This window comes from Microcebus murinus, chromosome 1 (genome assembly GCF_040939455.1).
Source record: "Microcebus murinus isolate Inina chromosome 1, M.murinus_Inina_mat1.0, whole genome shotgun sequence".
Lineage (NCBI taxonomy): Eukaryota > Metazoa > Chordata > Mammalia > Primates > Cheirogaleidae > Microcebus > Microcebus murinus.
Window position 1 is genome coordinate 138503451 of NC_134104.1, and position 288358 is coordinate 138791808.

General features: G+C 38.7%; 1 protein-coding gene, 1 long non-coding RNA gene and 1 other non-coding gene across 3 annotated transcripts; 1 reads left to right on the top strand and 2 right to left on the bottom strand.

Annotated features, from left to right (window-relative positions):
* Positions 1-29883: 29883 nt before the first annotated feature.
* On the bottom strand, positions 29884-195205 carry GADL1 (glutamate decarboxylase like 1). The gene is made up of 15 exons (XM_076005950.1): positions 195004-195205; positions 163209-163381; positions 158271-158397; positions 155560-155650; positions 151621-151727; positions 150755-150870; positions 144792-144871; positions 144618-144672; positions 139654-139770; positions 133924-133988; positions 133530-133611; positions 101425-101624; positions 88803-88854; positions 79756-79845; positions 29884-30362 (listed from the first exon to the last, which is right to left on the bottom strand). Exons 1-15 carry the CDS (start codon positions 195038-195040, stop codon positions 30189-30191), a joined length of 1566 nt encoding a protein of 521 aa, XP_075862065.1. The 5' UTR covers positions 195041-195205; the 3' UTR covers positions 29884-30188.
* Positions 44860-54819, top strand: LOC142861564 (uncharacterized). Its single transcript, XR_012912793.1, has 3 exons — positions 44860-45037; positions 54210-54337; positions 54478-54819. It is a non-coding gene; the product is annotated as an uncharacterized LOC142861564 (long non-coding RNA).
* LOC142875494 (small nucleolar RNA U13) lies at positions 95265-95367 on the bottom strand. Its single transcript, XR_012922854.1, has one exon. It is a non-coding gene; the product is annotated as a small nucleolar RNA U13 (small nucleolar RNA).
* Positions 195206-288358: the final 93153 nt, after the last annotated feature.

Sequence of the window (288358 nt, forward strand, 5' to 3'; positions counted from 1 at the left end):
AACGACAAAGTTTCCTGTCCTGTGTGAGTACCAATAATCTGAGAAAACCTTTCATTCACTGAGTACCCACCGTGTCATCGGATTTAATCTTCCACTAGCTGAGGAATCAGATGGTCAGAGAGCTCAATAAGAAACTCCCACAAGGTAGAGTCTGGATGCAAAGCCAACTTGTCCTGAAACTGGAGTTCAGAATGCCTAATATGCTTGGCTCTTTTTTCTACTCTATGCTGTCTCCTGAAGGAACTGACCTGCCTAGCAGGACAAAAAGGCCACCGTATGAGGAAACATCCCATTACTTCATCATTGTCCTCATCTCTCTATGGGTCTCTTTGCTCAACGGGTGGCAGGGAAGATGCTTTTTTGTTTCTATTGGCCAACTTGCTCTCCACTCAAGTGGTAAGTGTTGTCTAAATACTTGATGAGAGAATGATTGGAAGATGAGTGAACGTGTGTAGATCATGAAATGGGTACCAGTATCTAAGATAATTTCAAGTTGTGACAACCTTTAAAAGCATTTTTAGTAGACCTGTTTTCATTTTAACTTTTGTTAAAAAAAAAAAAGTCACTAACACAGTAAGCCTGGGCTTTCACAAATACTGCTTGAAATATGGTTGATTTTTTAAAAAAATGTAATTGATTTATAAAATACATTCAGTACATAATACTACTTATTTATGACAATTCCAAGAGATGTGAAAAGGAATGATTGAAGTTAGGGAGCTCCATAGGCAAATTCCTATTAATTGCTAACATTTAATGAGCATTTATTGAAAGCACTCAGTAAGCACCAAGCACAGTGCCCTGTGTTTTGCCTTTTTTATCTGCTTTAATCCTCACAACAGTCTTAATTCCATATTATAGAAGAGGAAACTGAGGCGGAGAGTGAGGTCTTGCTAAGGGACTCACAGTTAGCAATCGTTAGCAGGATTTGGACGGAAGCAGCTGGACTCCGGAGTTCAGACTCCCACCTTGACCACGAGATGAAGCTGGAGTCAGGAAGCTGGATGACATGGAGCCTGTGGGAGGTTCTAGGGGCAGATTTCCTAGTCCAAAATATGGAGGAGGTAGACACAGCTAGCACTGGAGGGGAAGCGGTCAGCCATGAGGGAGCCCAGGGAAGGAAAGTCATCCCTCCGGGTTCCCTGCACATGAGCTCTGGGCTCCAGCCCAAGAGCTTCAGCCAAAACGGGAGCCAAGGTCTTCTAACCCCCCTCCTGCAGCCAGGCTGTTTTGTTGGGGTTATTTCAGTTCCTGCTACTGCAAGGTCAGGAACATTCCCAGTTGACAATTAATCCCCAAGTGCCCTCAGCAGGGACTCAGTCCATTGCACCAGTAAGCATCCTTTGAATGCAGGTTTTCTTTGTGCCCAAGAGTTTCTATTTTGTGGTGTCTATTTTTGTTTTAAGCTCTCTATGCAAATGACATGCTAATAGTCCAGTCCTGAGGGAAATTCCTTCTTTAGGTGACAGACAGGGAACTTTTCATTTAAACAAGTGTGTCTGTCCTTTTTTCACTAAAGCCATCACAGTTGGCATCTGCTCATTTTGTGCATTTTCCTCCTGAAATAGGCTGCCTAATCATTGCTTATCACATTCCCAATTAGTTTCTTTTTTTTTTACTTGAATTAATTATAGCTCCATACTCTATGGATTTGGGGTCATGCATTTCAGGCCTACTTTACAAACCGTGCTGATAAAGACAAGACTGTGAACTTGCCCACATTACATGGCATGCCAATCAGCCCCACACAGTGTAATTTAGTTCTAATATACCTCCTGATCTTCAGTGCATTTAAAAATAACTTGTTAATAGTCTTCCTATTCTAATTAAGCTAAAATTGCACCCACTGTGAAGTGCTTGCTCTCTTGCTCTCTTTTTATACACACACACACATATACACACACACACTTGATCCTTAAAAACCATTTCTGTATACAGCCCATGTAGCACAGTGCTGCTGAAATTCTCCTCAAAGTATTTCCATGTCCACAATCACAGACAATATAATAAAATAACTGTAGCCCTGGTACCCTAGGGTCATCAAACTATTCTTAATGAATTATCTAAATATTCATCTAGCTCACTTACACATGGGAACCTGTTTAACTGCTTTCATTTCTTGGTTCCTTAACGTGTAGAATGGGACCAATGATAGGACCTATCTGGGGACATTGTAAGAATTAAATGAGATACTATTTTTAAAAGTGCTTAGAACAGAAACTAGTGCATATGAACATTAGTTACTATTGTTGATAAGTTTTTGCATTCTTTAAAATGAAGCTGTTGTTACAATGTTTTAAAAACACGTTGTTCTCCCCAAAATCTTTGGGTAAAATTGACTCTTGAGGAAGATGAGTTATGTTTATCCTATAAGTGCGAGCAGACCACCCCTTTTCCTTGAGAGGCTGTCTCACCCAAGTGAAGGGCATGACTGTGGTGGGAAATACAGGGCCCCGTGAGACAGGAAGTCTCCGGTTTTTGTCTAGCTCCACCACCACCTTCTACTTGTATGAATCCGGTCTCTTGCACTTCTGCTCCATCTGAGACTCATCCCTGCCCTGCCTTGATTAGAGAGCTGGGGGAAAATAAAATAGGATAATAAGTAAAAAAAAAAAAAAGTACATAGAAAAAGTACTAAAATATCATTAATGCAAGCTATACACTTTGCTAGAACATACCCTTATTCATTAGGAATATTATAGGCATTTTGAAATATATTAAATATATTTTATGTGTGACATACATTGATATATATGTTAATCATCTTAACAGCCCTATAAAGTAGATATTATTTTCTCCATTTTACAGTTAAGGAAATTATCTTATCCAAGTTTATACAACTTGAACTCAGGTCTCTGTCAATACAAAACTGTCCACTCCTTCAAATTGTTTTATCCGTATTTATTTCCTCCATCCAACATTAGTTGAACGCAAAGTGGTGTGCCACCTGAGGTCTGCTGGCATCTTGAATGGGTTACTCTGCATCTTATCCCAGTGTCTAACAGAGAATGGAACATACAATTGTCTCTCAACAAAGTTTCATAGAAGAAAGAAATGAAGGCTCTCAGCCTTTAGAAGTTCATGACCCAGCTAAGGAGACAGGCACATACAAACAAATGGCATGGGATCAGGATGTCCTAATCACCAATGAAGCTTGGAGTAACATAAGCTACAGCTAAAAATGCCTGGCTTTTGTGGAGAAACTCCAAGTGTGAGCCTGGCTGCTGTCCCACATCTACCTGTGTGGCCACAGTGCTGTAGCCACCATTGCTACCCCTGAAAGCGTGGCCTTGCTCCCCCAGGTCTCTACAACTCTTATCAGGGAGCATGCATTAGTTTCCTAGGGCTGCTGTAACAGACTGCCACAATTTTGGTGGCTTAAACCAACAGAGATTTATATATTCTCCTAGTTCTGGAGGCTAAACGCCTGAATTCAAGGTTTCTGCAGGGCCTGGCTCCCTCAGCAGGGCCTTGCTCTCTCAGAAATTTCTTATGAGGACATTTGTCATTTGATTTAGGGCCCACTGGATAATCCAGGATGATCTCATCTCAGTTTCCCTAACTTAACTACATCTATAAAATCCCTTCTTCCAAATAAGGTCACATTCACAGGTTCTAGGGATTAAGATATGGACAAATCTCATTGAAGGCCATGGATCAATCCATACAGGGCTTTGGTCAGTATCCTTGGTACAAATTCTTCCAAGGAGAAAGATACTAAGCTCATGACTCTCTTCCTTGCGCATTTGAGGCCTTCCCAAAGATGACTCTGACAGCTTGATAAAATTTTATTTGGTTTCATTTTCTATCTTAATGAAAAATAATGGTAATGTTGACACTGTATAATAATTAAAATATCACATAAGGATTACTCTTTATTTCAATGACTTCACACACTTTTTGAACATCCATTATTTTTCTAGCAGTTATGATTACAGAATACGGAATGAGGTGAAGTTGGGAACTTTTTCTTCACCCTTCGTATGCTCTTTTGATGCCAGCCTGTGCTTTACAGCCCCTGACATAGTACAGGGAGCAATGCATGGTACCCAAACAATATTATGGAATTTAACAATAGTGCCAAAGTTAGAAAATAAACTATTACTATGGAACCACATATATGTGTCTTATCTCAATGTCCCATCTGATTATTTTGGGCCACGGGAATACCCTGGCTGAGAAAGGGAAGTTGGGTTCTAGTGTACCATACCAGTAGAACCAGTTGAACCTGCATGGCTATTTATAACACAACCTTGGAAATCGTATGATATCTCTTCTACCATACTCTGTTGAACCAAGTCACCCAAATTCAAGGCAAGGGGACATAATCCCCTACCTCTCAATAGGAGACATTATGTGAGTCTCCCTTTCATCTGTAAAATGGGACTACATTTCTAAGTCTCTTCTAGTGCTTACAGTCTATGGAGTACTTTCCTTTTATTATCTTAATTTGTAGGTACTCACATTAACATGCATATGCCATTTCTTTTCTATTAAAAATAACTATATTATATAAAATTAGAAGAAGAAACTCAGTTTCAATAGCCTTCCAATTCTTCATATATTTATGTTTTTAGAGTTGTTTTCTGTATGTTTGTGTGTCTGTGTGTAGTGAACCCATCTTGGAATATTTTTTCTTACAATTAAACAAACCAGAAAGACCTTATGGAATCTTGTTTTTAGGAGCCATCAGTTGCTATTATAATTAAACCTATTGCAAAGCAGTAAAATTTAATATTCTAATTAAATTATAGTTTTTGTTGACCTCAGATTACAAACTCAGGTTCACAAAAAAATGTCTTATTTCTCTATAAATCCATTTAATTTTGATTCTCATCCCCTGTCCGGTTGAGTTGGTAGGTAATATAGCCCTTTATTGGTGGGACAACCTTCCCCACTAACTCCTGAGGGTTCACCATTCTTCCAGGTCTCATACAGTCAGAACAGGAACAAGGGGTTGAGGAGTTCAGGTTCCCAGTTATCCTGAAACCTGGCCACCCTCAGATGCCCATTACCCCCATTTGCTCAGTTTATGCAGGTCTGTCTCTCCTCTGGTTCCTTGTCTTGGAGCAGGTAGGGGACTTGATATTTTTCTTGGAAGAGCCCGGAGTGCCAGTGATCTAGACATGCTTCCGAGTGCCCCACAAGCCACTCCCTTACATCTCCCATGTCCTCAGGACCCCACCTGGGAGCAGGTGCCCTCTGCCCCAGAGACCACCACAACTATTGCTCCTTCAAGTCCTAAAGATTCTATATTCTCTGCTTTTGGATTTGCCTTGGTCTTTTCTATACCCTTGGTCTTTTCTCAGTAGATCTTGATAGCTTATCAACTCAGCTTGAGTCATGACCAACCAAATAACTATTTCAATTAATCTTCAAACCTTCTCTGGAGAAGGAAATATTTGCATTCCATCTTTCTAGTGCTTCAAAGAAAGGGAAGAAGAACCAAATAATTATTTTTCCAGAATAAGAGTGAATGTTCACATCCTACTACAAAAGGATACATCAACCTTATTTATATGCATTGCATATCCCCCAATTTAATAAAGTAAATCACACTTCCATCAGATAGTTTTCTTGAATCTGTGTTCAGCTACTTCCTAAATCTCCAGAGTATGATGGGAGAACAGCCTCTTTCATGGCTGATGACACTGAAGAAATGCCAAAGAGAAAACAAGCCGCAGACTTAGTAGTTATTGCTGGGATGATGTAATACAGGTCCCTAACTTTTACGTGCTGTTTCATGTTCAAAATCTCTGAACATCTAAATAAATTTCCTAGTTCATTTGGCTTCTAAACCTGACCTGGGTGATGTGATGCTACTTAACAGTCTTTACACCATTTAGAGTGAATACTTACATGTTATATAAAAGAAATGCTAATGTGTTTGATTATGGGAGTGTCACTTACTTCCTGCTATAGGGTGTCACATGTTGAAAATGATGCCCCAAATATGTCACTTTGGACTTCCACCTGGGGATCAGGAAATGTAGAGAGTTCCATTATTTGACTAAAGGAAGTTCCTTCAGGAGGAATGTGATTTTCTTGAGTCTCCTCCATATAATCTTATCAAACAGAGAAGACTGACTCTTAGGAAAGAACAGTAGAGTTGACGCCATACTCAGAGCCCAGATGAACTTTGTCTCAGGCTATTTTCTGTTCTTCAAGCCCATTTAGTTCCCCTAAAAATCATCTACACGTCCTCTAAAATTGTCTATACCCCCCACTTCCCTTTGTACTATGAAGAGGGGATTTAAACTCAACCATCTGGCTCTTATTTGAGTTTCATACTTTTTATGCACTTTCATGTTAACAAAATTGTATGTCTTTTCTCCTGTTAATCTGTCTATTGTCAGTTTATTTCAGCAGATTCAATTATCACATCTTAAGAGGGAAAGTTTAGGCTACCTTACACACAAAATATCAATCATATTATTTTTCTAAAAGTCCTCCACAATTCTAGATTTCCAAACCTATCTGGCTCTCAGGGTTTTGGGTAGGGTTTAGGATACAGAGAGAGAGAGATAGACAGATATACATATACACATATTGATATATAGTTTCATATATATGTTTCTTATTCATGATATTTTTCATATGCCCATTACAAAGACAGAAAAAAAATTTCCCTCTACCCTTCTAAATTCTCAGCTGGGGCCTTAATAAGAAAGATTAAAAAGAGAAAAATAAACAGAAGTTTATTAACATGTATACTTCATGTATACATGGGGGACACCCATGGAAAAATTAGTAATTCTCAAAAAGGTGGCTGTTATTCAGGCTGTGGGGGAGATAGGTTCTGGGGAGGTGACCAGGAAAAGTACAGCAAACAAGAATAAGTTTTGTTGGGTAGATGTAAGTCAGTGCCTTCTCCATTGATAAGAGTCTGTCTGATTTTCCATCCTTCTCTTTCTGATACAGAGAGGGAGATACCCTTATAGATGGAGATTTTCTTTATAAATTTCCCTTAGAAAAGGATTATTTCTACTGTGTTTCCAGAACATCTCCTTTATCTCCTATTTCTCAAAATAATCACCTCAAAATCATCCTTATGCTAAGGAGACACATTTTGGAATGGTATATTCTTGTCTCCTACAGTCCGTATTTTGGAGTGGCATATTGTGGTCTCCTGCACTATTTCAGCTAAATCGTGGGGCATAATGATTTTAGAGTAGGATTGTTAAAGCTGAAAACTAGGAAAGGCCTTTTTAAATTTCAAAAATTTGTGCTTCTGAATATCAAGAGGCAGTCTGGCAGGAGACTAGAAACAAGGAGGAAGACAGGAAGCATCAGAACAAGTCTTCTTTTTCCCCACACTGCCAAGTCTAGGTAAAATGCTCCAGTCAAAGGGAGACAGAGGAACTATGATGAGATAAGATGTTCCTGGGGCTGAGGACCATTGTGCTGCAGTCCTGGAGGAACCATGTAGACTGAAGTTAAGTCATAATTCAGGGAACACTCAACTCCCATTAGAGTGCCACTTTATATTGTCAGCTCATGGGAACAGCATGGATATCAAGTCAGAAACTCTAGAACTTCTTGGATCCATTCACGTGAGAATCATATGTCTCTTGTGCCATGGAATGACAGCAATAGTCTCTTACACTAGCATTTGGCAAGAAGCTTCCATCCATAGCAGCTTATTGACAAGTTAATGTTTATGAGTAGTGGCTCTGGTGGCCCCAGAGACTTCTCAGGCCTCACATGTTATTAATCTCACCTAGTTTTGCCAGTCATAATTACTAGATTCTTTTGTGTATCAGTAGTTTCTAATGCTTAGAAGCAGATTAAGGCTACAGTTGTCCTCCCCAAGAATCTCACCAGCAGGCTTCAATGAAAACAATCTCGGATTGCAAAAAAGAGGTCATACAACCTATTCCGTAACCTCAAGGAAGTCTCAATTCTCTCTCGTTATGAAATATCACCAGAACTCACAGTTGAGACAAAAGCAACAATATTTTAGAGATGGGGGTGCAGCAACTTTACAGTTGGTATCTGATGACTGAAATTTAGTAAATCTGTCCCTGGGTACTATTTCAGAACATAGGGGCCAAGGGAAATCAACAAAAAGAATGTCCCGAAAAAGGGTAAAACTGGTTTCTGTCTCTTCATAACCCCCTCACCCTCTTTGAGAACTAAAACCTACATCCCTGCCTCAGGCAGTGATTAGGAGGGGCAGGATAGTGTCTTTTGTTTTTTGTGCCACAGGAGATGGCTGGGGGGAATTGCCCAGTGGAGCTCATGAAATTATCTTAGCTGAAGATGGGATGGGCCTGGGTGGAGGCCACACAATTGTCTTAGCCAAAGATGGGATTATGGAATTAATCAGAACCTTTAAAAGCCCTGTTCAGGGCTCAGAGGTAGGATACTGGTACTTTAAGATGGGAGTCTGCCAACCTCCTCATTTGCCAGTAAATTAATAAGCTTCTCTTTCTTTCTCCTCAAACTACTTGTCCTCATTCTTCTGACACAGCCTTGGGGACAAGTGCTGAACTTTTGCCCTCTGAAGATCCACTGAAAAATCAACTCACAAAAGGCAGATTAATTGGAGAAAAAGCATACAAAATTATTTAAGGTGTATACATGGGAGCCTTCAGAATAAAGGCCCAATACTCCAATGGGATGTAGAAGCTTACAGTCTATCTTGAAATAATTAAAGAAATAATGTGGGCTTAGGGTATGGCCTAAAACAGGTTATGCGAAGGGAGAGAAGAGGAATTGTGCTGAGGGGCAATAAATGACTACTAGGGAGAATGAATGAAGGGGGAACAGAGAATAACTAGTAAATAGTTCTCTTTGGAATGTTAATAAATCTGAGAGATAGGCATTTTCTTGCATAATGTGGTTACATTCTTGGTCTTCTCTTCTGCAATAGATAATATGATAACAGAAAGGAGAAAGAAAACAATTATTCTCCTTAGTGGACCCAGACTTTAGGCAAATAGAGGAACTTCAGAGAGAAACTTTATCTTATGCTTTGGGAGAGACTGCAAGGGTTGGAGGAAGTTCAGAGTGACCTTGAGGCTTCTTCATTTCAGCATGTCAAAAAATACCATATTTTGGGGTTCAGTTTCTGAGCCCCAAACAACTGAGTCTATAGAGACCCCAACTACCATTATAAAAGATGAAGACTTCTGGGATAGCTGGATTCTGTTCATGTAAAAATGGAGAGAATCTTCACACTACTTCTAACCCACTCACATATTGCTATAGTTTGGATGTTTGTCCTCCAAATTTCATGTTGAAATTCACTCCCTGTTGTTGGAGGTCAGACCTAATAGAAGGTGTTTGGATCATGGGCCAAAACTTTCATGAATGGCTTGGTGCCACCTACTTTCTCTCTCTTGCTTTCTCTAACACCATGTGATCTCTGTGCACACCAGCTCCCCTTTGCCTTTAGCCATAATTGAACGCAGCCTGATACCCTCACCAAAAGCAGATGCTGACACCATGCTTCTTGTACAGCTTTCAGAACTGTATAAGAGCTGTACAGAACTGTACAGCCAAATAAACCTCTTTTCTTTATAAGTTACCCAGCCTCAACTATTCCTTTATAGCAACAAAAATGGACTAAGACACATCTCAAACACTAGTAATGTCACCAATGAGCACCCATTTGTAAATAGTTATGATAATTAACAAAACCTCTGTTATTGATAAATAAAAGTAGGTGAAATTCTTGTAGTAACAATATCTGAAGTATGACTTTTTTTTTTTTTTTTTGAGACAGCCTCACTTTATTGTCCAGGCTAAAGTGAGTGCTGTGATATCAGCCTAACTCACAGCAACTTCAAACTCCTGGGCTCAAGCAATCCTCCTGCCTCAGCCTCCCAAGTGGCTGGGACTACAGGCATGCACCACCATGCCTGGATAATTTTTTCTGTATATATTACTTGGCCAATTAATTTCTTTTTATTTATAGTAGAGACGAGGTCTCGCTCTTGCTCAGGCTGGTCTTGAACTTCTGAGCTCAAATGATCCACCTGCCTCGGCCTCCCAGAGTGCTAGGATTATAGGCATGAGCCACTGCGCCCAGCCTGAAGTATGACTTTTGATAATATATTAATGAACCAATCCTGGAGTATTTTTAAGATTGAAGAAGCCATACATTAAAGCTACCATATACACACATATATATATAAAATGTATATGCTAAGTTATTTGAAAGTAAATTACAGACTATAATTCACTGTCTGAGGTCTTGTGTGGTAACTCCCTTTTCAATTCCCCAGAGCACTCAAGAGGCATTCAAGTTGGAGGGTGTAGCACTGGGTACCTAGAAGAATAATGGTGGCAGAATTTAGATGAAATCCTCCCAGCTTTTCAACCTTCACACTTGAACTTGTTCAGGATTGAATGGAATCAGATGAAAATCTCTTTCAAAACCAGGAAAGCAGTATATTTTCTTCAGCTCTTCCTGATCAGTGAATACACCTTACTTTTGGAACAGAACTAAATTTGTTGAAATGCCTTTCCATTATAGCTCCCCCATGGACTATGATGAGTCATCATTTCTGCAAGGAATGACTCTGCTGTTGGTAGAATGCTATATGAAAAAGCTGTTAATATATGCCACACCTTATGGTTTTTGTTTTATGAGACAGGTATTGTGTTAATATAATGGATATTGTATTAGGAAATTAAATCATTCACATACCAGTATTGTGGTGAGAAATTAAATCATTTGCATGTTATAAATCTTCACTAATAGATATTAAAAGTGGTTTCTTAAAATACTAGTAATGAGTTAAAATTAGATGTTAAACACTCAAAATTTTAATGGGCAATAATATAGAAATGATTAAGTAAATTACAGTCAGGTGTTAATCATGTAGGAAATTTATAGAGACTTCCCTGATGATATAATGTTAAGTTGAAAAGAATCATTTTAAACATACAATTTTTATCCTGTTTTTTTTAAATTATGTCTAACACATGTATATGGGGCTCTTAAAATGATACTCAAAAGTGAAGGCATCAGAAACAGCCTCAGAAACCAAGATTTTCTCTGACCCTTTCCTGCCCTTCTGTCTCTCAGCCTCATTCTCCTCTCAGGTAAGCCATAGAAACTAGAATCCCTCTTCCCCAAGGCAGGTCATAGAAACCAGAACCCCTTTTTCCCAAAGCCAGCCTTAAAGCTTAAAATTATTACTCCAACTTTCCTTTACCTTTCTGTGTAAGAAACAGCCATAAAGAAATTCTCTTACCCACCTTGTTTGATTATAGGATGTAAGACCTCCGTTCCAGAGAGGGTTCCACCTAATACCTGGGAGGAAAGCATGCTACACAGAGAAGCCACAAAAAATCTGAGTTTTCCCCATCCCCATCAGTCTCTGCTTCATCAAACCTAAGCATAAAATAAGATGACTTCTCTTGTGCCTTTGGGTCTTCAGTCTGAAGGCTCTTGTGTCATGTAAAACTTTGATCAAATAAATCTGTTATGTTTTTCCCTAGCTAACCTGTCTTTTGTTATAGGGTTATCATGAGTAAAGATATAACATCTTTATATATAACAACCTTATGATGGATGAGTAAAGATATAACATCTTTCTCCTCACTTATGTATACTCATTAATCTACCATTTTTGCATTGCTATTTGTTAGATTGCTTTCCATTTCCAGCACTATGAACATTTCTGCAAAGAATATCTTCATACAAGTTTGTATTTGTTTTGTGGGGTTTTTTTGTTTCCTTAAGAAAGACAGACTACAAGAAGTTATGAGAATTTTTATGGCTCTTATAGTCTCTGGCCAAATCATTTCTCAAAAGTGCTGTGTTCATTTTTATTCCCACCCATAGTACATGAGAACATGTATTTCACAGAACATTCACCAGCTTTACATATTATCATTGTTTTGTTACTTGGATATTTCACAATTATACATCATTATTGTTATTCCTCACATCCATTTTACTCATAAAAAGTTGAATATTTTCTCATAAATTTGTTTAGAAATTATAGTTTTACTGCTTAGAATTATCTGTCATGTCATGTAAGGGGGGAAAAGTAATATCTTTCCCTCATCCATTGCAAGGTTCATGGTCGAGATCCCTATAACAAAAATAAATTAACAAGGGAAAGGCATAACAAGTTTGTTTAATATAAGTTTTAAATGGCATGAGAGCCTTCAGAAATGAAGACTGAAAGACAGAGGGAAAACTGTGTATTTTCATGGACAGTTATGCAGAAGTGTGATTGGAGGACAGAAGGGTATAATCCAATGTAATAAACTGGTGGGAGGGGGCTTAGCAAAACCTGTTCATTCAGAGTCTTCTTGGTTTTCAGGTAGAGGTCAGGACCCCTCAAAAATGGAGGTCTTATGGTCTACTTCAGGGGAGGTAGGTCAGGGAATTCTTTTATGGCCTCCTTCAAGTAGGAAAGGTGGGAGAAGTCAGGGAGAGACCTTCTTGCTTTTGTAGTTTTGTCAATTTCCTTCAGCTTAAAGTACTGTGTGTCAAGGTGCCATATTTTGTGGTATCATTTCTTAGTCCTGACAATCCTTTACATATTTGATTATAATGTCTAAATGATTTTATGAGTTATAATATTTTCCACAAACACTTTGCCAATGTATTGGGGGCAAAATTTTTTTTCTCACCCATCACTAGGTTTACAACTGAGGCCGCTATAACAAAAGATAGATTAACAAGAAAAAAGCATGCAAATTTATTTACTTATAAATAGTAAGCTTTGTATGGCACAAGAGCCTTCAGAAATGAAGACCCAAAGGAACAGGGAAACTTTTGCATTTTTATGTTTAGGTTTGATGAAGAATGGACAGTTGTGCAAAGTATGACTGATCAAAGGGTGTATGAACTAATGTTAATAAACTGGGGAGAGCTTAGCAAGGCCTGTTTGTTCAGATTCTTCTGTGTCCCTGAGTCTTCAGAGTTAAGGATGTTCCTTTTCTCTGGTTATAGTAAGGGGACATCTCTGCAGGTCTTATGACTTGCTAGAGGGGAGAAGGGCAAGCAATAGGTGAGAGTAGCTTCCTGCTTCTGCTTTTTTCTCAGATGTCAAAGTGATATACTGGTGGGTTGCACATTCTGAACCCCATCACCTGACTTTTATTTGCCTTTTCATTTTCTTAGTGTGTACTTAAAACATCTGACTTTTAAAACATGTATGGAGTAAAATCACTCATTCTATTTCCTTATGAATTCCTCCTGTTGCATTCATATTTAAAAGAGAATTATCTGTTGAAAGATCCAATAAATATCCAATTCTAATTTCTTAAAGATTTTTTATAACATTGTCTACAATAGCTAATTATTTACTGTCTCCAGAATTTATTCAAGTATATAGTATGGCTTTGATGGAAGATTATTTACATGTTTCTAATGGCTGAACAGATTGCCTCATATCACTTAATGTAGAGATGAGGATAAGAAATTTGCATTTATTATTGATTTCTGTTATTTCTTAAGGAGGCAATATATTTGTCCTTACAATAGAACTTTGTTTTGGAATATTTTGCTCCATTATTCAGATTTTAGTACAGGTCTGCTGTAGATAATGTTATTTCTAATTAATGTTTGTTTTTTATTTCCAAATTTTTTTTTAATATTACGACTGTTAATATTTTTGTTTTTGTTTTCTCATGCTGTTTTTGTTTCATCCTAAATTACTTCATTAAGAAAAAGAATTTTAAAGTCAGTATATACTCAGGTCTATAGCACATATCCAGAGTTAGTAAATATGTTTTGTCATATTTGATTCAGAACTTGGCCTTTCATTTAAAAAGAAACAAAATAGTACAAACACATCACCAACACCTAAGTAACTGTCCTTGCTTTCTAGTCCTGTTTCTACTGACCCTCCCAAAGCCCAGCCCTTTTATTACTAAGTGTGGATCCTTCCTATCCATGCATGTATCTACAATCTAGAGGATTGCTTTTTGTATATGTTATTTTAAATTTATGTAAATGGAATTTGGTATATATTGCTCTACCATTTTTTTAAACATTTAAAATTATGTTTTTGAAATCCATACATGTTGATGCATTTCAGTATAATTTATTCATTGTAATTGCTATGCAATGTTTATCACGTAACTATAACAAAATGTCTTAATCTGCTTTACTCAAAAATATTGAGTTTTTTATAATGTTTTTTAAAATTACAAAGTGCCAAGTAGACAGAATTGATCTAATTTATTAGACTATAACATATCAAGGTTAATTAAAGCAATTTAGATTATAAAATTCATAGAAAAGTAAAGATGAATATACTTTGTGAAGAAACAGTATAAGGAATAGAAAATAGCATAACTGTAAGCTTAAAATTGAGAAGAGGTCTACCAGTTTAAGCTCTAACAAAATAGGTGCAGGGTCTGTATGCTGAAAGATACAATAAACTGAAGAAAGAAATATGAAAGATAAAAATATAGAGTGTTAAACTCTGATTATGAATTAGAACACTCAATATTAAGACATCAGTTTTCCCCAATTTGATCTATAGATTCATGTAATCCAATCAAAATTCTAGCAGGGATTTTCTAAAATTTATGTAGAAATACAAAAGAACTAGAATAGCTCAAATAATTCTTAAAAAGAATTAAGTCGGAGGGCTCACATTATCTGATTTTATAGTACTTTATATTACAAAGGCATGCCATAAAGCTACAGTCATCAGAATACAAAGCCCAGAAATAGACTATACAAATATAAGCAACTGAGTTTGGATAATTGTTGGAGAAATTTCAATATAAGAAATAAGATAAAATATCTTGTTAATTCACAAGACTTCTCCCTCCACAAAGTTAGAAGAGAAAGAAAACAGTTTTGTTAATCAATAAACATTTGGGCTGGGCACAGTGGCTCACACCTGTAATCCTAGCACTTTGGAGGGCTGAGGAAGGAGGATTGCGTGAGGCCAGGAGTTTGAGACCAGCTTGAGTAAGAGTGAAACCTCATCTCTACAAAAAATGGAAAAATTAACTGGGTGTGGTGTCGTGCACCGTCCCAGCTACTTGGAAGGCTGAAGCAGGAGGATTATTTGAGCTCAGGTGTTTGCAGTTGCAGTGAACTGTGATGACACCACAGCACTCTAGCCTGGGTGACAGAGGGAGACCCTGTCTTGAAAGAAAAAAAAAAAAAATAGGCGTTACACCAGAATGTGAGGTGTGTCATAGGCAATCAACTAGGGGAATTGTAAATATAGAAAGAAGCCACATCATCTTGTATAGCAAAGGAGATACAATCTGTTACATATATGTTAATTATCTTTATTAAAAGGAGAAATAAAACTTCTCGTGTCTTTGTGACAAGTAGGAAATTACTAATACAACTTAGAGCCAAGCATGTAGGCTAAAATTTCCACAGAGACAAGCAAACAGAGATCATTCTCCTTGATGCTTGTGAAACAGAAGGCTAACCTGATTAGGCCTGCCAAAATTAACCTGCCTCTTTGCTTTTAGTTGATTTTAAAAGCCATATAGCTAAATGTCATGTAGATAAGCAATATATCACTAAACTCCCACTAGCTTTCTTATAAACAACATCTCTGATGTTACTGCAGTAATGGTTGCCTAAGTTGTTTTTCAGGAACCTGGAGTTAGCTCATGTCCAATTCGAGCTAGACGAGATCACCAGCCCTTAAACTGGGCCTGTGTGAGTATCTGTTGGGTGATCTTTCGATGTCAGAGGGCCAAAAACTCCATCCTCAGATCATACTAATGCTGTCATTTTCTGAACATGCATCCTATGAAGAGCCATAAAGCTCGACTATGCCTGCACAGACCACCACCTCACCTTTCTTACCTCCAATCACCTTTCCCATGCTGCAGACCACTCTGGTCCTTTATCCCATAAATAACCCCAAATCCTGTCTTCAAGGAGACAGATTTGAAATTCGTTCTCTCATTTCCTCAATTGTGTGCTTTGTGAATAAACCCTTTCTCTGCTGCAAAACTTGTCATTTCAGAGATTGACACACTATGGAAACCGGCAAAAGAAGCCTAGTTTGGTATCAATTTCATTTTGAAAAGGTGGCCCAAACATCCCCAAGAGAAAAATCTCTAAAATGAAAAATGGATGAGAGAATTATTTAGCCTTTAAAGAAAGTTAAATACACTTCAAAAAGACAGAGACATTATTTAGAATGTCATATTTCTAAAGGAAGTTCTAAAGAGAAAGGTTGGGGGTAGAAGTTCTCTTTCCCTTTTGGCATGAGGGGATTTTTGTTTTTTAATATGTGTGCTTACCCTTACATGATGTACAAAGACAATTCAATGAATAAAGAATAATCCTTTCAACAATGGGTGTTAGAAAAATTGGATGTCAATATGCAAAATAAATGAACCTCAACACATACCACACATCTTTTACCAAAATTCGCTCAGATGGGTTATAAACATACATTAGGAAGTATAAAATTATAAAACTTATAGAAGAAAACATAGAAGAAAATCTGTGTGAACTTGAGTTTGGCAATTTTTTTTTTTTAAGATATGATGCCAAATAAGAAAAGTTTGATAAATTGCAGTTGATTGAAATTAATTTTTTATTTTGTGAAAGACACTGATAAGAGAATAAAAAAGATAAAACCAGAGATTAGGAGAAAATATTTGTAAATCATATACCTAAAAATGACTTGTATTCAGAATATATTATATAAAAACATTTACAGCTCAATAATAAGAAAATAAAAACCCCATTTTAAAAATGGGTAAAAAGCTGAATGGGAACTTTACCATATATAATATACATATACAAAAAGAATACCAACATTGTCAGTCATTAAGGAAATGCAAATTGAAACCATAAGGAAGGAGAGGATTCTGGGAAGATGGTGGAGTATGAAGCATGAGAAATATGTCTCCTTAACAGACAACAATTACAATGACAGAATCTCTCTGATGTAACTACTTTGGAACCCTGGAGCCTATAGAAGGCTTGCAACTTCCAGAGGGAGGCTTAGATAATAAATTACAGTTATGTCAGTCAATTTCAGCTCTTACAATGGTAGTAGCTTCTCATCCTCTACCCTTCAGTCCCATGGCAAGCTACTGTGTACATGTTCCTAAAGAACTTGCTCATGGCTTGTGGGAGCCAGGGTGGGAAAAATGAACTCTACCCTCCAAATATTGTGTATCTGTGCTCTTATCGCTGATTGCTGCTTCTGATCACAGAGGTTAAAAAGAGGTGGTCACATTGTTGTTGCACCTTCCCCCATTGTTGCAAATACCTTTCCCTCCAGATGAAGTGATTTCCAGGGGAACAAGCTGGTGCCTCTTCATTTTTCTTTCTTTCCTTTTTTGAGAGCCACAAATTAAATATTAGGACATTCAAAAGTAACAGCATATATGAGAGTCGCCGTGCATACCCAAGGAATGGCACATGCTGAGAAAAGATCTGAGAAGACCTTAAGGTCACACCTGAGGCTGATTCTTGGCACAGAGATAGCCTACAACAAAAACAATAAAATAACAATAACAAAAAACTGTAAGTTCCCAGGGAAGGGAGAAAATCTAATTTCCAGGCTTACCACATTATTATATATAACTATCCAGTTTTCAACAATAACAACAAAAACAAAAAAATCACAAGGCATATAAAGGAACAGGAAAGAATGGCTCATTCAACAGAAAAAAAAATAAACCAACAGAAATTGTCCCTAAAGAAGACCTGATGGAATATACAAGACAACAGTTTTATTTATTTTTTTCCATGATTTCCATGGTAAGGACAACAGTTTTAAAACAACCATCTTAACAATATTTAAAAAAACTAAAAGAAGATGTGAAGAAATCCAGAGAAATGATGTATGAGAAAATGGAAATATCAGTAAAGAGATTTGAAACTAAAAGCAAACAAACAAACAAAAAAACCAAAAAGAAAACTCTGGAGACAAAAGTTACAATAACTAAAGTGAGAAATTCACTTTAGAGATTCAAAGGCATATTTGAGCAGGCAAAAGAAAGAATCAGAAAACTTGAAAATAGGACAATGAAAATTATTGTGAATGAAGAACAGAAAAAAAAAAAAGATTTAAGGGTAATGAACAGAGCCTAAGTGACCTATGGTACATCATTAAGTGGATCAACATATATATTGTGGAGTATGTGGAGAGGGAGAAGAGAGAGAAATAGGCAGAGAAAATATTTGAAGAAATAATGGCCCAAAACTTCCTAAATTAGATAAAAGACAATATAAACATCCAAGAAACTCAATGAACTCCAAGCAGGATGGACTCAATGAGATTTAAATCAAGATACATTGTAATCTAATAGTCAAAAGTCAAAGACAGAAAGAATTTTGAAAGCAGAAATGAAGAAGTGACTTATCACATACAAGAGATCCTAAGTAAGATTATCAGGAGATTTTTCATCAGAAATTTTGGAGGCCAGAAGAGAGTGGAATGATATATTAAAAGTACTAAAAGAAAAAACAAACAAAAAACCCTGTCAACCAAGACTTCTATATTCAGCAAAACTGTCCTTCAAAAGTGAGTGAGGAATGAAGATATTCACAGATAAACAAAAGTTGAGGTCGTAACTGGTAGACATGCCCTGCAAGAAATGCTAATGGGAGTCCTGTAGGTTGAAATGAAAGGACAATGCACAGTAACTTGAACCTGTAAAAGGAATTAAAGATCTCAGTAAACTCATGGGAAATTATAAAAGTTAGTATTATTATAACTTCAGTTTGTTACTCCACTTTTTGTTTTCTACATAATTTAGAAAACTAATACATTTTAAAAAACAATTATTAGTTTAAAAGTTAATATTATAATTTTATTTATAATTTTATATAATTTAAGAGACTAACATATTTTAAAGAATTATTAGTTTATGCTTTTGGACATACAATATACAAAGATACAATTTTTTTATTTAGCAACTGGATGGGTTGGTGATTCTGTAAGGTCAAATATTCATTTTCTTTTGGTATGGTGTGGATGTTTTCCATTTCTTTTCCAGTCATTCAGGTCTGGCCTTGAAGTTCTTGAGGAGCCCATAGTAGCTTAAACCAGTTGAGTCTGATGCCCCACTTCACCACTGCTGCTCATTCAGATCAACTCTCTACCAGGAAGGAAACTGATACACAATCTTGGCAGAACCTAAAATGTGTTTGACCTCTCTGTGACCCAGAGTAACTGCTGCTGAGTACTTTTCCCCTAATTTTTAGGACTTATTGGCTATTTGGATGGAAAATAGGGAGAAAGGATTTCAGGGACAATTACTCTTCAAATTAAGAAAACCATCAGTAAGCAATCAAGCTCATGATGGGGTCCAAAGTCATCCAAACATCCAGTTAATACTTTTAATTCAGCAAACCCTTTGATGAATAGTTATTGGGACTTTTTTATTCTGAAAATAAGAACCAAAGGCAATCCATTTAAATAGGATCAGACCTAAGATTTTAAGACATTCAGTTATTACAGAAGGCAGCATCACAAAACACTAAGTTAGCATGGAATTTGAGATCAGCAGCAGGAGCACAAATGCCGACCATTGATTTCTAATTATCAAGCACTTTTTATAAGATAGCAGTTGGCACAGTGGCTAGTGACCCAGTTTTTCTTCAGTTTTCATATACAATGGCAATACATGATTGTTAGCATGTTTCAGTTCTCTGAATTGCATTGCATTCCTTAGAGGCCAGACCTGAACTGTCTCCCTTCCAAATTTCCCTGGTAATGACAACAACTTTTTCCATTTACCATAACTAAAGACTTGTCTCAGTCTTCCATAAATGCCTATACGCATAACAGTGCACAATGACCTTGGCCCCTTAGAATAGTAGAAGTCACATATATCGCATATATTTAACTGCTGACTTGTAAAGGTGGAACACAAACGTTTATCAACTAGTGATCAGTCAGTGACCTTGGTACCAATTTGATCTCAATTAGAAGTCCAGTGTTCACAGCTCTAACTATCAAACTCCTTAACTCTGTCTTACTCCTCATCTTTGTTAATTGGATGTTATTGTTTTGGCTTGGCCCTTACAGCATTCAATCTCAAGGTATAAAGCATAGTGGGGCTACAGAATCACTGCACTCCAGTTAAAACTCTTCTACTCTCTTTCTGGCTTCTCTGAACACTGGTCAACATCCTCATCAAGTCAGTGCCAGCCCTATCACCACCACATATTCAACCTGTAATCCAGTCCCCAACCTATGCACCTATATCATATACTATAAGTAGGGCCGATGTCTTAAATCTACATTCATTAAGTTCGCATTTTTGTTATCTTAGAACATAGACCAATACAGCTGGGGTACATTATACATTATACTCCAGCATGAATATGCAGGATTTCAGTGGTTTAGCTAGCCAGGGCAGAGGTGGAGCCGGCCTGGGTACCACATACAAAGCTTGTGGATAATCGCCAAGGTCTGTTCTCATTAGGAGAAGTGATGCAGAAATTATTACTTAGACTTTATTAGGCAGCCACAACTACACATGGACACCCCAAGCTTGCAGAGAGTGAAAAATTCCCCCAAAATGTGTGTACTTGCCTGACAAACCAGCAAGTCTCTATAACAAGAATGTGAAATCTCCCTAGAAGCCATGCAGGTTGGGTTATATAGCTCTGCCCTCAAAGATGCAAAAAATATCAAAATTTACTCACAGGCTCCTGATAGTAGCCAGTAAAACACTGAGTTGGAGATGGTTATCCGAAAATAAAAAAATTCTCTCCTATACACCCAAATGAGAGGCTTTAGAAAAACTTGGTATTTGGGTTCTTAAGCACTTGACCTAATCATTCAACTAAAAGTTCAACTTACACATTCACTAGTGTATGAGATGAAACACATATTTCTAGATTTATTTATTTATTTATTTTTGAGACAGAGTCTCACTGTGTTGCCCGGGCTAGAGTGCCGTGGCGTCAGCGTAGCTCATAGCAACCTCAAACTCCTGGGCTCAAGCAATCCTTCTGCCTCAGCCTCCTGGGTAGCTGGGACTACAGGCATGCACCACCATGCTTGCCTAATTTTTTTTTTATATATTTTTTAGTTTTCCAATTAATTTCTTTCTATCTTTAGTAGAGATGGGGGTCTCGCTCTTGCTCAGGCTGGTTTTGAACTTCTGACCTTGAGCAATCCGCCCGCCTCGGCTTCCCAGAGTGCTAGGATTACAGACGTGAGCCACTATGCCTGGCCATCTTTTTAGATTTAGTATGAGTTCTTAAGTGTATCTCAAGAGCAGGGAGTTGAGGAGGAAATAAAATTTATTCAAACTTTCATTTCTCATCCACTTCCCTACCCAGCCCACCAGCAGAAGGATTACACCTGCAGAGAAATTAGATGTGTTTCCATTATCTTCTCATCTCTTGATCTCTGGCAGAGCATGACCTACCCAAAGAAACCTCAAAGCCTTCAAACAACAGAATAAAAATTGTTTAGGACTCACCATTCACATGAACCACAGTTTGAACTATTTGCGTACTACATTGTCATCAGCAATCAGTTGAAATTACAAACTCCAGAATATTTCAAAAGTGAGTCTGTACTGTGCAGTGTTAGTGAAATGTTAACCAATCCAATCATGACCTGTGATGTCTTAAAGTAAATGCATTATAGTCTTACACTGTCTTCGAGAAAATATTTAGAAATCACAATCATGCTTATCCTAAGAAGAAAAAAATTTTGAGCTATGTCCATACTGAATTCATTTTTTAAGGAGAAACTTTTCTCTTTTTCTGTATAGGCACATTTACCAGCCAGAACACCAATCAGAAACTGTCTCAGTTTGTAACATGTGTTTTAAAATTAAAGGTGACTTCAGAGTTTTCTCTAAGACAATGGATTCGTTGTTTTACATTTTTATGTGCCTAAATGCCTCCCCTAATAAAAAACGTCATTTCCAAGTGCAAATTAATGTACCCATCTGCCAATCCTCCTTACTTCCACAATTATTTATTGAGCAATTAATTATTATGTGTCAAGCCCCCTACGAATGTTATAGTCTAATTTTTTAAAAAATTACAAATAGTAATACATATATTTTAGGAAAAGTATAGAGAGCTTATATTGGTGGAGATACCCATTGGGTAGGTGGAGGACAGACAGTGAAGCCATCCCTAAGGCATGGGATCAAGCTGAAATCTGAACTGTAAGCATAAATTTAGTTAGGTTGAAGGAGAGGGGAGGGGAAATAGCATTTGAAGAAAAGGGTGCATGTACTACATCCAATGGTTTTGACATGCAGGGGAAAGAAGAGGGGTGGGATCTGAAAGAAGATTGAATTTTCTGGACCTCAGCATGAGGAAGGCAGCAAAACATAAAGCTGAAACTTCATGGGAGTTGGAAGGATGCAGAGCCTTGGTAGCCACTTACAGAATTTGATCTTTATCCTGATAATTGGAATCACTTACCTCCAGATAGCTTAACTATCAGGACTGAGAACAGAGATCACTCACACCAACATGATTTAACTGTTTATTTCAGGAGATTCTTGCTAAGAAAGTTAAGGTTATAAATCAATGAATTACTGCTTGCTTTAGGAAATTCCTGCAAACCAGTTTATCCAAACAAACACTTGACTCATGTCTCCCATCAGGAGAAAAGACCACTCACCTGCAGAAACAGCTTGCTTATCAAATAGTAGTTTATTTATCAAGACTCACATCAAGGCTCTCACCTTGTTGTGGTCACCAGTCCTAAACTATTACATGATGAGCTGTATTCTAACCAGTTTGCCTTGAAAGACCCACTATAAGCCACTTGTGCCCAGACACAAAGCCCATATATTCTCCTCTTTTCGCTTTCTGAGAAACTACTAAGACTCATTCAAGGCAGTCTTTTCTCTTACTGTACTAGGATTAATAGACTTAACTTTGCTTGACCAACAGGTTTTCTGTTGGTCTTTGGCAGAGTTGGCCGATGCCAATCCTAAGACCAAACAAAAAGCCATTGAAGATTTTTAAGAGCATAAAAGATGGGATCAGCTTTGTATTTTAACCTGGTTGCATTTTGGTGAGTAGATTGGACAAGGCACAGAATCAGTGTATGGACGTGGTAAGGAGGCTATTGCTGCAGTCCAGGGAAAGGTGACAGAAGCTTAGAACTAGAACATGACAATGGAGGTGGAGGTAAATGGATGGATTAGATATGTATTTTGGAGGAAAATCCAGCAAGGCCTGCCAACAGTGGGGAAGAGGAAGATAGAGGTGTTAAGGATAAATTTACGGATTTTTGGTTTGCCAAACCAGATAGAAATGGTACCATTCACTGAGATGGAAAGCATGGACAAAGGACTATTTGGGGAGGAATGTGAGGTTGGGACTAGGAATTCATGAGCCAGTCTTGGACATGATGAGTTTGAGGTGTCTTTGAGACACTCAGGTAGCATTGTCAAGTAAGCATTTAGACACGTGGTCACAGAGCTCAGGAAAGGTATTGTAAGGTAAAAATTCTATACTCCTCTCCTAATAATAATATGATTGAGCAACTATAAAAAAAGCACTTGACTAAAGCTTGGCCTTATGCAAACTTTGTAACTTCTATCTTATAATAGCAGAACTGCAAAACAGCATGGATAAGCAACTTTTGTAACCCTTACCTCATATAAGCCTTATGACCATTTTTCTTATGTAACTACCAACTTCCCAGTAACAAAGCATATAAAACCCAGCATTTTTAAACCCCATTTACTCAGAATTTGGAGGTGAGACCCCTCTGAGCTCGTGGGTAATAAAAACCCTGTTTTGCAGCACTCTGACTCTCGGTTTGTTTCCCGGTCCTGTTTGCTGTAACAGTATGAGAAACAAAGGAATGGCTGAATGCTCAGAAAATATTTATTCTCACCCCCACTGTGGTTCCTGTTTAAATTTCTTAATATTTCAATTCACCCTTTATACTTCTGCCCTCCAACTTTAGTGGCAAAAAGCAGAGAGGAAAATTCCTGTATTCTGGTTTGAGAAAGTTGTCATGGCAGTGTGATGTAATTACTGCCATCTGAGGCTACCTTGGCTCCCAATGCTTTTGTTTGCTACGTAGCTGTGAAAGCAAGACACAGTAAGATTGCTAGAATTGCTCTTTTCCCCTCCATAGCTACAATAAAGTGAAGAAGTTAGAAACCTGGGATCTGGGGTGGGGTAGACTTAGATTTGACTCTTGAATTCACCACTCACTAGCTTGATAATCTTGCAAAGTTTTCTTAAACTGAATCCCAGGTTCCTCAACTGTAAATTGAAGAGAACAATAATTACCACCTAATAGTGTTTTATGAGAAGTAAATAGGTCCATGTAAAGTCCCTGGCATTTTACTTGGTGTGTAGTATGGACTCAATAATCATCTTTGGCTATTGTTGTAATCATCTTTGGATTCCTGTGTTAAATAATTTGTACAAGTTTGTACAAGTTTGTACAATTTTGGCCATGAGAAATGCCATACCTGCAGAATGAAAGAGTTAAGGAAACAGAAAACATATACTATTTTTCTACTTTTGGCTACTGTACTTCATACCCCCACCTGAACTCACCCCCAACCCCATGGGTCTAATCTTTAAGCGTTTGGGTATCCAGTGCTTTGAATGATCAATCTCATGCCAGTAGAGAGGAAGTGGAAGAAAGAACGAAGACTTAGACTTCTCATTTTTCTTCACTTGTGACTCCAATTCAACCTGGGGTTGCCTTTCTACCATTAGATGAGATTTTTCTGAAGAACTGGTCAAGAGTCCCCTTACTGCACTGCTGCTGCTAAAGCTAAGAGCTTCATGAAAAGGAAACTTCTTTTGAAATCCAGTTGGAGTACGCAATTTAATCTAATTTTTCTTTGGTTAAACTATATAAAACCCATTCTATACAAATTAGCACAAATCAGACCAGTTATACTTGAAATGAATTTCCACAAGATCAAGCTAGCTCAAGGGGCATGTGACTGAAGCAGAGAGACACAGAATTACTTCAACCTGGAATCAGGCCAGTTCAAATCATACTGGGCTAGTTCAGACCAGTTTAAATTAAGAGGAACCAAACTGGTCAGGAAGAGCTTGAATGGAATCAAATTTTTTTCCAGTTCAAAATTGGCTCTAATAGAGTCAAGGGGATTAAGATATTTCAAGCTGTACCAATCCATTTCCAGGTGGAATAGATAACCATGAACCAGGCAAGCTGGCTCTGATCAGCTTGAACAAGACAGGCTAAATTCTGTACAGTTGAATTGGAATCAAACTTTACCAATCTAGGTTAATTTTTGAGCTGTCTGAAAATACAAAATATTGCTTTAAAAACTATTGTCACTCCATGCTTGTGTCAGGGTGGTAGAAGACTCTGAGTTGACTGCTAGTGTTTCATTTTCATATTTTTCTTTATTGCTAACAGAACTGCTGATATGGCTGTGGGCATCAGTGTATCCAGCTAACACAAGACAACAAACAGACAAAAAACCCACATTTTCTAGTTTTTTTCTGAAAAGAAATTTGGCAAATGGGGTGAGTGTGTGTGTGAGGGGGGGAGTTGGGATATGAGAAATTCCTTTCTATTTCTTCCTGCCTGGAACGTGGTAGAGATGACTGGGACCACAGGGTTACAACCATGAGTTAAACTTGATGATTTTCATTAATCTCTAAGGATGGCAGAGCAACAATACAGGAGGACGCCCCGGGTCCCTGATTACGTGGTGGAGGTACCATCCATTGCTTTAAAAGTTGTCAATGCCCCTCCCAAGTCTCAGCACTCACCAGTCCTGCTGCAGGCTTTAGTTGCAAGCATCTGCACTCCCTGGGCAAAGGTTTCCTAGGGCCATGAAAGTATGGTCGGGATTGCCAGGGAGCTAATGTCCTTGGGATCAGTCATCAATCAACTTATCCACCAATGGGTTAATACCCCATCTTCCTCAGCCCTCTTAGATAGGACATCTATAAAGTATGTTATATGTTGTATATAGGTACATATGCCTTATAGATGAGACATATATAATAAGGTATGTTTTACACCCTTTCCCAGATTTCATGAACAGGATTGAGCCTCAGCTGTTCCCAACACTAATTTGCTCACTAATAATCTGCTGGTTTTCTTTCTTTCCCTCACTTCACCACTCTAAATAAGTTTCCCAGTATCACCAAACAAATAGGCTACTTCTCTCAAATCCTTCTCTCATATCTGCCTGTGGGGTAACCAAATGTAAGATACCATCTCTGGATTGTTTATCTTGGGACTTCTTTTGAAAAAAGAAAAGTAAACTCCTTTATTTATTTTTTTTATTTATTTAGAGGCAGAGTCTCACTCTGTTGCCTGGGCTAGAGTGCCGTGGCATCAGCCTAGCTCACAGCAACCTCAAACTCCTGGGCTCAAGCAACAATGCCTCAGCCTCCCAAGTAGCTGGGATGATAGGCATGCACCACCATGCCCGGCTAGTTTTTTCTATATATTTTTGGTTTGCAAATTAATTTCTTTCTATTTTTAGTACAGATGGGGTCTCACTCTTGCTCAGGCTGGTTTTAAACTCCTGACCTTGAGCAATCCTTCTGCCTTGGCCTCCCAGAGTGCTAGGATTACAGGCGTGAGCCACCACTCCCGGCCGTAAACTCCTTTATTAAACCACAGTAATTTGAGTATTCTGTTACATGCTGTTAGACCTCATCCTATTTAACCTGATCCAATTAATAATACAATAATTTCTTAAACTTAAATCTCTTTATTGTTACTAGACCTTTTCCACTGAAGAAGCATTATTAAAAATCAAAAAGTCAGAAGAGGAATTTAACGGTTTTTTGATTGAATAAAGTCTGATGACTACTAGAAGAATTATTAAAAACTATCTTCTAAATGCTTACTTTTAGCAAATAAAATTTCAACAAATAAATGGCCTGTACATTCCCAACTGTAGTAAATTTTAGTTCTTACTTGACCCATCCACAGCATTTGATAGAGTTGATCTCTTCTTCCTTTCTGAAACATGTTTATTTAATTGGCCTTTGGGCAAACACTCTCTCTCTTGGTTTTTCCTTTGTCTCATTGGCTGCTGTTTTTCAGGTTCCTTTGCTGGTCTCTCATCCTGAGCTGGTATCCCAAGGCTCAGTTCTTGGCCTGCTTCTCTTTTCTATCTAAAAGCACTCTCTACATGTCATCCAATCCCATAATTTGAAATAACATCCCTACACTGATGGATCGTAAATTTATATCTTTAGCTTCGATTTCCCCCCCTGAAGTTGAAATTCATAATTGACTTCTTATATATCATCTGTGGTTGGCTGACTTATAGATGGCTCAAATTTTACATGACTCAAACTAGGTAAAAACCACTCTTCTTGCAGTCCTCAATTCAGTAAATGACAACTCCTTTCTAATAATTGCCCATGCCCAAAATATATGGAACTAGCTTTAATTCCTCATTTCTCTTTCAGTGCTCCACTCCATCAGCCAACTCTATCAAATCTAACTCTAAATACCTCCAGAATCAGACTCCTTTTCACTACTTCCTCTATTACAACCCTAGTAACAACTGCCATAACTTCTTGCTTGAACTGTTTCAGTTGCCTCCTATTTGGTATCTCTGATCCACTCTTATCTCATGTACAACCAGTTCTCTAAACAGAAATCAGCATGATCCTGATTCAAACAAAAGTTGAATTATTGTCAATATCCTGTTCAAATTTTCTAATGTGTTCTCATCTAAGTCCCCATGTACAGAACCCTGTGTAACTGACTCCCAGGTACTATTTTCACTTCATCCTTTACAACTCACTCCATCATTTACTCTGTCCAGCCATACTTACCTCCATGTTGGTCCTTGGACCTACCACGAATGCAACTACTGAGGCCTCTGACTTACCCTACCTTCTAGATGTTCCCTAGCTACCCACATGCCTCTCTCTCTCACTTCCTGAAAGTCTCCACTCAAATGTCACCTAATAGAGGCCTTTCTTAACCAACTTTTCCACAGTAGCAAAGCTCAGCATACTGTCCCTTCCACACTCTATCCCTTTACTCTCATTAATTTTTCTTCAAAATACTTATCACCACCTGACTTGTTATATATTTATGTGCTAATTATCTATCTCTACTAGAATAAAAGCTTTCGAATAGTAAAGACTTTATCTATTTCATTCACTGCATATCACTAGCACCTAGATAATTGCCTTGAACATAGTAGAACAATATAAATATTTTAATATATGAATGCATTGTAAGCATCCTGTTATCAAAAAAAAAATTTTAACCATGCAGTGAAATACCCAATTGAGTATATACTGAACATTTCCAGAAAAAAACATTAGAATTTCAAAATGTCTGGTTTTCTTTTTTCATCAATCAAGGAGCTGCCATCTTTCATAAAAATGTACATCAGGAGCTGAGCTGTGGCTATTGAGTTTCTCATGGTTTGCCTAGTAAATGAAGAAAGACTAAACAAGAAACAAGTAGTTTAGACTTTACTATAACTGCTTTTTCCATTTTATTCAAGGTGTTTATTAAAAAACAGACAGCTTTCAACCTGCTTCCTCAACCATTGAGCTAAAATGACAACCGAGTCAGGTTCACTTCTACAATGTATTAGTGCAATCCAGTAAAGAGGGATGACAGAAAAAGAAAAGTCAATAATGCTAAGTATATTAATGTTACTTTTTATTTCACAAACTCAGATTATTGAAAACATCAATTTTAGTAACATTTTATGTAGACATTAAAACAAAAAGGCAACAAGAAATGCCAATCACACAATATAAATAGTTATTACCAGAAAATCATAAGTAATTCAGAGAAAGATTTAAATATTATTTGACTAATGAATATATTGAGAAACCAAGCACACTAAAATGAAAATATGCAATCAAAGCAAATAGCATACATCTACTTTTTGCTCTTCAAAATTTAAATAACATGAGTTAACAATGGAGTACAAAAAGGCTATTGAACATGCTAAGTCAAATACTTGAACACTCTTCAATCATTAACCTTTCAATGCAGAACTTTAATTATATTCCTAATCTTGTTGAACTCTGCACCCATACCTCTGAATTCTGTCGATTTCTTAGTCAAATAAAACTCTCCTAGAAATCTAGGACCAGAATCAGAGACAGAATTATAGTCATCCACTCCCTGGATAAATGGAGGAAACGTTTCCACTGAAAGGGCTCTGATTTCCAGATTCTTTGCCTTATATAAACCACTTAATGATCTACACTGACATTTTGAACTTGGGAAAGGGAATGTTGTACAACCCTGAACTTCATTCTAGGTATTCTCTACCAGGCAGAGAACAAAATAAGAAATGGGCCCTCAAGCTAAAAGAGGAACACAGAAACATACAAGCATATATGTTTGTGTATGTAGATAAATACACACACATACATACACATATATATATAAAACGTCCACTCCTAGCTAATAACACAAATGATTTTGGGAAGTGAATTAGGACTATTACTAATAGATTGAATGGGCCACACTACAAAGTGTTTGCCTTTTATCTCAATCTCTAATGTAGATACATTTGAATAGATAACTGTTAATTTTAACTTTTGAGATAAATATTCAGCCTGCATAAAATATACATCTTTATAAAATAAACATCTTATATAGTTTATTTTTTAAAAAGTAGCTTTGACCTCTTTCTGATGCCCTTAAATATTTGTGCAACAGATGCCATAATTATATTTTCCAAAGACTGGTTCAGGGGCTACTGAAATATTAGACATTCCTTTGCTGGCAAAACTTCAAAATGAGTACTCAGTTATTATAAAGTATTTCTTAAACTAGTGTTTCTCAGTTTTTACCCTGCATCAGAATCCCTGGGTGGGGGCGGGGGGCTGTTGCTAAAACACAGAATACTGCCCCCTTCCCAGAGGTTCTGATTCAGTTGGTCTGGGGTGGGGCCTGAGAATCTGCATGTTCAATAAGTACTCAGGTGATGTTGCTGCTGCTAATCCAGGGACCACACTTTGAGGACTACTGCTTTAATCTGGTAGTTTATATGGTCTTTAAAGAGCAAGGTAAGCTTAGAATCCAGGACCCATGAGGTACTGACTAAAACTGTCTTCAAGGCTGTGTCCTAGTGACAAACCTTGAGAAAACCAATTATTTTTACATCCTCCTTTATAACAATAACAGTGCCCAGGCAACTAAAGAGTAATACTTAACACTACTGTTTAGCATTAATACTACTTGCTTGGCCTGGACTGGGAGTATTTCCTATTTCTCACCCGAAAGCCTGCAATCTACTACAGATTTCCTGGATTTGTAACTTTCCCCAGGACAGGATCTGTGCTTCTGGGGAACCAAAAGCCACAGCTACATGTCTCTGCCCAGTAAGTCTATCTCGTCCAGGAGGAAGTCCATGTCCTCCCGGCTCACTTGGGGGCTGATCACCACCTGGCGGAAGAAGTTGACCTTCCCCCGATGAGGCTGGTAGCCCAGCATCAGGCTTCCTTTCTTCATCATCCTTTCCTTAATGGCTGGGGCCACCTGTATGGGGAGAGAAGGGGAGCGGGTGAAAGGCCAGACACCAAAGCATTCCGACCTCATTTCAACCAGCCACTTGGATGTTTCCTGGGCATCCACAGGTATAGATCCGTTTCTCACGTACACAAGGTTGACATTAATAATAATAATTTATTGAGAGTTTGTGGCATGTGAGTACTGATTCAAGTGCTAAAGACGTATTAATTCATTTAATCTTCATAACACCATGAAGGAGATACTACTATAATGCCCATTTATCAATGAACAGATTGAGGCACATGGAGATTAAATAAACATGTCAAGGTCCCATGCAGTCTCATCCCAAGCCCATACTCTGAAGTCTAAATCATCATGCAATGCTGCCTCATTAAAAACAAATCAAGGGTGCATAGAAGTCACAGTCGCAAAAGTTCAAATGTTACATTCCCAACTTTATCTTAACTGAAAAGCACTCCAATTCAGGTATCTTGAATTAAAAAAAAAAAAAAATCAGTCAAAGATGGAAAAAAGAAAACCTTGCAGTGTGTCTACCAAGAAAAAACTAATATGGATAATGCATATAGTTCTAGTTTGAAGACTAACATATTATTGGTTTCTTAATAGAAACCTATATTTTTCTGTCAATTACTGGGCTTTGAAAATATATGGCTAAAGTAAAGGCCCTAGAAAAAAGAGAAAGTTTGATATTATCCTCATATATGAAATATAAACACTGTCTTTTATTAAGATGTATAAATGTGCTAACAAAATTAGGGAGCCCATATTTTAAGGATTTATAGCTGACATAAGAAGTACAGGCCCTGATAATCCAAATGCACAAATTTCTCTAAGAGTTTAATGCTTGAAGAAACTAGTCCAATTTAAGAAGCACATGGAAAATTGGTCCATTTTCAAATCAGTAGTGTGACCAAGAGTTAGGCTGTAACCTTTCTAAACAGTGAAGTTAATTTTTGAAACACCAAGTTAAAAAGTTAAGAATGCATTTTTACTAGCTTGGAAATACAAGCAAAGCTTTTCCCATTTGAATTTTATTTTAACTCCAAATTTTTTTTGAGTACATCCTGTGTGGATATGTGGAAAGGGAATATAATCCTTGTCTTCTCAGAAGGAGGAGACTTAGCTCATCTAGAAGGGAGTAATTTGTATATAAATAACCCCAGGCAGAATGTGCTTTGAAAGCCCTTAGATGAGGGGCATTCATCTCAGTTCCCACAAGCCCCTCTCATAGTGTGACCATCCCACACCACTCTAGTTTTTGTACACGACTATGTTTTGTCAGATAGCCCCAGGAAGGCAAGCCAAACTACTTCATCTGACACTCAACACAATCTTGATCTGTCCCAAAGCTGATGGAAAAATTGGGTGTTTTAGATTTCTGGAGATATAATGTGTTGAACTTAACCTTCACTTAACCACAGTGCCTTCTCAAGGTATGTTCAAGGGTGATTTTAACTCAACACTTTTTTTCCACATGTGCTAATTTTAGAAGCCAAGTCTTGCAAAACCTGGACTACACCATGCCTACAAACAACAAAAACAGACAGCTATTCAGCTACATTACATCGCAGGCCTAGCAAAAGATTGGAGGTTTCTTTCTATATAACAAGAAGTGAAGAGAAAAATACATGAATGTAAAACGACATAGAAAAGGAAGATGAAATCAGAAGTCAAGTTAGTTTAAAAATGTGGGCCATCGGGTTCTATAAATTTATAGAAATGTGTCATATTTTATTCTGAGCTTTCCAGAGATTAGAAAAATAGGGTTAAGCAACACCCTCCATTGCTTTTGCAGAACTTATTGACAATGTCCAGTGGATGTTGAAAGCTGAAAGGTAGTAACACTCTTTGCTGTGCTTATACATATCTGCTTGAAACCCCTTCAATTCATATGGATCAGTTGACTTTTCCTCTAAAGCTGTCTATGCAAGTAGTATTTGTTATTAGAATAATAAAATGTAATAAAATAATATGTAAGCTAATGAAGTGTGAATGCCAAAAGAGAGTGTTTTTCATAAAAACTAAGTTGAATCCTTTGGAAAGACTAAATGAAGAGGGAGGGCTAACCACCATCACTATCAGATTAGGTGTTGTAAGAGAACTGTAAATGCTTTTAAAGCAAAATCTTCGGAGTCCAGACTGATTCTTCCCTCAGACTGCTACGCAGGTGTCTGAGAACTCACTCACTTGAAGAAATCCAAGCTGGATATGACAGATAATTCTTGAACAGTGTAGTTTATGCAAGAAAGTGGAGAGCAGTCTAATCATTATACCTCTACTCAAGAAAAGCCTTATTTTCAAAAAACATTTGGAAATCCTCACTTGATGAAAAAAAAAACAAAACCTTTTCCATCAAAAGATGGGGAAATAAATGTACGTAGATGTACAAATGTGATGTGAAAATATTTAAGTGTAAAAATACATATGTTAAATGTAAAAATATTTGGGTTATGAAGGCATTGTGATTTTTCTAGGACTACTTGCTTTAACTGGCCAACCCTTATCACATTAGGTAGAAAGGATTTTGTGTCATATGTGGATATAAATGGGTCTATGTGGATGTGCGTATGTGTGCCTGTGTGTATGCACATGTGTGTATGTGCACGTGTGTATGTGCACATGTGTGTATGTGCACATGGGAATGTGCACACACAGACAGTTTAAACTTCTAACCCATCATATGCCATTTTCTGCTCTTAAAATCTCCCTATTTGGTCACAGGGCAGTGCAGAACCAGAGTCTGACCTAGGCTCATGACAAATGCACATTTTTAATTCAATGTAACCCGAAGCCATGAGAAACAAACCACAATAGAGTCAGTGGTAATCAATATTAGGAAGATCTAGTTCACATGAGCCAAATATCTGGCCAGAAGAGCCACAGACTATCAGTTTTAGAGTTTACTGCTTGTGGGTCTGGTGATACTATTTTTGAAATGAAAATCATTTCCTTCCTACTCATCTCCATTGTCCTCCAGGTACCAGGGTATAACTGGCTCTGGCTTATAGCCAATTTTACATTTAAAAGAGGCATGTTCTTGGCTCAAGTCTAATTTGCATAGTCTCTTCCTGTTTACTTTTCAATACCTCTATTTTTCACCCCAAAATTGAATTTTCTGCCTTACTTTTGGAGAGCATTAGAATTTTGATTCCAGCTTATAACGTGTCTGGGGTTCAAATGAGGCAATCATCATAAATGAATCTGTCAGGTTTGTATTGCTTGTGAGAAAATGAGAAATATTTTCTAATGTGAACAAGAAAGATAAAAGTAAGAGGGCACCTCGGATGTTTTAATAACGATTCTCTGGATGTTTAAATTCTTGCTCTTGTGTAAGGCACAAGAATGTGTTTCCATTGGGCAAAACACAGGGCATAGGAACCAAACTGCTAAGCCAAATTTTGTCCTTGACTTTCTGAGATTATAAAGAAATGACTGAATGTCTATGTGACTCAAGGAACTAGCTAACAGGGTTTGACAGTACAACAAACATTTGAGTTACGTATCCATGAACTATAAGATTAATTCCAGAGCCAGTTACTACTTGGCAAAACGGGAATATCTCCTTTGTCTATGGATATTTCACGGGAAAGAAAGCCATCAGCAACACCAAAGCTGATACTCATCAAATCTCTATCACAAATTATTATTGTAGTAGTAGCAATAGCTGCTGTTGTTATTGTTGACAAATATTTTGCCAATTCTTTACAATTTTCAATGTTTTTTCACATGTCTGATTCCCATAAACTCAAATTAAAGCTTATTTGGAAAAAACACATGTTTTGGCAATTTAGGGACCAAAAATGTTCTAATTAACAGTCAGCTTGCCACCTTTGCACTTAAAATATCAACTATTTTCTATTTATAAAGCTCCAGGCATAATCCAATGCTGGGTAATTTGTATTTCCTTTTTTTTTTTTTTTTTTTTTTTTTTTGCTGATCACAGCAGACAAACAGTCCTAATCTGACAGGATGGAATAGTCACAGGGGAAAGAAAATATGCATGAACTAAATGCAAGTATCTGAATATTGCCCTTAAATGGAGCATGCATGGAGGAAAGCAATTTGGCAGGAGTGAGATTGCTTTCCAGCTCTCAATTATTTTACTGTTGGTTTTCCTTCAAATTGTAAATCAAATTCTTTTCTTGTGGCTCAGTGCACTGGGCCCTGCATCTTAAGTGGAGGAAGATCCTGACATTTCTATTTGGTTGCACAAAGACTTAATCTACACATTTCTGTAGGATTTCTGTCTCTCACCCTTAAATTACTTTCCAGCAATGATTTAGTCATTTAAACAGAATTTTGTTGTCACACCATTGCAACACAAAATAGTATTTGATATTTAAAAGTTGCTTAAGCCCAAGGAAAAAAAATTAAAATGACTTTCTCTGGCCAAGTACAGCAATTTTATAAAAAGCAACTGACCAATCACTATCATAGCCTTTGATTAAAACAAAATGGGAATGTCCACAAAATGACATTTCTTTTTAAGAATGTATTACATACATAATGTTAACAAGAACACAGTTTTTTTTAAACATACAAAGTGTTTTTCAAACTAATTGTGAGTAAGAACCAGTTTTATGTTTTTCAATGCATTACAGACTAATACTTTTGTAAAATACAATACAAATTAATTAATAGAAAAATGAAATAAACCACAAAAATACGAACCTAATTTTGTTTTTCATTTTTAAATTCAAGAATAAAGTTAGTAATTTAAGCTGCTACAAAAGTTTCTAAACAGTAATTCTGGATTTCCATAGTTTTCTTATCATAGACTGCTAACACAGATGGGTAGGCATTGTCACTGTGGCTTGCTTCCAGTACAGTTTTTTCTGGAACAATCACAAAAGGCAACTTGCTTTATACTTTCTTCCCAAATAATCTGGGCTCCAAATATCCCTCCCCCTTCATGTTAACTTGAGGAGGGTTCTCCTGAGTAGGATATTAAAATCTAGTTTATGGAAAAAGTTAGCGGGAAATGTTCACACTTTGTACCTGGCACCCAACCCAAAACTGTTTCTGGGATTTACCTAATTTCTTCCCCCATTAAGTCACTTTTTTCTTTTTCTTTTTTTCTATGGTTTAAAGTCATCTCAGATTTTCTGAGGCCAGGTAGAAGTGCGGTGTGGATGTGGTAGGGGGCAGAATGCAGGGCATGAACTGCAGTCCAGCCTCAAGGGGCAGAACTTAAGGGGAAGAATTCCAGTCCAAGGGAAGTATTAGTATGCCAAAACAAGCAGGAGACTTCAACTGGCCTGCAAATTCCTTTCTCCTTCGGGAAGCGTGCAGGCCAATGCAGTAGCAGTCTAGGAAGCAGAGCGTCCCCTGCCTCTTTGTGCTCAGAAGAGAGTAGCCACAGTCCTTAAAAACTGCAGGCTAACTAACCATCTGAGAAAAACCAACCTCATTTTAGTTGGTTTAGATTACATTTAGATTACTCATTTTAGTCTTGCATGCCCAGTCCTGCAGACATGGAAAATTAGACATGTGCGAAAGCATGAAATTCCTTTGTTTATTCATTTCTCCAGTATTTATCTCCATAACTGAAGCATCAAGGTTGTCCTTTCATGAACTAGTGAATTAAAGGTCAGAAGAACCATATTGGATCACAAAGTCTCAACTACAGATTTACGTCTCTGTTTTTCTTTTAGCTTCATTTTTTAAAAAAAACGTATACTCTTCAGTGGAAAGTGGATTCTATCTGTTTCTGGTGGTGAAAGAGCTCAACAGTATGTCTCATACAAGAACTTCCTAAAACATAAATGAACAATCTTATTTTTGAACTACATTATCTGGATGTCTTCTGACCATAAATATGAACTAAATTTTCCTTTACACATACGACTCACAACATACAGAGCTGGAAAGGGGTTTGAATTCAGATAAGTATATGTCCTCTAGTTTGTAACCTCCATGTTACCTAGGGGGTTGTTGTTAAATGAGCAGCTATCGAAAGAAAGTATTTCCTTATGATCTAAACACACTACAGTGCAAAGGAGAAAGTGATTTTTTCAAGTCTTATATAAAAAGTACTTTGTGGTAATGATTAGCTTTACATCTTTAAAATGTAGGTAAATTGAATGTCTTACCTGATGCAAAAGAAAACATTTCTAACTCACCATGTGGAAGTCTTTCTGTTGTATTTCCAAATATGTCTGAGTAGTTTGTCTCTTGCCCCAAATTAACCATCCTGTGTACAAGACATTTGCCTTCCCAATACAGCTTGCTTTTGTCCAAAGCCGTAACAGTAGAAATTTTGGTTATGCTTCCTTATATAGGTAGTTTCCACCTCCATCAAGGAAGCAACCAGTACTTGCCAGAACAAGTATAAGTTTCTTAGAGCATTTGACAATTCAAAGCAGGAAAAAGTATATCCTTCTTAGTTTGTTGTCCAGGTACCATCAAAATTTCTCTGCTATGTATTTTTTTTTTTTCTTTCTGATTTACTCTTAGGTAAAATGATCCTGTTTCTCTGTCATTTTATCAAGTTACACTTTTTCCTTTTGGCATAGAAAATAGCAAAAGAATGCCATCTTTTGTTGATAACTACTTGATCAATGCAATAGAGAAAGTTGATTCTCTCATTGCATTATGTAGAAGGGATCACACTATACAATTTAACCTTCTAGGAAAATTGTTTGTCCATGAAGAATTTAGAACATTTTTCTTAAAAGTCCCAAATCAAATGAAATTATTGAATAGGTTGGTTCCCTTCTTTAAATAGGCATTTTGGATATAGCCTTCGTAATGAAAGAAATGTGAATGTTTACAACAACTTTATTCAAAACTATACAAATATACTTTGACTGCAGAATGGTTAAACAAACTGTGGTATGCCTATTCCATGAAATACTACTCAGCAATAAAAGGTAATAAACTACTGTCACAACATGGATGAATCTCCAATAGTTAACGCTAAGTGAAAGATGCCAGACTCAAAAGGCTACTTACTAGACTATTCCATTTATGTGGCATCTTGGAAAAGACACCATCATATTTATGGAGAACAGATGAGTAGTTGCCAGGGACTTGGGCTGAGAGTAGGGTCTGACTACCAATAGGAAGTCCTAGGCAATTTGAGGGACATACAGAATTGCTCTGTATGGTGCTATAGTAGTGGGTACATATACACCATGGGACTACAAATTCTGTTCAAAGCTAGGCCTTTGCCTTATTTTTCCTTATGTCCCTCAGAGCCTATTATAATACCTTACCAGTGGCTAACACTATGCACATTGCAAAACTCACAGAGCTGCACACATTTAAAAGTAACTTTTACCTGTAAGCAAATTAAAAGTTATTAAATGAATTAATTTAGAAAACAAAAGAGGTTCTGAGAGGACATGTAGCTACATGAGATCAGGCAATAACTTAAGCTCTCAGTGCCTCAGTTTCCTTATCTCTGGGCAAAAAATTATAATAATAGTGCACTACCTCTTTGCAGGATTGATTAAAGATTGGATATGATATTATGGGAGAAGCATGTGATGCTGTGAACAAACAGGCAGCACATGATGGAGATAAATATTCTTATTCAAGAAGAATCTAGAGCACAAACTGCAGGAAGGAAATGGAGCTGAATTGGGATGTTTCGTTCTATTTCTACCACTAATTGCACATCCTTAAGCAAAGACACTTAATTTCTCTGTAGATCTAAAAATGAGAAGGGGCGTCTCGACCACTCTTCAGTGCAAAGAATAAAGGTATTTTGCACACAGTGGAGATTGAAGATTTCCTTAACAATGGGCAGAGTAAAATAATGGAAACTGTATGGCTCAAGGCTTGTGGGGGATTCTACTACACATCAGATCAAGCATATTTAAATATACCCACCATACTTATAAAATATAATGCACATTTAATTATAGAAGATTTCAGTTGAGTCGTGGTTGAGTAAGTTAACAGAATCTTTTGTTATGTTTGATTTTTTAGTTTTCCTTTTGTATTTTGGAGCCATTTTTCCAAACTAGCAAAAATTTGTATATGCCCCTATTGAATTCCTATGCCTCCCATGCTTATTTTGCTTGATAGTTAAATAAAGTAAATAGCTCTGTTCACACTAGTGTGACCAAATGTCCAGTTTCCTCAGGACAGACCCAGTTTATACTTATTTGCCTGTAATTATAAGTAATACCCTTTCACTTTCATAAGTGTCCCAGTTCAGGTGACAAGTTATAGGGATTAGACAGACCTTACATCGACTAACAGACTAGTTTAGACTGACTTGGGACCATCCTGAAATTCTATGTGACTTTGGGCAAATATTTGACCCCTCTGGGAACCTCTTCCTCTTCTTTCAAGAACTGGTGACCTCTTGCAGGATTGTTACGTGAACTAAATAAAATAATGTACGAAAACACTGAGCACAGTGCTTGCTCTCTGTTAGGCACTCAGTAAGAGGAACTAGTATTTATTTCTTAAAATGAATTTGTTTTTAATCAACTTACACTCACACCTGGTCTTTTATTACACTTTTTCATTATTTTCTCTTGAGACATGAGCATTTGCAAGTACTGTGAAAAGAATGACTTGTAATTTATTTGTTCTCCCCAAAACATCCAAACTGTAAATATTTGCTAAGAGAGGTTGTGAGTTAGCAGTTTTAGAAATTAAATCTTGCACCTCATGTTAATCTTTTAACTTCTAGGGGTTTTTTACCCAACATTGATAAAGTTAACTTTTTTCCTTTAAAAAGTAAGATAGTCATTGATTATCTTGGCTGATCTTTTGGGGAGAAGCTTTCTGTAAAAATTTGTTGTGGGCAGGGATGAGTTTCTATTATATTCTAGAAATTTCCGTTGCATAAGTTGTCAGAATACAGAAATATTTTCTAAGTGAAAAAATTACTTTTTCTTTGGACATGTGAAAAGTCAATATTCTTAAAATTCATGAGCTTGTTTCCAGACTTGTACAGTCTCCCTGTGCTGCCCTGCCATTTATATTTTTGTCAAACAAAGGTTGAAGAGCAGTATTTGGTGTTTCCCAAATGTACCTGAAGGCACAAGTCACCTGGATTCAGGCCCCAGAGGAGCTGAATTTGAATTTCAACAGGATAGGCCTGGTAGTGCGTATATTCACCAGGCAACTGTAAGGCCTCTTACCACAATGTAAGTTTGGGAAACAATGGAGAATGACAGTCCTTTAACTAGGACGTTGGGGAGAGCAATGTCTAGGTGGGAAATAAGAGGAGTCTTGGACAGGAAAAGTAATTTTGACAGAGACAAAGGGAGGAAATTGAGAATCTTCTCTTTTTGCATTGCTTATGTCAATTTAGCAACAAAATAAATCAGTGACCTTCAAAGAAATTGTTAGTCAACTTTTTTGTTAATTGCAAAACCCAATACAGTGTTCAAAACAGTAAATCATGAAAACAATGAGGCCAGGAAACAATTAGACTTTTAGTTTTGATTGCTGAAAGAATCCATTTCCCTCTTTCAATATATTTTCTCCCATTCCTTATCTTCTAACTCTTCTCTCACTCCTTGACATGACACTTACTCATTTTCCCTGATATCTCTTCCCTATAATTTAGAGGTAAGATGCATTAGTATAAGTCTCTCAAGCTTAAATTATGTAAAATTCGTGGTCTATAGCCCATGAAATCATATGCATCTAAGAGATCATTTCAGCTTGGCAGAACTTGGAGCAATAAGCCACACTTTAACTGGACATACCTTTTTCAAATATGGATTTTCACCCTTATTTTCCTACAGAGTATATATGAAAATCAGACATGCACAAAATAAAATAACTGCCCCACTCATGCTCTTTCCAATACAGATGAGCAAAGCCACAGAAACAAAGAGTTTAGAATCCCAGAAAGCCTGAGAAACACAGCGAGCTTCACATTTGGTGTTTACAATGTAGAAATGACGATGACAGCAATTCCAATAAACCTAATGTCAGTCATATATTCGAGGCAGCTGAAATGAACAGTCATAAAAACAAACCAAACTGAACTGAAAGCTTTAGCTGAAGAATGGACACAATAAACATTTTACACACTCTATAAAGCAAAAGCTTAATACCTAATTGTGTCGCAGCAGCCATCTGAGCTAATAGCTCCTGAGCAACTGTTGTGGGCCAACTCCCAAATTTTAGCCTATGTTGGGAGATCCCTATATTGCTCCCTAAATGGAGTAATTCAGGAGCTCCCAGCCAGAGGTGAAACCAACTCCACAGGGGCATTTGGAAATATGTCAAAGCATTCTGGATTGTTGCAATGACTGTGGGGTGTTATTTGCACTTAGTAGCCCAAGATTCTGGGTGCTAAATACCTCACAAGGCTTTAAATAAACCTGCACAAGAAAGAATTGTGCTGCCCCAAATGCCAATAGTCTCTCTGATGAGAAACAATTTTCAGGAGCTGCACAATCTCCATCGAAACCTGCACATTTTGCCTTGACACCTCTGGGTCCTTTCAGTTTCTCTCAGGAGGCAGTAACCTTGCTTTGGCCCAGAGCAAAGAAAATGGGATCCTAAGAGCTTAAAAGGATTTTCAGTTTGTTTCCCAAAGATTCTCAACCTATTCAAAGAGCATCACTCCATCTGAGAGGAGAAGGTGAATACAGTGCCAAGTTTCTCTCTAGGTCCTATGGGCAGTGGTCCAGTATTTCTGAATACTGTGTCTGGTCATTTTAGCAAGGACACAGTGCTTTATTCCCAGCACTACCACCTACTACAATGAGCAGGTCAGATTCAAGAGTTTTTAGCCACAGGGATGCTGTGTTCACACCTCACCCACACACTCAGTGAGATGAGGAGCCTCTGAAATGAACTCTATTGCAGGTGAAAATTCCGGTTCATTTTCCCACAGGTTTTCTCGGTGTCCCTGAGAATCCTATCCCCTTTCAGTATTTGGCTTTGGGAAATTAACAGCTGAAATTTTGTCTTTTGATTTATTCCACATTAACAAGATTCTGACAGCCAGTGAGGCTCTTCGGAGTATAAATGCAAAACCCCTACCTAGCGGCGTAGGCACAGATGTGGGGGGCGGTCCCAGTGCTGGCACAGCAATAATTTTAAGATATAGAACCAGCATGTTAGGCTTGGGAGGCTTAGTTTACTGAGTTGAAGAATTATTGGGTTTTATAGTAGATTCTGGGGCCTGACCAGGCAGGGGGTGAAAAAGGAAATGACCCCATCCTGTTATGCTGCTCTGACCAGAGAGATATCTTGCTCTGCACAGGCTGCCGAGGCATTCCAATTATGTCTCAGTGAGATTCCTCTATCTACCAGCCTGCACCCCCCTTCCTGTGCAACTATCTACCTGCACTTACCTGCTGGCCCCTGCCTGCCTGTGCCCACCTGCCTACACCCATACACCTGCATTCTTATCTTGTTTATAGTTTTTCCCCCCAGTGATTATTTGCTTCAGGAACAAACTGAAGTCTAAATTATCTTTTTGACCATTTTTTTGTCTGGTTGAATACAGGTGTTCATCATCCACCCCAGGTTAGTTGCACACATAGAATGTGCTCCTAGCTCTCCTTATACCTTCTTTTTGCATCTCTATAATTCTTTTTCGTATGTTTCACTGCACTTCTTTATTCAGCTCCAGTACATCCCAAAATACAAAAAGGGGCAAGAAGGAAGGGAAGCAGGCAGGGCCTTTCTCTGCCTGACCGAGATCTGCTTTACCTGTTTTACATATTGGAGTTCTAGGTGAGACTTTGACAAAAAGGGCTCTGGTGTTTAAAAAGGCAAAGTTTGAATTAGATTGGTAATGTATTTATTGTTGTTATTATTCAAGGTCTTTATTTTGGAATATCTGGAAAATAGCCCTCAAGATGATGGCTAAGGGAATCCTTCCTCCATGTTAAGTCTAAAGGGAGAAAGTAGCTGGTTGTGTTCAAGTAGAATAATGATAAATGGTGATTTCACATAATTGATCCTTTATGTATACCCCGAACGTGGCTACATAACAAAGCACTATCACCTTCCAATCAAGGGACTCTTTTGCTTCTCATAGATAATGACTACTTAATTCTTGTGCTCGGGCTCTCCCATATGTATCCCTGGGGTTTCAAGTTATCCACTAGCCATTTGAATGCCTTTTTGTGAAATAGTTCTTCATGTTCTTTGCCCATTTTTATTTTGATTGATTATCTTTTTCTTACTGATTTAGAAGAACCCTTTATTATTAACAATATTAACTCTCTGACTGCTTCACATGTTATAAGTATTCTGCTTTTAACTTTGTTTTTAGTTATATCCTAAATAATTTTTATATTTATATAACTAAACCTATCATATATATGTGTATGTGTGTATATATATATATACACATACATGTACACAGACACATATACATGCATATATATATATATATATATATATATATATATATATATTCCAACACTGGTGTTATACTTAAAAAGTCCCATCCATAGTAAGATTAAATAAATATTTGTTCTTTTATGATTTGATTTTGAAACTTAAACTTTTAACCTATTTGAACATTTTATTTGTGCCTTGCATAAATTAGAGATAAACTCCCTTTACCCCAACATTTAACCAGGAGTCTCAATCTCAACACCACTGATGGAATAAGCTTGCCTTTCCTCAATATGTATTGGGAACATGTATGATTCCTATAAATGTTTGGGCCAGACTTTTCTATTCTGTAAGATTGACCTGCCTATTCTTAGAATAATCCAAGCAATTTTATTTCTTATAGTTCTATAATAGGTAAATTGCTTGAGAAGAGAACTGCCCTTTTAGTATTAATCCCTCCCAAAATGTTCTTGCCTATTATTATGAACCTAGTCTCCTAGGTGATATCTAGAAACACTTTGATGAGTTAAAAAAAAAAACAACCCCCAAATCCTTTAATTAATATGATTAGAATGATATTAAGCCCATACATTAATTAGGAAAAAATTAATCATCTCACCTAGAATTATGGTGTTTTTCCAGTTTTAAAATGAGTAGATTTTGGAAATATGACTGCAAACTCTTTGGTACTCCTCTTAATGAGATTTCTTGACCAGGAGAGGGCTCATGGCATGCTAATTCCTAGTAGGATGCAGTGACAGCCATGCTGTGTGGCCTCCACGGCACAATCAGGAGAGGTGGATCAGTGTCCATCTTGCTTTCAGGTACACAGACATTTCTCCAAGTTCAACTCTCCTGAGCCCACTGCTACGAGGAGTCACAGGCCACATGGAGAGGCCCATAGGTGCTCTGGTTGACAGCCCTGAGTGAAGTCTAAGCTACGGGCCAGCATCAACCACCAAACCTGTGAGTAAAGATGCTTCCAGAATATTTCAGCCTGGATAGCAAATTAGCCTCAGCTATTTCAGTCTTCCCAGATGAAGTTCCAGACCTGGCCCACAAAATCTGTGAGCATAACAAAATGGCTGCTTAAAGCTGCCACATTGGGAGTAATCTGTAAAACAGAAATTGCTACTAGAACTTTTTTTTTTGTCCTTAAAGTTTTTATTCAACTTCACTCTTAGTTATTTAATATATTTTTTGTGATTATGGTGACAAAATTATTCTGACTATAAAGCCACTGTCTAAAGTAAATTTCAATTTTCTAGCTCCTAGTTGCTTACTCTTTGTGTAAGAAAAAAACCTTTTATAAAGATATTCAACTGCATATGTCTACTATATTCAATTTCTAAAAATATTTTATTTGATGCCTTTAGGTTTTATAGAAACACAATCATACAATCTAAAAAGGACACATTTGGATCTTCTTCTTTTAAATATTTTAAAATACATGTCTTTTCTGGTCATCATATTGCCTAGCACTCCTAGAACAATATTAACTCCCAGCAGTGAAGGTGGACGTTCCTAATCTGTTACCGACTTTAATGATTAGGCTTTTCATGCTTAATACACATGAATCTAATACATCCTATAAGAAAACAAAATAATATAACCATGAGATAACCTCCAAGCCTTGATATTAATTTTGAAGGTTATTAAATGTGTGCATTTTAGTAAATTTCTAAGTAATTGTGGGGTTTTTTCTTTTCCCCTTTTTTGCTCCATTTAAGTGGGAGAAGTAATTTTGGATTACTTTTGATTTACTCGTTGAGAGATAGGGAGAAAATGATGAAATTGCTTTTTAAAGCCTGCTTTTGCTTAGCTTTTGAAATAATGGTGTTCTGCTGAATGAAGCAATAAAAACGGAACCTGTGCATGATATTGTGTGCCACACTGGCTGACTAATCCATCTCCTCAGACAGTTTTTCAGAGTCCAAAAATGCTACAGACATTTTTTTTTCAACCTGTGTGAGTGGATTATTGTGTGGCTTCCTGAAATAATCCTCTCATCTTTTAACACAGTTCTGACCCAGTTTGGGAGAGTATCCTTAATATCTTGTTCTACTTCACTGACCTCCAGGCGGAATAGCCAGAAATATCTGCATTTAACAGGCAACTTTTATCTTTGGGCTCACAAAGGGGTTGGCTTTCTTTAAAAAGGAAATTGAAACTTATATCACAAAGCAGTATTTTAGATGATTTTACTTTCTATTTTATAACCTCAGCAAATAGAAAGCAGAGATCTGGAATAACTGAAGTGCCTCAGAAGAAGTGAGAACCTATTGATGGAAGCAAATCAAAAGCTGTTAGCTAGACCTGCTTTTACCTCAGCATTGATTATTTGTCAAGTCATAGGCACTTGTCCCAGAAAGAAAAACAGAAACACATGTGTGGGAGATGAGGTAAGTCTGGGGGGCTGGAACAAAACACAGAAAAATAACCCACCCAGAAGAGGAGTGGGATCATGAGGCACTTACAGAAAGCTGTCACTCTGAGATTTTACAACACACTCTGATCCCCTCAGTGGATGGTTAGGAGGATGGACGCCTTCTGTTTGGCAAATGGGGGACTGATTGTTATGGCTCATAGGAGATTTTATCATATTGTCCTTCATTATTCACATGTCCTCTTTGCCTTTGCCTTGTAACCTGCAGTGTCTCCTGTAGGTGGAGTATGTATCACCATGCCATTGTCATGTGACCAATTCTGAGCTAAAACTCTCTCTTTTTTTTTTAAGACAGAGTCTCACTCTGTTGTCCGGGCTAGAGTGCCATGGCGTCAGCCTAGCTCACAGCAACCTCAAACTCCTGGGCTCAGGTAATCCTCCTGCCTCAGCCTCCCAAGTAGCTGGGACTACAGGCATGTGCCACCATGCCTGTCTAATTTTTTTTCTACATATTTTTAGTTGGCCAATTAATTTCTTTCTATTTTTAGTAGAGACAGGGTCTCCCTCTTGCTCAGACTGGTCTCGAACACCTAACCTTGAGTGATCCTCCCGACTCAGCCTCCCAGAGTGCTAGGATTACAGGCGTGAGCCACCACACCCTGCTCTGAGCTGAAACTCTTAATAGTCATTGTGTGTTTCTGACAGCCTACTTTCTCCTTTTCCTTTGCCATAAGAATGGCATGTCCCAGGCAGGGGCTGCCCCTTCAGCCCACATATTGGCATGAGGACAGTGGAGCACAGCAGAGTTGCCACTGACCCTCAGGACATGAAACGTGATCAAGAAATAAACCTTCGTATTATGAACCATTGAGATTTGGCTGGGAGGTGGGGCTCACTTGTTGCCGCAGCATAACTGAGTGAAACTTAATTCGTGTGACTCAAACTAAAGGTGTGGAACCAAGTCAGTTCCACTTTAGAGGAAATCTAGATAACTCCTGTTTGTTTGAAAGTTTGGCTCTAGTTAATTTTCTCTGGATTAGACACAGGAGACTAAAGCCCTTCAAACCCTGGGAATACCATGCACTTAGATTTCCACAGGCAAAGTCAAGGCAACAATTAGATAAGTATTTGCCATCATAAAAGTGGTTTAGAAATAGAGCAAGATAGGATCAACCAGGGGCTGGCAGAATTTTTCTTTAAAGAGCCAGATAGTAAATATTTTAGACTTCGTAGCCATACAGTCTCTGTTGCAACTACTCAGGTTGTAAGTGGAAGCAGCCATAAGTGATAGAAAACACACGATAGTGGCTGATAAAAATAGGCAATGGAATGGATGTGGCTGCAGACTGACCCCTACTGTAGCATGAGAAACACCAACAGCAGCCCAAAACAAACAAACAAACAAAACTCACAAAACTCTAAAAAGCCAAGGGTAATGTTCAATGTTCTACAGCCATGTTTATATTGTTTTAACATTAAAAACTACATGGCAGCCACTGAAGAACATGGATAAGTCCTTGGTTTTTCTCATATAAAAAAATAGAGATAGTAAAAGCTACTTCATAAGATTTTTTTTGTAGGAATTAAATATAATGTGCCAGTAAGTGAGCAAGTGCTCAGTGAATTTCAGCTTTCTTTGTCCTACTATACAATACTAACATAGAGTTGATTCTCAGTGAAGGCCTATTTCATGCACACCAAGGTAATGAAAGAGGCCAAATGGAAATGAGGTGAAGCAGAGAATCCTATGAGTCAACATTTGCTGAGCAAACTGGTCTGGTTTAAGACGAACTTATGGTAATGAAGAATAAATACTAATATATATCATGATTTACATGTCCGTTATTTATATCCCTAATTATATTGATCTGAGATGGAAATATTTTATTTTTAATGCTGGGGTATATTTGGACTGATAAAAAATAATTATCTGTGTTCTACACTAAAATAATGAAATTCCTGGAGTCATGCATTAATGCTCTGTCCTACATAGACAAAGGATAGAAAATAAAACCCTAGTGCTATCTGCTATATGAAAAAGCTGCTCAATTAAATAGAAGTCAGTTTTTTTATGTATTGAACTCAGACTGGGAGGTCAAGTTTTCTCTCAAAAACAAGTGAATCTCAATATGTTGCTCTATGTTCTGTTAAATGTCTTCTGTCATGAATAATTAGGGTTAAAGATGCCCAGGAGACCTTGGCTGATATCCACCATCTTTGGTGCATGGGCCATGGAAACAATTGTTGAGATACTGGAACCACTTTTTAGTCTCTAAATCCAAATTCCACCAGAGAAAAGATATTTATTTTTCTAATACATTTTCTGCCTGATATAACATTTTAAGTTTATCTTTCCAGTCCTCCTCTCCTCCCTGTCTCAAAATACCGAAATTGCCTTCCTCATTCTTTCCATTTCCTCTATCATCCAAATAATGACCAACTTTTGTTTGTGTATGTGTGTGTGTGTGTGTGTGTGTGTGTAGACATAGTCTCACTCTGTCACTCCAGCTAGAGTGCAGGGTGTCATCAGAGCTCACTGCAACCTCAAACTCCTTGGCTCAAGCAATCCTCCTGCCTTAGCCTCCCAAATTATCAACGTTATGTTTAATAACAACCTCACAATGTCTTTTCTGTCCACAAGATAGACAATACGACATGCATCAAATCTATCACAGTTACGTCACAAGACACTGGGCCAGGTGTGAGCACATCTCTCCTGAATTGGTGTAAAGAAAAAAGTAGAAATATTCTTCTGTAAAATTTGGGTATGTGCTCAAGAAGAGTTCTATCTTATCCACAGAGTACAAGAGATTTTTAGGGTGAGTGAAATTGCTCTGAGGTTATGTGCTTGAATACACACGTGGGGAAGGGAGTGTAAAACTCGGAAATGACTTCATATTCATTTGATCCCGTTGTTAACACAATTCACATGCAGTTTCTGGGGGAGACAGGAACATTTGCACAGACTTCCAATCACCCTGTCCAGTGTTTCCAGAATATGAACAAATTGCCTTGGCATCATCTGGACATACTTGTTAAAATTATAGACTTTAAGGTACCACTCACTACATACAGACTTATTGAGCCTCCAATCTCTAAAAAGTTGGGCCTGAAAATACAATTTTTACCACATTTCCCCATGATTCTAATGTGACGCCAAGTTTGGGAACCTCCTTATTAAAGGAACATGAAGAAGATGAGAGATGTAAATAGTCGTCACCATCAATATTTTCATGGGGGCATGGAAAATGGACCAGGGTATACTGACTGGCAATGAGGTTACTGGTGGGAAAACATTTCTTAGGAGATGTTTCCCTTTCTTTCTACTTTGTACTTTCACCTCAGCTGAGAATGGTATCTAATCCTGGGCCATTTCTCAGGCACAGAAATGCCAACACATAAATATTACATATAATTTAAGGATGAAAGAAAAAATTGACATTAAAATAATTGTCAATAATAATTGCTATTAAAGTAATTGAAAAAATTAACCAGATCTATCATATGTACAGAATCATTTTTCTGTAAATTCAGTGTTGTATTTTGGCGTTTCTGAGGCTAGCAATGCAAGGGAGTGAAAATGAAACCATGTGAGTTTGAGCATTAAGGGCAAAAGGGTCCTAAGAGATTCCTTAGAGAAAGAATGCAAGTTAGGCCAGAAGTGTCCATTCTGTATTCTCACAGCCCCATTTTGGTACCTTATAGAGTTATAACAGACATGTAGGGATATCTCTACAACATGGTGCTTTTAGGCGCCTGCATTCTTCTTTTTGTTCCTCAGATGATTTTCATTCATCACAGAGCTGGACTAAATTATCTGCACATGAAGCACATCACCAGCCAAATCCATTAGAATCAGACTCTGTTCTGTTTATGTTAACAGCCAAATGGTCACAAATATAACCAGGCCATTGTTCCCTCCCAGGTATTTCAGCATCCAGCTCCTTGGGTTGTCTATAAGTTCTTTCCATGGGGCTGCCTCCAGACCTCAAATACGTCATGAAAAAATTCAGTCTCCTTGGCTACTGACAATAATGAATCAACTGTATATATGTATCTGTCAAAATGATGGTGCATTTGACTATTTGAATAATAGAGTAGGGAGGGTAGGAGGAAGTGAGAGAAATGTGAAATTGAATAGAGTCTGAAACCAGACACACTTAGTAATTCTGGTAAAGGATAAATTCACATCTATTCATATATCTCTTTGGACATTTTTGCAGAATCCTCAAATTCAATTTCTTTTGAAAAAACAGTCTCCAATATAGTTTCTGAATCAAATGAATTTTTCTGTAATTTTTAAAAAACTAATTTATCATTTCCTTTGAGATGAAGACTCTAGACACGGCCATATCTAACAGAATGTGGACCAAAGATTTAAATAGGAGAGTGAAGGGTGTATCTATTTTTACTGGTTTATTCTATTCTGTAAATATTTTCTATTACCCATCTGTTCACCCTGCTCTCCAAACCTGATTCCGGTTGCTGTCAGGATTGCAGCCTGTGGTTTGAACTGATTGTTTTCACCAGGGAATTAAAATGAATTTGTTCCCAATTCACAGCACAAGCTAGATCACTAGGACCAATAATGATGGGGTTAGCAAAGCTCTCTGCCAATCACATGAAACCATTCAATGCTTAAAAATGCTTCCTTAAAAAATGCTTCTGTAAAAAATGAACCACCCCCCAAATATTTACAAGTACGGCCTACAAAAAAATTCAACAGCATGCAGACCTAATTACTCATCGGATAGTGGTGAAAAGTCTAGTCATTCTTGAAGCCAGAGGCAGAAAGTTAGATCAGTTAGAGAGGGATGGCTTTGTGTTTTTCCACTTTCCTCCTGAACCAAAAATCAATGGCATAGAGACTATGGATTGATTTGGAACACCATCTAGTGAAGGATTTGAGGAAGTGCATGGATGTAGAACGAAAAATCTCACGTCAAATTCTGATTCAATTGGTTTCATGCTTCCCTTCAGACTATTTTAAATGGTTCTGAAATGAATAATGGTGATTTAAAAAAAAAAGTTAGGGGAAAAGCAAAACAGATTGACCAGTGTGTACTCCAGAACAGATCAGAATCAGCTAATGATCCCCTCTGCTTCTTGGCATACAATGGTCAGCTTCCTCTCTTAGCACTTTTCCATTGACTCCAGTAAGAATGTAAGAAATGCCCCCACAGAGTCAGTGTAATCAATAGTTTCCTTCTGCCAGAATGCTGGCATCCAGAATAGCATCAAAGGATTTGAGAAGAATGATCCCAGGGCACTAGATTTTCAAACATGTATGTACCAGCCAGGGTGTTTTTCAGTGAAACAGTGTATGTGTAAGAGGCCTTGGCTATCAAAAAACTTTAAAATTTTACAGAATTGAATAGCTTTTTATCACTAGAAAATCAGTACCAACAGCACCTATTTCACAGTGTGCTGCACACAAAAAGCACTCAATGAATATAACCATTGTTCAATACCTAGAGGTGGCAGCTAGAGTTTTTAACCCAGGAAGAAACCTGCATATAATTCAAGCATTACATTTTGAATTCTTCTATATAAAACTGTGTCCTCAATTTATTTATTTTTTGAACTTCTCAACTCCATATTTCAATGTCATACCCCTTGGGACCCCTCTGTGCTTTTAGCATTGAATAAATGGTATGTGACTGCCTCTAAACTTCCCACAGAGGGGGAAAAAGACAAAAGAAAACAACGAAACCTAGACACTCAATATTGTGGTTCTTTTACTACAATTAACTATCAATATCCTCTAACTAATTTTTCCTTCATTCCTCTTATTCTGGCTTTGAGAAAACGTCACTACACCATTCCTGATTGGAAGTTTGCTTTATTTCTTCTAGCTGTTGCTCTGAAGTCACATGGTCAGCCTGCCCTTTGGGATATCCTAGTCTCTAAGAGTGACTGATTCTGGCTAGTGATAAATGGCAGTAAATGCTGTATTTATGTTGCTTAGGTTGTTAGATGTTCCTTGTTAGGTGAAGCAAGGAAGCCTCCATCACATCTCAAAGCATCAGCTAGAGGCCACGGGGAAGATAGTGACCTTCTATCATGCTCCTGGTCTTCTCTCTCTAATCAGAAGAAAAGAAAACTGACCTGAATGCTTAACATCTCTCTCACTTTCTCCTTCCAACTTTTCCATTGTTTGACCAATGATTAATTACCCATCACTATCTTTAATCCATCAATGCACTGGCTATTTTTTAACAGGTGAATCTTTGAGCATTTTTTTAAGAAGCTGACACTTTAGACCAATTAGACCTACTTTGAACTTAGATAATAGAAAAGTGTTTGAACGTTTCAACAGTGCTTTCCTTAAATTTCTTCGTGATTCTTTAACTGATAGGGAAGAATAATTTAACCTGGCAATAAATTCTCAATCTTCCAGGCAACACCCAAGAAGCACCCAAAGGCAGGAAGAATGCCTGTGTTTAATGGCTCAGAACTCCACAGTCTACTGTCATTCGTTCTAGCCCAGCACCTAACACAAACAAGCCAAGGCACTCTACTGAGGAGCGTTTAGAAGTAACACATCAACGCTTAGGGATGGGCAAAAAAAAAAAAAAAAAAAAAACAACCCACAAAACATGAAAACAACTATAATATGAAATGAAATGAGTCGACTATCATAACTGAAGAACAAAGTGTGATGGAGATTTAAGACATGGTATTCTACAGCTAGCAATCAGGGCCAATAGAAAAGAATGCTTTGAGCAGGAGATGTACTTTAGACTAAGGTCAGGAGCTTTTGCTGGCGCTCAATCAGTTTGCCTGTTGTGTAGGCAAGCTATTATCATTCAGGTGAAAGTACAGGAATTTGCAAGTCATCCCTCTTCCTTCTTCTTTTTCAAAGCAAGTTAGGAAATTCTGCAGATTATCCCCTCATAATATCCTTCTCATTCCTTGCTCTGAAATGTTTCCATGAATGGGAGTGAAGGGGTTAACATTACAATCAGAAGATTACATAACTACAGACGCTGGTTTGTTCAGAAGAGTCCTGATTTCTGTATGTTGTTCTTATGCAATTATTAATAGTATCTTCTTCACTTTCAAAATTGTCCTGAGTTGGGCAATACATCCTCTAGTCACCAGACATGTATCAACAGTTTATCATAGGAATGCTGCAACCATGCACAGAGTGGCACTAGTGGGCAGGATGCATTGTCAGCATCCACTGGCACCACTGGCACCATCAGCCTCCCTCTGCTTAGGTTTGCAAAACGCCATGTCTACTGAGATGCCTGAACAACATTCCAAAGGTAAGGCTGTGTGAAATGACATAGTGGCCATGGAGAGAGTACCAACTGATGTTTTCAAATGATGGAAAACCCTACTGGATAAAAATTCCCTATCTTGCCCTTCCTTTTCCCTTGCAGCCACTCTTTTAACACAGTTGCTACAACTAATTGCCAGTATTGGCAATGCACATACACATACCCAGAATATACACATACATATGTGTAATTCATTCTGTGGTTTCATATTACTTGATTTAAATTCATCTCTTCTTCAAACTAATTTACTTTCTGATTTACTCAAAAGGTGCTAGTTCATTTGCCTGACTTAGAGAGCTCATTTTTTATTTACAATGAACATCAGGCCCTGCTACGTCCTATAATAGAGCCTTATGTACTTTACATATTTTTGGAAGACACAAGACATTATCTGAACCACAAGGTCAACCTTTGTAGCAAATGTAAAAAGGAAGTGCCTTGAAAGAAAGAAATATAGAGCTATTTCACAGGGGAACTAAATACATCCAGCAGAACAGAAAAAAAAAGCCCTCCAGAGTTTGAGTGGAGGGATCCATGGAAGATAGGCTAATATGAAAATTATCCTAAGTGAAGTATTTCAAGAATGGAAAAGCAAACATCACATGTACTCTCTAATAAATTGGAACTAACCAATGGGCACACATGTGCATAGAAGGAAGTAAAAGTCGTGGGAAATCAAGGATGGGGGAGGAGGGAGAGGAGAGGGGCAAAAACCTACCTAATGGGTACAGTGAACACCATTCAGGTGATGGGCACACGTATAACTGTGATTCAAGCATTACAAAAGTGAACCATGTAACAAAAACATTTGTACCCGCTTAATATTTTGAAATTAAAAAATAAAATAAAATTTAAAGACAAATGATGTGAGAGATAATCTCCACACACCCACCCCTCCATCTAGTTTTTAATACAGTTGTGTCCCATTGACAGCAAGACACATGAATGGAGCAACTGAATTAGATTTCTGTTGTACTGGCGCCCGCCAATGGTCTTACCATTTCAGGGCTCATAGTTTTTAGAGGAAAGCCCTTTGGAAACTTTTTCATAGGTTTTTGTCCCTGGCTGGACACAGAAGTAGGATCGAATGGCAAAGTTAAATCTAGATTCCCTCTTCGGTCCCCAACCAATTTTGTTCCCTTCTCTCCCCAACAAGTGAATGGCAAAGGGTAATGAGGCCAAGGATGAAAAGAGTTTAAAAAAATAAATAAATAAAGACTTGCTGATGGCTGTCTGAAAAAGATAGGACGAGATTCTGAAATTAAACCCAGCAGGCGGAACGCTTCCAAAGGCCACCCAGGCCCATCTGCTGAAACCGATTTCATTAGAGCGCGGTTGTGGTTTCTCATTCCACACAGAAAGAGGCACCTGACTGAGTACTTCACCGAGAAACTTGAGCAGAAAGATGCAGCGTGGATGCCATGCTGCTCATCAGGTTTTCTCAGATAATTTCAGGGTTATTACCAACAGCTTTTTCTCCTTTTAAATTTAAAGGAGGCCCCGATTCACAGACCGAGTGCGAGCATTAGGCTGGCATGAAAGAGAGCTTAACTTTCATTCCAGACTCTATAGGGCCTACCTCTGCCTACTGACAGTTACAAGGTGCAGTTTAAGCACAAAAATCCCTTTAAGTGGTGCGCTTTGCATGGAGGTGTAGAAATGTGCGGTGAAAGATGATGGGAATAACAATGGAGTCTGTGCCACAGCCAGTCTCAGCTTTTGGATAATGACCTGAATCGAACAGTGACCACGGTTGCTATAAATTTATGATAGCTCTGGACACCAGGATGCTGGGGGACACTGCTTGCTCTTTAAATCACCAGAACCACTCAAAAAAAAAAAACAACACCCAGTCTCAAGGAGTTATATAAGTGTATCTTTCTCTGTCTTTTCTCTCTTAAGCTGTTCCCCTTAAACATCTGAGAGTTACAAGAAAATAATCACTGGAGCGCACTCCAAAGCACCAGGACAGCAGCAGAAGGGAAAGAACGACTTTTCTGGAAGGACTTTCCCCATCTCTTAGTTTCTTTGTGAGTATTTAGAAAGCGATGAGTCCAAAGATTTGTTTGTTAGGATTCCGGAGATGTAAATGACATGTTAAAACAATCCAGGTTGTTGGAAGACATTAAAGTGTTTGTTTTTTTAAGTTAATAGGATGATTATTTCTCAGGTTCTCAAAAAATAACTGCCAAAACAGTGTGGATGGAAAGTCAAACCACTATGAAAGGATGACAACAAACTGGTAGGTCTCCTGAACTCAGCTGAGAACAGAGAATCTTCATTCTCACCTTCAATCAGTTGTGAACACCACACCATCTGTACATACTTAAGTCTCGAATTTTGAGTATATTCAGATTCCTAAAGTAGAGTTGTAATAGGCATCGTCTTAAACCAACTTCTCTTTGAAAACAAAATACTGTCACTGCCAATAAACACACGCAATGTCTTCTCTTACCAGTGAGACTGTTATTTACTTCTACTGTGATTTCGATCTTCTAAGTAATCTTGTGAAATATTAACCACACTCCAAAGACCCCGCCCATGACTGCAGGCAAGTGGAAAGAAAGTCCCTTCAGATTATGTGAACGGAGACAGTTCCAATTTACATTACATGCTCTATATACAACTGCATTTTTTCTCTGACATTTATTCCTTTGATTCGGAAATCCTTCTTCAAAAGATGTATTTTGAATCCTAGTTCCAAATACATCTTAAAAATTACCCTTGACAGGTTTGTGCACAATATACATTTTGCTTATTTATTTTGGTAATTGGGATTTTTGTTTATTGCTTATTTTAAATTTTTTTTCATTTTAATTTTCAAGGCAAACAGAATATTATACTATCTCATACAGTAATTTTTTCAATCTAGAAAAAAACAAATTATACTTCTGTTAAGGAAGGATTTTTTTTTTTTTTTTTTTGTAGAAGGATGGTTAATGAAAAACCCTTTTCCCCACTCATCATTGAGTTCTTCCAACAAAACAACCAAAGACCAACAGACCTCAAGGGGTAATTTATTAGTCCACATCCCAAGCAATATTTAAATTCACTCTTAATCCTGTGTTTACTTGAAGCTTACAGGGGATGCCAACTGACATTTGGGCAACAATATGAGGAAACCAATGTGAATCCCAAATATAAACGAACATAAAAAATAATGAAAACCTCATTGGCTTCTTAACTATTAAACCTGTAAAGACATGTCTTCCTATGTAGGCTTTGGCTAAGTCATAAATTGCAAGAAAACAAGCGAGCTCCTTGTATATTTAAATCCATTTATGAGGTTCCTCACTCAGCACCTTTGTTTTAGTGGGTCTTCAGAATAAAGTAACTAGAACATTGGCTAATCAGAGTACAGGAAGCAAGTTGCTTAAAATGACATCACTATTTTGTTAGGGGCATGCTAAATGTTACGGCCACCTACAGAAGTTCCCCAGGAAGACTGGGGGCCACTGGCATTACCAATTGTATTCTCTGTCTTCCACCCTCAAGTGATAAATTCACCTAGTGACACACAAGCTTCTCTGAAACAGCATCTGATTGTGAATGTGACCCTCAGATGAGTAAAAACTCTTTGAATAAAAAGAGAAGAGAACATGTAATGGCTTGCTTTTGAAGTGTGGCTCCATCCTTTTTCGCCTTCTCCATGGGTTACAAGTCCAGCATAGTGTAAGGCGCAGAAAGTCTGCCATTTTATTTTTATCAAGATGTGTAAAGAGGAACCCGTGTGCAAGCCTTTTGGGGGAACAAACTGTAATTCTGTCCAACTGATGAAATAAAAGTTATCAAGTAATACTATCTTTTAAATTGCTTCAGGAAAGAAAAAAGGAGTATGTTGGGACCACAGTTTGAGGGATTATTCAGTCATGATCATGAGCATTACAAAGCCTAAATCCTAAAGGGAGATGGAAAAGGATCGCCTCCCAGGAATGCCCCTGACTGACTCCGGAATCTACAGGAGCCTGGGAGCAGCAAGAATATGGAGTCCTGGTTCCACAGCAAAGCTGACAGATGACAAAGAGTGTATTACCTCAGTGGCTAAATATTTAAGCTTCATGGAGTGGAAGATATTTGATTGTAAATGAACCAAGAATACAAAATTAAAAAAAAAAAAAAACTGCCTGTGAAATTATACTGCAGACATAAAATCTCAACTGCCTAAGAGCTTCAGTTTTTTAAAAGCCGTGGCTGACAGAGCAAATTAAGCAGTGAGATGTTTACTATGTTCAACAGAGATAAACTGGCAAATGTAGAAGATGTAATTACCCAGCATGTTTTTCTAAAAATGAATTTTAACTCTGTGCCATGAGGGGGCAATGACTTCAGGGCACTGGTTTATTTTCCTTTTTTTTTTTTTTTTTTTTTTTCTTTTTTCCTTTCTGGAAAATAGTCTCCATGTACTTGGAAAGAATTTTTAAAATTTTTCAGTCACATAAAATGGTCAAATATATATTTAAAACAAACAAACAAACAAACAAAAAAAGCAAGAGACTGTCACTGAGAAAGCAGACCAAAAAGGAAGCACTTAGACATTAAAGCATTGCTGAAGAGGATTTTGGATGAAGAATACTGCTTGATCTAGCAAGATATCCAGATGATTAGCATTTCTACCAAAAACTAACCTTTACCTTACTGCAAATTATATCCCAACTATATTTGTCTTGTATACAACAGGAGATAATTATTTATTTACTTGAAGATATATACAGAGATGTTTACATGATGAAACCATCAGCCTGATTTATTAAAGAACCTGTACTCTTTTTCTTGTTAGCAACAATAAAAGAGGATAATTCCAAGCTAACTCTTAGAAGAAGATAGCATTATAAAAATTTAGAATATTTGCATAGAAAAATATTTAATAAGCAAAATATTTCTATAAGCCAGCACTGGAATATATACAAAGATGATTATTCACAGATTAAAAATATGATACAGTAACGGTGAAGACTTTTCCTGTTAGAGAATTTCTTGGGCCTGTCTTAGAATGGCTAACTCCTTTGCAATACCATGAAGACAGGAAATTGTCCATTTTTTGCTTTAGGGTATGGTAGTTATAGAGAATATATACTCACTGAATGGTATTTAATGTGGCAGTTACTTAGATGTTATATGTTTGTTTGTATCCCCCACAAGACCATAAGCTCATTGAGGGCAGGAATCTCTCTTACAACAGTGTCTGACACATTGGAAATGCCCAATAAATATTTGTTAAATGAATGAGTGAATGAAATAAAAGGTAAATATCCACAAACCTCTGTCACGATAGCAAAGGATTTAAACATGTGCCAAAGTACTCTCTTTTTTTCTACTAAAAGAGAGTGAGAGTTAATCATCTGTATACACAATATTCATATACATAGTCCCAAGTCAGCTTTAAATGGTTGGTCCCTTTGTGTGACCCACTACTACGTCACTGGTAGACTTCTATAATACAAGCCTTCTTCTATATTTATGTGTGTGTGTAAAGACCTTAGCTTCTTGATCATTCACACAGTTATCTACCTAGGCTTGGCAGAGGAGACCTAGGGACTGTACAGGAGACAACTGCCCCCCACACTCCCTGGGCAGCAGGGAAATGGTAGCAGCAGAGATGAAATGACTCACCACATTCTTTGGGCACACATGATCTAACTATGTCAACAAGCATTTATTTTCACTTCATCCTTTGATATAATCATGTTTTCATAGATCATGAAAAGAACATGGAGCTTGGTAACAAGAGAACTAAATTTAAGTGTGGAAACTCTGAGCTACTTAACTGATCTGGGCCTCAGTTTCTTCATAGGTAAGATCACAATGATAACAAAAGTGAGTTGACCTTCTAGGATTCTTAGGGAAGTCAAGTGAGATTGTGGATGTGGAAATCCTTGTCAAGCCATAAAACACTCTGTAATGTATAAAGTCATAAAGAAAGGTTTCTTTGTAATGGAATGATTGCAAACATAGTACTGCTTATCCCTCTACAATTTTTGCAGTGTGACTTTGAAGTTCTTCCCATCAAAAGGTGACATGTATGCCTCCACTTCACCTCCTCTCCAGTCTAGGTTGGTCCTGCAATTTGCTTTGGTCCGTAGAAAACAGAAGGGTCTGTGTGCTAGTTCCACGCTGAGCCCTCAAGATATTTGCTCTTGCATATATTTCTTTGCTCTCTTATAACTACCACTGCCAGAACAAGCACAGATTAACCTGATGGAGGACTAGAGATCATGTGGAAGAGAGTTCAGTTGTCCCAGCTGACACCATCCTAGTCCAGCCTACAGCAAGAAACACAGTCAAGATCAGCAGAGCTCCCTACCTGACCCATAGCTGATTATAGGTATGAGTGAGACCAGGCAAGACCAGTAGAACCACCCACATGATCTGTAGATTCACAAGGAATGATAAAAGCTTACTCTGTTAAACCACTGAGTTTTGGGGTAGTTTGTTATGCAGCAATTGCTAACTGATACACCATTATAGCCTTCAACCAGATTCCCTGGGAACATGTCCAGAAAGGAGGGGTCACATGGGCACAAAATGTATGGTTCTTAAGAATCAATGGCAGCTGTATGTTTCAGCTTTTCCCTTCAGCTTTCTTCAGCATTTCCAGGTGGGGGTTAGATACAACTTCTGGCTTACCTCAGGGCTAAAGCTGAAAGCTTCTGGTCTCAACAGAAAGACTATTCTTAATTCACAGAACAGTATGTGAATGGCTATAACTGTGTTTCCAAGGTACAATAAAAAAAGAAAACAAGAAATGACCTCCTGGACCCTATCAAATCTCTTTTTAAGCATGCTGCCTCAATAAAGAGTCAAATACACAGACAGGTCACATTTTAAATATAGCTTCTGAAATCAACCTACCGAGTCTGACATTTAAAAATCAGCTGATACAGGAAAGCAGGAAGGGATTAGTTAGCAAAAGTGGAAAAGGGAATAGATCAGAGGCTAGATCATCAGAAGCCTATGAAAACCATAAATGCTTAGGAAAATTTGCATGGAAAGTGGAAAGGGAATTAAAAAGGAGATGAGAGTGTCCTGTCAAAGTCTTTTTTATGAGTAAGTATATCCTTGTTCACAGAACTCCGGCCGAATACAGCCAAGGCTAAGGTGAGGCCAGTAGTGAATATTCTAAAATAATTACAGACTCATGGTTTAGTGGATTTCTGCCTTATGTTTGCCTTTTGTTTATTTCCCAGGGTATAACCCCTCCCATAGAGTATGCATAAACAGAGGATGAGGACCTGGAACTCCAATCATCCAAATATTTCTCATGATCTGTAGATAAGAGTCACAAAATTACAAAAAAAATGAAGGCATTTGACAACTTCTACAAATATATTTCCACCTTTGCTCAAACAATTCTCTTTATAGACCGTATCTTCTGGATCCCCAGACTTCTGCTTCTTTCTTACCAGAATACACCAGCAGTAAAGCTGCACAGACTATCAACATGTCAGCAAAAATCAAAACGAATATCTGAGCTTAAGATGGGAAGGCCAGGTACCCAGTACCAGCAAATGTAGATAAGATATACTGAGCACATTACTATGTACTGAGCATCATGGTGTTTATTCCTTACCTCTAATTCGTCTCTTCAATAATTCCATGAATTAGGTACTATTACATCTGCTTTACAGCTGAGGCTTGGCAAGATGCAGTAACTTGCCCCAAAAGTTTCATAGCCAGTAATTTGCAAAGCCAAGAGTAAAGTTAAGTTTGGAGGACACTGAAGAACTTCTTTCTCCACAACTATTTAAGCCTCAAGCATTGGCTCCACCCAACATTCTTCGCCTTTCAAACTGATATATTTGTGCAACATGCTACCATCTGCCAAGTATTATCACATACACAGTTGCATGAACCAAGTGTTTCATCTGTCTTCGTGGATCCCTTTTCTTGGCAGAGCTTGGGAGAGCACTCAGCTCCCTGAAGGAGCCACTCCTTAGCTGACGATTTTTCTCTAGCCCACACTTTGCAGCCTCTCCCAGCTCTGCCTTTCATCAGATCTCCATAATCTACGTATTGCTTCATGCTGCCTTTTATCTTTTTTCCTTCCTTCCCTGTCCCCTCAGCAAAAAAACACACTGACTGGGCTTGAGAACTTTAGGATCAGATTGGCTCTGCCAGTAACTGACTAGCATGAGACGTTACCTTACCCTCCGTGAGGGTAATAACAGAATCTGCTTCAGAGACGGAAGTTGAGAGGACTCCATGAAATTATGATGTATGTTACAGTCTTAGCACAGTGTAAGATAACATAGTAAATGTCCAAAAATAAATATAGGCCTTCCATGAACATAGATTTGGTGGAAGGAGATAGTTAAAACTATTACTGGATTTTTATTACTGAGAAAGATATCTTCACAGTGACCCCCTTCAAGAGGACTCTGTTGTATTTCCATAAAGCAAGTCTTCATATTTGTTTGCTGCTTCACAATTTATAAAATACATTCATAAACAGAATCCTGTGCCATCTTTACTTTGTGAGACCTGGTACAAATGTCACCTTTTTGATGAAGTCTTCTTCTCTGAGCTTCCAGAGAAAGACATTAGGGATTGATTCAGCATCTATCCAATCTCCTTTTAAAGTCCCTTCCTACACTGCAGAGGCTTACACATTTCCAAAACTCCTTTATAGTTCAGGAGTCTGATGTGATTTGAGATTTAGCTAACCATGTGCACTCACTTGAGCCATAATTTCAAAATTGAGCTAAGTGGGAGAAGAGCTGTAATGACAGGAACCCATTTTTGCCAGTGAAGATCATGACAGATATGGCTGGATCTATTGCTGCCATTTCTTGTGGCAAAGTCACAATGCAATAGGCCACCTCAGATTGGGCAGGGGCCACACCTCCCAGGACAGCCCAGTGCTGGAGCATGACTTTGAGACATTCGTCTCTTTAGCCTTCCCAATGATTATGTAAATCTTTAATTCTCTATAAATCTCTTTCTTCTTAAATTAGCTGGAGTATATTCTATTTCCTGCACTGGATCTCTAAGCAATTACTTAGAAGAGGAATACTTCTTGTCCTTATTTCTATACCTACAGTTCTTGCCCATAATTCTTGTGACACTTGACTTTTATTGCAGTAACCTTTACATACATTTATCTTTTCCTCAAGTTGGAAGCTTGATGGAAGATGCTATGTCATTTTCATCTTTGATTTTCCCATGTGTTTGACGCAAAGCATTTGCTGAATCTAACTGAGACAGGTTCCCGCAGTGACACTGTGGTAGGTTGAAGGCTAATTTGGAATTAGGTTTTATTATTCCACATTTTATATCTTGTTAAATCATGCCTAAATTTCTAGTTTTAAAAGTGACCATCTTGATTTGTGGTAGATTAGGTTGCTCTTTAGAAATATTTATCCTAACTTCTTCAATTCCATGGGAGTAATGTATTTCCATGCACCATTGACATTGGGTTTGTCCACATGGCTGTATCTGGCTACATGATGGTGGAGTATAGTCTCCACCATATTTTAATGTTGGGCTCTTTTACACTATTTGCTTTGGCCAGTAAAATGTTAGTGGACATGACACAACAGAGACTCTTGAAATGCTCTTGTGCAATTGTGCTTGTGCCCTTGTGCCTCCGTCTTGCCATAAGAACATGCCTCAGTTAGTCCAACAGTTCAAGGAAGAGGAGGATAAGAGGTTCATGGAGCAGAACCCCCCCCCCCAGCTGAGTCCAACCTCAATTAGCCACCCAGGATCTCCCCCTTTCCTGCAGATGTGTGAACAATAAATGCTTACTATTTTATATCACTAAAAATTTGGGATTGTTTCACAGTATTATTATAGCAGTAAGTCATGTTTCTGGAGCATGAGAAATTCTATTTTTCAAAGAAAACTGAATATATTAGAAAAGAGAAGGCACCTTCTTGTATGAAGTTTAACATTTTTCTCTAACACATCCCCTTTCCTTCACACCCATCTTTCTCCTTGAGACTCATCTCCTTCATTTTTATAGCAATATTCATCGCTCTTGCCCCAGCTACTTTGCAATGTTACCTTAAGACTCTTTGTGCCTTATCAATAGATGTTATTCAAGGATTTTGCTTCTCTTCATTAAGCTTTCTTCTCTTCTGTAAGTCTCATTTTTAGGAAATTTTATCACTGTCTCTGGAAAACTCCCAAACTTTCTCTCCAGCCCTGAACTTTTCCTTAAGTCATGCCACTGAGGTCTAGCTACCATCGAACGATCTCGAGCTGGCATTCCTTCTAATATCTCTTACACAAAACTACACACCCACATCCAGCAACATCTTCAAACTTACTCCTCTGTTTCCTCTTATCTACTATCTTCTAGGCCACCCATACACAAAATCTCAGTTTTAAAAAAAATATCTTTTTCTCACCAATACCTTGCAGTTGAAATAGTGGTGGCCTTAATAAGCACTCCACAGGAATTATGTAGGTTAGAGGACCTTCTAGTAGCTAGGAATACTATTTGTAATCATTTTTGTAAAGCAAAGAGTGACTTGGTAATGTGACTTTGTCTGAATGCATTCTCTAATTTCAGAAATTTTAGTCTACACATTTTTCTTGAATTGAAGGCAGGGTGTCAACGGACAGAAGGTGGAGCCTCACCTACACTAATAAAAAAGATTTACCAAATAAAATCATTCGCTGGAAGAGAGAAGACATAGGGGAACTGCGGCCATTCCCACTTTGATTCACACAAAAAATGTCTAATATCCTGTGCTGTTCTATTAAAAAATCAATGGCTAATAAAAAAAGGTAAGCAGTGTTAACTCAGATTGGCAAAATGGGGATTAAAATTTACCATGCAGAACACAGCCCACAAAAACACTTTGCAACTGGATTTCTTTTTCCATTCAAAAAAGATATAACACTATCAGTTTTCATATAGGCATTTAATGAAGAACCTTTGAAGAGACCCGGGATATAAATCTTATGTTGTGTGCTGTATTTACTCATTAAAAAAAGGAGCTTTCCTCTAAATACGGCTGAATTTTTCTCACATTGTACATTATTGAGAGCTGTTCCAGCATGGACAGCAATGAGAATTCTGAGAAAAGCCTCCAAGGAGAAGGCAGCTAGAGCTACCAGGGCTCCTTCCAAAGCTGCTGAGTTACAATTGACTCAGGGAGTATTTGGTGAATTCTAGGCATGAACAACAACTAAGTTTACCGAATATATGTGGGGTTTATTGACAAAACAAGCGGCTAAGACTTCTTCCAGGCACCCAATATCCGTTGCACACGCACATTTTCACATTCCATTAGCTGCAGAACCTGGGGTTATTTATGTTTATTTTTATTGCTTGGTACATTTTAGCTCCTGCACCAGCCATGCTTTTTGCACGAATGGATTTTTGGTAAGTTTCCTTCCCTGACTCTGTAGCTGACCCTTACACTTTACACAAAAGATCTTTGAGTCTAGACCAGACTTTATCCAATTGAAAATATCAATCCTTAGCTGATTGTAGTGATCAAAAAGAAGGCTGGCATGAGACTTTTAGGGGTGTCTGTGTGTAGGAGGGACGTGGGCAGAGAGAAAATTTTGATACTGGGCCAGAAGTGACTGAAAAAACCACCTGGAGCACTTATTCTACACCATATGCACAACAGAGCGTCCCCTCCATTCAGGACCACTACCAACTAGGCTCAACCCTCTGGTTAGCATTTTTAAAGACAATTTTGAAACAGTACAGCACATTAAAATGCTGCATTTCACACGATATATGACATGAAGTTTATATATGCACATATATGTATAGAAGTTTTATGTTTGTAATATTTGGGGCCATGGGAGCAATGAGACTCTAAGAAAAGAGAACATCTGGAACTAAGGCGCAAAAGAGACAGCTGAGACCTTGAGCACAGACCTTGCAGGTGTGACCTGCACAGGTGAGAGGTGTGGCTGCAAGAGGAGGCAAAGTTCATGTCACCAAATGCCTTGACTGCCCTGCTTAGGAACTTGTGTTTTACAGAGAAGGAAGTGGGAAGGTCTGTAGAAGGTGGAACAAAAAGATTCCAGGGCTGCTGTTTATACATGACCTCTAACAGCACGAAGAGAAGCTTGGGGCAGAGGAAATGCTAGGAGCACAGGGACCACATTGAGACAGTTTATGGCAGCAATCTAGGCAAGAAGAGAAGAGTGAGGACATAGGTTTACAAAAGCTTTCTTTGTCTACTCAGTACTTTAATAGAAAGTTCCTTTGAAAGACTAAATTCAAAGCTTCCATTCAAAGTTTCCATTTTTCCAAATCGTCATTACATGAAAAAAATGCACAAGCATATCTGAGTTCTATACTTCAACAAACTGACCTGGAAAATCAGAGATTAAAATTTAACAAAAACTATTTTTATAAGCTTATAAACTTTTAAAAATTCAATACACTTTATACCCCTTGTTCTTAAAAAATCTCTCTACATAACCTATAATTATTGTGTCAATTAAAAATATCTGCATATAAATATATGTATATGCACATTCAAATGATCACGTTTGTGTGTGTATATGTATATGTGTGTTTATATGTATATAGATGCTCCTAGACTTATGATGGGGTTATATATTGATTAGTATTGTATATTAAATTTAGTACACCTAACCTACTGAACTTTATAGTTTAGCCTAGCCTACCTTACACATGCTCAGGCACTTACATTAGCCTGCAGCTGGGCAAGATCATCTAACACAAAGCCTATTTTATAACAAATGCTTGAATATCTCCTGTAATTTATTGAGTATTGTATATTACATCACAGTTGCAACAGTTTTGTATCATTGTAAAGTCAAAAAATTGCAAGTTTAACCATTGTAACTACATTGATATCTCTATCTATACCTATATCTTATATGATCTTTAGTCAGCTTTTGACCAGAAAATTTTAATTTAGCAAATGAAGAAATGTGAGGGTACCAAATAGTATCTTTTTTGAAATGATGTAGAATTTGGTTATATATATTAGGAAAATCTCATTTGCTTTATAAATAAGTTCAATAATACAAAAGAAAATGCCTCTCTATTGCTATGTTTTTTCCTTTATAACAAAAAGAACTGAAGTTTTATTGTATATGGTATTCCTATTAAATTAACTTTAAACTTATTAATGATGACAAGACTTTAAATATTTTAATATTAATTTTATGACAATAGCATAAACATTTTAATAATATAAAAATTAAATTTTAATTTTAATTTTGATGCTATTTTGTGATAATAGCATAAAATGTTTAATATTTTATTAAATTTATGTTTGTATGTTTGTAATTTATAAATATATGTTTTATATTATATTGATATTAACATATTAATATCTATCTTTAACAAAGTAATGAAGCAATTTTATATTTAAACTTCATACCAAAAAAATTAAAAAAGGAAACATTTTTTGAAAGACATTTTAAAATGTAGCTCTCTTAAATAATAACAGATGATATGAAGTAAAAATTCTCTGAATAGAGTTATAGTATATTTTACATCCAAGGTATTTTCTTTGCTCAAACTGTAAGAAGATACACACTAGAAACTAATTTCTAAGACATGATCTGGTAGACTCTGGTGTTCCTATAACTGAAATCATAGCTCGGTTTTGCAATATTTCTGTTAGATTACACTTGCAACGTATGAGAAGAATAATGTATAAGAAAAATAAAACTGCAGGACTACTGCATTATAAACCGAAAACCAAACTGAGCTTTCTTTTCTAAAAACTGAAGAGCGATTCAGAGTAGTTACATTTTCCTATCTCTCCTGTCATCTTTCCTAAAACCCCAGTCCCTAATTATAATTCTTCTATACACTTTGATGAACATTTTATTATAAAAATGACTCAACAAGAGAGATGTAGCCCACACACCCAGAAGAGTGCCTGACACACAATAGGTGCTAAATATATATTTTTTGAATGAATGGGAAGATTCAAATGAGAACTTTGTGTGTCTGATCATCTTTTTACACTTAAGAATTATTAACTCATGTGACAGACACGATTGGTACCAAATTCACTAGCCACAATATTCTCATCCACTTCGGTATCACCTGGATTATTGGCTCCCCCAGGTTGTACTGAAAAACAATCTCCATTCTGAGTGATGCAGTCAGTATTACAGTTGACCAAAGCAAGCTCTGTTATGGTACTGCCAGCGCTTGCATTATTCCTACCCTCTAAAACAAGAGATATTGCCATTTGCAGGACATCCCAGATAGGGGGACACTTTCATAAGAAACAAATCACGAACGAAGGATAGATAGTAGGAAAAGTCTGAACCAAGACAGAGGGAGGTGTAGTCATCTGAAGTCATACTTGTAAATTATGACTCTTTTTTTCCCCCTGAATTCTGAACTGATGACGACTTGGCTGGCAGGACCACAACAAGACAGCAACTTACAACGCCAACTCTGCCAGATTTACACAAAACAGAAAAGTCCCCTCCGTGGCAGTATTAAAAGATGCCTTCCTTATTAAGCCTCCCTTGTCCTGAAAAATCTCCCCAACAGATCACCATTCAGAAGAAGCAATGGCTCTCAGCCCTTCCTGCACATCAGAAGCCAGATAAAAAAACTGATCGTAGGCCTTCACTACAGACCAATCCAATCACACTCTCAGGAGGAGCAGTCATATTTATTATATAAAACTTCTACAGGTGAGATGATGGGCAAAGAAAGTAAAAACCACTATGTCCCTAGGAAACCACTATAAGCATATAAGTCAGTCATCCAAAAGAGTAACATATAAATTAATGCCTTAATTCACTGATTCATTCAGCAAACGTTTATTGTGCATCTACTATGCAATAGTAACAATATGAGAAAATACAAGGAAGTAAGAACATTAAAATTAACCTCATTATTAGACAGCCAATACCAGAGCTGGCTTCACAGGTTTATAACCTGTGCCCTCGGAAGGGCATGCTTGATTTAATGCTCAGCTATCACCATCTTAAAATTTTGCATAATTTTGGAACAAGGGGTCTCATATTTTTATTTTGCACTAGGCTCTCTGCTAGCCAGGCTTGGAAAATTGAAGCTCAAACCTGACTAATCCCAAAGTGACACGTTTGCTACACTATCTTCATCTCCCTGCCCATCAACAGCATCATTGATACAAATGAGTGAATCTTTGTTGATAATGGGGTTGCAATGCTCCAGCCCTGTGCAAACACTCATCAGTGATTTCCTCTTGTGGTAATTTCTCATTGTTCCTCTCATCCCTCGCTTGACACCATGTTTTCCAACCCCCCAAAATGTTGCTATATCATGGTACCTGCTGAGACAGGGGAAGCCAATTGTCGCAGGAGTATATGGAAAGGGTACTCACACTTGAGTGTCAGGAAATAACTTCCTGGGCAAGCCAAGGGGCTGACAGTCTAATTTTAAGGTGAAGTCAAACATAAAAATTTCCTATATACTAGGTCAAAAGCTATAAGTGGCTTAGAAAAGGTGGGATCATTTCCATAGTCCTTCAGAGGAGGAAAAAGTATACATAAATGAGGAAGTTGCACATAAAGTGAACCTTAGAGAATGAAGAGGTGGTAGAGGAAGCAGCATGACACCTGGGGTAAAGGGAGCACTGTGAGAAAATGCAAAGAAATAAGAATGCTAACATTCACCCCTTGTTATCAACACTGAGCACCAGGGGTGGCTTCAATGGTATGCAACCTGTGCAGTCACACAAGACCCCAAGCCACCAAGGGCCCCATGCTTAGTCATGCTTTATTTACTATTGCCATCTTGAAATTTTTGATAATTTTTGAAAAAGGGGTCTGCAAATTTTTATTTTGCACTGGGCTCTGCAAATTATGTAGCCAGTCCTACTCAGTGCTGTGTAAAGTGGCTTGCATGCACTATCCCATTTAGTCCCTGAAAATCCACAGCATATCGCATTCCTGCAACATTATGGATGAGGAAACAGGCATGGGGTGGTGATGTACTTTGCCAAAAGGAACAGCATAAAGAAGTAATGAAGCCAGGACTTGAACCTGGGTTTTTCTGACTGCCAAGCCAGTGTGTTCAATGACAGCGGTGTGCTGGCTTTCCAAGTAAAGACAGGAGCAGGTGGCTGAGTTGGCTAGAGTGCAGGGGACATGAACAGGATTAGCAGGAGAGACAGGTAAGAAGGTTTAGTTAAAACAGATCATTGCAGTCTCTGAATGATTACAGACTCTTTCCTATGGGACAGGGGGAAATAGGAGAGAATAATATAATCAGGGTTGGATTTTAGGAAGTCTATTATTGTCACAGTGCATAAGGCACTTTGGAGAGTGACAGACAGAAAAGCATGAAGGAGACATTTGGGGTTCATATAGTTCTTCAAACATGAGGTGACAGGATTAATAATAATTAAAGCTAATGTTTACCAAGCTTTTACTCTGTGCCAGGCAGTGTGCTAAGCACTTTACATAAATTATATTATCCAATCCCCATCAACATTGATGGTAGGTAATTTTTAATATCTCCATGATTTTGATGAAAAAATGCAGGTGAAGAAAATTTACCATGGTCACACAGCTGAGTGGCAGAGGCATCATTTATTTGACCTCAGAACCAGCGATTTAAATGCCAATAAAAGTCTTAACAATATGTATTTTTAAATTAAAAACGTCTGTAAACCACAGATGAAAAATTAAAAATATATAATATTAAAGAATGCTATTTTATAAAGCAGCCAGGAGGGTAGAGTTTTAGCAGATTTGAGAATCCATTATAAAGCAATATCATTTAAATCCTTTGGTTCCTGGCACAAAAGCAGAAACAGATCAATAGAACAGATTGGAAAATCAAGAAATAGAATAGTTTTTTAAAATGTAATACACGATAACACAAGCTTCCCATAATAAAAGTGTTAGGAAGAATTACTTAATAAGTCAAATTAGAATAACTGCATAATAATTTGGGGAAATAATAGATCCACAAAATAACCTCCACATGGAGTAAGGAGTTAAATACAAGAACTGAATGACAGAAAAACCAGCAGGAGATGGAATAGAATATTTATCAGATTTGTGAAAAAAAAAAAAAAAAACAGTAACTTCAGCTTTGAAGCAGTGGAATAAATCATGAAGGGAAAGATTGACAGATTTGAATACATAAAAAATTTAAAACTTCTGTACAATGAAAAAACAGCAAGACTAAAATAAAAAGGGCATTATACTGAGGGCAATATTTGCATTCCGTGTGACGAAGAGAGCTTTAAAACCCAAACTATATTATCCTCGTTCAAATTTATAAGAAAAACATCCGATCTCAAAATATAAATATGTTAAATATGGAAAAAGGAACTACATTGAGAAATAATCAATAAAGAGAAAAAATAAAAATTGTTCACCTTACCAACAATTAATAAATATATACATATATGCATAACAATATAAAAGCAAGGCAAACAAGATAGAATTTCTACCTTCCTAATTAATCCTGTACCCCTCCTTTGGCTTGAGGGAAATTTCTCCTCTGAATGCTACCTCTGCAACACCCAATTTTGTCACAGTTAGACTGAACCCTGTGTACTCATTTCTTACTGATCGCATTGTAAACGGATACAAACTTCTTAAAAATTAGTAATACATAGCTAATCAAGCTCCAAAATCACACTGATTTTTCATAATCAGAAATTACACGTTGAGCACTTTATCTTCTGAAAATAATAAAAGCAAAAGTAGAGTGAGCAAAAAAATGTTCATCCATTGTTGTCCACAATGGCAAAATATTGGAAACAACCTTAAACACCCAGAATTACGGCTTTATGAACTGTGACACAGACTATTTATTATCTAGGGTAAGACATTTTAGGCTTTTGTTTTTAGGAATTTATTCCAAAGGGATGGGGAAAGAGACAGGGAAGTAGCTTGAGGGGAAGGCAATAGTGAGCAAAAATTATGTAATTATTTTCTTTGTCAAAGCCTGGATATATTTAGTCAATTGAAGGGAGCAAGATATTAGAGGAAAAGAGAATGAAAATTTGAGAAGAAGAGAGAGAAAAAAGAGAGGAGAGAAGGAGGAGAGGGGAGGGGAGAGGAGGAGAGGGGAGGGGAGAGGAAGAGAGGGGAGAGACTGCTGAGATTTCAGGGGGAATGATGTACCAGGCAGAAAAGGAGCCTCAAAGGCAAAAGTAGAAGTTTGCTGAGGAGAGGAGACCCATGACTTCCCTCTGAAGTGAAGACGAAGAAAGAGAAACAGAAACATGTTTGAAGTGAAGAAAGGAACAATTTGATCCTTTGAGACTTTCTGATTCAGGTGAGCCTTTCTTGGTGTGGCAGAAACAAGTAGTCCTGACACCTGTGATGCTGTAATCCTATAACCTTTTAACAGCATTTGTTCAGTCAGTATTCACTGTGTCCTGTCCCAGCTATGAAAGGAAAAATGAGCAAAAGTGCCACCAGGGGGCAGGTTTGGCACTGGCAAAGAAACTTCAAAGACACATGAAAAAAAAAAATCTTTTTTTTTTTTTTCGGCACAGGGTCCATTCTTTGTTTTGCAACAATAAATACCGCATCAAGTCCAGAGCAATTTTCTTAATGGTTGTGCTGTGGGTATGAATTTTGCTCCATAAACTCAGGTGCGCAAGAAATGTCACAGCATTGTATTTTATTTCCTTTAAATAAAATTAAATCCAACCTTAAGCCACCATTCTACTCGGCCAGGTTAAAAGTCAATCTCAGTCATTCTTACAGCTCCCACAGCCCCAAAGGGTCCTGAAGAGGTAATGAGGAGTCTTAGTGAATGCCAATGTTTAGGTCATTGGTTCATCCTTGTCACCAGGGAACTACTTATGATCTGAACCAACATGATTTCTTAGTATACTGTGTCTGTGCTGTAACCTTACCTGTTAGGATATAAGAAGAAGTTCCAATGTCTGGAATACACACACACACACACACACACATGGGCCCAGACATCCTCCTAGGCCACTCAAAGCCAGGAAGCTGAGAGTGATTCACACTTGTGGAATCACTCCTGCACCCTTCCTTTGACTTGCATGAAATTTTTCCTCCCTCCCCTGTGCCTGCCTCTCTGCCTCCTATAGGGTCTCAACCTGGGCTACCTTGGGCTTTCAGAAAATCTAGGAAGATGGACATGTGCAGCCACACAAACCTCAGGAGAGGCATGGAGCCCAGGGGCCCATTCTAATTCTTGGAATGGGGAAAGGAGAACCACAAGAACAAAATATGCCCACATCCATGTATCTTAATTGTGCTGCTGCATTTACCACAAGGTTATAGCCCTTAAAACACCTGTTTTACAGGTCTGACAGCATGGGACAGCGAGTTTTCTTTTGCTGGTAGGTGGCATAGAGCTCAAGCGTCCCTGAAAGTTGATGACGGGCCAGGGGTGACCACCAGATGAGCTGGTGTGGAGGAGCAAAGACAAAGAAGGGACACGCCCTCATCTCAAGGAGCGTCCAGTGACACAAGCACAGATACAGGGGATCAAGGATTGATGATTTAGGTAAGAATTGCAAGCTAGATGCTTGAAGGCCAGATCCCACCGACAAATGTATGTGACAAGGTTTTCAATCATTTGCCAACATTGAAAACATGAGAAACAAAGAACCATTCACATATGCATCTTTATACCTAGCTTCTCTTAAAAAATAAGAAGACCTGGTAACCCACACCTGCATGCCTGCATAAAGCACATCATTAGGAGCTGAGCTGAGGCTGTTCCCTTTAGCTGGGGCCATTGCTTTGCAGTTTACCATAGTCCCCTCCACTCCCTATTGTGTTGCATCCAGTCTGCTTCTCTTATGTACGCTATCTGTCTACCTTCTATAGGTATTTGGGTTTGCAACCCTGGCTGAGTAAACTCAATAAGATTATACTAAGAGACACAGTGCTAAGTGGTTCATAAGCATGAATTAAGATTTTGCCTTTCTTTAACACTTACCCTGACATATTTGGAAATTCGGAATTATTTCAGTAGGACCTTATGTGAGCAGAGACTAAAGAGGCTGGGCAGATTTAAGCGATAAACTTGGCTCATATGTGAATGTTACAGGCAAGGCCAGTGCTACTCCAGCAGAGAGCAGAGCACAATCACGCCTCATGCACGCATCCAGGACAGTAGACCCAGCATGCAAAAAGATGTTTGTGAAGCGCAGACTTAACCTGTGTTCCTTGCCCTCATTTCCATGACTATCATCAGGAGTGCCCAGTGCATGAGTCAGTCATAAGTGAACAGGTGTTTGCCGGTGTGAGTGGGCTGCTGGGGGCCACCCTCATGGAAATCCCTCTTTAAGAACCAGTCTCATCCTGACCTCAGGCCCATGAGCTCAGCCACAGCCTGCAGAGATGCCAGCTTCTTTCTGCTCTATTTTAATTTTCACCAGATAGGCTAAATTCAGAACTTCCTCCACAGTAATTTAGAACAGTGCAACAGAAATAAGAAAGGAGACTGCTAAACTCAGAAAAGAAAAATAAAGGAAAAAAAATTTTTTTTTGCAAGGACATCTGTATTTGTCTGGCTTTCCTGGGGCGGGGGGGGGGGTGGTTCAAGTTACCATCCATAAAAAATTCTTCTTTATGAGTTTGCAAATGTTTAAAGAGCAAAAAGCAATATAAGTGTTACATAAGTAATAAGTACATAAGTAAAGTAATTGATAACAACAATTTCACATTTATTTTATCTCTGTGTTGAAAGGTGCTATTAAATATGAAGGAAAACTCGCTGTGAACTTCCTCATTGTATATGCGCGTGCAATAAGAATTTTGTTGGAACCTTTTGTTGATTGAAATTTTATAAATCCAATGGAGTATAGTTATTCAGAAAGATGACTAAATAACTGGGGAAGAGAGATGAATATAGAAAGGATGAAACACTCAGCCACAGGAACACTCTGGCATCTTCAGCTGATTGCTGAAGAAGGCCATACTTGCGTGGGAAGTACCTAAGTGGCTCCTTGACCCTTAATTGCAGAATGACGCAAGAACAAAGCTAATTGCAACTAGAATGTCTGACAAGTTGTATGTAGTAATATCTCTATTCTAGAAAATACTTAAAAGAATGTTTTATCTCAGGTCTTAATCATTTGGGAAAAGAATATACAATATCTACAAAACATAGGAAATTCATTAGCTCAGCATTTTTGAAATCTACATCCATCCACTGTCAGAAGAGGGGGAGCCTCTCAAATCATATTTAGAAATACTTTCTTTAAAAGGCACTTCTATATTAGACTCACTTTAAATATAAATATCAAAGAAAGGAAAGCTTGAAAATGAGTGATACCTACTAGGAAACAGGATTTTTCCTCTTTCCTGCTATAGAATGTATTATAAATTCTATAGCACCAGGTTACAAAAGAACCTGAAGATGTATTTTCTTAAAAAAAACTGCTACACCTTTAAAGAAACAGGCATTTTAAATTCATAATTCAAAAATGAGTGATTGGCTATACTAACGGTCATAGATGGCGATCAAAAGAAAATTAGAATCACTATTCTCAAAAATATATAGAAGCTCTCAAAATTTTTATGAACTTATGCACATATACATGCATGTGTGCATGTACACACACACACACACACACACACCCTCCAAAGAAGCCAGATGTTATATACAAAACTGCTGTCAGAGTGGCTAGAAATGATTCCAGATGTTAGACATGAAAAAGAACATTCTAGAAATAAGTGGGGCAAGGTTCACTGAAACCCTACCTAGAATCTCAAGGAGCAGCCTGTTGGGATGTGTTTGCTGTGAAGCTTTCACAAAAGCACATCAATATACTCAGATTATCCAGTTTCATCTTCAAGGGCTGTTAATCAGAAAAATGTCAGGGAAAATACTAAATTCTTTCTAAAGATATCTAGAATATCACATCAAGTCACATCACCAAATAAGCAATAAAACAACAGACCCATCAACTAGATTCTAAATGATTTATTCCTCCTCTCCTATTGAGGAGAAAGTTATAAATAGTATTAGTCACAAATCTGCAGGTCAGCAAATTTTTAAAAAGCTGAAATGACCATCCATGAGTACAAAAAGGCAGCTTGATAATTACTTTTAAGAATGTAAACTTTGTTGGCATAACGTGGAATTATTTATAAAATATCGACAAAAGAGGAAATCTTCATCAGAATATTTAGAAATGATGGGGCAAAACAAGCTAGTGAAATGTTCTATTACATTCCCTGTGTCTTCTGTTTCCTGGTTTGTCTTTGTATTCTACCCCCAACTTCCTTGTTCTCAACATCTGATCACTGTGGGACAGCCTCAGAGGAAGCAAACACACCATAACGTCCTTTAAGCAGTTGCTTTAGAAAGCTAAGTGTAATTCTACCACAAGGCTGGAAGCTTTCAGGGAAACCTGGAAAGTCTGTTGAAGATCTCACTATGACCACCAGAAACAATGCTTCTAAATTTAAAACTAGTGCAAATACTGTGAGTACTTTAGCGAGGGGAAAGAGAGAGAGAGAGAGAGAAAATTGGGAAGGGATGACAAATTATATGCCATATCTGGGAACATGTCATGAGAGAAAATGGTCTGCAAACTAATTAATTGAATATGGTATAATCATGGTCTCCAAAGAGTGCTACAAAATGAAAAGATTAAAACATCTCTTAATATTTAAAAATTTAAAAATCATCCTTAAAAAACCTTACTTTGTGTATTTTTAAAATTTGCTTGCTACATTTATAAAGTAATACATGCAGATACTTTAAAAACAAAAACACATACAATATTGGAGTAAATGCTTAATTTTTAAAAAACTGTGAGAAGTACATAGTGAAAACCCAGATAACTCTTTGTATAGATAAGCACTCAAAAAAATCTATGGCTTCATAGTGTCAATTACTCTATTTTTTTATTATTTTATTTTTATTATATGCATAATTTTATAATTAATTAGTATTAATGTTATTATGTTCACAAAAGTAATATATATTAATTGTAGAAAACTAAGAAATTGTAGAAAAATATAAATGAAAAATCATCTGTAATTATCTGCCCCTTCTCTAAGTATATACACAGTATTTTGTGTGTATTTAAGTGTCTATATATAGAGAAACATAATTTTTCAAAATTGCTGTCCTACTATAGTGGCTGTTTTTTAAAAACCCGTTTTCCATCAATAATACATAATAAATATATTATTTTGGAACAGAATTTTAATTTTCTGGATACTATAAATTTGTAAATAAATTGTATGTATAAAATGTAACCCATTCCCTGTAGTTGAATATTTAGTTTCTTCTCCAATTTTTGCTATTTTACACAATGACTATGAACTTCTGAGTACCTTTTCTCTCCCCTTAATTCTATAACTATTAATATTTCTAAAGGATACATTTTTTTATTGTATTTTATTGAATTGCTGAGAGGAAATACATGCAAAAATTAAGATATTTGGTATGTTTTCTAAAGCTGCTCCTCAGAAAAGTGGTACCAATTTATGAACCCATAAGTGGCTTATAGGAGTCGTCTGATGCTCTCACCAACACTAGGCATCAACATTAAGAGCGACAGTGATTATTCCAATTTGCTTAGTGAAAGGGATCCATTACCTAGTTTCTAGTATGTTCCTAACTAGTAGAGAAACTGGTGAAATTCCTTGGCTCAGTTTACCCCATGCAGGCGTCTCAACAGGGGAGGCCACAATAGACCGGGTCAGAAAAGTGCCTTAGGAATCAGGCACGGAGGGATTCGGATGCCAAATAGACGAGACTAGATTTTATCCAGTGGTTCTCAAAGGGAATGGTGCTAGACACAAGGAAGTATTTTGGAAACGTGGGTAGATGTTTTCATGACTTGGGGAGGTTGTTACTGGTAGTAGGTGGGGACCAGAGGTTCCTGCTGCCTACAACAGGTGGAGCAGGTCTGAGCAGTGAAGAACTGTCCTATGTCTTGCACAACTTTCAAATGTCCTAGTGGAAAATGTATGAGGTGAAAATTCTGATTATAATTATTCAAGCCCAGAATCTAACATATCAATGCCAAACACCATGTGCCCATTTTTAATAAACATGAAGTTTTCTACTACTATGTAAAGCTAGGGGAAAATATTTTCTTCAGAGCATTACCAAAAATCGTATACCATTTTTTTGAAAATTTTAACGCTAATACCTCACCATTTCTGTTATCTGCATCAATCACCAACATCACCTACTTCTAATCGTCTGCATTTATATATGGCTTATGTTCACCGTGTTTCTAAGAATATGAGAAAGCATCTTACCACTTCCTCACATCTTCTGATATTGTCTTGCCCAGGAATTTATATAATGAAACGTATTTTTATCATAACTAATTTCTCCTTCATATTACATGTTAAGGGCTTATGTTGCCTTTCACAAAATTATGTGTGTAGGTAGGTAATATTTTCTATTGGTTTTATTTTAGGAAAGTAAAGGGTACATTACTCACCTAAGTATTCTAATATAATATTTATTATAAACAGTGGTCATTGGGTCTAACAGGGTTGAAAATTGCTGCTGTGAGAATGGGAAGCAATTGCAGGGGTCCTCAAACTTCTTAAACAGGGGGCCAGTTCACTGTCCCTCAGACCGTTGGAGGGCCAGACTATAGCTTTAAAAAAACTATGAACAAATTCCTATGGACACTGCACATATCTTATTTTGAAGTAAAAACACAAGCGGGCAAAAACACCTGCATGTGGCCCATGGGCCATAATTTGAGGACACCTGAATTAGAGCATTGGAACTCAGTGGTTGAATAGAGTGTTGCACAGTGACTGTCACACTGTTGAGAGGCCACAGAGTGATTGTGTTCTCAAAAATAGTCTCACACATGTGCACAATACTTGCTAGCACACGCACATACTTACACCCTCCAATCAAATAATTAACTACCAAATAATTCCTCTCTCCTTCTGCCACCAAAGGAAGACTTATCACAACACTGATTCTGAAATCTGACAGTTCAACCTGATGCTAGTCTGAATCAGAGGGGCAAAGTCTTATTCGATTTATTTATTTGTTTGTGATTCTCTATCCAGGATAAACCTTGAAATAAATTTTTAGTGTGCTTTAATTACACTCTGGGTTATAAATCATATACTTGCATTCTTATACTACAGTAAGCATAAAACCACATAGATCGACGATAGATATATATGCCTCCCTTCCCCCTTGACAAATTCACACACGCACACCCACACACAGAGAGAGAATCAGAGGAAACCAAGAACCTCAGGACCAATGATAGTTTGTCTGCAGTATATTTTTACTAATCAGAGATAGCCACAGCAATTAAAGTTGTGTGATATCAGATCAAGCAAGGGGAACCATGGTTCTAATTGCCAAAAAACATTTCCAAAATAAAGGGATGGAGAGCCATGGATATTTACTATTAAAAAAAAATCAATGTTGGCAAATATTGAGGCCAAAAGAGAATGGCTCAATTCATGTTCAATTTTCAGTTAAGATGAAAAGTATATTATATTCTGAATTGTCTGAGTTTAGCTCAATATATCCATCCTCAATTTCACATGTTCTGAGAATAAAAAGTAAACAAAGAGTAAGTCCAAAATATCCCCAAGCATAATAAGACTACCCAGTTATTCTGATCCCCATCTATGCAACAGTACTGAGTCAGTATACAAACATCACATTCTTGGTTGCTTTCCTTAACCATCAGAAGAGATTTCTAGCTTAGGGAGAAAAAATGGCAACCAGGTCTTTCTGAGCTTGAAATAGTTTCTCTCCCTACCCCACCAAAACTGTCAGTTGAATTCCATCAGTGAAAAATATTCCTCCAAACCTCACCATTGTCCAGTTCCTGTTTCTTTTTATGGGTTACTTACCATCTGAAATGTATTCTTAAGCACTTGGCTATTTGCGGTGTGTGACAAAAATACAACGCAGATCCCAGGATCCACATTAACTCCCCGAAATGGGTAATGAAGGGCTTGTCTCGGCAAGGGCACAGACAACACCATCCATCTCTCCCCATCTCTGCTCCCTGCTGTCAGATTTGATAAGAGGTAGACTATTTATATATCGGTCATCTGTTATGTCATAGTGTAGGAGGTTTACTGAGCCATGAATAAACAGAAAATGACCTGAGGCTAAAAGGACCTGGGGCCAGGTGAGGCTATCAATGGCCATGGCTCGTATGCCATGCTCTCCTCTCATCCTCCTCATTAGGCTATGGTAAAAATTCTAAGCTCTTTCCCATGGGAGAAGGCACCATGACCCTCCCTCTACCTGTCACTCTCATCTCACCTCCTATCACTGCTCCTTTGCATCCCTGTGGACTTCCAATCACGTTCTCCTCTCTTGAGCCTCGGAGTATTCATGCTGCGATTCTTCCAGGAATCCGCTTCTTTGTAACTGTCCCTGATGGGCATTTACTTACTGTTCAAGGATCGGCAACAGTGTCACACACTGCTGATGACCTTGTGATTGTCCCTTTACTCATTGTCTCTAGGAGCACAAGCCTCTCAAGTGCAGGAACCAAGTCCTTTTGACGATTGTATCTCCAGTGCATAGCACAGTGAGCACTTGGTAAATGCTGCTTGCTTGTCTGACCAGGAAGCTTTTCCTGTCTTCTAAAGGGCAAGTGGAAGGGCTATTGACCATAAAAGCTGTTAAAAGAATCATGGTTTCCCCACTGAGGGTAGGGAGAAGTCAGAGCTAAGGGTCATGAAGTCACCTCTGCATACCTTGAGAAGGAAGTTGCAAAGGGAAGGGGATTGCCTAACTTTGACGGTACCAACCATTGGGAACTTGCACTCTGCATGTCACAGCCACAGGGGATCTGCCATGGGTTCATGTTCAACATATAGTATATTCGTATAGCAGGGGAGTGGGATCAAGTTGTGTCACTCATGAGACTCCATAGTTCTTGGAAATCTGGACTAGCAGCAGGATTCTAACTGGCAGGGCCATGCCAGGCGAGGAGTAACTGACATACAAGCAGTCCCTGGAGACTGGGGCTTCTCTTCACTCTGGATCATCAGCCCTCAACAGCTGTGTGTGAAGACAGTTGCAAGCACATTTTATTCTAAGATCAGTGGAATCCCATTGCTAGCATCTGTTTTCTCTTTTATCATGTGAGCCCCTTGTGTGCAAGATTCAGAGACTTTGTTGGTGAAGAGGACAGAAGGTCTCACATTCACAAAGGGTATCAGACTTAGGCTTTTAACATTATAACCAAGTAATGTGATACAACAGTCACAAGTGCACAAGCAGAGCTGAAAGAAGTTGTCACTCATCATACAACTTTAACCTGTGTCCCATTATCAGATGGCACTTTCTGAAGTGCACTGTGAATCAGAACTTCTAATAAATTCTATTATCTTGCGAACAGCACAATTGTTTTGAATTTGTGTGTACATGTCAAGTGTGTTAATTTGTTAAATATAAACAATGTTTACAACGGTTTGTACATTACTTTTTAATGTACTAGGAGCCACCTCTTCAAGAGGCTCTAACAAGTACAACATCTTTATAGCATCGACAGAGAATAGGCATTGAATGCATTTCATAAAAAAAGAAAAACACAATTTACTTATTACTTACCAAATTAAGTTTTTCCCAGAACTCAGGTCCTTCGTCCATGTCTCTGAGGCTTGGTGGAATGTACCAAAAGCAAATATTGGCATATTCAGGCTGAGGATTAAGAAAATTTGAAAGTTGTTTTGTTACCCTAAGATTTACCTTAGACTTCAATTAAGTACATACTTCTTAAGCTCTCAGCTAGTTTCTTTAAGAGTTACCATGTGTGTGTAACTTTGAGAACAAATCAGAATCTTATAGAGTAGACATCTATTCCACCTTACTTCTGATAACAGCCTGCTGGAAAAAATTTCTTCTCCATTGTGTATACCTAGAGGATTCTCTTTCCTCTAGATCAAGAATGAGCAAATATCAGGACAAAACAGAAAGTTGAAGCTGACTCAATCTAGCTTTGACCATCAGTTAGCTCCTGCTATTATACATATGCTTAGAGATGCCCTGGTTCCTCCCCCTTCGACCCTGATCCTTAAGTTATTTCTTACACTACCATATGCTTCCAATAATATTTTCTCTGCTTAAGGCTGCCAAAGTTGGCCTCTATCACCCGCTACACCTGACAAATGTAAAAGCCCTATTTACCTGTGAGTTGATAGCAGCATGGCACACTTAAGGGTCACTAACCAGCACTGCTATGACCCTAACCAATACTGCTCTGGGGCGGGGGGGGGGGGGGGGGGAGAGCATTCCCTTGACTTATGACTCTCAAACATCAGTAAAAATGTGAATCAGCTATGGATGGGGCTTGTTCAAAATGTAGATTCTCAGTTCCTGTGCTCAGAATGTCCAGAGTCTGATTAAGTCCATCCCAGAAAAGGCTATAGAATTGGCAGTTTATGAAGTATGTCAGGCGATTCTGAAGTGGGTGGCGTGTGCTCCATGTTTGAGAAACTATGATGTAAACTAAGTGGCCATAGCCAAGTCATCTTCCCCACTAATCTGTTTTTCTATCAGACATGATTTGGTTAAACATGAGACAACATTCCATCAGGCGTTAGCCCAGCCATTGCCACAAGGACAAGGTTCTGTCCTCACTGGACGAAAACACAGGAAATGCCCTGCCAAAGGCAATCATAAGACTTGTACTCAATGACCGGGTGATTTGGGACATTATATTGGGGGTTCATAAATTAGACACATGGAATTGTATCCAGGAAAGATTATGAGTCACACCTACCTTCCTCATTTGATGCTTAGCACTGATGGAATTTGAAATGCCTTTCATTTTGCACAACAAACACTGTAGGTAATAACCAGTGTTATAATAGTTCTCAATAACTATCAGAATTATGCCCCAGTGTCAGCATAAAGTTTTAAACTATTTCAGAAAGAGGAAAGAGCTATCATCTTATATCTTAAAATGAAGACTTGTACTATATAGAGTTGTGATTTTAATGGATTTTAAATCACAAGTGAGTGCCCGGAAACATTCCCAGCTCAACAAGATAAGTTCTTGATCTGATCATCCTTTCATCTTTGAAATTTTAAACATTCTTATTGGATTTGACAAGAAAAGAGCTACAAGTCTTAAAAAATATAGAGTAGTTAAAAATGAAGTACCAGGTAATTCAACTCAATTTCCACAAACATTTATCATGAGACTACAAAAGCTTTTACAAATCTACACAATCTATACTTGGATTTCTGATTTCTGATTGATTTGGTTTCTCTAGGCTAGAACAAACTGAGCTTCAAATTCTTAGAGCATTTAATGTGAATTTTTATAAAGTAACTATGACTGACTAGAAAGTAGAAGAAAAATAGCATAATTATCCATTACTAGATTCTAGGAATTTGTGTCTTCATATCAAAGACAATTTTTTTCCCAGATACCATTTATGTCAATTATCAATTTATTGCCTCTCAGGTCCAAATCCGCCCTTTTTTGAAGTCCCGTAATAATGGAGGTTGACACTGCAAATATTTGTCCCTTGTCATCTGGTCCAATCTTAGGCTTTGTCAGCACAGGCCGCTGGAGGGGCACTGCTGGAAAGGAAGGGGTAGCTCTTTCAGGTTTGGCGTGCTCACCTATGGGTGTCCTACAGAATCCGTGGCTCTTTTCAGCAGCACTGGGGACATGTGGCAAGTGGCCCCCTGGCAACTTCTTTCCCCAGCACAAACCCCTCAGGTGGCATCACAGAAGACTGCCAGCAGATGGGGTCCATAAATGGGTTTTCCTGGCATATTCCCCTCAGGTGGCTTCATAGGCGAGTGACGCCAGCTGGGCACCTTGTCTTGGGTGACTTCTCTGGCAGCCCTTGTGGGTAGCTTGTAGTCATTTCCAAGTTGTAGCCTGTCCCTGTGGATGGCTTTCCTGGGCACTCCAGGGGGTCAAATTCTATTGAGTCCCACCAGTGTGACACCTCCGTGAACTTCTCTGCCACCCTGTGAGCCAAGGTCATGCTCTCTCTGAAGAGGTCTGAATCTCAGCCCTGAGAGAGAGTGTGGCCTCTTCCTTGGGTCTTCTCTCTCAATTCTAGGAGTAGTGGCTGCTCTTTATAACTGCTATTCCCGGATATCTTTAGGGTTCTCTTTCTCTGCTATGAGGCAATTCCCCATGACTCCAATTCCCTGTTAATAATTCTTTATATTATACATTCCCACATTAAATTACTGTGTAGTTTTTATATTCTGAATGGACCCTAATACACAATCAAATCCATTATTCCTTTTCATTTGCATGGGAACATTATAAAACATTTTACAATAGCTTTATCTGCTAGACCTTTTAAATTTCTTTTCTTTAATAAGTTTCTGTTTAGATATTTTTGTAGTGACATATCTATGATTCCTTTTGCCCATTCTCTTTCAGAATGGAATGGATTCACAGTATTATAGCACTTGAAAACTTGTAAAGCCCTTCGGACACTCCATTTCATTGGAGGAAATTTGATGCTCCATTTGGTGAAATATCTTCATTTTAGTCACTGCCATAATTATTGAGTTGATAAAAAACATGTCTTGGAATGTTCATAAAAAATATATTTGAGTTTTTCCTATCTCTGCCTCTGTATCTTGTATTTTATATAATGACTTTTTTTCCAAGAGGCTTCAAAGCACTAATGAGTATTTTTCAAAGTAGAACCATTCATACACCACTTAAATTTAATTCCCTATATATATGGAAGTCTGACCTTTTGGGTGTCTTAGGAATACAGTTAGTCTATGTTCTCTAAAAAACATAAAATTGGGAAGGCATAAAAATGAATCCAAATGTCTAGTGAAAGTATAAAAACTTTGTAGCAGCCAGTACATTGTCTTTAAAAGTTCATGAAGAAGAGGAGACACGACATTAAACAAAAGATGCATACATTCTATCCTGATTTTCAAATAAAAGAGATATATTCTAAGGTGCTTTGATGTCAATTTCAGGAAGAATTATTGAGCAAGTGATATAAGACTACTTGGGAAAGAAATTAGTGGTCACCAAGAGGTAGCAGCTCGTGTTCCCTAAAACTGAGTCATATCAAAAGAAATGCTTTGCTTACAATGCCATTACATAAGAATAATAGCAATAAAAAACAAAACTAGCACTATGCATTTTAATAAGTATAAATGCAGAATCTAGCACACAGATTTAAATAATCAATTATGCAAATATAGAATGAGGGAAAAGCAGGCATGGTGAATTTTAATTGACTTCAAGCTTATAGGTTTTAAATATAAGATTAGAGTACAGAAAAATTTCAAAGGCAGCATTGGATAGCACAAAAAGACTGGATTTTGGAGTCACAAGGATGTGAGTTTCAATTCCAACTTCATCAGATCTTTGGATGAATGTCAAACTTTCTAAGTTTCTGCTTTTTAAACTATAAAATGGAGATGGTATCATCTGCCTCACAGGGTTGGTTTGATGAGTAAAGAGATAATTTACTTCCAATATTCATTACCATACCTGGCACACATCAGACGCTCTATTAGGTTAGTGACTATTATTTGGGGCTATATTGGTAGAAAGAGATGTCTTTTTCAAGTGGATTAATAATGCCATTAAAATTTGTACCAGAGAGACACATCACTATATTAATTTCTGGGTACCATATTTGAAGGAGAACATTAAAAAATTATAGTGTCCAAAGAGGGGCAACTGAACTGTTTAACTTAATAAGCAAAGTTTAATATGTTATATATATTGGACTAGGCATCAGGATAAGAAAATGGCTTACACTATATACTTACTTACAGAGACTAAGAGACTAGCTGTGATGGAGCTAGGAACAGCCAGTTAAATACAATGGAATAAAAATTATAAAAAAAGGAAATTTCTTGTAATCCAAAAAATATTCCTGGCAAAAGGAATGCTTCTATGCTGCACATATAGCAGCCAGAGTTTTTGGAATAATGGCGAGTACAGCCAGCTACCCATATCCATGGGTTCCACATCTGCAGATTCAACTAACTGAGGTTCAAACACAGTTGGCGGGAAAAAGGATGGTTGCTTCTGTTTTCAAAATGTAAGACTTTTATCCTTGTTATTATTCCCTAAACAATGCATTATAACAACTATTCACATAGAGTTTACAGTTTATTAGCCATTATAAGTAATTTAGTTGATTAAAAGTCTACAGAAGGATGTGTGGAGAATATATATATGCAAATATTATGCCATCCTATGAAATGGTGTAGTATTTGCACATATCCTATGCAAGCCTCCTGTATACTCTAAATCATCTCTAGATTACTTACCATACCTAGTTCAATGAAAATACTATGTAAATAGTTGTTATGTTGGATTTTTGACTTTGTATTATTTTTCATTGTTGTATAGTTATTTTTTTATTTATATTTTTGATTCATGGTTAGTTAAAACTGCAGATGTGGAACCCACAGGAATGCAGAACCCACAGATATGGAGAGCCCATTGTACTTGGAATGAATAGAGGAGAGGGTGTACTGAAGGCAGGTGAAGTTGGAAATGGCAATGGGTGTCATTTTGTGAAAGGACTCCTCACACGCCATGCTTGAGAGTTTGGGTTTGATCCAGAGGCAATGTGGCGTCACTGGAGAGCTTTTCGCTAGAGAGCAGATTCATTTCTGGAAGGCCACTCCAGTAGCAGCGTAGAGGATGGGCTGGAGGGATCTAAGACTGGAAATGGGAGACAAGGTAAAAGGCAGTGCTAAGCTGAGGGGTGAGGGGATCCTGAAAGAATGCAGTGGCTTTGGGGAGTGGAGAAGACTAAGTACACAACATAGAGTTAGGGGAAAGAAAAGGGAGATAGTGAAGACAACTCAAGATTTTTGCTTGGGTGGACCACAGCTCTAATGACCTAAAGAAGAGTGTAGAATGCTGGTAGGGAAAATGGTGATCCTTCAGCTTTAGAAATGTTGAATTTGAGGTGCCTGTAGAGTCTTGGTGAAAATTTCAGGATATATCTATACATAAAGGACCAGAGTTTAGGAGACATGGCAAGGAGGGAGACATATCTTGAGGCTATTAATAGCAAAGCTCTGGATGTGGAGAAGACACTTCAGGGAGAGTATGTGGACAGGATAAAGGGCCAAAGACAAACATGTGCAGAAGAACATTTCAGAGATATTTAGATGAAGAGATCTTCATATGGAGACTTTCCTTTCACATGGAAAGGGGAAAAACTGGGAAAGGAAATCAAAGAAACTAAGACAGAGACAGTTTCAAAAGCAGTGGAGTGGATAACAGGGTAAAATGCTACAGAAGTTTAACAAGATGAAGATTAAACATTGTGCATTGGATTTAGCAATCAGGAGGTCGATGTCATCTAATAAAACTACATAACAAGGTAACAGTGTAAGATAAATCACAATGTGCTTGATACATATTAATGGTAAGGTTCAATAAATATGAGAACATATATTAATATGATTAGAGCTACCTGAAAGAGGAATGAACCAGTGAATTACTCACAATGGGAAGTGTTCAAGCAGAGATTGACCACCTGTTACAGGTGCTGTCAAGAGAGGTTTCCTGCATTTGGCAAGAAGTTGATTATATGTCCTTGAAAATATTTTATAACTCTGAAAGTTTATGAAATATAAATAACTTTTCCTAATGTAGAAATCAGGAAAAGAAAATCAAAAATGTTGAGTCATTAGTACTCTCCCAAGAGATCAAAATAAAATATGTGAATGATAATGTGAATGATATCATAAGAATGAATATACCTCTAGGAAAACATCTATTAGATCTTAGATCCAACACAGAAAAAGAGAGATATGATTTTCAGGGGTCTATGAATAATGCAGAATTCATTTCAAATGATAACTTTCAATCATCTTCAAGAAAATATGCATTATTTTTGCTCTTTTCAGGAAAAGATATTGAAGTACTGGGCACTCTGTTTTGTTATGTTCACTTACTGTTTTCAGTGTTCCACTTAACATTCTCATTACTGGCTGCTAAACAACAGTAACTCTTTCTCTAATATATATATATATATATTTACACATATATATACATATATATTTACATATATATTTACATATATGTTAAATATATAACAGATAATATATGTATATATGTTAGCAAAAACAGACTTATCAACTTAATACTTACATGTGAAATTCAAGGTCTAATTCTACTCTATTTTTTCAGATAGAATAAAGAGAAAAGAAAAGAGATGAATAAAGAGCACATAGAAAAGTCCTTGTAGTAGGAATTCTGGAAGACCACTTAGGAAGCTGCCTCTGCTGTTCATGCATCAGTTGGCTCCCATAGATGACATATCTAGGGGAAGAAGGCTGCCTAACGATTAAAGCCCACCTTAACTTTCATTACAAGGATGTGAATGTTTGCAATTCCCTAAATATAATAGTAAGAGGTTCTGGCATCATTTTCCTAAGCCTATAGGAAGAATATATAAGTAGCTTTTTAATCAGCTCATCTTTTTTTCTCATCACTTTTTCTCTCATCTCTATCAAAAGACTATGCAGTTCCAAGGTGTGCAGGACTTTCCATAAACACCACGGCTCCCTTGCCAAAGAAAATAAGGCAACTCAATTTTAAGAAAATAGATGACTCAAACTCAAGAAAATATAAAAAGTGACTCGAACTCAAATCCAGTCAATCACGTTTAAGTGCTGTTTCTCCCCTACATGCTTACAGATGCATTTCTGAAAATCATAGACAATTTCTTACATAGTTATACAGCTATTATCATGCCTAACAAAATTGTCAGCAATTCCTTCACACCATCTAATAACCAGTTCATATTCAAAATTTCCTGTTTCAAAAATTACTTTTTACAGTTGGGTTGTTCAAATCGGGATTCCAACTGGGTCCCTATGCTGCATTTGGTTGTTATGCCTCTCCAGTCTCTTTGAGCCTAACTCCCTCCTTTATTTTTCTTCATGTCATTAAGCTGTTGAAGAAACCAAGTCAGCTGTCCTATATAATTTCCCACATTCTAAATTTGTCTTCTTGCTTCTTTACAGTGTTACCAGAAGGTCATTCAAATGTGGATGATTTTGGTACAGGTACAAGTTCCTTTATGTCTCTGGTTTTCAGGAACTTGTGAATTTTACAACTTTCTATTCTGATGCTTACTTTCCAGACAGTGGTGGAAGCCAGGTCTGGATTCCCTGCAGCAGCATTTCCCAAGCTTGCCTGTGGACCCCTTCATATCTCACCTGGGCTACTGCAACAGTCTCTGAATTCGTCTCATTTATTCTTTTCTTGTCCACTCACTCCTCACCACCAGCCCTGTCATATTCCTCTTTTCTCATGACATCCAGATAATCTTTAAAAAAGGGAACTCAGACTCTTGTTTTATTAAAACCTCTCTAATGACTACACTTGAAATAAAAGCTAAATGTCTTACCCTGATCTACCTGAATCCCACCTAATCTATTCTCTGCCCCACCTCTCCAACCACTTTACCTGCTGCACTTCTCACCTGGTTTAATACATCTTCTTTTGGCTGTTCAAACACATAGAATTCTTTTCACCTTTAAGCTTTTGCAGTTGTTTATTTATTTTGCCTAGATGCCCTTCCATCACATGTTTGCATGGCTTGCTGTTTATCATCATTCAAGTCTCAGCTTACAGATAACCTTAAAATCCCCTACCCAGACCACCCAAACCAAACAAGCCATCTCCACTCCCATTTCAGCATTTTAGCCTTTTTTTTCAATATAATACTTGCCACATCTATAATTGTCTATTTATTTGTATACTAGGTTATGTCATGAACCGATTTTATTGTTTTCATAAGAATTCTTACTACCTGATGTTTCCTATGTATTAATTTGCTTGTTAATTACCTTTCAATTTCCATTTGAATGTAAGCACCATGCGTGACCTTTCTTATCTAGGCACAGTGCCTAGAACTAGGCACTATTACTGAACATAGTAATTGTTCAGTACATCTTACTGAATAACATGATACCCAAAATTAACTAGATTGCTCATATATAGCACAGATTTCTACCTGTAATCTCTAGGGGACTTTTACATTAGGTTAAAAACTGCTATAACATATATACTATAACAAGATCTAAGATGACATTATACTTTATATTTCTTAATAATCAGAATTAAATAATGTTTATGCTTTCTAATAATATGTTTTAGAAAAAAAATTCTCTGCCTTTGTAACCATCTTATTTCTTATATATAGCAAATAATCCAACAACATCAACAACAAAATGACTTATTTTCCCATTGCCTGAAAGCTAATATGCCCTCATTATTTTATAAAAAGAGAAAACTGTATCCATTATTATACATTCACTTAATTGATTTTTCACATGCAGGCACAGTTGAATATTTGCAGTACAATCATTATTAAATTTATATATCAAGATAGAGGTCATAATTTATTCAATATTATCCCTAGTAATTATTATTGAGCATTTTAATTTTCAATACTTAAAGGCGAGTGTATTCCCTGTGAATCCAACAAAAGAATTTTTCCTACTCACTAATGGAGTAAATTAACATAATGGACTCTGTGAATTAAGCTAATGACTTGTTTCTAAGTCTGCAGCACAAAAACCAATGAAATATAACAGATTAGAAAATTACCACCTTCGTCACTGTTGACTGACAAAATCACAAGCACAATTCTGCAATCACTTACTTCCATTAGTAATTTGAATCCTTCTCTTTTCTTGATTTCATCTACTAGGTACCTAAAATTAAAAGACACGATAATATTTACAATCTAAATATGTAATCTAAAATGCCACGAACATGATTAATGTATGACAAAACTATTATTTCTGATGCAGAGACAGGGCTTAGAAATAAGAAAGCCATAGATAAGGGTTCAGGTAAAGGCAGACTCCGACAGATGCTCCTGATTTACTGCAGTCCCATGGGTCTGAGCAAAAGATGTATCTTTTTGATGAGATGGTGTCTGTCTCACATGTTAGCATCCAACTTTCACCTCAGTGTGTAAAGCCAAATAAAGAAGATTGGATATATGACTCTGAACATGTGGGTTTCACGTCCATATTCATGAATGATGATTTAGCTTAGATACTTAGATTACCTAGCTGGCTTGGAGGAAAGAGCTTTTGGTGTGTAATCCTGCTTGGAAGTTCATTTAAGATCAAGAAAGATCAACAGTATCTTTTCTATGGTTAGTACACAGAGAGAAGGACTGATAATCAGTATAATGTTCCAAGTGGGCTGTTCCAAGTTCAGAATATCTATAAAGTCATCAAAAAATGGGCAAAGGACATGAACAGAAACTTCTCAAAAGAAGACAGAATAATGGCCAACAAACATATGAAAAAATGTTCGACATCTCTAATCATCAGGGAAATGCAAATCAAAACCACAATGAAATATCACTTAAGTCCAGTGAGAATGGCCTTTATCAAAAAGTCCCCAAACAACAAATGCTGGCGTGGATGTGGAGAGAGAGGAACCCTCCTACACTGCTGGTGGGACTGCAAACTAGTTCAACCTCTGTGGAAAGCAATATGGAGATACCTCAAAGCGATACAAGTAGATCTACCATTTGATCCAGCAATTCCACTACTGGGCATCTACCCAAAAAATCAAAATTCACTTTATGAAAAAGACACCTGCACTCGAATGTTTATAGCAACACAATTCACAATTGCAAAGCTGTGGAAAACAACGCAAGTGTCCATCAATTCATGAGTGGATTCATAAAATGTGGTATATGTATACTATGGAGTACTACTCAGCTTTAAGAAACAATGGTGATATAGCACCTCTTGTATATTCCTGGATAGAGCTGGAACCCATTCTACTAAGTGAAGTATCTCAAGAATGGAAAAACAAGCACCACATGTACTCACCAGCAAATTGTTATTAACGGATCAACACCTAAGTGGACATATAGGAGTAACATTTATTGGGTGTCGGGAGGGTGGAAGGGGGGAGGAGGGGATGGGTATATACAACCACAACAAGTAAGATGTGCAACGTTTGGGGAATGGACACGCTTGAAACTCTTACTTGAGGTGGGAGGGAGGCATGGGCAATATATGTAACCTTAACACTTGTACCCCCATAATACGCTAAAATAAAAATAATAAAAAAAATTAAAAAAAAGAATATCTATAAAGTCATATCCAATGTCAGGGGAAAGAGAATTATCACATAAGTGAAGGGCTCAGACACATGAAATATGAAACATGATTGAGAAAAGACTAAAATAACATTGAAAATGTAGTACTTTAAATACTAATATCATTAACTCCTATCTTCTCAGCTTGGTTTTAGTCTACATAAAAAGAGAAGTCTGAAATGATTGGCCTTGAAAACTAGTCATTTAATCATTACCCTTAAAATGTTCACAATACTTGACCCAGTATTTCAAATTTGGGTGTCAAATGGTAGGAAATGATAAGAGGGGCTGACAGAAATGTGTTTGCCAGAGCAATTATTGTGATTTTATATGTAATATATTTAAAAAAATAGAAACAGAGAAGATACATCACATCCAGCATAAGGACTGCATTTGAAAATTATATTCTAGTCATGGAATTATAGTAGCATAATCATGTCACTAAATCATATATATTCAATTAATATTTAAAGACACACAAAAAAGGCTCCTCTTTGGCTTCAAGTCCTTTCCCCATAAAATTGGACTACTGCAATCTGCTTTTCCAATCTGAAAAGGTTGTTGTAAAAAATATTAAATAAAATCATAAACATGAAAAAATTGTAGACTACAAACTGGAAAGCAGTGGTTATTATCATTCCATCATTTGCTAAAGTCCATTCTATAATGTGAATATGGAATACACTAGTTTACAAGATGCGATTCTTTTTTCCAAATTTATTCATACAGCTTTTCACATAAGGTTAAATATTAGTGTTTGCATATAAATTATATTATCTTTGAAATATATGAAATCTTATAAAAATTCTATCAATATTAACTAGCAATATGGACCCTTTATTTTGAGCCATAATGTTGTGAACATATACACACAAGCACAAGCACATGCACACACACACATACAAAGTATTTGATGTTCTACATACTCATCTCCCTGAATATTTTTTTCAGGAGATGCTATATAGCTATAAAGTTTTTGAACTCTTAACACACTGCCTAACTTTCAGGAAAAAAAAGAATCCCATTGCTCAATAAGCACCAGAAATGGTGCTCAAAATCACTGGTAATGAAAGAAGTGCAAATCAAAACGACAATACAGGCACACCTCAAAGACACTGCAGGTTCAGTTCCAGACAATCACAATAAAGTGAATACTGCAATCAAGCAAGTCACACAACTTTTTTGGTTTCCCAGTGCATATAAAAGTTATGTTTACACTGTACTGTAGTCTATTAAGTGTGGAATAGTATTATGTCTAAAAAGAATGTACATACATTAGTAAAAAAAAAAACTTTATTGCTAAAAAATGCTGACAATCATCCAAGCCCTCAGAGAGTTGTTAATCTTTTTGTTGGTGGAAGGTCTTTTCTCAAAGTTGATGGCTACTCGCTGATCACAGTGATGGTTGCTGAAGGTGGGGGTGACTGTGGCAATGTCTTAAAATAAGACAATAATGAAGTTTGACCCACCAATTGACTCTCCTTTTCATGAAAGATCTCTCTGTAGCATATGATGCTGTTTCATAGCATTTTGCCTTTCAAATCTTGCTGCTGCTTTATCAACTGAGTTTATGTAGTATTCTAAATCCTTTTTCATTTCAACGATGTTCACAGTATATTCACCAGGAGTAGATTCCCTCTTAAGAAATCACTTTCTTCACTTATTTGTAAGAAGCAACTCCTCATCAGTTAAAGTATTATCCTGAGATGGCAGCAATTCAGTCACTCCAGGCTCCACTTCTAATTCTAGTCCTTTTGCTCTTTGTATCACATCTCCAGTGAATTCTTCCACTGAAGTCTTGAACCCCTCAAAGTCCTTCATGAAGGCTGAAATCAACTTCTTCCAAATCCTGTGAATGCTAGTATGTTAACCTCCACCCATGGATCACAAATATTCTTAACGGCATCTAGAATGGTGAATCCTTTCCAGAAGGTTTTTAATTTACTTTGACCAGATCCATCAGGGGAATCACTATCTACAGCAGCTGTTGCCTTACAAAATATATTTCTTAAACAGTAAGACTTGAAAGTCAAAATGACCTTTTGATTCATGTGCTGCAGAATGGATGGTGTATTAGTAGGAATGAAAACAAGATTAATTTTCTTACATACCTCCATCAGGACTCTTGAGTGAACAAGCGCATTGTCATTGAACAATAATATTTTGAAAGGAATCTTTTATTCTGAGCAGTAGGTCTCAACAGTGGCTTTCAAATATTCAGTAAATCATGCTGTAAACACATGTGCTGTCATCCAGGCTTTGTTGTTCCTTTTACAGAGCACAGGCAGAGTAAGTTTAGCACAAATCTTAAGGGTCTTAGAATTCTCAGAATAGAAAATGAGCAATGGCTTCAACTTAAAGTCACCAGCTGTCCTTCGATTCTTTGAAACCAGCACTTGATTTCTCCTCCCTAGCTGTGAAAGTTCCAGATGGCATCTTCTTCCCACAGAAGGCTGTTTTGTCTACATTGAAAATATGTTTAGTGTGGGCACCTTCATCAATTGTCTTAGCTAGATCTTCTGGATGACTTGTTGCAGTTTCTACATCAGCACTCGCTGCTCCACCTTGCACTGTTTTATGTTATGTTATGTTTTATGTTACGTTACGTTACGTTATGTTATGTAATTAGGCTTTGGCTTTAGATTATGTTATGGCTGGTTTGATCTTTTATTCAGATCTATAAAACTTTCTCCATGTCAGCAATGAGGCTGATATGCTTTCTTATCATTCCTGTATTCCTTGGAGTAGCATGTTGAACTTCCTTCAAGAACTTCTGCTTTGCATTTACAACTTAACTAAGTGGCACAACAGGTCTAGCTTTCGGACTATCTCAGTTTTCAACATCTCATCTTTACTAAGCTTAATCATTTCTAGCTTTTGATTTAAAGTGAGAAACATATGACTCTTCCTTTCACTTGAACACTTAGAGGCTATTATAGGGTTATTAATTGGCCTAAGTTTGGTACCGGTATTTCTCAGAAAATAGACATGAAGAAGAGGGATGGGGGAATGGCTGGCTGGTGGAGCAGTCAGAATATACTCCACATTTATTGATTAAATTTGTCATCTTCTATGGGTGCAGTTTACAGAGCCCCAAAATGATAACAATAGTAACATCAAAGATCACTGATCACAAATCACCATAACAGATATAATAATAATTTTAAAAGTTGGAAATGTTGTGAGAATTATCAAAATGTGACACAGAGACATGAAGTGAACAAATGCGCTTAGAAAAATGGCACCGATAGGCTTGCTTCATGCAGGGTTGCCACAAACCTACAGTTTGTAAAAAAAAATACAGTATCTCTGAAGTGCAATAAAGTGAAGCACAATAAAATCAGGTATGCCTGTACTAAACCACATTCCCCAAACGATACTGGAAACAAATTTTAAAGAGTTACAGCATCTAGTGCTAGTGAGAATGATGTAGGAAATTGCTATAAACCTTTCAAAATTAATAATACTCATATTTTCTGGTCAAACAAACCACTTTTGAAATGCTGGTCTTCCAGAAAAAAAGTAATCAGGACTATGGATAGATAGATAGATATTACATATAAATATATAAGTATACATGCACATATATACTGTTGCACCTACAGCTCTGTAGAGTATGTATGTGTGTGTGCACATTCCATACAAAATAACCAGAAACAAAATTAATATCCAGAAATTTGTGAATGGTAAATTAGAATGTAGAATGTAAAATGTAGAATAGCAACATGATGTAATATGATGCAGCTGATAAATGAGTGGATTATATCTACTTCAATTAATGCACAGGAATGCTCATGCTATATTATTAAGAGATAAAAGTGAGATATTGAGAAATGTGGATAATTTGATTCCAGTTTGTAAGGAAATTTAAAAAAAAAAAAGAAAACAAAAGTAATCTCTAGCCCCATGTGTACATGAGCACAGAGTAAAGCATGAAAGAGCACATCATAAATTGTTGATGTTTGTCTGAGGGAGGGAGAAAGAGGATGCAATGGGGTTAGGGCATATCAATTCTCTTTTTATGTCTCTTTTCAAAGTTTCATAGGTGTGGTTACTTGTGTCATTTTTGAAAATGAATTTAATGAAAGAAAAAAATGTAAAGTGCAAAACAAGACAAATAGACATATATGAGCTCTACGTGTGTGAGGAAAGCTTTCTGAACCAGCCTTTTTCTCATTTTTTCAGGCACAAATGTATTGGCAATCTGCTAACTCAAAGCCTATGCTGTGATTTCACCCTGAACACTCTGAGGCTATGAGGAAGGCTTTGCCTCTCCAGAAATTTTGGGAATGACTTTAGGGTAGAAGATTCTAATTGTGCAGCTAAATAACTTTGTGATTTTAGTCAAATTCCTTAGTTGCCCTGTGCCTGCCTCAGTTTCCTCATGCATGTCATGGAGACATGGAACAAAATCGTAAAATCCTTCCCTGACAGATTATGACTGTATGAAACTTACATGTACTACTCATAGTCTCAACTTTCAAAATACTTCTGTCAAATTGGCTAAAGCTGCACCTGGGGGAAAGGTATCCTAAAACAGAGCTGCACTGTTTCAGTCAAAACTCTGCTTTTTGCTAACCATGTAGACATGGGCTTTGTCTTGGGACCAAGCGTCCCTACTATAGTCACTCTCAGAGCTATCAAGCCCAGAGCAACACTCCAACTGAGTTGAGGGTAGAGGTGATTTGAGGGAAGGAGGGATGCTGCTATGACTATGATGACAGATGTCCAGCTCCAGAGTTTTCAACTATGCTCCACGGTACACCACGTTAATAGGTTTTCCACATAGAAGGGCTGGCACTTCTAGGCACACCAATTAGACTGATTTTTGTCTATCCTTAGAGGTATACTTGGCTTAATTCATAAGGCCATTTATTGAGCTGGTTGGATTGTTCAACAATGTCACCAAGAACCAGGTATTCACTATCATTTCAGCCAGTCATGCTCACAAGATCCCTACCCTAGCTCCATGTCACATCTTTTTTTTTTTTTGCACATCGGAGTGATAATGTGCCGACGTCATAAAAGATTTGAGGGAGGCACATCTCACGCATGCGCATGAAAACCCAATCATCACGCTTATGAACTACAAAAGGGTCCATTTATCACATCTTTACATGACAGTGTTTCAAGAAGGATTAGAAGGGTCTAGAGCAAACGCACTTTCTCTTCATATACGCACCTCTCTCTATTTAGGTAAGAATATTTTTCCCAGAAGTCTGCACTGAATCCTTCCTACATCTTATTGAATGAGTCATGTCCACCCCTCCCCCTCATAAACGAATTGCTGGGGAAGGGGGTTGGCTAAAGCAATGTTCCCAGCTGGAACATTGCTGCCTAAACAAAACCAAGTTTCTGTGGGCAAGGAAGAAGAGAGAATGGTTCTTGGGTGGGCAATGAATAGTGTCTGCCTACTGATTAAAGTAAAGTTAAACATGTTTCTATGTTATAGGCCATCTCAAAGCCTTTAATGTCCTAATGAGTACTTTGAATTTCCAAGAGAGGAATAATACAGTAGTTAGCATTTCCTAAACATATTTGACCATGGAAACGTTTTTCAAAAGATCATCTATTCAGATCTTCTGGAAGCCTATTATCCCATAGAGCATACTTTCATAAATTCTACCTGAGAAGTGTTTCTTCTATAGAGCACCTTACCCTCTTCTTAAATAAATGCTTAAATGAAATGAGTTGCTAAGAGGAAATCCAAGCAAATTTTGTATCACCTCTGCCTATCATGAGGATGATTTATTCTTCACAACTCTTTTTTGCAAAAGATGGAAATAGCTTAAAGATAGAATACATTTTAAAAACTGTTCGTATATGGTGGAAGCCAGACAAAAAAGATGTACATTCAATTTTTGAACATAATGCAGAAACCATAAACTACTTCTATCAAAAGACATCCAGGTTAAGTGGACTCAAAAAGCAAAAATAACTTCATAGAACTCATCATTGTCCCTTCCAGTAAGCTTGGCATAAAAGAAAGGAGAGAAAAAATATACATTAGCAAGAGTTTTCAACCAGTCCTACTGGGATAAAAACATATTAATATTCTGATCTTAAAGTATACATTAATGATAAACTTGCTCCAAAACAGTTTTTCTCCCTTTACTTGTAAATATGCTTCCCACATTAGAGACCCTCAATTCTCAGATTTGTTATGTAAGTCTGTTCAGTTTTCTGGATTTCACTTGTCTTTTTGCAAGATCTTGTTTTTTTTCTGATATTAGCCTTTCCAGTTCTTTTTTCTACTTCATCAGCCACTTAGAGTCTCCCTGGACCACTCAGGACCAAGTTTCCTTCCCAGTCTCATGTTCTCATTTGAAATTTCTTCTGATGCACTGAGCTTCCCAGAACTCCTGAGATTTTTCCATCTGCTTTCTGTGTGCTCTGCATATATCAGAAGGTATCACATGGCTTGCGTAGTTCATCACAGACACTCATGTGCTCTAGTCTACTGCAATTATGATCTTTTTTTTAAAAAAAATTATCAATCTAAAGAAAAAAATTAAAATATTGACTATTCCATAGTCTTCTGGATTCTGTCCCTCCTGTCACCTAGAGAAATACACTAGCACAAAATCACCATTGTGTAACTGCTCACCTTTTCCATACTGATAACAATAAATCCCTCAGTATTCATGCAAGTCTGTGAAATGAATTCCATCTGAGAGATTGCAGAGATTGTGTGTCAAGGGAATGGATAAATGATACACTGGAGACCAAACAAAGTAGCAGAATGGGAGTACCTGAGCTGTTTGTTGTTGTTGAAAAGAATTATACACATGATTCTTCTAGGCCTGCTTTAAAAATTACCCCTTAGTGGATATCCATTTAACCAGAATGCCATAACAAAGGCCAAGAAGATGCCCTCAGCAACAGGTAACCCTGGGTACAGTAAAACATTTTCCACCTCCCTAGGCAGATATCAAAAATGCACAATCACCAGCTTTGTGCCAGAAGTGGTGATTTTAAACTGCAACACTCTGAGTTTCAATTACGCTTAATAATCACATGTTACTTTGGGCTCTCAATGTCACTGATTTAAAAAAAAAAAAAAAAGAAAAAAGCAATTTAGTCATTAATATTTCCTGAGAGAAATGTTCTCTCCTCAGTTGGAATGACATGGGTAGGTGGAAATTAGGGAAAGCATTAGAGGTCTTCTACACATTATTTTCTTCTTCTTCTTCTTGCTGGATTTCTGATAATCTGTAAAATCAGAATCATTGTCCTCTTAAAAGTATCTGTTTTTACTTTCCCAGGAGAAGAGAGAGAGATTGCTATTTGATCAGGGTAGTGATCACTGGTCTATTAATATCTGGTCTGTTAAATCGTATGGTCAACATACAAATTTCAAAATTAACTTCCATTTAGATTCAGGAACATGGAAATATTGTTTCTCTATGGAATCAGTGTATATTACAGTCCCTACTGTAATAAGTCAAGGGAAAAGAATTGCACAGCTTTTCCAATATTCTAGAGACCTGACCTAGGGCCTAGGAAAACGGATATTTTAGCTACAATAGCCTGCTAATAGATGTGCTCCCCAAATAGTAACACAATCATCCAGTGCAGATTTACTTTCCCAGAGTTGTTATCTACTGAAGGACATTATACTTCTTGGAAACTAAACAATGTTACTATGACTTATAAATTATGCTAGGTAGAGCCTTCTGATCATGGATCAGAATTGTTTTTATTTGCTAAACTCTGAAGCAAGTTGCCATGGGTCAGTGGGTTTGATGGGAAATGGTCTCTTAACTATTCCAGTCAGTGGTTTGAATTGATTATTCTGGCTCACATAATCAGTGGTGTTCTAGAATTAGCTTCTAGCAGCTAATGAAAGCCAATTGTTAAATATTCAGGAATTTTGCAGATTGCAACTGTTGATAGCTTGCAATTTTCTATGACTGGAATATTTATACCATGGAAATGGGCAAACACTACAAACTAGAGCTTTTTTTGTTCTCTCCTGAGAGTCAATTTACTAGCACACCACTGTGTGTGGGCTCCAACAAATGGAATAGACCCCAGAATTGAGGAAATATTCTATTTTTCCTAAAGAGCAGAACCACAAATCAATCAGTGAATTTGAAAAGAAATAAATTATGAAAATAAAGCCCTCCTGTTGCTAATTTATTATACTTCTTAATCCTAGAAAAACTCTCTCCAAATATTTAATTTCACATTCATACCAAGTGACATGCAGAAAGGACTCTGACCTTTTTCTTAAGTTTGGGGGTGGGAGAACAGGATAACTTTTGCCCACCCCAGGAATAGACTGTTGGATATCAAGAGTCTAGAAAGCTAAGGCAAGAATACTATTATGAGTAACAGCAAGAAAGAAGAGGGATTATTTTTCAAATATTTAAATATAGGTCACAGAGTCTGCAGTGATGCTTACGGAAATGTTAATTCAATTCAATTCAACTTGACAAACATTTACAAACAATAAGTGTTTGTTGAATTGAATTGAAATGTTAACATTTATCCTCCTGTGATATTTCTCTGTAAAAATTAGAAAGTATTCCTAGACTATAAACTAAATTCCACCCTGAGATGAATGTTAACTTCATAATAAATACAACCATAAAATATTTATATCTAGCCTTATTTCAAGACACCTGTCATTGAATTACTTTGAAGCTTAGAAAAAATAATACAGAGATTCTACCACACTTAAGAAGCACAGGAAAATACAAGAACGGGAACAGAGCTTGCTGGACTTTTAATTTAGTGGGCAACTATGAAAATTTATGGTAGACGGTTTCTTTTTTTAACCACTGGGTTTTTATTTTCCCACTTGCAATAGAGGCACTTTAACCCTACTTAAAGGCAAGTTCTTCATCCAGTTCTTCATCCAGTTTCAGTATATATTCTGTAGGAGGGATTGATACTGTCCCCAGTGCCAAGAGAGAGAATATAACTCATGACCAATGAGAGCATCCTATTGCCTTGGCAACAGTGACTGATTCAGAGATGGATGCTTGCCTCACTCACAAATAAACTTTTTCTGGGATTGTTGAAAGAGAAGAACTCTCTCCTTTTGACCTTGACTTAAACGTGGGAGAATATAAATCTGACACTCCTGGCAGCCACCTTCCCAGATAGGAACAAACCGCACATGAAGTAAAGTAAAGCTGAATGGTGGACAGAGATTGAGCATTGACGATATTGTTTAAGCACCTAGACCAAGCCATTCCCAAAGTCATCACTACACTAGTCTTATAAATAACATGATATAATAAATTACCTGTGTTTATAATGCATTGAATTAAGGTTTTTGTCACTTACCACCAAGAGTCCTGATAAAATAGTCACAGAGTTTTCAAACTACTTCTTAAACTATAATCACCAGAATTTCTGACTTCTAAAAGTCTTCTGAACATGCCAAAACTGTCTTTACAGATCCTAATTCCAAGCTCTTTACCATGCAACTTGGTAGTTCTCCCTGCAAAAGGGCAGAGGATACTTTCTGCCTGTAGACATTGAGTTTGGCCATGTGATTTGCTTTGACCATAGAAATTTAATGAAATCAGATATAGATATAATAGAATCAGGAGTTTAAAGTGGGTTTGTATAATTGGGCTTCCTTTCTTAGGCTTCTGTCATGGGCATTACAGGAATGTGCGCTGGCTAGCCTGCTGGTCCAAGGAAGATTAGAGATGTAGAAAGTAGATCCCAACCCTCCAGTCACTAGAGTATGAGGTAGAACTATGCTAGCCAATCTGTAGACCTCTGGGAATAAATAATTATTGTTTTAAGACACTAGGTTACAGATAGCTTGTTGCTCAAAGGACTCATATCACTCTCTGTATAGAAAGAGGAAATTGTTATCAATCTCTAAGGAGATCCTTTAGGGTTTTGCAAATAAAATGTGAACAGGGAGGGAGAGATATAGTCCAAACCGGAAATCACAAACTCTGATATGCCCATAGTGGCCAAAGAAGAAATAATAGCTAAGACTCATATAGCATGTAGCATATGCCAGGCATCGTTCCAGGTGTTTAACATATATCAATTACTTTAATCTTGACAAAAACTGTTTGAGATAGGTGCTATTATCATCTCCATCTGACTGGGATGAAAATGAGGTGCAGAGAGGTTAAAAAACTTGCTCGGGTCATGTAGCTTATAAACAGTATCACTCTGTCTTGAATTCAGGTTGTCTGCACCCCTGTGCTACAGTCAAATAGGTTAGATTTTTTGAAAAGTTAGGAGGTGATGAGGACTGTGTTTCTCCACAGAGCCAGTCATCATCATGTTCAGCTGATGTTGCCATGTGGGATTGTGAGCCTTCCAATCTTTTGAGAAAAGCCAAAAATCTAGGTTTTGGAGAAACCTTCCTATTTTTAAAAGTATTTTACATGTTTAAATGTTTGAATTTTTAACACCATGAAAGTTAACCCTGTGCAGTACAGGCCCAACAAACACACTGAAAAGTAAATTTGGCTGTGGGGGGTGCCTGTCCATTTGCACCCACAGATCTAAGTTTATCAGTTCCGTCCTGTTCAGGTGGCACACGTCTGGCACCTGTATTTCAAGAGCTTCTCTAATGTCTTTGAAAGTGGTGACAACAGCTTTGTTTCTAATGTCACTACAAGGTAAGCAAGTATGCTATTTCCACATTACCTTTCCCATTAAGACTTTATGCTATCCCCATATTCTTACAGATCTGCTTTTCAGGTCTCTAAAGTCAGACTTCCAGAGTGTGGGATTGCCTCACATCCAGAGATTTGGACCTGGTACTCTCTCTTCCTGGATCCTTCTTCTCCCCTTCTCTTTACTAGGTCTCAGTTGAATGTCATTCCCTGCAAGAAGGCTCTGCCAGTGTACCCCCAGAACACACAGGGGAGCCCCCATGAGTGGTCTTGGAGCACAACATACCCCCCCTTACCAAAAAACGAAGGTCACTTATATTTTATCTGCTTTCTCACCTAAATGGTTCTCTCAGGAGGGTAGGATCATGGAAGGCAGGTGGTAGGACTACTCTGTTCACAATTCCTAACAGATAGTAGGTACTGAGATAATGTTTATTGGCTGAAAGAAGGAATGCACAACTAAAAGAACAGGTACAGACCTTGCAAATGTTACATTCATTGAATCTTTCTATTATAGACATATACAGACACACACACACAGAGGCAAGTACCTAGATAAGGCAAGAGCACGATTAACTCTTTCTTCAAGGCCTAAAGTACCCAGAGCCTTCCAGGTCATCCAGAACTTGAAAGCATCTGGTCTCCTGCTACATTGGATAGACTTGTCACCTGTGTCATAGCTGACATCATAGAATTTATCCTGCTGGAACAGGTAAGATGCCTTGGCAGAGTAGCATTTCTTAAGAAGGTCCTATAGGAGAGAAAAAAGAAAGATGACTGTCTATTTTTACAATGTACTTGATTTTTAAAACATATACACACAGAAGCAAAACCTCTATGATATTCTATACTTGTGCCGAGGGTATATCTCACTTTCTGACTGCCCTCCATCAGACACAATTGGTATGCATTAATTTTGAGATATGGATTACTCATTTTGTTTCTTAAAAAAAAAAAAAACTCTCAGAGTTGACACATCCATCCTCATAATTTCACTGATGAGAATTGAGCAGTTGAGGAGACCATGTCATCATCTCTGTGACATCAAGGTGGGCCAGTTTCTCAAGATGGATAAGTCTGTAATTCACTCAAAGCTCCATGTTGGGAGAAAAAAAAAAAAAGAACCCCTGACATATTTACATACTTTATGCAATTTTATAAGCAAAAAAAAAAAGAGCCAGGTTTTAAACCCTCTTCTTTTCAACTAATATCCATTTGAAAAGGCCAGACATGTTAGTAACCCAGAGATGATGGTTGAAGGAAAGAGCTATGGATGACTTAAACAAGACCAAGTTCTCACCACCACAAAACAAGCATTGTCAGCCACAATCCCACAGGGTCTTTTGTGCTTGTCTCACATTGGTTTTATTTGCAACCAGATTCCATTTGTATCTACTGACTGGCTACTTCTCACCAAGAAGTGAGTGACTATTTACTGTTTATCACCATTATAGGGTCTTCACTTTGACCCCATATTATTAGAGTTTAAGGCATGTTGCCATCAATGTCATCTGCTGTTTACAAAAGCCCAGATTTTGTAACCTATCATTCACAGTGCTCACCACTCCCTGAGTACCTTCACTCCCAGAAAATATTTATCAGAACCCTCTGCTCCCCAGTGTAACCAATTTAGTCAATGTCTCTGAACCACTAGATCATGTCCCACCTCTACCTTTGCTCACACCATTCACTTCAGCTTGTCTCTATTTTATTATAATATTTGAGACATTCCAAAGAATACATGTAGCTTATTTATAAGTTGTGATCTTTACTGACACTAAACATAGGCTTCCCTCTTTCTCTAAGTCTGCGCTCCTTTTGGGGTCCCATCTCAAGTTTTTCTTCCCCTTCAACCTCCTTATCTGCTCATCCCACTGGGCTCACGTCTTCCTTTGATGTTTGGCTGTGTTTGTTGACCTTGCTCCTGTGCTTTCCCCACTCAATGAGCATTCACAACATGTATTTTCTCCTCTTGTGGCTAAGCAGGTTCTTGAGGGCAGGAATCATTCCCTATCAATCTCCATACTGCTGGGCACAGAGTACTCTCACTAAACAATCAGTACAAAGATGCCACTCTCCATATATCTCAATTCTCTCCCATTCCCCTGACATGTGGTATGAATAGAATAAACACAGATACATGAGCTTCTCATTGGGTACATTTTCCATACCTTAGCAACGCAAAACTATTAGTGCTGCACAAGAAGCTACAAAGAGACTTTCCAGTAGACATAGGTGGTCCTAGAATATAGTCTTTTCTAATCAGAGAATGTGTTGAATGTGCCTCAGTTGAGTGATCAGCTTGTGCTCAAAGAATGAAAAGAAAATCCCAAGGAATCACATTCCAAAGGAAAGCACAAATTTGCTGTCTTAATAGCAACATTGTCTTATGTGGACACTAATCTAGATCTAAATGTATCCCATTACTAAAAGCATGATTTTATACTATATAAAAAATTATATACAAAATATAATCAAGAATTCCAAAAATCTCATTCATTCAGTATCCACAATAACCTGAGTCTAAAGTATAATCAGAGGAATACTAGTATGCCTCCAGCCTGGCTCTGACGGACATTCTTGGTAGAGACAAGGGAAGAGTAGATTGCTCCAACCTGAACATTAACGTGGAAAAATTCCCTTATTTTTAAATCTTAGCTCTCTCTACTCTGATTGCAGCTTCTACCACTGCATGTCCCTACCCTCAAAGATGAGGAAATTCAGTTATTGGTTTCCCTAGCAACTACAGTCTGACCATATATTATAATATTAAAAGGCCACTGCATATATCTTACGGACAAAGCAGGCACACACATTCACAACACAGGTGCACACCAACACACACACATTTGCATCTTGATTATAAATTTACTCCTATCAACCATGAAAGATTTAAAAAAAAAATCCCCAAAGCACATGAACTTTGCACATATCTTGAGCAAGTTTCAGCGGCTTATGGTAGTGATTGAAAGGGAGAGGAGGCCCATCAATTATCAGAAGACAAATTACATCATCACGGGCAAATACAGAAGAGGAAAGCCACAGAAGCACGTAGCAGAATGAGTGATTGTCCTGTAGTAGTGACACAGTTAATTTCATTGCACTGAAAAATCCTCCTGCCTTGGGAAGGTTTCATAAACAACAACTGGAGGCTTGGGACTTACTTTATCAAAAATAAATGAACCTTCCTCCTAAAGTTTCTGCTTTGCATTTCAGTTTATATCCTTGTACTAAAATGGATGAGATGTCCTTTGGTTTTAAGATATACATCAACAAAGAGAAGATGCTCAGATCTCCAGAGAAAAACCACATTTTGGAATAAGTATAGTAAAAGTTAACATTGTTGAAAAAATTTAATTAGTTATTATTGTGCTATCAAAGAGAAGGGCCATATTTATCTTGCTCATCTTCTTACTCATAATCCTGGCAGGACAATAAATACTAGTTATATGAATTCCAGAGACAAATACTCAATGAGAATACAAACTGCTTCATAATGTGATATTAACTCAAACTGTTCTCAGGGATTAGTAGACATGCCATTAGCACTTGTACAGTGGCAAGTGAAAGCAGCTTAAGCAAAAGGGGGTATTTTTACATTCATATATTTAAAAATCTGGTCATATATAATCTTCAGGCACAGTTAAATCCAGGATTAAATAACATCCATCATCAGAAATCTGCCTTTTCTTCTCATTCTATTGTATTCTGTATTGACCTTACTCCTTAAGCAGAAAGCCTGCAGGAAGCCTGGGAACTGGGGCTTCTAAGTGCAGCCTGTGAGCCTGGAGAGGGGCTCTGTTTGGAGAGAGAGGGGAAGTGGAGAAGAGACAGCTTCTGCTGCGGATGCCACCAAAGAAGTTCTTCTCCTTCACTAAACTTCAGTTATGCTCCTCTAAGCCCCCTAGGTCTTCGCCTTGGCATCTGTCCTCGTAGGGGCTGTATCACCCCATTGTAGCACTCTTGCTGAGTGAGTTTAGAGAGACCTCCCCCCTCCACCTCAATCTCTGATCACCCTTCATATCTGACCAATGTCTTCATCCCTCCCCCTGGATAGCTGATTACCCTGGCCTGCCTTCAGCAAGAATCCTGTTAACGTCTGTGTAACCTGGATCTCCCTTTCATTACTCATGTTTTCTTGGTAGTTTTCCACCTCCTAACTCTTAACCTGCTCCTTGGCTATAAATCCCCACTTACTCATGCTAGATTCAGAATTGAGCCCGGTTCTGTACTGAGGTCTCTTTTCCCCTATTGCAATAGTTGCTGAATAAATTCAGGTTTTACCACTGTAACTACTGTCTGGCTCTGGCTTTCTTTAAACATTACCCAAGTGAAGAAAGGCCTCCCAACCTCAATCTCTTATCTGAACCTTCTGCTGGCCAAATCTTGCAGAAAACCAATTGGCAAAGGAGCCTGGAAAATGTGGCTTTTAGGAGTCTGACTCCTTTGTAGAACAAAGCAGAGGAAGGCATAGAATAGATTACACATTAAAGAGGAACAGACAAATGACAAGCACTACATGAGTAAAGAAACTACAACTTTGATTTTCACTCTTTGCGTTCATGTCTATCCTGGCACATAATGATCAGCGCTGACCTTTACTGATGAGCTCTTACTATCTTCCAAGCATTGTTTATATGTATGTTTTATACACACACACACACACACACACACACTTGTTTAAATCTTACAACAACCCATTTATGATTAGTTTTGTCAACTCCATTGTATATGTTTGCAAACCAGTGAGTTAATTATCTAAGGTGGTAGAGCAGGATTTCAAACTAAAGATGCTTGGATTCAGAGCTTGAACTCTAACCCATTCTGCTTCCTTTTATCAACTGTGTGGGCTTAAATGCATGTGAAAGATGGTGCCCATAAATATTCATTATGAGTCCTTGGAGAGGCTGGTGAAAAGGAAAATGGCAGTAGAGACCATGTTGAAGCAGAGGCCAACACAACTAAGATTCTGTTTCAAACCTTACTTTCTTCCTATAAATATGACTTCTAGTCTTACTAATAGTAACATCTTATTTATAAAGCATTTTGAGATTTTTTTCTAAATACTTGTAGATCTGGGGATGTTTAAGGATATCATTAAAAACACATAATGAATCAAAAGGTTGCATATTCTCCCTGTCAAGATTAGCCAAGCCATCTTTGAGTTTCACAAGCCAAATCAGGTTCTGTAGTCTCTTTTGCAGGAGTTGATGACCTGACAGGCCTACTTTACCTCAGGATTCTGTCCTCCACAAAGACCTTCATATTGCCTTACTCCTTGCAATAATGCATTTCCACTTGCCAAACAAAAACTACCACTCTTCTCATATGGCTCTTTCTATATTCTGTCCTATGTCACCATTATTTACATGCAAAAAATTGTCGAAACTAAGTGTCTTAGAAGATGGGCATATTAATCATCTTTGTACTAATTAATTCCTTCCAAAATTATGCATTGATGACCTATTATATAACAAGCACTGTGAAGCCAAGAGCCTGAGCATGCAACCCCACAGAGGTGCTAAGTATCTTAGCTAATATTTTTAGGTAGAATGTGCAAAACCAAATTTGGGCTGCAAACAGAAGAAAGGCTCAGTTTTAATCTAGAATATAAAGTGAACTTTTTTTTTTTTTTTTGAGACTATCTCACTCTTGCCCAGGCTAGAGTGCTGTGATGTCAGCCTAGCTCACAGCAACCTCAAACTCCTGGGCTCAAGCGATCCTTCTGCCTCAGCCTCTCTAGTAGCTGGGACTATAGGCATGCGACACCATGCCCAGCTAATTTTTTCTCTATATATTTTTAGCTGTCCAGCTAATTTCTTTCTGTTTTTTTAGTAGAGGTGGGGTCTCGCTCTTGCTCAAGCTGGTCTTGAACTCCTGAGCTCAGATGATCCACCGACCTCAGCCTTCCAGAGTGCTAGGACTACAGGTGTGAGCCACCATGCCCAGCCATAAAGTGAACTTTTAAAACGATGATGCCATCTGATACCGACTTTATTTATTTATTGAGCATACATTTTGAGTACTTTCTACCAAAAGCTGTGCTAGGCACTGGTGATGTAATGGCAAATAGGAAAGTCGCTATCCTTAAGAAGTTTCACATGGGTTTGGGGACAGAAAACAGGCAGTTACTGTCCAGCGCTAGAATAGATAAAGGCGGCACAACAGAGCACAAAGGAGGGTCATCTTTCGCCACCTTAGAAATATCAGATAGGGTTTTTCAGAAGGAGAAATACATCAGCTGAGAGCTAACAGATGAAGAGCAGCTCGCTAGGAGAAGTAATTCAGTACAACTGGAGCTAATCAGTGAGGCGGGGCGTAGCTAGAGAGTGCAGGCAGAAAAGGTAAGAAGCTGCCAAGTCACCAAGAATGTTAAATGCCACAATAGGAATGATTAGTCATGGAATCTTTCCAGGCTCTTACAACTGAAATTTCATTATTGATCTGACAGAATAAAGTGAAAATCAGCAGATGTAGATTCTGCTTTTGATTTAGTCACTTGGTGTCAAAGCTCAAATTAAGTCACTTTATCATCTTGGGCTTCATTTTTCTCATCAACCTAATGGAAATGGTGTTACTTATTCTACCCACCATACATGAACACTGTGAAAATCTAATGAACTAATGTTAATTGGGAACACTCCTCAGTCTTTGTCCAATATCCTACCCACCGTTCCTTTTCTCCTGCTTATTCCTTTCCGCCCCCGACCCCTCCCAGCTGGCACTACCCATTCTTCCTTCGGTTTACTGATTTCCCAGGCAAGCTGTAGAACAGAATATCAGCTCTAGACTTCCTCATTATTCATGAAAGAAGCAAATTAAAACCCTCACCCACCTCCCCTGTTTAGTGGGGTGTATTTTGCCAGTTATAGAGTTATAGAAGGAGACCAAGTTGACGGGATGTATCAAGGCTATTGCAAGAGATCTTAAAGCAGTAGGAAGAGTTATTCATGGTCTTCACTCTCCAAATGGAGCTGAGCCTGACCTCAATTAAGCTCCCCTACCTGATGGCCTTCTTAGATGTTGTGGGCCTCTACACGTCTCAACTGGGTGTAAGTGGAAGACACTAAAGGCATTGTGTGAAATGGGAGTGGGCCAGGGCATGCACTAGGTGGACTGAAGGCCAAGGAGCTATGAAATGGCCAGGTGTAATCTGTCTGGTTGTCTTCAGTCACCTTATTCAGAGGGGAGCAATGGTTATGTTAACTGACTGCTGAGTAGTTGACACAGGGCAGCAGAGGACAACAATTTCAGTGATTTTTTCCCCAAAAAGAAGCAAATCAGACTGAACCATGGAAAAACTCAGTGTATTACACTGAGCCATGAATAGTCTGAGAATGAAAGAAGGAAGAAAAGTAAGGAGAAAGGGAGGAAGGGAGGGAGCAGAGGAGGGAAAGGGGAAGCAAGGGAGAGAGAACCAAAGAAAGAATGAACAATATGGAAATATTCTAAGGTGAGATTTCAAGTGCTATAGTAAAGGTCAGTTCAAGACATCTGTTCAAATGGGTGTGTTTGAGGCTTGTGGAAACCAGCAGACTATTTGGTTTGTCATCCAGTACACTGAGATTCTTGCATTAGCCCATCACCTTTTGGAATATTTTGCCATTGTTGTCTAAATAGACATGAGTGTATGAAGTGGGAAAGTGGGAATATAACCTTCCATCTTTATTTCTCAAAATGCGTGTCCACTACCTTTGTCTTGCTCTATGTTTTTCCTTCAGTGTCACAAATGGTCCTGCTTTCTGGCTTTCAAGGGTGTGAACCCCCTTATGCATTCTATGGTAGGAATGAGAGCTGGTCATCAAATCATTTGCAACATCACAATCTTGGCATTTATCTTCACCTCACTCTCCTGTCTCTGTTCTTCTGAGTGACTTCTACCTGGCTTTCCCAGACCACTGCACAGATATCAACTGATGGTGGAGTGTGTGTTTCATACACACAACTCTATTGCAAGATCTGTTCACTTATTACTGCTTATCTCCCTTTGACTTTAAGCAGGAAGGCCTCATTTTCCTGAACCTCTACTCACTAGACTAGACTTTTCTCCTTTGGGGTCAAACTTCTCACCCAGAAACATTTCCCACTTCATCAAGGGCAGCATTCTTGGGAATCCATTTTATGAGGGTTTCCTTCTTCACGCTTCCTTCTCAGTGACTGGGTTGGCATGATGATCCACACCTTCTGCCAATAAGGGAACCAACTCTCAGTGGCAGTAACCAACCGGTCAGCTGCATGATTCCCGTGGGATAAGTGGTAGTCCACCTTGCCCAGCCTTGGTCTTTCTAAGAGAGATGGTGCTTTATTTCATCTCCATTTCCTTCTCTTTCATTCTCGGGGCATATACACTTTGTGTTCCTGGGGAAGTGGGGGCTAAGGCTGGGCCTGAAAGCGGCAGAGGAGCCATCCTCATGGTATTTCTACATTTCGTTTTATTTACATCCACCTGTAATCCAAAGCAGGTATCCTTTCAGGCGTGGATTCTTCAAACAAACATCTTCCATTTTTCCTATGGCATTTCTTTGATTTGTCTTTTTTTGGATGTATTTATTTAATTCTTTTTATTTCTGTTGTAGCTTTTTCATTCTCTGTCAGAGTAGAAAGTTATTTAAATTATCTGGTGTTACATCCAGCTTGAAAAAAAAAAGCTTATTATTTTTTGATAAATGACCATAATTTTTCTTTGAACTTGCTACCAAATCTGAGTTCTTCTTTGCCTTCTTTGCAATCTGAAATCCTAATTTCAGACACATTGTGCTCCACTGGATATTTCAATGTTGCAGGAGGTTCAAATCCTGATATGAGGGCTTCTATTATCAACTCTGAATTGTGTTTTTTGTTTGTTTGTTTTTTGATCAATTGATTCAACTCCCTTTCCCATGCTATTCAAGCATTTCTCAGTCACTGGTATCAGCTATAATAGATCAACCTCTGCTTATGTCTTTAATTTGTTTTTCAATTCTCCCCTCCTTCTCCTCATTGCTTGTATTTTCTGGAATATGCTAGATATAGAAGTTTGCTTATAGTTACAGTGCTTGTGATTGAATTTCTGAAGATCTGGTGAACAGTCTGCCCATCTCTTTTGTGCCATACAGTGACATATTTGAGCTTGCTGTCCTGCCATTTCAACATCTCCTTTCGTAAAGTTCATGTCAGCCTCCAGTTTCTCAAAAATCACTGTGCTGTCAGCCCTCTTCCCAAACTGGCTCAACGGTCTGCCTGATTCAAGCTGTTTCCAGAAAGTTTCTGGGTACTATGTGCTAGGCTTCCATCAAAATGTGACTTCTTCTCCTGTTTCAGTTAACTGACATATCGCTTTTAACTTCCCAGTAATCTGGGAAGGTACATTCTTTGAGGAAAAACATTGTCATTGCATTCATGAAGCTAGGAAAGAAAAGTTTTACATGATATACACTTATATTTATCTTCTGCCTTTGTCCTTCAGGTTGATAATTCTCTTGAGAGTTGCTTTGCATAGCTTAGTTCAGTCTCTCTTTTCTCTAATGCATTTGAGGTATTTTTCGAAATCATCTCTCTCCCACTGTGTTTTAAGTTATCAAATAGATCCTACAGATCTGTGCCCAGCTCAAGGCACAAGAGAGTAGGAAGGGGCACTGCAGGTGCAATAAGCCCTACCCTTGAGGTCCCTAGGTGATCCTACAGGTGAGGAAAGCCCAGCTCTCTCATGGCCACAGACTTTTCTGGGTCACCTCCCCCCGCCCCATTTGTGTCCCCTGGCTACTCTTTCTGTGGGTTGCTCCAAAGCAGCTTCACAGCAAAACTTCTGGAGGAAACAGCAGCCTTCAGCATTAAATGAAAGGGGGTGGGGAGGGGAAGCCCCACCCCATGTGCTCCAAGGACCTAGGCCAGCAAGGCCTGGGAACACCAGCTTTCTTGATAGGCATTCATACATTACCAGCATATGAACAGCTAAGAGATGATAGACACTGAATCAGTTTGATATCTGTAAAAACCACTGACTACCCTGGAATATTTGAGCACTTGCTGTTAATACCAAAGCCACTCCCTACCCCTTCTTCCAGATAACCTCCTGGAAGATTCCAGAAAGTTTTGTTACATTTCAGGCCTGCAGAGCCAATAAGAATTTCCAGAAAACTGATACTGAGATCCTACATTTTATCCTGAAGTATAAATCTTCCTTAAATATCCCTAACTCAGGGTTAGAATAAGCTGATTTGAAAATGAAGAGACCTGAGCTAAAAGATATTTTTAAGAAATGCAATTTAATAATTTTAAGCTGTGACACTGCCTACAGTGGAAAAAGAGACGAAAGTTGGACTCGGTTTCTCAGAGCATGTGTAATTGATTCCGTAAATAGGTCAGAAACATTTGATAGTGCAGAGATCACTTGCCAATACCTCTGCATGCCCTGCACACATTTAAAAATAGTACAATTGGGCTTCTCTCTTAGGACAGATGAAGGTTTTATAATTTTCCCCAGGCAACTATCAGCACACCTCCTCCGTTAAATATTTCCTAAAATAGTGTTTTTTAAACTTTGCGTACAACCCGCAGTAAGAAATTATTTTTAAACAGTGACACAATATCTAGCCTAACATGTGTGAAACTGAAACGAACGTTGCATGGAATAGTGCACATCATTACGACATGGAATGCATGCTGGTATTTTCTATGCCATTCTATTTTTTTCTGTTAGTTAAAAGGGAAAAAAAGCTGGTGTGACTTGAAACTGGCTGCATAACTCAAGACCAATTAGTACAGTGGTTCTTAACCCTGGATAGTATTACAATCATCAGGAGAGGTTTTTTTCCAAAAAATAATGCAAGGTTCAGACCAAAAAAAAAAAATCAAAATTTATGATATGGCATAAGGAAAATTTTTTATTTTTGTTTTGTAAAGTTCACAGGTGATGCTAATACATAGCAAGGACCACTGTTCTGAGGGGTCCTAACTTATTGACACATTAAAGAATCCTAATCTAGAAGTTTCAATCAGCATTATAGTTATGTTGGTATTAGAAAAGTCGGAAGGTAAGTTTTTATGAGAACTCATAAACCAGGGTATTATCTGACTTTTTGTGTCTGTTATTAGTACCCATTATGAGAGTTTTATCTGTGTGTGAATGCAAGTGGACAATGATTTTATCCCGTGCAACCAAATAAAGAGAATGTGGGTTAGATGTGGATCATTCTGGAGTCTTAATCAGAGGGGGAAAGAAAAGCTCCAAATTATGAAACACATGTCTATGGATTATGGCATAGATGTAACATCCAAACAAAACCAGGAACCCTAATCTATTCAACTGTTTAATTTGCTATGTTTTTGTGATATGTGGAAAGAACATTTGTTTTCTGAAATTAATCATATCAACATGGATTTGAGAAATCTTTGTTCATTTAACTCTGATGGGAGGAACTGCACCCTTGCTCTTCCTACATTACTCACAACTCTGAGTCTCTGGGATTCTATCTGATACATATTTATTTATATCCTACTTTGTTGCAAAAAAATTTTACAGCAGCTTAAAATATTGGTAGGATTAGGAGAAGAAAAGAGGAAGGAGAGAAAAAAGAGAAAAAGAAGATAGGATAGGTGGGGAAGGAGGTGGGAAAGGGAAGATGAAGAGGAAGTGGAGCAGAAGAGATGAGGTCAAAGCCAAGAGAAAATGCAAGGAAGCCTGGAGTGATGTCCGGACATAAAAGGCACAGTGGAAGGGGATGAAAGGAGACAGATTATAGTATTTGTCAACTTTTTGGCACGCCTGGTAACCAACACATAGCAAAGGCATCCAGTAGTAATTTGCTGCTTCTGAACTCTGTGCATTTACTATGTAACTGTCAACTCCATCACTTTGCTTCATGAAAATGTGACCATTTTCATTCATCTGTAAATTGAGGACAATGTTATTATACTGCAGCCCATCTCCTGGGGATATTTTGATTATCACATGTGGCATAATGTTTAAGTAAATGCCTGAAAAAAAATATTTATTAATGCAAGACAGATTTCTTCAGTTTAGATGGATTAATTGCACCTCTCCAAAACAGATAGATAGACATGTATGGAAATACTGTCATTCAGATTGGACAAAACAGGCATGGAGAGCGTGTGCTGCTTTGGATTGAGATTATAAGAACAATTCCACACCAAGGGCACAATATTTAACAAAATCAATCTATGTCTCTCGCTTATCGTGATGCTGTTAATGAGGGCCTGGTTTCTTCTCAAATGTAATTTTACACATTTAGCAACAAGGCCTCTGGCCTACATTTCTTGGAGTTTTAGCATCCTCTAGAGATCTGACCTCTGAGGCCTGGAGTATAGGTAGGAGATTGATTTTATAGAGAGAAAAATGCCATGCAAGAAGGCAATTTCTGAAACCTGAGTTTGCTGCTTTTCTTTGTATAAATCCATTGAAGAGTTGTTGGAAATTGTTGATATTACCATCACCATGGTAGCAATCCTATTTAAAACTAGCCTTAAATAATAGTTTAAAATTCAGGAAGCACTTGGTAAAACCTGTGGATAGAACCAAAGTTATAGTAGACCATAGCATTTTTTTTCTAAAGACTCATGACAAAATACAGAAATGAGCTAAAATGACAAAGATTTTTTTTCCATTATATTAATGGACATTTTTTCAAACAGAAGAATATGTGCATTTACATGTGCCTGACTCCTTCATTTGAACACAACAAGGAAACAAGAAATTATATTCATTGAGTGCTCACTACATGCCTGGAAATGCACTGTACACTTTTGAACATTATCTCTTTTAATGTTATAGTTTTCAACATAGGTGGTGTTTCCATTTTACAGATAAAAGCATTGAGGTTCAGAAGGATTAAGTAACCTGTCAAAGTCACAAAGGGCTGTCCCAAATAGAGGCATAATTTAAACACAAATCTCTCCGAATTTCAAGGTCCATAGATCAGTGCATTCACTGAGGAATCAAATTTAATCCCAGAATTTCCTAGTTCAAACTACAGTCCTAAAGACTGGGGAAGACAAAGCCCACTCCTCTGGATGTTCTAAAAGAGGGATGGGCAAGCAAAATCTGTAAAGGGCCAGATAGTAAATAATTGTGGTTCTGCAAGCCATATGTCACAACTACTCAAATCTGTGATTGTGGCACCAAAGCAGCCAAGGAAGGTATTTAAATGAATGGGGACATGGCTGCATACCAATAAAACTTTATTTATAAAAACAGGTGACGGGCTAGTTTTAACCCAAACGCCGTAAGTTTTAGACCCCTCTTTTGAGACATATCCATCTTATTGAGACACACTCAATAAGACAACCATTTCCAAATTTGTAAAAGCAGAAAAAGCTAAACATTTACAAGAAAATTCCAAAACCAGAGACACTTTCTGATTAAAAAAAAAGAATAAGAAATTGTCTTTCATTTTCATTAAGATAAGTTTTTAATTCCTTTTGCATGGAAACTATGTAGCTTCTAACCAAGATACTTACATTTGGAAAATAAAATCGCCATGATTTATTTTCCTTTTGGTTTTGAGAAATACTTCATACAATTTCCATAGGGAATGGTATTTGATAATTGAGATACATAATGGCTTATAATTTCTAATTTCCATTGTTGCCCCAATACCCCAAGAAGAAAAATAATTATTCTGTGATGAAACTGGTGAAAGCTGGGTTCACTTTCTATTTTATTCTAAGGTTGTATTTTGTCATTTGTAATGGATCTTTGCTGAAATAATGTGGCAGGAAGGACTATGAATCTCAAACTGAAAGCTCATTATATGCAAACAGCAAGTAGAAGCTACTACTGGTAAAAGAGCAGAAAAGCAGGGAGGGAAGGGAGACACAAAGGCTCTCTGGTGGGCCAGGAGCAGGGCTTTGAAATGACTTCTAGGATTCTCTGGCCCAATAGATCTCTAGATATGAGAATTAGAGTTTCCAAACAAAACAAGAAAACCCTTGTTTGGCAAACTATAATACAAGTATCCCAAAGGGACAAGAGAACTGGGTGTATTTAGAACAACCATAATTGAAAATCCTGGGGAAGAATGACTATATCCACAGAATCTCTGTATATCCTGGGTTGGAAGAGAAAAAATATAAGGAGGAAAACCCACAGATTAGGGTCTAGGAGTCAAATTGAGTTAAGAGGATATTTATAGGTCAGTTTAAGCAGCCTGGCTGAGTATATGGAAATGAGTTAGAATAAACAAAATCATAACATTTATATTTCATTTGGTATAGGTTCTAAAGGGATTAAAAAATCAACATCTTCTATTTTTCTGTACATCATTGCAGCCTTACAATTCATAGTTTTAGGTAGGAAACAAGGTTGATCCATGACCTGATATCTTGATTTAGGCACATGTGAGCTGTGCAATTAAAAGCATGGACTGCAGAGTGAGCCTGACTGGCTTTGAACCCCAATCTCATCCCTTGCTAGCTTTGTAGCCTTGGACATTTTATTTATGCTTTCTGTACTCAGGTTCTGCATCTGTACAGTGGGCAGAGTAATAGGCCCTACCTGATGGGATCTATATGTGGGTTAAACAGGTTACTACATTTACCCACTCATTTATCTGTCTATTGAACTTCCCAGGCCTATATTGAACATGAGCACAGTTAAAGAACCTGTGGTTCAATATAGATGACAGACTAATGGCTCCACCACTAGAGGACTTTGTGATATGTGCTGAACAAAAGCTTGGCTAAAGAAGAGGCCTCTAGAACACTCTGGAAAAGCAAAAGGCCCCTGGAAGAGTTGATGATTGAGCTCAGTTTTGTAAGAGAAAAAGTAAGACTCGGATAGGTAAAGAAGAAAGTGTCTGGTTTTTCACACAGAGAGAGCAACTTGCCTGTGGGAAAATGACCACACTCTTAATGTGACGTTCAAAGCCCTCCATGTGCAACCTGAAATTGCTTCCTGGCCACTGCCAGCTCGTTGCTCCTCAGTCCCAGACACCTGCCACATGTCATTGTCCGGACTACACCTTCCCCCCAACCCTCAACCCCCAGTCCATAATTCTCAATTTCTAACTGTTTAGTGCTTACCAAAAATCAGGGAATAACTGTGTTTTATAGCATCATAGGGTGAAGGCTACTACACCCCTACAGCTACTCCATATCCAGTCACTAACACAGTCTCCAAGCCTATCACTGCTCAGCATACCTTCTAAAATGTCATCATGGGTTGGCAGATACAGTGCACCACACCCAAAGTGACCTAAAATGCACCATAGACATCTTCCTTCTCTCTCTCTCTCTCTCTCTCTCTCTCTCTCTCTCTCTCTCTCTCTCTCGCCTCGCAAAACCTATCCAACTGTTACAATGACAAGAAACAACACGTCTTCTCTTTGATCTTATCTAGTCAGCACCAATGTCTGACATTTTGGTTCTAAATAATTATGATAAATGACTTGAATAGAAGTGACAATGTTTCCTAAGAATTCCTAAAGCTATACAGGCATTGAGAAAATATCCCCATACAGAGAAAGTTAAACCCTATACCATAAAACCAATATCAAACTCTAAAACACACTTATGACTGGCTCCATGACGTGAACCTCACCACCAATCATGGGTGAGTCATTTCCTCAATTCCAATCTTTCTAAACAAAAGAGACAATTGAAGTATTCTACTTCCCTGGAGATATTCCCCTTGGATTTCAATTGAACCCTTTAAGTGAAGGGGCCCTATAACTTTCAAAACTAGGGAATGAAACCTATTAGAGTAGCTAACTCTCTAACGCTTGATGTTGCTACCTCACAGGCAAAAACAATCTTTTTCTTGTTATATATAAATTCTTTGTTCTCACAAGCTCTGAAAACAGCTATGTATTTCATTGCATTTCACTACATCTCTGGCAAGTTGGATATTGAAAAGGCACAAAGGTTCTGACAGTACTCTAAATGAATGCATCGGTATTTCTGTAAGTGGATGTCGAGGGTTTAATCTGCACCAGGGTGCTGTCTAAAACTGGTAATAAAACAGAGGAATAATATGTCAAGATAAGATCCAAAGGACATATAATAGTGACATGTGCTACTCCATGACAAGAGCATAATGAAATGTACTGGGAAGAGAGTAGCCATCTAAAAAAGAAGCCATGGACTTCTGACAACTGCTATGGAACTAGAAATGGGGAAGTTAACAACCCATCTTTCTTGTTCCTTTTCAGTTTCTGGACCAGGTTTAAAAAGCAGCAATCGATTTGTAAGTTGTCACAGCAAGAGATGGAAGATGTTTATAGAAGACACAATTTAGGCTCTTTGCCAGTTCACAACGACCCTTTACTTCCCTTCTAACCCATGGGAATGGGCACAGTGAACCATTCCCCCACTCTGACCCCCTGGTCCCAGCCAATTGGACCAGAGATGGAGAAGACTGGAAATTTGGAATTAACACTGAGAGATTCTAATTTAGCCAGTGCTGGTCTCTAGGGCAGAGATGTAAACATCATACTCCGAGGTGACACATTTTGCTTGTCACATGAACTTAACAGCAAATATAATCGTTACATGTTTCAAAATTATGTCACCTTGGATGTGTAAAAATGACATTGTATTTTTCTTTAACTAAAAAACATTTCTGATTTGGAGCCATCATTATTTCTAATGTATAATATTTGCTCTTATTACTTCTAGAAAAACTCAAATTGAGTGATTTCTCAGACCATTCAGACACGAACCATGGCTGATCTAGATTTTTCCTCTAAGAGATTTTTTTTCTCCTCTTGCTGTCTATTTAATATTATTGTGAATTTCACAAATGCCATTGAGGAGGCTTACTAGTTAAAATATAAACTGTCCCATTAAATTTGATTTCATATAAATTCACAAAAAAATGCTAGTGTGTGTTAAATGCAATATTTAGTATATTCTTACACTAAAATAGTTTATGCTGTTTACTTGAAATTCAAATTTAACAGGGCCTCCTATATTTTTATTTGCTGGATCTGGCAACTCCACACTGGGAAGTAAGATCTGCTTCTCCAGTGTGGTCACTGCTGTCTTATGCTGATCACCTGCTCCATCCCTCACTCGTCCCAAGATGATTTTTCCATCCTCTTGCTTATCTCTTGAGATCTGCCATGGCCTCTGACTGTCAGATCATATGAGTTGTGCACCTTGACTTTTGCTCCTATTTCCAGACTCCTTTGTGTCTTCTTGTTCATTTTCAGTCACTTTTGGATGACCTCCACCACCAGCCAGTCTGTAGCTGGCAGGAATGGGGGCTATTTCAGGTATTTCCATGCCTAGATATACCCCCTAACAGCTTAGTTTCTACTTTACCATATTGACATGAGAGATGGAGTAGGAGGCTTCCCAGCACTCTGACTCTCAGCTAGAGCTTGAGTCAAGAGAAGAAGGAGACTATGTAGCCCTACTCTTCGAGGGAGTTTCTATTCTTTCTTGATCAGCTAGGTTTGTACATTCATACTTAACGCTTGCTTTGTCTTCAGACACTCTCCACCCCTCCACAACTCTGAAGACTGTTTATCTACGTGGGAAAGGGAGTATGAACAGAAAATGATTTGTGGAAGATAAGATATCCTCTCAAGAGTAGCTTTGGAATTTAAAATGTAAAAATTTGTCACTTTTGATCTCTGGTTTCCTTCTGATCGTTATCTGACTACAGTAAAACAAACCAGAATTTCATTTTCGTGACATAATTAAGCTCTTGAAAGATTTAAATCTCTTTGCTCAAAGAAGAAATCAGTGCCGTTATTACAGATTAATTGGAAAATGATTTAAATGAGAGCACTCCACAACAAAACTTATGCAGCTGAGCACAAACTACCCTCAAATGTAAAAAAAAAAAAAAAAAATTCCTATAGAACCGAAATATAAAGAAAGCAGAGAAAACGAAGAAAAATTGAGTAAATTTAATAAGGGCATGAACTGAAAAATAAATACAAGAAATGATTCCTCATGAAGAGAAAAAGATAAGCTAACTAAATCAGGAAAAAATAGAAAACAAATTTAAAAATTAAGATTTCAGGCAGGGACATAAGACAAAAATGAGATAAAAGTGACAAGGAAATGGCATGTAATATGCTAATATACTTGAAAATCTTAGTTAAATACATGGAATATTTGAGAGAATATGTAATTAAAAGTGACTCCAGCAGAATAGGAAATTCTTAATAGTTCAATAAAATGTGAAAAATGAACACGTAATAAAAATATTATCTCCCCTTAAATTTCTCAGCAAGAAAATTTTATGATTAAATTTCCTGAGTATTTCCAAAAACTGATGACTCCTATGCTATAGTAATTATTTTAAAACAAAGAAGACATTTTAAAACTAGAACTCAAAATACAATCCAACTAAGATAAAACACATAAGCACAAATAGTAGATCAATCATACCTAGAGAGAGGCAGAAATTTAAATATTCACATCTGTCAATATATTAAAACAAAATTTACTGCAATAAAGTGAGGTTAATCAGTAGTGAAGAAAATCTATTAACATATATTTAACTTTCTTCAAGAAGGAAAATGATAGAATCACCTTATTATATAATAGAAGGGAATATTGTAAAATTCAATACTCATTCTGAGATAATTTCTCAAGAGGATTTATAAAGAATGTATGCCTTCAGGCAACTCCAATAAACTCACAAAGACAAGAATGTTTTCTATTTACTATTATTACTGAACATAGTTTTGGAAATTCTATCAGTACATTATAATTGATATAAAGCTAAGATATTAGAAAGAAAACAAAATAACAATTTATCCTGATATAATTATATTCCTAGAAAATGCAAGAGAATAGCTTTAAATCTCTCAGAACTCATAAGAAATTGGTAGTTAAATATAAGTAAGTACTTTAAAAGGTTTCCTCTATACCAGCATTAGCAGTTAGAAGGTTTTAAAATTTAAAAAAATATCCACTGTACATAATGATACTAACAAATATAAACACTTATAAATAACTCTAGCAAAATATATACAGGTCCTCTGAGAAAAACCATTGAAACTCTGTGGAACTGAAACATACCTACAGGTAAAATGATGTCTGTGGCTGTTTCTTTCTTTTCTTTTAGTTATATAGGGAAGAGAAGGAAGGGGTAGATATGAAACTGGATCGACCATGACTTGATTTTTATTGAAGGCAAGTGATGGGTTCATGGGAGTTCATCTCTGCTTTTGTATATGTTTGAAATTTCCCATAACAAAAAGTTAAAAAGAAGCTTTGTATGAAATAAAAGAGCTCTGAATAAATGTTCCCAGATGGAAAGCCGGAAATAATACAAAGATGTTAAATCTTCTTAAGTTAATTCATAGGTTTAATACAACCCTAAGCAAAAATCTCAGTGTCAGTTTTTTAAACTTTAAAAAAAAAGTTTTCAAAAACTGTTCATAAGAGTAAACAGATGAGAACAAACCATTTTGTAAGAGTGAAGAATTATCCTGCTAGATGAAACATATTCTGAAGCTATGATATTAATAATTACAGCAATGTGGACTTGAAAAAATAATTAACAGCAGTTCAATCCAATGAATGACGTTATTAATATTTTAGAAATGGAACATCAAGTTAGATCCTGCCTTACTGAATCTTCTGACCCTTAATTAACATTCCACTACTTTTTATATTCCAGTTTATGCACTATTAGAATTTTGAAATTCCTTACGTTTTTTTAAAAAAATTGTTTTCACTTCAGACTATTTCATGTCTCCTCTAGTTGATATATAGGTTTTGTGCAATGTCAGGTCTCATCTGGTGCATCTAATGGGATGACTTGCTCACATGAAAGTCTATTTTCACTTGGCAACTTTTCTCTATAGATGAATAGTTAATGTGTGTCAAGAAAAGATGAAAAAATTCCACACAAAAAATAGATAGCTAGATGAGATTTCCAAGTACCAATATCTCCTAATTGAAGAAGACAGGTTTAAGTTCCGTCTTTTCAACAAGATCATGGATAACCTGAACAGTTGTGGTTGTAAGAGGTGTCTGGATGACAATTGTGGTAGGGGAAGGGGTATTGTAAATTTTTCAACAGAAGAAAGGTTTCTAAAACATACACAGACTTTCATACAATGCACACTGCTGAGCTGGACTCAGGGTGCTGGATTGGCTGCTGCCATGGTAATGGTGGCCATGGTTAAACAGATATTCTTAAGATTCTATAATCCCAAGTAGCCTCTGTTTCTTAGATCACAAGAAGGGGTAGGAGTGGGTAAAGAAAGCAAGATGCTGGTTATAGAAGCAAAATACATATCAATATATTAATATACATCTATCAAGAAAATTTTAAATGACAACATTGGCTGGAAGATTACATGTAGTTGTTATGTTCTTCATTACACTTGACTCTATTTGCTATTGTTATCACTTATTACTTTTTAAATATGGAAAAATACCAATATCTGATATTTTAAAGATCACCTCTGCTACAACTAAGTTTTATTGACCAGCCTCTTCAGCAATGTTATCTGATCTACATTCCCCAAACACCTGCTTTTCACTCTATTATATAACAATTATATATTAATTGTTTGCTTAAAATCTGTTTCCCCTATTAGCCTTTGAGCTAACTTAGGGGAAAGATCATGCTTTATTCATTCAACACATAGTAGACTCTACATATATGCAGGTTGAATGAAAGGATGAATAAATTAACAAATACTTATCCTCACTGGCAGTACTGACAGCATCTGATTATTAAAAATCCAAAGCCCAGCACATATTGATTCTATTAATAAAGGTCTAGATGAATTGAAAGCCCTCCCATGGAAGACAATAAAAAATGCTGGAACAAACAAAATATAAAAATTACACCTAATGAAAAGCACAGCAGACCTACACAAGACAAGGATAAACTACTAGAAGGTACAAGGAGAGAAATGGAGTTCAAGAAGGTAAACTATAGATGTTTCTACCCCAGGACATTTTCAGGCCCTGGGGAGGACAGTCAAGACAAGAACCAGAAAGATGAGAGGTGGGAAAGCTAGGATTGAGGTCCCATGGTCCCCAAGTATAGGGACCTGGAGTATCATTTCTTCTCACCAGAAGATATCCTAGGGGCTTCAGGGAATAGAGTTCAATGGTGTTATGGTCAAGGCTAGTAAAGCAATCCATTCTCTTGTTTGGGACCCAAAGGTCTCTACCCTGAAATGGAGATACAGGTTATACCCTGGAGAGGTAGAACAATTTCAAACATTGATTATGAACTGCTAAGTCCCTCAGATACCCAGAAGAATGAAGATAAAACCTTGCATGAAGAAAGATAACTTCACCTCAGGTTGTCTCAAATTATCCTTAATGGTAAATTTTCAAATAAGATATTCAGTAAAACATTAAAGATTATAAGTATCTTTCTAGACAATATGAGAGCCAGGAATCACAAGCCCAAAAACAATAGTAAGAGCAGGAAAAGGAATCTAAATATTGAAGTTAACAGAGGCAGATTATAAATCTTATGTTTATAGTGTTTAGGGAGATAAAAGCTAATCTTAAAAATGTCAACAAGAACCTAGAGACATTCCACAGATGAGAAAGAATCCATTAGATTCTTCCAAGTATAAAATTGGAAAGACATTAACAAAATAAGAACTCAAGGGATGGAGTTAACAGCAGATTAGATAGAGCTAAAGAGAAAATTAGTGAATTTCAAAATGTGTCAGAAGAAATTGTACACAATGACACATAGAAAGAAAAAGTTATAGAACATACGAAATACAGAGTAAGAGGAAAAAGACAAGAAGAATGTCTAATACACATTGAATTGGAGTGCCAGGAAAAGAGATAAATGGAAGCAGAGGCAATAATTAAACAAATATTTTCAAAATATGAAGCATATAAATCCACAGACTTAAGAAGCCCAGTGAAGCTAAAGCTAGGCAAATTAGACAAAATGCATATTTAGAACATGGTAGTCAAACAGCAGAATGTTAAAGAAAGCTTGAAAATTGTAAAAGAAGCCAGAGAGCAAAAGTTATTTTACCATCAAAGTGACAGTTAAATAGCAAACATTTTAACACATTAACTGCCATGTGAGTTGTAGTTAATTCATGCTAGTTTTGAGCATGTTTGAGCTAGTTTTGACCTCGTGAAGCAACACCCTACAGTTGGTTCATGAAAATCTTACTTGTTGATGCTATTATTACAGTTAATATTGACAATTTAATCCTAAAAATGTGGATTGCATTGCCTATAGCTCATGCACAGAAAATAGTAAAAAATAACAAATTAAAAAGGATTGTTTTGTTTTAATAAAATACCATGACCCCAGGGAAAAACAATATTTTTTTCTAGTGTGGCAGTCAATGTGTTAAACACAACACCAAAAACCAAAATAATTAAATAAATATTAATAATAAAATCTTTAAAAATTTAAAATGAAAAAAGAAATATATCATCAAAGCACTGAAAGAATATTACTGACATTATTTTTTTCTCTGGAGAAAAAAAAGACATTTTCAAAGAGGCAAAATCTAACAGTTTATGCTCCCATTTCACCCACTAAGAAATTCCTAAATATGGTCTTTAGGAAGGAAAATGATTTCAGATGGAACTTTAGAGCTATACTAAGCAACAATGATATGTGCATTAAAATGTTCATAGCACATTTTCGTAAAAGCCAAAAATTGGAATAACTTGAATGCCCACCAACAATAGAATGGAAAAATTGTGATATATTTATATGAAATAGTATAAAAGAGTAAAAATAAATAATCATCAGATTTTGCCACAGCATGGTAAATCTTAAAGACACAGAATAAGCTTGAAAACAACAAATAAAGTCCAAACACAAGAAAATACATGCTATGTAATAATACCATTTATATAAAATTCAAAAAGGGAAAATAAATTATATTATTTGGGAATGTGTAACTATAGAACAAAACTAATAAGAAATGCAAGAAATTCAATATCAGGAAAGAGCACATGGAGTATTTCTGGGTTTCTGGCTCTTTTCAGTTTTAATCTGTGTGGAAATGACCTTCTTATTCATGTTATAAAAATTAAGCTGTTCATTTTCATTTTATGCATACTTTCATATCAATCTTATATTTAATAATAATTTTTAATTTTAAATAAAGGCCAACAATTTCAAAATGCCTATGAAGCCTTCAGAATGAACTACTAGGGAATATATTGAGTTCTTTTTGCAATTAACAGAACTCTCTAAATTATGATTTTCCATCAATATTATAATGACCTAAAAGCAAGTATGTTTGCTGGATGAGGATGCATGCATATGTGCTTATTTGCATAAATTATATGCAACTTAATACTTGGAAGCAAGAGATTCAAGACCAGGGTACTACTTTTATTTTCTGATATTGCTTCTGTAGGCATTGAGATCCTTACATAAAGATAAGGTTGCTATTTTATAGAGTTTTTGTTTTTCTACTCAGATCACAATTAATGTCTTTATTATACACCACCAACAATTTCTGTACAAATTAGTATTTAAGTACAATTACTAAAAATCTATATGAGATAAATTTACATTTACCACTTCTGGGTTATTTACAAAATTAGAACACTTCTTTTATTCACACGTGCTTGTGTTGAACACTTTGAATCACCATGGAAGAAAAAAATCCAGAAAAAAATGGACTCCCTGAAATTCTTTTGCCTTGAAACAAAAAGGCTAGAAACCCTAATTAGGAGTAGCAGCAGGTATGCCTTTAGAAATCTTCCTTGGAAAACAACCAATATGACAAGTAGAATTGTACAAAGAAAAACAAATGGAATGATATACTACAAGAAGTTAAAAGAGGCCGGGCGCGGTGGCTCACGCCTGTAATCCTAGCTCTCTGGGAGGCCGAGGCGGGCGGATTGCTCAAGGTCAGGAGTTCGAAACCAGCCTGAGCAAGAGCGAGACCTCGTCTCTACTATAAATAGAAAGAAATTAATTGGCCAACTAATATATATAGAAAAAATTAGCCGGGCATGGTGGCGCATGCCTGTAGTCCCAGCTACTCGGGAGGCTGAGGCAGGAGGATCGCTTGAGCCCAGGAGTTTGAGGTTGCTGTGAGCTAGGCTGACGCCACGGCACTCACTCTAGCCTGGGCAACAAGTGAGACTCTGTCTCAAAAAAAAAAAAAAAAAAAAAAAGAAGGGCTTGTTGCCATGAGTTAATAGTAAAATAAATGGAGGGAAAAAGGCAGATGCTTGGAATCCTTTAAAAATGCTAAAACCAAATTTTAGCCTACCCACTAAGACAGGTGTAGCACACTAATTATGGCATAATTTTTTTCATTACATTCATTCCAGGTTTCTTTTTATGCCCTTACCCTTATGTTTCTTTTATTTTAGATTTTAATTTATATAATCTTCCTATATTATGGGACCCTAATCAGTTTTGTTACAGGGTGGAGTGTAAAAAATTCAGTCTGTAAATAGAATCCTCTCTCTGGGATATTTTTCAACTGCTGGATTTTGTCAAATCAAAGGATGACAAAAGGACACAAAGGTAGAATTTCATTTTTTTTTCTTTTTGGTCATTTCTTGGGAAATCTGAAGTCTTCTGCGATGACTGGCAGAGAAGCAAAAGCTGAAGTTTTATACTGAAATGGGCTGACTGCCAAGATGCGTGAATTATTTCCCTGGAAGGGCATTACAGAGATTCTCACACCCTCAGGGTTCTCCAGAAACAGGCAGAAAATATAAAACCCAATAGTGGGCAGAAACCTAACTCATCTGAGCCAAACTGATGAAATAAATGTAGTTTAATCAGTAGGACCAGGTGGCAGTCACCCAAGGGTTTTGAAGGAACTCAAGGATGAAATTGGGAAACGGTTGGCCAAGAGGCTGGATCCAACGTTACTAAGAGCCATTGCCAGCAAAGTGGCAGATTGTGAATGTCACTCTGTTCATTAGAAGGGGTCAAGAGAGGACCCAGGGAACCTTAGAAAAGCAAGTATGTCTTCCGCTTGTCCAGTCTCCAATAAAGAAGAGCATCGTTAGACACTAAAACAAAAATAACTTCCTAGGGGAAAGACAATATGGTTTCTGAAAAAGGAAAGCATGAGTCACTGATTTATTATTGGTCTCTGAGGCATGTAGATAAAAGGCCAAATGTTGGCACAGCCTAGAGTAAAGATTTTTTAAGTGCCAGCATGAGATGGGATGCAAGGAGGTAATGGATGTATTAAACCATATGGATAACACAAACAATAATTTCCATACCCTATAAAAAAAAATCCCTGTGTACTGGCAAGAAGGGATATTCCTTGAGACTTGAAAAATTGGGATGCATGATAAAGGACATATTACTTCCCACTGTGGGTAGCAAACTTAAAACATATTACCATTTGGTGGTATTGGAAGGAGATACAAATTTAGTTACTTCAGGAAACAGTTTTTGAGTGCCAGAGTTTGTACTCAGTAGTGGGACTATAGTGTGAATAAGAAAATTCTGTTCCCAAGTAGCTCACAGTCTACCACATAGATGATTCCAAGAACCATGGAATGGGCTCTGAGGATGGCCTGCTCCAGCCCTACGTTAGGACCTGTGCACATTTACAACCAGATGGTAACTATGAATAATAATGCAAATCAGGTGGTACCACCATGATTACGTCACAACACATCTCTTAGAGCTATAGTCAGCAATAGAATTAATATGCTAGGCCGTATGGAGCACAGATGTAAAACAAAGTACAGATTCCCTTGTTAAAATTAATTGCAATGGTATAATAATACCAGCAAATAAATCCTAAAACCCAACTCTATTGGTTTGTTTGATAGGGAAAGATATAATAGATTTTGAACATGTGAGATTTTATTAACACCATTATTATATTCCTTTACCCCATACAGAAGGAAAGCAGAAATGATAGAAGTGTTATTACTGGTGACATCATTTTTTTAGATGTCATGCACCCACATATACACAAAATTTCCAAGAGCATCGTGAAAGTTACCTGTTGCTTGTTATAATTTTAGAAGCACAAGAATTAAAAAAAGAAAAGGGCTACTTACTAATCATGCATGTAATGATTTCTGCCAGTATGATATAGTTCTCAGCTTTACTCAAAGGTCTGGGAAGAATTTTCTCAGCTCAAGCAAGAACACTCAAGATATAGAGAATGGTTTTGGTAGCACCAAGCACAAGAGATTGATATCTCTCCTACAAGTCAAATGCTTCCCTTTTCCAATCAGTTTTAAACATCTACCTTCACCTTTTTCTGCTACATTAGGTAGGAGGCTGTCATTCTAAAGAAATTTATAATGTACATGTAGAGAGAAAGTGTGAGTGTTCTCCGGCATGAAAGAAAAAGATTTCTTGGATAATCAGATTGTTCAGTATTTTCATACCACCTAATGGCACTTCCATGGGAACTCTATGAAGAAAAGCAACGACTGAAAAAGAAATCCTCACAGAAGCATTTGTTCAAGTTTGTCTGATTAAAAATATATATATATTTTCTCTTCTTTTCTTGCACAGTTTTTTAAATGGCATGTAACAGTTATTATTTGCAGTATCAATTATCATTCAGATTAGGCACGAAGATAGGGCTGAGAAGTGACTCATTTCTCAGGTGTAGCATTCCAGGAAAAATTCTTTGCTTCCTCCTGTGGGAACCACAGTGGGAAATGGCACTAGGCTCCTTTTTCTTTTCTTTTCTTTTTTATTTATTTTTTTTTGCATCACAGCGTGTGGCCCATAGCACATCCTCAATGACTACATATTGAATGAATATCCTACTCCTCTTCTTCCTGCTACTCCTCTTAAAGAAGAATTGGGTCTACATCCTGAGCTTCCTCTACAATAAACATAAAAAGAAAAAAACTGCAAGTTTATTTCCAAGGCCTCACATTTAAAACCTAGGTAGCCTGAAATTGCATGTCAATAACCCAAGCCAAAGAAGATCCCTGAGAAAGAGGTATAAAATATCAATAGGTAAAATTAGAGGGAAAATGTTTGCATCTATGTTTGTAAGTGTACAAATGTATTGCCTATCAAATTGAAGAAACTAAATATCCCTGTGATATCAAAGGCTAAAACACAAGCACACACACACACACACACACACACACACACACACACACATTCATACTCTGCTAGTAAGAACGTAAGCAATTTTTTGAAGAAAAATTAGGAAACCAGTAGAAAGCTAGCCATAAATCTTCCACTTCTGGGGATTTATCCTAAAGGAAGACTAAAAGATGGGCACAAAATTTAGCCTCAAAGATGGCAATGAAATTTGTAAAAGCCAAAAATTAAAATCATCTAATCGGCCAGTAATAAGGGGTTAGCCAAATTAATTATACTGTATCACAAAGACAGGATACTATGCAGCTATCAAAAATTGTATTGAATGCATATTGATGTGAAACACTGTTCACAATTTCGTTAAATAGAAAATACATGCCAAAAGCAAAATGTGCTACCAATTTTGTAGATTAGGTATGGTGCATATATATACATTTAAATGTATGTATGCATAGGGAAATATATAAAAGGCCAAGTGTTACTATTCTATGTTCCTTTTTCTTCATTATCTGAATTTTATGATTCATTGATGATAATATGAATTACTTCTGAAATAAAAATATAAAAATGGACACAATTTTTTAAAAACCACAGTGTCAACACAATTTTCTCTATTTCACTTGACTTCTTTGTAGCTGTTAGGTTCAACAGGAAGGCTTTGCAAGTTGAAATGAAATGATAATGGTAGGTATAAATAGAAAGGAATAATCTATAGTCGAAAAGCCTTCTGATAAGCATGTTTCATGTTCTCATGTATCTGTCAGGTTTTTTTTTTTTAACTAAAACAATCCTTTTAATAAACACTAAAAATTATAAAACTAATGCTGGATTTTTCTCTATGCAACTGATTCTTAGAATATAATGCCCTATATTTTAGATCAAAGCATCAAAACTGTCTTTGATCCAAAACAGCCATGTAGATCCAGCATTTACATTTACATCTGAAGTCAACCTATTTATAATTACAGATTTTTTAATTTCTGATTTTCTTTTTATCCCTATGATGCAAAGAGGGTAGTACAACTACCCTTGTAGTTAACTACCCTTGATGATAGTAGGATTTCCAGAGCAATAGCTATACTTTGTTTCTGAAGCAGTCCTCTTTACTAATATAGGAAATAAAAAAATGGAAACACTACCAGCCAATCAGAAAAACATCATTGTGAATGTCAGGGCTTTCAAGGTACAAATTAGGGAATTCGTTTTCCCTTAACAGCAGTAATATTTATTAAATAATTTGTTTTCTTTTAACTAGAGTTATCCTCTTACATCAACAGGAGATGTTAGTCCAAATTAAAATCACTATTCATCAATTACTGTCTTAATACAAGCCCTGTATTAGGCAATAGAGTTCAAGCATAATTTTAATCATTGTGGCAAATTTAATCATAATTTTATCTCATTTGGGGCAAGGGAAAAATTGAAAACTCTTAGTTATTGCTGACATGAAGGCAGATATTTCTGAGGACTTTTAATGTATTTAGTCAATCACTAAGTTTTCAAATGCATATTCGTCTTTTTTTTTTCCTTTTTCAATGAATACTTGGCTAGGGACTGGGGACAAAATGGTGAATATAATGACATAGTCTTTCTCTTCATGCAGTTTACATTCTAGTGTGTGGGGGGAATGATGTTACGTGAGAAATTACAATTATAATTACTGTAACTATAAACATTTTGAAGGAGGGGAACAGTCTGAGAAAGAATAATGAGGAGGTGCCAGTTAGTTACCTTGGTAAGTCTGGAGGCTCTTCCTTGAGAATGTGACATTTAAGCTGTCACATGAAGAATGAGAGCTATTCACACTCCTCATGTTCTGTGGGGCTCAGAAAACACTATCCCCAAATATGGCACCTTGGAGGTCATTCTCTGACCTTCTTTCACCTTCCTACCCTGACACTTGGCCACAAAAAAATTCTCTGACCTACCTCCCCTAAAATCACATCATACGATCTTCATTCCAGAGGGGTTGCCCTATACCCAGAGGCCGAGAAGAAGGTGAACAAACAGGCCTTGTGGAGCACCCCCATAGCTTATTATCATTAGAGGAGACCCCTTTGGCCTTCAATCACACTTCTGCACAACCATCCATAAAAATACAGTTTTCTTGGGTCTTGGAGTCTACATTTTTGAAAGTTCCCATGTCATATGAAACTTTGGTTAAATAGGTTTGTTATGCTTTTCTCTTGTTAATCTGTCTTTTGATATAATAATGTTAGCTTGTGATGGGTCAAAATAGACTACTTTTTTCCCCTACATGCTCCCTTCTCACTTTGGTTGGCATCTCTCTTTCCAGGTCTTTCCGCTACCTCTCTGGCCATTCTGACTCAGCCTTCACAGAGGGTTACTTCTCTTCTATGCAGTCTTTAGAACGTGAAGTTCTTTAGGTCTAAGGTGTAGGCCCTCTTTTCTTCTCATTCCAAAGTTCCTCCCAAAGCATCCGATTGAATCCGATGACCTCGGGTATCATATATATGTCAAAAATTCCCCCACTATAGACTTTTCCAGGCCAGTTCTCTTTTCCTAGATTTGGATCCATATGTCAACAGCCTACATGACACCCTCACTGAATAGCTCATGGGAATCTTGAATTTAGTATAAGCCATGCTAAAATAAAGATATCTCACTCTCAACTCCTCTCCTCCCCCAGTGATCTCCATCCCCCCTAATAAGATCATTCACTCAGTCGCTGTATTAGTAAGCAGAGTCTCAACCATGACACCTACTTCTCTCTTATCTCCCACAGACAATGAGTAATTTAGCCCTGTCTACTTTGCAGCTAAACTATAATATATTTTCAATTTCACCACAATTTCCCACCTCCCTTGCCATCAACTCTTGCTTAGATTCCGCAAACATTTTCTTAGTCTTGCCTCCATTTTTTCTCCCCTCTAATTCGTTGTCTTAAATTAAAATCTTTTCTGACTACTCCCTAGTTTTAATGTTCTTCTGTTGTTCTGAAGATCAAGTCTAAAATCACTAGGGTGGTCTCTAAGAGCCTACATGATCTACCCACTGTTTAATCCTGTAGTCTTAGCTTATGTCAGTCTTCACATTATTCTCTGTGCTTTAGCTGCAATAGACTTCTTTCAGTTTCTAAAATTAAAGAAAGGAACTTCCTTTCTTAGAGAATGTTTACATGCTGTTCCTCTCACCTGGGACATCTTAGGTTTTCCTGCTATGTATTCTCAAAGTCTCATACTCCTCTCTGTATCAGATAGGGGTGCATCGGCTGCAAGAAATAGATTACCCAATGGAGATGGTTTCAGAACAAAAAACATTTAATTTTAATGACCGCCTATCACAAAAAGTCCAGAATTAGGCACTTCCAGGGTTGAGGCAACATTTCAAAATCATTATACAAGACCACAACTTTTCCTTGTCTATTCTGCTATTCTGTGCACATTCATTTTTAAATTTAGGGTCACTGTCTTATGGCAACAAGGTGGCTGTCAGAGACCCATGCATCATGTTCTGACACAACTGCATTCAAAGCAGAAAAATGGGGGAAGAATGTGTATATCATACATCTTGTGTATATCACCTCTATCACAGACTAAAATCTTTCTCGCCACATTTCTCCTATATCACATTCACCATATCTGTGTCACATAGTGACTGAAAGGGAGGCCGGTTAGGTAAGTATTGGGAGTTGGGCAAGAAGAGAAGGAGGTAGAAATGGTGGTTGACTTTACAATCAACAGAATCTGATAGTATTTGGTGTGCTTATTCTTTGGTGCAACAAGTTAAGAATTAAATTGTACATTTTTGTTCATTGTATTCTCTGTGAGATTATAAACTCTTTGACTATGGGGAGTATGTCTGTCTTGTTCACTGCTGTAAGTCGAGAATCAACACAGGGCCTGGCCTACGTAGATCAGTTAGTGTTGATTAAAAGAATGAATGAATGACTATGAAAGAGAACAATAGAATCAGAAAACAAGTACAAAAGAGATAGAAAACTGCCAACACAAAACTGATCGCCGTATCTCATTTCTCATGGTTCAGCTTCTTATTCCATTTAAATTAAAAACAGTACTTTCATCAAAAAAGGACAATTTTCTGAAAGTGCACAATTGTTTGCACAGTGAATGCAATTCTTGTAACCTCTTAATTCCTGCCATGAGAGTAGACATGGTTATTATTGTTGTCATTGAGATATAGGAATGAATTATTTTAAAAACATAAAATTTTAACCCCTGTTAAGGAGTTATATGATCCAGAAAAATTTAAATTGCCTCAAGTACATAAATGTAAATCAATTCTTGGCTAAATCACTCAAACATCATTCAACAAGAAAAAGTGAATACGAGCTAGGAAGTTATTTAACAGAGTAGTCATAAAATTTTTGCTCTAAATTTTTCCACTCTTGAGAGCATCATACCAATGGATGCATTTGTCATTCAGATTGGCTGATGAGGAAGAAAGCAAATGTAAAATGCCTGGCACATAAAAGATGCTGGATGCATTTTTGTTCCTATGTTTAGACCAACCATTCTTTTAATTTACTCCTATCTCTGCCGAGTCCTAAATGCATACCTATGGGCAAGTTGATCATGTTCTTTGGGTCACCAATGAAACAGTAACCCTAAACTCCCTTTCAGCTGTACATATAGGCACAACACAATTTTAAAATTTAAATGAAAACCATTAAATTGTATTGGTTATATTCAACTATAGCAAACCTAATAAAACATTAAGGAACTGATTCATATTCCTGAGAGTGTCTATTTCCACGGATGCAAAATCTGTTTCTTGTGGGCATTCTGTTTAGTCATGTCAAAACACACAGGGCACTAACATACAAATATCATTTAAAAAAAAAAAAAAAGAAGAGTTGTAAATATCCACACATGCAAGACTAGGTTTCAAGTTTTAAATATGGTTTTCATTTGAAATAAAATTCCTTAAAAACAGAAAATGACTTTAGCATTGGCAAAGGGAGTCCCCTAAGGAAAAAAAAATGTAAACAGATGGCTGAGAAAGATCACCCACATGCTGAACACAGATCTTGAGGAGGCATTTCTAAGAATGAAGTAGCACTTCCCAGCCTGGGCCACTTCCCACAAGGATCCTTATTTAACCCATGGAAAACATAGAGTTTATGCTTCTGGCCAAGAGAAACCTCAACAACTTTTTTCCCCATTTGCTTCATAGTAACCCAGACTAGTTTCCAACTCTCCCCAGTGTTCCAAAAGTAGCTATGTACCAACCACTCGAGACAAGCAATCCCTTAATAAATCAGTGTTCCATGATCAGTCCTGCACTCACATCTTCCCATATAAACGGCTGTTAAGCTCTAGCTAAGCATATTAAGCATTCAATTTAATGTATGACACACATCTGTTCTACTTTCTCAGTGAGCAGAAGTTCCAAGATAACTTAAATCCCAGGCTTAATCAAGGAGAAAAAAAATCTTGGCAATGTTTAAAACTGAGTTTTAAAATATAATCCAAATGAGGGCGAGAGAGACCATTTTGCTGTAACTAATGAGATTATATAATACCTAAATCAAATCCACAAGATTACCTGAGCAGAAACACTAAATCTTTTTTCCGGGATTATTTATCTTTCATTTGGAGACCATCAACATTCCCCAAAGACCTTCATCTACACTTGGCCCAAGTCACCACAGGACAAGCAACAATGGAGTCCTCCACAAACATGGCAATTTAACACCCCCTACCCCAGTGTCCAAAAGACAGTGAGAGGAAAACTCACGGATTTGTCTTTCACGAGAAGAGCACAGCACTGGATTCCAGCCATCAGCATCTTGTGTGGGTTCCAGGCCACAGAGTCAGCCCTATTGTGTTAAACAAAGAGCAAAACAGAGTAGGGAGAGGACTCAATTATTTTCCACAGAAAGAACACTACCATTAGCAGGCTCCACATTCAATACTCATATACAAGTTACCATTCTGCAGAATTTACTTGTCTGAATGGTTTGGTGAATTTAGAGGTTTTCTTCTTTTTTTCTTTTTCTTTTTCTGGTTTGTTTAAGCAAAACAATTACTTTGTTTTTGCCTATTCTCAAAATGTTACTTGGAGGATCAATGTCCAAAGAGATCCCTTTGCCTAAATTAAAGTCAGCTGTAACCTGGGAAACTACATTTACCTGTGGATGCCATGGAGAAGCTTGCGATGCTTCCTTGACATCAAAGCTGAGCCACCCCAAGAAGCCTGTTGAGATAGTTATATAATCAAAACAATGTTATTTCAATTTTATTTGTTTTCCAGAAGGTTGTCATAGAAATCCCACAGTGGCAATCTCAATCTGTGCTATTTGATACTTCGTTTTATGTCATATTAACTAATTTGTACTCTAGGAAATTTTAACCACTGTCTCAACTCAGGCAACCAGAACCTCATCACGATCGGTGGACATCCAGTGACCCTTAGAATTTAAATTCACACATCATGAAGAAATTGGGATATTAACCAGTTGAGCTGTGTGTGGATGAAAATAGATTAAACGTCCATGTTCTGTTGAAGCTTAGACTCTATAACAGACAACATCTTCACAATGTTGACATTTTGCCATTCACACTGTGATGAGACATGGGTTGGCATTCCATGTAATGAACGAAGCATATTATTGTCAAGGTGGGTAGAAGACTAACTAGGGTTGGACTAGCTAGAAAAATCTCCTGTTAATAAAAAATGAGATCCTTTTAGCCAAATGTCTTTCAGAAATATTTGCAAATCAAACATGGAAGGGTGAGAAAGGAAGCTGGAGACATAAGGAAGTTATTCATTAAAGAGATACATTTTATGAGCAAAGGAGAGGGGAGTTGAGATGAAAGTAAATCCCATATTCAACAAGTCTGGAAGGAAGGGAGGGAGAATCAATGTAGGAAATAAAAGAATCAGTTTTCTCCTTGAAAACTGAACAGACTTCTAAGTTTTAATTTGTAGGACTATGAAGGATGACTCTCCCGAGAGAATCCCAGGAGAATAGCTTAGACTATATTAAATGCTTTCCTTGTTTATTTTACCCTTAGAGCATCCCATTGCGAATGGAGTGATTTTTCACCTCCATTTTTAATAGATAAACTAAGGCGTTAGGTAAATTGTTGAAGGTCTCACAGGTAATAAAAATAAGACTCGGATCCAAAGCTCGTTCTCTTTTCATAACATCATGACTTAAGGAAGGTGACAATCTGGCCAAATTGGGGAGTACAGTGCCGCAAATTGAGGGTGATGGAAATGTTTTATGCAGTAGGTGAGTTTAGGAGTTGCCTGAGATATAGGCAAGGGCTATCCTATTTTGGGCTATAGAATTTTAAAAGATAGGTAGACATCAATATTATGTAGAAAGAAGTGCAATGATTGTATGCCCCACAGATACAGAAGATAAAGGAAATGAAACATCTTCATGATCCTCAGAGTATTACAAAAACTGGGCCCATTGGTAACCAATAAAGAGAAAGTACAGCACAATCCACTTTGTAGCCTTACATCTCATTTAAAAACAGCTCTCTCATTCAGAGCCGAGTCTAGGGTGAGGTGAATGAGTCACTAGGGTGCACAATTTAAGGAGGAGCTCACTGTCAGAGTTGGACTCTTGCATAGCCCCAAAGTGAATGCTTCTTTAAATATAAGCCTTAGGACCCCCACATGCCTTAGCACCAGCCTTGATTTCATGGATTAGAGTCTCCAACAACATGATGGGGTCCCCAAGGGCTTGCTAGCTCTGATGTGTCTCAAGGGTGGCGTGTGTGCAAATCCTAGAGGTTCCCAGGTATAGGATTGATGACTTGGAGTTGCCAGTCAAGTTCTCTTCTTTCTGCACTGTCTTCCCCACTGGGATTCACAACACACCACATGCCACTAAGGCTGGGTTGTAAGAGCAACTGCCTTCCGAATTGAGGAAAATTTTATTCTAGCCTTGCCACGAGGATCCCAGATCTGGATTTTGAGATCTTGATCTTCTCAAACATTAAGATGTGGTCGGGCACAGTGGTTCATGCCTGTAATCCTACCACTCTGGGAGGCCAAGGCGGGCAGTTTGTTCGAGGTCAGGAGTTCGAAACCAGCCTGAGCAAGAGCGAGACCCCGTCTCTACTATAAATAGAAAGAAATTAATTGGCCAACTAATATATATAGAAAAAATTAGGCGGGCATGGTGGCGCATGCCTGTAGTCCCAGCTACTCGGGCGGCTGAGGCAGCAGGATTGCTTGAGCCCGGGAGTTTGAGGTTGCTGTGAGCTAGGCTGATGCCACAGCACGTACTCTAGCCTGGGCAACAAAGCAAAACTCTGTCTCAAAAATATAAACAACAACAACAACAAAAAAAACACTCAGATGACTTACATTAGGTTTTTTTACTTTCATCACACACTGTAAATACAGTATTGCCTACCTTTCTCAATTCTTTCATCCCCAACCTCATTGAGAATCTACCAGTGACAACTAGGGGAAGGATTAGTTAGTAGGACTCAGCCACACCCATTTACTCTTTCATCCCTTCCACCTGCCCCATACCCTGACTTCTACTCCATCATGCCCCCTGCACTACCCTCTGCCTCCTCTTCCTCTCTGAAAAAGTAAACCATATTCTCCCCATCCTAGTGAACTGGATTTAAGTTTTAAAATCACATTAATTCTTTCAAAGCATTAGTTCACTGGTTTACAAAGTGATTTGGCAGGGTTAAGGACAGCTTGCCCACAAATTTATTCTTCTAAAGGAAAAAAGAAAACACCCCTGATGTCAATGCCCTACTTCAATTTGCTTTACTTTCTAAGTTCCTAACTCCAGAACTTGCAAAAATATTAAACCAATCACCTAAATGATGCAGAAACTTGATTTTCCTTCTCAATAAAGACTGTCATTATATGCTAGGCATCATGGTAAACCATTTGGCATATTTTTTCTCTTTAATTAATTATTTAATAAAGTAATAGTAGAACCAATCCTGAAAAGGAGGTGGAGGCAGAAGTGGAAATGGAGGTGGAGGCAGAAGTGGAGATTTGGTAGCTTCTAAAGCCCATGATTTTATTTTTATTTTATTTACTTATTCTCAAATTTAAATTTTTTTATTATGGATACATAATAGTAGTATATAGGGTATATATGATGTTGTTTTGATACAATCATACAATGTATAATAATTAAATCAGGGCAATTGGGGTATCCATCATCTCAAGCATTTATCATTTCTTTGTGTTAGGAACATTCCAATTCCACTCTTTTAGTATTTTAAAGTATACCCTAGCTTATTGTTGACTATAAGCACAACTTTGTTGTGCTATCAAAGATTATTCATTCTATCTAATTATCTAACCATATTCCTGCACCCATTAACGATCCCTCCTTTATTCCCTGCTTCCTGATACCCTTTTCAGCCTCTGGTAACCACCATACTACTCTCTGTCCCCATGAGATCAATTGTTTTTAATATTTAGCTTCCACATATAAGTGAGAACATGTGAGATTTGTCTTTCTGTGCTTGGCTTATTTCACTTAATGTAACCTTCTTTAGTTCTACTCATATTGTTGCAAATTACAGGATTTCATTCTTTTTTATGAAAAGCCAGTGATTTTAAACACAATGTTACTACTGCCTTCTCTTAGACTTGGCATGAAGAGTGGGTGAGAGATCTGGAAGCTTTGCTGGGAATGTGAGGCTTCACAGAAGCCACAGCCTCTGCTTCAAAGAATAACTGGACCGGACCTGACGTTCTCGTCTAAGGCAGAGGCTAAAATGCCATTTGCTCTCATGGAAGAAGAATGGTACTGAAGGCAAAAGATCCCAACAAAACTAAACTTTCTCTTATTTAGTTGTTTTAAAATGCACTATAATTAACCAAATTTAAGACATCTTCAAATGTAATGTTCAACATTTTTTGTATATCACCAAGAAAGAAGAAAAATGACATCAAAATATCAATTTCAAAGATGTTAAAAGTATTTTTAAAAATGCACCTTAGATTTAATAAAATACAGTATGTATGCAGGGCAACTTGGTTTTATAGAAAACCCAGAAGAACAAGTAATCATAATTTAATTTGCAAAGTGAGATAAAGTAAATATCAGTTTTTAATATTTTTAACGATCTTTATAGAAGATGCCTTTAGAAGATTTCCAACAGGTCAAAGCAATTACTGCAATTTTGTTAACATTTTATTTTTAAAATAATAAACCACCAAGATATAAGAAGTTTCTTCAAGATAAGCTAGATGCTATTGTAATATTAATAACGTTTTATCCATTTGACACAGATGGGTGAATACTATCTTTACAGGTCAGATGGGCTGCTGTCAAATATAATCTAATACTATAGGCATTTGCCAGATGCCTAGTGTGCACAAATAGAATAATTTGGAGTGGCTTCTGTATTTCCTTTAAAAAATGTTTTCTTCAAAGATTCTACCTTTAATTTTTAGAAAACCTAGAGATCTTTTCATTCATACTTATAAATTACAATTCTTTCTAAGTTCCATAAATCTCTTAATATGGCTCCTAATTTAGAAATTGCTGTTCTAGCTCTGTTTTACATAAACTATATAATCCATATTTGATGTTTCTTTTATGAGAATAGAATATTTAAGTATACCTGCCAATGTATTTGATTTTTTCCTCTTATTTCCACAGTTATAAATGTGCTCACTTCATATTATCTTTTAGGATATAATGTATTATTATGCTCCTAAGTATATAAAAATCAATGAAATATAAGTTGAATGTGAATAGATACAAATATTAAAGTCCCATTTAAAGAAGTCACAAATAATCTACTCGAAATATTGCCATCGGCATACCAGTAAAGCCCATAACTCCAGTGGGCTTTGTACCACTATTGGTTTTACCAAATATTGGCATGCATTTAACATAAACCTTGAATCATATCAGGGACACTTCACCTTGAAAACATAAAATCATCCAAACTACAAAATTGTGTGTAAATATATCCCTCAAATGCTCAGTTACCTTCTGTTCAGCAAGTCAAAAAATATTTCTTCTTACAAGAAGGATCTGAACCACTTGCCCACTGGAAGAAAGTTCCCTAAATAGCATATTCATCCCTTTTCTTGGTTAGAATGAAACTAATTACCTCCTGGTTTCACAGAAAAAGAAAAGAAAAAAGAAAAGAAAAGAAAAGAAAACTAAAAAGCTTAACAAGCAATTATAACTGGCTGCATTTATCTTTTTAACCCTGGATAAGTATAATCGTAAAAGTTACCTTTATGAAAAAATTTACTACGAAGAACCCTAGAACTTATAAAATTAATTAGAAAAATTCTAATCAATTCTAGTCAATTCTTCAAGTTAGAAAATTCTGAAGAATTTGTTATCCCAACCTCTCTTAAATAATTATCTGACAGATCCAAATGAAACTTGCTTTAATTATAGTACACAATTAGTTAATGTAGATTTTTGCACTTTCCAGCTGATTGGAATCATATCATTTTAGAGCTAGAAGATAGTTTGCAGACCACATCCACCATCCCCCTCTTTACAAATGAAGAAACTGACATCCAAGGGCTAAGATCACAATGAAGAGGCACAATATTATCCAAAATCAAAGTCCCTTGGTTCCCTAGTCCAAAATGTGTCCTGTACACACTGCTTCAGTGACAGTAGATTCAGGGACCAAATAATTTGGTTCACAGGAGAGGAGAAAATAAAATGGAATCCAGAAAACTAAAACAACATTTGCATGAAGTCTTGGAATCTTCTTTATACCTTAGAGAAAATGGCATACTTATTTCCCTAAATTAGAAACATACACAAATAAAAGTAGAGGGGGCTTCACATACGGTTTCTGAGACTATGGAAAACTCCATACCCAGGCTACAGAAAGACTAGGCAGTTAAATAGATGTGTACACATAGATGAACTTACATCCACATGAAGCCAGAGGCCATGCCTCTCACAGATGTCAGCTATGTCATCTAGAGGGTCGAAGGCTCCCAACACAGTTGTACCAGAGGTGGCACAGACAAGAAATGGTGCTGCCCCCTGTGAGAAGGATACACACACAAAGAGAGTTGTTACCCTCACCACTAAACTGGTCCTGTCATAGATTGGTGAACATAAAGTGTTATGCACCCTACAGTCATTTGGTTTCTTTGAAGGTAATCATTCATTCAATGGGTGTTTTTAAACTTCCCCGTTATGTGGCCTCTTGTCACACTATTTATAAAAATACGTTGGGAAACTGAGAAAATACTATGACAATAGTAGTCTTTTGTCCCAGCTCAATAATCATCCTCATTATTATTACTCTCATTTGTGAAATTCTGTTGTATTGGCTGCCCAAATAGAAAGTGAATAATCTCGACCACAATGCAAACTGACATTCTATATGATTTCTAATTTACTCCCGAAGGAATATATTGGATCTTCATATGCCAGCATTGTCGCCTTCTCCAAAATAAAGAAAGAACAAGATTGGAAGACAAATACCCAGCTCCGGGGGTAAACCATGCAGGCTTGTCTGCTTGTCTCCTTGTAAAGGAAGTGCAGTTACAAAACAAAGAATGTGCTCAGGTACAAATTCAGCAGCAGAGGGGATAAGGCAAACTCACTGGGATATATTGTCCCAATGGGTGTCACAACACAGGAATTCACTGGAATGTGCTGAAAAAGAAAACCTGTATCCCTCCTACCATGATTATCCCTCCTCATATAGCTGATGGTTGTATATTATAAAGATGTGCCAGTGGAAAATGGGGGAGAAAAGGGAGAATGTAGTAGCACATGCAGAGATGAGTGGTAATCCCAGCCAACCTAGCCAGACACTTTGGCCCCGTTAATGGACCCTGTGCCAACCAGGTAGAAGAAGAGTACATGAGGCTGTTTCCAAATGGATCTAGCCCAGCATGGTGGCAGACATGTGCTGCTCACTATAGAAGTGGCCTGGAGGAAAAAACTTGCAGGCAAATGGGGCTGAGGGGACAACTAGGATTTTAAGATTCTACAGTACCTGAGGAATAAGTGACAAAAATGTTTACTGCCTATAAAGGTCATTTTATCTCCATTTAGCATGGAGCCATTTTTTCCCTCAGTTTTATCATAAAGTTCATTGTTATTGCAATATATTTTTTATGCCCTTCAATGTCAGGGGTGGTTGTGTTTGAACCAAACTCATTCCAATGTAACTGACTTTTGACAGAAAGATGTTATTTCTCAATGAAAGTGGGGCAGAGCAAGAATACTTGGTCCACATCTCCAAGTTGGGATGCATAGGAATCAATGAGACGGCACAGAATGAATCCATTCTCCTTGTTGGAAAACAGCTGTGACGAATAGAATCCAGTCTGCCCAAACCTCTCAGAGCCAGGCCAGCAGGGGACAGAGCCCCTGGGAAACCACGGGCTTTGGAAATTCTTCTCTGCACTCAACTACAAACAGATTATGGCTTTATCGTGTCAGTGACCTAAAGGAAATGAGACCAGATTTACATCAATCATTAAAAGCAATAGAAAACGTAATTTGCTAAAACCATTTAAGGTGTCTTTAATGATTGGGCTTTTCCTCATAAACTATATGACATCCTGACAGTCATAAGAAAATACCTATGCAAGCTGTTATAGCCTATTAATGAGTTTTCCTCACCTTTTAAAAAATCTTGCCATAAATATCAGGCTCAGAAATTAAACTTTTGCCATCTGGATTTAACCTTCCAGATATTTTTCTTCCCCGTATCACATGCTGTTAATGAGAAAATTCAGTGGAGACAGTATTGATTGCATGCTGCTGATGAGCTGTATGCCTTGAGAAAGTTTGTCATTTCAAACACTCATACGCAAAAATACCTCTGAATACTCAGTTGTCATTCTAGTTTGGGCTTGTCAGTAAGCACTTTAGAACCTCTAACGCTTTGTGGTTTTCACCATCTTTGCAATAGCATCAAGTAAAGGTCACTACTCAACAGTTTTTTAATGGGTGGTCACAGGCCAGGCAGTTGCATCCAAGCAGGAAAAAAAGTTGATGTACTTACTCCTTACATCTGAAACAATATGAGTTAGAAGCTTGCAATGAAACAACTAGATCTGAAGCTACTGAGAAAAATAAAGTAGTCATCACATATTATTATCTCACGAGGGAGGCAATGTTTGTCTTTGGTGAATCCTGACTGTGGTATTAACTGACTTGAAAGAAAACTGAGACATATCAATGCTAACCCCATTGCCCTACTTTAAAATGTGCCTACAGCAATTTTTACTTTTTAAAAACTTCTTTTTTCAAGCTCTCAACTTTAGGATTATGTTCAGTTTCATGTACTTTCGTCGTTAAAACAAACAAAAATTTGAGCAACAAAAATAATAATGACTGCGGTGGAATAAAACCCACTAAACTAGAAACATGAATTATTAATGATACTAAAAAAGCAAGGGGCTCTCATAGGGGATGCTTGGTAACAAACTCGTGATTGTAAAAGCTGATAAATAAAGGGGAAAGATAAAACATTTATCCTGCATCGTCTGTGTAAACTATTTCTTTAGGAAAACCAAATAGGGATCAGGAACATTTTTCTTCATAGTGTAATGCCTGCCAATAAAGAAGGAATGAGAGAATGGATTAGAATATCACTTAAAGGAATAATGGGTCTAGACAATGATCATCAATGGCAGTGAAATCCATGAGCTGAGATGTGGACTGAGGTCTTTCTAATGAATGGACTGACAATACCAGACTCAATGTTATTACAAAAAGAGACATGAGATGTCTCCTGATGGCAGGACAAAATGCCACCCATGAAGCATTCCTGGTTAAAAGAAAAAAATCCAACTTGAATCTCATCGGTCTCAAGATCTAACTGCCAAATTACAGGAAATATAGAGAACAGACAGAGTGGCACAGAGGAGGGGGGGGTATATAGAATCTCAAGTTTTTTATGTAATCTATAAAATCTATAACTTGGAAAATTCTACAGGACAAAGGACCTGATTTCTTCAACAAATAAATTGTAGAAGGGGAAAACAGGGGAGGAGAAAGCTGTAAATTAGAAAGTTTTATGTGACATATTAACCAAATACAATGTGTGGTTTTTGTTTATATCCTTATTCAAACAAGCCAACTATTCTTAAAAAGGCAATGGGAGAAACGGTAATATAGACTGAATATTTGATAATATAAAAATATTATTTTAGATATAATCATAGCATTACTTTTTTAAAAAGTGAGTACATATCTTTTACAGATATACTGAAATATTTGTGGATCAAATGATGTGATGTTCAGGGTTTGCATCAAACCCTAACCTAGAGGTGGTGGGAGGGGATGCAGGTTGGATGAAATAGAAAGGAGCATGAGCTAAGGATGGGTGAAGTTTCAGGGTGGATGGATGGATGGTTATTAAATTAGTTTGGTATATTTGAAATACTCCATAATGAAAAGTTTAAAATGTAGGAGGTGGGGGAGGAGAGAGGAGGGAGAGAAAGAGAGAGGAAAAGACAGAGGGAGGAAGAGAAGAAAGAAGGAAGGAATCGTATGAATCCTACGAAAAACATAATCAATATTCCCCACCAACAAGCATTAATTACATAATGAAAGTTATTTTTTATAGGAGCTTGTATATAAAAAAGATGAAACTAAAACTAGAAAATAATATCTGTAATTCACAGAACAAACTCCTTACAAGTTGTTATGCAGAATGTCACCAAGGAGTCAAAGAAATCTGATAGCTCAACCAACAGATAACTATCAAATCCATTTATCATTGGAATGTTAAAAAAAAAAGATAAATATAGATCTAAGGGCACACACCTGAAGCCAATACGTCTGTAATAATGGCAGAACCTTTAAGTACAGAAGTTCGAACCAAATGTAGTGATCTACCATGCCCCAGGATAAGGTGATTTTTTAATGAAAATTTGAAAAAAATAAAGAGTACAACAATGGAAGTATCATATTAAAACTTAAATTTAAAAACACATCCTTCTTAGAGTGCAAACTCCTATGAGGATAAATATACTTACATCCCAGCTCAGAAGCTGGGCTTTTCATTTTCAGCAGTCATGCCTGACTTTGTTGCTACCTGTTGGAAAATTTCTGAAGAATGGTCTGAAGCTCCATTAGCAGTAGAGGTGACGGTGGGACAGGAGGGAAGCAGTGAAGTAGGTGCCCCCAACCCAGCAGGCTTTTGGTCCAAAAAGCAAAATGACTGGCACTAAAATGGTGACACACCTTGTAATAATAAAAAGCAGGCATCTGGGCCAGCCTCAGCTACAGCACATGCATGACACAGGGCATGCCTTGCTTCCTCTAGCATTTCAGTTGTGCTATATTCTAGCAGCTAAGGAAGAAAGGACATTCTGCCACTGAAATACTAGTCCCAGACTGGACACCCGTAGTGATGGATGGGCTTTGTTTGGGTTGGAGGTAAACCTAGAAAGACAGGTTGATCGAGAAATCAGGAATCATCCTGAATGCAGCCCAGAGACAATTGGTTTGGCCTGTAGATTTCTCAAAGAAAGGATTTATAAAGGAGAGTAGTTTCTGGGACCCTGTTGGAGAGGCTGAGTTCATCCTTAGGGCTTATTCTAGCCAAGAATCCTGAACACGGTGACATCAGTGTTTTAATAGGCTCCGGCCACCTGGGAATGAGAACATCCGAGAAACTCCACAGAAAATGGAGAGCCAAGCACCTGGAAATAGAACATCTGCAAATGAGTTTTCCTATTTTAACTCGAATGTGCTCTCTTCTGTCTCCCACACATAGAAATGGTTTTGGCTGTGTGCATTCGCTCCCCGTTAATATCTCTCTCTCTCTCTCTGTCTCTCACATGCACACACACACACACACACACACACACACACACACACACATGTTTTCTCTCCCTTTCTTTCTCCCCTCTCACCTCTTTTTTGGCTTGCCAGACTTGCTTCTCCAATTCCTCAGGTAGCATTTTACCTCTAAGGGACACAGATTTGAGACTTTCAGTTATGTTCAGTAGTTAACAGCCAATGGCACTGCTTTTTAAACAGTATGAATTTTCACCACCCACCAAGCTTCCGGATCCTGTCCCCATTACCTTCCATCTGTTCCCACAAAGCAGACGTTCTCAGTGCCAATCCCAAGAAAGGAGGCTGCCTTCTTCATGGAGTAATGACACTGAATTAAAAGGGGGTGGGGGAAGGGAGAAACATCAATACATAGCATAAGAAAGTATGCCTTATTATCCAAGTGGGGGTAAGTCATTATGGCTGAGCACAATCTTTGAGTCATCATTACATAAAAGAAAAAGAAAAAAGCAATTTTATTGGGCTCCTTAGTACAGTGGTTAAGAACATTGACTTTGGGGGTCATAGAAACCAGGATTTAACTTCAATGTGTTCCAGTTAACAGCTATGGAATCTTGAACAAATAATGTGTACTCTCCAAGCCTCAGTTTGCTAATCTATAAAGAGGTCATGTGAATAATGCCTGTTCTATCTGTTTCTTTTTTTTGGAGACAGAGGCTCGCTCAGTTTCCTGGGCTAGAGTGCCGTGGTATCAGCCTAGCTCACAATAACCTCAAACTCCTGGGCTTAAGCAATCCTTCTGCCTCAGCCTCCAGAGTAGCTGGGACTACAAGCATGCACCACCATGCCCAGTTCATTTTTTTCTGTATTTTCAGTTGTCCAGCTAATTTCTTTCTATTTTTAGTAGAGATGGGGTCTCACTCTTGCTCAGGCTGGTCTTGAACTCCTGATCTTGAGTCATCCTTTGCCTCCGCCTCTCAGAGTGCTAGGATTACAGGCAAGAGCCACCGAGGCTGGCCTCCATCTGCTTGTTATAGGATGAAATGGATGAATATATGCAAGGGGCTTAGCACAGAGTCTGGCACATGGAACAAACTAGGTCACTGGAGGCTATTGTTTTCCATAATGTTGAAAAAGTTTCTCTTGATGATACAGATAAGCTTCACTATTAATGGAAACTTAGAATCTAGTCCACTGCTGACTCAAAGCCCTCTAAGGAGAGCAAGACTTTCTCAAGGAATGCAATCACAGACTAGAGAAGAATTTAATTATTTCCAAGAGCAAACAATGGGTTATAAATGCTGATCAGACACTTGACCAGTCTTGTTTAATATTGAATATAAGGCTGAAATTGGATACACAGGAATGTGGCTAAAATCATAAGAATAAAGTAATAATAATTTGTAGACAAACGACTCAGGTATGCATGCATGAGGCTAATAGATGGTTCTGGGATTAGGTCTGGTCTATTTCTTATTGGCAAATAGTAGTATATGCTTTAGATCATTGGGCCTTTTTCTCTACACTACACAAAGCCCATAAAATAATTAGCATTCAAACATTGGAGATGTCTCTCTTTACACATTAGTGAGGACAGGTGGTCAATTAATTCTTCTTCGTGCCAGAAAAATGAAGGTGCTAAAGGACATTATTGTACCGAAAAAAACCTTAGTAATTTAATTTGTAGGTATGAATACATTAAAAGAGTAGTCATGCCTTCACACTTAACTTGATATATTCCCTCAAATGTGGTAATTTTTTCCATCTTTTGTCAAGAGAGTTTTATTGAGAGCTCTTTTTTTAACTCTGTAAAAATAAATGCAGAAGGAAAAATGAAGCCATCCTAAATAATCAATTTCCAAATATCAAATAGGATGCATCCAAAATGCCTATAGGATGCATTTATTTCAGGTTGTTATAAGAACATATGCATATTGAAGAGTCAAAATGTACATGAAAATGTAATTAATTTTCTACTTGCTACATCAGCCTATGCTGATAGCAGGTGACATGCCTGCCATAGCTAAGGAGACATAGCTAAGGTGAATTAATTCTCACCAGAGATTCAGTCTCTGGCAACCAAACATCTACTGATTTCATAATGATAAATGCTGGCCTACCCCTCTGACATCTGACTGTAAGGAAAATCATGGTGCTTTCCCCCTGAGAAATAATAGTAAGTATCTCACACCAATGGGTATACTGAGTAAAAAACTTGTAATCAGAATAATAACCACTTTCATAGAGCTATCTTTAAGTGCCTCTGGGCAAAGTATGGCCCAATGTCGATCTTAAATAGACAAGGGCAGATTTTTGGAAAGTCTGCAAAACTGAAGGCTAAACATCTGACAGAATCAGAGAAGGAAAAGAGCCCTGGAAGGAGAGGAAAAAAAAGAGGGTGATGCTTCAGACATGCTGAGTAGTTTCAAGGAAAGGAAAAACCTAGAAGGCTGGAATTCAGAAGTAACAACTGCATTTAGAAACAAACGGTGGCTGTTCCTGTCACTGGCAAAAGGTGTCAGTTGTTCTAAGACCCAACCTCCCCATAGGTTTCATAAATCTACAGAAAACGAAAAAAAATCTCAGCGGGTATTCATTGCTATAAAGATAAAGCAGCAAGTGCCTAAATGAAAGACAGCATTGAGGTGAAGTTTTTACTTTCCGGTTCCCACAAGGATGGTTTTTTTTTCTATGACCTTGGGCTTCTCAATAAAGCTGCTGCTTTCTCCTCAGTGTACACTGTGGCCTGGACACTTGGACTCCTTGTTGTGCTGACTAATTTGATGCTCAAATGAGCTGGCAGGGAGAACAGGGTATATAAATGTTACATTTTAGAGAATGAAGGAAAAGAATGGCCATGGGACTTCTCCAAGAACGCACAGCTGATGTAATTCCTAAAGAGGCCAGAGCCAGAATCCAGAGAGACTGAGTCCAACCTCATGGCCTGCAGGACATCCCAAGGAGCATGTGCTCGCCCACTGAGAAGCCCACGACAACACGTCAGCCCAGTTCAGTCTCACCTGAAGAGCATGATGAAGTGAATGAGAAACCCAGGGTGCAAAATTTAAGGAAGCACAATGCTCAGATGTGCACCCTAGAAGTCTCACTTGCCTCTCCCTAGCCCTGGCCCTGCCACAAGAGGAACTGGGCCAACTGATCATTGGCCTGGGAGGTAAGAGTTTCTTTTTCACCATCACTTTTATTTTAGTGGCAAACAATGATCACTACTTTATGCTGGATTCCAAAAGTGATTTGAATTAGCCAGGAACTTTACAAACCTAGGATTTCTGCACACCCAAGGAATTTATATCTGACTGCTAATCAAGCCATACATGTATTACTTTTTTTTTTTCTCTAAAAATATCCTTTTCTTTGATTCCCATTTAGCACTGGAGAGGCTACCTGGGATATATTGACAGTGCAGGGGTCTCTGTCTTGATCTCACAGGTTTCTATCAATAGTAGAATTACAATCAAAACCTGAAGAATGCAAAAACGCATACTTCAGAGGGTGCATACATTCTGTATTTGATGGTACAAAATAGAGGTGAAGTAACTTGGGGTAGTACAAAAACTGGAAAAGACCACTTAATAAAACCATGCAGGAAAATAATGACTGGGCCATGGACCAAACACCTAAAAGAAAACAAAGAAGGTGTAGGAAAAAGACTAACACAGGATTTAAGACTGTTTATTAAACACAAGATTCTTTAATTCTTTTTTTACCTAAATGGATTGATTTGTTGTAATATGCAGTGAAGGTAGCCAATAAAATATGAATTCAAATAATGCAAATGGTATAACCTGAGTCTCTTTGGCAGAGCAGGGAAAGGAAAGAGCTGCCCAGTGGGGTCTGGATGGGTGTGGTGAAAATGTACATTCAAGGCTCCAGTGTGCTCAAAGTGATGGCATTTTTCTGCGGAATTCACATCTATTTCTTGATTTTTCTGGCTTCAACTTCTGCTGGCATGTTAGCCAAGGCATACATTTTGCCTCTTTTTGGAAATTAAAAAGAAAAATCACTTAGTTCTGGTTTCACAACTATGTGAGGTTTCTATTTCTTTTCATTCCCAATTCACCAGCCCCACCCATGTTATTGATCTTTTCCCAAGTATTGCTTTTATTCTAGGCTTCTCCCTTTCCAAGGCAATTATTCCAAAAAAAAAAAAAAAAAAAGAACTCTAGCAAGTCTGAAACCAAATGAAGAATGAAAAAGAAAAAATTGAAAAAATATTGAGCTGATAACCAGGGCTGCATTTAATCAGCTTTCTCAGACTTGCAACTAGCAGTCCAAACACAGGAGGAATTTTCCATCTCTGATCCACTGAGGTTCTTAGACTGAAATATCCAAGGCTGAAACTCAAACAGAGAAACTCTATTCCACAATAATCCCAAATAACCAAGTGTTTTTCCCAGCTGTCTACATTACAGACATTCTTCTCTTGCTACAGAAAGAATGTCTTATGAGGAAGAACCTCAAATGGCTGAGTTAAGATCTCAGACTAGATGATTCCTCCCAGGTGCCTCTCCTCACTCAACTCTCACTTTCATTTAGCACTGACCTAACCAAAGCAAAGGTCAGACAGGGTGGGAGGAAAACATGGGAGTGGTCAGGTTTTCTCCCACTGAGGAGAAATTAGTGTGCAATTTGTTCCTTCACTATGATAAAGTAACTTTTGCTTTAAGAGGAAAATAATAGATACAGGCAACCCCAGCTGGAAATAGCAGAGAGCTTTTAGATTTTGCCCACCTCACATTTTTGACAGGGAACCTGGTATTACCACAGAAGGTAAGAAGCTAGATTCTTCCTGCCAGGGACCTGGGGAAGAAGCAGTGATAGACTGGACAGCGGCACCCACCAGTGTCACACAAAAATAGAAAAGAGAAAAAAAAGGATTTCTTTCATATAAAGACAGCACCTAAGCTGTGCCATCTACTTCTAACCACCTTGTTATAGCTGGATCATTCTCCTCCTGCTAATAATTGCATCTAATATTTTTGAGTGTCTATTGTGTGCCAGCTGCCACTTTACAGTCAATAACTCACTGAATCATCGAAACAACTCACTACTCAATGACCACGATGTGGTTGCCAGATGGCATGACAGGCCCCAGTTGTCCACTGCTCCTCAAATCTATACCCTTTGCCAGGGGACTGTGTAGCAGGTCCCCTCAGGAGGCGGGTTCTATTCTCCAACATCTTGGGTATAGATCCACAGATGTGACTGACTTTGCCAAGAAAATGAGGCAGAAGTGACCATGGCCAGCTCTGAGGCTAGGACTCAAGAGGCTTGGTGTGTTTCCATACTCTTTTTTACTTGTACCATTGCCATGAGGACACTCCTGTACTCTTGGAGCATGAGAGACACACAAGGCAGAGAGAAGTCCTGGAGTCATCCCAACTGAGCCACACCTAGACCAGCCATCAGTCAGCCAATTCCCAGACATGGAAGGGAGCCCGGCCAAGTGTAGCAGAACTGCCTAACTAGCCCAAGACTTGTAAGTCATAATATATATATGTGGTTCTATGCCACTGGGTTTTGGGATAATTTGTGAGACACATGAGCTAACTGATACACTCTTTTTTATAGATTAGGAAACTGAGGCACAGAGAAGTTAACCAACTTACCCAAAGTTACTCGGATAGTAAGGCATGGAGACAGAAATTGAATCCAGGAAGCTTGACTCAAAGCCAATGCACTTATCCATAATCTGACCTCTACTTTAGTGGAGAGTAAAATAAGAGATATAGGGAACTGTGACAACATCTAATTATGTGTGTGTGTGTGTGTGTGTATGTGTGTGTGTGTCTTGTGTTAACTGTTATTGAATAGCTCCCTTACCCCTTAAAAAGGAAGACACAAATCCCTTATAGTAGACAATCAAAGCAGTCAATTTTATAAGGACATGTGAGTATAAGACAAGGTCAAGATTAGTAGTGATTGTTCAATTTCTAACAAGTAAGACACTCAAAAAAGAGATTCAGAGCAAGAGACAGCTCTTTCAAATTTTCTTGTTTTTTTAAGAATATAATACAGACTATAAATTTTAGATTAAGGTGATATACAAAATTGGGTAGCCAGGCATTACAATATCAAACCTATTAGAATTTCCTTTGGAATAAAATACTATGTTACACTTCAGTATTAGACACAAGTATAGGATAAAATCGCATCAGGAGTCCTCAAACAAATATGCCCTCTTAAATATGCACTCTCAGAAAATCTATATCTGATATCAAAAATAATGTTTTACCTCTGCTGAAGTGAAAAGGATTAATCTCGGCAACCCAGACAGTCCCTTTTCCTTAATATCAGGACAATATTTGTATCTAGCTAAATTCATTGCGTACATATTGGACACTGAACCACCTGCAAAAACAAAATTAAAATGACATATTCATAGCATGAAGTTGTAGCTCACTAACTGCTAAATACAGGGGAACACACAAATGGCTATAGCTGCTCTGGCCTAATGACAAATCAGTGTGAAAGGCATCTAACCAAACACCCCCCCCTCCTGAAATATGAAATATCACTGCAGATATTTCATATACACACTACATAATCTCTAATTACAGAACTTTTAATCTCAGCAAAGAGAGAAATTTTGATCTACTCTTTCATCCCAGGGTTTTTTCAAACCAAAAGTTTCAATCTATGAGCTCTGGACTTAAGGTCAATACCTAAGTCTCCAAAGTTAACAATATTCTGTCCCTTGATCAATAGAATTGAAATGACATTACATGCTCATCTCTGGCTCCAAAAAAAGGGATTGTAGGATAAATAAATATGATTCAGGAACCTTCTCAAGTAAAGTTGATTTAAAAATTTAGAGGAGTTATAAACCTTTCAATCTCTTAACAGCAGATAAATTCATTTGTGTCAGATATGACTCCTAAATTGTAGACATCTTATTTGTTAAGCACGTGTGTCATTTATTTAGCATTAACACAAAATATTCTCACTCTAGAGAAAGGCACAAGCTGCATTCTCACCAGGTAGCATTATTAATATCCAACTTTTTGTAATGTGTAAATCCGCAAGGAGTTTGTTCCTGATATGAACAAATTTTTAGATGCTCATAGTGGAAGGGTGATGGCAAGAACTAATTGTACTCACCTGGGTTAAATATTCCATCCCCTTCTTTCCAGCCAATAAATTCAATCATTTTCTTCAGAACCGCTTCTTCCACTAACAGAAACACTGGGGACACCTCATACGTATAACTAGATAGATATAAAAAACACTTCACTTCTATGACTAGAGTCAAAACCTCCCTTCGGTGTCCTAGGAAATGCACATAGAGTTTTATTGAACCAAGTGACTGCTGAAGTGTAGGTGGTCTTTGGAAATTTGTCCATTGGAAATAGAGAATTACTCCATCAGTGACAGTACTATTCATGATAAGACAAACGCCAATGGTGGGAGGATTTAGGGATATGCAGGCTATTTTAGCAGTCTTAATTTAGAGGAAATCTTCAATTCCATGAGGAGAGATAAAAGCAATGCATTGGGTTCTTTGTATTAGCCATGAGCCGTGGCTAGTCACTCTTTGGATGCTTTGGTTACTGTGTTGGATGCTGAGGCTGGTCAAAGTCAATCCGTTGTCATGGTAACCAGGTTTTATTAGGTTACTGCCATGAGTATGCTAAGATATATCTGTGGGATATCTCTTGTTATGTGATGATGATTTTAGTATAAAGCACCATCCAGATCTCCTGTCAATGAAGGATTTGTTGGTCCAGGCTAGAATGCTCTTTTCAGAGAGCACTGCTGTGTTAGCCCTTTTAGGGATTGCCTCAGCTGCGGGGATCCACCTCCTCCAAGCTCACGCCCCTTCCTGTGGCAGTCCCTATCTGCTGACTGCTGGAGCTGGAGATCTAAAGGCCTGGCCATCTGGACCCAGCTCCAGCCCACTCTTCAGGGCCACTGGAGCTCCAGAGATCTCCACGGGGTCAGCTAAGATCGTCATGAGCCTACATGGCCAGCTGACTCCCATTTCTACACACTCTTGCATCCTCCTCCCTGACTCCCCAGGTCACCCATGCTGATCCCAAGGGTGCTCTTTAATGAACGTCTTGCTCACTAAATTCCATCTGGAGCAGCTTGCCTGGGAACCCTAATTACAACAGTGATTGTGCCTTGTTTTGTAATGTCTGAGTCTCTTCTCTCCAGATAAAACTTGAGGATGACTAAATCTATAATCTCCTTCTCCATTAAGAGGTTGCATTAAAATGTAACTGAATAAATGCATACTCTAAATACATAAGCTAAACAGCCACATTTAGATTTATAGTCACAGAATTTAATGCAATTATTTCAATGTCTGAAAGGGAAAGATTTGGGATGGAGGCAAAAAAAGTTGAACACTTAATATGTATCACTTACTTTTCTGTCAAGCACTCTATAGATACTACATCATTTTAAAAACAAGGTAAGTTCTGTTTTCAAACATATTATGAAACCAGTTTTATGCAAACCAAAATTACAAAAAAAGTATATATGTTCATATATACCTATAAATATAAATAAAATAATCATTCACCTTTTTGTAATTAAGAAAAAGTCAGTATTAAACTTGTGTTTGAAAACTAGCTCAACTATTAATATAATAGCAATCTGGGAGTATAGATATAGAATGAACTCATAGATTGGGCATATTTTGAGTGGATGGTTCCGATTAGCAGCAATTTTTAGTTTTACAAAAACTCTAAATATTTCAAATTAAAGAACCTAGATGAGGAGTTAAAAAACCTAGCCTATACAAAACAGGGTTTAAAATTGCTGCTAATCTGACCCATTCACTCAAAATGTGCCCAACCTACCTTCTGACTTCCCTACGACTGCCTCTTCTCTACTGTGTATATAACCTAGGATCTGCTCTCATCACTCCACCAAAACATTTCTAAGGTCACCAATGACATTCATATTGCTAATCCAGTGGACACTTTTTACTCTTCATCTTAGCTGAATACTCAACAACATGTGACACGAGACACACTTTCCTCAAGTCTTCCAGGCCAACCCCCTTGATCTTTTCCTTCTTCTCTCTCCATTGTAGGCTGATCCTCATCCTCCTAACTGTTAAATGTTAGACGTCCTCAAAGCCCAGTCCTAAGCCCTCTTCTCTCCTTACTGCAAACTGTCCCCTGGAAGTGATTCTTCATCTTGGCTCCTCATTAAAATCACATGCTGAGCTTTGTAAATATATCGATGCATTGGACATACCCACAGAAAGGTATCAATAGCTTTTTAAAGTTCTCAGATGATTCCAATGAGTGGTCTGAGCTGAGAATCACTGACTTGTGGAATCTCATCCACACCCACTATTTCAATTACCATCATTTCATTGATAACTCTTAAATTTATACCTTTCATATTGAAATCAGAATTCTAGGCCTACCTCTCAGTTTAGTTCATAAATATTCTTGGATATTTTGAAGTCACTGCTGTAGGGGACTGACATATATTTTCCTAGTTTAAGAATTAAAATTCAGTGAGTAATGTACATGTTTTGCCCAGAGCGTTTGAAAGTAATGTGCTCTGGACAAGGCCCTTGTGATAAACACGGTTGCTGCCTAGAGGCATAACAATAGACCTGAGTTTCTGCATTGAGGCAAGAGCTGCCCAGCCCCAAGATAAGTGGAGGCCCAGAGGCCACACAACAAGCACATTGTTCTTTTGATTGCTGCTTAATCCCATAAGATGGCTGGTTAGTCAATGACGGGTAAGACCCCTCAAGGGAGGGGCGACCTAAGCTAGGCGCAGTTGTAGGGGATCGGCCTAAGAGGAACGGGGACCAAAAATGCCCCCGGTGGCAGCCTTGCCCAACCTTGCTAATCTCGGTCTGTGATCTATGCCTGGCGCCTTGAGCAACTGCCTGGAAACCTTGAGTCAGGAGACATCTGTGTCCTTAGGCTATGTGTTCTGGAATTTATGACTATCGCTGCCACACCTGGGTGGGCATGTACAAGGAACTAACTTTGATTTTTGAGGTATAAAAATAAAACAACTGGTGTGTTATGCACTGCAGTCTTGTAACCAACTTTGTGTGTGTGTGTGTGTGTGTGTGTGTGTGTGTCTTTTTTTGTTCTGTGTTCATCCTCCATCCTGCAAACGGGCCACGACACATTGCAAACTCAAATGTCCACAACTGAAAACTGAATTTCTGATCTTGTCTTTTTCACCATATACTTGAAAACTGGTGCCCTCTCACTGTGCTTCTTATGTCAATGAATGACATGACCATCACCCCAGCTATGAAAGCCAGAAACTCAGGCCTCGTGCCACAACATTCTCTTATCTTCATTTCCAAGATGTAATATTATCCAGTTCTTTCTGTTTTATCTTGGAAACACAGTTTCTTTCGATTTCTACTTCTTTTGTCTAAGTCCAATCTATTGTCATCTCACCTGGCTGAGACTGACCTTTCAGTTCACACAGTTTCTCATGCTGCCTCCTGCCACAGGGATTTTATACACTCTGTTCTCTCTACTTGGAATTTATCCCTCCTCTTGTCATCTGGTTACCATTCACTCATGCTTCAGCTCCTGCTGTCACTTTTTCAGAGTACCCTTTCCTAAGCTCCCACTAGGGAAAACTGCCCCATTTATATCTATGACATGGTGCAGCTTTTCCTCATGTGAGAGTTTGAATGTTACATTAATTTATGTGGATCATTTTGATTAGCATCTCTCTTTAACTCTCCAGATTTCATGCTCCATGAAGGCAGAGTCAAAGTTTGTTTTTATTCAAAATGTCTCTTAGGCGCTTAGCATAGATAATGGCTTTTCATGCAGGAACTAATAAAAAATAGCTTAATCAATTTTTCTCCTCTGTTAAATGGAGATAACAATGCCTGTCTCATCCACCTCACATTTGTACTACTGCACAAATCAAACAGCTCTTTAAATACTGCTAAGTGTCATAAGACTATTCCATTATTTATGATGACACTATGCAAAAGAAACCATTAAATTGAAATTTATGAAATAAAGTTCCACTTAAAAATATCTCAAATCCGTGTTTGGTGTGAAATTCCAGTAGCATGGCACTTACACGCTCGGGTTCAATGCTTCTGTCATAAATCGGGCCACCAAGGAGTAATAATCAAGTCCAGCATACAACTGGTTGAAAAATCTTGGGTGGTCTGTAAATTTAAAACAGTGTATTTATCCACACAACAATAATAAAGAAAAAAAAATATATTGATACAGCAATAGCATAAATGAATCTTTCAGACAATGAAAGCAGCCAGACATGAAAGAGTACATATAGTATGATTCCATTTATACGACATTCAGAATCAGCAAAGCTATCCATGGAGATAGAGTTTAGAATTCTAGGTACTTTTCAGAAAGAATTATCTGTGGGGAAGGGGCTAGAAGGAGCCACTGCAGTCCTAAAAATAAATGGCCGGTATCTCTATCTGGGTGATGGCTCCTTATGTACAGATATGCACAAATCCATCAAGCTGAGCACTTAGGATGTGTTCACCTTATAGAATATAAATTATACTTCAATTAAAAAATTATTCAAAACATGGTTATGTACAAGGAAAAAATATTGGAGACCCATCTCACAGCCCTTTCTACTGAAATATATATTTCTAAGTAAAACATGAACACTCTTTTAAAAGCTTTGATTTTCCTACTCCTGTTTTCTGCAAGCCACACCCAAACCAGAACCCTTGAGAAATGGATTATTTGAACACTGTTTGCCTAAGTATCTAAGTATCACAGCCTGCTGCTTTTGGTTCTGAAAATATCAGTAGTAACTTCCCTCACTTCAAATACATTTCACTCACCAGCAGGGTTCACCTCAGGCTACAGGCAATGAGTGGCCTTTTCATTTTTCAAATTGGACCAGTGCAATTAGCATTTTGTAGATGGAGTAAGATGTGACTCATCATACAGCTTACATACACTTTCTGATTCAACTTACTTCAAACGCAGTCACTTTAAAGATTCAAACAAATTCTAGTTCCAGCTTTAACTTTTTTCCCCTCATGTAAAAAGGCTCCTAAGGGTTCTTGGCTTTCCACAGTGTGAATATTCACACCAGACACCAGGCTAACCCACTTAACATTCTCAGTCTTAGGAAGCCCAGCATGACCAAAGAGAGAGAGGCAGGAGGTCTATTTCTACATTTCAGTATTTGAGAACCATTTTATTTGGTGACCTTTCATTAGGACTCACAGCATTTGGTTTTAGTTTAGTTTTGTTTTTTCTTCTTTAAACTGGGAGTTCAATAAAAGACAAGAATCTCAAAAGAAAATGTCTTTTCAACTAAAACATGGAGAAGTTCCTATGATCTGGGGAAAAAAAAAACAGGCATTGCTACGAGTAATTTTAATAAGATTTTTTTTTTTTTAGTTCTGTGTTAATTTATGATTGATTTCCATGGTAACATTATGGAAAATATCCAGTAAACTGAAAAATCTACCACATTAAATGTCATTCTACACTTCTGACATGCACTATAATAATAAGATATGTATCTCTGCTTTTGAAATGCTAACTGGATTTTTGATACATACACCAGACTTTCTCGAGGGAATATAATCCAATTATTTTTAGCCAGAATTTTATTATGTTCTTTCCAGTAAATTTAGCCTAGTGTCAAAATTCACAAAGCATAATGCCTACATGGTCTTAAGCACTAGATTACCTTTACATCACACTGAGAAATGTGAATTTGGGGAAGTTATTCTCCCATTTTTGAAACTTGTTCACTGGGTGAGCAGAATGTTAGCAGTCAAGTTGGAATAGTACCTTCGTGTAAGACTGACAACAGCCCATCACCACATTTACAAAAGACTGCAGTTGGTTATAGCATTACTGTGAAACAATCCTAGCAAAAACTTACCACATATTCATTTTCCTTATATCTGCCTAAATGTGTTTAGTTTTTGATCCTGCTAGATTTGAAAAGATAATTTATATATTTTTTAATTTTAGTATATTATGGGGGTACAAGTGTTAAGGTTACGTATATTGGCCATGCCTCCTCTCCCCCCTCAAGTCAGAGCCTCAAGTGTGTCCATCCCCCAAACGTTGCACATCTTACTGGTTGTGTTTGTATATGCCCATCCCCTCCTACCCCCTCCCACCTGTCTGACTCCCGATAAATGTTATTCCTATATGTCCACTTAGGTGTTGATCTGTTAATACCAATTTGCTGGTGAGTACATGTGGTGCTTGATTTTCCATTCTTGAGATACTTCGCTTAGTAGTATACCATGGAGTACTACTCAGCTTTAAGATAATTTATAATTTATCAATTGCCTATTTGGAGTCTTCCAAATAACTATATTACAATTTATATTAAAGATACCCTCTTGAATTTTTTTTTTTTTTGGCATATTCTGGGCCATCAAGATTTAAAATCCCTTAACAAATGTACATAATCAAAATATTATGTGCCACTTTGGACCAACATAAGACATGATAAGTAGCAGTTATACTATATGGCCTTAATTGCAAATGGAGGATGGGGATTGGCAAGGTGAAGACGATATTTATATACAAACACTAACACCAACAGTTTTCATATCAACTTATCTTTGTCTTTGACAAGGAATCTGGATCAGAGATTAAACAGGCCATTGTAAAAACATCAGCACCACTGTTTTGTTTTGTTTTTTTGTATCTAGGTTTCTCACCCCATCAACATTGTCATACTCAGCTTTATTGAGAGGTAAATAAATGCTTTAAAAGTGTAAGAACTTGTCAGAGATGCAGATCAAGGAAGTAAATGAAAGTTCTTACTAGTTTTGACGCTGTAGCGTATGACATCCCGGCAGAGTTCCAACAGCCTGTGGGGCGGCTCGCCTGTGTCTCTCATCTCCAAATCAAGAAGTTCTTTCAGTTGTTCAGGAGGCCGCCATTCACAAACCTGGAGATTCGACAACAACACACAATCAATCGACTACCCACCAGAGCAGGCGTCCTCAAACTATGGCCTGCGGGCCCCATGCAGGCCGCTTAGCACATTTATCTGGCCCTCCGGGTGCTTTTGCCCCCGCTGCCTGTCCTGCTTAGCAGCCGACTCTTCCTGGGTCCACAGTGTGCACTCCCCAAAGGTCTGAGGGACAGTGAACTGGCCCCCTGTTTAAAACATTTGAGGACCCCTGCACTAGAGCCAGGTATTGAGAGGATGTGAGTCGGATGGACCCTACCCTTATGAAGCTTCCAGGCAGGTGGGGAATTTAAACATGCCTGAGTTCAGCATGAAAAGAGTTATGATATTAATACAGATTATCGATGGGACAGATGAGAGGCTCCATCTTAGATTTGCAAAGCCAAAGAAGATCTCCTAGAGAAACTGATATCTAAGTTGTTATATAGAGTAAGAGTAGAATGAATCAAACAAAGGTTAGGGCATGGGGTAATACAAGGGATTTTCTAGATGAAGGTAGGAGAAGGAACAAAGGCTGAAAAAGAAAGGGTGCCAGAGCATATCTAGAAAATTAAGTAAGTTCGGTGTGTCTAGAACATGGATTTTTGAGGAAGGGAGAAGCAAAAATAAAGCTTCAATACTGATGTTGCTTCCAAAGGTTTTTCTCTGCTTGTATCCTGTTCTGGAGAGTCCACTATCAACCTAGCAGCTGGAGTGATACTCTTATACCTAAGCCATGGTCATGCCTCTGATCAAATACATCCAATGGCCCCCTATTTCCTTCAAAGCAAAAGCTGAAGTCCTTACAAAGACATAAATGGTTCTGTATGATCTGCTTCCCCTGGCTGTACTTCCTCTCCAGTCTCATCTAGCGCTGTCATGTCATCTAGCACTTTCTTCCTGTTTGACTTTGCCCCTGTCAGCTTGGCCTTTTTGCTGTTCCTCGAATACACCAGGCATGTTCCCATTTTAGGGTCTTTGTGTTGTCTTTGTCTTCTGCCTAGAATGCTCTGCCTCCAATAATATCTTTGTAGCTAATTCCCTCACTTCTTTCAAGGCTTTGCTCAAATGTCACTTTCTTGAAGACAGCAATCTTACTCTTTTGCTTAAAATTATAAATCTTCCCATTATCTCATCTCTGTCAATGTTTTCTACTCTTTTGTTTTCCCCAAAGGATGTATCACCTTTTGACATACTGCTATCCATTTCTTTGTTATGTCCTACATAATCTTCATAAGAACAGAGATCTTGGTCTGCTTGCTCACTTATCAAAAGTAACTAACACAGAGCCTGCACATAACAGTTGTTCAGTAAAGATGAGCTGACTAAATGATTGAATAAGCAGAGAGATAAACAAGGTTCATGTAGACCATGGTGGGCTTTATGTGTCATGTCACAGAGTTTGAATTTGGCTCTAAGGAAGCCATTGAAATGTTTAGGACAGGGAATGAAATGATCCTATTCATGTTTGGGACACTAACTTTAGTTGCTATGTGGAGATTCCAAGTAAATTTGGAAATAAGAGGTAACTAATAAACCAGGCAAGAGAGGTGGTGCTCTGGATGACAGCTGATGCTGTAGGAATGCAGTGTATAGTTTCAAGAGTTATTTAAAATGCAGAATCAATAGGCCTTGGAAATCAATTAGACATTGAGAGAGAGAGAAAGGGATGAGCCAAGAATAATCCTGAGGTTTCTAGCTTAGACATAAGGTTTGACAGTGGCAATGGGAATAGTGGAAGAAGGATCTGGTTGGGGGTGGGTTGGGGATGATGAGTTTGCGAGTACATATAATATTATGCAAGGCACCTTTAGAATACCCAAAAGGGGTGTAATAGTTGGTCTGAGGCTCTTGTGAAAGATCAGGAATGGAGTTCCAGGCATACACTATAATAATATAATAGTAAATGAGTAATATGGTTCAGAGAGAAACTACAGCAAAGAGGGGAGGTGCAGGAACTCTCCCAGCCAACACCAACACTTAAGGAATGGGCAAAGATGAGGAGCTCACCTATGCTGTGGATGACAGGCCAGAGAGTAGGGAGAATCCTAAGAGAGTTTAGTGCTACCAAAACCAAGAGAAAAAAAAAAGTTTTGAGAAGGAGAAGATGGTCACCACTGTCAAATACTGCTAAGAAGCCAAATTAGATAAAGACTGAAGTGCTCATGGATTTATCAACAAGGAGGTGTTCTTGGCAAGAGCAGTTTGACTTAGAGAGGTGGGGGTGGAGGCCAGATTGCCTTGAAGTGAAGATGTAGGAGGTGAAGAAATAGAGGGAGGGAGGAAGTGTCGACACTCTTTAAAAAGTTTGGCTGTGGATGGGAGGAGAGATGGGGAAGTAGTCAGGGAGTGAGAAGACTGGGAGGCGGGCTGTCGGGGGAAGCGGGAGGAAATGTCAAGTTGTGCAAGTGGTATGAAATGAAACTCTGATGCTATGCACATGATAGGCAGAGGTAAATCGAAAGTGCCCGAGACAATCAAAAGGAATGACTACTGATACACTCAACAACATGGATGGATCTCAAACGCATTTTGCTGAGGGAAAACAGCTAGACTTGAAAGGCTACTTACAATATGATTCCATCTGCCTGACATTCTGGAAAAGGCAAGAATGATAGAGACAGAAAATACATCAGCGGTTTCCAGGGGCTAGCGAGGAGGGCAGGGCTTTGGTTAAAGAGGAGCGCAGGGAAACTGTTCTATTCATCAATCTTGATTGTGGTGATAGTTAAATGACTTGTCAAAACTCAGAATTGTACACCAAAAGGGGTACATTTTACTAAATGTAAATAATAACTCAATTTTAGAAAAAAGAGTCTGATGAAGAATGTCTGCTGGAGAGGGCATTAGAAGTGATCATCTCACTAAGCATGGGGATGTGTCTGTAGGTCACATTTTAATGGTGCCCTGTTGGATCTCGGGCAAAGTAGACTGAGTTTAGTGGTATAAACACTTTCCTTCCCCAATCCTGGCATAGCTTTCAATCCAACTTCACATGGACAGCCTGCACAACTACCATGCTGCCATTGACTTGTGTTTCCTTAATTGATAACTTAGGATAACGTAGGATCTTAAGCCTCCTCCTCTCATCTTATTAATATACCCCATTAGTTCCTTGTGTGAGCCCTTCTTTCCAGGCAAAACGGTCCCCTTGCTATGTCAAATACATCTTGTCCTTTTGCAAATGCTCTTTCCTTTATCTACCATCCTGCATCCTTCCCCTAGAAATGAGTACCCCAACCCCTGACTTCTCCCTGCCCCCATAATCTTACTGAACCTCGACATTCCACATCCAAGCTCAAAGTGCCCACTCCTCCGTGAAATCCCCAAAGTCTGCTCCAATCTCACAGCATTTATCACATTCTCACTGGGACCCCCTGTTCCCTTTTCTAATGAAAATGTATCCTTTCAATTAGATTATAAATTCTATTCAAAGCTGGGCCTCTATCGCATTTTTCTTTATATCCTCCAGGGCTGAATATAATGCCTTACCCATAGCTAACATTCAGTTTAATATTTAATGACTGAATAAAGGCCAATTAAAAAAAAAAAAACCTGCCAAAGGAGAACTGTGCTCCAAAGGAAAGCAGGCCAAAGTATTTCACAAGTACAAAGAAGAGCAGAAAATATGTAATTATAAATATACAATCTGGATGAATAAGAACCATCAGAGATTTTGCCTTGAACACAACTATTCCAAGTTCATGGGTCAGGCCAATCTATTTTCCTATTAGTTGTCCTGAATGTCATGTCATCAAAAATTCAGAACAAATACCAGTTCACAGTCAAAATCTTTTTAAAATGCCATTTATATTATGACTAACATAATTGAGATAAATATCTCTTTCATACATCCATTTGTTGGTGATCCAGTTCTGACATGAAAAGTGATCAATGTCATAATAAAGGATAATTTAGTGATTTTAAGAGGCTTATGAAGGCATAGTTAAAAGGAAAGAATCTGAAGCCAGAATGCCTGGATTTTGGTCCCAGCTCTGATACTTATTAGTGTGTAATTTTTGAAAAGATATTTGACCTCTTTGTGCCTGAATTTCTTCCTTAGCTCTAAAATGAGGATAATAAATGGTGGCTGCCTCTTAGGGTTTTTATAGGGATTAAATGCACAAATACATATGGTCAGTGCCTAGCACACAGTAAGTACCCTTAAGAACAGATGTTATTAGTATTATAGTAGTTCTAATAACAATTTGAATCTGAATTTGAAACCTAGATCCAGTAATTGGTACCAGTCAAGAGTCAGATTTAACAACCCAAGATTTCCAGTCTAAGCTCAGAAAAGCTACTGGTAAGGACATTTAGACAAATAAAGAAAAGTTTTCAACACTCTTTTCAACCTTCTATTTGATTTTCACTAGCAACGTAAAGAATGTGCACAAGAAAATGGAGAGCAAAGTATGTTTTAGAGAGTGTATAAATCAGATCAGCAGGTTTTCTATAATACATATTATTAATACTATTATATTAATGTCCATATTATTAATGTTATAATCCTTATTATAAATAAGCAGGAAGCTTCATTCCTGTGCTTCATAGCCTTATTGATTAAGTTCTAGGGTCTCAGCCAATCTTCCTACACATGATGGCTGGAAGAGTAAGGAGTTAACCCTTTAAGGGAAGCAGACTGGGTGAGGGAAGGCCCAAGCTTTGGTATCTGGACATCCCTTTGAGACAAAGGTATAGAGGAAATGAAAGCTTGTGTTTTCCCTCTTCTTTACATGCAATCACACAGATTTGGAAAAAACCTATCTTTCCCATTCCTGGGATCTCCCATAGGTTTTCATTTTTACCTTCTCATTGACATCTGTAGCCTTCAAAACCACCTCTTCCATTATTAGCCTGCAGGCCTCTTCAACAAATTTTTCTCCTGCTTTTGCGTCTGTTGTAGGGCCATTCAGGACAATCCCATCCACAAGAACAGCGGTCTTCTTGCTGGGAACCATCTCTTGTTGATCATTATCTCCTGGAAGCACACAAACAAATTGTGCTTGAGAGATAGGCTAATTACATCACACAACAAAACACAGGGGAGAAAAATGTATCACTATCCCTGCTCCAAATGGCATGCTTGCTTTTCACCCATGAAGGCATCCTTTGCAGCACTGAACTGACAATTTCTTATAGCACCCAATGGCAAGACAGAGAGAAGGAAAATTTCAGAAAGCTCGCAAAGTATGGGTTAAGTAAATGAGCCTTATGATATCTGTTCCTCTGTGTTGGGCTGAGTTAGCACATAGAGTGGATGATCATCTATTCAGTATAATTTCAGGTCTGATCAGGAAAGATACCATTTACATATACTAATTCCATACTGTATGATGCTTAAAGTTGAAAAAATAATGCTTTCCACAATTAGAGAGATGGCTTACAAAGCAAATATCCCTAAGAGAGAGTAAAACATTCATTGGCACTTCCGTACATGTACAGATGATTAAATAACTGCCACTACATCCTTTTCTTAGAGACATCCTCACTCCACCATGGTGGAGTGTTGAGTTGGAAGAGGGGAATTAGGCATTTGGAGAAAAGGATTAAGGGAAAAGCCCTTCAAATTTTAGCTAGATTAACACTGCCTCTGTGCTGTAAGTATCCCCTTGGAATATAAATTATATAATAGTTGTTCTAACTTCAGAATCTGGTTCACTGAGTAGACAAATTTCATAACTGATATTTCCTTGTGCAAATTCACTTAGCATTTCTGAGCCTTAGGATGAAGCTCTATGCAGAGATAAAGAAAACAGCACCTGGCCATGCACAAATTGTTTTCCTCAACCAATAATACATTTCCAGATTGGAATACCAAATAGAATTTTAGAAAGATCCATCATGTCTTTGATGTATCTGAATTAGGGAAGGGACTGAGAGGGATCATCTGGTCACCTTCAACAAAGTAAATGTTGAAATCTTCAAAGGCAGAAAGCTAGCTGCTTCCTTCTTGAAAGACTGACACACATGAATATGTTTCTCCAAATGTATGTACCCTCTTCCATCAGGTGCAGGCAGCTGTTGGTCAATTTCCCCATGAACCAGATTACAAAGTCTAAAGAGGAAAAATTTCCATTCCTGCAGCATCTTATTTATCACCATAGAGTGTGAAGGAGCTCAAGAAATGTAAATTCAACGCATCTTACTCTTGCAAACACACTTCAAACACAGGTACATAAAGATCTTTGTAAACACAAGTTCATGTCTATTTCCTGTACACATGCTCTCTTGTAATTTTTAGGGATAACCATCTCTTCCCATTTAATAAATCATTCCTAAAGAAGAATAAGCAATATACACACGGTACTACTCTTAATTTTACACTTTAGCCTATATTTAAATGACCCTCTATTTTATACACACTGTTTCATCCCTGAGAGCCCCTCTCTAATTTCTCAGCCATTTTCTGCAGAAAGGATGATAAAAGAAAATTAGCAGCATGATGGTTTGTATAAATCCACCTTTAATGCCTATAAATTTTTCAAACTTGCAGTTTAAGCACAGGCAGAAGGATGGAACAGGACATATTCAGGACTGTACAACTGCTGATCAGTGACTAAAGGTTAAAAGTCAACATGAAAATCTATATCTGAGAAGAAAGGTTACTGCCTCCCCAAAATAGCCCTTCGCAAAAATAATTTTGGCAACTTAATCCAGATATTCAACCAATATCTGCCACCACAAGTTTTTATTAGATTGCATCCTCTTTTTCTAACTGGTATCCCTCTCTTCCTTTTAATGTACATGTTCATTTAGTTGTAGAAATGTACAGAAACAATTTTTAAAAGTGCTTTTCAGCACTGCACTTGCACAGCACCTTACATTTTAAATCCACCTTAAATATGCTGATGGTCTATTAAAAAGCTTTCTAAATATATATATTTCAAATATTTCTATTCTTAACAAGGGTTCGAACAATATTAATGTTTATTATATCTTAGATTCTATCTTTTCTTCAAAGTTAAATGTTGTAGTAAAATTCTGTGGCTTTATAAGCCTTCTCATTCTGTTACTGGCAAACACAAATGGTGTCCATGAAGGTACAGGATAAAAGTGTCATAAGAAGATTCCCCGATTTGGGAAAGATGGAGTCTGTAGCAAAGGATCAATCTTTATCCTCTCCCTGAAAGGGAAGCCATCCAGAGCTCCAATGATGAATTTCAGTTGTAGCTTTCACTTTCACTTAAAAGGAAGCATTTAACATGGTTGAGGGGCAAATGTTGAAGCACTAGAAATGGACTTTTAGTTGGAAATGTTCTTCACCTAAAGGTACTTTCCTCTCCCACCCCCCAACACATCCAGGTCTTAAAAATAAAGTGTGAAAGAGGGCAATTATTCCAGGAACCCTGGTTATGTCAGTAGGCAGTGCTATTATTAAGCACACAGAAAAGTTAAGTTTTTTAAACCTCATTAGCAGGATTTCAGGCTTTTATTGCCCAGGGAGTAGCAGCAGCTCTGTAGCCTGCTCAGAATTTGTTTCTCTCTCTCTCTCTCTCTCTCTCTCTCTTTCCTTTTCTCCCTCTCTCTCTCTCTCCCTCTCTCTCTTTCTCCCTCTCTCTCTTTTCTCTCTCTGTATGTATGTGTGAGAGAGAGACACATGCACACACACACAATAAAATAAAAAAATGTCAAACACCCACTTGCAACCAGAATAGCACAGAAATTTAAATTGTCACTATCTTCCCAGCAATCAATTGAAGAAATCCCCATAATTCATGCAATTATCTAAGAAAAAAATACTATAAAAATTATAAAGAATTGAGTCTACATCATGCTTCTTTGCTTGATAGACATATTTTATATTTACAGCCAGATGTTACAATGTGCCTCTTTTTCCCCCTGCTTTTGCCCAACTTAGAGAAGACCCTCTGGAGATTTTAATGCTAGGTCAACCTGTGGTCTTTTGAGAATGCATATCCAGGATTTTCATTCTCACTGCTGCACTTTATAGTGGTATAAAAGAAGTCTTTCAATCGGAGGGATCTTCCATGAGGAGCATATCCAGCATCTGACTGCTTTTCCTCACCCTCACTTCTACCATGTTAGCCCAAACCACCATCAAATGCTCAGATTACTGCACTGACCTCCCAACTAACCCCCAGCTTCCACCCTTGCTCCTCCTGCCCTGAGGACTACTCTCAACATAATAGCTACTAAGTTCCTTTGAAGAGATAAGTCAGATCACATAGGACTCCTCTTCTCAAACCATTCAGTGGCTTCTCAACTCATCAAACTAAAAGCGAAAGTGCTGATAATGACCTCTAAGGTTCTAGATGAGCCCCTTTCCCTAATATCCCATGAGCCTCAGATCTCATGTCTTATTCCTGGGTGAGCCTCCAAGTTTACCCAGCTGTCATCTCTGGTCTCTTTACTATTTATTCTTTGATTCTTTCCTTAAACATTAGTTTCTCAGAGAGGCCTTCCTTGACCATCCTATAGGAAACTGCAGCCACCTCCCTCCACTACCTTCTTTCTGTGCTTTGACTCCAGAGTTAGTGACCACCATGTAACTTATAATACCCGTGTAAATTCACGTATTCATTTAAATGCCTGTCTTTCTGATAGAGGGTGAGCTCTATGAGGGCATGAGTTTGAATCCACTGGTTTCACTGCTGTTTCTGCAGCATGCAGAAAGTGCCTGGCAGTTTGCAGAAGTTTGAGAAACATTTGCTTACTATTAAATGAAAGACGCTCTCCCTGGCCTTCAACCAAGCAGGGGCAATGCCCTTCCCCCCACGCACACACACCTCTGAGATGCCACTGCAGGTTATCTGTGTGCCATTCTGATTTGATAGCACAGCAAGGAGCCTGGAGCTGATCCAGCAGGACACACCTTGGCTAGGGACAGAGGAGGCACTGAACACAATGGATGGGTTAGGGAAGTGACAGTGGGGGCTAAAACAAGAGCCTCCAGAACAGAGTCAGCTAGGCAAAGGTGTGTTTCTGGTCTCTGGATTATTAAAGGAAACCATGGCTGAAAGGCTCTCTTTTTTTTTCTCTCTACTCTCCATTCTTTTTAGTGCAGCTCCTCTCTTTCTGTGCTTCCTCTCCTTTTCCCTTTGGTAGTCATTTACTTCTGAGAGTCAGTCCATCAACCACATCTCACTCTAGGAGCCACACTTCCAAACCTGAAAGCCAGCCAATCCCTAAACACTCTAACTTCAGCACTGTCACCAATTCCTCACCTCCGTACCTCCCAAAACCCTGCATAAGCTCAACTTTTGCTTTGTTCAGAAAGCAGTACAGCTCTCCCTTGCTTAAGAAACAACAAATTCAGCTCCAAATGTTGTTTCAGATTTTGAGAGATGGTCTTTTCCTTTGACACAGGATTAAATGAATTAATACAGATAAAGGCTTAATACAGTGCCTGATATACAGTGGGTACTCAGTGAATGCTAGCTAATAGTAGTAGGCAAAAGTCACAATAGGCTGGAAAGTCACAATAATACAAGGCATGTATATAGTGGTTGCTATGTGCTAGGCTGTGTTTTAAAATTTTTACAGAATTTAATTAATTGTAACAGAAACTCCAGTTAGTAAGTTTGACAGATGAGGAAACTGAGGCACAGAGGTTCAGTTGGGTTTAATTGACTTGCCCAAGGTCACAGACTAGGGTGCAGTGAAACCAAGGTAAATTTTTACTGAATACTAAATATTTACAGAAGTTCTACGAGGGAGCAATGGGATTCTGCTTTATGAATATCTGCAACTTGCAATACATTAGTGAGTTAGTAATGATAGCAAGATAAATTAGACTCAGTTCCATCCACAGTAATTGTGAGCCTCAGTATACTGAATAACTGAAATAGAAGATAATAAGTGCCAAGTGCCATGAGAAAGACACCAATAAAATGTTTTGAATGTAAAAAAATGTAGATATTTAGGGTTAAGAGTTGGGGTTATAGGAGAAGGTGTCAGGAAAGACTTCTGAATTAGAAGACTTGTCTCCTCTTTGAATATATGCAGTGCTAAATAATAATAATAATTTTAAACCTCATCACTTCTTTAAGTAATGACTCCATTGACAGACACCTGGAATGGTCACAAAACTTCTTCTTTGAGTGACTCCAAATATGTATTTGTGTCATTTCTACAGGCTTTTATAGTAAATGAACAGACAAAATACATCTATTTTTTTCCACTGGACTGTATGAAGACCTTTATCAACTCTCATACAAAGCTTTTATTTTTCCAGCTAAAACTGCTCTGGTTTTTTCAATGGTTTCTGATAGCCCGTGGTCCCTAGTCTGCACCAGTTCACTTTGATCTTCTAGAATGAGGCATAGCAAAAAACTCCAGGTGTGGCCTCACCACCTCTAAATATAGTGAACTCATATTTCCCATCCTCTGGTCACCATGATTCCACTAATAAAACTTCCATTAACACCTTAGTGGATTCCAAAGCTTGAGTTTTGAAACTAGGCAAATCCTTGCTGAAATTCTAACTCTGCTGCTGTGACCTTACCCATGTTACTTGACTTTCACGTGATCCATTTTCTTATCTGGCAAGTGGAGAAAACAGCTGCGCCTATTGCATTGAGTCACTGAGAGGACTGAATGTGGTGATGCATGCAAGCCACTGAGCAAAGTGCCAGGGACAGTGTAAAAAACTTATTGAATGGTAACTATTAATGGGGCTGAATCTATATGAACTCTCTTTTGGCACTGACATTATACTGTTGGCTCAGGTAAGCAGCTTCAATTAGCATTCTTAGGCTTTTGTCAGAAAGTCTGCCAGTAAAAGCCAAGTTTCCCATCTAAGACTCTTTCATTGTTAAGAGTGAATTAGCAATAGGAAAATAATATTTGCTTTCAAAGGACAGAAAAGGAGAAACAATGGATTAAAACTGAATCCAGCCATCTAATTGAGAGGCCCAGGAACTCTTCTTCATATAACCAGTCCAAAGACATGGGGGACCCAGGGAGGCCTGAAGATCAGGACCAAGAGAGCCCAGTATGCCAGTCCAAGAAAGGCTAAGAAGTAAAGTCTAGGGAAACAGGTAGAATAGTATTATTTAATCAATTAACGAGAGCCTACTATGTGCTGAGCAACCAGCCTAGTGTCTGGAGATATAGAAGTAAACAACATAGAATGACTGTTCTCAAGTTGCTAAAAAGTCTAGAAAGAGAATATTTGGGGAGCTGAGACAAAGAAAAATTGAGATTAAAAAACTGATGACACATTCTACTGTTCTGGAGTTTTCTAAGTCAGGTGTCTCTTCTAAACTCAAAAGAATAGATGCTTAATTTAGTTGATATCCTTGGTACTGCCAGCCTCAAAGATTATATACACCTTTTTGAATTTCATAATTGTTTTTAAGTCATTTTTTCTGTTTAAGAAACAACATGCCAATGAGAGCCTAACTATGAACAACCTACAAAGAAGAAGACTACAGGAAATAAATAAATATTAAGAAATATAATAACAAGGCGATGGCCACAGAAGTTCTGAAGATTTGGGTAATGGCAACAAATGCAGCACTTAGCTTCTGGATCTAGCCTTGTGACTTGGTAGAAAAATAGAACCTGCTTAGGGATTGAACAATTTCCACAGTACAACCCACGAGTATGATGAATTCAAAGGAGTAAGTGGCAAAACTATGCTTACAACTTTAGGCCGCTGAAGATAAATATCCAAGTGCAAATAAATAAATGAGAGAGACAGAGAAGAAAAAGAAAATTCTAATAATTTCTTTAGTTTCATTTTGGGGTTAAACTCTCTGTAGCTGAAATCCACAGTAAGTAGACATATCTTTTATTTATACTTTCACGAAATATTTCATTGAATTCCTACTATGTGCAAAACACTGGAACACTGGAGAGGTGGGAATCTGTGGCCTCAAGGCCACGTGTGGCCCTCCAGATCTCCAAGTGTGGCCCCTCGACCGAATCCAAACTTCACAAAACAAATCCCTGTATTAAAAGGATTAAAAGGACTTAATTTAAGTTCTTTTGGATGATGGCTTTTGAGATGGACCTTCATTCAGCCACTCAGCAAATATTTATTTAGTGCCTCTTGTGTAGAGAACACTGCATGAGGCATTCGAGGTTGAGCAATGAACAAGGAGACAAATTTACATTTAGTTGAGGTAGATAGAATACATAGTTAATCAAATGACAAACAGATAAATAATTAAGATAACTGCATACTCTGATAAGTGCTCTAAAGGAAATTACCTGAATGACTTCATAGAATAAGGACTAGGAGCTCTCTTGGACATGGTTGGGAGAAAGTGTTTCTGGACAGGAGATACTTGAATGGAGATGGAAAAGGACCCAGACAGAAAAAGAAGCAGCAAGAGAAATGGGGTCAAGAAGAAGGGACAGAATATGCAAATAATTGATATATTGGTCTCTTTAAGAAACAGAGTGAGATCAGTGTGGTCCAAGCATGAGGGCAAGGGCAAGGAAGGAATGAAACAAGATTAAGAAATACCAATCAGGAAAAGATCAAGTGAGGTTGTGGTTTTTTTTCCAAAAGCAACGGGAAGCCACAGAGGAGTAACATGATCTGGTTTACATTTATAGAAGGTTACTCTGGATAGGACATAGAGAAAGGACTGTCAAAGGACAGAGGTAGAAACAGGGGATTGCCGAGGCTGCTATTGTAGACGTCCAAGCAAGAGACAATGGGGACTTGGGTCTGACAGGTGGCAGTGGAGGTGGAGCAGAGTGGTGCAACTCGGGGGACATTTTGATGGTAAGGCTGGAAGAACTTGCTGATAAATCAGACATAGGGGGTTGAGAAAGCAAAAGGATCTAAGGTAACTCTGAGGTTTGGGGTTGGAGCAACAAAGCAGGTGTCCAGTGGTGAAGCCCTGTGCTGAGTGATATCTGGAATGCTGGAAAGAGCCATGTGGGCAAGTGTGTGTCTGGGGCCTGGAGAGATCAAGTTTTTTTTACTGATTCATTGGAATTGGTCATAACAGGTTTAGAAACAAAGGTCATGCCAAGGACATTCATGACAGAAAAAGCAACATGGACTAAGGTAGAAAAGTAAGTGTGTGTGTGTGTGTGTGTGTGTGTCTAGGAAACCTGAATAACTGTTTGTCCAAGGGGTAGGGTATGTAAAAGAGGGAAGGCACTATTGAGAAAGAGGCAAGGAGACTGATCTTGCAGGGACTTACACAGGAATTGAGGAGCTTTGATGTTACTGCGTAGGCCACAGGAAGCCACAGGAAACTTCTGATGGGTAAGAAGAGGCTTCAGAAAGATGCAGTGGGAACTTCTGTAGAGCTCGGATGGGAAATCAAGAACTGGTGGTAGGGAGGTAGGATGGCAACAATCTGGGCCAGGGAGAGGGAGGACACAGAGCTCAATAGTAGACAGGATGGTGAGCTTGTATGTATTTTACACTCTCCCCTACAAGTGGGCATTTTTAGAAAATGGTGCTTGGCATACACTTTTAGTACATTTGATCCCTGTCCTTCATCCCCAGGCTGGAGAACTTTGCTGGATCATGTGCTTTAACCTGGCTCACAGAAGCTACCGCGCCATGGTGTGATGTGTTCCCCAGGCAGGGGCTGCTCTCACTGTGTCTTCTCTCTCCTCTTCAGCAGCCACTACCACCCCGGCAGTCACAGCTCCTGTTGGCATTTACCTCTCGGACATCTTGGCTGTTTGTCCTCTTTTATCCTTCATCTTACTTCTTGTCTGTAATTGTCTGTACTTGTGAAACACCAGGTCTGACTCATTGCTTTATCCATCACTCCTGTATTTTCTGAGATTTAAGGCCAAATAGGGGAAACGCCCATTTTTAATTTGCTTGTTTACTCAGGGGTATTTTTGGCCTAACTAGCATTCCAACTGGAACCACACTTCCCCAGGACACAGTCTTGATAAGACTGTAAGTTAAGACCCCTTTTGTGGGCATCTCCAAATCCCAAGTATCTTGGATCTCCAGAGTTGCTTTTGTTCCTGTCTTTTCAAGACCTACTGTTTACCTCTCTCTCCAATTCTGTAAGCCTCCCAAGATCCTCCCAATAAACTCCCCCTTTTAGTGAACGAGAGTCATTCTATGCTCTGTGAAACTACAGAACCATAACTAATACTGAGTAACTTGTATTCTGTAGCCATTACAGAAAGTTAAAAACAAATAGACACACCTTATTAAGTATACTCTCTCAACCCTCAGAGTTTCTCATCTATTTACATTGTTCTCCAAAACCAGGAGGTCGCCCAGTTACCATCAGAAAATAAAAATGGTGTTTTTTTCCTCTTCTTTTAACATTTCACCTATGTACAATTTTGGAAGCTTGAGGTCAATGGGTATAGTACTGTTTTAGCAAAAAGAGTCCAGGAGAGTACTGCCAAAAACAAATACAACACAAGCCACAGATGCAAGCCACCTGGGTAATTTTATCTTTTCTAGTAGCTTTTCTAGTTGTAGTGTGGCACAAAAGAAACCAAAATAAAACTGTACTTAAAGTGCAATAATAATAATGACAATAATAACAATGGTTAGTATTTAATGGATACTTACACTGAACCATGTACTCAGCATACTTAATATATACTTTATATGGGTTATTTCATTTAATCCTCATAACCAAGTTATGATGAAGGTATTTTTGTTAACTCCATTTTACAGATAGGGAAACTGAAGCTGGAGAGATGGAGGAGAATTGCCCAAGTTCTACAGCTAGTAAGTAGTAGAGCCAGATATCAAAGCCAGGTAGCCTGAGTCCAGATACCATGTTAACAATTACCACATTCTGCTTTTTTCCAAAAAAAGAATGCAAGCAAGAAAATATTGTTTTCTGTGTCTCGTCAACCACACTAAACTATTTGGACACATATTTGGTACTCCTAAAGCAATAAGCAATTATCTTGGAAATACATATTAAATTGCAATGTGCTGCAATTTGATATATAGTTTTAAAACCAATTTGCTCAAGTGTTGACTTCAGGATTTTAAATGTATTCCATTTAACCAGCAATTTAAATGAAAATTTAAATAAATGCTATAAATGGGTGCCTCATTTGCATGATCTGTTGATTAACTTTGATATGGGGCTTATCTGTGCCCAGAGTTCTGCCTCCTGACTAGGGCTTTGACAAATCATCTTCTAGGTAAGCAGAGGGCAATTATTCTCTGCTCTCTTGCACCTCAATACACATGCTGTGACATCCACATGTGGCCACCCTCAGATGCAAAAAGTTGTACGTATCAAAACTCCTTTATGGAGCTACTAAATGTGATTAGAAAAAGAATACCGAGAAGCTGCTTGGAATGGTAATAAGACTTCAACAAGGGGCATCTTTAAATAAAAATCAGTGGCCTAAACTGCTTCCTGAGGAGGGAGAACTCTGTTACCTGCAGGGAAAATACATTGCTGAATAGGGTATGCAACTTGGGGTCAGAGCTGAACTGCTTAGCAAAATAGAGCAGAGAGTGAGACTGCCACCAGCATCTTCTTTCTCACACTTTATGCTACACAGAATCAACCTCACCTCTATATAAAACTGGAGCAAATATTCTAAAAATTTTAATCTGCTTGGAAATCACCATAGTGACATAAACTGCATTATAGATGGTACTCCTGGAATGGCATATGCAGGAGCCCTGAGGGATGAAATAGTCACAGAACACTGCATACCAGATCATAAAAACACTGGCATGGATTATTCCTCAGCTAAGACCCAGTGACATATGAGTTTGGAATCATCTAGAATATGTGCCAAAGATGTTTTTGGCCAATTATGAGTAAGATCATGGGATATTAGAGCTTCATAAGCACTTACAGATCATTTAGCAAATGTCCTCATTTTGAATTTGAGAGAACTGAGGTTTAATGTCACAAGTCATTTGATGAATGCTCATGTAACCCTTTCTACAGGCTTATCAGATCTACTAAGGATTGCTCACCGTCCACCTCTCATAAGCATCTAGAACCTATTTCATATAATCATAGCAAGCATTTATTTGTCACTTACCACATGCCAAGTTTTTTGGTGAGTTCTTTGTAAACAGTAGCACATTTATGTAACACAACAACCCTCTGGGCCGGGCGCGGTGGCTCAAGCCTGTAATCCTAGCTCTCTGGGAGGCCGAGGCGGGCGGATTGCTCGAGGTCAGGAGTTCGAGACCAGCCTGAGCAAGAGCGAGACCCCGTCTCTACTATAAATAGAAAGAAATTAATTGGCCAACTAATATAGAAAAAAAAAAATTAGCCGGGCATGGTGGCACATGCCTGTAGTCCCAGCTACTCGGGAGGCTGAGGCAGGAGGATTGCTTGAGCCCAGGAGTTTGAGGTTGCTGTGAGCTAGACTGATGCCACGGCACTCACTCTAGCCTGGGCAACAAAGCGAGACTCTGTCTCAAAAAAAAAAAAAAAAAAAAAAACCCTCTGAAGATATAAACAATTAAATTCACCCTGGTTAAGTTAAGCAGAAAGGTAATTTCCTGGGGAGGGTGTATCAGTTATTCATAATTATACCAAAAAAAAGGACCCAAAATTTAGGAGCTTAAACCAACAACAATGTATTCTTTGTCATGATTGTTTGGCTTGGCTGGGTAATTCTGCTGGTCTTGCCTGGGCTCACTCACACAACTGCATCCCATTTGTGCTTTGGCTGGGAGCTAAACTCATCTGGGAAGATTGAGATAGCTGACTCTTTCTCCATGTGGGCTTTCATTATTAAAGAGATTAGATTGGTCTTCCTCACAAAGTGATGGCGGGTTTGAAGACAGTGACAGCAAAAGCTACAGAGCCTCTCAAGGTCTCAGATTATATCTCACACATCACCACTTTTGCCATAGTCTATTGGTCAAAGCAAGTCATAAGGACAATTAGATTCAAGGGCATAGGAAAAATATCTCACTTCTTGATAACAGAGACAGTGCCATGACATTGCAAAGTGGTGTGCATACTAGGAAGGAAGGAATTTGAAACCATTTTTACAACTTATCATAGTCCACACTCTGACCACAAATTATTCATAGTCTTTTCATTCACAAAATATGCTCATTCCCATTCCAGGACCTCCCAAAATCTTAGTGCATTATAGAATTAGGCTTGAAGTCCAGGATCTCATGATCTGTATCAGGTCTACAGACAGAAACAGAGAGGGCTGCTCAGTTATAGCTGTTCTCATTCCAGGAACCCATAAACCAAAAACACAAGTTATTAGATGCCACACACAACATAGAATAATGACACAGGACAGGATAACCCCCATAGACACTCCCAGGAAGAAAAAGCAGGCACAGGGCAATCACTGGTCCATAGCAATTCAGAAATCCAGCCAGACACATATTTCACATATTGAATAGAGTCTGATTCTGCCTTCCGGGGTGGTTTTCTAATCTACTGTTCTCCGTGGCTCCGCCCTCCGGCAGAAGCAAAGCAGTGGCCCAGCCTCTCTCTGAGCTCAAATGCAGGGATGAGTAGATGCGGACCTGCCAGCATATTGCTGCTCATCCTCACTCCCTTCCAGATGTTCCCATCCTGATGCTTGATTATTGATCCCAGAGATGTCAGCTACACAGAGGAAACAGTTTCTTTCTCCAGCCCATTTCGCATTCACACTTCGGCAACTGGACATGCCTACGTGCCTGGGTTTTCTTACAAGCTCCAACCTGACCATTCTTCCCATCTCGGAAAGGCTGATTAGTGACTTTCCTCTGATTTCCAGTTCTCCCTTACGAACTTTTTCTTCCTCAGTTCCTCCACAATTGTGTAAGATCGAATTCCTATAATAAACTTCTTATTCCATAATGCCCTTCACATAAAATACATTACTCTATTTAATTTTCACAACAGCTGTACAAGTTACACACTAACATCTCCATTTTACAAATGAGGGCACTAAAACTCAGAGAAGTCAGGTAACGTGCCCAAGGCTACACAGCTAAAAGGTGTCAGAGCTCAAATTTGAACTTAGGTCTATCTGATTCTCCAGCGTATGTTTGCAACCCTTATTTTCCATTTATGGAAAGAGACAGGATAGGGGCAGTGATGTACTGATAAACTGGTTTCTGAAGAAGAAAGACTAAATTTAATTGATAGCATTTGCCTATTTCTATGGTGTAAAGACTCCCATCATGGCTAATTTCATGGTGCCACCATTTTAAAAACCGGCTTACAATATTTCTGAATATTTAACACTCTCATGAACCAACATAAAGTGGTTTCAACACACCTTCGGATGAGAAGCTAAGAAAACAAAAGTTCACCAATGAGAAAATATAATGATAGCTAACACAAAGGGGTGGTGTGTTTGTTTAGGTGTCTCACCCATGTACAAGCTGTCTATCTGGTTCCCAAGTGCTAAGATCTCCACATCTTTGCCTGCAGCCTTTCTATTCTGGTCAGAACCTGTTCTGCCCACTCACGTGGCAAGTATGAAGCTCTGAAAAATAAATACTTATAGCTCAGCATTCCTCAACCAGTAAATGATAAAAAAAAAAATGCATAAATATCTAGCTCTCTTATTCCTCGTATAGGATAATACTGAGATGTGTCTTCTTCACTATCACCCAGAGTTATCCAGCAGGATGAAGTTTTAGCTACCTACAGTGACATCTTACTTTAAAATGCATGCTCGATTGGTTATCTTCCTGGGAGCACCTTACATACTAACTACTTGCACCCTGATCCTTGATTCAGAGTCTGCTTCTGGAAAACCTAAATCTAACAAGCAGCTACCATTTTGTATGCCAGTTACCCAAGCAGACACTTTACTAGGCACTTAGGTAACATGTCTTTGTACAAATCTTCATAACACCCTAGGAAGCAAGTATCATACCCAATTCTACACATATGGAAATGAGGATCAGAGAGGTTAATTAACTCTATGGAGGTCACATAGCTGGAATGAGAAATAATAGAGCTAATATTCAAACTATGATTGATTGCAATGTCTCTTCTCTTTCCACTAAACTATGCAGCTTCTCTCACCAGGGAGATTGGACTAACACACATGAAACAATAAAAGAACAATTAAGTGCTAAGATGACATATTATATTGAACACTTCTGGGCAAAACTGTCATCATACTTATGTTCCACAATTACTTTCTAAAATTCTCTTTTGTTGTGCCATCAACTTGAAAAATAAGGCCAGTGACTAATATTAGGAAATTCAATTTTTCATAGATTTTCTTTCTCCTCTATCACTGCTTCATACAAATTAGGTACTGAAATAAAACTGAGTGGATGGCATGATAGAATATACTATGATGAAAATGCATATGAAGAACATTTGTTGCTTGGGTATATTTTTTAGCCCACATACCATCTGAAAAAACAGATATGTCATAAAACAACAACCAAATCTCTATTGATTTAGTAAGTCAATACAAAGTATTAGGAGATCAAACAACACAGCATGCAAAGTGCTGAATTAGGAATAGTCTTATCAGCTAAAAACTTCAAACAAAGGGATGACAACGACTTTGACTTTTGCTTATATTTAATAGTCAAAATTGAAATGTGGAAATATAAGATTTGTTAATGCTTTGGCTAAAATCACCAAAATAGATTTTAATATTTAACAGTGGCTTACTGACATTGAGTATTCTAGATAGCTTATCTGCAATATTTAGCATTTAAAAGGTCCCAAATGCTCAAATTCTTAGCACTGCACCAAGAAATCACAGAGGCTGGTAGAAACAAATAGAAATTTCAACTCTGATTTGGTCAATATTTTTCAGGATTGGTTTTTAACTTTTAATTACCTGCCTTGACAATATGCACAAAAAGAACACTCTTTTGGGGAGAGTTTTAGCCCTGAGTCTGGTGCTAAGTAGCTCTGCGGCTGCAAGTATAATGCTTTAACCTCTCAGGTTAAATGATGCTCTCAGTTAAATGATACTCTACAAGATACCTTGTCACTCAAACAATGATTGCATGGCTAAAGCCCATTTTTAATTAATTTATCATTCATGTAATTAACAAAATCACATTTCACCCTATCTAAAATGGTCCTCATGAATGCTCTGCAGAGCCATGAGTTTCTAAAATGTTTCAGGACCTTCATGGAGATGGCTCAGGGGAGGAAGTGATGGAGAAGACTAGTGGGTGGTCTGTAGGCCCATGGAGCCTACTTCAGGCATAGAAATGCTATTTTATGTCAAGCATCTCTATATTATTTTGCTTAAAGAGTCGGTAGGCAGAAATGAATGCTTAAATACTTTGGCTTAAAATTACAATGGGACTGACAGACATTTGACCTCTATCTCTTTTCCCTCTTTTAACAAATGGAAAACTTACCTACTAAGCTTCACTTACCACAGGACACTCCATCAACAGAACTGAGACCCAGCTTTGCACATATATACCTTTCCCCAAAGAGAGCGCCAGTGGCATTGGCCCTGGCTGAAGCATCCAATTCCATTTGTTTTAAGGCTATTTGTAGTGCCATTACCTTATGACACTCAAGCATGCAGAGAATATATAGTATCTTCATTTTGGTATCTAATTAATCTTATCTTCTTCATGAACCTCCATTGCTGAAAAGAGGTAACAATTTACTTTATTTAGTCCAAGATGTTTAAAATGTGATCAGATATAATAAATGAAACAGTCCCTTTAGGTAATGATTGGTTTTACTGTGTAAAATGTTTCATATTTCAGATTTTCACTCCTTCTTCTTTTAAGACTTTTCTTGATGGCTTCTAGGAGCATGGGGAGAAAAGCGTGCCTCATTCAATTTCAAGCTAGAGGAAGAGCAGTGGGGTCCCTGGCTCAGTGCAGTGTGTACTAGCACTTTGGTCCTAGGCAATCTCACTTGTCTACATGCTCACTCCTTTCCCATCTGGCAGTCACGGGGCAGGCACACTCACGGCTTCTTCTCTCTCATCTTGGTCAGAGATGGGGGTACTCCTTGGATGAGGTGGTCTCACCTTGCCTCTTGGGGATGGGTATCCCTCTGGCCTTATGTCACATCCTTCCTCAGCTCCCCAGTACAGCAGGTCTGTCACATGGCTTCTGCCTTCATCCTCATCAGAGAAAGTCCCATGGGAGGTCAAAGGGTCCTCAATTTAGCCACCCTCTTCTGAAGATAAGAGGGTCTTTCTGGGTCACCTCCACCCCATGAAGAGCTCAATGCAGCTGTCCCTCTCCATCCAACTTCAGTGAGCCATCACTTTGGCTTTGACAAGTCTGCAAGGTGGCCTGCTTGCAGATCTCTGTTGGTAAAGATGATCTCTGTTGTTGTCTTCCATGTTTCCATAAACTACCATATAACTATCCATTGTCCTCTCACCCTGGCTTTGATCCTAAGTGATAGGAAATCAAGAATGTGCATTTCGGCATTTGCCTCTCTTGCCTCAATCTTTCTCTCTCTCATGCCATTATCACCTCATGCCAGAAGTGGAGATTTTTCAGTGATTTTTCCTACATTAAATATTCCTTTTCCTCCATCCTAGCCTCATGGATAACATGAAAGGTGCACAAGAGTATCTTCTCTGCATTATGAACAAAACTACACAATTTCATCCTCTAGGCCTAGTGGGTCATCTTAAAAGGAAAATAAAAGAACTTAGAAAGCCCTACCTCAAGGCAATGGCCTGGCTTAGAAAACTATTGTTGTGCTTTGAAACTCCTATTTTTGACTGCTGGAATCTGAACAGTAACTGTCTTTCTCTTTGCATTCTACCTATAGAGATCATAATCTCTCCCAGGCAGACAGCTGTTTGTATAGAGAAAAGCATAGAATTTTTTTTTTTAAATATCATGTGTAGCCTTTTGCATTTGCAGGCTCTACCTCCATGGATTCAGCCAACTGCAAATTGAAAATATTAAACACACACACACAATTACAACACTAAAAATTAATATAAATTTAAAAATATAGTATTAACAACTATTTATGTCATTTACATGATATTAGGTATTATGTTATCTAGAAATGATTTAAAGTGTACAGGAGGATATGCAAGTGTTATATGCAAATACTATGCCATTTTATATAAGGGACTTGAGCATCTTAGTATCCACAGGAGGTCCTGGAACCAATTACCTGTGGATACCAAGGGTTGGTTGTACTCTAAAATTGGATTGTGGTGAGGGTTAAATGATTCTGTGAATTTAGTAAAAATTGAACTGTACACTCAATTGGCTAATTTTATGGAATATAAGTCATACTTCAATGAAGTTCTTAAAAAATCACGTGCAGTGTAAAAAAGAGTGAACACACTTGGTCGCCCTCTCACAAGCTATACTATGGACTTTCTTAGTGGAGCTGCTTATGGGAGCAGTGCAAATAGAGCAATTAAGGAGAGAAAGCATAGGCAGTGTCCTCTCCCTAAGGGTTAGAGATCAATCACACTCCCAGACCAGTTCAATGAATAGAAAAGCTATAATATTCCTCTAAATGGTGACTTACCTGCCAAGTCCGTTCACATGTGTTATTTCTTCAGCAATAAAATGTTATCAGTTTCTTCAAATCATGAGCAGGAACTGTAATTATGCATGCATACATTTACATAAAAATATTTTCATTTGCACTTTATACAGAAGCTTCTTATCTGGCAAAATCAAATAACTAGAACATACACAAGAATACAAAAGAATGCAAATGACATAGAACAATGTCAATGTAATAAATACTTAAAAACTCTCCTTATAATAGACCTCTTCACATCTCATTCAGAGGCACTCTACCACACCTTGTGTGCAATTCCAGCCATTTATGCGCTGAAAAACCAGAAGGTGGAACAATGACCATGCTTATTAAAAGCAATACATTGGAAGAAGTACGGCAAGTGGTGATTAAAGGTGCTACTGGGATTTAAGGGGAAAAAAATTATCGCCGACACTCACAGGAGACCCTGATGAGGGAGAGAGCAACATTATACAAGAACTCAAGAACAGTAACCTGAGGTCATTTAATGAAAAGACAAGCAAACAGGTGGACACATCTTTACTCTTTAGAAATAATATATTAATAATGTGGTCAATGTTCACAATGGCAATGCCAAGGTACACAAAGAAGGTTAAACTTATTGTTCAGGGAGTGGTATGGTTTGACCTTCCCCTCCAAAACACATGTTGAAATTTAATCACCTTTGTAAATGTGCTAAAAGGTGAGAACTTTTAAAAGTGATTAGGCCATGAGGGCTCTACCCTTATGGATGGGATCGGGGTCGTTACAGAAGGATGGGTTTGGCCCCCTGTTGCCCTCTCTTGCCCTCCTGCCTTCTGACATAGGATAGTGCAGCAAGAAGGCCCTCAGCAGATACCAGACCCTTGATCTTGGACTTCCCAGCCTCCAGAACTGTAAGCCAATGAATTTGGGGTTGTTTTAAATTACCCATTCTGTTGTGTTCTGTTATAGCAGCACAAAACAGACTAAGACAGAGAGGCAAGCAAGTTTCTAAATTATTTTACAAACTTTTCTATCTATAATAGCTTCTTTGTTTATTTAGATGTTTGGTTGGTTTTTAGATTGGATACTCTTTTTTGTTGTGGTAAAACATGCAAACATAAAATTTACAATCTTAACCATTTTTAAGTGTACAACTTAGAAGTGTTAAGTATATTCACATTGTTTATTTGCATATATGTAACAATGTTTTAAATTGGTGTAAAGCAGATCTCCAGAACATTTTCATCCTGCAAAACTGAAACTCTATATTCATTAAACTACAATTTTTCATTCCACTTTTCCCCCAGCCGGCAGCAACCACCCTTCTCCTTTCTATCTCTGTGAATTTGACTACTCTAAGAATTTCATACAAGTCTGTGTCTGGTTTATTCTACTTAGTATAATATCATCAAGGTTTATCCATTATAGCATGCAACAGAATTTCCTTCTTTTTAAAAGACTGAATAATATTCCCATTGTATGTATATACTACATTTATTTATCCATTCATCCTTTAGAGACACTTGGGTTGCTTCCACTTCTTGGCTATTGTGAATAGTGCTGCTATGAATATGGATGTGCAAATATCTCTTTGACACTCTGATTTCTGTTTGGGGTAAATACCCAGAAGTAGAATTGCTGAATCATTTGGTCGTTCTGTTTTTAATTTTTTTGATTTTTCATTTTTATTAATGTTTTCTGTAGCAGTTATGCCATTTTATAACAGCCCAACAAGGGTTTCAATTTGCCCACATCCTTATCAACGCATGTTATTTTCTGGGTTTTTTTTTTTTTTTTTTTAATACAGTAGCCACCTTAATGGATGTGAGGTGTTACCTCATTGTAGTTTTGATTTGCATTTCTCTGATGGTTAGTGATGTTGAGAATCTTTGCATATACTTGTCATCATCTGTGGAGAAATGTCTATTCAAGTCCTTTGCCCATTTTTAAATTTAGTTATTTGATTTTTTTGTTGTTGAGTTGTAGAGTCCTTTATATATTTATCAGATACATGATTTTCAAATATTTTCTGCCATTCTATAGGTTGCCTTTTCACTCTGTTGATTGTGTCTTTTGATGCACAAGAGGTTTTATGTTTGATGTAGTCTCATTTGTCTATTTTTGTTTTTTTCCTATGCTTTGGTGTCATATTCAAGAAATCATTGCCAAATCCAATGTCACAAAAATTTTCCTTTGTGTTTTTTTCTAGAAATTTTATAATTTGAGGTCTTGTTTCTAGGTCTTTAATCTATTTTGAGTTCATTTATAAATATGATATAAGATGAATGTCCAACTTTACTCATTTTCCTGTGGATAATCAGTTTTCCCAACACCATTTGTTGAACCAACTGTCCTTTTCCCATTGAGTAGTTTTGTCACCCTTACCAAAGATCATTTGGCTATATATGTGAGGGTTTATTTCTGGACTCTCTATTCTATTTCCATTCATCTGTATGCCTGTCTTTATGCAAGTACCACACTACTTTGATTGCTGTAGCTTAGTTATATGTTTTGAAATCAGGAAATGTGAGTCCTCCAACTTTATTCTTTTTCAAAATTGTTTTGGCTATTCAGGGACCCTTGAGAAACTATTTAAATTGTAGGATAATCTTTATATTTCTGGAAAAAAAAGCCATTGAGATTTTGTAAAGATTGTAATAAATCTGTAGGTTGTTTTGCATAGTATGGACATCTTAAAAATATTGTCCTTCAATTTATGAACACAGGATGTCTTTCTATTTATTTGTGTCTTTAAATTTCTTTTAGAAATATTTTGTAGTTTTTAGTCTACAAGTTTTTAGTTGCCTATGTTAGGTTTATTCCTGACTATTTATTCTTTTTGATGCTATTGTGAATCTCTAAAGTTTTTTTAAATAAAGTTCTTAAGTGTTTGGATTTTAAATAGATTAGATGTGAGACAGCTTTAGAATAGGCAGCTGGTGTCCCACTGGTCTAAGTCCTTCAACTCTAACTATCCTATTTGCTCACTGCTGTGGTTTGGATACGGTTTTATGACGCCACCAAGTCTCATGTTGAAATATGATTCCCAATATTGGAGGTGGGGCTTGGTGGGAGGTGTTTGGGTCATGGGAGCATATGCATCATGAACGATTTGGTGCCACTCTCAAGGGAGTGAGTGAGCTCCTGCTCTTAGCTCCTGCTATCACTGATTATTAAAAAGAGCCTGGTGCCTCCTCCTCTTTCTCTCTCACTTCTGCTCTCACCATGTGATCTCTGCTCACTGGCTCCCCTTCACCTCCCACAGTGAGTGGAAGCAGAATGAGGCCTTCTCTGGAAATTGAGCAGATGCTGGTGCCACACTTCTTGTACACCTTACAGAACCACAAGCCCAATGAAACCCTTTTCTTTATAAATTACCCAGCTTCATGTATTCCTTTATAGCATCATAAGAACATTAAGACACTCACCCTACTCCAAATGCTTCCATATCTGAGTCCATAATATTCTGCCATCCCACCTCCAATAGGAATAAGAAGATAAGAAGGGAACAATAAAGATGCATCCCATATTATCTTTTTGGATCTGAGGACAACACTTGTTGGGACTCATTTTGAAGTGCCATAGCCACAGTAGTCACAGACCAGACAACCTTAAGTAGAATATTTAAGCCATATCTGGGGATCTGGGATGAAGCCAGCTGGGGCAGGAGAATGCTTGCCCTGAGATAATGCCATTGCATGAGAACTTGTGATATATTGTACATAAAATGAGCATCATGCAAAAACATGCATCAGAGGTCTCTATGTTTCATTCCCCTTGCAAGTCTGTAGCACCTCTTGAAGGGATAATCCTTTAAGTAGTGGTAGCAAGAGAAGGACTGACTTCATTGAGTTCCCTAAATCCACCAACCAGAATCTGAGCACAAGTTCAGGGAGATGTCCACCTCAACCATCATAATTTAATCAATACAAAAAGAAAAATTTCAATCTCTCATACTGTATTTTTCTGTTGTATTCTCCATCTGTGCCACTTCAGTTCTGAGCCACAAGAATCTTAAAAATCATCATCCTTTTTTCAATTACTCTACTAAGAGTGATAGAAGTCAAAGGTCTCCCTTCCTCATTATACAGTGCATTTGTTATTTGGTTTGGGGATATATTTAAACTATACCTTATTTAAAAACATACTCCTCATGGAGTTTCATGCATATTTATGCATACAATTCAATGTGATAAATATTTATTGAGGGAGGATGGTAGAAAATCCTTATTTATCTTTAATGTGCCAGGTTCATATGTTCTCCATCAGCCCTCACAAAACCCTAAGTAATATTGTCTCTTAACCCCTCCACTGTACTGGGAAGTAAACTGGTACTCAGAAAGGAGCCTCATTGCTATCAGAGTCAGAAATTGAGCCTCGGTCTACACGAGAGCAAGTCTCAAACCTTGTGCTTCCCTGTTACTGCCCTGACAGCAGCCCACTTTTTGTCCAACATCCATTTGACCAAGTGCAAATTGGCTAAGATGGCTGTTTGTCAAAAAATGAATATTTTTTGTATTTCCAAGTATTAGTAATTCCAATGCATTCCTGGGAAAATTTTCCACTCTATATTACCTTTTAAAACATTATTAATATTTTTCTAGAATTGTAGTGTCCCTCCATTTTCTTTTGATTCTACATTTTTAGTTAATTTGCAGCCAATTACTTTTTCCTCTGTCTTGTTTGAGATTGAAAAAATGATAAAAACAATCTAAGTCTTCAGCATAGGAAATTAAAGAAAAGACAGCTTAGATTCCAATGTAAAGATTTTTTTAAACAATAGAAATGACATTCAGGTCTGTGTACAAAGATGAAAACCAAACCAGATGAACAAAGCTAAAAAGGCTGGCCTAAAGTGAATGAGAAAAACATTTAAGCAAAACAAACACCACACTCTCAAGCCTCTTCCTTACCAAATGATGTTTTTTTTTCCTTTTCAACAGAAGCAATACAGACTCACTACAGAAAATACAGACAAGTAGATGAACATAAGAAAAATTCCATTTCCACCCAATCATTCATAAGTACTTTTAATCCCTAGTTGTCTAGCTTTTCAGTTCCAGTTGCATATGAATTATTATTCAACAAAATGGACTTCTACTATACACATTATTTTGCAATCTACTATGATTTAAATAACTCGGCATTTACATTTTTAAACCAATACCTATTTCTAAACATATAATACACTATAATATTTTATCATTATTAATGGGAGATAGAAGAAATAATTTCCTGAACATTAATAAAGATACCAAAAACAAAATAGAAGAAAATGTGAACAATTCTGAATTATAGATCAAGAAAAGGGTTAAAATATAAAGATTTGCAAAGCCACCCATAATACGCCTAAATTGCTGACATTTGAGCTAATTAGTAAATAAGAGCATTAATTTTAACCAACTCATTATAATGCTTAATGAAGTTAATGCAAGAAGTGAGGAACTGAATATGAGAAGCTCAATAAAATGCTTGATTGCCTAATAATAAGAAACTCAATAGAGAAAATGATTGCATGCTTGTTTCCGGAATTTAAGGATTAGATCAGGGAATGTAACTTAGTCAAGAGGACTGGATATGTCCATAGGAAGTAGCAATAAGGAGACATTTCTGTACACTGAAAAATAAGATGTGATTTCTCACCACTGATCACAGTATCCAGAGGTTCTGCAGAAGTAAGCAAGACTCTCCCCCAAGAATAACTTTACAGTTTTTCATTATAAAGAGCAAAATGTGGGCACAACAAGAGCAAACTTGGGATGGTGACAAGGGAAGAGAGCAAGGGCAGGGAATCGGGCATGGAGTGGAACAGTCATGTCTGAGAAAGGGCTTCATTGAAGGAACAGGACCCGATGACCTAAAGAAAGCTGTTAGGCCTAAAAAAATAGAATGCCAACTTCTCACCATGGAGGTTACCTTCATGTCAATAATTTATATTGCAACACTTGTGCTTCATCACAGCTGTGTTATATGGAGAAGACTAGATGAGTCTGATGCTTTTGAGGCATCCAGCCTGAATGGAGCCTCTAGGTCCCAATCTATATTGCTGCATGCAAGGTCATAGCCTAGAGCTCTGGGCAGGCAACATAAGGCAGTCGGTGGACAAAAACAGGGACAATGGAGTCGATATGGTACATTGGCGTTTCAGCTGCAAATGCAATCTGCCACTCCTCTCCCTCTCCATTTAATAATCATAATAACAGCAGCTAATATAGAGAGACCACTTACAATGAATGAGCCAGTGCTAAGTGTTCACAGATATCTCATTTAATCCTCACCATTACCCTGGAAGGCAGGTTCTGCTATTAGTTACAGATGAGGAAGCTGGACCACAAAATTTGGACAGTATGCCCAAGGATATAGTTTAGCAACACTAGCTGGTGGAGCTTGGACTCCAACATGGTGTATCCTCCAGGGGTAGGGAACCTGCCGCCTTGGGGCCATATTTGACTTTCTGGATCCTTGAGTGCAGCCTTTTGACTGAATCCAAATTTATAGAACAAATCCCTTTAATAGAGGGATATTTTTCTGTGAACTTTGGATTCGGTCGAGGGGCTGCACTTGGGGATCTGTAGGGCCACATGTGGCCTTGAGGCTGTAGTTTCTACACCCTTGGATGGTATAAACTGGAGTTCAAAAGAAGGTGCTATGGTTTGAATGTTCCCTCCAAAATTCATGGTGAAACTTAATCCCTAAGGTGGCAGAGTGGGGAGATGGGGCCTTTAGGAGGTGATTGGGCCATGAGGGTTCTGCCCTTATGAATGGATTCATCCATTCATGGATTAATAAGATAATGGATTAATGCATACCATGGGAAGTGTACTGGTGGCTTTATAAGAAGAGGAAGAGAGACCTAAGCCAGCACATTAGGATGCCCAGCCCACTCGCCATGTAACACCCTATACTGCCTTAGGATGCTGAAAAGCATCCCCACCAGAAGCAGGCTCTCATTAGATGCACTCATTCGACCTTGGATTTTCCAGCTCCATAACTATAAGAAATAAATTTCTGGCCGGGCGCGGTGGCTCACGCCTGTAATCCTAGCTCTCTGGGAGGCCGAGGCGGGCGGATTGCTCGAGGTCAGGAGTTCAAAACCAGCCTGAGCAAGAGCGAGACCCCGTCTCTACTATAAATAGAAAGAAACTAATTGGCCAACTAATATATATAGAAAAAATTAGCCGGGCATGGTGACACATGCCTGTAGTCCCAGCTACTTGGGAGGCTGAGACAGAAGGATCGCTTGAGCCCAGGAGTTTGAGGTTGCTGTGAGCTAGGCTTACGCCACGGCACTCACTCTAGCCTAGGCAACAAAGCAAGACTCTGTCTCAAAAAAAAAAAAAAAAAAAGAAATAAATTTCTTCTCTTTATAAATTACCTAGATTCAGGTACTTTGTTATAAGCAACAGAAAATGGACTAGAGAGATGACAATCTTCAAGAAAAATATTGAACCATAAGCAGACAAGCAGGGAAACCCAGATTGTGGGGAGCTCTATAGGCCAAATGGCCCTGATTTTTCAACAGTTAAATTTTAAGAATAGAAACAGGTAGGAGAGAAAATATATAAATTGAAAAGAAACATCATAGCTTTAAAAATGGGTACAACTAAACTGGCATGTCTAGAAATACATACACAGATGGGAAAACTATAACAAGTGCAAGTACATAAATACAGCTATCCCTTGGTATTCATGGGGGACTAGCTCCTGGTGCCCCACGGATATCAAAAGCTGAAGATGTCCAATCCCTTATATAAAATGGCATAGTATTTGCATATAACCTAGGCACATAATCCCATATACTTTAAATCATCTCTAGATTATTTATAATACCTATGCAATGTAAATGCTATGTAAATAACTGTATTGTTTTTATTTGTATTATTTTTATTGTTGTTTTATTTTTATTTATTTATATTTTAATATTTTTCTACACATAGTTGGTGAATCTGCAGATGTGAAACCCATGGATTCAAGGGCAGGCTGTATGATCAAAATCAGGGTAACGGTTACTTACAAGGAGAGAAAGGCTATCATTGAAATGGGGCATATAAAAGGAGCTTGGAGGACAGTGGCAAAACTGTATTTCTTCCTCTGGGTGTTAGTTACAAGTGTACAAAATGATAGTTAGGTATTCTGCCTGTGCATCCTCACAATCCAAAAACAAGTTTAATGAGCAGAAAACAGAAGCCACCATCCAGGAGTCTCAGAGTCCCTCAGAAATCCTCAGAAACTCACAGTAAAAGGGAAATGGGAAAGGGAGAGGGGAGGGCTGTGCCAGAATCCAGGAGAATCAGGAGCAGATTGAAATGGGGAGGATTCCTTTTTTTTGGACACAGTCTTGCTGAGTCTCCTTGGCTATAGTGTAGTGGTATCATCATAGCTCACTGCAACCTCAAACTCCTGGCTCACACAATCCTCCTGCCTCAATCTCCTGAGCAGCTGGGACTACAGGTGTGCATCACTGTGCCTGGATGATTTTTCTATTTTCAGTAGAGACAGGGTTTCACTCTTGCTCAGGCTGGTCTCAAACTCCTGAGCTCAAGAGATCCTCCCACCTCGGCCCCCTAAAGTGCTAGGATTATAGGCATGAGCCACCACACCGGGCCCCCATTTTTTAGATAGTATTTCCTTCAGGTATTTTTCCCTTTCCACACGCATTCCACCAACAGTGGGATGGAAGAGGGTACTATCCCCAAATCAAGATTAGGACTTTGGGAGAAGGAGTTCACTGGGGCTGGATGACAAGAAGGAGACGGGGTCTCACGGGCACTCTGCGAGCTGATAAGAATACCTGCGAGGGGAAATATCAAAAATGAGGTAGGGCCTTTCTTTTAAGAGTGAAAAGGAGTTCGCCGCACGACAGAGAAAAATGATGCTGCTGTGAATTCTGAAGAAAGGCACCCTGCGTTCCACTTCTCCATCAGAAAACTGAAGAAGTGACAAGATGTGAGAAAGGAAACAATGTCATGACGCGCCCAGGGACTGTGCAGAAGCAACAGTATAATTTCCACAACAATATATAAATATATTATGTTAAAGGTTACTCATTCCCACTTCTACTCCTAAAGAATGCTGATTTTTTAAATCAAAAGAGAAGCAGCAGCCACCTGACTTTACAAAGGTTCTGGCTCCTGGAGCCAGCTTTGTAGACAAAGAGACACACTCAACAGAGGCCACCTTGGAAATACCTCAAGCACAGGTGCAGAACAGTTAGGGAGCGCTACCAAAAGAGGTATTGATGAACTGTCATACAATTTTTACATAAGGAAGGAGGGAAAGCCAAGGGCAGAAGGAAGACCAAAAGTTAGCTTAACTATGATTTGCAGCAGAGCAATGTATTTAACATGGCAACATGCTGAAGAATTAATATCCTTAGTTACTGGCTTTGAGTTAGCTTTTTTGTTCTACTTTGAGTTTCTTATTCAATGACTCATCTCTTTTAAATCAATTATGCTACTTTGTAACACGGAGAAGTTGAAAATGAGTTAAATGTTCAAAAAGAGTTAGGAGGGCAAATTTAGAAAATTAGCTGAGAAGACAACCTAAATGCCTAGTGACAGGTGAAATAGTATAAGTGATCTATAAGATACAGTATATATTTCTTGTATTGAGTTTTCTCCCTGTAAAACCAAAACAAATTCATTACATAAGAATCCAAAAAGATAGACAAGCAAAAGAATTGAAGTAATATCCACAATCCACCTATCCAGAGACAACCCTTATTAATCCTTTACTATCTATCCACCTAGATTCTCTTTCAATATACAATCATTTTCCAAAAATGAAATGCATTCATACAGCATTTTATACTCTACCGGAATTTATTTAAGCCATCCAGCTGTTTGATATTTAGGTAATCTAGAATAATGCCCTTTTGTCTGATGTATAAATAGTTACAAATTTTCATTATTACAAACAGCTCTGAAGAGGAATGAGAAACTCAAGATTTAAATGCAAAGATGAAAAGGACTGAGGTATTTCAGGAATTATGCATTGTCACCTAAATACCCCCATCACTCTCTTAATCATTCATTGATGCATGAGTTTATTGAGCAAACGTGTTGAATATATATGCACCCACTCTGTGCTAGGCACTTTGCAAGGTGCTGGGGATGTAATAAATAGAAAGATGTGGTCCATACCCTGATAGACTTCAGGCAAGAAGCAGAGGTATAAACAATTACAAATATTTTGGAAAGAGTTATGAATATGGGCAGTACTGGCTTTACCAAATTACGTACACTAGAAAAACCAGTGAGCAGATATAAAAATCTCGAAGCCATTGTAGCAGTAACTCCATTATACCATTGACTAAATTGCTTTTGAAAACCACTTTCCCACGAATCACCTGGACTTTTAATTCATTCTTCTCTCTTAATAGGTAAATTGACTTCTCCTCAACCTTTCCTAATACTGAAAGTTCAAATTACAAAGACCCAGCAGTAGCCCAAACATATAGAAGTGTTGGTGGTCAGCAGCTGATGGGCACTCTGCACCAATAGGTAAGCATTACAATGCGCTCAGTAGCCTTGTGGATCTGAGTGAACGTCAATTATCTTTCTTTAAAATTACATGGTGCAAACACTTTTTAATTACCTCATTAACTCTACATACAGTTTTCTGAACATTGTAAGTCTATTTATGTAGAGCCTATTACCTTCCATGCACTCTGCATATTATTCTTAATCTTCACAATAATTTCAAGCAGTGAAAATGTTTATCCCTACCTTACAGATTAAGAAACTGAGGTTCACGGAAGTTAAATTACTATGTCCAAATATGCACAGTCTGACCAGGCTATAGGCCAGTGTATTTACTTTGCATTCTTTCTCCTTCCTCCATTCTTGCAAGAGAACAGGTTTGGACCCTAGTGAGTCTGCTTGCTCCCAGGCTGCCTTGTGAAACAGCCCCATCTGTCACAGTCTGAGAGGAGTAAGATCCATGAACCTGCCCTGAGAGAAAGGCTGTTAGAGAGGATGTCCCATGGGACTCTGCCCTTTTCCCTGAGAGCCAAACTGCTTTGATTCTTAGCAACCAGAGGGTTCTACCCTGGAGGCAGAGCACACATCCCCGCCTGATGAGAAGGGAAGTGTGCAGCCTCCGCAGGACTGCCATGTCCAGCCCTGCCATTAATGGGGACCTTCGAATACTGACAGCCTTTCCCCCATCCTTCCCACCCAAAAGAATGGGGGAAGAATGCTGCTGTCATTTCAGTGAGCTTAAAGGCACACCCCGGCGTCTTCACAAGCATTGTTCCTGTGGTCCCCGCAGAGGCAGGCACAGGATGCTGCTCCAGGTGACATGACACTATTCAACATTGTGGCCTGACAGGTGGCAGCATGGGCCAGGGCCAGGGATAGGGTGTTAGCGGTGTGGACTCTGGAGTTGGATCCCTGGGTTGAATGCCCAGAGCTGACATTTGTGCTCTCCTACCCTCTCCAAGCTTCAGTTCTCTTAAAAACAAACAAACAAAAATTCAGACCATACTAGTATCCCCTCCCATTGACTTGTTAATGAGGGTTAGATAAGATGGCATTTGTAGCTCAGCATAGCAATAGCAGGGATCATATACTGGGTTATGAAATTTGCTTGTGGTGGGTTTCATTTAAATGATAATATGGAGTAAACAAAAAATGAAAAAGTCATGGAGAAAAAGAAAACATCAAAAGGCCAAAGGGCCAAAAAAAAAAAAAAAAAAAAAAAAAAACAAACAAACAAAAAAAGAAAAACTCACAGAAATTTTGTTCCTGAATGTCATAAGTTCAGTAGCAACATACCAGTCTTATAGCAGTATATAAAAATCAGCTTTTCAACACAAAATATTTCTGTCCCACCTCCCCATGAAAACTGGAATTCCACTTCTATTTTTTAAAGTGTTGTCAACAAGAATCAAAGTTATTCAGATGGAAGGTTGTGCTATTATTTCAAATGATGGGGAAAAATATTATTTGAGTTCAAAGAGTCATTTATATTTAATATGATGAAATTTTGAATCTGATGCAATTACTTGCCTAACTTCTCTTGGACGTACCATGGCAAGCTCATAAACTGTATCAAAGCATAAAGAGTAGAATGAGAATTCTATATCTGCAACAAGATTCCCTATGATGTTCCTCCATAATGTATAGGTCTGTAAGAGACATTCAACTAAGAGGGTTTAAAACAAGCTTATCATTTAACATACTCATCCAGTGTCACTGTATATGACCTCATCATACATACTTTGAAATTTACTAAGCCTGACAGGTATATGTCCTGTACTCTTTTAAGTTGTCATAGCAAGTATTTGACACAGTTAGGTATGTTACTGCCTTATCACATGCTCAAGGATAATCAACAAGCTAAGCCTTCTGGAGTTCTCAGGAGTTCAGATTTAAGGCTAAACTTTGAAATTCACTATTCAGATATCATATACTGCAGCTATTGTAGTTACCACAAGCTACAGACATGCCTGTTTACAAGGATACACGATTAATTTAGGAAGAGTAGATACTTCTTTTTTTAAAAAAACATTTCTATCAGAGACCTAAAAACTGTGGGGCTTTAAAATAGGAATTAAGTTTAAAAAGTTAAAAACAAACAAAACAGCAGGGCTAAGGAGGTCAGATATAATTATCTTGCCCATCCTTGCTTCACATAAAGAAGTCTGTCATATTATTAGAAGGATTCTTTTTAAAATCAACAATCTTATTTATACTTCTTGATCAGTTCTCAAATAGCCAGATATCTTAAATTACAGGATGTGCTGACCTTAGAAATAGAAGAGTCTAATATAAATCTCCAGCAGTTTAAAGTGCCAGTTTTTTCTTTCTTTTTTACGTTTTGTTTTTATTGACATCATAATTATATTGTGGGATATGTGTTTTGATATATGTATATATCGTGTAATAATCAAATCAGGGTAATTAGCATATCCATCAGTTTAAACCCTTGTCATTTCTTTGTGATGAGAACATTTAAATCCCCTCTCCTAGCTATTTGGAAATATATTATTGTTAACTATAGTCACCCTACTGTGCAATACAACACCGGAAATTTTCCCACCTATGTAACTAACTTTGTACCCATTGACCAACCTCTCCACATCCCCCTGTCTCGCCACCCTCCCCAGCCTCTGGTAACCACTATTCTACTCTCTACTTCAAAGTGCCAGTTTTTATGCCACATAAAGGAAATAATATTGCAACTTCTAAAAATTATTTTTTTTAAAGAGCATCTGGGGCGATTATGCTGGAAACTCTCCTTGGGACAATAAAATAAATGAATGAATCTTTCAGCACAGTGGTTCTTGCCTTGCCAACAACTGTGCAAAATTCCCAGCCCTGAAAATGACTGATCCAGAGGGAACCTAGCTGGGTTACCTGACCTACCTATTGAGCAGAAGCCCCAGAGAGTTTTCAACTTTAACAAGGCTTCATTAGGCTGTGCTCAGTACACTTCAAAAAGGTTATTGATACAAAGAGGAGTTATTCCTGGAGGAATGCGCCTCCTAAAAGGTCAACAACCAACTAGGTGGTGAGAATGGCTGAATAGCAATGATGATGACGATTCAGAGAAGGGATTCTTAACCTACAGACACACGAAGTTAAGAGGTCTAGCAGGAAATCATCAGCAAAAATCCAAACGTGTATACATGTAGGTGAATTGTCACGGGACTAGAGTTCAAAGTATTTCATCATAGGTTCAGAGCAATCCGAGATCCTTCCCTGGCAAAGGTTGACAACCATAATTTTACAGACATGCAACTAAATGACACCGAGTTATAATCAGTTTGGAGAATTCTGGTGCACAACATCTTCTTTAAACAACTAAGATCCCGGTGCCCCAACCCAGGCTCCAGTTCAAAGACCATTAGGGCATCACTCACAGGAAGCCTCTTTGAACGCCTGGTCATAGAGCAGCGGGTTGGGGTCGGGACGACTGGAGCGATGCTGCCCTTGCCCCAGAGCAGAAGTAAAAATCATCTCTGTTTCAGGGCAGGTGACTCCACACCGCCTGGGGAAACCCGCAGCAGCGCGCCAGGCAACGCAACTTCAATGCTCCTTTTATTTAACAAACCCGGGTTAAAAGTTAACTCCTTTAATTCTAAAAAAAATAAATAAATAAAAAATAACCCCCAAAGGTGCAGAAAGTAATGCAAATATCCTCGCAGACTGGGACTTTCTACCTATCCCAGCCTCTTCAGGAGGAAATAACCGGCCTTCCTGGTCCCCCAAGTCGACAAGCACCAAGATGAAAACCCAAATGATTGAGGACTAAACGCAGCCGCGCCGACGCGAGTCGTTACCGTCCACCGGGCACTGGCGGTCCGAGTAGCTGCTCATCTCGGCTCCCCGACTCCACTCCGGGCTGCCCGGGCGTGGCTGGGCTGGCGCGGTCGGGCGTCGCTGTGGTTGCCGAGGCAGCGCCCCCCTGGGGGACCCGCAGGTGCACGGAGCAGCCGAGGACTGCGCGCTGCGAGCTCCTTCCACTGCGCCGTCTGAGGCTCCAGTGCCAGCCTCCTCCGGCAGCCCGCGGCTATTACTATTTGGAGCGCGGCTGGCTTCGTTGCCAACAGGCTTGACCCAGGGCCAGGGTCCCTCCACCCTCGCCACCCTCGCGGGGGAGGGCTGGGGAGCAGTGTGTGAGGGCGTGGGCGACCTGTCCCGGTAGGAATAGGCGGGGAGCACCCCGACCAGCTCTCCTCTGGGCGAGGCAGGTGAGTGGCTCTGGGCCTGGTGACCGCCCCAGCGTCCAGCTCTTTGGAGTAACCGCCTCCCCGGGGCTGAGCTGGCCAGAGGAGCCCCAAGCTAAACATGATGCCTGCTCCAGGCCATCAGCTCAGGGGAACCTATTTTAGGGCAGTGGTTGCGAACAGGATCCGCTACCCATTCATTCAGCACTGAGATGACATTTAAGAGTTTTACAAGCCAGTCATTACCCACCCCACCCCCCCGCCCCGATCTGATTTCAGCCTTTTGCCTCTGCAAAATTCTAAGTTTGGAGAAGGAAACGGGGTGGACAAGTTGTTACCGGATGGTGATGAGCAAAAGGAGGTGGTGAGTTACAAAGGCTCAATATTTGCCTGGCCTTTAGATAAAAATTTTCTCAACAGTTGTATTTGCTCCAGCGAACCCCTGGAAGTTTAGTTGCAGCCACGCTCCTATTATACATTTACATTTAATCAGTGAGTGCTGCTTTTTTGTCATTCCTCCATCAGGCTTTATGTTTAAAGTTGAATTCCCTTAGGAGCTTTTAACTGAGGCTGTTGATATGATAGAAACAATCAGTTAATGCCATTTCAAAGCACATTTATGACAACTACATTATGGAGCTGCATTTGTAATTTAGATTCTTCAACAGGCTAGTGTCATTTCTTAGCAGGGGAATTATTTCCTCTGGCAAGCCAGACTTGCCAGTGAAGAGAGTGCAGACCCTTCTTCCAAATAAGAATAGATTATTTTTGAATATACCTACAACCAGAGCTATTAAAAATGTTAAAGATCTTCCAGATAAATTTCATAAAGGATCTATAAGTTTCTGAGACACCCCCCCAACCTACTCCTTTGTATCCAGTCTCACCAGATAAATTGAGATCTAGTGATAAAAGCACAAATAAGAACTTCCAGACTTAACTTTTGGTAACTATTAAAAAACATGCCAAAAGAGCCAGGCATGGGGGCCCGGGCCTATAATCCCAGCACTTTGGGAGGCTAAAGCAGGAGGATCACCTGAGCCCAGGAGTTCAAGACCAGCCTAGGCAACATAGCAAGACCTCCATCTTTAAAAAAAAAATAATTAGCTGGGCATGGTGGCATGCACCTGTAGTCTCAGCTGCTTGGGAAGTCAACGCAGGGGGATAAAAGGAGCCCAGGAATTTGAGGCTGCAGTGAGCTATGATCATGCCACTGCACTCCAGTGTGTGTATCAGAGCAAGATCTGTCTCTAAAATAAGAGAAAAAACCTGAAAAAAATACAGTCATGCTATTAGTGACAGGAATATATTCTGAGAAAGGCATTGTTAGACAATTTCATTGTGTGAACATGATAGAGTATACTTATACAAACCTAGAGGGTATAACCTACTACACACCTAGGATGTATGGTATAGCCTATTGCTCGTAGGCTATAAACCTGTACAGCATGTTATTATACTGAACACTGTAGGCAATTGTAACATGATGGTAAGTATTTGTGTGTCTAAACATAGAAAAGGTACAGTAAAAAATATGGTATAAAAGATAAGGAGAAAAAAAGTGGCACACCTGTATAGGACGCTTACGGTAAACAGAAATTGTAGGACTTGAAGTTGTGCTGGGTGAGTAAGTGAGTGAATGTGAAGGCTTAAGACATGACTGCATACTACTGTAGATTTTATAAACACTCTACACTTAGGCTACACTCAATTTATAATTTTTTCTTTCATCAACAATAAATTCATCTTAGTTTACTGTAACATTTTTACTTTAGAAACTCCTTAATTTTTTGAACCTTTGGACTTTTTGTAATAACAGCCTAAAAAAAAAAGAAACACAATGTACAGTTGGTTACATTTTACAGATGGTTAAACTGAGGCTCAGGTTAAGTAACTTGCTTAAGAACCCAGAGGTGAAGAGTTTCAGAATTATAATTGGAATGCAACTCTCTGTGATTATAAAGCTTTTTCTCTATACCTACACTGAACTACAAAAATATTTTCTTTCTTTATGTCCTTCTTCTATACGTTTTATTTTATTAACATTCAAAAATGTATTTTTTTAATTTTCAAACTTTTTTGTTAAAAACTAAGACACAAACACACACATTGGCCTCCACCTATATAAGATCAGGGTCCCACCTCCATATCTTGTCCCGGGTCTTCAGAGGGAATGACACCATGGAGCTGTCACCTCCTATAATAGCAATGCCTGCTTCTGGAATTCTTCCCACAGGACCTGCCTGAGCTCTTTTACTGTTAACTTTTTAATGTATATAAGTAAAGGGAGTACACTAAAGTAACGATAAAAAGTATAGTATAGTAAAATACAGAAACCAGCAACATACTTGTTTATTATCATTATAAAGTATTATATACTACACACAATTGTATGTGTTATACTTTCGTACAACTGGCAGCACAGTAGGTTTGCTTACACCAGCCTCCCCTCAAACAGGTGAGTAATGTGTTGCACTACAACATTACCAGGGCTACAACAAACACTGGGTGACAGGAAGTTTTCAGCCCTGTTATAATCTCACAGGATCACTGTCATGTATGTGTGGCCCATAGGTGACTGAAACGCCATCACGCAATGAATGACTATATACACTCTGGCAAGTTTTTCACTTTTTTTAAAGCATTATGATAAATAAGCCCCCTCCACTCCAGCTCAGAATAGTGACCAGTCTCAGCAGCTGCTAAATTGCATATCTCTCTGTGTGAGATAAACAGGGCCTTCTGGGGCCCACAGTGGATTATAGAAATGTCAGTTTACAGATCTGGACAGAGACCCCAGCCCCCAAACAGAGAATATGTCATTTAAAATCTCTTAGATTGAAACTGCCCTATAGCTCACCACTTACTGGTTTATCTCAATTATCACATTTATTCCTGTAACAAAGGCATTGTATTATAGTCTTCCTTGCTTTTATTCTTCAATTACTAGACACTTCCCCTGTGCCAGACACTAATTATTAAAAAAAACAAAAACAAAAAACGTAGGCCGGGCGCAGTGGCTCACGCCTGTAATCCTAGCTCTCTGGGAGGCCGAGGCGGGCGGATTGCTCAAGGTCAGGAGTTCGAAACCAGCCTGAGCAAGAGCGAGACCCCGTCTCTACTATAAATAGAAAGAAATTAATTGGCCAACTAATATATATACAAAAAATTAGCCGGGCATGGTGGCGCATGCCTGTAGTCCCAGCTACTTGGGAGGCTGAGGCAGGAAGATTGCTTGAGCCAGTAGTTTGAGGTTGCTGTGAGCTAGACTGATGCCACAGCACTCACTCTAGCCTGGGCAACAAAGCGAGACTCTGTCTCAAAAAAAAAAAAAAAAAGTCCTGCCCTCAGAGTAGTTTAGTATAATTGAGAGAGACAGGCTTAAAACCATCTAACCTTTCCTAGATGTTTTATGTTCTGTGAAAGAGAAGGGGCGTTAAGGAGCCATAGCTGAAGGGATGGCCAATTCTACTTAGGGGATTAAGAAATGCTTTCAACCAGAAGTAACCATTTTGAAATACTTATAAAATTTCACTATTGATGGTTGCTATCATATACCATGATTTAGGCACTCTGCCAAATGCTTTTCATACATTCCCTCTTATAATCACTGTCAGAACAGGAATTAATAATAATGCCCCCCATTTTACAGATGGTTAAACTGAGGCTCAGGTTAAGTAACTTGCTTAAGAACCCAGAGGTGAAGAGTTTCAGAATTATAGTTGGAATGCAACTCTCTGTGATTATAAAGCTTTTTTTCTATACCTACACTGAACTGCACTGACTAGCAAATACACTTTCCACGATCTTTGTAGTGTGAGAGCCTTTCACCTAAACCTTTCAGAAAAGTGAGTCATTTGAGAGTACAAAGATGGACAGCTTTGTGTTGCAAGAAACTGGACTGCACCTATGCAGTAACTGAGGAGTTTCTATCTTTCATAGTAAGGTGGGACACACAAATGACTCTTAAGAAGGAACTTGGGAATCAATATTCCAGGGAGAACTGCTGGGAGAACAGCATTTGATAATTCATAAATTCGTCCACCATTTATTGGGCGCCTACTATATAACATACACTGTTTATGGAAGCTTATCTCGTTCCAAGAACAGACCTCCCTAGGAATGCTCCAAGGAATTAGAAATTTGCATGCAGAGAAAGAAAGAGGTAGGGTCACTCTATGCAGAGTTGGTCACTGGGCCAATTTACTTGAAATTGAGAAATGTGCCTTTTGCTGGATAGGAAGTAAAAGAGAAGGAAAAAGATGCTGAGATTCCATTCCAATGAGAAAATCTCCACAAGTAACACCTACCCAAGAAGGCCTACAGATTGTGTGGGTCTGGAAATCTAGAGGAGAGGCAGCAAAATGCTCAATGGAGAGGCAGCAAAAGGCAGTTATTAAGAATCCGGTCTTCAGTGTCAGACAAATGCCACATTAAAATGTGGGCCCATACAATCAAAGATGACTTAACGCTGGCTCAACCCAATACTACCCAGTGAATGAGAAGCTTGGGCAAGTTATACAACTAACTGAAGACTCCACATTTGTAAAATAGGATTAATAGTACAAAACCTCATGGAATTTTTGTGTGATATCTGTATATTGGTAAAGAAGTGCTTTCAGATGATAGTGGCAGATCTAAATTAGCAATGATTTAAGTAAGTTAGGCTATTCTTTTTCCTCATTTAGCATGAAACTTGGATATAGATACAGTCTAGGTTTGGTTTTGCAGCTCCATGTTTTCATCAGGGATCTTCTAAAATTTTCTGCCCCAGCACCTTTAACACGGTCTTCCAGCCTCAGCACCTCCTCGTGGTCATAAAGTGGCTGCCAGAACTCCAGACTGATTTTTGTCAGTCTCCTAAGCAGGAAGGAGAAGGAAGGGGGAGAATGGCAAAAGCAGCACCTGGCAGCTGAATCAGATCCCTTCAAATAACTTCTCTGGAAGCCTTGCCTAACAACATCCATTTAAAATTCAGTAGACTCTTCCTTTGTAAGACATGCTGGGAAGAGTGTGTGTGTGTGTGTGTGTGTGTGTGTGTGTGTGTTAATGTTGACACTTTAAGGGTTCTGCTAGCAAGGAAGAAGAGAATGGCTCTTGGGTAGATCGAGTGGGCAGCCAGCAATCTCTGACATAGTTAGAAACCGACTCAACACAGTGCCTGGCACAGAGTAAGTATTCAAAAGGGAAAAAGAAGTAGCTATGTCAGAGAATCAAAAAGATCCCCAACAAACAGATGATAATAGGACTGGGGTGTGTGTATGTGTGTGTGTGTGTGTGTGTGTTCACACTGGGAGGGGACTGTGAGTAAAAGTTTACAAAATATCTGCTAGATATTTTGTATGAAAGAAGCAGAACATTCATCCATTCTATTAGTATCAAGCTGGGCTTAAAACAGCCAGGAAACATCATTTAGATTACAATCTGCAAACTTCAATGCCAAAAATCCTGAATAGGAATACAATTTAGATATTTCGCAGAATAACTCTAGACCAAGAGAATGAAAAAACACACAGAAACAAATTGGGAAGGTGGGAGAGTAAATATGAGAAAGGGATCTGACATTTATTGCTTGCAAACAACTTAAATCACATCTAGCTTTCTTAAGGATTCTTTTGACAAGCAATTTATTAGGAGGATATCAGGACCACAAAGGCTTGGCTGGAGGTTGTAAGGTTGGAAAAATCAAACTTGGATGTCAAACAAGAACCAAATTGGCTCTGGAAGTTCAAGAAGTAGGAAGCACAACAGGTATTAATTTTACAGGGTAAGTCTGGCCAAGGATGCCTATCTCTGTCCTGCTGCTGCAAGAAAGCCCCATTGCTACCACTGGGTTCTACTCAAGTACCCAGATAGGGTCCAGTTTCTTTGCACCATTTGATTAAATCAATCAGGTGCATGTACTGTATTAGCCATGCCTAGATGTAAGGGTAGAGATAGGATGAAATCACCCCCCTCTGGCTTCCCCAGGTTGCAAAATGTCCCCATCATTACTATACTCAAAGAGAGGGGCCACCCACACAGGGAGGAGGATTGGGTGCAGGGCAGCTAAAAGAAAAGTTACAAATATCAACCAAAATTTCTTAATGAGCCAAGCTATGTTGGCCACTTGGAATGTAATCTTCACAATAATCAGGAAAATCAACTTTTATTACTATCATTTTGTAAATTTAAAAATAAGCATTTGCCTAAGGACACATAGCCAGTAAGCAACAGATCTGGGATACAAACTCAGGACCACGGATCTCAAGAGCTATTTCTTTTTTCAATAGGTGACCCAATTTTCCTGTTTATTTATTTTATAATGGATTTGACATTGTAAGAAAATGTCTGTCTCACTGGGTCTAGGGTCAAGAGATTTGGGGGATGACATTGAGATATTCAAAGCCATTTGACACTGAATGTGGTTCTTGTAGCTACCAGACAGTGCAGACCCTTGATAGTTATTTGTCCAATAATCAGGCATTCATTCAAATAACTCTTATGAAGCTTCAATGTGACAGGCACTGAGCTAAATTTGGCACATCAATAAGTCATAGTCACTAAGAGAACATTGGCTGGCAGGGTAGATAGATGTGTGATCAGTTAAATCACAAGGTGTTGTGTTTGATGCAACAATAGAAGTATGCACAGAATGGGCCAGGTGTGGTGGTTCACACCTGTAATCCCAGCACATTGAAAGGACAAAGCAGGAGGATTGCTTGAGGCCAGGAGTTCGAGACCAGCCTGAGCAACATAGTGAGACCTAGTCTCTATAAAATATTTTAAAAATTAGCCAGGTGTGGTGGTGTGCACCAGTAGTCCCAGCTACTCGGCAGGCTCAGGCAGGAGGATCGCTTGAGTTCAGGAGTTTGAGGTTGCAATGAACTATGATGATGCCCTTGCACTCTAGACACAGTGAGATGGTGTCTCAAGAAAAAAAAAAAAAAGAATTATAAACGTGGGGCTGAGCAGATAACTACTAACAGTGTTAGAATATCTTGGCTTATGCTCAAGAACAAATAACCTCCAAATCAACTAAAAGTTATCCCTCATTCCTGCTAAATTTCCATTATTCACATTCTATACTTCATTGCTCAACCAGGACCTGGGATGCAGAGATATCTCTTTCTGGAACATGCTTAGGCTCATGTAAGAGAGCTGCAAGAGCACAGTAAACCATGCCCTGGCTCACATACTGTCTGTCCAGGAGCAACACCCATTCTTTCTTCTTATAGTCATTGAGCAAAGCACATCACATGGCCAAACCTGACACCAACAGGAAAGGAAAATAAAAAGGGGCAGTGAGTATTTGTAAACAAGCATAGTCTACCACACTGGCCATCTGGGAGAAGCAAGCAATAAGAAAGGCTCCCCAGAGAGGAGAAATGTGAAGTGGTTAGGTGGAAGATGGGCTCTCGATGCATCCTGGCTTTAAATCCAGTTTCTACCACTTACTGCATTACCACTGGAAAGTTGCTGTAATTAGCTAAGTCTCCATTTTTTAATAGTAAATGGAGAATGAAAATACTACCTACCTCATGAGGTTACTGTAGAGAATAAATGAAACAAACATGTAGCATAGTGCGTATAGTACATATAGGCACTCACTCACATTTAATAGATACTTAAATGTTAACAATTATTACCATAAGGAGCCTAGTATTGTAGCTGCATTTTGAAAAATGAATGCAAGTTTTCCATGTTGATAGGGTTAGGAAAATAAGGTAGAATACCAGTTTCCCAGGCAGAAGGACCCAGTATGCGCAAAGTTTGATCTCTGGCCCAGCATTAAATAATTGGATCAAAATTTCTTAGAGGGGTTAAAGTGGGGAAATGTGAGTGTCTAGAGATGAGGAGGGACAGGAAACGGGGCTCAGGGCTTGAAGGCCTGGTAGACCATGTTTAGAAGCTTGGACTTTCTCCTGTAGACAATGGAGACCCAGTCAAGAGTTTTAAACTGGAGATACATGGACAGAGGTAGTATCATTATGGAAAATGGCCAGAGTAGGGTGGGGACACGGTGAAACCAGAAGATGAGACCAGTCGTTGTGATAATCCAGGTGAGAGATGGTAAGTGCTTCCAACATGGCAGCGACAGTAAAAACCAGGAGGAAGGGACAGGCAGAAAATAGTATCCAGGAAGAATGGAAGAGTTGTGTGTGGACAGGGGCCTCTCACTGCCTTTTCCACTACTGAGGTCCCCAAACGCAGACCAGCATTAGGAAATGCATGGGAGTTGTTAAATAAATGCATCAATAGGACTCATGTGACTGGTTTCAGAGATGGTAGGAGAATGTCTAATGGGGTATCCCTCCTCTTAGTGTTTCCCAGACATCTTACTGAAGTTGACCAGGGCACTTACTAAAAATACAGATTCGTACCAAGCCCCCACCTCAATCTGTGTCTTGTGTGAGGGGGCCTTGAAATCTCTATTTTTTAAAAAGAACTGTTGATCAGGAGCGAGAAATTAAAGTTAATTTGGTAAATCCTGCTAAATTGATTAAAATATTATTAGTCCAAAAGGTCAAGGATACTGGGTATGTCACTCAAGTATCATGCTGCAATTTAAGGTTGTTTATTCATTCTTCAGTGCTGTTCAGAGGATGTTTCTGGGCCATTCATATTCATATACTAAAGGACTTAGTGTATGGTTAGTTGTGTCATTTAAAAAAATGTGTATATTATAAGCCACGTGGTTTCCATTTGCTATTACAACTCCTGAATAGTACAAAAGTCCTTTTGCAAATTCCCATGATTAGGATCGTGTCTTTGTGCTGATCAAAAAAGCAGTGGCAAAAACTCTAGAACCTTGCTTCTTAGAGTATGGTCTACAAACCAGTGCTATTCTGGGAAGTGCTCATAACTGGCCCATCAAAGGTAAGAACAAAAATTGAGGATAATCATTTAGAAACTATGATAGAAACATCCTTGGTACTGTTGACATCTTGGACCTGACATTTGTCTTGGGGCCTATCCTGTGCATTGAAGGATGTTTAACATTATCTCTGGTGTCTACCCATTAGATGCTAGTAGCAGTCTTCTCCCAGCTTTGACGACCAAAAATGTCCCCAGATATTGCCAAGTGTTTCTGCAAGATAAAATGGCCCGGGTGAGAGCCACTGCTTTATAGCAATTTGATAGAGTAGTCTTATGTTTGTTGAATCTAATAATATAAAAATAAATCTGGGCTTGCATTGTGCATGTCTTTTTGTCTCATTTTTTAGTAATTTTTATTAACATATTTTGCTATTAATTCATTTTTTTAAATAGCCCTTCCCTACATATAGCTTGAGATACACTGATATAGAAGGTCACTGTGAAATATAGAAGTGGTTCTTAGAAGAAAAAGTATAATTTTGGACTATCCATCATCCCTCTGCCTTGGTCAACATTGCAAGATGACTTACTAAGAAATTAACTAGTCTTCATTTTTTATGCTTTTGCTTCTATAGCCCATCATGGAAAAGTCTCTTACATTCCCACCATGGCTATAAAGAAAGAAGCAGCTAGCACTGGGTTCTCCATCCTCCAGTGAGAGTAAGTAGCTCTTTTGTGTTTCCCAGGACAGATGAAAATTTGCTGGAGTAGGCTGGTGGACCATCCTGGAGGCAAACCCTCAAAGCCTTTTTATTACAGAAAGACCTAGATGTGAAGTCACAAACTGGCCAACCACAGGTTAAACTTAGTCTACAGAAGGATTTTATTTGGGTCCTATATTGAATTCTAAAAATCCATTAATAAACTGCTTCTCATAAAAATCTCAATTCCCAGGTCCTCTTGGAAAATCAGAACCTTCAGCGACACTAGGCTTGTCTTCTCTCACGTCTATCAACTGAAGCTGAAAAGCAACAGCCACCTCAGCACTCTTCTGCTGTCCCCTGGCACGGCCCTCTTCCTGGTCTGTGCGGGCTTACGAGTTGGCAGTCCCTGGGCTAGGGCTACAGAGCATACAATCCAAATGGCTGGAGAAATGGAAGGCACAGAGAATTTGGACATTGAAAGCAGAAAGTGGGACCAGGGAGAGGGCAGGTTAGAAACTCAAATGCTCACAGTTGCTAGATACTTTGGGTCCTGGGCCTTGGGAGTAGGTTAGCTTCACATGGGACTGACAGTATGGGCATCTCTATGGACATGTTGCCTGAGCTTGCTTTTCCTTGCTTTCCTTTCCTGGCTGTTCCACTGGAAGCTGAGCCATGAGACTAGCCTATCTGGGCAGTGACGACCCTCACAAGCTGGTGTGCAGGATCCTTTCCCACCTCTAGCTACTTGATCTTGTAAGACTTAAGGAAGTCCCCAAGTTCCATTGCTGGAGAATGTCCAACCAATCTGTCAAGTGAGCACTCAAACCAAACTTAATGGACCTTAGGAAAATAAGTAACTGTGACATTGATTGCACTCTGAGTGCCAGGGAGCAATTGCCATCTGTTAGGAAAACACTTATTGGATATCCACTGTGTGAAGCCTCTGAGGCTCCAAAGACAGATCAAGCAAATCAGTGCTCCTTGCCCTGCTTTGCTCCTTGCCCTGTGTGGAGGGATGGGGACAGCTGTGTGACAGGGTAATTAGGATGCACTGGGCAAGTGCTATGTCAGAGAGTGAACCAAACCCTGGTGCAACCAACACATGAGTAACACAGTCTCTGCTTGGAGACATGGAGACTTCCTGGAAGAGATGACATCTCAGCTGGGCTTAGGGTAGGTGGAGTTTACTAGGAGAAGAAAAGAATCAAAGGCATTGTAGCCAAAGGAATCAGCATGTGCAGATACGGAAGCCTGGGGGCGCACTGGGGTGCAGCAGTTCCGTGTGACAAGAGCAGAAGTGAGTGAGCAGATTGGGAGGGACCTGAGAAAGGTTTGTGCAACAGGCCGTGTCCTCAAATCTCCTCACCTTGAGCTTCCAGGTTGCGTGTAGATCTGACAATGGTGTGATGTTTTCAACTTTGTTTCTTGTTAGATAAAATCTGGGGACATATTAAAGATAGACTTGGCAAGAAGAACTAGAGCCAGACAGACCAGTTCCAAAGCTGTTTGCAAACCTGAACTAAGGCAGTGAGACATTAGGGAGGCTTTCTTTAGAAAGTTCCAGACATGCATTAAACACAGAAGTAGGAAAGAGGTCGGAGTTGAGGATGATTCGGCTTTCTGCCTTGGGGAGACTGGGTGTTGAAACTATCAACAGAAACAAAAAAATAAAAAATAAAAAGCAAATAGCAAGTTTGAGGAGATACATGGATATCATACTCGTTTGGGACTTTTTTGATTCCACTGTGGACCTTCAAAGAGATTTATCCAAGGTACTTAAAAATAGGGTACTGGAGTTCCAAAGAAACAGTGAGTGAGAAAGAGGCATTAGGACAGAGATTTCATAAATGACTAACAAACCCCCATGAAAGGCTGCAATTGCCAGAGAGAGAAAAGCAAGGTCCAGGACTTGACCTTAGGGAAACCCTGAATTTAAGGGACACAGGAGAGGATCTAGCAGTAGGAGAAAGAAAAGACACTCAGAGAAGTAGGAACTTGAAGACTGGAGCGATAAAAGCCAATGGACAGGGGAGTTTCAAGAAGTGGTCAACCTCGATGTGTCCTGCGGAGGATGTGCAGAAAAAAATATCCACAGGATTTTGCCATTAGGAGGCCATCAGAGACCTTAGCTAGAGCCTCCTTCAGTGGAGGTCGGGGGTGGGGGCCAGAAGCTAGAATGCAGTGGGCTGAGGAGTGAGTTCCGGGTTTGTGGAAGTAGAGATGCAAAGGTGGACCATTCATTCAAAAAGTATGATGCAAAGCTAAGGCAAGAGTTGGGCCAGAGGCTTACAGTAGGCTACACTTGTGATATTTCAGCTTTGTCTTATTTTTCAGACTGGGGATGCCCTGAGCATGTTTGTAGTGAGAGGGAAGGGCCCAAGGGAAAAAGAAAGGCCGAAAATTCGGAGGAGAGAGGATTCCAGGTCACGCTCCTAGTGAGGCCATTTGCTGTCTGGGAGTGAGGGGAGTGCTGTTCTTAGGACTGATGGGAGGGAGACTGACTCGAGGGACTGTCTCCTGAAAAGCCAAGTATTTCTCATGGTGCATCTGTGGGCCGCAGGAGAAGTGCTCCCCACTTCAGATACTAGTGAACTCCGGGCCCCACGAAATCAGAATCTCTGGGAGGTGGGCCCCAGGAACTGTATTTTAAGCCAGTCCCCCAGAAGGCCACCAGGTAAGAAACATTACAGAGTAACAGTGAAGAGAGTGGCTCTGAAGCCAAGTTGTCTGGGTTCAACTCTCATCTCTGCCACAAACCCAATATATGATCTTGGGAAATTTATAAAAATCTCACCTTGCCTCAGTTCCCTCCTCTGAAAAATGAGGGTGATAGTACCTACCTCAAGAAGTATTGGTGAGGGAAGTAAATGGGTTAGGATACAACAATGCCTGACACATAGTAAATGCACAATAAAATGTGGACACATTGTTTTTATGCCACACCTTCTGTCCTAATGGTTATAAATTTATGTTGCTAGTATGCCCACGAATCACTGGGGGGAAGCTTATTAAAATGCTAAATTTCACTGCTGAAACTCCAGAGATTCTGATGGAGTTGCTCTGAAGTGGGCTTGAAAATCTGCATTTTACACAAGCCCATCCTCTCCCCAGGTAGTATTGGTACATTGGGTCCTGTATCACACTCTTGGAATCATTGCTCTGTAGGCTAATGCCCACCAGGCTGGCCCTGCCCTTGTTCCCAGCGCTGCCTATCCTGGGAGGGCCAAGATGGCCCTGTGGCCTCTCACAGCCCTCAGGAGAGTGTTCAGGGAGAAGAGAAAGCACAGCCAATCAGAGCTAATGGTGAGGATATTTAAAACAACTTTTGCTTTCAAAAACTCTTGACTCTGAAAGTACTTTCACCCAAATTAGTCATTTTTCAGCCTTAATTGCTACTAATGTTTTATTTGGGAGGAAAGCAATTTGAAAAGAGATACATGTGTATATGTAAGAACTAATTTTTGGAGACATGCAGTGATTTTTCTGGTGTATGTAAAGCGTAACCATTATGGTGTGTGTTGGTTTCAAACGCCATGCTACCAAAAGCCAGAGCAATACCACTTAAAATGTAAATGGGCTCAGCAAACCAAATGTTTTGGTTTTTTTTTTTTTTCTCCCCCAATTGGGTACTGGTTCTACAGTTTCAACTTGAGTACTCAGAACAAGGGATGTCTATTTACATAAATAAAATAATGGAAAAAATGACTGGAGGTGAAATTAGATTTCTCCTGGAAACTCTATGTAAAGACAGGTAATTGAAAAGGAGAAGCCAGGTGTCTGGCCTCCTGCGTGCAATGCAAATGAATCTCACTTGATTTTTTTCTGGGCCACTGAAGGTTAACTTACTGTGAGTGCTAGTTTTCAGTTGTGCTGGGCCACTGTGCATGGGTGGCCTGAGGTTGTCATGGAGCTCCTGCTAAGGAAAGCAGTGGCTAATAGTGTCAGCTTCTGTTCTCTTCCAACCCAGAGCAGATTCACATTACTTTATTAGGGTTCTCTGTATTTTTTATTAAAATTCATTTCCTTGATATAAGAAATGTATTTTTTATTAAAAACATTTAAGCTTTGCTGCTTAAAAGGCTTCTAGCACCACTGACCTGAGGTTGCAAATGGGCTGTCTAAAGCCATAGTTGGCCGACAGAGGTACTTTTTTTGGCCTGCATAGTGTTTTTAAAATTTCTAAATGTTGCCAGAGTTTTTTTTTTTTTTCCTTAATTGGGAGAGTTCACATTAAATTCAGATTTTTAAGCTCTTAAAAAATACAGTGTCATAACCTATATTCCTGCATGATTATAATGAGCTGAAGCCAAATAGCTGCTGTACGTTTGATATAGGAAATGTATTCTCTGCATTAACCTCTCTGTGCCTCAGTTTCCTCACCTGAAATAATGATCATGACTTTCTCATAGATTTATTGTGATAAGCAAAGAATTCAATGGACGTAAAACACTTAGTGCCTGGCATTTAATAAGTGACACCGTCCCTACCTAGCCCAATTTATTTAAATTCCTGTCAGGCCCATAGCTCACATGCACTTGTTTCTGTGACCCTTGCTGTAAGGGATGCAAAAGATAGTAGACATGAAAGTTTCTGGAAAGCAGAGGAGGTCAAAGGGTAGCACCTTCCTGCCAAAAAGAGCTGGCCCCAGGTAATTTAAATCTGAGGAGGACCCGAACTAATCTGCTGAGGAAGGAAAGTGAGGGAGGCCAAGTCAGAAATGCATTATAAACTTCAGAACACTTTCTTTGTTAAACTTTGTAGCATATATTGAAAACTGCAGAAATTTTCCTTTTATTTATTCTCCTGTCTCTTCTCCTATGGTTATGAGTAGTAAAATTCCTTAGAAAGCCTCAAGCAATTGTGGATGTAATTAAAAGGCAGTAAATAAAATGTTCAAGACACAATTGTGCTCCTGAGAAACACCCAGTAGGAACAATCATGTGGGGTCAGTTGTTTGAAGCACCCTCGGGGTGACATTCCATTTGTCCCCAAGGATTGTCCCATCTTATTGCAGTGGCTGCTTTCTATTGGTGTTCCTAGATCCACTCTCAACCCTTCTCTACCTGCTCTGGGTAGAGGCCGGTTTGTGTGGGCTCTTACTGGCCTTCCCAGAACACTGTGTCCATCTGGATTCAGCCAATGAGGGGCACTGGCGGGAGAGCAGAGCAAGGAGACAAGGTGAGGTTGTGTGTTTATTCTCATGCTCCTCCCTGCTGGCCTGCTGCAGCTCTTCTGTGCCTCCCTGCAGACTACCCAGGGCTTCTGCCAAGCAGCCCTCTCCAAGCAGCTGCTTTCTCTGAGTGCCAGTAACTGCTCTTCTTCCTTCACCCCTTCTGGTAGCTCAAAGGATAGCAAAGGATTCCCCACTGCCACCAGCCCAAGAAGACCAAACTACCCTTCAGTGGTTTCCCCAAAGCCCGCTGGCACCTTTGAGAACAATCTCTTTATTAAATTCTCGATTGCTCCAATTTCAAGGTGGCATTAGCTTCCTGCCAGGCCCCTGACTGATAAACTCTCCTACTTTATAATATCCATTGCCACTCACATCCTGCTTGTGTTATAAGAGCAGGGCCTTCAGAACTTTCTGAACTAGGTCTTTATTGGTAAGTTATTGGATCTGAGCCCATCACTGTATACTCAATGCTCAATCAGTTGTACTAGTAGATTAAGTAATGAGTGAATCAAATATTTAATGATGTTGAATGATGGTGAAGTTTTAGAAAGTAATAATATTAATCTACATGAAGTCTTGTCTACCATTACCTTGAAGTAATAAGAAAAAGCAAGGCCTCAGTGCATGTGCTTCCATACTGCATTGGACCAAGAGCACACTTCCTGTCCTCCACTATTCCCCCAACCCTGGAGCTCACATATTTGGGTTTTAAAATATAAGCGAAAATTCCTACAGAATTTAAAGCAAAAGAAAAGTCTATACAGAAGGAGAGAACTAACTTGTTAGTGAAGGAGTAGAGTTGCATTGTCTACAGCCACAGGCCACATGTGGCTCTTGAGCAAATGAAATGTGGCTGGTCTGAAATAAAATGTGCTGGAAGTGTAAAATGCATGCTGGATTTCATAGAGTTACCATGAAAACAATGCAAAATATCTCACTGATAATATTTTAAATATTGATTTCTTGCTGAGATTATAATCTTCTGAATATATTGGCTTCGATACAATATGTCATTAATATAATTTTTAAAAAATAATAGTACCTGAAATCCATGGGCTTTATTGACTAAGAACAAAAGGGAGGGATAGAACTTATGCTTGGCACATAGCTTGTAGCCAGTCTTCTTTGAGCTGTACCCCATGGCATGTCCTGCATTTGAACGTCTTTTGTAAAGTGTGTCTAGGTGGAAAAGAGATGCCTAGATGTCAGCCAAGGCCATATGTCCTTTGAGATGTATATAAGATTTTTTCCAGCATTAGGTCCCCATCGAGAAGGAAGGCACATGCCTCTCTTCCTCTAGACACTTCTATTCTCTCTCTCTCTCTCTGTATCTCTTCACCTCTCTGGGTTTGACAGGGATCCAGGAGTGGCCAATATCTCCTTATTCTTTATTTTTCCTCCATCCTCTCATGCAATGTACTTAAATGTAGCAGACTTTGCTGAAAGTTAAAGAGGAAAGGGAGAGATTTCTTTCACACTAAGGCACTGGGGACTTCTCCCTGGCCACCTTTCTTGACAAGCTACTTCTTTCCTCATTCCTGGAACTCCCTGCTCATTCCCAATTTTTTTTTTTTTAACCACAGCACTTAAGCCATCTCTTTGGTCTGTTCCATCTTTCTAGCCATATCTTGGAGTCTCATTTTCTACACCTAAGGGAGTCTAGGAAGTATCTTTCCTAAACAAAGATCTTTCTTCCTGAAACATTCCACTGGAACTTAAGACAGAGACTTTCACCTCATTACCCGAGCAACTTTTATTTTATGGTAATGCTTCTCTTCAGGAAATACTGGAACAGGTATCTAACTGATTAAAAATACCTCTCTTTCCCCCCATTCTATGACAATGGCCCGGACTAGAGAAACTCTTCTTTGGTAGAAAGGTTTTGAGGAGGCTTCCAGGGACCATGTGCTCACAAACTTTCCATGGCAATCTTCTGTCTTAGCTTCGTATGGCTGCTGTAAAAATTTCCACAGACTTAGAGACTTAAAGCAACACACATGTATGCTCTTCCAGTTCTGGAGGTCAGAAATTTAAATGCGGTTTCACTGGACCAAAATCAAGTCGTCAGCAGGACCATGCTGGAGGACTCTGTGGAGGACCTACAGGAGAACTCATTTCCTTGCCTTTTCCAGTTTCTAGAGCTGCATCCATTGCACTCCTTGGCTGGAGGCCCCTTTGTCCATTTTCAAAGCCAGCAGCATAGCATCTTGCTTTAGTCCCCAGATTGCCTTATTCTGTCTCTGTAGTCTAATCTAGCACCTCCCTCTCATAAGGATCCTGTGATTACATTTAGGGCCCACCAAGATGATACAGGATAATTTCCCCATCTCAAGATCTCTGACATAACCACATCTAAAGTTCATTTGCCACATGAGGAAACATTTACAAGTTCCAGGCATTAGGACATGACCATCTGTGGGGGTCACTATTCAGCCTACCACACCTTACAGCTTACCCAGGTGGGAGTGAGGGCTTTGACCGGGATTCTTTTTTATCTTTGAAACCAGGAAGTAGTGCCTAATGTATACAGATGAGCAGTTCTGACATTCTTTATATCGTCTCAGAGAGCAAAAATATGCCCCAAATCCCAGCCCTAGAAAGCACCACTGCAAATGGCAGTTCTTAAAATCCATTCATTTGTTCATCCTTCAATCCATTTATTCATTCATTTATTCCTTCATTCACCAGTCCACAAACATGTCTTGAGATTGTACTATGTGCCTGGCCCTGTGCTGGCATTGGCTGGAATTGCATAAAATATGTTCCCTGAGCTCAAGGGGATATGTAATTCATGGTGACGGGGGCTGATGGGGGAAAGGGACCAGTTAAGTAAGCCGGAGCAATAATGTGTCATGAATTCTGCTATAGTGGAGGTATACATGCAATGGGAGGTACGGTCTGTCTTTGAAGAAGGGTGGTATGAAGTTAAAGTGGCTTTTTGTAGGAAGTGATACTCTGAATTTTGAAAGATGAGAGGGACTTTGTTAAGCAGAAGGTGTGGCAAGAGCAAAGGACAGCAATATTGAACAACTTGGTGATTTTGGTGAAATATAAACTTTTCTTGATGACAAGAGCAGTGGCTATCCTAGTCACCTTCACATTGAATTCCCCTGGAACTGGGCAGAGTATTAAAATACAAATGCTTCGGATCTACTGCAGAGATTCTGATCTTGTTGGTCTGAGAGGTGGCCTGGGAATCAGGGGTTTTAAAAGCCCCAGGTGATTCTAATGCGCAGCCAGGTTTGAGAACCGCTGGCCAAAAGCAGAATGAAGAGCAAAAATGGTGGCATGAAATAAGGACGGGGGAGAATTCATAAGCATGGTTTGCCTCGGAGAGCTGTGTGCCCTCCTACAGAATAGTGAAGGAGAGTGATTTGGGGTTTTTTTGTTGTTGTTTTATTTTGTTTTTGGTGGTGACTTCCAACATTTTCCTTTCTTGCTCCAATGACAGTTTGTTTTATTGCATTTGCCTTCAGGCTGTCTTGGCTTCACATGCGGTTTATACAAAAGCTTTAGAAACTGTTAGAATTTAACGTGTTTATCTAAATGCTATATATTAAAGCCGCTGGAAAGGATTATTCTCTGGACCACACATGGGCCACTACGGACTAACCCCATGACCTTAGGAATGATATTCTCTGAGGCTGATTCCTCATTTGCAAAATGGGGATAAATATTTAGAAATATTTATGAGTTACTGTAAGATGTAAATACTTGGGAGAGATAAAATTCCTTAGGGCAGTGCTTGGCACAGTTCTCAGGAAAGAGTCACTTTGTTATTATCATCTGAACTTGCTTCTTAAAGGGAACCTGGAGGATTGTTGGAAACAAAAGAATACACAAACGCAGAGAAACAGTAGCACTCCAGTGTATCTGCTTTCCTGGCAGCTAGACCCCAAAGACACCACCTAAGGAACCAGGCTCCAATATTCATGTTCTGGTGGCATCACCTCCCAGTGAATCTGGGCTGGCCTTGTGATTCACTTTCGACTATAGAATGTGGCAGAAGTGATACTCTGTGTTTCCTGAGACTAGGTCAAAGGAAATCTTGCAGCCGCCACCTGGGACCCTGGGAATGCTCTGTCTGGCTCCACTCCTTTGACACAGCCATGCTGTGAGGAAGCCCAAATGTGTTACCGGGAGAGGCAGCATGGAGAGGCAGAGGTGCCCGGCAAGCCAGCCAGCCCCTGGTTCCTCCAACCCTCCCGACTGATGTGCCAATCATGTGAGTGAGAATGCCATGTGTCTATCTCGTGCAGTTGAACCTTCAGATGACTCCAGGCTTAGCTTCTATTTGACTGTGACCACAGGAGAGCCTCTAAGCAAGAACTGCCCAGCTGAGGCTAGTCAGCAAGCTGACCCATCACAGAAAAATGAATGGTTTGAAATCACTGAGTTTTGAAGTGGTTCATTACATATCAATACATAACTGCAATATAACAAAACAGTTCTCTTCATCCAACAACATTTTGTCATCTTACTCCGGAAATGCATCTGCAAGATGCACCTGAGACAGGATTCAGGGGAGTCGAACCCTTTAGATGGTGGCTGGCCTCCCTCAGACCGGGCATTTCAAGAGTCCCAGGTGGAAGCTCTACGAGTGTTGACCTTGGACGACATTCCACAGTCAAAAGTGAATCACGTGGACAGCCCGGATTCACAGGGAGGTGCCGACACCAGAGCATGCATACGGGAGGCCTGGTTCATTGGGGGCTCTTTGGAAACTAGCTGCCACTAAAGCAGATAAATTAAATAGTGCCTCTGCCCGCTCCGTGAAAGCCTGGTTCCCTAATTGGCTGTTGAATTGTTATATCTTGCAGTCAAATTATTTTATCCATTCTATTTATGGAATTCTGTTCACAGAAAGACACTGTGAGCTGCCAACTAAAGAATAAACAGAATCAGAAACTTTCCAGGGTCGAAGGACTCTGACCCGCAGATGCCCTTTTGTTTGGCCGCAATGTAACTAATTATGATCTGTGCTGGGGCTCTGATTAATGGTCAGAAAAACTAGGTATTCAACAGTGTGGCCAAACTTTGCTATTTCTTCTACAATGATTATTTGTAACACAAATTTAAGGTCTTGAAGGAAAAAAAAATATCTGCCTCTGTTTTTATGTTTTGCCTTATGTAACCGGGAGATGATCTACTTTGTAATTGCATTAATGAAGCTATAAAAATGTAATGAAATCCATGTTTGTCAGAACAGTAACACAGACACACCCATGTTCTAGTTAAAAAAATATTTGCCTGGGTTAGGATGATTCTCATCACACCTACCACACCCTGACGGGGTGGAGAGCATTTTAAGATTGTTGTAATAACTATATTTACTTTAGTCTAACACATATTTCTTTTTTCTTCTTTTTTTAAAATTTATTTTAGCGTATTATGGGGATACAAGTGTTAAGGTTATATATATTTCCCATGCCCCCCCCTCCACCCTTGAGTCAGAGCTTCAAGCATGACCAACCCCCAAATGTTGCACATCTCATTCATTGTGTTAGTATATACCCATCCCCTCTCCCACCTGCCCAACACCTGATAAATGTTATTTCTGTATGTCCACTGAGGTGTTTATCCATTAATACCAATTTGCTGGTGAGTACATGTGGTGCTTGTTTTTCCATTCTTGAGATACTTCACTTAGTAGAATGGATTCCAGCTCTATCCAGGAAAATAAAAGAGGTGCTATATCACCATTGTTTAGTAAAGCTGAATAGTACTCCATGGTATACATATACCACATTTTATTAATCCACTCATAAATTGATGGGCACCTGGGTTGTTTCCACAACTTTGCAATTGTGAACTGTGCTGCTATAAACATTCAAGTGCAGGTGTCTTTTTCATAAAGTGACTTTTTCTCTTTTGGGTAGATGCCCAGTAGTGGAATTGCTGGATCAAATGGTAGATCTACTTGTATCACTTTAAGGTATCTCCGTATTGCTTTCCACAGAGGTTGAACTAGTTTGCAGTCCCACCAGCAGTGTAAGAGTGTTCCTCTCTCTCTGCATCCACATCAACATTTATTGTTTGGAGACTTTTTGATAAAGGCCATTCTCACTGGAGTTAAGTGATATCTCATTGTGGTTTTGATTTGCATTTCCCTGATGATTAGAGATGTTGAGCATTTTTCCATATGTTTGTTGGCCATTATTCTGTCTTCTTTTGAAAAATTTCTGTTCATGTCCTTTGCCCATTTTTTGATGGGATTGTTTGCTTTTTTTCTTGCTGATTTTCCTGAGTTATAAATAGATTCTAGTTATCAGCCCTTTATTGAATGTGTAGCTTAGGAAAATTTTCTCCCATTCTGTGGGTTGTCTGTTTGCTCTCGTGACAGTTTCTTTGGCTGTGCGGAAGCTTTTTAGTTTGATCAGGTCCCATTTTTTTAGAATAATTTCAGGTTTATAGAAAAGCAGAAAGTACTTTGAACAGAGAGTTTTTATATACCTTTTCTCAATACAACCCTCCTCAATATCCTCTATTATTATAATATGATCTTGCATTGGTGAGGTAGATTGGTTATAATTGATGAGACAAAACTGGTATATTATTATTAATTAAATTTCATAGTTTACATTAGGATCTACTTTTTTTGTTGTACATTCTATGGCTTTTGACAAATGTGTAATGTTATACATTCATCCTTACAGTATCATTCATATATAATAGCTTCCCTGCCCCACGAAATCTCCCGTGGTCCATCTGACACATTTCTTTTGCACATTTTAATGTCTCAGATATGGGGATATCCAAGTACCATTGATGGCTGCAATTAATATAATACCTTTTCCTTGCTTCCTTCTTTCCTTTCTTCCTTCCTTTACCTGAGAGGCTGTTATTAAATTGTTAGCATGCTTTACAATTAATGGCATCTTTGCATTGAGGAAATATGGTAGTAAAGGATGTCCTGACGCAAAGCCTGATATATACTCTCTCCTCTTTTATTGCATCACTGAGAATAATTAACAAGACCCACTCAATTCTCCTCCCAGCTGGAGACGTGGGGGAGGTTTATCTGATGCGGAAGACTCAGTCGGCCATGTGCACATCTTGCTCCCTGCAAACAGAATCTGGTTTTGGGTTCAAGAGCTGTGCCATGTTTCTTCTGCTTTCTCCTTGTGGACCTCTCTCCTCTGCCACCAGAGGCTGCCTGTTTAGACCACATCAACAATCCCCAAGCCCTTTTGCTTTCAGTGTGTTTTATCAGGCCAGGCAGGAGCACACAGGTAGGGAAGAGGGTATTTATTCTGCAGCCTCTCTTCTTGAGCTCACCTGAGGATGGCTCTGCTCCTTGCTAGTCACTGCTCCTCTCAAGGTGGCTGACTCTTGGAATCTTTCTTCTTGTGGATCTTGTGAGCTCTCCTTCACCTCATTCCCTCCTTCACCCAGGGCTGGTGGCAGCCTGTGCTTTTATACTATCCCTTGTGGTTCTCCTAAAGCCTGGCCACATATTTACACTTAATCCCTTTGTAAATTCACCCTCTCAGAATTGTCCTCCTTTGAGTGTGCCATCTGGTTGCTATCAGTTTCTCTACTGATACAGGTTGCAAATGGAGATCACCTTCACCTCAGGGACAGCAGGCCACAATCCCAGGGATGAATTATGATGGGTCTAAACAATTCTTGGTGATCTCAATCATTGTTGCTAATGATTGATCTAGGCCCTAGATTCTCAGGGTTCCAATAAAAGTAAGAAGAAGTCTACTGGACAGTTCCCAATTTTTATTAGTTCAATTTATTATTTTTCAACTTTACAATGGTGCAAAAGTATGTGCATTGCATGGAGAGTGGCAGGATACTCTTTTGTAATGCTGGCTCTCAGTCAGCCATGGGGTCACCAGGGTAAACAATTGATACTCTACAGTGCACTTTGTTACCAGATGATTTTGCACAACTGTAGGCTAATGTAAGTGTTCTGAGCATGTTTAAGGTAGGCTAAGCTAAACTATGATGTTTGGTGGGTTAGGTGTATTAAATGCATTTTCGGATTGCAATATTTTCAATTTATGATTGATTTATTGGGATACAACCCCATTGTAAGTCAAGGAGCTTCTGTATTGAAGAATCAAACAAGACAATAAGACATATTAGTCCTGAAGAGAGATTAAGTATTTGGTGTCTACTCCCTTTGGGAGTAAGGGAGATGGTAAACAAATGAATCACAAGACAAATGACATTCAGAACTGTCTTTGGGCTCTTTAAACACTTCCACCTAGTTTCCCAGAGAAAAGACTGGCCTGAGTAGATTTCCACCAAAGAGAAGCCAGGAGAAACAGATCAGAAAGTTCTATGTATCCAGGAGGGCAAAAAATTTTGATCTAATCCACTCACTATAATATTTGTCAAAATCATGGTTCAATTCTATTTTCAAAGTATGATTTTCATATGTTTTGTTAAATGTGGTTAGCACATATCCTCAGCAAGACCAATGCCCTGGTAGACTTTATAGAACTGGCACATAGTAAAATGTTCTTAAGTATAAGAGATAACAAAAACCCAACAAAAACTTATGCATTATAATTTATTGAGCATTTCTGTATTCTACTTGACATTCTAAACACTTTGATGTGCTAATTCATATAATCCTCAAACAGCCCCATAAGGTAATAATATTCTTTTGTTTTTTTTTTTTTTTTTTTTTTTTTTTTTTTTTTTGAGACAGAGTCTCACTTTGTTGCCCAGGCTAGAGTGAGTGCCGTGGCGTCAGCCTGGCTCACAGCAACCTCAATCTCCAGGGCTCAGCGATCCTACTGCCTCAGCCTCCCAAGTAGCTGGGACTACAGGCATGTGCCACCATGCCCGGCTAATTTTTTGTATATATATTTTTAGTTCGTCAATTAATTTATTTCTATTTTTGGTAGAGACGGGGTCTCGCTCAGGCTGGTTTCGAACTCCAGACCTTGAGCAATCCGCCCGCCTCGGCCTCCCAAAGTGCTAGGATTACAGGCGTGAGCCACCACGCCCGGCTATTCTTTTGTTTTTATTTGTGAGATCACTGAGATTTATCAAAGGTAAGAAATTTGCTCAAGGTCCACATATAGGTAGCAATAGAGCCCAGATTCCAAACCTGGTTCACCTGATTTCAGATCCCACACAGTTAAACACTCTGATTACTGTCTTTTGTTGGCATCAAAGTTATTTATGACTTGAGAAAGTCTATTTGCAAGTGGAGACATGTCTTATTATCTAGATAGATGTATTTTCCAGATTTCAGAGTTGAGATTCAAGCCAAGAGAAGAATATCCCAGGGCATTTGTTGTTTCAGAAACTCAAGGGAGGAAAAGTTCATTTTATATTAAATACTTCCCTCAGTTAAACTATGGGTAATTCATGTTTGTGTCAAATTCTTGATGACTTTGACCTTTAGAAAATCATGTTATAAATAATCACAGCCCAAAAAGGGGGGAGTGATATTTTAATTGTTCTTTAATTTGTTACGTCTAAACGCTGTGCTTTCGTGAACTTCATCTAAAGAAAATAACATACTACTTCTTTGTTCCAGAAGTTCTAACCAATGAGAAAGGTCCTCTTGGGAGTAGAACTTCAAGAAATGATGAGTATGCTGCCTTGTAGTTTATAATAGAAAAACATGGCAACATTGGACTGAGTTAAATGTATCCAAGATTTGAAGACAGAGCCTTTCACATTTTTAGAGATATGGAGACATATATCAGTCATCTTTTGTTGTGCAACAAACCACCCCAATTTTTTGACTTAACACAAGCAATTATTTAGCTCATGGTTCTGTGAGTTGGCAATTTAGGTTGGGCTCTGCTGAGCAGTTCTTCTGCTGTCTCAGCTGATCCCACTCATGTGTCTGTCAATCAGCTGGTGGGACAGCTGAAGCTGGCTGGGGCTGGCTGGGGCTGGCTGGGTTTGTGATGACCTAAGCTTAGATAGCTAGAATGATTGTAGCCACTCTCCACATAGTCTGCCATCCTTCAGCAGGCTAGGCCGGGCTTGTTCTCACAGTGGTCTCACAGTTGTAGAAAGGGTAATCTCCATCATGCAAATACCTTTCAAATGTGTGCTTGAGTCACATTCGCTATTGTTCCATTGGTCAAAAGAAGTCATGTGGCCAAGCCCACATGCAGGGCATGACCAACCTGGGGTGTGGCTATACAGGAAGGCAAGAATAAATTGGAGATCAAAGCAATAATCTGTCATAACATATAAATCCAAAGACACACATAATTCTAAAGGAGTATATTCTTCAGAGAAATAAGAGATCCCAAAATAAAAATAAATATTGATTATGCAAACCCAAATAATTTTAAATCATTACAAAGGATCAAATGAATAGGAAAATCAGTGTTCCCAACAAGAAACCATCTGATAAGTTCAAATTTTAAAAGACAGGTATAAATTGTAGAAGATCATTATCAAGAATATATGAAATAATGAGACAGGGCTATGAGAATAGGGCTCAGAAAGTTAAGGAATAAATTGAGGTTTGAAAAATGCATCAAGACAATAAACAGTGTTATCATCAGATAAACTTTTGTTATTGTTTTGTTGCCCTCCATGTATGTCCTGAGCAAGGAAGGAGAAGTGATAGGCCAAAGCTTGGGGCAGGCAGTGTTATATCAGCAGATGGTCAGGAAAGGCAGAACTACTCCCTTCCTTTTGTGCTTCCATCTTCTCCATTAAAAAGAGAGAACTTTAAGCTGAGGGTTGGGACAAGTATGATTAATTGAAAAATGAATGCTTGGCTGGGCAAGGTGGCTCATCCCTTTAACCCTAGTACTCTAGGAGGCTGAGGTAGGAGTATCACTCGAGGTCAGGAGTTCAAGACCAGCCTGAGCCAGCCTGAGAGAGACCCCTGTCTCTACTAAAAGTAGAAAAAATTAGCCAGGCTTATTGGCCTGCACCTGTAGTCCCAGCTCCTCAGGAGGCTGAGGCAGGAGGATCACTTGAGCCCAGAGCTAGACTGATGTCATGGCACTGTAGCCCAGGCAACAGAGCGAGACTCTTGTCTCAAAAAAAAAAAAAAAAATGAACCCATATGTGCCGAAGAGCTAATTCAATTCTCAGAAAGCCAGACAGGGTAGTGACAGATATTGCAGATGTGATTGTAGAATTTTTATTTGAAAATATATGTGGGGGAAAATATGTGGAACAAAAAATTTTCCAAAAATCAATGATGACTATTCATAAAGATGATATTCAAAAGTTTGTATGTGTGTATAGATTTCAATTTCAGAAATTTTATACTACCAAATTTGATATCAATCCTCTTGATTTTAGGAGAGGGTTGTTCACTCACTGATTCTTATTCATTTTATAAATTTTAATCAATACTTACTTATTGAGTGGTCATTCTGTGCTAGTCAGTGGATATAACAATGAATGCCTATTCAGGGACATTTTTGTTTAGTTGAGGAGACAGAAATATAAACAGGCCACTATATTCCACATGAAAGAATATTAAAGGGAAGACATACATCTTAAAGGATGAGGGAGATTTGGCAAGGTGGGAGGAGCTGGGTCAGAGGGTGGAGGAAATAGAACTATGGTGTACACAGAGAAATCAGTATGTAAAAATATTTAGATTACAGAGACAGCACTCAGATGGCTCGATGTGGCTAGACATTAGGGATGGATAAGGGAACTGCGGGAGACAAAACAAAAGCATATTTTATCTAAAGGTAGCAGGAGCATGTAATGAAGAGCATTATTTGCTAGTTTTACATTTATTCCAAGGGCCAAAGGGAACTCTATTATATGATAATTTCCAATTTAGTCTTCTTTCTGGGTTTTCAATGTGTTATATTGATCATGTGCTCATACCTAAATGGATGATTAAACAGATTCCTAGAAAAGAAAGTGAGATTTACCAGAACCTATTATGGTTTTTAAGACCCCTTCATGATTCCTTCTGCTGAAATTATAGGTATAGAAATTGGAAGGATGTGACAAAATGACTACTTGCCTTTGGTTAATCAATTTGACAAGGACTCCAGTCATATCTTAGTAGCCAAAATGAAGGCTAGGTAATAGTATAATTAGGTAAATGCATTGTGATTAGACAATTTATGTATTAGAAAAGCCTAGACAGAACTTTTTGCCATCTTACTTACTCATTTCCCTTCTTTTTTTTTTTTTCAATCAATAACTTGGATGAAGACACATGATTATAAATATTTAGGTCATGCAAGCAATAGGTAATACATTTGAAAATGGAATCCGCGTTCAAAGGAACCTTGTTACATTCTAAAGAATAGGTTTAATCTGAGATAAAATTTGTACATTTTGGATAAAATCTTTCACATGTCAACTAAATGTAATATGAGGGTCATGTTTAAACCAGTTGTGAAAAAAATTTTCACACAATTTTGTAAAATTGAATATAGTTTGGTCGTTAGACAATCCTAACAAAATATCATCAATTTTTTAGGTATAATAATGGCCTTTTAGTTACTTTCAAAAATAGTTTTTCTAGCAATACATGAATATCTATAAGTATAATCATATGACTATGGGATTTACTTTGCTTTAAAATAGTCCAGGAAAAAAAACGAGAAATAGGTAGATGAAATACATGTGGCAAAAAAAAATGATAATGTTGAATCTGAGTACATGAGATAGATTAAGTTCCTGCTGTTGGGAATGAGTATCACCTATCCCTCTGCTATGGTCGGAATGTTTGTGTCTCCCTAAAATTCATATGTTGAAATCTAACCCCCAAGGTGATGGTATTAAGAGGTAGGGCTGTGGGAGATGATCAGGTCATGAGGGCTCTGCCTCCTGAATGTAATTAGTTTCCATATAAAAGGCTTGAGCAATCCCTTTTGCCCTTCCTCGATGTGAGGACACAGCAAGAAGGCACCCTCATGGAAGCACAGAAGCAGCCCTCACCACACACCGAATTTCCTGACACCTTGATCTTGAAACTCCCAGCCTCCAGAACCATGAGCAATAAACTTATCTTGTTTATAAATGATCCAATCTAGGATTTTTTTCCATAGCAGCCTAAATGGATTAAGTTATCTTCTGATTAAGTTTGGTCAACTGGCCTAAGATTTTTCAAAAATTAAATTCTTACTCCTTAGTCAGCAAGGAAACACTCACTGTGGGTGGTGTCCATCCAGAAAAGGGATTAAGCCACTTGGCTTTCTGAGCTCCACTGTACTCTTCCCTAGAGCAGCAGCCAGCCTTCTGTCCAGGCTACCTGGTACAGGCTAATGGTTTCCAGTTGCAATGGTGTGTGTGTGCATGTGCAGGTATTAAGGAAGGAGAGGATCAGACAGAGAAAGAGACCAACTTCTCATAGTTTTTTTTCAGAAAACTAAGTCAGTTGTGATTTATTTGGTATCCCTACAGACTATTTATTGCTTCCATCCAGCCATGCAAGATATCTCCCTTTATAACATAGTCTGTTGTCCAATTGAGAACATTGCAAAACAAACTTCTCCCACCCAATATTCTTTTTTTTTTCCTCTTTTTTTTTTATTTCGGCATATTATGGGGGTACAGATTTTAAGGTTTCAATAAATGCCCATTTCCCCTACTCCCCCCAAAAGTCTGAGTCTCCATCATGACCATCCCCCAGATTCCCACCCAATATTCTTATCACGTGAGTGCTCCCTGTGGGAATTTGCAAGCTTTCTGGGACTACTTCTTAGGAGTACTTAAGCTCAATCCAGGTAATCAATTGACAGGGAGCTTATTCATCTAGCTGAATGTCTCTTCCAACCGTAACATTTCATGATCTGAAAAACAGCATTCTTATGCTGTTTTTCAAGAGCCTTTAGGTAAAAGGAGCTATGTGCTCATCTTAACGTTTTCAAATAACGAGGTGTCTGAATTTATAAATAAAGGGCTCTGCTTCAGAAAAGTCAGCTGCAGCTTGCACCCTATAAATTCATCTAATCAAAGAAGGACAAGAACGGTCATAGTATTAAATGAAGAGGCAGACGTGTGGAGGAAGCAAGTGCAAATAATGTGTAAGATAAGAAAAAAAATACATCAAAGGTAGAGAAACCTAAAGGGAGGGTGGGGAATTTTTCTGAAAATTATGGCCAAGAAAGAAGCTCAGAAAGTAAATGAACATTTAGCCAACCTACCTAATTAGCGTGACATATAGAAGGTGCTTGATCCTCAGAATTGTTTTTAAAAAATCAAGTTGCACATTTTGTAAATTTCTCTAAATATTAATAGGTAGGATCATGCAGCAGCAAGCTCATCTAATTGAAGGGGAAACTGAGGAATAGAGAGGCAAAGTGACAAACTCATACAATTAATTAGAGTCAGGACACAAATTAGGATGTAGATCTTTCAAGTATTGATTATATTTTCCCCAAACATATTAAGAAAGACAAATAGCCAGGATCAGGCATCCACTTACAGAATCTCAAAGTTCTGGAAAGCCAGCAAGGCTCATCTCTCAACTAAGGAAGTTTGGAGTTCCATTTTAATTTTTGCTGTTATTTTTAAGTACCTTATAAATGCAAATCAGATTCCTAGAATCAGATCTTCTATCAGGTAAGAGTTTGTCCTCAAAGTAATTAGCAATCAGAGCAAATCCCCCATGGAAAAGATGGTGGTGCAATGGAAGGACACGACAAAGATAACAAGCTGAACTCCCACCTGGTAGGTTAGACACACCCGGCAATCTATTATCAGAGCAGACTGTCTCAGGCTCAGCTCCAAGTGTGGAAACCTTTGTTTTAGGAGGAATTCTCTCATGTTCTCTGAGCTAAAATACTTTTTTTTGCCCATACTCAGGTGCTCAAGGTCTTCCTTCTATGCTTTCCCATGGCTTTTGTCTGTGCCTCTCTATCTTTACTGAGTCTGCCAGGAGAAAAATCACAAAACCATGCAGATCCATGCATCTTTTGCCAATCCCAGTGCTACTGTATTTTTTATGGTTTGGGATGTGATTGTTTGATTAACGACTATCTCCTGCCAGCCTCTAAGCTCCTTGTGGGCCAGGCCCATGTTGGTCTTTGCTCGGTACTGCTCAGAGACCCCAGCAGTGTGTGGGCACAGGGTAGGCCCTCTAAAAGTAAACCTCACCTCCTCTTCAGAGAGAGAAAAGAAGTTACCAGACAGAGCTGCCTTGCTTCCTGGCTGTCTGCCTCCAAATTTCCCTGAATCCCTTCCCATTCTTTCTCCATTCTTTCCTGTTACAATAGAAGAAAGGTCGATCCTAGTAGCTATGGCTCTTGTCTTCACCTGTATTTTGGAGTATGGCCTTTTCTACCTTCCCATAAACCTTGCTATTGGCTATTCCCAGTCCCACCTGTGTCATCACACTTTCCCATCCAACTGGCTCCTTCTCATTAGCATGTGAAGACCCTCAAGGCTCTACCACTTTTTCAAGAAGCCCTTTTCCAGCTACCACCCTTCCTTGATCCGCCCTTTTAGAAATAAACTTGTTGAGACTTGTCGACACTCACTGTTTCTGCTTTCTCAGCATTTATTATTTACTCATCAACGCTTCATTAAGAATTATTTTGCCAATGACCTCCTTTTCACCAAATCCTGTGGTACTTTTAAGTACTTCTTTTACTTCATCTCTCAACGATATTAGACAGTGTTGATTATTATCCACATATGGAAGTTTGTTTCCTTTACCTTTTCAAAGCACCATGTTTTTCTGAGTCTTCCATACCTCTTTACCTACTTCTCAGTCTCTTTTGTAGGTTCACTCATTTAACAACTACTTATTGACTACCGAATATGTGCCTGGCAATGTCCTAGGTGCTGAGGATAGAGTGGTGAACAAGGCACTTCTGTCATTTGATCTCATGCAGCTTATATTCTAGGAAGGAAAGAGACAAATAGGTAGATAATAAACTAACAACGTACCATTAGAAAGTAAAGTCAGCCATGGGTGGGGACAACCAATAGCTTCTTCCCAGAATTAATTTCTGCTTATACTGTAAACTTGATCATATTTCTTGTGCCTTCCTTGTTCCCCATTTGGAAAAAATAATTGGAAGAAAAGATGACAAGGCTGAGAGCAGAGTGGCACCTGGCATCCTGCACTTTCATTACTTAGAATAGCAACTAATGTTAAGTGACAGTCAAGGGAATGTGAGTGACTGTAGCCAAGCTTGAGCTGTCTTGCTGAAATACCAGCCAAAATGGTTGAGTCACTAGAAAAGGGCAACTCAGCAACAAGAAGATATATTGCCAGAGGCAGGAGTAGAGGGTGGGGAGGTACATGAACAGAGGTCGAGCTGGGTTAGAGCTCCTGCATCAGAAGAACTTCCCTGGGGAGGTCATCCTATCCTCAACAGAAGCCCATAAAGAACTTAACCTTTTGCTCTGGAGCCAGAGGCCATATAAAAATGGCTTAATCTCCTCAAGCCACATCTCCCACCTACAAGATTCTAATAGGCAGGAATAATTTTTAACACAGTTCAGGACACTCCTCAGAGCCAGGCCAGGACTAGTCATAGACTCATTCCTCAGTTGTTCCTAGTGTGACAAGCTTTGCCATCAACAGGACAACTGAAGTCACTCAGGCATTGTCCACCTGTGCCTAGAAATCACCCAGTATGTATAAGAAAGATTTGGTAACAATAATGTGCACACATATTGCCTTTGCCTGTTTGCACTTAGATTCATTCTCCCCCATTCCCTAGCTCTGCTTTGAACCACAGGGGCCTGACACTTGCAAACTGCATTTTCCAGGTTCCCTCACCTTTCAGCTTCACTTGATTTCAGCCCAGGGGAGGCCCTGGTTGGAAATTGCACTATGGTTGTAAGAAGAAACCAAGATGTCTTGCACTCCTCTTTCTCTGCTTTGCTGTGGGTCTCCAGCAGTAGCTGAGTGGTCTCTGCTCCTTCAGACAGACCCTGAGGTGGTTACGGCTCCAACCAGGTATCCCCAAGCTCCTGGACTCTGGTCACTTCCAGGACACGGTCCCTTCCCTTTGTCTCACTCCTGCAAAGAATGGAAGCATCTTTCTGCTGTTGCTCTTCTGAGTTGCTTTACCTTCTTCCTTTGTTTCTTCAGTTTTTGTAATGCTTTAGTTATCACGTGTTTGTAGTAAATTCCTTCCATTAAACTACTCAGAGTATATTCTGTTTTCTGGCTAAACCCTGACTGGTACTCAAGTCCCCAAACCGTAATAAATCGATATGCTTTATGACCAATCTCAACAGTTACACACAAAAGAAACAGAAATCCAATTCTAAGACCTAAAATAATAATAATAGTAATAATGGTCTTGACTAAAGTCTCAGACAAGCTGCAAAGAAATGAGAACACATTGCCTAGCATGCAAAAAATTTTCCCCATAGTTTTTTAGTTATGATGTTCAGCCCTGCAGCTGCTCCCGCAAAAACTGTGTTGATTCTCACTTTCTTAAAAATAAACTAAAACCAACAAGAAAACTTTAAAAATATAATAAAAAACCAAAAAGCTATTATTTTTATTGAGAGTCATTGATGTTAAATATTAACTTTATACTTTTAATTGCAAAATAATTTGCAGTTAATAACCCAAAACCTCAGGAGTCAAATTTAAATAATTAGTCCCCAAATAAATGACATAAAATAATTTCATTATTTTACTAATCTATAAAAAGGCAAGAAAGAAGAGAAAATGGTGAGATAAAACAATTAATAATTAAAGATGGTAAATTTAAATACCAACATATCTGTAATTACATTAAATATGAATAGGCTAAATGCTCTAAATAATGATTTGGATTGTTGGTCTGTACAAATAAATAAACAAACACTATTATGCTGCTTATCAAAAGCACAACCACAAGAATAGAATAAATCTAAAAAGCATGTGTAAATCCTCTACACTAAAACCTGCAAAACTTTATTGAAGTCAATTACCAAAAACCTACGTTAACAAACAGACACACCATATTCAAGAATTGGAAATAGTCACAATTGTAGAGATTTCAGTGGTTCCTACTCTGGAGAGTGCTAGAGGTTCTGATTCTGAAGATAACGAGTGAACTCACTCTCAGGTCATGTCTGGCCTGGTGGAGCTAGCTATGGAAGACTCGAAAGGTAAGGTATTAAAAGGCATGGTACTAGAGGCAGTACTCTTTATAAAGTAACCTTTCTGGAGAAAAAGTAGGCAACCTGGAACAGGAAAGTGTCTTAGAAGAAAGAAGGAAACAGTGGGTAGAAATTAAGAGACTTATAGAGCAAATGAGTACAACAGAATCAAAATGCACATCAATCCTCCTCCCAAAAAGATGCCACATAGTAAAGAAAATGTACTTCACTGCCCTGACAGAAGAGGGCACTCCTAAACTAAGAAACCTGTGAGCCATCGAAACCCTTTTCTAAATGTTTTGTTGGTGATCCAGTTAAATCCAAGACTTCAAAAAACAGAACACAGGCAACATCCATCCAAAGCTATGATAACAAGAAAAACAACAACGACAAAAAGATGGGGGGGGGGATCAATTGTTTTTACCTAATGAAAATACCCTTTAAAAAGTAAAAACAGAATAAAATTGTAACATACCATTGCAACATGAATTATATGCCATTAACAAATATTTGTAAATATGAGAGAACACCTCAAATAACAAATGTAGAATAGAATGGGGAAAAAATAGGAATAGATCATCAAACAGATCATCAAACTCAAAAAATAATTTAAATTATAAAAAAAACTATGTGAGATTATATTTCAAAGTCTCCAAAGGGAAATCAACTTTATTAAAAATAAATTAAAGAACATTGAGGAGATGAATGAAAACAGTTAAGAGAAAGTACGTTAAACAAAGTATCCAAGAGCAAGTATAAGGACACTTAGAATAAGTATAATTAGAATCCCTGAAGTAGGAAAACAAAATAAGGGGATATAATTAATATTTTAAACTATAACCCAAGAAAACACTTCAGAGGAAAAAAGATCTGGAGTCTATATATTGAAAAGGCTCACCACGTGCCCAGAATTTTCAACCACGCTATAACCTAGAAAAATCATTAGACTTCAAAGATAAGGAGGAAATACGCTGAACCTCTCAGTAAAATAGCCAAGTCACCTGCAAAAGGTAGGACATCAGGTTTGCGCCAGAATTCTCAATAGGAACATGCAAAATTTTAAAAATTGGAGCAACATTTTCTTTAAATTCAAAGAGTCAACCAAGAATTTTTTTAAAAAAATGTAGGCTAACTTCTATAATTAAAGCTATTGAAAAACAAATTTAAATGTGTAAGAATGGAAGGAATATTGTAGTCATAAGTTCTTGAAAAATCTACTAGAGGTAACCAAGAAATGACTGGAAAAATGTCAAAATTTTGAATATACATATATGCACATATATTTGTAAGTCTGAGACAAAACAAAGGTGGTGGTAAGGGTGGGAAAATAGTTTGCAAATGCTCTAAGTTTTGATAAAATTGAAAGAGTACAACTGAAAACGGGGAGAAGGGAGAGAGGAAAGAGAAGGTAGAATAAACCCATTGATTGTCATATAAAAGATGTCACCTAAAGATGACAAATCATATAGGAGAAGCCTAAGTCAGAAAAAAGGAAAATAAGAACATTATAAAAGATATTAACATATTGGTAAATACTACAACAAAAATATAAATGTTTTTATAAGCACCCTTCCCCCAATATTTAAAGCAAAACCAGATTACCTAGGGTAAAAATCCCATAAAAATATATAACAAAATGCACACAGTTGGCCAGGAGCGGTGGCTCATGCCTGTATTCCTAGCACTCTGGGAGGCCGAGGCGGGAGGATCGCTTAAGGTCAGGAGTTTGAGACAAAATACACACAGCATTGAGTGGACAAAACATAAGGATGACTTAAGAAACAGAACATTAATATAGCTAATATAAATATTTATTAAGCTTTACACCATAATCATTGAAAATACACCTTCTCAAGCACATGTGGAAAAGCTGATGCTTGTTTACAAATAAACCACAATAAGTTCCAGAAAGTAGAAAGCATAGGAATAGCATTCTCTGATCACATTACAATCAAACTAAAAATAAATAACAACAATAAAAAAAAGAGGACACTTTGATCTGAAAATGGAAAATCTCTATAAAAAAACTCTTGCAATACATATCAAAATTAAGAATTTCTAAATAAAATAATGATAATTAAAAACAATAGCTGGGCAGTGGTAAGTGAAGGTGATAAAAATGGTAGTAATCATGACAATAATAATAATAGCGGTTGAGTATCAATAATACTCAATATTTATTGAGTATTTTTTAGTTCATATGTGTGGCAGAAATGTTTCCATATGTTTAATTTAGTTATGTATGTACCCATATGTAAACAAAACTACATATAAATGTATAGGTGTGATCATGTCTTAGCTACTAAAACCAAGTACCAAGCACTGGGTGGCTTAAACAACAGAAATTTACTTCCTCACAGTTCTGGAGGCTAGAAGTCCAAGTTCAAGATGTCACCAGGGTTGACTTCTTATGAGTCCTCTCTCCTTAGCTTGTAGATGGTCATCTTCTTCCAGTGGTATCTTGGCATGGTCTTCCCTCTGTGTATATCTGTGTCCTAATTTCCTCTTCTTAAAAGGACATCAGTCATATTGGAATAGGGCCCACACCAACAACCTCATTTCATCATATTACCTCTTTAATGGTTTTATCTTCAAATACAGCAACATTATGAGGTACTAGGGGTTAGGACTTCAACATTTGAATTTGAGGGGAACACAGTTCAGCTCATAACAGATCATGAGCACTTTTTAGTGTGATCGTTCCTTTCTTTTTTCTTAATTCCTTACTCTATTTTTCATTTCCACATACTCACTAGGTCTCCCCTCCCCCAAGGTAATCTATGGCATGCATATTTCCATGTTATTTTTCCATATTCATATAGATCATAAACAAACATACACAAATTTGTACTCATACATACATACATACATAGAGAAGGGCTTTTAAAACATAGAAAAATAACATATTATTCACCCCTTTCTGCATTTTATTCAACCATAACTCATCAAAATATTTCCATGAACAACTGCAACTCATTTGTTCTGAAGGCTGCACAATGTTCTATGGTGTAGATGTGCCAGTCATTCACCTGTTCCCCTGACAGCTTTGTGGGCACTAGAACTAATGCTGCATAAACACCCAGGTACACATGCCCTTATGCACCACTGCTTTTATTTCCATGGGACAGATTCCAAGTGGGATCTGGTTTGAACAATATGCATATCTCCCCTTTCCATAGATGCTGCTGGATTGGCTTCCCTGTAACACTTCATACACCTGTAAGGTAGAAATTGTGTCTTCCTTCTAAAGCTCCAGAAGCTGAAGTATGGAGAAGGGAGGGAATGTGCTCATGCACATCAGTGGCAGGGCTGGGGTCCAAACTGCACCTGCTTGGCTTCCAAAACAGTGCTTTTCCCACCCCAATACTCAGCCTTCCAAAGTAACAAGCATCTGTCCTGGGCAGCCACGGTGAAGAGCTGGTTTTCCATTGACTCTCTTGTCCACTTGGCCTGCTATACCCTCACTGTGATATGCTGGGCCACAGCTGCTGGACTTGTACTATTTACACACACAATAGCCCTCTCAAAGTATAATGATGCACCATCTGTAAGAATAATGATCCTTCAGGTGCAGAGCTGGGTCCTTGACCTTGATACCACTAAACGTTCTCTGGGAGGTCATAAGTGATTGTGAATGCAGTGAGTAGTATGGAACCTTTTCAACCCGATTAAGCACGTTATTCAAGTAAATGCATGTGAAAGTAGAAAAGGAAAGACATGTAGGTGCTGTGGTCAGTTTTCTTATCATATCTCTAGTCTTTGATTATTTTTTTGTGTGTAAATAAATAACTAATGAGTGTACCAGTTCCTGCTTGCTTAGTACATTTTTGAGAGAAGGAGAGAGAAAAAAGGAAAGCAGCATTAATTTTAAGAATAAACAAGCTGAAGCATCTTTCTGTAGCTGTTGTCAATGGAGTTCATTTTGAGAATCCAATTATGCCTCTGGACATCTACACTGGAAAAGGTTAGCTATAATAATTCAAACAGCATCGCTGTAACAACATCCTTTCCAAATACATTTGAGAGAAAACAAACAAGTTTCTGTTCTGACCACAGGGGGAAACATCAGCATGGTGTCGGAATCCTTTCACAGCATAGAGGAGAGAAGTTCTGCTTATTTGCGAGTTCTGGCAGGAGCCACATAAATAATAACACTTTATTTTCTCCTTGGAAAAATATAATAGAGAGCTGTCAGGTTGACATGGGATTGGCAAAACCACAAAATTCAACAGGTCTGATTCACACTTGACCACAACAAGCACACAAGCAATGGGACAGGACTCTGAGTCTCTGGCAGAGAGGAAACTTGTAGACAAAATAAGCAGCAAGAAAAATCAGAGTGATCCATTTCTGCATGATGGAGCAATATTGTATAATCCCTCTAACTGTAAACCTCCTTTTAAACGGCTCTTTAAATAACTGAGCTTTTCTTTTTTATTCTTCTTTAATAGCTATTACAGTCACTTGGACTGAATACTCTAGTTTGAACTAAAAAATACTCAGAAAGTGTCAATTAAAAAAAAACAAACAAATCTAACCTTTTATTTTGAGTCTATGTGGACTTCATCAATTAATTTCACATTTTCCCAATTTTAAGCCACCGCTTGTCATAGCTTTCTACATGGCTAATGATACCAAGGACAAATACTTGTATAGTATCTTCAACTTTTTCTAAGGGTAGTCTTTACAACTTCCCAGTGAAGCTGGAAAGCAGGTGTAATTACCCCTAGTTACAAGTGTTCAGATCAATTAAGTCACCTGCTCAAAGTCATATAACTGGGAATAGCCTCATGCCTAGTCCAGGCACTTTCTACTATGTTACACTTTGTACAAACACCAACATAGAGTCATAGTCAGTGTTTGTCATCTTTTGCATGAAACACCCAAGCTCTGGGATGATTAGACACCAATTAGTAGTGACGAAGTGAAAAATTCTGTTTGAGAAGGATCCTGAAGCCATCAGTGCCATGATGGATGGGTTGGTAATGTGTGAGTAGAGGTCGTGTTAAAATATATGCAGTGTATTTTCCTATCCTGCAAATCCCCAAATTCTCCATTTTGACCATTATCTTCATTTCCACCCAACTCTGCCAACCCAATCTCAGGGGCACTTTCCAGATCATATCTCGCAGGATCAAACTGTGTCTAAATTCCTCCTTTTTCTACTACGCCTGTCTGTAACCTCCTCTTCTTCTCTATTCCTTAGTTCTTGCTCTCACACCCCTATTATATAACTTCAGGAACCCTCCCAATTCCTTGATACTTTCTTACCAGTCCACTTGACTCCATGATCCATTACTTCAATTACTCTTCTAAAATGCTAGACTTTTTGCTCCTTTGTCATTTTTACTGCACTCTACTTGAAAATGTCCTAGTCAATCAATCCAACAAGTCTATTTTTAAGCCTGAGTCTGTTAGGGTAAACATCTCAAAATATAAATCTTACTGCCACTAAAAACTTTTGGTGTTCAGTTTCAACTGGCCCATCTGAGTCGCTTTTTAAACCGTTTACTCATTGATCAGCAGACTGTCCTGCTGCACATCATTGTGTGAAGGGTGCCCCTGAGTTATACAAGGTAGCTGTACTGTTGGTCAGCATCCCTTCTCATTCCCCTCACTGGCAATTCCAAACCTGCAAAACTAGCCTCAATTTACCTAAAAATGTCCAATTTCCTCACCCACTAACAAACTGTAACTCCGTTGTGCATTGATAGTTTGAAATCATAACATAAAGTCAACCTCAATCTCCTAATCATCAACCTAAAGAATTGTCTACATCTACATTCCTTCATCCTTCTCACCTTCCTTCTCCTCTCTCAACATGGGCCATCTATTCTAAAGCTGTCCCATCCTCCCATGCAAGTTCAAGATATCATTTCTCTTCTGAGACCCTGCCACATGAATCCATTCCTCTTCTTCCTAAATATTAAACCGCTCCATCTCTATTGATCCCTTCCCTTCAACTTACAAATGTGTACACATTTCTCATTCTCAAAAACAAAACAGAATGCACCTTTGTGTAACAGATACGGTGAGCATGCCACCTATATATCCTTAACCTGTTCCATTTCAGGGCACACCAACGTGACTTCAAATTGCTGATATCTGAATTTTTGCCTTAGGGCTTCTCTGGCCACTGGAGCCCATTCTGCAAGTTGAAAAGTTTCGTGGGATTCATGAATTTCCTCCTGTCTCTGAAGTAGCCTTCCACCAGTGACTAATGGTAACTGGTGTATAAATACCTCAGCTTTGTCACCCACTAGGTGGGATAAACTCGAAGACACACATCCTGTTATTGTTACCAAGAGTTTCCCAAATGGGATTAAACCCCAGTTGCCCCAAATAGTAACTTGCTTCAAAATAATTTTTAATGCTTCTTTTTTCTGTCTTATTTTAATACTTCTCCAGAACTATTTCCTGGGATTCCTGCCAAAATAAGCTACTTGCCCTTGAATCCATGTTTCTGAGAAAACCCAAACCAAGACAACCTTCTTTAATCCTCTGTCCACATCTAATTCCCACACACCCTTTCACTCCTTTCCTTCACTGTTAAGGTTCTTGATTGATAATCATATCATGAAGAAATTGCATTTTGCCACTAGTGCAGAGAACCCAAAATGGCTTAAACAACTTAAGGGTTTTCTTTTTCTCATGGAATGGTAAGTTCAGAGTTATGAATTGCTGGACTAATGTGGCAGCTCCACAATGTCATCAGGGACTCACTCGGCTGTCCTTTGCCTATCCTAGGCACCTCATGGTCCCCAAATGATGGAACCTCTCCAGTATCACCTCCAGATTTGAGGAAAGGAGATGGGGATGGATTGGCAAGGGGCAAAGGAGCTTTCCTAAGAGTACCATCCAACAACTTCTTCTTATATCGTGTTGGCCGGAACTTAGACCACACCTAACTTCAAAGGAGACTGAAAAAGGTTTTGTTTGTTTGTTTTAAAATCTGGGCTTTTTGTTTAACAATATTAGGTTCTCTTACAAAGAGCAAGAATGGATGTTGGGTAGAAAAACGCTTATCTCTGCTGTAGGATTCTACATAACCAGTTGCAGTTTCTCAACTGCTGTTACCTGGTTTCCACCACTCAGTGGAAAACATTCTCTCTAAGTTAATCATTGCTGCCTACCTCCTTCCACAATAGACAATTTTCAGTTCATTTCTTATTGACTTCCCTGATTTCTCATTGACTCACCCTATTTTATTTACCACATCTGCACACATTTCCCTGTATTGTACTGAATTCAATTTAAAAGTCCTTATCAAGCCCCTCAGCTTCCCAAGGTAGACCATTTTGTGCTACGGCTAGTTAAGAAGGAATGAAGAGCAACAATAAAGTGACGGAGAGGATAATATCATCCTTCTGCCCAGATCTCCTGAAATCTCTTTTAGCATCCATCTTTATTTTTTATGTGTGTGTACATTTCCACCCCGACCCTGGGACATTGATGCGTTTTTGCTTCCAACAGTTTTGTTTCTGAAGATTTCCCCCAACCCACTGGAGCCCACTCTGCATGATTAAGGAGCTGGAGGTATTAAAAGAAGGTGCTTTCTCCTGTGGGTGCAGCCCCCTTGCCTCAGGAAACAGCCACTCCGAGGTGTGGCTGGTAATCCAGCGCTCCACGTAGGATTGGGCTGAAGCTCCCCTATGTGGGACTTTGCCTTAGATCACCCCACTGCTTGGCTTCTCCCCCATTCTGCCCTGCTTGCCCGCTCCACTATTGGTCTTCACTGAGAACACTTCCTTAATAAATCACTTGCACACCTCTAGGGGATCAATTTTAAGATGATTAGATAATAAATATTTGTTGCACTGAAGGAACTGAACTAAACCAAACAAGCCTTTGAAGATGCGTTCATGCATTAAGATGGCTTTTGGGGTCTTTATATTACCTTTCTAAAAATTAGGATGTTGGTTCTGGAAAGTACTATTTTGCTACACAGTTTACAAAGTCTAAGAAATCCAATTGCAATTATTTGCTTAAATGCATAGTTTTTTTTTTTTTTAACACGCATCTGTAAACTGTAGATAAAATCATGTAAGTAATTTTAATACAATATTGTCCAAGCTATTTGGAGTTGTGTTCCACATTAGCACTCTCTATTTTATCATTTCACAAGAATTATGCATTAAAGTTATAGCAATTTTATAAGCAGTTTCTGAGATATCTCTTTGACGACATGGAAAGATACAGACATATTATCTTTCTATAAACCCATCTTTTCCTTCCCAAAGAAGAAAAAGCAAATGGTGTTGAATTCTCTAATATCTCTACCTCCTACCATAAGACTGCCCAGTTATCAATATATTGCCTCTCAGCTCCAAATTCACCCCATTCCCTGCTTTGTGATAAGAGAGGTGGATCTTACAGATATTTCTCCTTCAACAGCCAGCATGTGAACCTTATAAGTAGAGGGCACTGGAAGGACATGAGAAAAGGAAGGGGATTTCTTCCTGATTCTGGCATGCACGTCTTATAGTTACAGTTTTGTTCCTGCAGAGTCACCCACTCATGCCCGAGTCCAGTGCACTCCCAAGGGCACCTGGCTTATTCTTGGAGATTTTCTGATGACAGCTTCTACCCAGTACAGTATCTCACCCTACTTTCAAGCAGCTTCCAGGAACCTTTCTAGAAAATTCACCTGATCCCCAGGTGGCTTTCCAGGAAGGTAATGGCTTCTGCCTTCTGCACTCCTTGGTAGCTTCCTGTGAATTTCTCTGGATCCCAGCAGGTGGTTCTCTGCCTACCAGCCTCAGCCTTATCCCACTGACTTTGGACAGCCAGGACACAGTGCATTTCTCTGCCATCCAGTGGATGTCTAGCACACCCTGGCCAACAAGGTCTGAATCTAGGCATGGGAAGGATACGCCCCTCCCTAGTGCGTTCCTTCTTTGGGTACCCACCCTCAGCACTAGGGTGTCCTTCAGAGTTCTTTATTCCTTCCTCTTAGCCAATCCCCTGTTTCTCCATTACTCTGTTAATAATTTTTGTATTAGACTTCTTTTGATCTTTCTCCTGATAGGATCCTAAATAATACAGCGACTAAGCAATGCAAAATACCCAAATCGTAAACATTGCCAGTTCTCTGAATGTGTGAGTTCTTTCAAGAGGTTTATTTTTAAAAGATATTTAAATAGGTTGTGCCTTTCAAGTCTCTTTTTCTAAAGTTGTTCTTGCACTCTTTAAATGATTTTCAATTTGAAGCAAAAGAAGCCACCAACTCTATTTTAAATATAAAAAATCAGAGCTGTCACTCTTGGAGTGACTACCTAGTGCTTGGCGCTTTACAAACAAACATCACATTTAATTCTCAGAAGAACTCTGCAAGACCGACATCATTATTCCTGTTGTAGAGATAAGGAAACTGAGGCTCAAAGAGGTTAGATCATTGACCTGAGGTCACACTGCAGGTGTGTGGTCTAGCTGAGATTCAAACCCACATGAGTGGATCCAAAGCCTCCTTCTTGCCTTCCATTTTATGTCTATCTTATGTGGACATAAAATAAAACCTTTCAGGCTGGGTGCCATGACCCATGTCTGTAGTCCCTGCTATTTGGGAGGCTGAAGCTGGAGGATCCCTTGGGGCCAGGAGTTTGAGGCTGCATTGAGCTATGAGAACAACATAAGCGGCCACAGCACTCCAACCTGGACAACATAGTGAGACCCCCATCTCTAAATAAATAAATAAATAACTTTTTTAAAAAACCCTTTCAGATCTTTATTAATTAGATTAATTCATTTCTTCACTTATTCCCCAATATTAGTTAGGTATATGCTATGTTTCATGCTAGGAAAAAAACAAAAAAGAAACAAAATAAACAAACAAAAAACAGAGCCCTTGCCTTCAAGGAGTTTTTATTTCAAAAGCACTTTTCTCAACCACTTGGCCTTGACCATGTATTGCACTTTGACCTTTTTAAAGGGCCTCACCTTACCGAGCAAGCCTGTGCAGGGACTGGCACTTTTCCTAAGCTGCTGTGGGCCACCTCCTGCTAGCATGCTTTGCAACAGTCTGTATTTGATTTGCCTAGTTTTTCTGCCCCTTTGGGGTCCCTGTGCCTTAGGACTCAATCTCTCAGCCTGTCCCCTTGGATGCTGCTCCTTCTGGGGCCGCTCGTCCTTCCTCAGACCTTCAGCTCTTCCCCTTTGCCAATTTAGCTTCTTCAGCCCATCTCCGGATCTGCTTCTTGCATTCCGTGTTCTGTCCTGTGACCCATCACCACACTCCCTAGCCTGCCTCCCTAGCCAGGCAGAGCATGGGAGCGGTCAGGAGCTTTCTCTAGGTAGGGAATGTCTGGGACCCCAGGACTCAGATTCGGGGCCGGCTCTGATCTACTCTGAGCCACAAGTAGGACAAAACTCTCCTGGCCTCTTCCTATTGCCTCCAGTAGGCATGTTGTTATATCTTCCCAGAATACCCTTCTGGGCTCCCTTTCTAGTATCTTCTCTTCCCCATAAGGCCCACCCTTTACCCCAGCTACCTGGCTAAATGCTACTCACTTTTCACGTTCCACTTTAGCATTCACTTATCTTGACACGTTCCCTGTCGAGCTCAAGGTGATGGATCCTTAGTCCTCCCCCTGCAGCTCTGGCCTACAGTGACCGATTCTTTGCACGCCAGGAAGCAGGAGCATCCAGAGTGCAGGGACTGTGTTATATTAGTCCGTGTCCTCAGGGCCTAGCACTCTGCTGCATGGAAGCAAATAATAAGTATTTGGGGAGAGAGATTGGGAGGGAAGAAGAGAGAAAAGAGGGAAGGAAGAAGGAAGGATTGGGGAAAGGAAGGAAATGTATTCTCTGTCTCTCTTTGGCCATTTTATGACATATTATCAACTGAATTAAATTAAACTCACCATTTGACATTTAGGATATCTGAGGATCTGTTCCAGCCGGTAACCTCACTCAAAGACAGAAAAAATAACTCCACCACCATCGCCACCACCACAACAGAAATAGCATCAACACGGCCAACATTTAGCGAGCTTCTCTTACATACCAGAACCCACACTAATCATTTCTGAGTGCTATCTCATTAATGACCACAATGGCTCAATGAGTGAATACTATCCCGGTTTCTATATAAGGAAATTGAAGCTTACAGATGCAAAGGAATTTACCAAGGTCTCACTGCTCATAAATAGCAGTATTGGGATAGCAAATCAGGCTGTTATATGTCTAAGCCAAACTTACAGCCACCACATTATGATGCTTCTCCAAGGAAGTGATGTGTCTTTTCATGCCCTGAGGGGCACCCAAGATAGCAGAGTGGATCCTAAAGAAAGATACCTAAAAACTTTTGTCAATGAAATATATTTAAAAATCTACACAACCCAAATACATTAATGTATGAGGAGGTTTCCTTATAGATGCAAAATGAAAGTCACCCTCATGATGACATCTGGCTGCTTATGTGGGGGGGAGGGGGTGGAAGGGTGGTAAACAGGAAGAGTAGAAGCAGCTACTGTCATAACTTACACAATTTCCCACTAAATTGAAATGCCAAATAATAAAATGGCTATTTCACTCAAGTGGGAGGCATCAAATAGACTATCATAAAGTAAATATTATAATAGTGAGGCTCTTGGGCAGAATCAATTCCCCAAAAACCTGGAGAGATTTTGTCTCAGGCCATAATGCATGTCCTCCACAAAACAAGGGCCCCGTATGCCAAGTGGGGAAAACACATTAGGTGGAGAAGGCGTTTTCAAAGAGAGGGCAATTGAATTTTGAACAGCAATGAAACAAGCTTCACAAGAGTTGGTTTCAAAATTAAATGGTTTGGATGATGTTCACTTCGACTCCCAGCGCATCAAAATATAAAATGCTATTTTACATGTATTTCCACAGCTCATTTCTCTGTGATACCTCACTGCTTTGACAAGCATGTTATGCCGGGAAGGAAATGACACACAAAGGGATGTGGGCTGCCTAGGGACCGATCGTATGGGAGTCACTGTGACTTGCTTAAGATTATTCAAAGATCAGTGCAATGAAACATGTCCTGCATCTCTCCCCTAAACCTTGTCTGGAATCGCTTGGAGAGAATTTGCAGCTTCGAGTCCTCAGCTTGGGAAACTCTTCACCTTGGTTCTGCACATATTAAGTTTCAGAAGGGTCTGCTCTCAGGTGATCCATTCTCAGTGATAGTCAGTTTTTGGCTGACAGGTCATTCACTTAGATGTAAGCAGAAGGCAGTAGGAGACTACAAGCTTCCAGCCCCTTGTCCTTAGATAGGACTACACATAAACCATTCATGGTACATTGTTTGCAAAAGTAGCCACAATCCTTTACCCCTTCCCACATGCATACTTTTTGTATTGTAGCTTTCCAGCTTCTTCCATCAAGATATAAAGTTTATTTCATCTCCCTTTGAGTCTTTTTTTTTTAGATATGGGATCTCACTGTGTTGCCCAGGCTGGTCTCAAACTCTGGCCTTAAGCCATCCTCTGGCCTCAGGCTCCTAAAGTGCTGAGATTACAGGTGTGGGTCACTGTGCCCAGCCTCTTTGAGTCTTAGCTCTTGTTTCAACCAGTAGAATGTGGTAGAAGTGACACTCTGCTCGTTCTGAGCATGGGCTGCAAGAAGCCATGCGCTCCTCCGCTCATTTCCTCAGCCCCTGCCTCTGCCATGTGAATAAGCCCAAGCTAATCTGCTAGAGGATGAAAGATCATGTGGACCAGATCAAGTTAGCTCAGTTGTTCCAGTTAAAGCCTCAGAGATATGAAAAACCCACCCAACATTAGCAAACCTGTCTACCTAGCCTGCAGCTAATCACAGGTACATGAACAAGCCCAGCCAAGACTAGAACTGCTCAGCTAAGCCCCACCTGCAGAGCTGTTGACCCATAGCATCACGAGGTAAACAAATGACTATTGTTCTAAGCCCCTAACTTTGGTGGGTTTTTTAATGCACAATAGCTAACTGATATGTCATCCCAGAATCTATTCTGTCACTGGGAGGAAGTTCTGATTGCCATCCCTCCCGACACTGAGAGCTGAGAGAAGCTAGCTATTGCCAACTGAAAAATCAGGGGCTCAGGAGCTAATTGGAGCCTCTACAAGAGAACGCCCAGAATGCTCTGCAAGAGAGATAGCATCAAGATGCAAAACAAGAGGCATATGCATGGTATCTAATCACCAAGATTCCAGTGAATATTCCAGAAGGCATGTGGGGTATCATAGGTGGGAAACAGTTAAAAGGTGAAAGATGAGGAAAGGCAGACTCTTTGGCGGCTGCTCCCCGTGCTGGTTGTAGGCTGCGCAGAACAGACACTGTGGCTTGCTCACCAGGACCTGGCACACGGGAGCAGCTCCGTGAGTGTTTGTTGAGCACGACTTGACAACTCATGCATACTCGTGACTTGCCTTTCTTGCATCTGCTGCTGAGTGGACAGGAATCTTGAGGCTTTCAGCCTAGGAAATGTACCCAAATGGTTATAGAAACCATTAGTTTTAAAAAATGAGCAAATATATATAAGTAACACATATATATTATATATTACCCGTGTTAATTTTAAAAGTATGTATCTATATAAAGTATATGTATACGTTAAACCAGGCGTCCTCAAACTACAGCCCGCGGGCCACATACGGGTGTTTTTGCCTGTTTGTTTTTTTTACTTCAAAATAAGACATGTGCAGTGTGCATAGGAATTTGTTCATAGTTTGTTTTTAAACTATAGTCCGACCCTCCAACGGTCTGAGGGACAGTGAACTGGCCCCCTGTTTAAAAAGTTTGAGGACCCCTGCTTTAAAGTATATATTATATTTTATATATGTATACATTACATATTTTATAGTGCATACTGTTTTAAAGTATATTATATATAATTTATATATATTCTATAAATTTGTTATATATAGCACTTTCTATGTGTTGGTACTGTTCTGATCACTTAACCAATAATAATCTATTTAATTCTTTTAAGAGCCATATAGGGTAGGCATGAACTTTATGCACATTTTCCCCATGAAGTACTGAGGCTCACACCATCACAGAGTTTACTCAAAGACACGCAGCTGGTCAGTGGCAGAACAAGCGGTGTGGCTCTTGAGCCTGTGTTCTGACATCTCCTTATGCTGCCTCTCTTAAAATCACCACCATTCATATAGCGTTCCCTTAGAAATTACCTATGTCACCCCTTCTTTCTATAGATGAGGACGTTTAAGCTCAGGAAATTTTCATGACTTTCTCAGCATCACACAATTAATGGCAGAGTCTGGAACCAGAATCCACATCTCCCAACACAAGTACCTTTTCCTCTAGACCACACTAATAATATGAAAAGCTTTTTCATAGGCATCTTTATTTTCATAGGGGTTCAGAATTCTGAGACATCTTGGATTCTGAATTTCAAACCCAAGAAGGAGTGACATAGTATAAACTAGATAGAAAAAGTGGTGGGGAAAGGCAAAGAAAAATAAATGAGACAAATGACAGGCTTTCCAGTCCATAGATGATAAGATATATTGCAATAGAACATGGGTCTCACTCATGTGATTAAAATCTACCAGAGATTCCTGAAGCCTTAAGGACTCAACTCTCTTTTTTAGGATGTATATGGAGGGGTCTGGTGTTCTAGTACAGTGCTTCCTAAACATTAGTGTATCTATGAATCATGTAGGGATCTTATTACAATGTAGAATCTGATTAAGAAGTTCTGGTTGAGGCTGTAGATTCTGCAGGTCTATCAAACTCCTAGAAAATGCAGATACTGCTGGTCCCCGGACCACACTTGGAGTAGCTATTATAGAGCACTTAGCTGGATTCTTCAAATAAGATCAAAAGATCTGATACAAACTTCATTCACAGACCTAAAACAACCTGAAAGTAAAGCCCTACAAGTATGGTCAGAAGGTCATTCAGAGATCTAGGTGTATGAGATGTATAAATATAAATGAAAATAAAAATATAAATATACACACATATAAAATATAATTCAGGTTTTCAAAAAGGACAAAATACTTTTGAAGATCAGAACAAACTATAAAAAATAATTCTAGAGACAATTCATAATTTTTTACTAGGAACTGGATATTTGATGATATTAAGAAATTATCATTTTTTAATTGTAAAATGGTATTGTGGTTATGTTTTTGAAAACAATCCTCTTTTTAGAGGATTGAACTATTGCATATTGAACTATTTACAGTGAAACGATCTGATATCATTCAAAGCAATTCAGTGTTAGCTAGGGGAGGAGTGGATGGGGGCAGATATAAAACAGGCTGGCCAGAGGCATAAGTTCTGATGGGCATCAGGGATCATTATTATTATATTGGGTTTTCTGTTTTTCTTTGTGTCTGAAATTTTCCAAATTCAAGGTTGTAAATAAATGGATATACAAAGTAAAAAGGAAAGAGATGGGAAGAAGGAAGGAAGGAAGCAGAGAGGAAAGAGAGGGAGGAAGAGGGGGTGGAAAGAAAGAATAAGAGAAATAGGGAGAGATTCAGAGAGGGCTATCTCTCATCAAAGTTCTCTGCAAAGAAAAAGTGGAATCAGAAAAATAACTAGTGATTCTAATTTTAATACCAGATAGTATTCTAGGGCATATTTTTGAAATGGTGGAAGTTATTATACATTTTTTTAAAAAGAAGAAGGGAAAAAAAGAAAAAGGAAAAGCAAGCTGAGATCATCAGGCCCTTTTCAAAGGGACAGATTGCTCAAGACTCTTCCTTTTTTATTATGGCTCCTTGACAGGCATGTTCGAGAGAACCTACAGATTTAAGACCTCTGGGTTCAGCAGAGCATTTGTCAAAGTCTCCTGTGATCTTTATAAAGAAGGTGAAAATTGTGGCTCAGATGATAGCACAGCAAGGTGGATTTATGACTGGTTGAACATCCGTCCCCAAGAGGGACAGATTAGAACCCAGCATCAGGCTAGAGGCAGCCCTTTAATGGAAGACTGAAGAACTCCTGTCCAACATGTTGTAGTTTTTTAAAAATCAATGACAGATGAATATACACACAGTGCTTTGGCCAAATTGACAAGGGACGAAAGGTCTAAAGGACAACCTCAGAATATCTTTGATGAGAGAATTATCATCTAAAGATTTATCAGTATGTTACAACTAAGAACCAGTGTTAGCAGGCTAAAATTTAATAGTGTTTCTTACCAAACAGCCAAGAAAGTCAAAATGAAGAAAAGGCAAAAATATGTTAGGAAAAGACTTATTTGTGGACCAAGTGCACCTAGGGGGCACTTGTTAGCTACAGATAACTGGCATCCTTCTCTATGAATTCTGCCATCCTCCTCCACTGGTTTGGGAAGCTCTCACTTAAAAATTTTCTCACACAGTAAACTCCATATGAATCAAGAATGTAAGTGGCTGCTGAAGCTAATTTGATCTGCTAATTTGATTTTAGGGTACATTAAAACAATTACTTTTCCAGAAGAGAAGAGGGAATGAAAACAATAATTGCATCTACCATTTACTAAGCATTTACTATGGTGAAGCATCTTGCCAAGTATTTTACATACATTGTCTCACTTAATAGCTAAATAATCCTTTCCACATGGGTGTGAATAACCTCATGTCCTAGATAGGGAAACCAGAGTCCAGAGTAATTCAAGGACTTGGCTGAAGCCACACAGCGGGTGAGCATTGGAGCTGGGATGCCAATGGCACTTGTGCTGTTGTAGCTTAGGAGAACAAGGTTTGTTCTCACTCTCTCTGGGCCGGCCCCCCAAAAATGCCAAGTGTAGGGCTTAGTTTTTGTTGCCATGCTCTAAGAGAGCTTCAGAAAAACTTAGCCTCTATCCAGAAGACAGTGTCACTGGCCAGGCCAATGAGAGCACAAGCACGTCGTATGAGATCCAACCAGTGGAATGACAGACTAGGCAAGTTAGTCTGTTACAGTAAGTGCTTGGTAAATGTTTGCCAAAAGACATACTTTTAGCTTGAAAAGAATTTCATGGTGTCTGCTCTTTTAGTTATCTATCGCTATATAACAAACAATAACAGTCACTTATTTTCATTATCGTTCATGGTGCTTGGAGCTGATCGGACTTAGTTGGGTGATTCTCCATCAGTCTGTCAAGGTTTTGCAGGCAGATGGTGACGGGAAGCAGTGCGAGGAAAAAGAAGTATCTTCTCACCTGCCACTTGTTCCTGTCTGAGGCCCCTATAACAAAAGACAGATTAACAAGAGAAAAGAATACCAATTAATTTCATATAAGTTTTACATGACATAGGAGCCTCCCTAAGGAAATGAAGACCCAAAGAAACAACTAAACTTGTGTATTTTTACGCTAATTTTGATAAAGACAGATAGTGGTGGAGAAGTATGATTGGACAAAGAGGGTATAATCTAGTGGTGCTAAGCTGGGGGGAATTTAGTAAGGCCTGTTTGTTTGGATTCTTTCTCTGTGTCCCTGTGCCTTGAGAGGTAAGGATGTCCCTTTCCTGAAAGTATAGGGAGGGCACCTTTTTAATGAAGGCTTTTCGAACTGCTTCAGGGAGCAGAGCAAGGAGAAAGTGAGAATGACCTTCCTGCTTCTGCTGTTTTCTCAAATGCTAAAATGTCATATTTTTAAGTAGAACATACAGAACCCTGGCATTAGAATAATCTCCAAAGCTGTTGGACTCAGCTACCCAGAAGTTATAAATAAGCAGCTCAGGGCTCAAAGGTATGTGCCCCAAGTGAGAGATGGAGTCCATTGGTAGCTGAGCTGTATCTATCAAAAAGAAGGCAGGAGTCACATAGCGTGGCTTCCGTGTTCTTTTTGTCAAGTCACAAAGGTCTACCCGGTTTCAAGGGGAAGGGACATAGGCTCCACTTCTTGACAGGAGAGGGAAAAAAGATTCTGAGAACGTTTATGGGACCAGAAATGTTATTGCAGCCATTTTTGGAAAACACAGTCTGCCACGTGTGCCTAAGAGTATTTGGGATGGAGGTAGGGGACCAAACTTTTTCTACGTGGACAGAGAAGGTAGAGCTAGGCTAGGTTATGCAAAGAAGTAAACTAGAGACAGCTTTGGGTTCAATAAAGGAAAATGTTTTAAAGGTGTTGGATTCTGTTAAGGCGGAATGGATTTTCTGCTGCTGAAGCATTAAGCAGAACATTTCTAGGGGCTGATGCTGTGAGGTATCTGACCCCTCCAGTGGAGTGTGTCCAAGACTAAGCTGCCAGGGGTACCAGTCTCAGGGGCAGTGGCTGGAGCAGGAAGTCTTCACGAGAATCAGAGTGGCCATAGGACAAAGGAAAGTTAAAATTTTTTAATCTTTAAAAACTGTCAAAGAGCACAGATCCCAGGCTGCTGGGACTGGGGTTAGTAGGTTTACTGAATGTAGCAGGTACTAAAAACAGGCATTCAAGTTGGGGGTTTGAGCAAGAGTTTGAGGCCAGAGAGGATCAAATAAGGAAAGGTAAGGTAGATCTGGATCTAAAGGTTTGGAGGAGCCGGTGAATGAGGAGAGAGGGGACCGGAGCAGGGAAAGCACACCCACTGTGTCCCTTTGCCAGCTGGGGCCCTGGGGGTGCTGAAGGGGGAAGGAGGTGCCACTGGAAAGAGGTCTGCTTGGCCCAGAACACGGCTAGGTAAAGTGGGAGACGTCAGCTCCACGCGGAGGACTTGGGTTAGGATGGACAGCACCTCCTGAAGCTGGGACCATTTGATTGTCACAGGGGAGGGAGTCATATAGTGAGTGATTGCCAATCTCTAGGCATTTGTGAATCAAAAGGGCTGCCCATGTGCCTCCAGGTATTATATGAGTCTTGACAGAATAGATGCTTTCAGCCCTCTGATAACTAATCAGCAACAGCCCCTGCATCCACCTTCAGAGTGTAATGAAGCATGTACAGGGAATCACAGCCCCATGGCTTACACATCAGCTCGCTATATCGTTTTGAAAAGATTCATTTCATAGTTAGAATCCAGGTCTGACAAACAACTCAGCACCACAGAGCCAGAGTGTATCTTCTGCAGTCCTGGTAAAGGTCGTTGTTCAAACTAGGGTTGGTAAATAAATGAGAAATCCCAATTGCATTATATTCATCTCTCTCTCTCTCTCAATATCCCTCCCTCCCTCCATCCTTCCCTTCTTCCCTCTCTCCCTTCCTCCTCAAGCTTCTGGGAAAATTATATAACTTTAGGCAAGGTAATACAGACACAAGAAATTAAGATAAAATTGGTGATGGGAAAATACAAATATGAATCAATAAAGGAAATCTTATCCTGGACCACCAAAAGGACAAGGGCACTGGCTAGCTTCTGTGGCAGGCCAATGAGGAAAATGAGCAATTGACCTCAAATGGGTGTGCAAAAATGGGGCGGAATAGATGGAATTTTGTGGTCTTCCAGAGAGCCAGAATGACACACTTTGGCTAATTAGCCAGCAGCCCTAGACTACACTCAAAGAGACTGCCCTGCTAAGTCCTTGGGCTTGCAATGTCCTCCACAAGCAATTAGGCTCTGGTCCTTCCCCATGCTATATAGAGTGACCATTGCACTGGACCTCTCAGTTATAGAAAACATCAGTCTAGGAACAGATACATGAATAGAAATCCATATTTAGATACAGTTCAGCATATGGAGAGTCTGATTCACAGCTTCAGCTTAAAACCTCTCTGGAGAAACACAGAAGCCAGCGTGGAATTTGCTGTTCTTTATGCTTTTGTGTTCACTTTCCTGGAGACAGGATGATGTTGTTTGGCTGGAAAGTAATGAAAGCTGGATTAAGTCCCAGCTTGAAACAGTGGCCCAAAAGTTCAAAGAAGAAATGTAGATTGAGATCAAAATGCCCGTCTCTGCTTTGAATTGCAGAATTCTGTAGTTGGAAGTGGTCTTAGAAATTATCTAAACCAATCTCTAATCTTACATATGGGAGAACTTATGCTGTATAGGAAAATTACATATCTTCTGATCATTTCTTTCTATGACAGAGTATATCTCCAATATACACATTGAAAAAGAAGGAAAGGAATAGAATTGGGGTTTTCAGAATTTTATTTTCCAAACCTTACCATCCAGAATGATGTTATTTCACGTTTTCACCCTTGCAACATGACTTAGTGGGAGGGAAGAAACACTGTGGGTCAGTAATCCTGTGATCCGGCCTCAGTTCCATCCTAACTGGCTCAAGAACCTGATCTCAGGTCCCTTTCTGCCTTTCTCTTTTTGTTGCACAACCTAGCAGAACGCAGAGCATGTGGTGGTTGATTCTAAAGAAATGTTTGATGAATGAATAAATGCACTTAAGCTCTAAAATTTCATGCTTCTCAGCGTAGCAATAAGAAAAAACAGAAATGGGAAGTTTCATCATCCATCAGAATATGGATATATCCAAATTCCTGGATATGCGTTAAGATAAATGAATAGTAATTTTGTTAAAAAATACATTTTAAAAAAAAGCAATTAACTTAAGGGCATCATGATGCCCCAGAGACGTTCATTCATGTCATTCATTTTAGGAAGATGAGCACTTCATTTTTATTCACTGAAGAGTCAAGACCCTCAGAGGACAGCTTTATAAATTGATCTCCCTTAAGCTCCCTCGATCCTCACTTCTCAAAATGGGCATTCATGGACCAGCAGCATCAGCGTCTACATCACCTAGGAGCTGGTTAGAACTGCAGAAGTTCAGTCCCTGCCCAGATCCACTGAGTCTGAATCTGCACTTTAACAAAGGCATGAAGTAATTTGTGTGTGCACTAACGTTTGCAAAATGCTGCCATAGATCAGTGGAGCAGCCTGAGATCGTTAGTGAAAAGCATCATTCTTCTTTGCAGTTTATAGTTCCTTTCACTTCTATCAAAGAACCTGTCAATGTGCATAATCTATTTGAATACTCAAGGATAAATACCCCATGAAGCAAACTTCAAAAAGTCTTCTGAATATTCCCTTAATGATTAGGTTGAACCATATGAAATCACTGCAACTCGATGTTTTCAATGACAGAAATGGCAATTTTATATATTTCAGTATAATATAATATCCATAATATAGTGAGTGCTTATAATGGGCCAGTCTTGGGGTTAAGAAGTTGTGAATACTTTGTGCTTTGTGAATGTCTATTCTAATCCACAAGGTACTCTATGATGTGGATATTATTAAGCCCATTTTTATAGTTGAGTAAGTTAAGGACTAGGAAGGTCATGCTCTCAAGGTTACCCAGCTAGCTATGAAAAGGCTCAGATCCACACCCAGACCTAACCCCAAGGCCAAGTGTTTCTCAAAATGTGAAGCTTAGACCATCACATTAGAACCACATGGGAAGTCTGTTAAAATGCATATTTCTAGGTCCCATCCCACATATATTGAATCTGAATCTCTGGACCTAGGAACACATATTTTAGTAGCTCCTGTGTGAGTTGAGCATGCTTTGAGAACAAATTGAATTCCATTACTTACATACACCACTTCTTTTCCAAGCAGACGATGGAAGGTCACTGACACAAAAATCTAATTCACCCACTGTAGACTGACCATATGTCTGATTTCCCCAGGACAGCCCTGGTTTATGAACATTGTTGCAGTACAATTAGTAAGAGCTCCTCCTTTGATTCTCAAAAGCGTTCTGCTTTGAATGATAAATTATATAATCACCTTGTCCTGGGGAGGAACTTGGACTGGTTCTCTCCCCGGAGAGCATCAGAAGATCTATCCGCCATAGGGCAGCTCTCTTGAATTTCTCAGTGAGCTGAGCAAGCCTGAGTCAATCCCTGGAAATGTCCAGTACCCTGACCCTCACTCTCCTTCCTCCCACCTGGCCTTGCAGCTCCAGGCAGTGGCAGTCAGGATGCTGCTGTACTCGAGGCATCCCACGGGGCTGCCGCCAAGCTGACATTCCCTGGAAATTCTGGTTAGAACTTTAGTTCAAGTTTGATCCATACTCTACTTACAGAAATGACTCTTTTCCATTTCCCATCCTCTGTGCCACTGGGGCAGCCTTGCTTGAGACCCATTCTTCATTCCCGCAGTGTTCGTGTCTCTACGAGGCCAGAGGCTCCCAGGGCTGGCAACGCCTGAGTCCGCTCTGGACCCCAGCATGTGACCCGGGACCAGGCTATGAGTGAAATCCCAATAGATGCTTGCCGGTGGCCTATTAAACAGGGAGATTAATGTGGTTATCAGAGTATTGCCCAAGGAGCAGGTTTTGACAAACCAGGGGAAAAGAACAAGAAAACTAGTGGGCACAGAATGTAGATACATCAAGGCCTTAAGAGAGTTCAGAAAGGAAAAAAGCCTAAGGGTGTCCGCACAGTTAGGAAACAAAAAAATAGACTTATCTTTAAAGAATATGTTAGCTACATCTTCAAATAATACGCTCAGTAGATTCTTCTTTAACCTCTAGGCACCTTTTTAGGTAAAGCACCCCTGAATTTAAAGTAGTGGGTCTAATTATGAATATACTACAGAAAATCCAAAAAAGTCTGGAAACACAAAGAAAATGCTGCATTCATGACACCTCTTTCAGATTAACATTTTGTCCCTTTGTCAATTTACAGGTATTTGTTGTGCAAATATTTGTAAGTATTTTATCTGTAAATATATCTGGAGGTTGAAGAAAATATAACTTACATGCAGCTTGGAAATACGTTTATTCTATGTGTGATGATGAACTTTATGTGTTAACTTGACTGGGTCTTGGGATGCCCAGACATTTGGTCAAATATTATTCTGGGTGTGTTTATGAGGTTATTTCTGAATGAGATTGACATTCGAATCTGTAGACTGAATAAAGCAGATTGGCCTTCTTACTGTAGGTGGGCCTCACCCAATCAATTGAAGAGTTGAATAGAACAAAAACGATGAGTCAGAGGAAACTTCACCTGCCTGACTGATTGAGCTGGGACAATGGTCTTCCCTTGCTGTGGGACTGGAACTTACATCATTGTTTCTTGTGATTCTTGAGATTTTAGACTCAGGCTGGAACTTACATCAACAGCTCTCCTGGATTTTCAGTTTGCCAGCTACAGATGTTAAGACTTCTCAATCTCTATAATCACAAGAAACAATTTGTTTTAATCTTCTCCTCTTCTCTTCTCTTCTCTTCTCTTCTCTTCTCTTCTCTTCTCTTCTCTTCTCTTCTCTTCTCTTCTCTTCTCTTCTCTTCTCTCTCTTTCTCTATCCATATGTATGCATGTGCATTTGTATTATTTCTGTTTCTTTTGAGAACTCTATCACACTATGTTTTCTTTCATATATCCTGTACTTGACACCTAAGTCAAGAATAAAAAGGTCTTATAAAAGACCTTTCTATTAAATAAAAAGACAGCATTCTTTCCTTCAATACGTTCTTGCCTCAAATGTTATAGATTGAATCACCCAACACTACTCCAACCTCTTTCTTATGTTTTGTCATTTTTTAAAGTCTGAGAAGTTAAAAATTACATTTCCCAGACTCCCTTACAGCTAGAGCATCCCACTGTGATCTAGCGTTTGCCAAGCAGGTGCATCAACTCCAAGCCGAGCAAGTGGAAGTGAACGCGGTAGATTGATGGCCATCTGGAAGCATGGTGGCAGGAGTGTTTGGGTTCTTCCATGGCAGCTGTGATGGAGGTTCTGGTGCCTGACCAGTCCCGGGCTTTCATGTATATAGCAGCCAAGGTGGATGTTTTCTCAACAGCAGCTGTCATGACTGTAGCAGGAGCAGACTGGCTCCCGAGTCAGCAGCAGTGGCAGCAGCTCCATGCAGGCCAGTTTTGTAGTGTGTTTCTGGGAGTTGCTGCTGAGAGCTCAGCTGAAAGCTATGCTTGCTTCTCCAGCCATTTCAACAATCTATGCATACTAAAAAACGCATAATAAATCCTTTGCACTTACTCTAACTAGAGTAAGATTCTGTTGATGGAAACTGAACCCTGACCAATTCAGCAGCCTGAGGAGAGAAGTCTTCAAGCAAAGACCAGTGGATTAAGAGTCTGACTCTTGGCACACAGTGCTTTGATGAGAAGCGTACTCCTGCCCATCTGCCTGCTCTGGGGTCCAGGGAAGAGATTGGGGTTACTATAATTTGACTTTTCCCATTGTGTGCTCATCTAATTATATGACCCACCTACCCCCAAAATGTTTCAGTCCTCAAATAAATGAGAGAAACAAAGTTAAAGGCAAAAAGTTTTGAATTAGAACCTGTAAGATGATTGTATCCATTATGTGATTCAAGGAGAGAAATAAAACATGCAGTTTCTCGGTAATGCTTTTGACCACTAATTCCCCATTCCTCCAACATCCCCTTTTATTCTTGCGAGACTCATACTCCAAGAAAACCACTGGGGAAAAGCTGAGCCCAATTCATTCAAAGTGGTTAGTTCTGATCATAGAGAAGCCAGTGGCAGGTGGGGCTTCAGAACTGCTTTCCACAGATGGTACCCTAGGATCCCCATAGCTGTTTTCATTCAAATTCCAAGGATCACGGGCACATCTGCTGGCTTTTTGTTTCATCATAAATCAAGATTTTTGTCTTTCCCCATAGAATCAACTCCATTTGGGACTAAAAATTAGTATATAGTGTAATGGCTGTGATTGCCTGAGTCAGATTTCTGACTCTGATGCTTATCAGCTGTGTGACCTTAGGTAAGTTGCTAACCTCTCTGTGCCTCACTTCCCTATCTGCAAAATGGAGATGACAATAGTTGTGAGCATTAAAGGAGTAAATACATGTAAAGTCTTACTATAGAGCTGTGCTGTCCAAACTGGTAGTCATGAGTCACATGTTTCTATTTCGACTAAAATTAGCTAAAATTAATTTAAATTAAAATTCAGATCCTTAGTGGCACTAGCCACATTTCAGCTGCTTGACCAGCTGAAATGACCATGTATAACTGGTGGCTACACAGACCGAACAACACAGACGCAGATAGCTCCATTGCCACGGAAAGTTCTAGAGCTTATGCACCAAGACCCAAATAAACCCAACTACATTCATCAGATCCTTAACTCTTCAGTGGGATCTCTTTCTAGGAGACTTCCTCTGGGAGACAAATGCAAATTGTAGGATCTCAGTCACTCTTTTCTTTTTCCTTCCTTCCTTCCTTCCTTCCTTCCTTCCTTCCTTCCTTCCTTCCTTCCTTCCTTCCTTCCTTCCCTTCTTTGCTTCCTCTCCTTCCCTGTCCTTCCTCTCTTTCCCTTCTCTGCCACTGTCTTTTGACTTAAATAGAACGATTACCAGAGAGTTTTCTGGTTCTTTATGATAATTTGATACCTGAAACTTTGCCGTTGGGTTTTCCTGGCAAAATACCCTGGTTCTCCAAGTTTACTATTCCAGTGTCACTTATATTTGAGCCCAAGAGTTCACATTCCTCTCATACCACCCTCTGGAGAGTCCCCAATTTTGTCAATCAGAAAGCTGAACCCGTCTTTCCAGCAACTTCATCCTTTCTCTCTATCAAAGTGAAAGATGTTGACATAGATAAACGCGCTCCTGTTAAATTATTTGTAGTAGCAAATGTCACTGTAATGAGATCAACCAAGCACTATTGCCATGGGCCTCAGAGCACAGGCTAGAGGGGACTTTCTGTTGACAATACAAAAAGATGTGACCACTAGTCCTTTCTAAAAGCATCATAATGGATATTGATTCTTAGTTTGGGAGTTTGGCTAATTAAAATACCAAACAGAATTCTCTGGGGAACGAGCTATATTGATTGGTTCATTTTGTTTTATAGGTTTGTTTCCTATATAACATGTAATTGTATTTTATGGTTGCTATAATATGCAAGAATTAAAGACCTAATTTGGCTAAACAAGAATTGGCTTATAAATTATGAAACATTCTCTCCCATCAAACTCCTGGATAATTAAACAAAATTTTAGCAAATGTTATCTTTGTAAATTGCTTTGTATTGGGGTGGGAGATGGAAAGAAACTTTTTTTCCCTCCTGTCACTGTTGAACTTTCTTAGCATTTAAGCCACCAGTAATGAGTTTAGGGATTTCACAGAAGGCTGTTACATTTTTTCTGAGATCTATTAAACTGTCTTTTCTTTCACATTATTCTGCTTCTAAAATCTCAAAATGAGTTGCCATCAATGGTATGGTGGAAACGGCATAAGTTCTGAAAGTATTCAGACAAATTTGTCTTTTGCCTTTTGTTTGAACTAAGGCAACTTATTAAATAAGATATTTTCAGATTTCAGAAAGTTGTTCTCCCACACACAGGTAGATTAAAAACTAATTACTCCTTCCTTTCTCCTCATTTCAGTAGACAGATTGTACTTCCACGTTCTTTGTTTCTGCACTTGGCCATGTGACAAATGTTGGCCAATGGGAGGTTAGCAGACGTGATGCAAGCAGCAGTTTGAAAAATACATGCATGGTTAGGTTCGCTGTCTTGCTCATCTGCTGTAGCCATGAGAAGAGCATGCTGGTATTAGCAACCTGATCCCAGGAGAAAGACGAGAAACACCTGTGGATCAGAGCCCCCACCCACACCCCCAAAACCTCAGCCAAGATCAGCTGACTCATAGCCAACTTGTATATTTGTGAACTAAACAAGTGGCAATTGCTGTATGGTGCTTGTATTTGTATCACAGCTAATCAATACAGCCTCTCAAATCTCTTTTACCCATTACCTTCTCCCATTGTGCATGGAGATAGCTCTCTATAAGCATTGCCTTTAGAGATGAGGAAACACACAGCCAAGAATAAAGAGATCAGTTGATGCACTGAATGTATATGAATACATCCAGTGGCAAAGCAATCTTTTCTATTTACAAGAGTCAAGTTTGTTGAGACAGAAAAGAAGTCATGGTTTCCAAGCAGTAGCTGCCTGGCAGCTTTTATACTGTGAAACATATACTAGGAAATAGTGCTACTAAAACAGGATAGCTCACAAGAAAATAAGAGGATAGAAGGAACAAGGATCTCAGGGGAGGCGGCTAGAACTTAGATGCAAGAGACCTTTACAGAGGTCCCAGCTGAGTCTAACAAAAGAAACATAAAGAGAAAGGCTAAATAAAACTGATCTGTGGTTTCGTTTTCTTCTTTCTTTGTTTAAGCCCAAGATACTACAACTCTCTTAGGGAATTCAGCATCTGGTGTGACCCTCTAAATGGCAGATTCACAGTGGCCGAGGGAGTTATCAAGTTAGACGGGCTTAGAGAAGTTTCATAAAACCGACCCACTTCAGTGATGGGAGGTAAAAATAGATGATGAACTTGCACTCTATCCTGGGGACTCCTTGTACTTGAGCACAAGATGTACTGAGTGAACTAGAGGGACTGAAGAGACCAGGGAAATTGGAAAAGGAATATACAGAGTCAAGGACCTCAGCACCAGATGCCGGGTCTGAGCAAGCCTTTGCAAGGCTTAAGCAAAGAAAATAGGATCCTTTCTGGATCAAAGAATGTTAGCCATTAAGTTGAGTCCTTGGCTTTTTGTCTTACTTGACATTATCCAAGGAAGGAGCAGAGCACAGGGAAATCTTTCCATCTGGATATAACACTAAGGTCTTCTGAGTAATAAATAATAAGTATAAAGAAGTTGGAGAAAGATCTCACATAAAAATTGAAGGCTAAAAAGTGTCAGGTGATATTCAGTGTTGACAAGTGTGGCTGATAAAATGTTTCTGGAAAATGGTGTTCTGCCATGAAACAACATCAAAAGTGCCTTTATAGCCAGTTTATTATAGGTGATTAAAAAGTGAAGTAAACTAACGAAGACAAAGAAAATGGGAAAGACAGCATTGGAGGAAGATGGAAAGTGATGAATCAGCGTTAAGTGACTTAGCAAATTAAAAGAAAGAAGAATGTTAAAGGTCTATAAAGAAGGGTGCCAATAATAGGCAAGATTTCAATTGCAGAACCGCAAAACACTCAGAACTTGGAGCTATCAGGTGAAGGGGTGAAGGACAGGGTAGTGTGCAGGACTGGTTAAAGTCGGTATTAGGAGATCTTCTTTCCTATACCCTCAGCCGCTAAATGACAACCATTCTCTACCCAAGACAGAGACAGACTTTTTTTTTTCTCTGAAGACATTGAATGAGGGTGGCTCCAGTTCCTGTATGAGGCACCATATTGAAAACAGATAATTAAAGAAACACCTACATAATTAAGGCAAATACACTCGCCTCCATTCTCCTCTACTTGCTTACAGTATACCAGCCTACAGGTTTATAAGTACTAGGCAGGTGATTGGAAATCTTTTCTGTAGAAATAGTTTAGCCCAAGAGAAAAACTCACAGATTTCCCTATTGCAAAAGCCACCTGTTCCCTGATTCAGCTTCAGTGAAACACAAAGGTTTAACAGAACTTACCCATATATGCAGAGATTTCAATTAGCTTTTTGTTACTTTATATAAAATATGATTAGATCTACAAGGATCACCTGATATTTGAGAAAAGCTTTCAATATCAAAGACTGAGACTGGATTGGCTACTTGTAACCATTGACCAAAAACAATGCCTTCAAAATAAGAAAAAATAAGATCATTTTTATGCATAAGTTGAAAAGTAGGCATTCTAGGATGGGTATTGTGGTTCGGAGTCATCAGGGATACAGGCTCCTTCTGTGAAGATAACAGAAAAACTGTTTCATCAACCTAGCATTTCGCTTCCAGCTTCAAGTAATCTCACGGCCCAAATTAGTCATCTTTGCAGAAGTAAACAAAACAAAGTGGTTTTCTAATGACAACCTCTGGGCAGCATTTGAAAAGGTTGGGGGGAAAAAAGGAAGGAAAACAATAAAGTGTCAACCCACTGTTTAAGCACAGCTTCTGCATCCTTGTATTCAGAACTCACATTGCATTTCGGCTCACCCCACTCAGAAAAGCTTCAGAAAAACAAATAGGAAAATACTCAAGAAGAGGTTTGTGTTAACCCAGGAGTAAAGCTGCTTCACCACAAGGAGACCGCCTTTTGTCAACTCCCACCACCCTAAAGCATGGCAAGTTATAAAATAGATCTTTTGTCTGGGAAGGCGAAGGCTGAGAAGAACATTATCAAAGTTTAATGTCACGAAAGCTTCATGGAACGGTTGTGCCATGATGAATAAACATCGTTCAGAAGGAGTAGAGAAATGAGCAGAGGACAAGGGTGTTGTTCCCTAACCCTTTTACCTCATCTTCTCAAATAGCAAAAGCATTTTGTAAAAGAGAGAAAAGTAATATTAAGACAGAGAGGAGAACATTTCATCAGGTCCATCAATTAAGAAGCTAGGTCAGTGTAAATGTCTGAAATAGGTCATCAAGCAACACTCAGTTGGTGAATCACTGATACACAAAATGATGTGGTTTAATCTCAAAAAACATTACGTTGAGTGAAAGAAGCCAGTACGTAACTGCATGCATTCATTTTGTCACTGTCCTTTAAACTATACATATGTGACCCCTACACTCTTATAGTATATTTCCCAACATAAGCAATTCTGGAGTTTCACTGTTCAATATTTCTAGAATATTAATATTTCTACCTAAAAATATTGGTATCTATGGAGAAGATGTTTGTTGAGAACCTACTATGCTGTAGCTACTTTATATCTATCTATAGACATAAAATTATACATAATACTCAGAGTACCACTGAATTATTTGTGATTGTGCTAAGTTAAAGATTAGAAAATTGAGGCTCTAAGAGATAAAATAACCTTGTCCAAGACCTAGACATGATTGCAGATCTATTTGACTTCAGGGTCCTTGCTCTTTTGATACCGCCAGATTGTGAGTGTCATTTCTGTTCTTTTATTTTAAGAACATTTCTAAAAGGAAACCAAGGGTTATTTGGAGCTGTGTGCAGAACAATTTCAGGAAAGACAGTTAAAGTTCTCATGTCTCAGAAATCTAAAGGAGATGGCCGTGGTACCTTTTTGCCACACAACCCTTACAAGCCTCGATGGAGGACAGCCCAGAACCTACTTCAGCTTTGCTCTTCCCTCTCCTGTCCTTCACCCTTCTAGATAATCAGGTGCCCCAATGTTTCGAGAAGTTCCACCCTAGAAATTAACCTCATCAATGATATGGAACCATTTGTCTTTCCTGATGTGAAAATATATGAGAAAACAACAGATCAATGACCAGGAAAAAGCCAAAAACTAACAAAACTTGAAAACGATGATTCGAATTGCTGGATGCATTAGCTGAATTGTGTGGGATCTTCCTAATGAGATGCACGAGAATATTTGGCTCTTGCCAAAGAAAGCAAGCAGGACCTTGGTGATTTATTTAAGAAATTGTTTAAATTTACTTGATCAATGGCTGAGGCTCTAGAGGTGACACAGCTTACCCGGAATTGTTCCTCTTTCTGGAGTAAAAGAAATGAATAAAAGGAGAGAGAGAGAGATAACAAAAGTTCCATTCTGATCACAACAAATGACTCACTCTGATTCTTTAAGAAATCCCTTTAGGTTGGATAAATGGCAGAATATATAGAATCTGCCCTCTTCTCAGCCAGTTTCATTTTTAAAAGCATCAAAGTGAAGCTTCCAGAAGGGAGATAAGTGCTGCAGCGGACAGCTGCAAACAATTAATTCTTAAAAACAAAACTGAAAACAGACTAATTAATTTACAAAGTGCAGGGTATGCCAAGAGTGCAATAAAAATCCATCCCACTTAGTGTCTACCCGAGTTTCAGTAAAACAGAACATTTGCAAAGTGCTATGTATTAAATTATAAGGCAAAACTAGGGTGCATAATTCCCAGATGCCTAAATATATCTAATAGGGACAGTTGAGCTAAAACCATTTACAATGTAACAAATTCCTTAATATACAACTGGTAAACATCTGCACAGCCCATGTTACTAGGACCCGACCTATGAAATTGATAGTGAGACGGTCAGCATAGGCTGTCTAGGACTTTGGTGGCTCAGACCAGGTGGCAGCGGAAGATGTTGTGAGGGGAGGTTAGATTCTGCATCTATTTTGAAGGTAGAATCAACAGGATTTTCTGACAGATCGATGTTGACTCTGAGAAGCTAAAAGGCACACAGGATAACCCCAAGGATTTTTGACTTTGAGCGAGTAGAAGATGGATTTGCAGGAAAGTGAGATAAAGAAGACTATGGGTAGAGAAAATTTGTCCGGAGAGAGAAAATGCAGTTTGGACACGTTGGGTTTGAAATATCCACTGTACCTCTAGAGAGCTAGAGTAGACATTTGAATTTATGAAGCAAGAGCTATGGGTAAAGGCAGTAATTATGGTTGTAGAGTTGCAGGGACTTTATATTCATTACCCCATTTAATTCCACAGAAACCTATGTGTTAGAAATTTTACCTCTGTTTTGTTTTATACTATTTAATGGATAAAGATTGAGTATCAAATAATTTGAATAACTTGGTCAAGGTCATATAGCTGTAGATGGAGAAGCTAGAATTCAAATCCAGGTTGTCTACTACCAAAGCAAAGTCCATTCTTTTTTTGCTAAACCATGCTGTGCCAGGAAAAATGCCCTTTGCATCTTTTTACACTTTGGAGAAGTGAATATTTCATCTACTTTTATTAATGAGAATATAGGTTCTAATTCTAGAAACCCCAAATAATATTGGTTTAAACAAAACTATTGAAGCTATTTCTTTTTTTTATGTAACAGACTGGAGATAAGCAGCTGTCGTGGCAGCTCTGCTGGAGGGCATCATCTTAGGACCTAGGCTCCTGCTATCTTCTTGCTCCACCATCCCTACAATGTTTCCCTGCTATCAACAGATTAAAGTAGCTGCCATGGCCACAGTCTAAGCAATAGGATAGAGAGAATGAGAAACATAAGCCCAATCTGAAGATTGCACACATCATTTCTATTCGCATCCTATTGACCAAAACTTAATCCTATGGCCACCCCAAGCTTCAAGGCAGGCTGGCAAATATTATCTTTATTTTGGTCATCCAAATATCAAACTAAAAAGCAGAGTTTCTTATAGGTTGGAAGAAAAATGGAAAATAGGGATCAGAGGACAGCAAGCATTGTCTGCTCAACTACTTTACTATAAGTTGGGTTAAACCTCTTCTTAATGTCTTCAGGTGAATACTTATGAAACGAATTCATTTTATATAGATTTGCATTTAAAAAAATGATTAAAATCTCAATGTGTAAATTTGAAAAAATGCCAATTACTTCATATGAAATATAAGGAACACAATATTTCAAAGACTGTTGAAAGGGAGCTGTAAACTGTGTTTACACTATTGCTATATGAAGCCACCACCTCAGCTGGTAACCAAAACACCTGTCCTTGGCCAGGATGAGTTTTAAATGAAATGAGTTTTGAATTATCAGATGCTTTCAGTAATGCATCTGTCAAATAAACTGTGACTACCCAATAATTCCAATTTCCCTCTCCATGATTCAATATCCAGACAGCTCTTTTATAGCAAAGCAGATCTTGTACAAATAGCTGCTTCTTCTCAAATCAACTGCTGGTTTTAGGAAGATGGGGATCAAAGAAAACAAGATCCCCTCCCCTACTTCTCTCTACTTTTATTGTTAAATAGAATAACAGTGAGAGTAATGATTATGAGGAATGAGAGAAAATTTAGAAATGTAAACCCCAAATTTACATTTCTAGCTCAGACTTATAGCCCAAACTGAACTCCAGATTTATATATATATTGCCTCCACTTGGAAGTCTAATAGATTCTACAATTTCAAAATGTCTAAAACAGAATCCTTAAAATACTTATCCCCTGCACAGCCTATGCATCTCAGATGATGGCAACTCCATCTTTCCAATTACCCTGTCTTTCTATAGGTCAACAATCTAGGTGGACTCTTTTAATTTTCTCATATCTACATCCAATTTGCTGGAAAATCATTTTGGTTCCACCTTTAAAACAGATCCACAGTATGAAGACTTCTCACCACATCCACCACTCCTATGATGATATCAACCATCAGCCCCTCTCGCCTGGGTTATTGGGTTTGCTCCTGTTCTGTCTGTACGCCCTGTAGTCCACGCTCAACAAAGCAGCCAGGTGATGCTTATAAAATATGATGCATATCATGTTTCTCTTCTGTTCAGAAGTCTCCAGCAGCTTTCCTTGTGCCTCACAGGAATGGCCAGAGTCTTCACAGTGGTCTTCAAAGCCCGGGGATCTGCTCTCCTTCTACTGACCCCCTCACTCACTCAGCAGAATCCACATGGGCCTCCCTGCAGTTCCTGGAATAGGCAAGCATTTCTACTTTCAGAGCCCTCGCTCTAGTAGGGCCTCTGCCTGAAATGCCCTTTCCCCCTGTCACCTCCTTGGCTCACTCCCACCCATCCCTGAAGCCTTTGCTCAAATCCCACCTTCTCATTGAGGCCTACTTTCATCCTGGATTTAACACCTGGAAAACCTGGATTTTACTCCCCCATCCCAACTATATAGATTCCCATTTATCATATCTTCTTATTTTTGTAGTGCTCATCATATTTATTGATTTGTCATGTTTGTTCTCTGTCCCGACTTGGAATGCCAGCCCCATGTCGACAGGAATCTCTGTCCGATTCATTACTCCATGCCCAAGCCGAGAACAGTGACTGATGCTCAGGAGGCTCTCAACGAATATTTGCGGGCTAAAGATTTTTAAATGAAATTAGCTTGTTAAGCTAAGCAGACTACAGGCCCTCTCAGTTTTGAGAACAGCGGTATTACAGTGCCCAGAATTGCCACTAAGAGAAACCATCAACTTGACTATGTCCCTCGTTCTGCTGACTTTTCCCAACACCTAAGTTCTTGCATAAGACATCTTTTCAAATCCAAACCATATCTTCATGAATTTTAGAAGAAAAGGTTCATTTCTTTCAATTTTTATTTTTAAGGTAATAGTAATAAAGACAAGTTAGTATGAATTCAGTGAACTTTGCTTGTATGTGCAGTAACACCCCAAAGAAGACTACTGGTTTTCTGCTATAGTTTCTATTACTGCAGAGCAGTTGGAATAGGCCTTCAGCAAGTTACCTAATTTACCTAGTGCCTCAATAAATTACTGAGCCTTAGTTTCCTTGTCTGTAGATAGGGGATGCTAACAGCCTTGTAGAAGGTCTAAATGGATATATAAACAACAAAAATAATCGCTTAGCACAGTGCCAGGTACATAGCAAATGCGGAGTAAACAGTAGCTATTACTAGCTTGGATTTTCTACCTGGATCACTAAGCTAACGTTACAATAGGCGTTAAAGTCTGAACATCTGGTTTAAGAAAAAAGATGGTGAAAATGAGGGCAGGAAAATCAAATAGGTTCAAATAAGCCAAGTCAACTTCCATCTTAAGGTTTAAATTATGAGATACTTCATATAGGAAAGTAAAGGGAGTAATATAACTAAACATATATTCACGCTATTGCAGCCAGGTATTTTATTTTAAGAGAAAAACTCCCTTAAGTTCACCTCTGTGTTCTCATTTTCCTCCCTCTGGTGAATTTGGTGTGCAACTTGCTCATACATGTTTTTATACTTTTACTATATACATGCATTATATCTTTAGTACATGTACACACATGTATCAACAATATAATATTGTTTTGTTATTACATATTCCTATGTTTTTGCTGCTACATGTTCCCAAACTCCATAGGAAAGGTATCATAATGTGAATATTAATCTTTTCTCCCAACACTAAACTTTTGTGATATATTCATCCTGGTTCATATCCTTAGTTCTATATAGCAGGGGTCAGCACGCTTTTTCTGAAAAGGGCTATATTATAAAGGAGAAAATACTGTAGGCTTTGAAGGCCATATAGTCTTTGTCACACCTACTGAACTCCACTGTTACATTGTGGAAGCAGCCATTGATTATATGCAAATGGATGGTGGATGGGGCTGCCTTCCCACAAAACTTGATTTGTGAAAACAGGTGGTGGCCCTGGTTTGACCCATAGGTCAGGTAGCCACCAAACCCTGCTTTATAGTATTTCATTGAAGAAATATACCATAATTAAGTTTTCCATTTTCATGATGTGGTGATTAATTTTAGTTGTCAACTTGACTGAATTAAGGGATACACAGATAGCTGGTAAAGCATTGTTTCTGGGTATGTCTGTGAAGGAGTTTCTGGAACAGAAAGGAGGATTGGCTCTCAGTGCAAGCAGGTTCTATCCAGTTGGCTGAGGGCAAGGATAGAAGGAAAAGGTGAATTGCTCTCTCTTCCGTTGCTGGGAGCCCTTCTTCTCCCACCCTTTGGCATCAGAACTCCAGCTTCTCTGGGTTTTGGACACAGGGACTCACACCAGCAGCCCCGCTGGGGTTTCAGGCCTCCAGCCTTGGACTGAGAGTTGTATCATTGGCTTCCCTGGTTCTGGGGTCTCCAGACTTCGACTGAGCCACGCTGTGGGCTTCCTTTGTTCTCCAGCTTGCAGGTGGCCTATCATGGGACTTCTCAGCCTCCACCGTTGCATGAGCCAATTCTCCTAATAAATCCCCTCTTACATATCTATGTCTAAGTCTATATCCTATTGGTTCTTTCTCTCTGGAGAACCCTGACTAATATACACGATAATGGACATTTAGGTTGTCAACTGTTTTTTGCTAAATCAGTCAATGCTTCAGTGAAGAATCTTACACATGTTCCCTGTGTCCTTGTGTGAGAAATCCTTTAGATCAGTGCTTCTTAACCTTTAATGTGCCTATGACTTACCTGGGGATCTTGTTAAAGTACAAAATCAGTAGGACTGGTAGAAAGCATGAGAGTTTGTTAGTCTAACAAGCTCCCAAGTGATGCAGATACTGCTGGTCCCTGGATCACAGTTTGAGAAGCAGAGCTGGACTACAGAACCAGAAGTAAAATTGCTCAAAAGTATTAGATGTTGTCAAATTTCTCTTCAAGGTAGACAAACCTGTTTCCACTCCTAGTAGCAGCATATGCCATTTTCATTTCTATACATTCTCATCAACAGTTGGAATTTTCAGACTTTTATATGTCAGCAATTTAAAGGGTATGAAATTGTACCTTGTTTAAATTTTTTTTCTATGTTTGCATGCTGTCTAGGGCTAATAACCAGAATCTACAAAGAACTCACGCGAATCAGCCAGAAAACATCAAACAACCCCATTAAAAAGTGGGCAAAAGACATGAACAGAAGCTTTTCAATAAAACATAGACTAATCGCCAATAAGCATATGAAAAAATGCTCCACGTCTCTAAGCATCAGGAAAATGCAAATCAAAAATCACAATGAGTTATCACCTAACCCCAGTGAGAATGGCTTTTATCAAAAAGTCCCCAAACGACAGATGCTATCATGGATGTGGAGAGAAAGGAACACTTACATGCTCTTGGTGGGACTGCAAACTAGTACAACCTCTATGGAAAGTAGTATGGAGGTATCTCAAAGAAATAAAAATAGACCTACCATTTGATCCAACAATCCCACTACTGGATATTTACCCAAAGGAAAAAAAGACATTTTGTAAAAAAGACACTTGCACTCAAATGTTTATTGTAGCACAATTCACAAGTGCAAAGGTGTGGAAACAACACAAGTGTCCATGAATACATGAGTGGATCAATAAAATGTGATATACTCAGCCATAAAATATGGTAAACTAATACTTTTTATAGCAACCTGGATGGAACTGGAGACCACCCTTTTAAGTGAAGTATCACAGGAATGGAAGAACAAAAAGCACATGTACACACTACTAAATTGAAACTTATATATCAACACTCGTGTGTACATATGGTAGTAAAATTCAATGGCTATCAAGCAGAGGGGAGGGGGAGGGAGGATGGATAAATTCACACCTAATGGGTACAATGAACACTGTATGGGTGATGGACACACTTATAATTTTAACTCAAGTTGTACAAAAGCGATTCATGTAACCAAAACATTCGTTCCCCCATGATATTCTGAAATTTAAAAAAATAAATAAATTTGTTTTTTTCTGATAACTGGAGGTTGAACATCTTTTCATATGTTTATTATATATTCTTGCTCATCTGTGTATGTCTTGTTCACTTATTTGTAGTTTTTCTTATTGATTTGTATGAATACATTTTAAATTCTATACATTAATCTTTTGCCTGTTATGTCCTTTGTAAATATTTTCTCTCAGTATGTGCTTTTATTTCAATGTTGTTTTTAGTGTACAGAATATCTTAATTTTAATATACTATAATTAAACCATTTTCCTCTATTTTTTATATTTTAGAACTTTGATTAAAATTTTCTTCCCAAGCTCCAAAGCCATAAGGACATTCTATTATATTTTCTTCTAAATACTGTAAACTTTTTCTTTTCTTATATAGTTTTTAACTCATCAGGAATTGATTTTTATAAATGATGTGAAGTAGAGAACTAATATTTTTTTCTAATGGAAAACCAGCTCTCCCAACACCATTTATTAAATAGCCTACCCCTTCTGTTGATTTGTAAATGTTTTGGTAAGTGTTTATCACTTGTGAAATTTTTATGTATGTATTGGTCTGTTTGGGGACATTATTCTGGTTTATCACCCTTCTGCATATCATTACCACACTGTCTTATTTACTATAGCTTTATAAGTCTTGATATCTGATAGGGTGCCTTGTTCTTCTTCAAAATTATCTTATTTTAGATGTTCACTTTTTTGGTTCTTTGAGTAATGATAAGTACATACAGGTAAGTGCACATAAGTACATGTAAGTATAGCTCAATAAATTTTTATGGACTGAATGCACCTGTAAAAGTAGCATGTGAATCAAGAAACAGAAGTTTGCTAGCATCCTAAAAATCTCCTGTCATGCCTACCTCCTGTTGCTAACACCTTTCTCCAAAAGAAACCAATGTCATGAATCCTATATCATTGCATAAGTTAGTTTTGATTGTTTTAGTACTTTATCCAGATGGAAATTTAAAGTATGTATACATTTGTGTATGGTTTCTACTATTGATGGGTAATTTCTAGTTTTAGGCTATTATCAACAGTGCCACTATGAATAAATACTCTCAAATTGTTTACAAAGTGGTTGTACAAATTGTTTTCTATTTTTTTTTAAGAGACAGGGTCTCACTTTGTCACCCAGGCTCAACTGCAGTGGCAGGATCATAGCTCACTGCAGCCTGGAACTCCTGGGCTAAAATGATCCTCCTGCCTCAGCCTACTGAGTAGTTGGGACTATAGGTGAATACCACCATGCCCAGATAATTTCTCTTATTTTTAAATTTTTGTAGAGATAGGGTCTTGCCATGTTGCCCAGGCTGGTCTCCAACTCCTGGCCTCAAGTGATCTCCCTGCCTCAGCCTCACAAAGTGCTAGGATTACAGGCATGAGCCACTATGCCCAGCCGGTTATACCAATGTAATAATTTTTAAAATTTGAAAGAATAGACTAGTAATAGAAAATAAATAAAAGATAAAAGCAAATAGAATAAATAGAAAATATCAAGTGAATTGCATACAATAAAGGTAACTATTTCATAATACTTTTGTTAATATGTGTATATCTTCATGTAGTAAATTATGATATAAAATGTATTTCTAACATTGAATTTCTATCAAAAAAGTTTGATAAACACTGTTCTCTTTGACTTTAATCTTCATGAAAGCAAAGAAAATCCTCCTTCATTTTTTATTCTCTATAGGGCTATATACTGCCATGTATACATAGGTCAAGAAATGCACTTAGAAATTTTGCTTTCGTTTACAAATAATTACACACTAACATGTGGCTGTTATAACTACCATTTAAATACCCAAGGCTAATACCCAATAAATGATGGCATTAGAAGTAATTTCAGATTCCTGCCTTTTATTGGAAGCCCTTGTGTTCTCTACACCAGGGCTATTCTAAGTGTGGTAATGAACCAATACAGGTCTACAAACATGTTTGATACCAGTCCACAAAGATATCATTGAGATTAAACATTTTGAAGCTTTTATAGTAATTTGACACAGTAATTGTATGTCTGTTAAATCTAATAATTAAAAAATTATGACTGTATGTTTTTATTTTTCATTTCATTTTTAGGTAATTAATTTTTCTTATATTTACAAAGATATGGGTTCATAATGATTTGGAAATTAATAAAAAATGATCCTTTACAAAGATAGTTTTAGAAGCACATTCTAAAATATAAATGAGAGATGTACATTTTCAAATTATCAAAAGTACTTATTTCTTCTTGAAGTTCCCTAATTGTTTTTGCTGAAACAAAAGAGAGTATCTTATGTAGCCTGGCCTTTGTTGAAGTCACAGTGTATATTTGCTATCATATTATAGATTATATTTTTGTATTTTATCTGGAATATCTATGTCTCTTGACTAAGGTCTCCAAATCTTTTTGACCATGTCCCCTGTACTAGTAACATATTTTGAGAATATGCTCCCATATCTGTATATTTATTAACATAAATTACATGTATATTTACTTAAATATTGGGTATGAGACACATATACATATCAGAAATAGAAATTTGACAGAGACAGAAGATAAATATTCATGAAAGTTCAAGTTAAATATTTTCCTCCTTTTCCCTTAGTACATATATTCCTACTTTGGAGATTCCTGCTGTAAATTTGAAGCAGAAAACTTATTCTGGAAAGATTCAAATAGTAAATATTTTCAGCATTGGGTCTCTGTTGTAACAATTCAACTCTGGCTTTATAGTTTGAAAGCAGACATAGGCAAAACGTTTAAAAATGTCCACGGCTGTATTTGAAAAAACTTTATAAAAACAGGTAGTGAGCCATATTTGGCCCAAGAACCATAATTTGCTGGTCTCTGCTCTAGACTCTAGCAAAAATTGCAAATCCAATATTTACTCTCCCAGGAGGTACTAGTTGCTCTATAAGAAGAACTCAGAGAAATACAAAAATCCCAATTTCCTTCTTTTTCTTAATAGAGCACAAACAAACTCATTTTATGGATGAGGAAACTAAGGCCCAGGGAGATTACCTTCCCTATTTTCCCAGCAAGGAGATTTTGCTGTGTGTCACTGCAATATACATTTATTAGACAGATCATCTTACACTTAGCATAGAACTAATGCACTTAATAGAAACCATATTAAATTGTTTTATTGATAAATAACATTGTCTCAGCAAATTGTAATTTCTTATGGTTGCTTTTTAACCTCAGATTTTGTATTATTTCACTCAATAATATTGCAGTCTGGGTTCAGAAAGCTTTAGCAGAAATCACTTCTAACTAGTTCGGTGGTTGAAAAAACTTAAAAAGACAGATTTTTTAAAAAGCCATTTGCTTTCAGGAAAGCCTTGAAAACTGGCAAGAATTCAGATTACACAGGGAAGATATTCTCAGGGGTTTCATTTCAGTAACTGTACCTGGTATTAATGATCCGCCTAGGTGTTGTTTAAACATGCACAGTCAATACATTATGCAAACAACACCTTGGCCAACAGCATGCAGAGGGCTTTCACACATACTTCTCTGAAGCAACAAAGTCATGGTTAATTCGTAGCCAAGGACACAACTAATGTGAGCAGTAAATAAAATCTTGCCATGTGGTCAACAGATCAAGAAGGATGTTACTACCCTGAAAGTGCTCAAGGACATCAGCTAGCACCTCTTTATTTGTTCTGCATCTGTACCTAGGACAAAGCCTAGCATAGTGTGGACAGCTGATGTTTGTAGGATGAATGAATGAATGAATTACAGGACTGCTGAGGACGGAATTCTCTCCACTCCAGAGATTTTTAAAAGTTGTTCTCGTTGCTTTCACTCTTTTTATTTCTTCTTCTATCCATTTCATTAAGATTGCTGAAGATGAAGGTGAGGAAGAATCTGATGAGACGAATCTTTTGAATGATGATCTGGTTCCATGGACAAGGAATTGGGCCAGGGATACAAAATTATTAGGCCAACACTGTATGTCTTCTGGTAAAGAGTTTACTGATAGATAAAATTTACAAATATTTCACCACATTTTAAAGCATTTTTTTTTTAATAACCAAACTCATTATTGTAAGAACATATCCAGACGACAAAAGATTTCCAAATTTGCTCTATGTTTGAAACCAGAACTATGAGGCTTCACTTTGTAACTTTATATAGCAAATTCCAAGGGGACAGGGGAACAGAATTCATGGGTGATCCAATCTCAAACAGCTTAGAGACATCGTTAGGGTGGAGAGCTAGTGCATGAGGGTTTTAAAAAAGATTTCTCCAGACAAAGATTAGGATAGAAATAAAAAGTTTATTTATTTGTCCCTGGGAGTAGGGAGAAGGACAGCACCTAGGTAGAAGGAAAGAATGAGTTGGCCCCAAAACCAGCTATTGAGGTTTTTTAAGGGGGTTGTAAAATGGCAGAGTACAGTGGAGAAATTGCTGTATCTGCTCCTTTTCTCTTGGCAGCAGTAGATAACAAAAACCGTGAGGAGGTCGAAGTTCCAAAGTTGGCTCCTCTGTCTTTCCTTGGAGAAGGAATTATCACAGGAGATGTGACTCCACCCTCAAGATATGATTGAGGCTGTAGCTCGTCCTCCTGCTGTTTTCTCAGGAACTCTGTAAAAGCAGATGCTCAAAAAAAAAAAAAAAACAATTTTAAAGAGAAAGATTTACATCTCTTTTCTGTCTTTCAGCTCTTTTCAAAAGTTGTGCAAAAGAGAACTCCCGTGGGGTGCCTGTTAGAGGAGAACTCATAGGATTGATCTTTAACTGTTGCTAGAAAATTGCGGGATTAGATATTTTCCTATTATTTTTGCAAGGCCGCCCCTTTCGTTCTCTCCTCTCTCTCTCTCTCTGATTAAAATTAAATTTCTATTTAAAAAATGAACTCAGAAAACTGGGGATTATGGATGGAGGCCTCTTTTCTTCTGAAATGGATTCCTGCTGATTTATGGATGGAAGGATGTCCCTGCCTGACAGAGCTCATTTGGGTCATTAAGGGGGAGGGATTGAAAACAGATGTTCTTGAAAGCTATGTTAGAGGTGGGATGGGGATTTTGCTGGAGAGAAACAGCTAGGGCCTGAATTCAGTTTTGCATGAATGTTATCGGATAGCGGAGGATGCAGGATCTGAAAATGAGAGCCAAAAGTAGAAACACAAGGGGCCTTAATAAAAGCACTAACCAAGAGAGCCAGTACCACACATGGACTTTAATATCCCACCAGTCACATCGGCCACAAGTTGCCTGCTCATGAAGTGTATTTGCCCTCTTTGGAATGTTTTGAAGGTTAGTTTGTATTTTTTTCTGACTGGTTACAAAGAAACAGCAATCTTCTCCCAGCAGAGCACATGCGCCTCCTTGACTGGCAGTGAAGAGATCAAGAGCTCTTCTATTCTGTAAGACAACTCCTGCCAGGGAGTTTATTTGTTGTTGTAAGATAGTAATTTGTTGGGCTGAGTCTGTGGTTAATTGGCTCATTTCTAGAGACAGTCTTTGTGCCGAAAAGATTGAAATAAGTAAACCAGATGTACCAGAGGCAAGTCCGGCTATTAATCCAATTATTGCAAGGATGACAAAGGCCTTGTACTTGGTCCGGTAGTATGAGAAATAGATGGGGAGAGGCACAGTATCATTGGCAAGAGTGAGGTTAGGAAGTATGTATACTAGAGTACAAGATCCTGTACTTGCATAGGTAAGTACATAGGTAAGCATTTGATAAGCATTTGTAAGCATAGGTAAGCATTTGATCCACAAAGAAAGTTAAGTTCGATTTTTGGGATCTAGGCAAATACCAATGGATATATTGAAATTAAGCCTCGTACCGTGGTCTCTAAAATGTTCTTCTATGCCTTCATAAGTGGAAGCTAAAGTCATTCCAGCTAACAGAGGTAAGTATGAGGCATGTTCAGGAGCAGTGGAGAGATTATATGCCCAATTGAAAGAAGGAATAGTAGGATTCCATCGTACTTCATACACCTGGTGGGAGGGGGAGTTCGTTTTTGACATTCCTGGTGGTTGATATTAATAGGTTAGAACCAAAAGTTTTTTCCCTTAAAGGGGCATGATCATAGAGGTGGGGGACAAATTTTTCTGAGCAACCTGTTTGGTTGGGTCCAATTGGTGGTATGGGATTTAGGAAAGTATATGCTATGGAAAGGAATTCAGGTAGGCATTGTGACCCAAACACAGTTAGTAGATAACTGGAAAGTGTGATTGCAAGCCTGGGAGCCATCAGAAAACTGTCCCATCAAAGGGCCTGGGCGAGATGAACTAATTAGGCACAGGGGAGCTTGCTGCACCAATGAAACTGAGGAGAGTATTGCTCCCTGGAGGTTGAGGTTAGCTCTATTGCACAGATAGATGGCTTAGGAGGAGCGGGCCTATTTTGAGTTCCAATACAACTGGGTTCATAGTCCTCCCCAGAGTTCGTAGTCCTACCCTATCAGAGTAGGAGGGGATGACTTAGGACTCTAGCTGATTCCATTTGCTTGACACAGAGATAGTGACAAGCCCCTTTTGTGGAGAAATATTGGCACATATCCAACAATTTGCATAGCACTGAGAAGGATCGGCAGTTTTAGGAAGTTGGCTGGCCTCTTGCGCTGTAGGCAAATAAGGATGTTGTATAATGCCTGTAGTGGGAGATATGAAAAGTAAGATGATCATTATGGTCCCCAGCATGGGCAAAGGGGAAATAAGCTGGTACAGGAGTTGCGTAGAAGTACAAGAACAGCGAGATGTCCTATATACCACTGCATATTAAAGCTCACAGTTTTGAAACCTATGCCAAATGAATCAGAGTCTGGTGTCCACGATGGGCTGGCAGGTAGAAGCTGCTGGGCTCTCAGGGCGTTCATCATGAGTAGAGGCAGGTTTCGGAGATCTGAGCTGAGAGATGTGAACCCAGAGTTCCCAGAAGCTCAGCTGCAGTTAGAATGACTTGAAATGGACCTTTCCAGGAGGGTCCTGAGAAGCCTGTTTGTTCTGGGGGATCTTTAAGCAAAATCCAATCATCAGCCCACAAAGGTTGCGGTTCCTTTCAATCAAAAGGTGAAATTCGAGGAGGGTGTGTATCTGCTTATTCTCTAAGAAGTTGTCCAGTTAACTCCACTGCTAGCAAGTAAGTACCCAGACACTGAGTGGGGTGGGGACACTGAGGATGTCAAGAGGACTGATCACCCATGCATGAGCTCAAAGGGACTTAGGAATAAAGGCGCTTGAGGAAAGATACGGAGTCCCAAGAGAGCATAAGGGAGGAGACTTGGCCAGCTTCGGCGTAACTCTAAGGAAAGCTTTGTAAGCCGTCGTTTAAGAGTTGAGTGAGCCTTTTCTATCTTCCCAGAGGATTGGGGATGATAGGCTGGAGTGTAACTTATGAGAGATATCCAGGGCTTCTGAGAGCAGTTGAGTAATTCGAGATGTAAAAGCAAGGCCATTATCACTTTGGAGAGAAGTTGGGAGCCCAAAGCTGGGAATTTATTTCCCGGAGAAGAACTCAAGTGACTTCAGAGGCTCATTCTGTTTCAGGAGGGAAAGCTTCCAACCAACCTGAAAACATATGTATCAGAGTTAAAAGATATTTGTATCCCTTGTGTGGAGGCCTAGGTGTGAAGCCCGGCTGCCAATCTTGCCCGGGAAGATGACCTCAGAGTGGATGAGTAGGAAGAGAAGGAAAGGGCTGAAGGTGGCCCCAAGGGCTGACTTGTCACAGTCCTTAGTGACTTGTTTTAATTTTTCTTCTAAGTTCTGGCAACGAAGGAGGGAGGACAGGAGGGTTTTCAAAGGTCGACTCCCTGTGGGAACTGAGTTGTGAATGTGGCGGAGGATAGTTCTCTTCTTGAGTAGGTAAAACAAATTTGCGTTTATAGAAAAGCCATGGTCCATTCCAAATAGCCCCTACTGTTGGGTAGTAGTTTGGGACAGTGTTTGAAGGGAAAGGGCTTGAGTAGCTGGGAAGGGAAGTGTTGCTGCTTCTTTCGCTCCTGTATCTGCCCAGTTGTTTCCTAGAGCCTCGTGCTTTGTGTGGATAACAGCTGTTTGTTTAGGTAATCGTGCTGCCTGTATGAGTTGCATGATGAGACTGGCGTGTTTGACATAAGTGCCTTGCGCAGTGAGAAATCCTCATTCTTTCCGGAGAGCAGCACGAGAGTGTAGAATATGCTAGGTATACCTAGAGTCAGTGTAAATGTTAAGTCTTTGATCTTTATCTAATTTATAAGGCCCTAATCAGGGCAATTAGCTCTGCCTTTTGAGCCAGAAGAGCCAGATGGTAAAAGAGCACTCTGTACTGTATGAGTAGTGGTGACAATAGCATAATCCTGCTCTGTGATGGCCATCTCCAATGTAGCTACCCCCATAGATGTACCAGCTATGATCTGGGGAAGGTAGTGGGGAATCAGAGAGGTCCAGTCTAACTGCAGTGGATTTCTCCAAGATTTCTAGGCAGGAGTGTTCTGGGGGCTTGGGAGAAATGGGAAGCAGGGTAGCAAGGGTTTAAGGCTGAACACGGGACAAGAGTGATAGAAGGGTTATCTACAAGTAAGGTTTGGTACTGAGTAATACAGCTAGAGGTAGGAAGTGATGAGCTCTGTTGTTTAAGACATCAAGAACCTATACCTGAGGGGTATAGACCTGAGTTGGCTGTCCATATGTCAGTTTGTCAGCCTCTTGGACAAAGAGGGCTGTGGCTGCCAGGGGCCAGGGCTCTTAGACAAGATGCCTGTCCCTTAGCTGTGTTATCCAAATTTTTAGGAAAATAAGGGACTCTCGAAATTGAGTCCTGACTTTTATCCTAATACTCGAAGAGCAATTGTCCCTTATCCATGCACATGCAAATAGAAAGGTTTATTATTGTTAGGAAAGGCTAGAGTGGGGGCTCCTACCAGTGCAGATTTCAGGATCTTAAAGGCTTACAGAAGAGGGGACTTCCAACCTAAAGGTCCCTGTTCTGGGCCTGGGAGGGCCTCATATAGGGCTTTAGCAATGAGCCCATATTGGGGGAATCCATATATGAAAGTAGCCTGTTAACCTCAGAAAAGCTCTAAGATCCCTTTTGGTTGCTGGGGTATCCATAGAGGAAATAAATTGTTTGTGCTGGGTGGTAATAGCTCACTTTCCTGGAGATAGCTGGAACCCCAAGTAAGTGACTATGGGTTGACTGATCCAAGCCTTTCCTGGTGAACCTGATATCCTTTAAGTGCTAAGTGTGTGAGGACACGGAAAGTGTTAAGAAGAGAAGTAGAATGGTCAGGACTGAAAAGAGGAGATCATCAACACACCAGAAAAGTGAGCTACCAGACAGAGAAAGTATAGACAGGTCCTGTCCAAAGAAGTGGGGGCTATCTCCAAACACCTGGGGCAAAGAAGTCCAGGTGAGCTGTTGTGAATGATTTGTGTCAGGGTCAGTCCAGCTGAAAGCAAATAGGTCTTGGGAGTCAGGAGAGAGAGGTATGATGAAGAAGCCATCTTCAAGGTCAAGAACGGTGAAAACCTGTGTATCGGGTGGTATAGTGCTAAGCAGAGTGTGAGGATTCAGGACCACTGGATGGAGGGGATAACAGCTACATTAATAATATATAGGCCCTGGCCGGGCGCGGTGGCTCACGCCTGTAATCCTAGCTCTCTGGGAGGCCGAGGCGGGCGGATTGCTCGAGGTCAGGAGTTCGAAACAAGCCTGAGCAAGAGTGAGACCCCATCTCTACTATAAATAGAAAGAAATTAATTGGCCAAATAATATATATAGAAAAAATTAGCCGGGCATGGTGGCGCATGCCTGTAGTCCCAGCCACTTGGGAGGCTGAGGCAGAAGGATCGCTTGAGCCCAGGAGTTTGAGGTTGCTGTGAGCTAGGCTGATGCCATGGCACTCATTCTAGCCTGGGCAACAAAGCGAGACTCTGTCTCAAAAAAAAAAAAAAAAAAAAAAATAATAATATATAGGCCCTGGATGAGGGAAGCCCATCAGGCTTCCTTACTGGAAAAATAGGAGCATTATAGGGAGAGTTAGTAGGGGGAAGGAGGTCAGATCAAAGAAATTTAGTAGTAAGGGGCTTGAGTCCCCTGAGGTCATCTAACTTAAGAGGGTATTGAGTCCTTCAGGGGAAGTGAGTAGGGTCTTTGAGGGAGCTAGAAATGGGGTGATGTGTTGTGCCTTTCCTGGGGTGCTGGTGTCCCACACCTCAGGTGGCACATTTTGAGATACCTCACTAGGAACAGAAGTGGGATGCTCTAGGGAGGGTCTGATAACACTTTCCCTAAAAACCCAAGGAAGGGAACCAGAGAAGTCTGAAGGAGTTGGGTGCCTAATCTGACCATCAGATCTCTTCCCAACAGTGGGGTGGGGCAACTGGGGAGCACCAGAAAGGAGTACATAAAACCTTGACCTCCCAGTCAGCAAAGGAGTTGTGAAGTATGCAGAGGATTTTGTCTTTTACCGTCCACTCTGATCATGGAGATAGGAGAGGGAAATAGGAGTCCTGGGAATTCAGGAAGAGCAGAGTAAGTGGCCCCTGTGTCCAGTAAAAATTCCATTTGCTTACCTGCTACTGTTACCCTTGACTCGGCCATTTCAATGTAGCAAAGTGGAGTCAAATCCAGAGCCAGGGCCCATCAGTCAGACGGGAGCAGTCCCAGAAGGTCTGTGGGTATGCAGGGGGCCAGTGCAGGGGGCTCTGCTGGATCTGGAAGGCGAGTGCAATCTCCCTTCTTAAAAGGGGGGCACTCACTCTTCCGGTGTTCTTGCTTTATACAGTTGGAGCATGGCCCTGGTGGAACCCAATGCCTGGGGCACCCCTTGCTCCAGTGCCCTAGCTGATTGCAGTTAAAGCAGGGCACACTTCTAGGAGCAGGCTATTGTTTGGACAGATGTCTTCTTGCCTGAGCCTCCAGAGTATCCCCATCTCTAAGAGATTTCTCCCATCGTGGTAGCCACCATTTGAAAGGCTTCCTTCTGCTCTGGAGCCTGATGCTGGGGTCCCTTTGCCTTTTCTCCTCTCTCCTTTTATCATCTCAGTTATTAAAGACCTTGATGTACCCATGGATACCTACCAGGAAAAAAAAAAAAAAAAAAAAAGACTTTGATGGCCAGGTCTAAAAGTTCCACTTGTGGGGTCTGAAGTCCCTTTTCAAGCTTTTGGAGTTTACACCAAATATCAGGGGCCGACTGGGAGATGAAATGCGTGGCTAAGATAGTATTTCCCTCCCTGGTATCAGGATCTAAACCAGTAAAAAGGTCAAATGCTTCATGAGTCATGAAAGGAAAAGAGCTGGGTTTTCATCCTGGTCCTGAGTGATCTCTTTAACTTTACCATAATTCACAGGCTCAGCAGTGGCCCTCTTCATCCCCTCTGTGAGACAGGAAAGCAATTGGTTTCACCGCTCCGTATGAGGAGCCCCTGTTGGTAATCCCAATTTGGGTCATGATTTGGGACCATGGTGGAGCCAACAGTATAAATTCCGGGTTGTCTCCGATTGAGATCATCTGTGTTTTCCCTAGCCTTAGACCAAATACAAGCCCTCTCCCCCGCAGTAGTGCAAGTGGAGAAAATTATATGGACATCTCTCCACAACAAGTCATAGGAAAGAGTGAGCTATTCAAACTCCTTAGAGAACTTGGAGGGGTCAACTGAGAAGCTGCCCAGTTTGGCTTCTATTTGAGACAGGTCAGACATAAAAAAAGGGTCATGGACTTGGGAAGTGCCTTCTGAGCCAGCAACTTCCCAGAAAGGGAGCTGGTGCGCAGGCAGGGAGGGGTTCTGGAATGGCCTGCCAGAGTTGGGTGTGGCCGTATGAGAGGGGTGGAGGCAGAGAAGAGGAAGAAGGAGGGAGAAGTAGAGGGTCGTGAAGGTTGTGGAGTTAAAGGGGGAGGCGGCAGTGCCAAAGGAGAGTACTGGTATGGGGGGAGCTGAAAGACAAATGTCATCTAGGTCAGAAGAAGAAGAAGGTAGAGAAGTAGAAGTAAGAAGTATCATGTGACAGGCAGAATGGAGAATGGGATGTTTAGCGAGTTCAAAGAAGGCCTGTACATAAGGAACCTCAGACCATTTGCTGTGTTGGCAATAAGAGATCAAGTGGCGAGATGGGGTTATGATCAAGAGCTCCATTCTTGGGCCAGACCTCCTGGTCACCTAATGTATATTGTGGCCGGGCTGTATTGCAGTAGAAGACTAAGCTAAGCATTTAGGTTGAAGATCAGTGAGCCCCAAAGGTTTCAAATTCTTAACGAGTCCAATGAGGAATTCTTAACGAGTCCAATGAGGAATTCTTAGGCGGAGCCAGTTGAAAGTTGCCCGAGATAACAACTAGGAGAAAGAAAAGGACATTTTTAGGGATGGTAAAAAGGTTGGAAAAAATCTGAGAGGGCATCCCTAATCCAGATGACTGTTGAAAGTCTGATCAGATGTCAGTCATCCCCAAAATCTGAATCAGACAGAAACCTAATGATCTGGCCAGAAAACGGGCATCCCCGAGTTCTGACTCAAACCATGACCTTGAAGTCTTTCCTATATCCAGGCATCCCTGGGTCTAGGTGAAGACTGATGGGGACAGTGCCCCTCCCTGAGTAGTTTGGAAGTGTCCCTCCCTGTCACCCTCCCAAGTGGTAGACCCAGTGCTGGGTTTACCCTGACCAAACCAAAAAGCTACCACTGTCCACCTCACGCTTATGACCATTCCCAAAGTTTCCAGAGACCAAGAGACTCACCGAATTCCAAACGATATTGAAGGCACTGAGAGAGATGTCCTAGGAATTGTGGCAGAGGAGGGAGCAGTTTCAAGACAGAAGCAGCTCACCATCCAGAGGTAGAAAAATGAGATGATGAGATAGTCCCACCCCCACACAGGGGACAAAAGTGACTTCTTTCCCTGTGGAGGCAGAGAGAAGTCATTCAGTTTTAGTCCTCGTGCAGGCCATTCATCAGATGTTAGGGTAGAGAGCTAATGCATGCAGGTGTTGAGAAAGATTTCTCCAGGCAAAGATTAGGATAGAAAGAAGAGGTTCACTTACTTTCCCCTGGGGAGCAGGCAAAAGACCAGCACAGAGGTGGGAAAGGAAGAATGTGCTGGCCCCTAAAACCAGCTATTGAGGCTTCTTAAGGGGGCTGTCAAATGGCAGAGTACAATCAAGAAACTGCTATATCCGCTCCTGTCTTTCTTCTTGGCAGCAGGTGGATAACAAAAACTGTGAGGATGTCAAAGTCCAAGAGTTGGCTCCCCTGCCTTTCCTTGGATTAACGCAGATGTGACTCTGCCCTCGAGATGTGGTTGAGGCTGTAGCTCATTCTCCTGCTGTTTTCTCAGGAACTCTGTAAAAGCAGATTCTCAAAAAAAACAATATTAAAGAGAAAGATTTACATCTCTTTTCTGTCTTTCAGCTGTCTTCAGAAGTTGTGCCAAACAGAACTCCCATAGGGTGTTTGTTAATGGAGAACTCATAGGATTGATCTTTGACTGTTACTAGGAAATTGTGGGATACGATATTTTCCTATTATTTTTTCAAACCCACCCTTTTCAGACATTCCTGCTGGGTACCCCATTTCCACCCTTTTGTGACCCTATGAAAGTCCCTAGTAAGAACTGACTTTGAGTGGTTGGGAAGAGGAAAAATTCTCTTCCCTACCCCCATAGGTAGTTTCTTGAAATTCCTTTTAACAATAGGCCACAATTTTTATTCCATAAAAATACTTAAAATGCAAATATCTCTGGGAGTGGGAAAAAAAAATAAAGCTATTGACTTAGATTCACACTAAGGGGTAAATAGCTTATCAGATCTCTTCCAGAGAGTAGGTTCTGATGGCTATAGGCTCCATGGAGGGAAAAAGGCACTAGGGAAAAGTAGAACAAACATCGCCTAATTTACATTTTTGCTTGAGGCTGCCCTGCTTCTCAATGGAGTGCAAGTCTCTACCTGATCAATGCCGGGGGATTTGTTCCTAGCACTTACAGTATTCCTCCACCACCTGGGCCTCAGCTCCTCCTCTACCTGCCAGCAGTCCCTCTACCAAATGAAATTCTTGTTTTGTCTCTGTCTGTCTCAATGAAGCCATTCTGGATGGGATAAAATACTAGACAAGACTCTTTTTAGATAACTGTGAAACTGCTGACCAGTCAAGGACTCAGGTTTTCCCAAGACAATGTTACTGGTCAGTTCGCCGGGGAGTGGGCTCTGAGATGGCAGCTGGGGGGTTATTGGAGAGTAAGCTCAGAACCAACACCCCTGGGGGACTGAGGAAGCAGGGTGGGGCAGGGATAGAAGTTGAGCTGCAATATAATTGCAGCAAAGGTCTCAGACAATCCAACAGGGATCCAGAGCTGGGAGGACTCCTCAGTTGTCCTGAATGGTCTTTATAACCAGCCACTGAAAGTAGTCTGTGCCAGAAAAAGGGTATCCTCTTGGGGAAGGCGTTTTCTTCAACCAAGGGCAGATCCCAAGGAGGGCAATCAGCTAAGGGCCAGCAGCCTGCAGCTGGGGAAATGAGTATGTCAGTCCTGGAGGGGAGAACTTAGCAGGTATCCCCTATAATAAGTCACTGTGCCTTCTAAGTACAGACTTTAAACCAAAACCCAGAGAAAGAAAAAAATTATTATTTTGTCAGAAACTTTATCGAGATCTGTTCTTTTTAAAAGAAAATCATGTCACCCACAGTAATGCCACCCAGGGTTTTTGAGTTGCCAATTCAACACACATGGATCAATCTGCGTCTGCAACTGTCACATTCATAATAACTCTTGCAGCCTTCTGTTTGCTTCATGTTAAGTGTGGTCAGACCCAGGAGTTAAAATATTTGAAATGCATATTATTATAAATTACTTTCCTATTATTTCTCTTTTATGGTGCAGTTAAGAATTTGTGAATAAGTAATACATTCAATAAATTTTATTTCAGCATAGTAAAGGAAGAATCACAAAATATTCTGCTTGAAAATAGAGCATTAGATCTGAAAAAGTAATTTGGGATGGGAGCTTGCCCTAGAGCAATTGTCAACACTGGTTGACTATTAAAATTACCTTGAAAACTGTAAAACATCCTGATGTCCAGCCCATACTCTAGACCAAGTAAAGCCCAGACGTTATTATTTTTTCTAAACTCCCCTAGGAATTGCAATCTACACATAAGGTTGAAAAATCTGTGCTCCAGTGCAATGGTTCTCAAACTTGAATGTGTGTCACAATCACTTGGTGATTTATCCAGCACAGATTGATGGACTTCACCCTCAGAGCTTCTGATTCAGTAGCTCTGGGATAGGGCTGAGAATTTGCATTTCTAATCAGTTTCTGGTGATGCTGATGCTGCTGGTCCAGGGAGCACACTGAGAGGCGAGGTTCTAGTGGCTTTGCCTGCCTGATGAGAGTCGCCCACCACATTTAGCAACTCTTCCTTTTCCCTGGTCTACCCCAAACATTTTGGAAAATATTCCCCTTTATCACCTTTTGGAGAGACCCTTTGCCCTCTGTGCATCTATTTCCAAATGCCACATTTCCCCACCTCCACTCCCGGCAGCAACCACCAGCCATCAGGTGAAATGACCTCTGACTTCTTTCATGAATGTTTCATCTGCTTTTGTCTTGAATTTCTTTATCATTATAGACATGAGTCTGCAGATTAAAGGCCTACAAACACTCCTGTGAAGAAACAAACCAATTTCTTCTGTTGCATGTTTCAATCCCAATAGTTGAGCTGTTGAGAACCAAATGCAGTCATCCCATGTCTTTTTATACTTGCTGTTTTTATCCTGAGATGGGCCAGATACAGCTGCACTTCTCTACTACATAGCATTTTGCTTCCAGGTTCTAGAAATACACTGCATTTGTTTTGCCTCGAATCAAGCAAAGTCAATAAATAACACACAGATGGCAGTAGGAATTTGGCCACAGCCCATCTTTGGTTTCTCCTAAAATCAGGGTATTTTACAGGAGGGTTTGAAATAGGATTTGTTTAACCCCTGCCTCCTTCAGTCCTTTCAATGGAACAGAGAGTTTTCTAAAATTCATAAGAAGACTCACACCCTCAAATCCAAGTATTGAATGTGAAAAGGAAGTTTGGTGATTCGGATAAAAATTAAATTTCCCTTTTAAAAGAGCCTGATGAAAAAGGAGACAAAAAAAAGTTCTCATTTTCTCTAGTAAAAGAAAAATATTCACATAGTTTTTCAGCTTGGCCAAGATTAATAACTCATAATCTGAAGATATTGGCTTCTGCTGAAGTGAGTATCAAGATTTATTGACCTGCGGAGTAAATATTAAGGGAGGTGAAACTGAGGTTAATAACAAACCTCAAGGGATAATACATCTTCATATTTGCTGAAATAAAAAGTCAGCCCATATATTGCTCATACGTACATTCAAAAACCCCTTTAACCGAAAAACTCTGGAAATCTGTTTGCTCTGACAGATTGCTTAAATATATGGCCGAATTTCCATTTATATTAACATTCTCTGGGTACTAAAGCAACCAGAAAAGCGAAACATTAATCTCTTCATCTCAGGATCAGCAGCAGCCAATCAAGGGGCAGTTGCTTATTTACATATGAAATCTGATTGGAAGAGACTGATCCTAACCTGCATCTCATTATCTTCAATTGCACTAATGTACGCAGTGTGTTGATTTGACCCACGATAACATTCAGCCATCTAATAACATTCAGCCTCATCTTTTCCCCACCTTCAAATAAAAATATTCTAAACTGCTAACTTTGTACAAATCCAAATACATATGCACATTGTCATCAACAACAAATTTTATAAACTAAAGTTTGTTAAAGAAACTTAAAAAAAATGATAAGAAATATAAATTTACATGCACAAAGGTAAGAGATTTCTGGGCTGTGGTGCCACAGGGCTGGTGCTGGAATTCTGGCTCTACTACTTATTTGCTCTGTGACGTTAGGCAAGTCACTTAACAGTGCCTCAGTTTCCTCATCTGTAAAATAAGGATAACAATGGCACCTATTTCATAATGTTGTTGTGTAGATTCAATGAGTTAGGAAATGTAAAGTGTGTTCAGAGCATAGTAAAAGATAAATAAGTATTTGTTTAAAGAAAAAGTCCTAGGGGAAAGGAACATTTAAGATCATGTGGCTTAAAAGTCTCAAACCTTTGTGGGCATCTGATCCTTAGTTTTCTCCTGGGTAGCTTGAACCACTGACTGTTAAGTGTTGAATACTATTGATGTTTACTTAAATTTACATTTAGTTGCCAACACTTAAAATTCAGAATAATTCCACCTAAAATAATAAGGATATGCAGCTTTTCTTGAAAAAACTTCAGAGGACACATCTATAGGTGGACTTATATTCTCAGTCACCACCACTCTCTATTAGTCCCCATATAGAGGCTGAGTATCAACTTCCAGGTATTATCCCATTAATACTGCTGCTTTTCTTTTACTAGAATCAAAAATAAAGAAAAATTTATCCTCACACCCATGTCTTTTCAAGAATGGAAAAAAAGAGATAAAAACTGAGAAAACTACATATTTCCAAAAAAAAAAAAAAAAATGTGAGCCATGCTTTTTTAGAATACAAGAGGGTTTCTAGATTTAATATACCAACAAAGTGCATCTGTAGCAAAAGACTACAGCTTAAGCCTCCATTAGGAAAACAAAGCATGAGGAGGACCGTGACTGGTATGTGGAAAAGGTGGCTGATGAAAAGCTTAATGATCTGTAAAAGAGACTGAAATTTCAACACAGTTGTTTTGGGAAATAGAGAGAAAATAAATGGTGATGTTGTGATATGCAGTAATGTACGCTCTCTTACATTTAAGTCACCTGTCCTTCCCATGCAGATATTTGTATTTCTGAGCCCTGATCCAAGCCAACTTACCACGGCATGAAGAAACTGAACAGAGAAGCTAAGGCATGTGACTATCTGTAACATACTAATCAGAGGCAGAGGTGAGACAGCAACCTGAGTCTGCTGGCTTCACTCCATGTCCTTTCTATCATTCAATTACAAATGCAAATGGCTTCCAGTGTGACTTCATGGTGACACACAAAGTGAATACACACCCTCATATGAACAGAATCCCAGCCTTCTCATCTTCTTCTAAGACCACAGAGGGAGGTATATAAATTCTCTGAGCCTCAAGTCCCCAGTTAGAAAACACTAATCCCAGTGCTGGAATTATAATTGTCCAAAGTGTTTTCAAGATGGCATAAAATGTTTGATCTACTGGTTCCTGCATCAACAGACCATATAAATGAAGTTAACACTCACCTGAGGTTTTTATTGCTAAAATGTAAATGTTAAGAGTGGGAACATAAAAAAGCACTTAAACAGTAAATATACATTTGGTGACATGATATCTCATCAGTTGCCAGAAATTTATCCATTTTCTTATCACAATACAGTAAAAACAGTCTTTATTGCTTTTGAAGAAAATGCAGCATAGCTTGATATCTCTTACTTAATCTTAGCCAACCTTCTGATTCACCTTGATTTTATTTTATTATCTCATTTTCTTCTAATTCTCTGTGCCTGAAACACCTTTGAAAGACTGCAAGATATGTGCCTGAAACTATAAAAATAAGAGCTGGGACAAACTTAAAAAAAGAAAAACTACACTCTCCTGCATAGACTGACATGAAGCTTATTAAAGACAAAGGCAACAATATTAATTAATGTCTCCAATTATTCACCCCAAATGCCTTTTGTTTTCTGTGCATTTGCTGCTCTCTTTCTGCCAATGGCTTTCTAAAATAGGAACTAAGAGTTCTTATTCTATTCATTTTTTTTTATTTGGGGTGAGGTGGTTTTGTTTTGTTTTAAGATATTAACTGATCTTTTTTTCCCTCTTCAGTGTTTACCCCTTTTCTACTCTCTTGTTCCTCTTCAAGGTGATGGGGGCTTTAACAGTTGCCCCAAAGGGAGGGCTCTAATGCCTCAAGGGTGGAAACTGCTTAAAAGTTAGAAATTGGCTTTCACACTTTGGCTTCCCAAATCCTAAACTAATCAAGAACTTTGCTGGTCAAACATCAAGAGGAATCTGAGAGAAAACACAGAGAGGAAGAGATTGTCTAGAGAGAGTTCAGAAGGGGAGAAGATGTGAGATGGGGACTTTAAAGTCCTAAGCAAAGGATTCTGCACTGTTTGCTGGGCAGAGAGCTGGGAGAGACGAAGAGGAGGGGGGTGGGGAATGGGGGTGCATGAGGAGTGCCAAGGCAGCTGAGGTGTCAGGCTTCCCTCTGAATCCTATGCTACTTATGTGAGAAGAGACACCCAGACTAGGACATCAGAAGAAAGGACATCCCAGCATGTCCCAGTGTAGACTGATGACAAAGTCCCACCATCCCATTCGCCCCAGTACCTTAGCACCCCTCATGGTGGTTAAGACTTCAAACAAATTGGGAGAAAGGAGGGATGGATGGGTCAAAACAAAAATAAAATTATGGGGTTTTTTTAATTAATTTTTCCTGCATATCTGTGATTGTTATCTAAGATTGTGAGCTCATTTAAGGACAAAATTCAAACACCAGGGTTATTTTAACATGAAGACAGGGAAAGCAGCCCCCTATTGGTATTCAGTATATGCTTATTCCCCTTTTAGCAAGCCTGCCTAAAATCCCTTAAGAAAACCTGTTTCCCCACCGCTGACAAGGGCATACAAACCAGAAACAAGGCTCTTTCTTCTTATATTTGCCTCCTTGGTTTCCTCCACTCCACAACCCACTTGTCATTGCCTTCTCTTTTTCCTTGATCTCTGTGGTTGCAAAGTCCTGAGGATTCTGCCACGTCTCAGGGCTCTTGCCTAGCCCTTCCCTCTCCTTCTCACCACTGCTCCAACCAAGGCCCCTATCATCTCTCCCCTTACCTACCTTCCTAGATTTCTGGCTTGTCTCCTTGTTTTCACTCTTGTCCTCCTCAAGTCCATATTCCATGCAGCCTCCAGAGAAATCAGCCATTCATATCTGGCCAGATCTGGCCAGATCATTCTGCTTAAAATCCTATATTGTATCTTCCCAAGTAGTTTTAATTCCTGTCCTTCTAATCCTTCCCTGACCTCTCTGAAAACGCAGGCTTTTTTCCCCTCTTTTCTTTAGCTCATGGTTACCCTACTACCACGAGGCTGTTTCTTTCCTCAGTGCTTTGTTCCTGTGACCCCTTCGCCCAAAATACATACCCCACCCTGTTCTTTCTCCCCTCTCCCACAGGACTCACTCTCATTTATCCTGTAAGACTCAGAAATCTCCATTTCCCCTAAATATTTGACCAGCTGCTCCAACAGATGGATTAGCTGTCCCTCCCTAACGCTCCCCCTTCACACCCTTCATACTGGCTGTATTGCTTTCTAAGCACCCATTTGTTTGTCTGTGTCTCCTGCACTAGAATATGTGACTTCTGCCAGGGCACAAGCCACACCTACTCATTTCTTCATTGCCAGAACCTAGCATAGTCCTGAACGAATTTTGGTGGAATGCATGGTGCACGAAATAAACACACACACACACACACACACACACACACACACACACACACACACACACAGGCACACGGAGTCTCTCTCTCTTTCTTTCAGAGGGATTAAGGGATTGTACTAGAAGATATAACTCCTAGACTAGCTAATGCCCCAGTTGAATTGATATACATGCTTGCCCTGAAAAGAGCAAGGATTAGAGATTTTAAAGAACTGGGATAAAGGATGAGTAATGTTGAAGAGCAAAAAGAAATTGGAGCATAAAAGAAGGTTATTCACAGAAGCAAAAAACAAACAAAAGTCAGGAAATATGTAGGTAATGACAGAAAGGGAGAAAGAAATTGACATCTATTGACCATTTTGACCACCCAGTGAGGAAAGTGCAAGATGCTTTAAGGGGGTTAACTTATTTTAATATAGCTAAAGTTATTCTGAGATAGATATTATTGTCCCCTGCAAGTGAGCAAACTGAAGCTGAGTGAGTGTAAATAACACACTTGGTGTAAACAGCTAATAAGAGATGAGATATGAACCTAGGTCTGAGTGATGCCAACATGAGTCCAATCCTGCCACACCGTGTTGCTTCTAAAGACATACAGGAGAAATTATGCTTTTTCTCAGTTTGTTCTTGGAGTAGAGGGAGGGGAATAGAAGGGTATAAATAATATCTCCTGATATTATAATAATGGTAATAATAACAAACAAGTATATAGCAATTAAAATGCACTTGATACTATTGTAAGTACTCTAGATACTCATTTAATCACATCACAATCCTGTGAGTGAGTACTGTTGTGATCCTCCTCATTTTACAGATGAGCAAACTGAGGCACAAAAAGTTCACAAACTTACCCAAAGCCACACAGATAGTAAGTGGCAGATATGGGATTCAAAACCAGGTAAGGTGGCAGCCAGGTTAAGGCTCTGGGCTATTCTGCCTCTAACCATCCCCACGAGTGACACAGAAAGAAAATTAATCAGAAGAGTCTGGAAGAAAAGGAATCCAGAATGCACAAAGACTTTTCCTAGTCACTCTATGCATTTTTCACTATTAACTCTATGAAAATGAAAAGAAAGTAGAGATAACTAACAGAACCCTACTACACAGGTGACCTTCACAAGCCCTTCAACTTGAGGCTCAATTAGATTCTGGAAAAAGGCTGCAAGCCATTATAAATTAGACTTCTATTTTCTGCAGGTAAAATGTGATGAATTAGGTTTCATTTCTGGAAAACCATTAGTATCAATAAAAATATCCGAATAATCACAAGAATGCATGAAATAAACACAAATGTAAGCTTTTGTAAACATTTCTTATGTTAAACACTCAACATAAGTTTGGTTTCTGCATGTACTAGACTCGTTGAAGGCTGTTAAAATAGGAACCAATGAAGTCTGGATTGAAAATAAATTATTTTTCCTAACTGACTTCCCTGTAGCAAGCATAGGCATATGCCACTGCTCTAGGCATCTTACTTAGACTTGAATTCAAAATTAGAGTGATTTGTCTCAAAGTTTTTTATTCTAATTCAGTGTGATGAATGGAAAATTTTAGCATAGTAAACACTGGGAGAAACAGTTTCCACAGTGTCATCTTTCTCAATGATCTCTTCCTTTTCTATTTCAGTAAGACCTTTGACAATGACCTCTACCTGATTTATCAGTATTGCTAATCAGTACAGTCATTATTGACTACCCTCTTTATTTTGATATTTTGGGTTCTGATAAATACTAAAAATTCAGGCATTTTTATTGATGTGACACCATTATTTTAGAATCTAAATAAATCTGAAATCTGAAAATTATTTGCATATTGATTGCATACTTAAAAAGTTCTCAGCTGCATTTGAATTTTGTATTAAACAAAGTACTCTTATTTAGAAACCATTTTTTTTTCTAAAACTCCAGACTCCTCAAGAAGTGGAAGAAAATGACAATTGATATAGTAAAGTTTCATTGACAAGAATAATTCTTACCTAGTTCAAACTCTTTCTGCACAAATGCTATATAAGTCTGACAGTTTTGAAATTGGAACAGGTAACTATGCTTGAACTATCTAGTGGTACAAGGTAAAACCAAAGAAGACACAGATGGACCCAAAATGCTTTCTTTCAGACAAAAAACATATAGTGCTCTCTTTCTCTTGGAATATAAATATATATATAATTTTGGTTCCTGAAAGTTGTTCAAAAATTCCTTTCAAACAGGAGAAATATACATATATTGCCTTTATTTTGTTTTATGTTCAGATTTAACTTTTATTTTTTAAAAAAGAAAATTATATTTAAAATTTTTTCATGATGATTTATCATTTCTTCTTTCTCATGTAGTATGTTTTAGAATACTTTATTAATTTTATCTGTTAATGTGTATTTGGCATTTATATTTTCAATACACTTACACTTTACTCAACATTTTATGATGTATTTATATGTTCTTGTGTTGGAAATGTGTTCGTATTCAGTTGCTGATTTTAAAAAATTATTTTATGAATCCTGAGCATGATTTTAAAAGGTAGCAATTTTGCCACAAAATGCTGTAACTGTCCATCAGCAACAGTCAAAATTCTTCACAAAATACAACTTTTTGTTCTTTTTATTTAAGATAAAAAATGATAAAAGTGAGGCTATGCTTGCAAACAAAGCTACTATAGGTCACCTGTATGTCATTTAGAATTAAACTATGCTTATACTATATCTTTAATTTAAATAATTTCTGAAATTTTAATATGCACAAGAATCACTTGAGGAACTTATTGAAATTTAAGGTCTGATTCAGTAAGTCTGGGTTGGGGCCTGAGGTTCTTCAAACTTTAAGAAACTTCCAGATGATGGTGATGCTATTGATGCAGGGACCACATTTGGAGTAGCAAGGCTCCTCGAGAGAACTTCACGTCCCACAATGAGGATTCGGTCTTTCTCAAGTGAATATCAGAGATCACTGTTGCTCCCAGGTAGGGTTGCATCAATGCCTATGACTTGAATGCATGGGGCATGGAAGGGAAGGCACATGCTGGGAGCAGCGAGGTAAGATAAGATAGATGTGGTGATCCTGGTCTTAAAATTTGGCAGAGGATTTGAATTTATATGGAAGAAGACAGAGAGCTATAGATAATTATGAAGGGAGATCTAGGAAACATGGCATACATAATGAATCAAAGTAGGAAAAACTGGCTAAGAACATTTTCAGCAAATTCCTTCTTTCAATTAATGCCAAGAGAA

What these genes read in the sequence shown, in the direction of transcription:
- GADL1 (XM_076005950.1), bottom strand. Translation starts at nt 195,040, where the DNA reads ATGAGCAGCTACTCGGACCGCCAGTGCCCGGTGGACG. An exon ending in CCGCCAGTGCCCGGTGGACG is followed by an intron (nt 163,382 to 195,003) that starts GTAACGACTCGC and finishes GTGTGCTTCCAG; the next exon opens with GAGATAATGATCAACAAGAG. An exon ending in CTACAGATGTCAATGAGAAG is followed by an intron (nt 158,398 to 163,208) that starts GTAAAAATGAAA and finishes TCGAATCTCCAG; the next exon opens with GTTTGTGAATGGCGGCCTCC.